Source organism: Eschscholzia californica, unplaced genomic scaffold, assembly GCF_041429995.1.
Source record: "Eschscholzia californica isolate CP2 unplaced genomic scaffold, dmEscCali1.0.p SCAF_1, whole genome shotgun sequence".
Taxonomy (NCBI): domain Eukaryota; kingdom Viridiplantae; phylum Streptophyta; class Magnoliopsida; order Ranunculales; family Papaveraceae; genus Eschscholzia; species Eschscholzia californica.
The window spans coordinates 83,201,053-83,483,300 of NW_028238198.1; the positions used below are offsets into that span (position 1 = coordinate 83,201,053).

At 36.1% G+C, this 282,248-nt stretch overlaps 33 protein-coding genes, 4 long non-coding RNA genes and 3 pseudogenes across 50 annotated transcripts; 19 read left to right on the top strand and 21 right to left on the bottom strand.

Annotated features, from left to right (window-relative positions):
* Positions 1-12,023: 12,023 nt before the first annotated feature.
* Positions 12,024-12,643, top strand: LOC147570082 (RING zinc finger protein). The gene has a single exon (XM_086656661.1). It carries the CDS (start codon positions 12,094-12,096, stop codon positions 12,541-12,543), a length of 450 nt encoding a protein of 149 aa, XP_086512787.1. The 5' UTR covers positions 12,024-12,093; the 3' UTR covers positions 12,544-12,643.
* Positions 12,644-12,812: 169 nt separating this feature from the next.
* Positions 12,813-16,844, bottom strand: LOC147570083 (uncharacterized). 2 transcript variants are annotated; one of them, XM_086656660.1, is made up of 8 exons: positions 16,574-16,844; positions 15,443-16,039; positions 15,276-15,326; positions 15,014-15,145; positions 14,757-14,822; positions 14,526-14,591; positions 13,810-13,869; positions 12,813-13,246 (listed from the first exon to the last, which is right to left on the bottom strand). In XM_086656660.1, the coding sequence occupies exons 2-8, from the start codon at positions 16,037-16,039 to the stop codon at positions 13,079-13,081; spliced, it is 1,140 nt and encodes a 379-aa protein (XP_086512786.1). In that variant the 5' UTR covers positions 16,574-16,844; the 3' UTR covers positions 12,813-13,078. The 2 variants fall into 2 exon arrangements, with proteins under 2 accessions (XP_086512786.1, XP_086512785.1); XM_086656659.1 differs by having other exon boundaries at positions 15,276-15,323; positions 16,574-16,720.
* Positions 16,845-23,388: 6,544 nt separating this feature from the next.
* LOC147570084 (Heavy metal transport/detoxification superfamily protein) lies at positions 23,389-27,317 on the top strand. 2 transcript variants are annotated; one of them, XM_086656662.1, is made up of 3 exons: positions 23,389-24,935; positions 25,058-25,133; positions 25,304-27,317. In XM_086656662.1, the coding sequence occupies exons 1-3, from the start codon at positions 24,906-24,908 to the stop codon at positions 26,911-26,913; spliced, it is 1,716 nt and encodes a 571-aa protein (XP_086512788.1). In that variant the 5' UTR covers positions 23,389-24,905; the 3' UTR covers positions 26,914-27,317. The 2 variants fall into 2 exon arrangements, with proteins under 2 accessions (XP_086512788.1, XP_086512789.1); XM_086656663.1 differs by having other exon boundaries at positions 24,499-24,974; positions 25,015-25,133.
* An 18,156-nt stretch (positions 27,318-45,473) lies between these two features.
* On the top strand, positions 45,474-47,068 carry LOC147570085 (putative aspartic proteinase GIP2 pseudogene; annotated as a pseudogene). The gene has a single exon (XR_015231389.1). The product of XR_015231389.1 is annotated as a putative aspartic proteinase GIP2 pseudogene (transcript).
* Positions 47,069-47,362: 294 nt separating this feature from the next.
* Positions 47,363-48,205, bottom strand: LOC147570086 (putative aspartic proteinase GIP2 pseudogene; annotated as a pseudogene). Its single transcript, XR_015235152.1, has one exon. The product of XR_015235152.1 is annotated as a putative aspartic proteinase GIP2 pseudogene (transcript).
* A 2,865-nt stretch (positions 48,206-51,070) lies between these two features.
* CAX11 (cation exchanger 11) lies at positions 51,071-54,916 on the top strand. Its single transcript, XM_086656664.1, has 2 exons — positions 51,071-52,145; positions 53,878-54,916. The coding sequence occupies exons 1-2, from the start codon at positions 51,120-51,122 to the stop codon at positions 54,640-54,642; spliced, it is 1,791 nt and encodes a 596-aa protein (XP_086512790.1). The 5' UTR covers positions 51,071-51,119; the 3' UTR covers positions 54,643-54,916.
* An 8,902-nt stretch (positions 54,917-63,818) lies between these two features.
* Positions 63,819-68,617, top strand: LOC147570088 (protein trichome birefringence-like 11). 2 transcript variants are annotated; one of them, XM_086656666.1, is made up of 6 exons: positions 63,819-64,673; positions 64,724-65,638; positions 66,320-66,709; positions 67,250-67,408; positions 67,719-68,082; positions 68,180-68,617. In XM_086656666.1, exons 2-6 carry the CDS (start codon positions 65,166-65,168, stop codon positions 68,189-68,191), a joined length of 1,398 nt encoding a protein of 465 aa, XP_086512792.1. In that variant the 5' UTR covers positions 63,819-64,673; positions 64,724-65,165; the 3' UTR covers positions 68,192-68,617. The 2 variants fall into 2 exon arrangements, with proteins under 2 accessions (XP_086512792.1, XP_086512791.1); XM_086656665.1 differs by having other exon boundaries at positions 64,435-65,638.
* Positions 68,618-70,401: 1,784 nt separating this feature from the next.
* LOC147570089 (thioredoxin H-type 1-like) lies at positions 70,402-71,732 on the bottom strand. The gene is made up of 3 exons (XM_086656667.1): positions 71,405-71,732; positions 70,992-71,114; positions 70,402-70,797 (listed from the first exon to the last, which is right to left on the bottom strand). The coding sequence occupies exons 1-3, from the start codon at positions 71,492-71,494 to the stop codon at positions 70,666-70,668; spliced, it is 345 nt and encodes a 114-aa protein (XP_086512793.1). The 5' UTR covers positions 71,495-71,732; the 3' UTR covers positions 70,402-70,665.
* An 11,177-nt stretch (positions 71,733-82,909) lies between these two features.
* Positions 82,910-85,833, bottom strand: LOC147570090 (uncharacterized). Its single transcript, XR_015238967.1, has 5 exons — positions 85,643-85,833; positions 85,487-85,558; positions 84,237-84,300; positions 84,087-84,160; positions 82,910-83,185 (listed from the first exon to the last, which is right to left on the bottom strand). It is a non-coding gene; the product is annotated as an uncharacterized LOC147570090 (long non-coding RNA).
* Positions 85,834-87,661: 1,828 nt separating this feature from the next.
* On the top strand, positions 87,662-94,599 carry LOC147570091 (basic helix-loop-helix protein A-like). Of its 2 annotated transcripts, none has more exons than XM_086656668.1 (7): positions 87,662-88,519; positions 88,985-89,239; positions 90,052-90,148; positions 90,407-90,478; positions 90,669-91,224; positions 93,172-94,025; positions 94,197-94,599. In XM_086656668.1, exons 1-7 carry the CDS (start codon positions 88,404-88,406, stop codon positions 94,275-94,277), a joined length of 2,031 nt encoding a protein of 676 aa, XP_086512794.1. In that variant the 5' UTR covers positions 87,662-88,403; the 3' UTR covers positions 94,278-94,599. The 2 variants fall into 2 exon arrangements, with proteins under 2 accessions (XP_086512794.1, XP_086512795.1); XM_086656669.1 differs by having other exon boundaries at positions 87,663-88,519; positions 93,175-94,025.
* Positions 94,600-95,981: 1,382 nt separating this feature from the next.
* Positions 95,982-99,053, top strand: MK (mevalonate kinase). The gene is made up of 5 exons (XM_086656681.1): positions 95,982-96,221; positions 96,689-96,935; positions 97,022-97,275; positions 97,385-97,798; positions 98,733-99,053. Exons 1-5 carry the CDS (start codon positions 96,089-96,091, stop codon positions 98,855-98,857), a joined length of 1,173 nt encoding a protein of 390 aa, XP_086512807.1. The 5' UTR covers positions 95,982-96,088; the 3' UTR covers positions 98,858-99,053.
* A 1,056-nt stretch (positions 99,054-100,109) lies between these two features.
* Positions 100,110-106,280, top strand: EMB2777 (Sas10/U3 ribonucleoprotein (Utp) family protein). Its single transcript, XM_086656682.1, has 16 exons — positions 100,110-101,009; positions 101,161-101,252; positions 101,353-101,422; positions 101,974-102,119; positions 102,307-102,459; positions 102,862-102,998; positions 103,171-103,258; positions 103,770-103,949; positions 104,076-104,216; positions 104,322-104,399; positions 104,516-104,652; positions 104,740-104,866; positions 104,969-105,201; positions 105,327-105,396; positions 105,489-105,557; positions 105,947-106,280. Exons 1-16 carry the CDS (start codon positions 100,904-100,906, stop codon positions 106,076-106,078), a joined length of 1,959 nt encoding a protein of 652 aa, XP_086512808.1. The 5' UTR covers positions 100,110-100,903; the 3' UTR covers positions 106,079-106,280.
* Positions 106,281-107,252: 972 nt separating this feature from the next.
* LOC147570094 (putative GPI-anchored protein At5g19250) lies at positions 107,253-109,633 on the top strand. Its single transcript, XM_086656683.1, has 2 exons — positions 107,253-107,587; positions 108,990-109,633. The coding sequence occupies exons 1-2, from the start codon at positions 107,503-107,505 to the stop codon at positions 109,496-109,498; spliced, it is 594 nt and encodes a 197-aa protein (XP_086512809.1). The 5' UTR covers positions 107,253-107,502; the 3' UTR covers positions 109,499-109,633.
* Positions 109,634-110,100: 467 nt separating this feature from the next.
* Positions 110,101-113,144, top strand: LOC147570095 (uncharacterized). Its single transcript, XR_015231391.1, has 4 exons — positions 110,101-110,245; positions 111,099-111,163; positions 111,553-112,289; positions 112,390-113,144. It is a non-coding gene; the product is annotated as an uncharacterized LOC147570095 (long non-coding RNA).
* A 663-nt stretch (positions 113,145-113,807) lies between these two features.
* Positions 113,808-115,333, bottom strand: LOC147570096 (F-box/kelch-repeat protein At3g06240-like). Its single transcript, XM_086672602.1, has one exon. The coding sequence runs from the start codon at positions 115,187-115,189 to the stop codon at positions 113,912-113,914; it is 1,278 nt and encodes a 425-aa protein (XP_086528728.1). The 5' UTR covers positions 115,190-115,333; the 3' UTR covers positions 113,808-113,911.
* A 2,862-nt stretch (positions 115,334-118,195) lies between these two features.
* On the bottom strand, positions 118,196-123,378 carry LOC147570097 (ABC transporter C family member 2-like). Its single transcript, XM_086656671.1, has 3 exons — positions 123,319-123,378; positions 121,838-122,217; positions 118,196-120,287 (listed from the first exon to the last, which is right to left on the bottom strand). Exons 2-3 carry the CDS (start codon positions 122,104-122,106, stop codon positions 120,281-120,283), a joined length of 276 nt encoding a protein of 91 aa, XP_086512797.1. The 5' UTR covers positions 122,107-122,217; positions 123,319-123,378; the 3' UTR covers positions 118,196-120,280.
* Positions 123,379-124,893: 1,515 nt separating this feature from the next.
* LOC147570098 (uncharacterized) lies at positions 124,894-131,917 on the bottom strand. Its single transcript, XM_086656670.1, has 2 exons — positions 130,780-131,917; positions 124,894-125,476 (listed from the first exon to the last, which is right to left on the bottom strand). The coding sequence occupies exons 1-2, from the start codon at positions 131,867-131,869 to the stop codon at positions 125,469-125,471; spliced, it is 1,098 nt and encodes a 365-aa protein (XP_086512796.1). The 5' UTR covers positions 131,870-131,917; the 3' UTR covers positions 124,894-125,468.
* A 3,100-nt stretch (positions 131,918-135,017) lies between these two features.
* LOC147570099 (protein FAR1-RELATED SEQUENCE 5-like) lies at positions 135,018-135,593 on the bottom strand. Its single transcript, XM_086663880.1, has one exon. The coding sequence runs from the start codon at positions 135,591-135,593 to the stop codon at positions 135,018-135,020; it is 576 nt and encodes a 191-aa protein (XP_086520006.1).
* A 1,402-nt stretch (positions 135,594-136,995) lies between these two features.
* LOC147570100 (uncharacterized) lies at positions 136,996-143,118 on the top strand. 2 transcript variants are annotated; one of them, XM_086656672.1, is made up of 10 exons: positions 136,996-138,509; positions 138,615-138,686; positions 138,799-139,119; positions 139,193-139,267; positions 139,475-140,428; positions 140,570-140,638; positions 141,209-141,373; positions 141,610-141,826; positions 141,900-142,244; positions 142,529-143,118. In XM_086656672.1, exons 1-10 carry the CDS (start codon positions 137,814-137,816, stop codon positions 142,639-142,641), a joined length of 3,027 nt encoding a protein of 1,008 aa, XP_086512798.1. In that variant the 5' UTR covers positions 136,996-137,813; the 3' UTR covers positions 142,642-143,118. The 2 variants fall into 2 exon arrangements, with proteins under 2 accessions (XP_086512798.1, XP_086512799.1); XM_086656673.1 differs by having other exon boundaries at positions 139,199-139,267.
* A 565-nt stretch (positions 143,119-143,683) lies between these two features.
* Positions 143,684-149,028, bottom strand: LOC147570101 (Pentatricopeptide repeat (PPR) superfamily protein). Its single transcript, XM_086656675.1, has 3 exons — positions 147,282-149,028; positions 146,639-147,236; positions 143,684-145,173 (listed from the first exon to the last, which is right to left on the bottom strand). The coding sequence occupies exons 2-3, from the start codon at positions 147,029-147,031 to the stop codon at positions 143,917-143,919; spliced, it is 1,650 nt and encodes a 549-aa protein (XP_086512801.1). The 5' UTR covers positions 147,032-147,236; positions 147,282-149,028; the 3' UTR covers positions 143,684-143,916.
* LOC147570102 (putative pentatricopeptide repeat-containing protein At3g23330) lies at positions 147,431-148,939 on the bottom strand. The gene has a single exon (XM_086656676.1). It carries the CDS (start codon positions 148,937-148,939, stop codon positions 147,431-147,433), a length of 1,509 nt encoding a protein of 502 aa, XP_086512802.1.
* A 6,792-nt stretch (positions 149,029-155,820) lies between the features above and the next one.
* LOC147570103 (protein FANTASTIC FOUR 3-like) lies at positions 155,821-157,158 on the top strand. The gene has a single exon (XM_086672613.1). The coding sequence runs from the start codon at positions 155,991-155,993 to the stop codon at positions 157,020-157,022; it is 1,032 nt and encodes a 343-aa protein (XP_086528739.1). The 5' UTR covers positions 155,821-155,990; the 3' UTR covers positions 157,023-157,158.
* Positions 157,159-158,021: 863 nt separating this feature from the next.
* PGSIP4 (plant glycogenin-like starch initiation protein 4) lies at positions 158,022-161,328 on the bottom strand. Its single transcript, XM_086656677.1, has 2 exons — positions 160,438-161,328; positions 158,022-159,074 (listed from the first exon to the last, which is right to left on the bottom strand). Exons 1-2 carry the CDS (start codon positions 161,243-161,245, stop codon positions 158,152-158,154), a joined length of 1,731 nt encoding a protein of 576 aa, XP_086512803.1. The 5' UTR covers positions 161,246-161,328; the 3' UTR covers positions 158,022-158,151.
* Positions 161,329-162,950: 1,622 nt separating this feature from the next.
* On the bottom strand, positions 162,951-165,269 carry LOC147570105 (large ribosomal subunit protein eL24-like). 2 transcript variants are annotated; one of them, XM_086656679.1, is made up of 6 exons: positions 165,087-165,230; positions 164,145-164,220; positions 163,940-164,041; positions 163,643-163,791; positions 163,353-163,557; positions 162,951-163,201 (listed from the first exon to the last, which is right to left on the bottom strand). In XM_086656679.1, the coding sequence occupies exons 1-5, from the start codon at positions 165,095-165,097 to the stop codon at positions 163,398-163,400; spliced, it is 498 nt and encodes a 165-aa protein (XP_086512805.1). In that variant the 5' UTR covers positions 165,098-165,230; the 3' UTR covers positions 162,951-163,201; positions 163,353-163,397. The 2 variants fall into 2 exon arrangements, with proteins under 2 accessions (XP_086512805.1, XP_086512804.1); XM_086656678.1 differs by lacking the exon at positions 162,951-163,201 and having other exon boundaries at positions 163,226-163,557; positions 165,087-165,269.
* Positions 165,270-168,441: 3,172 nt separating this feature from the next.
* LOC147570106 (eukaryotic translation initiation factor 3 subunit H pseudogene) lies at positions 168,442-169,388 on the bottom strand (annotated as a pseudogene). Its single transcript, XR_015231390.1, has one exon. The product of XR_015231390.1 is annotated as a eukaryotic translation initiation factor 3 subunit H pseudogene (transcript).
* Positions 169,389-170,768: 1,380 nt separating this feature from the next.
* On the bottom strand, positions 170,769-172,034 carry LOC147570107 (2-hydroxyisoflavanone dehydratase-like). The gene has a single exon (XM_086672622.1). The coding sequence runs from the start codon at positions 171,827-171,829 to the stop codon at positions 170,852-170,854; it is 978 nt and encodes a 325-aa protein (XP_086528748.1). The 5' UTR covers positions 171,830-172,034; the 3' UTR covers positions 170,769-170,851.
* Positions 172,035-174,782: 2,748 nt separating this feature from the next.
* Positions 174,783-175,856, bottom strand: LOC147570108 (uncharacterized). Its single transcript, XM_086672631.1, has one exon. The coding sequence runs from the start codon at positions 175,757-175,759 to the stop codon at positions 175,001-175,003; it is 759 nt and encodes a 252-aa protein (XP_086528757.1). The 5' UTR covers positions 175,760-175,856; the 3' UTR covers positions 174,783-175,000.
* A 9,306-nt stretch (positions 175,857-185,162) lies between these two features.
* On the bottom strand, positions 185,163-187,931 carry LOC147570109 (Tetratricopeptide repeat (TPR)-like superfamily protein). Its single transcript, XM_086656680.1, has one exon. The coding sequence runs from the start codon at positions 187,737-187,739 to the stop codon at positions 185,754-185,756; it is 1,986 nt and encodes a 661-aa protein (XP_086512806.1). The 5' UTR covers positions 187,740-187,931; the 3' UTR covers positions 185,163-185,753.
* Positions 187,932-189,466: 1,535 nt separating this feature from the next.
* Positions 189,467-190,753, top strand: LOC147570110 (F-box protein At3g07870-like). Its single transcript, XM_086663907.1, has one exon. It carries the CDS (start codon positions 189,467-189,469, stop codon positions 190,751-190,753), a length of 1,287 nt encoding a protein of 428 aa, XP_086520033.1.
* A 40,477-nt stretch (positions 190,754-231,230) lies between these two features.
* On the top strand, positions 231,231-232,006 carry LOC147570111 (uncharacterized). Its single transcript, XR_015238986.1, has 3 exons — positions 231,231-231,492; positions 231,767-231,821; positions 231,905-232,006. It is a non-coding gene; the product is annotated as an uncharacterized LOC147570111 (long non-coding RNA).
* A 6,848-nt stretch (positions 232,007-238,854) lies between these two features.
* On the bottom strand, positions 238,855-239,805 carry LOC147570112 (putative membrane-associated kinase regulator 1). The gene has a single exon (XM_086663942.1). The coding sequence runs from the start codon at positions 239,770-239,772 to the stop codon at positions 238,855-238,857; it is 918 nt and encodes a 305-aa protein (XP_086520068.1). The 5' UTR covers positions 239,773-239,805.
* Positions 239,806-249,299: 9,494 nt separating this feature from the next.
* CLC-D (chloride channel D) lies at positions 249,300-257,828 on the top strand. Of its 2 annotated transcripts, none has more exons than XM_086656684.1 (23): positions 249,300-250,002; positions 250,118-250,190; positions 250,703-250,924; positions 251,000-251,046; positions 251,144-251,242; positions 251,538-251,612; positions 251,954-252,042; positions 252,124-252,264; positions 252,395-252,465; positions 252,552-252,631; positions 252,768-252,917; positions 253,594-253,653; positions 253,767-253,841; positions 254,266-254,417; positions 255,607-255,742; positions 255,828-255,959; positions 256,055-256,132; positions 256,225-256,280; positions 256,394-256,480; positions 256,558-256,714; positions 256,811-256,912; positions 257,008-257,054; positions 257,505-257,828. In XM_086656684.1, exons 1-23 carry the CDS (start codon positions 249,829-249,831, stop codon positions 257,584-257,586), a joined length of 2,385 nt encoding a protein of 794 aa, XP_086512810.1. In that variant the 5' UTR covers positions 249,300-249,828; the 3' UTR covers positions 257,587-257,828. The 2 variants fall into 2 exon arrangements, with proteins under 2 accessions (XP_086512810.1, XP_086512811.1); XM_086656685.1 differs by having other exon boundaries at positions 257,008-257,049.
* Positions 257,829-258,696: 868 nt separating this feature from the next.
* Positions 258,697-264,089, bottom strand: LOC147570114 (blue copper protein-like). Of its 3 annotated transcripts, none has more exons than XM_086656688.1 (5): positions 263,862-264,089; positions 263,452-263,536; positions 261,177-261,356; positions 259,627-259,998; positions 258,697-259,341 (listed from the first exon to the last, which is right to left on the bottom strand). In XM_086656688.1, exons 3-5 carry the CDS (start codon positions 261,352-261,354, stop codon positions 258,884-258,886), a joined length of 1,008 nt encoding a protein of 335 aa, XP_086512814.1. In that variant the 5' UTR covers positions 261,355-261,356; positions 263,452-263,536; positions 263,862-264,089; the 3' UTR covers positions 258,697-258,883. The 3 variants fall into 3 exon arrangements, with proteins under 3 accessions (XP_086512814.1, XP_086512812.1, XP_086512813.1); XM_086656686.1 differs by having other exon boundaries at positions 261,177-261,368; positions 263,862-264,060; XM_086656687.1 differs by lacking the exon at positions 263,862-264,089 and having other exon boundaries at positions 261,177-261,368; positions 263,452-263,615.
* On the top strand, positions 258,898-261,455 carry LOC147570115 (uncharacterized). The gene is made up of 2 exons (XR_015231392.1): positions 258,898-258,981; positions 259,045-261,455. It is a non-coding gene; the product is annotated as an uncharacterized LOC147570115 (long non-coding RNA).
* Positions 264,090-265,840: 1,751 nt separating the features above from the next.
* Positions 265,841-268,466, top strand: LOC147570116 (splicing factor Prp18 family protein). The gene is made up of 2 exons (XM_086656689.1): positions 265,841-266,818; positions 267,911-268,466. The coding sequence occupies exons 1-2, from the start codon at positions 265,958-265,960 to the stop codon at positions 268,328-268,330; spliced, it is 1,281 nt and encodes a 426-aa protein (XP_086512815.1). The 5' UTR covers positions 265,841-265,957; the 3' UTR covers positions 268,331-268,466.
* Positions 268,467-270,275: 1,809 nt separating this feature from the next.
* LOC147570117 (photosystem I reaction center subunit II, chloroplastic-like) lies at positions 270,276-271,095 on the top strand. Its single transcript, XM_086656694.1, has one exon. The coding sequence runs from the start codon at positions 270,349-270,351 to the stop codon at positions 270,979-270,981; it is 633 nt and encodes a 210-aa protein (XP_086512820.1). The 5' UTR covers positions 270,276-270,348; the 3' UTR covers positions 270,982-271,095.
* Positions 271,096-271,185: 90 nt separating this feature from the next.
* Positions 271,186-273,248, bottom strand: LOC147570118 (uncharacterized protein C24B11.05-like). Of its 2 annotated transcripts, XM_086656692.1 has the most exons (9): positions 273,123-273,248; positions 272,974-273,039; positions 272,788-272,885; positions 272,664-272,701; positions 272,490-272,577; positions 272,177-272,392; positions 272,030-272,095; positions 271,369-271,504; positions 271,186-271,329 (listed from the first exon to the last, which is right to left on the bottom strand). In XM_086656692.1, the coding sequence occupies exons 1-8, from the start codon at positions 273,184-273,186 to the stop codon at positions 271,403-271,405; spliced, it is 738 nt and encodes a 245-aa protein (XP_086512818.1). In that variant the 5' UTR covers positions 273,187-273,248; the 3' UTR covers positions 271,186-271,329; positions 271,369-271,402. The 2 variants fall into 2 exon arrangements, with proteins under 2 accessions (XP_086512818.1, XP_086512817.1); XM_086656691.1 differs by having other exon boundaries at positions 271,186-271,504.
* Positions 273,029-275,409, top strand: WDR5B (Transducin/WD40 repeat-like superfamily protein). The gene is made up of 2 exons (XM_086656690.1): positions 273,029-274,142; positions 275,013-275,409. Exons 1-2 carry the CDS (start codon positions 273,468-273,470, stop codon positions 275,301-275,303), a joined length of 966 nt encoding a protein of 321 aa, XP_086512816.1. The 5' UTR covers positions 273,029-273,467; the 3' UTR covers positions 275,304-275,409.
* A 212-nt stretch (positions 275,410-275,621) lies between these two features.
* LOC147570120 (spindle pole body-associated protein) lies at positions 275,622-277,847 on the bottom strand. Its single transcript, XM_086656693.1, has 3 exons — positions 277,337-277,847; positions 276,610-276,751; positions 275,622-275,885 (listed from the first exon to the last, which is right to left on the bottom strand). The coding sequence occupies exons 1-3, from the start codon at positions 277,777-277,779 to the stop codon at positions 275,814-275,816; spliced, it is 657 nt and encodes a 218-aa protein (XP_086512819.1). The 5' UTR covers positions 277,780-277,847; the 3' UTR covers positions 275,622-275,813.
* A 1,577-nt stretch (positions 277,848-279,424) lies between these two features.
* On the bottom strand, positions 279,425-280,974 carry LOC147570121 (uncharacterized). The gene has a single exon (XM_086672644.1). The coding sequence runs from the start codon at positions 280,538-280,540 to the stop codon at positions 279,530-279,532; it is 1,011 nt and encodes a 336-aa protein (XP_086528770.1). The 5' UTR covers positions 280,541-280,974; the 3' UTR covers positions 279,425-279,529.
* Positions 280,975-282,248: the final 1,274 nt, after the last annotated feature.

A 282,248-nucleotide genomic window follows, 5' to 3' on the forward strand; every position in this document is an offset into this window, starting at 1 on the left:
AACTTTGGGACATTAAACAGTAAAACAAAAAGACCTAGCTGTTAATAATCTCCGTGTGATTTGGGTGACACATAGCCATAGGTAGTACAAGAGTACAAGTTCACATGTTAATTAGTTTTGTAACGTATCTCATCAAAAAAAAATTAGTTTTGTAACGTGTGTAAATTAAATCTTCCTTTTGGAAATGAAGAAAAAAAAAAAAGAGAGGAAAGGATTCATGTCTGACTGATTTTGTAGCATATTACCAATTTTCTTGGGCCACATTGGGGGGATGTTGTTAGCTAAGGGTCCGTTTGATACGCGAGAAAATATATGGGTAAGAAAATGATTTTCTTTCCCATTAGAAAGAAAAGGGATTTCTTACCTCAAAGTCAAATTTTAGGTGTTTGATAGGAAGGTGAGAAAAAGAGTGTTTTAGACAAATGTTTATTAATTATTAATTAAGCCTTTAACCAATATATAAATGTTAGGTATTTATGGGGTGCCTTTAGAATTTAAGGGAGTGCCTTTAGACAGATGTTTATTGATTAGGTTTTATTTATGAGTTAATTCCTATATGGCCCCCTACTTTGTGACCAGCTTCCTTTATGGCCCCCTTTTTTTCGTAAATTCAAATATGACCCCCTATTTTCATGGAAATGTCCTAACTACCCTTCCTTTAAATCTTTTTTCAAAATAAAATAAAAAAAACAAACATAATTCCACCTCACTTCCCTCTCCACCACTTATCTCTCTCCACCTCACCTCTCTTTCCAAATCATCTTTCTCTCTCTCCAACTCACCTTTTTCTCTCTCCACCTCACCTTTGAAAGGTGAGGTGGAGAGAGAAAAAGGTGAGTTGGAGAGAGAGAAAGATGATTTGGAAAGAGAGGTGAGGTGGAGAGAGATAAGTGGTGGAGAGAGAAAGATGATTTGGAAAGAGAGGTGAGGTGGAGAGAGATAAGTGGTGGAGAGGGAAGTGAGGTGGAATTATGTTTGTTTTTTTTATTTTATTTTGAAAAAAGATTTAAAGGAAGGGTAGTTAGGACATTTCCATGAAAATAGGGGGTCATATTTGAATTTACGAAAAAAATGGGGCCATAAAGGAAGCTGGTCACAAAGTAGGGGGCCATATAAGAATTAACTCTTTATTTATTAATTGAACCTTAAACCAATGTATAAATGTTAGGCATTTAAGGGGTGTCTTTAGAACTTAGGGGGTGCCTTTAGAATTTCAACTTATTTACTAATTCGATTTTATTTAACAGAGATGAACAGAGAGAGTTATGGAAGGAGGGAGAGAGTGAGAAATCAACTTTCCCATCTAAAAGGTGGGGAAAAAATTAGTCCATTTGCACACTTTTTTTCCTTAGGAAATTGATTTTCTTACCTAAAGTGACCAACCAAACAGCGGAAAACTGATTTTCTTGAGAAAACGACTTTCTTTCTCACATTTGCACATATCAAACGAACCCTAAGACTTTTCTAATAAGACAAATGAGAGATTTGCCGTCTTGGAGGGTTCAATTGAAGAGTTAAATGAAACATCTTCCGGATGACTTACTTTATCAGATTGTGCTTTTGAATATATAATTAATAAGATTGTTAAGTAGTTTATTAGTCAAAGTAGAGTTGCCAAAATTCAAACCCAAGTGGAGTCCCACCGTGTGTAAGATCTGATGCAAGTATCACATCAGATCTTACGATATAAATGGTAAGATCTCAAAAAGTAAAAAAGTTCTCCATTTGAAATTTGTTGGGTGTTACTAGATGTAAGTATTTGTTTCCATCTTCTACTTTGTTTTGTTGAAACATTGTCTTCATATTTAGTGGATGAACAACTTTTTTTTTTTTTTTTTTTTTTTTTTTGAGATAACAACAACTGACATTGTGTATGTTTTATCCTAAATAACAACTTTTTTTTTGTATTTGTTAGTCATAGTCTCTTAGACGCTTATAACTAATGGTTTTCTTACTCCTAAAAATAAGGATTTTTGAGTGAGAGGCCCAAAAAATGGAGGGTAAATAAGCATTACCCTCAGCCAAAAAAAAATAGAACCCAGTCCAAATTGTCAGGACAGCTCACAGTTTTCTGGTTTTTATTTTATGTATCCCTCTTTTACCCCTCCACGGGAAAGTTCTGTGTTTTCTGACAATCTGACGGACGACAGCGAAGCAATTAATTCCCCGTACATGACGTCATGTCAGAGAAACATTCAGATTTTCTGAAAATTTAAAAATGGCGCCATTTTTTGACGAAATTTCAGCCAATTTTTTTGGATCCCTCCCATTATATTTTATTTCAACTCCTTCTTTCTTCTTATTTATACATCCAAAAATCTTCTTCATCATTCTTATTTTGTTTTTCACATTTTATCTTCTTCATCTCTTTCAAACTCTAAAAACATAAATTTTCTTTTCTTTCTCTCTCTAAAAGTTTTATTTTCTTATTTTTGGATGTTCATCATTCTTTTTTGTTTCACATTTTATTTTCTTCATCTCTTTCAATCTCTAAAAACATCAATTTTCTGTTCTTACTCTCTCTAAAAGTTTTATGTTCTCATTTTTTGGTGTTCATCATTCTTATTTTGTTTCACATTTTATCTTCTTCATCTCTTTCAATCTCTAAAAACATTAAAGTTTTCTGTCTTTCTCTCTCTAAAAGTTTTATGTTCTTATTTTTCTTCTTCATCACTCTTATTTGTTTCACATTTTATCTTCTTCATCTCTAAAAACATCAAAGTACATAACCAAATGTCCAGTGCACAGAACCATTTCCGGTACAGGAGAAAATTCCCAGTTCAAAAGTGTCCAGTACTAAACCAAATGGCCAGTACATAGAACAATTCCCGGTGCACAAGAAAATTCCCCAGTACAAAAATGTCTAGTACATAACCAAATGGCGAGTACACAGAACAATTCCCGGTACACAAGAAAATTCCCACTACAAAAATTTCTAGTACATAACCAAATGGCTTGTACACAGAACAATTCCCGGTACACAAAAAAATTCTCAGTACAAAAATGTGTAGTACATATCTAAAAAATGACCAGTACACTAAATAGTTCCCTGTACACAAGAAAATTTCTTTATACAAATCAATGAAATACTACCAAAAATGAAGAAATTTGTTGAGATTGGAAAGAGATCAGAAATAAATCTAGAAAAAAAGAACGAAATTTGTTGAGATTGGAGAGAGAAATATGTGTGGGAGAAAATAAATAAGAAATAAGAAATAAGAAATAAGAAATAAATCTGGAAAAAAGAACAAAAATGGCAAGTTGGTAAATTTTGTAATGGCAATTCTGTAAATTCGTGGAAAGTAGAAGGTTTAATGTCAGGTGCGTCAGACTATTTTTCAAAAAAATTCGCATTTCCCGGGAATTTTTCGGTGGCAATTTTGTGAATTTTTCGGTGGCAATTCTGTAAATTCGATCAAGATTTCTCTTTTATTAGTTTTATTGTTATTGATGTAATTTATTTGTTTGGGTATTTTCATTTTGTTGATTTTTAGGGTGTTTTAATCCGTGATCTTTATGATCCTTTCATCTTTCTTCTTTCTTTTTTCGTCAGAGTCTAGTCAATTTCTTTCTTTTCATGACATTTAAACGTATGTAACTCTCATGAAGTTTTCACATGAGAATTATCCATGTAACATTGTGATCTAATCACTTACGAATGAAAATGGTTCACTTGGTTTCAAAAAAAAAATTGACATACAATAAAGCTATAAATTTTTTCTAATTTTAAGAAACTAAAAGTATTCGTAAACAATATGTTATGTAGCTTTTTTTTATTACAACCTGACTTCCATTCATAAGTGAAAACGATTCGCAAATTACATGGTAACATTGGTAAGATAATGTTATTCCTTTGAGAACTACATGAGAGTTACAAGTAAAGTTCTACACAGAACCTTCGAATGTAAAGTGCCTCATGAAGGGAAAGAAACTGACAAGACACGACTAAAAAAAGACACTAAAAATCGAAAAATGAAAAGATCTTCAAAATCGAGAATGAAAAACCCCCGATTGTAACAATAATATTTCTCCACTAAAATTAAAAAGTATAAAAATTTATGGGGACCTTATAGTCTTTTAGGGTACACCTCACTATACCTCTTTCTTGTATAATCCATTCCATGTGAGACATGTTTGAAAAACTTCCCACACTAATTGTATTTCTTTCCACATTTTTTTATACTATAAAACTTCCTTTCTCTATTGGGTTTCCCCACCAAACACCATTAAATAAAATGGGAAATTTTAGAAACACTCACCATTTTTGTGATATACACTCACATCAAAGTTTTGGTTTTCAAGTCAAAAGGAGATGAGAGTGTGACATGTAGAAATTGTAAGTGTATATAAAATTCCCCAAATAATTGAATAGTGAAATGTTTGAAATTGAGTTAGGGTTTTTAATTTTACAATTGTACTTATGTCCAAGGTCACATATCCATTATAGTGGAAGTGATTCAGTAGGAGAAGCAAAGAAGTGTAATCAAATGCTTAGATACTTAACTTTTTGTAACAATTTTAAGTCAACGGACACACGGCACACACTTCTAAGGAAATGAAAATACAACCAAACAATGAGATATCGGATTTTCTACTATGGATTAAGCTAAATCTTGGGGCTTGGGGTCCATTTGTTCTGTAAGTTTTTAGTTCTCGACTTCAGTTACTTTCGTTTAAGCATTTCCGAGCATTAATATAATCATCATAATGTAGTTTATGTAATGTCGCAGTTATATTATAGACACAATAATAGGAATGAAGTTCTGCCATACGTGGTGTGATAGTTAATTTTTTTTTACTATTGTATCTGTAATTTCTTTTAGTTCTATATACATGCAGGGCTGTTGCTTATATTCCTTTAACCATTCTGGCAGTTCCAGCTTCAGTACTAACTGTGAGCACTGCTACCCTAGTTGTAGATGACCATGTGTCAATTTTATCCTTTAAAATTGACAATATGGGATGGCAAGAGTTACTCTCGAAACTTTTAGCCGAGTCTTTGGCTTGTTAAATACTACCACAAATTCCTAACAGAGATGATCCCGTCGATTATGTTGCAAACCTAGGACAACAAGCGCTCAATGGTACAAAGTGTACACGGTCTACCAAAGAACTGCCAAAATCTGTTTTGGTTAACTTGGCCTCATAATAATTCTATGTTGGTGGAGACTATAGCAAACCCTACAAACCACAACAATGCCATTTTCTTGCAAAATGATGGTGGAATGAATGTTACAGCTAATGTAAGGAAGATATTTAGTATTCCTTGGCTGCAACTACTAATAGTTGACATTCTCCATATTTCCTTAAAGCAAGTTGCTCTCCAATCTGCGTTTATTTATCTTCTACTCCAATTGTTGATTTCGATGTCTTTCAGATTCTTTGGTTGTTGAATATATAAATTTTTTTTAAGCCTTGTTTTTTATTTACCTCTTTGGACTGCCTATAGGATTTGTTGCTGATTCTATTGGTGCTACTATTGGTGCTACTGCTGCATTTATTCTTGGTAGAACAGTAAGTTCGTAAGCACCGAGTTTTCTCACCATTACTTATGTTCTAATATTACCATGTTGTATTTACAACTGTGTAAGTGTTCTCTTAGGATCGTTTTGTGGGAATACAATTCTGCAAAGGTTTGTTTTTGTTAGGAAAAATAACCTAATTAACTTGTTCAGGAATATGAAGATAAACGATGCGAAAGTAAAAATATAGACACCAAGATTATTTAACGTGGCAAAAAATCCCTCCAAACTAGAAGGTAAAAAACCACGAGACCTAGTCCAGAAATCTTCCACTATAATTAAATAATGGGTTACACAACTCTTCACCAAACCTATGGTGGATAAACTGAACAAAGAAACAAAGAAATAAAATCTCTTACTCCTTAGGATTTGAACAAATCCTAGATTACTAAAGGTTGAAGAAGATAACCACAAACTAAATTGCTTCACAAGATTAATAATCTTCTTTTCTTCAAACCAATATTCTGCTCTTTCAATCTCTCTTGAAAGAACCACTTCAGAAATCTCTCTTTCTCTGACTTCTCTTTGTTCTGGAAGTTGTTGTCATCTCTCTTATCTCTCTCTAACCTGAGAAGGTATATCTGAGAGGATTCTCTACTAACTCTCCCAACTGGGAGCTCCCAACTGGGAGGATACTCTCTAACCTGAAAGTATAATCTCTTCCATTTCATTCCTAACAAGTAGTATCAGAGCTAAGGTTGGATTTATTGTTCAGAAATATGGAAGTGAATACTAATCGAATGATTAGTTTAGATGGAGAAAACTACTTGATGTGGAAAGCAAAAATGGAAGATTTGTTATACTGCAAAGACCTAGCTGCACCCATTGAAAATCACGGTACAAAACCGATGAAGATAGATGAAGAAGACTGGAAGATATTAGATCGTAAGGTTGTTGGATTTATTCGACAATGGGTAGAACCCAGTGTTTTTCATCATGTATCGACGGAGACTTCCGCTTTTAGTCTATGGAGGAAATTAGAAGAATTATATGATCAGAAGACAGCTGCCAAAAAGGCTTACTTGTTCAGAAAGCTAGGAAAATTACAATATAAAGAAGGAACCTCAATTGCTCAACACTTGAATGAGATGAAAAGTCTAGTAAATCAGCTTTCTGCAATGAAGTTAGTTTTGGATGATGAGTTGCAGGCCTTACTTCTTCTAAATTCTTTACCAAATAGTTGGGAGACATTGGTGGTGTCTCTTAGCAATTCTGCTCCTGATGGCATAATGCGTATGAATCACGTAACAGGTAGTTTGTTGAATGAAGAAACAAGAAGGAAATCATCGTCAGACGAGTCTCATTCAGAGGCACTTGTTACAGAAAGACGGGGGAGAGGTAAAAGTAGAAAACCTCATAACCGTGATAAGTCAAGGGGGAGATCAAAACCAAAGAAAGAAGTTAGATGTTTTGGTTGTGGAAAAATGGGTCATTACAAGAGTGATTGTAAGAAACCAAAGAAGGAAAATAAAAAGGATGATGAAAAACAAGATAATGTTGCGGCAGTTGCCTCAGGTGATGACATTATCTTACTCTCAGGTTGTGGAGAGACTTGCTTAAGTATGACTGAGTCAGAACTAGAAACAACATGGTTGGTTGACTCAGGTGCTTCGTATCATGCTACTCCATGTAAGGATTTTTTTAGATCTTACAGAACTGGTGACCTTGGCAAAGTCAGGATGGGAAACTTAGGTTTCTCAAAAATCGTAGGAATTGGAGAAGTGAAAATCGAGACGAGCACAGGGAGTACATTGATTCTTAAGAATGTGAGGTATATACCAGACCTTCGATATAACCTAATCTCTACCGGAGTATTAGATGATGAAGGGTACCACAGTCACTTTGGTGATGGAAAGTGGAAGCTCACAAAAGGGTCAATGGTGATAGCAAGAGGGAAGAAGTGTTGTACTTTATACAGGACTCAAGTAAAACTGTGTAAATGAGAATTGAATGCAGTCGAAAAAAATTCTTCCACTTATCTTTGGCATAGAAGACTCGGGCACATGAGCGAGAAAGGACTTCAAATCCTTGCTAAACGACAAGACTTACCGAACGTAAAAGGTATAAATTTAAACACTTGCTCTCATTGTTTAGTAGGAAAGCAACATAGAGTATCCTTTCAAAGGAATGCATCTGAAAGAAAATCCAGTGTTTTGGAGCTTGTTTATTCTGACGTTTGTGGACCTTTAAAGGTCAAAACACTTGGTGGTGCTTTGTATTTTGTTACTTTTATAGATGATGCTTCCAGGAAAGTTTGGGGATATGTCATAAAGACCAAAGATCAGGTACTTACAGTTTTCAAGAATTACCACAACATGGTAGAACGGGAGACAGGAAAACCATTGAAGTGCATTCGCACTGACAATGGAGGAGAATACATTGGGTCGTTTGAAGAGTATTGCAAAACCCATGGTATTCGACATGAACAAACAGTTCCCAAAACTCCACAACAAAATGGTGTAGCAGAACGCATGAACCGCACTATTGTGGAGAGGATCAGATGTATGCTCTCAGAAGCAAAGCTGCCTAAAAGCTCTTGGGGTGAGGCAATATACCTAAAGATCAAATAGCAAAGCTTGATAATAAAGCCAAGCAATGCATCTTTTTAGGGTATGCAGATGAGAAATTCGGATACAGGTTATGAGATCCAGTCGATAAGAAGATCATTAGAAGTAGAGATGTGGTATTTCTTGAAGATCAAACTATTGAGGACTTCGGGAAAGTTGAGAAGCATGAGAATCATAGTAATGGTCTCATTGATCTAGATCCACATATCTCTTCTAAGGTTATGCATGATAATGCAGGTGAAGAACAAAATCATGAAGATGAAGCTCATGAAGATGTTCCTATGGGTGATGATGTTGAGCAAGGAACGGAAGTTCAACATGAACCACCAGTTGAATTGAGAAGATCGACTAGAGAGAGAGCACCATCTACCAAGTATCCTCCACACGAGTATGTGATGGTTACAGATAGTGGAGAACCACAGTGTTATCAAGAAGCCATAGATGATGAACACAAGAAGGAGTGGTTGAAAGCTATGCAAGATGAGATTGAATCATTGCATAAGAACAACACTTTTAAGTTGGTTGAAAAACCTAAGAATAAGAAGATTCTTAAAAATAAGTGGATTTTCAAAATCAAAACCGAAGAAAGAAATTCACAACCACGGTATAAGGCACGCCTAGTGGTGAAAGGATTTGGGCAGAAGAAGGGTATTGATTTTGATGAGATTTTCTCTCCGGTGGTGAAGATGTCCTCTATACGGTTAGTATTGGGATTGGCTGCAAGTATGAACCTAGAAATTGAACAACTAGATGTCAAGACCGCTTTCCTTCATGGTGACTTGGAGGAAGATGTGTATATGGAACAACCAACAGGGTTTGAGGTTAAAGGTAAGGAACACTTGGTTTGTAAGTTAGAGAAGAGTTTGTATGGGCTAAAACAAGCACCAAGACAGTGGTACAAAAAGTTTGAATCATTCATGAAGGATCAAGGGTATCACAAGACGGCTTCAGATCATTGTGTTTTCGTTCATAAATTTCCTGATGGAGATTTGATTATACTTCTACTTTATGTTGATGATATGTTGATTGTTGGTCAGGATAAAGAATGAACTAAACAAGTATTTCGATATGAAAGACTTGGGTCCAGCAAAACAAATTCTTGGCATGCATATCTCTCGTGATAGGAAAACTGGAAAACTTTGGCTATCACAAGAAAGATACATTGAGAAGGTTCTAGAAAGGTTCAATATGGACAAGACAAAACCAGTGAGTTGTCCATTAGCCAGTCACTTCAAGTTGACTCGTGATCAGTGTCCATCAACTAGAAGTGAGAAAGAAGAAATGGAGAAAATTCCTTATGCTTCAGCTGTAGGAAGCTTGATGTATGCAATGGTGTGTACAAGACCAGACATTGCATTTGCAGTTGGAGTAGTAAGCAGATTTCTTGCCAATCCAGGCAAAGAGCATTGGTTAGCAGTGAAGTGGATTCTGAAGTATCTTAGAGGTACGTCTAAAGCTCGTATATGTTTTGGTAATGATAAGCCAGTATTAGTCGGTTACACAGATGCAGACATGGCAGGAGATGTAGACTCTAAAAGGTCCACATCAGGCTACTTATTTACATTTTCAGGGGGAGCAGTGTCATAGCAATCTAAATTACAAAAGTGTGTAGCTTTATCTACTACAGAGACAGAATATATTGCCATTACAGAATGTTGCAAAGAGATGTTATGGATGAAGAGACTGTTAGAAGAACTTGGTATGAAACAAGATAATTATGTTATTCATTGCGACAGTCAAAGTGCCATCCACCTCAGTAAGAATTCTATTTTCCATTCCAAGTCCAAGCATATAAATGTGAGATACTAGTGGATCCAAGATGTTCTTGAAGACAAGGTGTTGAAGATCGAGAAAATCCATACTGACGACAATGGTTCAGATATGATGACAAAACCATTACCCAAAGGCAAACATGAGCTATGTAGCAGTGTTGCAGGTTTGGGGATGGTAGGTCCCTCTTCATAAGTTGGGAGGGGGAGTTTGTTGGGGTCCCTCCTTATAATAAAAGGACTCCTAGTTAGAATAGGATGTCCCTTATTCCTTGTTTGGGGAAAAAAATATAAGTTTCTATTTTTTCAAGCCTAAAAAAGGAATTCCTATTTCTATTGGTAAACCTCCTTATTTATCATTATAAATAGGGAATGAAAGGGAAGAGATTATACACAACAACTTCCAGAACAAAGAGAAGTCAGAGAAAGAGAGATTTCTGAAGTGGTTCTTTCAAGAGAGATTGAAAGAGCAGAATATTGGTTTGAAGAAAAGAAGATTATTAATCTTGTGAAGCAATTTAGTTTGTGGTTATCTTCTTCAACCTTTATAAATCTAGGATTTGCTCAAATCCTAAGGAGTAAGAGATTTTATTTCTTTGTTTCTTTGTTCAGTTTATCCACCATAGGTTTGGTGAAGAGTTGTCCAAGAGTGTTTCTACACATCTTGAAGAATTGTGTAACCCATTATTTAATTATAGTGGAAGATTTCTAGACTAAGTCCCGTGGTTTTTTACCTTCTATCTTGGAGGGGTTTTTTGCCACGTTAAATAATCTTGGTGTCTCTACTTTTACTTTCGCATCGTTTATCTTCATATTCCTGAACAAGTTAATTAGGTTATTTTTCCTAACATCTTGTGCGTAGTTGTTGTTACGAGTAAATAGATCTGTCATCTCTCAAAGTTTCTCTCTTCTGATTCAAAATCATGCTCCCTTGGATTGGAACTGGTGGTTACCAATTCCATCCCTTCGGACCTATAAATATCCTAGATTGTCCTGTCATGCAAAAGATAGTAGCAATGAATATTTTTATTTAACTTGAGTTCATTTTTTATCGACTCTTTGCAGTGGTTCTGATGGTATTGGTTACGAAAGTGGCGAAGGATTCATTAGAAAAGGCGTTGGCTGAAAACAACACAACTGAAATCAATGGGGAAATGTTAGTCGGTGAATCGGGTCTACCAATTGTAGCAGAGACACAGTCAGATCTTCACCATCCTCTTATAATCAAAATGGAACAACCCGGCGATACCCATGAACAATAGTAAATATTCATCTTTATGTAAATTCTTTTTCTAATTTTACATGATATATTTGATATGTTTAGATGTGATTTTGAGTTCCAAATCTTCAGCATTTCTTGTGGGGGATTGGTTTGGGATCGGCTAGCCCATGATCCCAATCCCCTGTAACAAGATCAGCTTGGACTCGTCTCAGGGACGGTTTGGGATTAATCACTTCAGTACATCAGTCCATGTATATATATATATATAGTTGCATATATTTTTATACGTACATTATATATAAAATTAACTTGAAAGATCTAGCATGGCATTGACTTAGACTACCCTTAATCGGGTCCATTAGTTAACTAGTCCGATATTTTTATGTTATTCCATTGAAAAGTCTATTGATGAATCGAGCACTAAGAGGACTCCACCATGGAATAATGCTCTGATATGAAGAAGATTTTTAATCTGAAAATGGGAGGCAAATTCTGGACAAAGACTAACTGGACTTGTAAGTCTTAGTTAAGAGTCTTGAGAGGTTAACTAACAGTTCAACTATCATCAGACAATAAGTCTTTCTTAGGATAAACTATATTTGCGACAAAAGTAAAAGGAGTAAATTCTCATAAAATAAAATAAAAAAAGGTAAAAGGAGTAAATATAAAGCATGAATTTTATAAGTAAAAGAAACACAAAGCATGAATGAATTTTAATGATGAAAGTTAGAAGCAACATCATGGACTTACTTCTCCAAAAGATATTCAGTTTGTTGGAATAACCCTACCATTATCCTTTCTGAGAACAGTAAAATACAATCTAACTCTACTTTAACTACTTTTAATTTCCCACTAATCAGTATCACGGATTAATAAATCACAAGTTCACACCACTAATGGGGGAGATAATCACTGCAAAACTTCATACTACCAACTGTTTTTTTTTTCTCCGGTACAAGGGACAGTGTTGTATATAAAAGCAAGAACTATATTTTAAGTCATTTGTAGCAGAAATGTCGAAATTTGGGATCTTATTGATGGGTGGATGTTGGGATGGATGCCTTGATCATACTCAGACTTCAGGGATGGGAACAAGAGTTTGGAATATGACCAACAGGTCGGTCGAATTGCAGGTAAGGGTGGGTTCTGTCTTGAAGAAGGGTTATACTCTAAAACCAGGATCGTCGAAAAGACTGAAATCTAAGAGCATTTATAAATCTTATATGCCTTCAAGTACTAATGGTGGAAGTGGTGGAGGAATGAAAAGTTTAGTCTATTATTATGATGAAACATATCAACCTTATATATGGATAAAAGATAATGTGAATGATTTTTCAAGGATGGTAAAGCAACAGTATATTAGTCTTGAGGATTTAAGAGATTGTTCTGAGATTAGGATCTTTAGAGATCATCAAAGAGGATTTATTTCGGTTCGGAAGAAGGCGAGGACAGAGTTCTGTTGAATTGATTCTATACTAACTTATGTAAGTTTCTTTCTTTTGGTTTGTACTTGTGTGGTTTGTGTTTGGTTGTTTTGTGTCGGAAAGATTCTAGTCGGAGAAACTAATTTAGCTTTTGATTCTAGGTATGAACTATAAAGTCACTCAGGAACATTATCTACAGTACTAATAACCAAACCTTGTCTTTTCAAATAGATAAACCCTAAAACACAAGCAGCATCTGTAATATCTAACAGTTTGTGATATATATAAAGATTCATGCAGACAAGATATCAATACTTTCTAATTTCATTTCATAATCACAAAACAAGATCACAGTTTTTCATTGTTGCCCAGCATAAACTGTTTGAAATATATTTGTTGTTTTTATAAGACTACCGACTAGTATTCCTTTGTTCTGTACTGACATTCTTAATCACTCTTAAGGTTTCTAATGTTATATTCATATGTAAGGGAACTTTAGGTTTACCAGGAAATGTAATTTTAGTAAGAGAACCTGAAATGGAGAGAGAACTCAGAGTAGCTTGGAAGTTAACCTCTACATGGCTTGGAAGAGACCTCCTGCCAAAGCCATTGGCATTACAGAGAGGCCCTTGCTCTCTAGAAGCTGGATAAATGCTGGCTTGTTATCCTCCATCAACTTCCCAATCACCTCTTCAAATGGTTCAGTCAACTTCTCTTGATTGAGCAGATAGTGCCCAAATCCCTGCAAAATGCTCGTTCATTTTAAGTCGGTCATCATTGCATTTTCCTCAGTAACAGGCTTATTAGCAATTGAATGTAATCCTGGTCCAGACTCCAGTTCTCCTTTATCTGGGACCAGGACAATATGGGTTTTAGCAGGTAGATCCTGCTAGAACTCGGCCGCTACCTGATTAACCCAATGCTGACTGCTTGTTCAAGTAGGATATCGGTTATTCAGGTATTGAATCTTGGAACAGTCTAACTAACATTGTCACATACATTAGACATAACAACATATAAACCTATTCTGGTTCCTCCTACTGGTCTAGCTCCAATATAGATATACCTCAAACTAGACCCTTAGGTTTACTAGTTATTCCATATCTGTATACCACTTTATGTACATATGGGGCTACAATATCGGTTCTGGTTCTAAACAGGTATGAAGTAACTGAATGACATACCTTTTTCTATCCTGAACCTCGATATTTTTTTATTAGATCATTATAAAGGAAAATAAATGGTAAAAAGAATTTGTTTTAGATAAAAAGTATGTGAATATGTGAACATTGAGTATAGTAATACCTCCAGATTAATAAAAGGATCTTCGGTTGGTTCACCACCCAATGTGTTCTGGCTCAAGGTCTGCAGTGTCCAATTTAAAATTGATAAAGTTCTATAACAAACCAATGAAATTTGACGATTGTGAATATGGATGCCAGTAATTACAAATAAACATGAAAGGAAGTGATTACGTGGCCTTCATACATTTAAGCTACGCACTCAATAAGGCCATTAGGAAGATAATAAGATTAAGACGTGAGTGACAAGAGGCCTCTTCTATCATTTGTGAAACACAAGGGCTCTGTCAACGAGTTTGGAGTGAAGAAAGTTAGTCAATTGAAGAAAAATTAGATTCAGATTCATATTCCAATCTTGCAAAATACTCCTCTTGAAACGCTTTTAGTGGTGTTCAATTGTTCACAATAACTTATTGCAGTTAGAAGTTAAGAACGATGGATTGGTAGTTGCAAACTTGTCAGTTTGGTCTACGGTCTACCTAATAGGTTGGTGTACTTAATTCTAGGAGAAGTCATTGAACCATCTACAGAAATAGCAATTGTAGTTAAATTAAATCAGTTATATAGCTTGCTGCAGTTAAGGCTGTAGTTCGGAACATTGGTCCTCGAAGATAAAGGACACTTTGTTTCATGCTTCTCAGCCTTTCAGGTATATTGTAGTTACCAATGAGATAGAGATACATGAGCTGATTAAACCTGGGCCTAGAAGACGAAGTTTACCTTTATTTGAAGCTGCAAGTACTTGATGTAATCAACGGCGTCATCCATAACAGATTCTTTGTTCCCCTAAAGAAAAAACTGACTTCAGAATCTATAGTAGTATTTGAGAATAATTCGAATCTCAATTGGTTATGGTGGTGTACTATGGTATGTGAGGAGCGGTAAACAGTCTAATATATTATACACTTGTAAGGCCACAAAAAGAAGCTCCTATATGTGCAAATATATCACCTGTTCAGAATAAGGAAGAAGCTCCCGCAGTAATTGGAGCCTTTCAGAAATTCTTGCTCTGCGAAGCTGTCAATAGAAAAGAACAGGATTATCAGGGAAACTAAACATAGTGGTTCCATAGCCATAAATTTCATTTAATTAACAAAAAGTCATGCTATTTTCTTCTAATACAACATATATGGTATGAAGTGTTGCTCTTGCCGATAACCCCTTGACCATATGCGTGGTAAGTTATTCATCTAGAAATCTTAACTCACTCGACTAGCTAAACAGCTTCTGGACGGAACTTCTTGTCTAGAGCGGAAACCCTGGCCAGCAACTGTTACTGTTGGAGTTCTCCAAGGATTAGGAATCGCCTCATTTGACTCTAGTCTTCTTGAAGCGTGACTCTATTGTGATCAAATAGCAAATACTAGTCAAATTTAAGCTTCCTAATAATACTACAGCATTGCCAGATTTTAGTAAAAAGAAATACAAAGAGGTATAGAAATGTGAAAGAAGCTGAAGTTCGTTACTCACCAACTTATTCAGGGCATCTCTTTGACCGTGTGAGGTTAAATGGTTTTCCTGCTGTAACATTAACCTTACAAAATCAACTTCTAAGTTCGATTCTGTCATAACTCATAAGCAGAAATAGTATTGCTTAACTAGAAAATAAAGTAAATCATCCAAGCGAAACTCCAAACCTCCTTCACTGCTTGAGCATAAGCGTCATAACAATTCTCTCCTTCAAATACTTCATTTTGATCAGATCGCAGACACCTTGAGAAATTCATTTGACCTTTGTCATTGTTTCTGCTGAGCATATGCATTGGTGGCTTGACATCCAAAGCATGTATGTCATGATAAGAATATCCTGTGTCCAACCTATTCCCTATCCCATTATTATGTGATAATCCTTGTTGAAACTCGTAGACACCCCTCGGAGAAAAGCCTTCTACTACGTCTTTAGCGTTGTAAGAATGGGTTGTTGTCGGTCTTGTTCGTAAGGAATTCATAGGTGTGATACCTTCTGGTATATCTCTAGAGGAAGTATGAGAATGAATTCCAGCGTGCCTTGTGGGTACAGAAACAACATGGCTGTAAGCTCTTCGTTTAGAACTACTACCCCAATGACGGTAAATTGGTTGAGCAATCGGGGGGTTGTCGTTCCCTTTAGCTCGCGTGTAATCTCTTAGAGAATAATCCATTAGTTGTTTGCCATTTGATTGACTAGAGGAGATAGGCATCAATTCAAGAATGTTTTCCTGCTCACTTTCTCCTCCTCCTCCCATATTTGACATCTGCAACCAAGTGGGTTATACATATTGTTATATTTGTGCCTTCAAGAGTTCACTACTCATCACTTAACCATCATGAACTATTATTACTCAAAATGATTGTTGAAGGCCAGGTTTTAAATAAGAGAAGCAATTAGGGTTGGTTGATGGTCAAAATGACATAACAATGAACACATAAAACACGAATAAATTCTTCGAAACAAAATCACAACTAATCATTAAATCAACACATTTAAATGAATAATCCAAAAACAGAATGTTCATTCAATAAAACACAATGTGTTCTAAAAACCCTAACATCAGTAAAGTAAAAGTTGTACTCCATATAGGGATTGTATATAACTTACTTTAAGAAATACTTGAATGAATCACATAGAACTAATAAATCCTCATAAATGGAAATTATCTTACTCATATATTCTACTATTTCACTTGAACAACTACAGAGAATCAAAGAACCCTAACAATCTTAGAAAATTTTCAAAAAACTTGAAACCAATAAATTTCTAGAGAGAGAGAGAAGGTTGAGTCTCTTACAGTCAGATGAAGAAGAAGAAATTGCAGATGAAGGAAGGGTTTAGGGTTAGAAGGGTTTTAGGGTTTCTTCTGGATCACGAAATGTCGAGAGAAGTTAGAGAGAGAGAAAATGACAAATTGTTTGCTGCTTGCTTATTAGTACGTACTACTTGTAAGAGAGAGAGAGAGAGAGAGAGAGAGAGAGAGAGAGAGAGAGAGAGATGGAGGTAGAAGGTGGTGCCGGCAGAGGACATAATTGTCATAAATGCCCTTAATTTATTCAATATATTACACTTCCTCATACCTTTGTCTCTGTTTTTCTTCGCGGGAAAACCAATCATTATTGAACTCCAACAGAAACCCGGTGGCATTCAATCCAACCCTTGGTTCTTTGTGTATCTTGATGATAAGATCGAAAGGCTTACATTCACTCACCTGATCAGCTGATCTATAATAGAGTGCCTCTAAAGATGCTTCTTCTTTACTCAGGTCCGTCTTCACTCTCCGCGCCAAGTGCGGATTGGCCTCAGTCAGTATTATTCGAGCCCCCGCACTGATTAAGAATGCCCTTGGACTTGCCTGATACGTCAGACGCGAAGAGATAAAAACAGACATGAGTAAAAAAGAGGAGGAGCACCTATAGACGCTCCCTCTAAAATAATGTTTTATGGCCACAAAATGTATGCTTAGAATGGAAAATTTGATCGGCCCAATGAGCCAAACATCTTAGAATTAGAAGATATTTGACCCATTGGGCCTACAACATTTGTTGGCGGGCTACGACACTTTTTCAAGCCAACCATAGTTATTGTTTGATTTAGAAGCTCCATTGCAAATAAATGAATTTTTAGGAGGTATTTTTTCAGAAATATAGATTGATCGGTACATATAGTATCTGATATTACCACTAATACAAACCTTTCACATTAAAAAGTAGAATTGGAGTGCGAATTTGAGTAAAATCATATTCCTCATATTAGAAGTTTATCTCCACAAACTGTGTTTGTTGCCATACAAATGCTCGTTAAAATATACACCAAACTACCAAACTTGTATTGCGATACCAAGTTTCGTCTTGTGGCTTCTTAGACCAAGTTGCCACTCGTGAGTGTTGCCCCACAGCTAAGGACCAAAGTGATTGTTTTGGGCCCAAATGTTACCAAATCCATTATGAGTTGTATTTGAGCCCAAAATCTTAGTCTTATATTATTAACAGTAAGACTTAAAAAAGACATTCGGCATTAAAGTTGTAATTTTCACATAAAAAAGCACTCATATTTAAAACTTTGCTTTGGGCCCAAATGCTTGGGTCGGCCAAACAACTTGTTACATATAGACAATGTGTCATGTAGTAGTAGTTTATATGAAGACTCAACCGAGTCTGTGTGTGAAGTGAAAGATCGAGAAGGAGAGAGAGGAATGAACCGAACAGGATGAGTGAAGAAGAGATATTGAAAATGATTTCTATGTATTCATTTAGGCTGTTATACAAGTATATATATAGGTTAGTGTATGATAAGATATTAAGAAGATACAATCTAAAGTAATCTTAACAACTAGAGTTTGTTAGTTGACTAAGTACATGAGGGTGTTGGTGAGTGTTGACACACCCAAGTGGTTGGGTGTGTTTGTGTATACATGTGTATACGTTAATAGTTTATGCTACTACTTACTTTTTTCTTCTTTTTTTGTTGTACATGCTACTACTTACTTTCTATGTTTGCATTTGATTTGTAGATATTAAGTGGAAAATAGTAGGCATGGGAAAAGAAAAGAAAGAGTCAAAAAGCAAAGGAGAGAATGTTTTTTTTAACAAGATGGTCCAGATAGCTAGCTAGGTGTAGTATAATGCAGAAAGGTGGGGAAGAATACAATAATATTTGATGAAAAATTGAAAAGGGTAAAAGAATATTTGCCATGGAAGTAATAAGGCAACTGCATTTTGGTATCTTTTAAGTGCTAGGGTAGTTCTCTCATAAAAAAAAAAGTGCTAGGGTAGTTAGTATGTCTAGGATTTATGAGGAGAATAGAAGCCAAAAGTTAGGGTTTCTATTTGAATCTTTCAGTTGTGTCAAACTGATGAAGAGAATAACATTATACTATCTTTTGTTAGATCTTGGGATCTTAATTGAGATAAATAAAGAGATGGTCCAAATAACTTAGTTGATCATGAAAGAGACTAAGGGTTTTCGGCATTCTTCATTTCAATAAACTTGGGAAGTTAGAATAATTTCCGCCCCATTTATAAAAATTTGTAACTTATTGTACTGATTTAGTTGGTTGAGCTAGCTTTTGAGGCGAGAAAATCTAAGACCACACCCAAGAAATAACTTCTAAGTCTGGTAGACAAAGCTTTTTAGGTACAGGTTGTAGTAAATCTATATATTGAAGTCATAGTGGCTCGATACGACTGAATAAATAGTAACAGAATCTAAATATATCAAATGAGTGCGAAAAAAAAAAAAACAATATCGTGTTCGTGTCAAAGGCAAGCAAAACGACTATGAATACTACAAAACTATTTTTCAAATTTTCGGAAACTTTGCTTTCAAACCACTAAATAGAAATAATTATCAATATAACAATTAAATCATTAAAAAGAAAACCCAAAGCTTATGTAAATCTTTGGAAAAGAACATCTGTAGTAACCCATATCCTGGGCCCCTACAAAATCTACTGATTACTGTAAGAAATCTCAATGACTAAAGATACTTGAGTACTAATTGTCCCCAACAATCACTATAGATTAGGGACCAAGTCATTTTTAATTATTGATATCCACCCTATACTTTTCACCCACATGCATTCATAATCTAGATGTGTTTCATTTATCTCCGATTAACTACTAGTCAAAATATTAACCCACACGTAAATAAATTTAACGACCTCTAAACGTACCAAAATAATAATCCTAAAGAATAAATGTTAGAAAAGTTGTCGAATCTGCCATCACCCCTAAATTTTATTAGACTTCTTTTTTCTTTTTGTTTTGGTTTAACGTGTAGGCCTAACTTTCATAGTCTATCCCAAAAGTAAAGTAAGAAAAGAAAAAAAATTATGATAATAATTAAAAAGTTAGGTTTAGGGTTTGTATTTACACTTAGATTTGGAAATTTCAAGTCTTTTGTCAATGAGGGTATGTTACATAGGTTTGGGTTTCCCACCAATTGATTTCTTCTAAATGTATAGTTTTATAATCAAACATAAAGTATATAGAGTTTGAAGCGTTACGTAACACTTACTCAAAGACAAGATCATACACACCCTTGGAGGCTTGGGATCAATTATTCTAGGGTTTTGCCCTTATAATTAAGGTTTGAAATACTTTATTGACCACTGCATCCACAAATTCCAAATATTTTATGTGAGTTGGTTATCCAAATGTTAGAAGAAATTATGTGTGGAATGGTTACAACAAGCTCGATCCTTCCCCCAATGTTTCATTAGATACTAGCTAGATAGGCAGATAGTTTATCAGATTTTCAGTATAGTTGCTTCCACATCAAGATCTTAAACTTTAAAAATTTATAACTTGACTTAGATGATGAGTCCTGATGCGATCGACAACTCCGATGTATAACATACACATACAATGAAACATGCATATACATCATATAAAACAAATCTACAACTTACCATATCATCCATCATGTGGAGAAATGAATGTGCCCATACGTACTTTAAGGTACACATAACACATGAGTCCTAACCCATGTGATATGTCTATGGATAAGTGGGCCATCAAGGCATGCGTTTATTCGATTGAATGTAGTAATAAATTAAAAATAGTGACGAAGCTTTATTTATGAATACATTTCTACCACTAAAACAAGGTAGGAATAACACGTACAGTTGCAATAATAGATCCCTTACAAGTGACTAACACGTATAAAGATAAAATGGCATATGAAAAATACAGAGTTAAGGCGTCATACATGGAGTAAAAGTCCAAACTATCACAAACGATAATTAGCCTTCTTGTCATAGACGGAAGACACATACAAAAGTTAAAATTAGGCATCCTATCGTCACATCAATTCATTGAAGTCAGGGAAGCGATGTTTAACTGATCTTCCTTTGCCAATAAGAAAAAAATTTACACCCATTGCCCAAACATTTATTTAAACATGTGAATATGAAAATTATAAGGGGAGAGAAATATATCGCCAATAAAAATAAAAACGACCCCAAGAATTCTCTCAAACTAAAAATGAATCCCAAGCCTTGGTTTCGAAGATCCAACAAATTTAGATAGGAATGTACTGGTGCAGTTGATAGCTCAATGATTTAGTGGGATGCTTCATCTACAAGCCCCAGTCTGTCTGGCAATTAAAGATATCTACCAACTTAGAGCTCAGTATAAGCTCCCCAAAAAAATAAGTCTTACCCTTTTTCAATATCATTTATGCAATTTTTTTATTACTCTAATAAATATACTCAATGGTTGAACAATCTTTATATCCTATGGTCATGTGATAGAGAAAATGAGATATTGTACATTCTTTTCTTTTTTTTTTTGAGAAATAGTACCACATCTTATAATCATAATTAACAATGAAAATGATACTATATTACACAAAAATACAAAATCTATCTCCTCTCAATTACTTGAATACTTATTGAGTAAAATATTTACTTCAAAAATAAATTATTAGCCTAAACATTAGTTAGCTAGCTATGACCTAAAACCTTTAAGACGGATTAAGCTCAGTTTTGACATAGTATTTTATTTTGTCATCACAAGTCATTCATCATTTACAAGCAAAGGGTAGAAAAGAAACAAAGCGACAACATTCTCTACTTGTTTGAGTTAGAAGAACGAAAATAATAATTTTGTTTATTTGAAATATATATATATTCATCTATCTCAAAGACTAATTTAGACAAGAAATGTGTGAAATCGATATATGACGTGAAATCTAATTTTTGTTTATTAGTTTTTGGTGAGATTGATCTCCTATGAGAGAAAGGGTATCTAATAATCAAGAATATAATGTATACGTCAACTCCACTCATTGTCAATTAATTTTGAGTTGGATGATCACAAACTTAACAGTTTGATTTGAATTTTGTAGATTTGTAAACAAAAAAGTTGTGCCTCCTTACGATTTGTGCCACCTTACAAATTAAAGATGGTCATCTTACTTGTAGGCTGTAGCAATGCCAACAAGTAGATAAACATAAGAGTTAATTCCTATATGGTCCCTTACTTTATGACCAGCTTCCTTTTTAGCTCCCTTTATTTCGTAAATTCAAATATAGCTCCCTATTTTCAAGTAAATGTCCTAATTGTCCTTCCTATTCATAATTTTTCAAAATAAAATTAAATGCATTCCACCTCATTTCCACCTCACCTCTATCTCCACCTCACATCTTTCTCCACCTCACCTCTCTCTCTCCACTTCTCTCTCTCTCTCTCTCTCTCTTTCCACCTTTTTTTTCTCTCTCTTTTCAGTTTCCACCTCACCTCTCTTTGTCTTCTCCGGCAAGGTCGCCGCCACCTCACATCTTTCTCCACCTCACCTCTCTCTCTCCACTTCTCTCTCTCTCTCTCTCTCTCTTTCCACCTTTTTTTTCTCTCTCTTTTCAGTTTCCACCTCTCCTCTCTTTGTCTTCTCCGGCAAGGTCGCCGACCGGAAAATTTTCCGGTCGGCGACCTTGCCGGAGAAGACAAAGAGAGGTGAGACTTTTTTTTAAGGTCGCCGGCCGGAATGAACTTAATCGGAGAAGACAGAGTGAGGTGGAGAGAGAGAGAGGGAGGTTAGGTGGAGAGAGGGGTGAGATGGAGAGAGAGATAGAGAGAGAGAGGTGAGGTGGAGAGAGAGATGAGGTGGAGAGAGAGAGGTGAGGTGAAAATAATTATGTTTTCAATATTTTATTTAGAAATTAGGAAGGGTATTTACGCCATTTACATAAAAATACGGGGCCATATTTGAATTTACGAAAAAAAAAAGGGGGGCCAAAAAGGAAGTTGGTCACAAAATAGGGAGCCATATAGGAATTAACTCTAACCATAACAAGGACATGGAAGAATGTACCTTATCTTTTATTACACATGTATTGTAATAACGTTTTAGTTAATTAAAGTCACCAAAGATTTCAACAACAAAAAAAATGCCAACAAGTCCTTCCCTCTTCCTCACACCAGTTTAGTAATCATTTGTCCTTTCCCTTTCTCTGCTCCCATCAAAAAAAATAATATTCGAACCTAACTAGGGTTTATTAGGGAACTCTTATTTTTTCTTTTCTTTTTTGTTGAAAAGGGAACTCTTATTTAGTTAGGATATTTTCTGGTTATCGCTCAATGTACCAATCTGACAATTAAGACAACATTAAGTATTTTCTAAATGAAATTAGTTATCTCATCAAAAAAGAAAAAGAAATTAGTTAATTAGCTTGAGTTAAGTTATCTTTGGAGTTTCCTAATCTTTAATCTTGTTGAAGATTACTAATAGTTACTATAATTGTATTCTTGTAGATGTAGACAAAGCAACCAACAAAGAAATGTGGATTTCAACAAAAAAAAAAAACTAAAAATAGTGGTAGTTTGAGGGTCCAAATCACATAAATCCTTTGTATGGTGCATATAATCTTAACTGTTATTTAATTGGATTTTGTTTAACTATTGATCATATTGAAGTAACTAAAATATTATTTTATCTCGATTTGAAGATAGAATTTTCTTCTTTATAAGGAGATGTTATCATATTCTCAATTAAAGTAGAAGATTGTTATACTTTCTTACCGTTATTTGAAAAACTAGTCACATCACAATAATAACTATGATGATAGATGTATCTTGTTTTATACGTTTATAGTTTTATTTGCCTAATGTTGTCTTCTATCGACGACTTCTCAACAGTATTATTGCATTTCCCTAAGGAGAACCAATTTTTTCGTACTTATAGGTAATAATACATCTAGATTTTGGTGCTATTATTTTACTGTTACAGAAACATTAGGCATAGCAAAACAGAAGGAGGGTATAACTTTGTCCATTATGCACATGACATCTTTTTATGGAGTATTTAAAATTAATCAATCTAATTGATCATTTCCCACCTTCAATTTCTTGTGCAAGAGATAATCGAGTTCCTTTTTATAGCTTATAAAATTCAAAGTACTACCCAAAGCAGTCTCTGACAAAATACCTACTTTAGTTCTTATCTTTGGGTATTTAAAAAATTTAGGCACTATGAAGTCCATCTTAGCTTATTTTTTTATGCTATCTGCCCTCTTATTAAATTATCGTAAATGTTAAGTTTATAGGATCAAGTGGTGTCACGGATGCATCTTTCTTGAAAGGACATTGTTCTGAATGCAGATAATTGTAGTTTTGGGACTACAATGGTAGCTACTTTCTCAGGGAAGAGATTACTAATAAAATTTGTAAACGTATCGAATTTTGAAGATTAATTCAGGACCTCACGATTTTAAGAGGAGTGTCTCTGACTTCTGCACCAAAAAATAGTGGACTATTGTTCATAACTTCAGTCTGAATTTTCACTAATTGACTTTTGTATTTCAAACAATCAACTTTATCATATTCTTTCTTGAGAAAATCTATTTACATCTCAAACTAGAGAAACAAACAAAAAAATAGTTTGAAGTCATTTATTTATGTGAAAGAATAATTCTTCTAGATATGAATCTTACCTTTTAATTTAGTTTATTTAAGTAGAGATTTGTGGTTGATTAGTGGAAAAATATACTTTTTGGACAAAATATGAGATCTCCATTTGGTGTGAAATGAAACAAACTGTTCACACAAGTTCAATTTTACCCTATTTTTGTGAGACTTTAAACTTTTAGATATTTTTCTTCACTTTTTACTGTTGGGCCGAGCCCATTAAGAGAAGCCACGCCGATTGAAGAAAATTTAAGCTGACTCAGTAAAGAAAACAAATCAGTAAAAATTAAGTAGTAAAAAATAACAATAAAAATCGAAGGAGAAAAAGAGGAAAAGAAATCAATAAATTAAGGGTGAGAAAGTAGTGAGAATTCCATCAGTGCTGTTGTTTATGTTCTTCTTCTCTATTGCCTTGAGAAAGCTTTCTCTCTCTCTCTATCTTTCTTTGTCTCTCTAAAAATACAAACCTGAAATAGAGGATGCAGATGGGAAATTACAGCTTCCCTTGCCCACCCTTCCTTTCTCTCTCTCTTCCCTTCACACACATTCTTTCTCTATCTTCTTAATTAAAAACTGAATCTTTTCTGACTCTTCTTCTTTGCTGAAAAACCCCCCATTTATTTCACTAATTTTTCTCATAGTCTGGAACCAAATTCCTTTACTTGTAGTAATTCATCTTCTTTGTTTAGATCTTTCTATAGTTATTAAACCATTGTTGTTAATATGAGTAAAGAAGAGTTCTTGAAGATCCAGGTAAACCCATCTCTCTGTTCTACTTCTAATTAACTCAAAGTTCTTTACTTTCTTTCAATTTTTTCATTAACTATTCAAGAATCTTTGTTCTATTTCATCATTTTGTATGTTTGTGTTTGCAGACTTGTGTTCTTAAAGTTAACATTCACTGTGATGGATGTAAGCAGAAGGTGAAAAAACTATTACAGAAAATTGATGGTATTTTTACTATTTACCCCCTTTTTTTCTGTTCAAAATTACTTAATTTTAGTGATAGAATCTACTTAAAAAATTGATTTTTCTTCATCATTCTTTAATGGGTATTTGAGATTTTTTCCTGGGTCATCTTGAAATCTTGATTTCTGATTTGGGTTTGTTTTGGATTTTAGGGGTTTATACTACAAGTATAGATTCAGAACAGGGGAAGGTGACAGTTTCAGGAAATGTTGATCCAAGTACTTTGATAAAGAAACTTTGTAAATCTGGGAAACATGCAGAGATTTGGGGAGCTCAAAAGGCATCTAACAACAACAATAACAACCAAAATCAACTCAATAATCAAATGAAGAACATGAAAATTGAGAATGGAAAAGGTGGGAAAGATGGGAAAGATAACAAGTTTCAGAGTAGTGGAGGAAAAGATCAACCTAAAGGAGGCCAACAACAACAACAACAACAACAGCAGAAGCAACAACAGTTACAACATCAACAGATGGAACAACAACTAGCTCAGATGAAAGGATTGAAAGATCTAATGAATGGGAAGAATCCACAACAAAAGTTACCACCAAATTTGATGAAAGATCAAAAATCAGTAAAGTTTGATTTGGATGAAGAAGAAGATGATGATGAAGATTTTGAAGATGATGAGTTTGATGATGAAGATTTTGAAGATGATGATGATGATGAGTTTGATGATGAGTATGATGATGAGTTTGATGACCCTAATCATCCCATCAATAAGATCCATGTTAAACCCATGATGGGTAATGGTGGTCAAGGAGGAGGAGGAGGAGGAGGAGGACCTCAGATGATGATGCCTAAAGGAGGGATGCCACCCAATGGAATGATGATGCCTAAAGGAGGAGGAATGCCACAAAATGGGATGATGCCTAATGGGATGATGAATGGCCAGCATCCTCAGATGATGATGAATGGCATGCATCCTCAGATGATGAACAAAGTTGGTGGTGCTGGTGGCCCTGGTGGCCCTGGTGGCATGGGTGGTGGGAATGGTGGTGGTGGTGCTGTAAATATTCCTGTGCAGGTGAAGGGAAATGGTGGAAATAGTGATGTTAAAAATGGTAATGGGGGGAAGAAAGGTGGTGGTGGGGGAAATCAAAATCAAGGTGGGGTGAATCCAAATCAAGGAGGAAGTGGTAAAAATGGTGGTGGGAACCCTGTTGTAGCTAAGAATGGTAACAATGGTGGTGGAATTAACAAAGGTGCTCCTAATAATGGTGGTGGTGGTGGTGGTGGAAATGTGGGTCAGATGGGGAATATGCAAATGATGGGTCAGAAGGGGAATATGCCGATGGGTGGTGGTCAGATGAGTAATATACCAGTAGGAATGGTTGGTGGTGGTGGTGGTGGTGGTCAGATGGGTAATATCCCTTCTGTTCAAGGTTTACCTGCATCCGCCATGAATAATGGTGGAGGCGGTGGTGGAATGCCCAGCGGTTACTTCCAAGGTGCCGGACCGGAAACCGTAGCCGGAAATCCTTATCAACAGCAACAATTACAACAGCAACAACAACAGTATATGGCTGCCATGATGATGCAACAGCAACAACAGCGGGCGGCCGCGGCAGCCCAAATGGCCAACGCTCAAATGGCAAATGCGCAAATGGCAAACGCCAACGGTGCAGGTTTTCATCCGATGATGTATGCTCGGCCACCTCCGGCGGTGAATTACATGGCTCCAATGCCACCTCCGGTGAATGATCCTTACACCCATTACTTCAGTGACGAGAATACCGACAGTTGCAATGTCATGTGAGTTACCGAAAACTCTTTCACCGATAGCAATAATGGGTTCAACGGTGTTGTTGCGGGGCCTGTGGGCGGGGGCGGCGAGTTACATACTTGGGCAAATTATTAGTGAAAATTAATGGGCTGTTTTTATCTTTGAATTCCCCTTCTTTTAATTTACTTGTTTTTAGAGTTTATATTATATAACTATGTAGGGGAGTATTTATAAAAGATTATATATCAAAGTTTAGGTTGGGGTGGGAAGCTCTTATGACTCTATAAGATGCAATTAAGAGAGAGAGAGAGAGAGAGAGAGAGAGGAACAAAGAGAGAGATGTTTAGCTTGTTATGAAATGTGTTAAATATGTGTGTTTATAAGTTGGAAAGCTAATAAGAAACAGATGATAGGGCAATAAAAAAGCCTTTAGCCAAGACTTCTATCTCTTTTTTATTTTTTTATTTTCTTTCATTTTCATAATTATTTGCATGATCTACTAACACTATGTAGTTGGGTAGTTTTTCATTCACATACCAAGGACAATCACCAAGATAATACTTTGTCGACTTTGCACTATTTGAGTCCACCACAAAGCAAAAGCAAAAGCAATAATTGAATTTTACTATAGTAACACTTAGGCGGTTATCTATCAAATCTTGATGATGTATTAATTTCTTGTAATGCCATGCCAGAAGTAGATGGCACTGGAATTAAAGAAAAAACAGAAACAGTATATAACATTATTGTTACTTTGTATTAAGCTTACTATTTGTGGGCCACATCCATCTTAAAAGAAATGGTAGATGGATCAAGGCTCCACAAATTCAAAGAGTAAAGTGATTTGAATCCAATTCAAGGTACTCCCAGGGTCCCATCTCCCTCTCTCAATTGGTGAGGGGTAATGTTGGGACCCTCTTTAGCATGATATCTCTCACTTCACTTTTGTTGATCAAGACACCTTAACCAATTGATTGAAAGATCTAACGGTGTTGATTGGTGAACACATTTGAAGGTCTAATCGAATTATTTGACTTGATTGGCTATCAAAATTTCTTCTTCATTTCTCTATTGGGTCCCACTAGTCTACTTATGGGTGTAACAGAAAAAGTACTCCACTTTAGGGGTGTACGTGTAACTATAAGAAAAAGTATGGAGGTTTCTACGGATACAAGTGGTGTTTGTTTGACCACTGCATTATACGTTAGTACGAGGGTGTAATCTGTGTCCGTTATCTGGACAATTTTGTCGAACTACAAATTTATGACTACTTCGACAAAACTGTAAAAATTGTAGATTGTGATTGCGGAGTTTGCAATAAGAAGCATAACACAATCGACAGTAAGTTTGTCAATGATATCCGAATATTCGATATCCGATCCGCACTCGTATTCGAATTTTAAAAAAATACCTGAAATTTTCGGATACGGATTCATATATTCCTTACCGGATATTTGCTTATCGGATACGGATACACTCATATTCGATCCGATAAATATCCGTATCCGATAAGTAATATTAAAAATTAATAAAAATTTAAATTTATTTATAATAATATATAAAATGTAGGGTTGAGATTTATTATTTAGATGTAATGGTTAAAAATTTAAAGAAAAAATTTAAAATTTTGTTAAAGTTTCGGATATTGGGCATTATCCGATATTCTTTAATATTATCATATTCGGATATTGATTTCTAATATCCAACGGATAATTATCGGATTCGTATATTCGGATAGCTTATCGGATTCAGATATGGATATGCCCATATCCGATCTGATAAGCTACCATTTACAGGCCTAATCGACAGACTACAATGACCAATGCCTTGTGGGCTCTTTCAAATAGCTCGATATTTGTTACAACCGATCAAATGGGCACACACAAAAGAAACACGGAAATATGGCTGGATATTTAAACATTTAGGTAGTTTTTAAATTTTTGTTTAGGGAAGAAGGGACGAAATATTAATATTATTGCACATATAAGATATTATCTTGAGTGTATTTGATTGAATATTGGACCCCTCATGTGAACAAAAGCACTATAGAATAAAAATAATACTAACTTATAGTTTATGAGAGAATGAAGGAAACACATTCCCCTTTTTAGTCTTAATTTTTTTATTGCTATCTAATTTCACAATCCTCTTTGTCCTTAATTATAAAGCAGATTTTGTGGAGTAAATTCAGGGACTTTGATCATAAAGTAAGTTAAATTAAGCTTGTTTTCTCAACTTTGTACTAATTTAGAGAGAGAGTTTCAACAAAAAAAAAAAAAAAAATAGAGAGAGAGATTAGAGACTAGAGAAGTGAGATAGCAAGCCTTTGGATTGAAGTGTGGTATGGTAGAAGACAATTATCTTAAAAGATTGGGTTTCATAATTTTATTCTCTTTTTTTTTTTATTCTACCATAGGTTTTTTTTTTTTTTTTTTGTTGAAAGGATTCTACGATAGGTTGATATCACTAGAATTATAGCGACCTCCCATTATTTATAACGAATTTAAATAACGAAAAAAAACAAGTTAATTATTTTCTTGTGCTAATAGTCCCTAACTAATTTGCTTGAAGGTGTACCTTTTAAATTGTTGATATGATCCTCATTTCTATAGTTCTATTTGAAGAATATTCCCTCTTCTTGGTAATGTCGAAAAAAGATGGTGTTAAAATTGTATACTTTTCTTTTCCTTATAGGAAAACTAACTCTACAAGAAGTACCTTCATCAAAAAAAAAACTCTACAAGAAGTATATTTGCTAAATTAGTATGTGTTAACCTTTACAAGAGGAATAAGATTAACTCTTTTTTCTTTTAACTTTTCAACTATTTCTCAAAACGGTCTAAACATAGTTTCAATAGAGAAAGAACAACCTTAACATTGGAATCGAATTCTATCGAAACTTTCGAACAAATGTACATGTGATCGTTCAACTAAAGCGCCCCATGATGTTATAAATTTGTGAGAACTCTAGATGGGATATATCATACTATATGATGTACATGTACCAAATCCATTTTCTAAAATCAAATGTAAAATATAGGATTAGTAAGGGTATTATTGGCAAAAAGTGAAAGGAGAAAATATCCACTTGAGTCCAAATGCCAAGAGAAGAGTGAAGGTAGGTCCCATATATTTACTTTGTTTGGAGGCATTCCTTCCTTCACCAGTGAAGTTCCATGTGACTTAGGGCCCACACACTTACTAAACACTGACAGTCAACTAGGCAAGTTAACAGAGTTCAAATAAACGCCGTTAAGTTAAAGAAAAAGTTACTACTTATAAACAAAACAAGTCCAAGTTAGGTACCATGGAAAGATTAAAACAAATCTTTAGCCATCTTTCGAAATTAGTGAAAGCTAAATCCCATTCCTTCCTCTAATAACTTAATTATCGTGCCTGCACATTTCACAAGGTCATCTACCAATTTATCTCTATTATTATGAGTAATTCCAATCTTGTTTGTTTTAGTAAAATCACAATTATAAATGTTAAGTATAAAATTAGAATAAATGGATTAAACTACATACTTTCGATTATGTCTCTGTTATACAAATTATTGTGTCGTTCCTATGTACAAATATAAATATTTTCATTATAATTTGGTGAAGTTTTACTAAATAATTGTTTTTTTTTTTTAATTTTACTGTATAATATAGTAGAGAAATCGAACTTGACTTTTCGAATTTGGGTTCATAAAATTTGTCGAAATTGAGTTTTTGATTACTAAATTCCAATAGAATTTCATATATTAATAATGGGAATGGAATGTGCCCTTGAACAAGTAGCCTAACCCACTAAAGGTAGTGTTCAAGTTTTAATTTTGAAAAACAATATTGAGACATTGTTTTCACATAAGGTCAACAATTAGAGTTTGAAATGGGGCCATGAAGTGTTGACCACTAGACATCATATCTTTTTCACTGATTACTAGCAAATAATACAAGTGATGTTGGTTTCAGTGACATTATTTTATGTTATTTCTTTTAGTCCTAATTTATGGAATTTTTCTTTCTTTTTCAAATCTTAGTGGGTATTTTTGGATTTATTATTAATATCCTCATACATTTGGGTGTAAGTATAATTTGTTAATTATGTTGCTGTCCACTTCATTGAATTTATCGGTCAAACTAATTTATGCTTTGTATATTTTGATTAAGGTCCTCCTACAATTATTTTAATAAATTTTGAAAGCCAAAATTTATCTTAAACAAAAAATATTTGTCTATACCTTTTGACTTGCTAGTGGTGGGTACTTGAATATAATGAATGTTTTTTAAGGATGAAATTTGATGCTAACCTCTTTCTTTTTGGATATTTAAGATTAAGATAAATATCACGAAAAACATGAGTTTAATAGCACGCTGTTGGTTGACATATGAAGGTGTTACTATCAAAGAAAAGTTCCAACTAGGTTAAGTTGAGAGACAGATTATTGTGATAACGAGAGATTTATTTAGCAACCATTGGTCAAATAACCATGTTTCTGGTGCATCAAATATCTTTAGAAGTTCGACAATGTTGTTTGTATTTGAAAAGCACATATCTTGTTGTTTTTTTATTACATCGTAAATGCATGTCATTGTCTACGCCTGCAATGTACAGGATCAACTTATTCCTCCTCGTCTATATATATAGTGTTTGATTTGACTAGGTAGTGGGGAGAGAAGATGACTTTAGGCATAAATGGATTTAGTGGAAAAAAGCATAACAATCCACCACCCACTCCATTAGTCCAATTCTTCAAATATGGAATTGTGATATGGTTTTCTTTATGAAACATTTGGGTGAATTTCTACTTGCATGAGATGTGTCCTTTTTTACTTTTAACCTTTCTTCTTTAATATGGGTAAGATAGATTGTCACCATCTTTCTCCTAAGTCCTAACCATTGAGCCTGATCACTAGCTAGCCACTATAAAATTTCTTTTGCAAATAGTACATAAGGAGACATATCTTTCCTTTTTGATCAGAGAATCCATAAATAACTAGTCTAAATCAGACTTCATAGTGCTTGGTAAAAATGAGATACTCTTAAGTAGACCTGCCAACTACCCTAAATTTAAGGTCAGCTTTGTCAATGTTTCCTGCACTAGTGTTGTTTGTATAGCAAACACATTATTCTCATTTTACTAGTAAATTTACTTGTACAATACCAGTCATAGTTCCTACACATAGAGACAGACAGACCTATTGAAACTACATATTTGCTAGTATTTTGAGGTTGTTTATCTATCCGAAATCTTCAATTTATTTATTATTATTATTTCTTTTCGTATAATGGATTTCGCTCTTTTTTTGTGAATATCAGAGTTTATCAACTGGGCACCGTTCAATATAGAAACCTAAACTAATTTAAATTAACAGTGTGTAGGCTACTAGGCTATAACTAACCTTCGATTAAAAATTAGAACAATTTCCTTATCTAACAATTGTATGATTATTAAATTGTTGCAGTTCGGTATGAAAAACTAAACGATCAGATTAGGAGAGGCAAAATTGATATATATGTGGGGGATTGTTGGAATCGGAGCCGACTTTGGCTCGACCCGACTCGTCAAACTCAGAAACGAAACGCGTCATTGCATTCATCTCGTCGAGCTCTTCAATTTAGAGCCAAGAATCACTCAAATCCGATTCCGGATGAATGAGAAATTCAAGTTTAAAGTTTGGACGAAGATCGGTCGAAATAGGTACTGAAATGTCAAAACGGACAAAGTTAGATTGGGGACCATTTGGGCGAAGCGAGCACGTCCAGATCTGGACGGCTCGCGTTCCACCCGAGTTGTTGAAGCGAGATTTGACGGTCGCGCGTCCTATGTTTCGGGACAACGGTGGGACGCGACCAGAAGCGTTGGATCCGCGAGATCCAACAGGTCGCGTCACCTCCGCGTCGGTCACAGTTCGGGACAAGTCCAGATCCTCATCTAACTGTTACTTTCTTGATCTGTTGGGACAAATTCGGGCTACATCCTGCTCCATCCCACGGTAGGCGTTCCACCGGAGCATTTGAGCCCAATCCAACGTCCCATATCTTAACCGACTCTAAACTTGATTCAGACTTCAAGTTTAGTCCCTATATTCCAAACAATTATGTCCTTTGACCCCCAAAAGACACTATATACCCATTCAATTCCTATATAAACCATCCAAAACCATTCCAATACACATCAAATTCATTCTCTTATTTTCTTCTAACAATTAGAGGTTCTGGTTTGCCTAGAATATCTGATTGAGAAGTAATTCTAAAGGTTCTGGTTTGCCTAGAATATCTAGAAAAAGGAAAAAAGAAGCTTTGAGTGAAGTGATAATCATAGGTCGTCTAGAACATCAAATTCATTCTCTTCTTCTCTTCTCTTCTAACAATTAGAGGTTCTGGTTTGCCTAGAATATCTGATTGAGAAGTAATTCTAGAGGTTCTGGTTTGCCTAGAATATCTAGAAGAAAAAGGAAGAAAGAAGGTTCGAGTGAATTTTAAAGCGTCTAGAAGATCATTCTCATAAGTCCAAGAGCTCATAATACTTACGAAGGTTCGTCCGCTTTCAGAATATAGAAGTACCATCTTAAAATTCTGAAAGGATAGTCGTTGTATTCCGAAGGCATACACCCTAACGTTTGGTACTGTTACGGGGGTGTAAAATGTCTTAAGGAAAGAAAATTTATTCTCGCCTCGACTATATTATCTTTTGTCTATCTCGGTTAATCCGAAAGAAGAAATTACTGATAAGGTCGGTATTCACTTATATTTTATCTCTCTATAACTTAGAGAAATGAAATTCCCTACTTTAACCCAGACTCTGACTTAATCAAGATCAGACAGAGTCAAAGTGAACTCAAATCAAAACCGGAGGAACAACATATATATATATATATATATATATATATATATATATATATATATATAAAGTTTATATATAAAAGATTCACATGTGAATGAAAACCATAACACTTCTTCATTTCAAAATTAAAGTTTAACAAAAAAAACATGATGGTGAGAGAGGTACAATCTTTTTTTGTCTTTCAAGGAAAAGAAAAAGTAAGAAATGTCCTGGGATGAGAGTTTTGACCATTAAAGTTATTTATTGGTTTTTGATAAATGATGGGGAAACATAACCCACATAACTCTGGTCATTCTCTCCATCAATTTCCTCTACCACTTTCTAAACATGATATAAGACAAATCCAATCGGACATATTAGATTTTACTTTAGATATTGATTAATATAGTTGAAAAATCAATAAACTCGTGATTTTTAGCGTTGCATCTACATAATCTTAGTGATCTGTAATATTTTTTTTTTAATATGTAGCGAACGTCCATCTTGATTACATAAAATTTTCTGATAAATTATAAAAGTGGTAACTACAAATTACGAATTCGTTTGTATAGGAAATCAACAAGATGCCTTTCTCTTTTGTTGATAAACATTTGAAGTTGTCATCAGTGGGGTATTCTGTGGTAAGATTTAAGTCTAAGGAAAAATGATTACTTGTTGAAAGCAAAAGAGGATAAAGAAAGTAAAGACTATTGAAATTAGTCAATGAAGCATTTTACCACTAAGCTGTGTCTCCATCATTTCTTAATGTTAATATCATTTTAACATATTAATTCAACCATGCATTCTGTAAAAGAAGAGTTAGTAGAAATGAGTTCCAACTATGAGTTAAAAGGGTAATAGACTTTAATGATCATTTACTACAAGTAACTTTTTTTTTTTTGATGAACAAAATACGAAATGCGATCTATCTTTAGATAATTAACAACTAAATATCTCAACCGTACAACAACTAATGCGACAAATCAACGTGTCGCTGAAAATGTGTTAACGAGAGTATAAGGATATGCACAACATTTTTTACGCTAAAATTTCGTTCCTATAAGATAAAAATTTAACGAATTAGTCATATTTTGGATATCAGAGTGCATCATAAAACGAGTAAAATCTCATAATGAAATCTCACAACAAAATTGTAGTATATATCTACAATAATGATTGGTTTGTCAAATTTGTCTTTCTAATTACAATATATCAAATGAATTACGTCAAATATCTCCAAAAACACGAATGATGCAATACAACTACAGATATATCGTATATTTCTATTTGTTTCAATATGAAACAAAGTTTTGTAATTGCACCTTTATCAATATATTCCATCAACTATTTTATTACGATATTAATTATATGCTTATTATATTAGAAGTAAGACATAATTGTCTCGCCACTAAAAACGTAAAATAAGAGCAAATGGATTCAAAGTTAAAATGTGATATCAAATAAAAGGTCAAAATTCTTCAGTCAAATTTCACAATACTCGAGGGTTAGTTAGTTTTATATCTCACATGAGGGCTGTTTGGTGCATGAAAGTGCGTTCTAATCTAAGTTGATCAATTCAGTGCTTCGTTTTCACTAATATAACTTAACTTGGAAGTAAAATTAGTAAACGATACATTAACTAATGTATCCGCCGCTTTGTCGGTCTTAAAAATTTACATTTCTACCGTGTTCAGAATGAATGATTTGATGGTTTTTGTGTTCTATTTTGTATGAAGAATTTGTGTAATTTAGTATTTTCAAAAGAATCTGGATATTCGAGACACAAAAAATTAAATTGTCACAAAAGTGAAGTTTTAGTATTCTAAGTGAATAATAGTAGCTTTCTTCAACAACAAAAAAAAAAAAAAAAAAGTGAATAATAGTAGCTAGTTACATAGAAGTACATACCAAATAAAGAGAAAATTAACTTAATTAACACACCAATATTTTTTATTTTCTTTTATATTTATTTATCTGCAAGCCAAATATAATAGAAGATATCAAAATAGACTTTAAGCTTAAAGATTATGGTACCATTTCATATTTTTTGTTGTTGAAAGTGTGGTACGATTACTTAATAGGGTGTAACTATACTTCGTTTCGTGGTCGACTTTTCTCATGATATCAAGGTTAGTTTCAGTATAGTTATATGTTTGTTTTTTCTAAAACGTATCAATATATGAGAGGTATCCGTGTTTATGTAGTGTCATGTATAAGTTTAAGAGGACTTCTTCGTCTCTCTAACTAGATGTTCACTAGGAGTTGTCCTAAATATATTCACCTTTACTTCCTACTATTACATTTATTTGTATTAATAAAATAAAGTGATAACAATAAACTCGTCGAGCAAGAAATGATCACAACTGCAAACATGAAATTTCCTATTTATATTTGTGTCTTGCGAGATGTAAAATGTTGTAATAATGTTGTAATAATGTAGAAATACGACATGGTATGGATCTACATTTTGTAAACATTCAAAACATCTTTACCAATTCTAACAAGAAAAATATTTACCATGTATCAAACACAACACATAATGGATCGACATGTTATTTATTACTAAAGTTCTATATTTTATTTCATTTTTTTTATATGTTTCATACATAACACATAATGTATCAACAATGTTTCTTTTAAAAGGAAAAATTACTAAAATTTTATTATGTGGAAAAATTAGACCTTAATCTCTTTTCGAATTTTATTTTGGACCTACAATTTGTGGATTGAAAAGAATTTTTAACTTATACATAGAAGGACAACAAATTCTGATGATACCATGCCCTAGAACCCTGATACATTCGACAAGTAGGAGTAGAGTATTCTAGTCATTTCATGTACTTGCTCTTGTTTTATTTTTACATAGAAACACAGACAACAAAATTTAATGAAGATTATCATCAGTGCTATCAATTCAAACATCTTTCTAAGGATATCTCTGAGATTTTTAACAACCCAACTGTTTACTCTACTACTTATCATACCTTATCATAACCCCCATTAGCCATTTAGCCGACTCAGCCATCAGCCGAGGAAAGCCGCCGATAATTAATTTACAAGTAAATAAAAGAAGAAGGGCAAAAGAAACGAAAACGATGACGGAAGCAAATTAACGGCGTGATTTGTTGGTTAGCCTGTTTAAGAAGGCAACCAGACAAACTGTGTGAGGAATCTTTTTCCCTCTTTTCTTGTTTCAGTGTAGTAGTGAGAGAAAGTAATATTGGGGAAGGGACCCACAACGAGGCCTTTGCTTCACAAAACTAAATATTTACTCACGCCTCATTATTACTACTTACTTGTTCATCTAATAAAGGGACAGCGATTGTCCATTATCTTCATGCCCTACACGTGGCCAATTATACAACCGTTATGATAGATTGGCCTAAGGTACACTACTATATAGTAGTAATGGGTTGTTTTTCTTTATCTTACCTCCCAAGCAATGATAATTTGTAAATTAAGTTTAGCCCCTCAATTATTAGTAATTGAGTTTGTACCCTTTAATTAACAGTAACTCGTACGATTCCTTTAAGTTATGCAATTTGTGTGTGACAATATACACTTAACATGATGGGGTATACAAGTAATCATAAAATTCTCTATCGTTTATCTTATTACCAATGATATTATGTCCGACCAAAATCTCGCCCAGAACTAGATATAGTGACTTCCTATCACTACATTTGACCAGGCCAAGTTCCCTTGTCGAAATTCAGCTTGGCCGGGTAGCTAACAATTAATCTTATCTTATTTTTTTTTGACAAATTAATCTTATCTTATTATACTTTACTTATTTTTTTCTTTAGGGGTGGACCAAAAGTATAAAACAACTAGTTTAAGGGGAGTGGGGTGGGTTAGCTCAATCATAAATCATTGAGGGGGTAAACTCGAAACTTCCCAATCAACTTATATTTTCTCTCTCTAGATTTTAGTTTCTCTCTCTAACTTTACTATTGTTGGTGGTGGTGCAGAGTTAGGTTGCATTGAACTTTGTTGTGAGCAGAGAGACTAGAGAGTTAGGGTTGCAAGGGAAGTGTTTGGTCAACCTTCCTTATTTGAGTAATTTTCAGACTGTGAGAGAGGAAGAAGAGAAGCGATCTTCACGCGCTCTCACACGTTTCATATAGTATTTGAAAATCCTAAAATACCCCTCACTTATAAATATCATCATTTTTCATCTATCTGGTTCTAGTCAGAGTGGAATTTTAGTCCCATCAAATTCACCCCACCAACCGTCGTTCTAGGAACCATTTTTCTCATTCCTTTTGCTCCATTATTTCCAACCCTAAGTTTGGAGTTGTTAATGTCAAAATAACTTGTTTCACTAGTTATTTCTATTTTTTTTTTCGAGAAATTGATTACGATCTCCGTTAGTCGTTACGAGACATCGATACATCATAACGGTGTGACGAGCACGATAACCGCCTAATTTAGACCATAATGAAAGAGGCCTAAAATCCGACAATATAAAAGAGGCTTAAAATCGAAAAAATATATTTACTTAAATTACATGGGACAAATTTTGATGACAAACTGCTTCCACCGAGACACGATCTCACGACCTTATGGACTTAAGAGGGGTGTCCAACCGTTACACCAAAGGATGGTAAATTTTGATGACAAACTGCTTCCAACGAGACACGATCTCACGACCTCATGGACTTAAGAGGAGTGTCTTACCGTTACACCAAAGGATGGTGGACATGTTATTAGTGTTATTTGGTCAAATTAGTGTTATTTTTCCGAAAGCACCTTAAGGTATGAACTGCATCTTGACCTGCCAGTCTGCCACCCATCACAAGTACATCTATTAGAGAGAAAAGACCATCTGTTTTGTATATGAAACACTTCACTGGTTTGTCATAATTATGAAGTCCATATAACCAAAACCATTTAAGTTATTTTAGCACTAGTTTGAATTAATGCCCATTATGTTTGATTTGGCTTTAGGAACACATCTTGGAAGCAATCGACAAGTAAATCAAACAATGGAATTTAGATGATAGCGAGGGCTTTTGTTTGGACTTGTGGAGCTTTCGCTTTTGAAAACTAAACCCTCTATCTGTGGACTTGGGTTTAGAGTGTCAAAAGCAGAGACGTTATCGTTAAATGCTAAGACACGGTTTGTCACATCATCACTACTCAACCACGGTTGAAAATATTTTTTTTATTAGAGCACACCAAAAATGATAATATAGATCATATAATTCTTCTGAAAGCAATAAAAATAGAATAAAATTGGTTTGAACTTCATAAAATTGTAGCTGAATAGAATAATACCCCCAAAGAAAAAAGAAATCGCTAGAGGAAGGGGTTGAACCTTCGACCTTGTGGTTAACAGCCACACGCTCTAACCAACTGAGCTACTCCAGCAAGATGTATGTGCCTCGTATGTAAAATTACTGGTCCCGTGGATACTGAACTGTGCAATGGCGGCCCAGGCCCATGTAGCATGAACTGGTATTATAGAAAATTCTGGAAGCGTCCACCCTTTGAAAAGTTCTGAGGACGACTCTCATTCCTGAACCCCACCAAAATTTGACAGACAGTGGAGGGTCTTTAGAATAGCCCATGTGGTACAAATTGGGCCGTCAAACATTTAATAAAACCTACTATGGGAAGTTATATGAACAATATAACAACAACCCTACTGAAAACTTGGTTGCCTAAGTGGTTGCTAGTGTTGACATAAACTCCAAACTCTGGAGATCTCAGGTTCGATTATAATAAAGTAAGTTTGTCAAGCTTTAGATTCTATGTTGTTGAGCTTTAGGCCCCTTTTATTATTGGTTTTATTTAGGCGCCAGACGCTGGTTGTGAGTTATTGCTCGTCTTCTCCAAGTTAATTTTTATTGTTTCGTCTCGGGTTGGGTTTAACAAATACTTGGTCGTGAATGGACCAAGTCAAGAGGAGTAAGGGGCTATAGTTTTCACATTGCCCATATAATCAAAGAAAGTGTTAAAACCACCTCTTGGTAGTGTTAAACGTGCATCCCTAATGTTTTTTTTTTTGAGAGAGAGTATAAAGAAAGATTATCTTCAACAAAAACAAGAGGCTTTTTTTACACTCTCAATTAATCAAAATGAAAACGACATTGATCTTTTTTCTGTTAAAAGAAAATGACATTAGGTTAAACAAGAAAAGAGGGATTCAATTCTGCATAGATGCCACATAAGTAAGGAGTTCTTTGGGGGCAACGAGAAGGTATTTCAGTTTCTTATTAACATTTTTAAGGTTTATTTTATTAATATTCACTTTAGGTACCTTAGAGACTTAAAAGTGGGAAGTAAACCAAATAATATTAACTAATCACCCACCCATTGATTAAGAATTAAGAACGTGGTTTTATATTCCAAATAAATTAATATTAATATAATAATAATAATATAATATTACTTTCATAAAAAAAAAAAAAAAATTAATATTACAATAACATGTGTCTTTTGGAAGGAAGTCAGGAGTAGACTAGTTGTCTCCATTTATTAAAGATACATAAAGAATGTATATAAATAATGTTGGGTCTCATGTCACAAAAATGTGGGTAATGAGATTGGCCCAACCTAATTTCAATAATTAGACCTAATATCTAAATTTTGTTCAATTGTAGGGTTTAGATATCTAATTAATTAACAATAGTAGTTCAACAAAAAAAAAAAAAAAATTAATTAACAATAGACTCACAAAATTGTTAAACACCAGTTAAGCACCAGTTAACCTAATTTCAATAATTAAACCTAATATCTAAATTTTCATACTAAAAAATTTTGTATTCTAAATATAATTAAAAAGTTTTTATTATTATAAAAGTAATACGATTAATATTCCATTTATCAGCTTACTACTAGTGAGACCAAAATAAAAATGGTTAAACACCAGTTAAGCATAAAATATATTAAATCTATATAATCTTTTTTTTGCTTTAAATCATGCTTGATTTTGTTCACATAATATGGAAACATCAAGCTCATGTTCGTGCAAAGTCGACATTTTTTCCGAAAAATTTAGCAAAAGGGACATTTGTCTTTCTAGTAGGTAGCACTTTTTTCGAAAATTTTAGTAAATCATCGTATGCTAATGTGAGAGGCCGAAATCGCAGGTCAAAAATTTAAGAGGACCGGGTCGTTGACCGGAAATCGAACCTTCATCTGTTATTATTTTTATGGACACCAACGACGTATTTGTGCTTAACATGTGACAAGAAACGAAACATAAGTGACCGTAAGGTCTTTGGGGGATATCGGGATGGTGTCGACCAAAGGGACCCTGACGGTCAAGTCAATAAACTTGACAAATAATAGATGTGAATTGTAAACCAGATATTGAGTTATGGTGTTATGTATGTTATCTGGGCAAGATGATCGTCGGGAGAGAAGGTGATACAATCAGGCGTATGCTTGCCTAAGCCTTTGATCGTCGAGAGAGATATGATGCTTGTACCCTTTGGTCATAAAGAGTGAGAAAGATCGGTTGTCCTCCTTGACAGCCGACAGGAGAGAGAAAGATATATCGTCCTCCTTGATAAAGTGGTCGTCAGGACAGAGAAAGATAGGTCGCTCTTCCTTGTCAAGTGGCCGTCGGGAGAGAAGATAGATCATTCTTTCTTGGTTGAGTAGTTGTCAGGAGAGAGATGATGATAGTAGCAGTCGTAGATTGCTTTCAAGGAGTTTGGATGTTCGATGTGAGAGAGAAAGTGAGTGGTCAGTTGATTGCGGAAGAATTGGATCCCTTAGTCGATCACCACATGATCCTTATAAGTGTTTCGTGGTCCACTGTCTCTTCTGGTCAACTGTCACCTTGTATTGAGTTGTCGTCTTGAATGTGGTAACGCATGGATATTCTTAGCCAACTGCTATCTTGAATTACAGTAACGCCTCAACGAGTATATGCTTAGGAAATAACGACCAACCTTTTTGTGCAAGACAAACTTCTTTGTTCAGGGTTGACTTCCTTGTTTAATGCACACATATTTTCTCATCGTCTCGGGTGCCTGAAGATGAATAAGTCATACCCATTTGTTATTTGGTTCACGGGATTGGCCCTCCTGTGGCCTCGTTAATTATGGATTTCTAGGGGCGCTATATTGATAATGGATTTTGGCCCATATAGTTAACTTTAAAAATAATGTTAAAACACTTTCATATTTAAAATCACCCTACTAAAAAGAGAAAACATTTTTAATAGTTGAAGATATCTTTCTCTACCTAAATACTCAAAAAGAATGATGGAACGACTTTGTAGGAAAAATTACGGACAAAATTATTATTCCCAAAATTTTTACCACTGTGGTTGAATATTTCTACCAAAGTGGCAGAAATTCTGGCAACAAAGAAAACAAAGAAACCATCGTGGCCGAATTTTTTACTTCTTGAGACAAATCTTCACCAGCATTGTCACTAATACTCTGAAATAGTATCAAGTTGCAAAGTATATAGTAAATAATTATTTTCCATTGATGAAGGATATTGATACATTTAGAAAAAATAAATGCATTACACGAGAAAAAGATGAGAAGAAGTTAAGAGTACATAAGTTAGGTAGTGGTTGTTCACTTGTTTTGTAAAAGAGGGCAAAAATGAAATTTTGTTTTAGATGCGGTTCTAAGAGAATTCGAATACTTGTATATTAATTTAGTTCTTAGTTTTATCACAATAAAAATTAATTTAATCAATTTCATTTCCTAAAAATAATATATCCTTTCCAATTTGATAAAGAAACTTAAGATTTAAAAATAGGATATTTTGACCATGTCATTGGAAAATCGGCCAGAAAGACATATAATCACGAGAACATATATTCAAGTCAGTGGGTTTTGTTCCTCGTGATTATTACTCTTATAGCGGTTTCTCTTCTTCAGATTTCAACAAATTCAAGTTTTCCAATATGGGTTGTTTTCGATTTAAAATCAAGTTTTCCGGCCGACCCACAGAGTTGTTCTTTATTTTTCGGGGAACAACATGAAGAAAGATGGTGGTTATGTTGATTACAGATTTTGGAGGGATTGGAGATGGGTATAATTCAAATACAGAAGCTTTTAGAAAAGCTATAGAGTATTTGAAAAGATTTGAAGATATAGGAGGATCACAACTTTTTGTTCCAAAAAGGAAAAATGGGTTACTAGTAGCTTCAATCTTACCAGTAATTTTACCCTTTTTTTGGATCTGGTGTTGTTATTATAGGTTCCCAAATTCCGGAGGAGTGGCCTCTAATTGTTCCATTACCATCTTATGGTAGAGGTAGAGAGAGATTAGGAAGAAGACATATAAGCCTCATTCATTGTGATTCTCTCTCTAATGTTGTCATTACAGAATAGGATCAAGGCCTTTGATTTAGAAAACTAGATCTAGGTGTTCATGGTGATTCTCTCTCTAATGTTTGGTGGTGGTGGCACCTGCCTTTTGGTGGTTGTGTTGATTTTTGACGATAGTCGGATTCTAGTGGTGGCGCCGGTGATGCTCTCGGTGAAAGTTTTTTCTTAATTACAGAGTAATAACTGGTTCATTGATACCGTGGTATTATGGAATCAAATATTGATTCAGTGAGTAATGCGAAGCAAGGGAGAAGAAATAGTTACTAGTTTTCTATTTACTTAGTACAATAAAGGTTATGTTTCTTTGTTGGTCTTTAGGGTCTGATTTGTTGGTCTTTAGGACCTTTTGTTATTTTCGTTTTTATTCACGACAGAGTGTTTTGATCATAGACTACTATTGGTAGTTTCTTCATCAACTTACAACTCTCTCTAACGATGTACCCGAATCAGAGGCGTTAACCGAAGATCTGCACGCCACGGTTGACGGCGAGAAGAGAAGAAGATGAAAGAAGCATCGGTTATAAAACTTCCCTAAGATAGTTAATGGTGGTTGTACCAGAAGTAGCCCACCAGTTAGATCAGGCAGCTCTAGAGGCACCCCAAGTGGGCATAACTTGTCTTGTTTGTCCGATTTTGGTCGTGTCTTTGTTGTTTTAAACTTCATGATGTAATTCTCATTAGCCTTTTGGCCTTTTACTGAAGTTTGATTTCCAAAAAAAGAAAACTCATACCCTTGGACAAACCCCATAGATGGGAAACATGATTTCTTATTAATTCATTATCATTTTTTCTTTTAATGAAATCTTATTAAAATTGAAATGTGAAGATAAGTCTTATCTAATTTTCCTGATAAGATAAGTTCACTAAAAGGAAAAAAATTAGACTTTAGTACCTATACAATTAGCTAAATTATATAGGCAGCAAAGTGTAATATCTCAAAAGTTAAAGTGGATAAAGATAAGGATTAATTATCATTTGACCCCCTAAAGATGACCAACTCAACAAAATGGCCCTAAAGATGACCAACTTTCAACTTGAGGTCTTTTCATTTTTCCGTCTTCTATTCCGTCACACATTAGTGAATTGTCGTTTTCTTACCAAAATTACCCCTGGCCATATCTTCCTTGTCAGCCAATTCCTTTTTATGGCATGCGTGCTTTGTGTAGCAACAAATGCCAAGATGTGAAACGTCATGATTAATGTGCAAATGGGGGTGCATGAAATGTGCCTCTTTTGGTCAACTGTCTTCTTCATCCTTCTTCGTTAACAATCTTTGGTTTTCTAAAACCCCAACTCTTACATCTAACTTTATATATTGAAATTAAACATTATATTTTTTGGGTTTCCATTCAAATAATTTGAAATGCAATTTCATACACTTTATTCCCCAAATCACAATCTCAACCCAATTTTCTTAACATCTTCTACTCACTTGATTGTCCCTTCCGTTAAACGTACCCACATGGTCAAAGTTTCTCCAACTTAAATTTCTGAAATGGGTATTATAATTTACGTGAAAGGGCATGTGAACCTACCATTATTATGAGAATTAGTTATGGTTTGATTAACATCACATGTGATGTGTCCAGAGAAAAAGATGATATACTTTATATGAGGAGTCTGTCGAACTTGCAAAGAAGGTTTTTGGTTGTACTAACCTAAATCCAATGGCGGGATGTGTTATTGTGAAGAACGAAGAAATTTTAGATGAAGGATTTCCCCCAAAACCAGGTCAACCTCATGCGGAGGAGTATAAATTCTGTCTTTTATGCCAAAAAATTCAGTTTTTTTCCTTGACATTAAACTTTGGCATTGAATAAAAAATGCTATGGTGTGGAAGTGAACAAAGATAAATAGAACTTTTGATATGCTTATTCATTGATTATAACATATAAAGGTTTTGGTGTTTTGAATGGAAGCTTGAGGTTCAATGGAGTTTTTGGTTTTGGAGAGTAGTTGAAGTAAAGGGAGATGAAATTTTTGTAAAATTAAAAGAGTTAATGTGAAGGAAAAGATGAATAGTAAAACAATATTTTGAAAATTGAAAAAATTGATATTATTTAAAGAGTAATAATGAGTCTGGTAAAGTAAAAAATCTCGGCTACCAGGGAAGATATGGTTTATAAGCAATTTTAATAACAAAATAACAACTCATTAACATCAAGTTCATAAAAAAAAAACTCAGTAACATTTGACGGTATAAAAAACGGAAAAATAAAAAAGAGACTAAGTTAGAAGCCGGTCATCTTTAGGGAGCCATTTTTGAGAGTTGATCACCTTTATGGGCTAAAATGGAATTAACCCTAGAGTAGAGATAAGCACAAAATATCATGTTACTTGTCTTTCTTTCCTAGCTGGACTGGGGGTCACCTATACAGACCTAAAACCAATAGTAGTCAACGAATCCAACTCAAAAAAATACTCTCCAAACTCCCAAGTCTTTTTATATCTATTCCACGGCGCCTTTTCACCGCACCCCAACACACAATAAACCCTTTCTCTTTAGACTCTTTCTCTCTCTTTAGACTCTTTCTCTCTCTCTACATTCTCCATCTTCTCCTCCTTCACCAAACAAACTATTGCAGGTTTCTCAGCAATGGGTTTCCCCATCCTATCTCTCTTTTACTTTTTCTCTCTCTTCTCCCTCCTCATATTATTTCCTCTCTCTAATGCTCAGAGATCTAACGGTCCTGATTCATTTATACTTCCAATCATCAAAGATGATAAAACCCTTCAATACATAACCCATCTTGATCTACAACACCAACCCATAAATTTGGTTCTTGATTTAGGTGGTCGGCTCTTATGGATTGACTGTCAATCAGAATACAATCCGGTTCCCTGCCGGTCGGTTCAATGCTCAACTGCTAAGTCAACCAATTTTGGGTGTAACTATAAAAAATCATGTGTTTTGTTCCCGGAGAATACAATTACTGGTAAGATTTCAGCTGGAGAGCTTGTGGAAGAGTTAATCACCGTTAGATCTAGAGATGGGTTAATCTCTACCGTTGATAATTTTCTTTTCTCTTGTGGACCCACTACTCTCTTGAACAATTTACCAAGTGGGGTGCAAGGAATGGTTGGATTTGGAAAGAACCGAATTGGGTTACCATCACAATTATCTGCAAGATTTAATCTCAACCGTAAATTCTCTATTTGTTTACCATCTTCATCCAGATCCAATGGTGTTGTTTTTCTAGGGGGTGGGTCCTACATGTTTTATCCAAATATCGACGTCTCAAAATCACTGATTTATACACCTCTTCTTAGTAAAACCGGTTCGGAGTTGGAACCAATATTAGATGATAATCAATACTACATTGGGGTGAAATCAATCAAGGTTAATGGAGAGCGGGTACCGATAAATTCCTCACTATTATCGATCGATAGTAGAACCGGTTTTGGTGGAACCAAATTGAGCACAATTGTTCCTTATACTTTGTTAGAGAGGTCAATTTACAATGCTATAACGGAAGCTTTCACCAATAGTGCGAAATTGGATTACAATATGACGAGAGTGGAACCGGTTTCGCTGTTTCGGTTTTGTTTTAGAACCGAAAGCATCGGTAGGAACCAATATGGACCTGTAGTCCCCAATATAGATTTTGTTTTGCAAAGTGAGATGGTGAATTGGAGATTTTATGGTTCTAACTTAATGGTTCCAATTAATGATCAAGTCATGTGTTTAGGGTTATTGGATGGAGGTCTAAATCCTAAGAGTTCAATTGTTATAGGAGGGTTTCAATTGGAGAATAATTTGCTAGAGTTTGATCTTGGGACTTCAATGTTGGGGTTTAGTTCTTCTCTATTAATCAAGGACACAAGTTGTTCCGGGTTCAATTCTGAACCGGATAGTAGAAGCTATTGGTAATTGATTTTGCACCCGGGATGTAATTTTATTAATCAAGCATCTCTCTTGTTTTTTTTTGTTTGTAGTATAAAATTATATGAGTGATGTATGATGTTTTTGACATGTATTAGGTCAATTTTAACACTATGTACACATTGGATTTGAGGATTGAACTTTGGATATCAATTTAATAGACTTCAAGCTTGAATTATGAAAGGGAAAACCCTAACCCTAATGTTTTTCCCGATGAAATACTTGAAATCAAATTAGACAGCTTGGAAAATAGTCGCAAGACTTTAATACTACCCATTTGATGAAAATCGAGGTATTAAAAGTCGAAAAATCTCGGCATTTAGCCCGATATATGCACGAAATCATATTTACACGAGACATTTGTTGAATTAACGCAAAATGTGTAGTACAAAAGTAAAAATTATAAATACTAAATTCTTCCATAAAAAAAAATACTACTAAATTTGATTAAAAGCATTTTAACAAAAACAATTTGATTAAAATCTAGAATTTAGATGTAAAGTTAAAATTAGAACAAGATGATAGTAGATTTAACAAGGATGAACTAAACCCTAATCTTGATTCAACAAGATCAAACAACAAGAAATTATTCTCAATTTGAAATGACCCAAGAATCACCCCTACTTCATCCATCTCACCACCATCAATGAATGCCAAGCATGCCACATTATCACTTACTTTTTTCATTGAATTGGAACCAAATATCATCCATCTATTCCCACCATCTAATTCCAAATCAATTTGGGGTACGTTTAACGAACCCCTATATGAACCAAGTTTACTAGTATCCAAACAAAGGTCAAAATCATCAACCTTCTTAGCTCTAGGAATATCCTTTGTAGCTCTCATGAATTGAGCTATAAAAACTCTATAAATGTCACTCCTTAATATGGTATAAGGAAATGTAGTACTAATTTTTACGCCACCGCGACCAAATTTATCGAATTTGAGTGTCCCAGGAGGAAACTCAACCCGCTCGTTGCCGATATAAATACCTTTGAGGCCAATGTAGTATCCAAGATTTTTTGTTTCATTTAGTAATGGAGTATATGAGAGAAAGGTCGTCGCGTCTATGAAGTACTCAGCTGACGACGATAATAAATACACCGGCCCATCTCCGAAATAGACCAACCCACTAGTTGTATTACTACTTGGAAGACAAATTGAAAATTTTCTTTTAACCCCAAGAAAATTAGGAGATAGTTGTGTAGGAAGGGCAAGATGTGCCCTAGAGAGACCAGCCATACCAAATGATCCTAGTGGAAGACCATCAAAAATGGCTTTTGGAGCGCATGACACGAAAAAATTGCCCATATCCATAGTTACCCTCGTCTTGAAACGGTCGGACCATGAAATGATGAGATGTTTATATGTTAATTCCGCTAAAGTACATATAAATGTGATTGGATTAACGGGCATGACCGGACAGTCCGGTAAATTTTGGCCTGTTTTTTCGAGGTCAGGACACAAAGGGTAAGGAGATGATCGAGCCGCTGAGCACTCGGGGGAAGAAAGGCGGACTGCCGGAAAGTTTTGTGGACAATTGTACCACATGAAAGGACCTTCAAGATCAATGACATATTGTTCTTTGAAGTTAAGGGTCATACTATAGAGGGAAGTGTTGGTGTCTTTGGTGAGAGGAGATACAAAGGCAGAGTAAGGGTTTTTTGCTAAAACACAATTGTTACTTAGTACATTGAAGATCAATGTAAAAATGGTTAAGGGTAGAAGAAGATGAAGAAAATTTTCTTGATTTTGGGACATTTTTGGCTTTCAAGAACAAATTGGTATTTGAGGTTTGTTAGGGTTTGTATGGAATGGGTACTTTTATAGTAGTATAAAAAAATGTGAACTAATTAGTTTCTATGTACTACTTGTTAGTATAAACTTAGTTTGACTAAATAAATTATATATCGTATTTTGAAAATCTCGATGAATTAACACTAGTCTCGCGAGTAGAACAATTTAATGCTTTTGGAAGTAAATGTATTAAGTCAGATGGTTATTAAATGTAATGTTATTGATTACTACATTTTAAAAGCGACCTTATTCAACCCACAAACTAAAACTATCTAAACCTTATCGGCAACATAGTTTAGCGAATCAGACATTGGTTTTATGAGGCTGGCCAATTTGATTAACTCCTAGGTTAGAGAGTCAAATTGAGGAGATTGCGGATCACAACTATTGGGAGTGGGGTTGCTATGTAGTTTATTATTTCTTAGTATATATCTGTGTGAATATTTCACTTAGTAAACTACTCAAACGATTTTCAGAGTATTAAAAGCTTGGACTCAAGGATCCATGTTGAATATGGCCATCGTTTTATATACATACACATAGTTCTAGTTCAGTTGATATCGAAAATACATATAAACTTTTTATATTTGTAATTTCTTTAAAAGAACAACCCCTTACTTATCAAATCAAAATGATGTTGTATAATGGCTAGAAATGAAATTTGGCCGGCCGACTAGAATATGTAAAGTCATCAATGGGGCAATGGAGATATTTGGAAAGTATGTGGGAGAAAACACCTACTGTGACCGTCTTATAAATATACTTCATATCGTAGGACTCTGTTCATTAACACTCATGTAACGAATATTCAACTGATAAAATGCAAAGTATGCTCAAGAACCGTTATATCATTTTGCTCCGACTCAAATCAAACTTTAGATCTTTAGCTTCGAATTTGTTTCATCTAGACTAACTAGATAATTTGTCGAACGAGAAAAGTTGTTCCTTCTTCGATCGAGTTTTCTACCTCTTGGTGTTTTTCTCTATTAAGTTTTGATTTATTTCTGTCTCTGATTCTTTTCCTAAGTTTTCTTTGTACTCTTATTCATCTTCTCTACTTCCCTCTTTGTGATTTCATCTTCTTCACGAAGGTGGAGTTGGTGTTTGCTGTGGCAACACCTTGAAGTAGTTTTTTTCTTCAAATGATTTATAGCTCTCACTAAAGATAAAAGGGGTTTGGGATATGGTGAAAGTTGATACAAGTACCCTTCAACCAAGGAGTTGAGGCTTGTAAAGCAGTAGTGCCCATATACCCCTACTATTAGCAGGTAAGCTCACAATAACTAAAAGCTTCAAATTATATGGGGTTAGGACTAGCAAAACAAAAGTGTTGGCGCCTATAAAGTTTCCTTGAGATCAATGAGCATTTTCCAAAAAGTGTACCTGTGAAGAAGATGAAGATAGTGTTCTTGGAGGAAGAATAGAAGATGAGGGTGTTCGAGTTAAAATTCAAATGACATAAAAGTTATGTCTTCTAAACTCGGAGGTGAGGCTTTCCTCACACTTATAGAGTGACCACTACCCCTCGCACAACATATTAGACCTAGAAGACTATATTTACCTCTATGATGAGCAAGGGCGGAACCAGGATGTAACACTAGAGAGGGCAAGCCTAAATTCTATGAAGTAAACTTCTACCTAGCTGAGAGTGTACCCAAATAAAAAATAAGATTTTATATAACATCTAGTTAATTAACTTCTAACTTCTACGTAGCTGAGAGTCCCTTACTAGTTTGAAAGTAAAAGGAAAATTTAAAAAGAGAAGTTGAGGTAGGTAGTGGGTTTTGAACCCATGTCTTTGAATTGGAAAAATGAGTAATCCACCACAAGAGCCAAAGTAGCCTTTGGTGATAATAGTAGATTGGCTTTTATATGTGGAGATCAGGCCGGGCAACTGCCCAGCCTGGTCTCCACATAGTTCCGCCCCTGATGATGAGACATTAAAGACTTTGATACCTTTTGTGAGTGTGGTATTGGGGTCTATCTTACTATTCTCATCCCAAAAGAGTAGCTATTTAGCTAAATTTTTTCCTTCACACTTATAAAGTGACGAACCTTCATTTCCACAGCCCATGTGAGACTAACACCAACACATCGGAATTGGGCTTGAAAGGCTATATTCTCCTCCCATCGATTTAGAATTGTTTCACAAAACACCCTCTAAAGTCTAGGTCACATTAGAAGCTATCGTACAAATAATGTGTTGTAAAGTTGTGCTTATGAGCCTCCAAAAAACTAACAATATTGTCCGTTGTTCAGAACCTTACAACTTTATAATGCGTGGAAGAATGTTTGAACCCTAGTAAAAGTGAATGGATCTAACTAGGGTAGTGATAAATACATTGGAGGACATTGGACATAGTACATGCTTACTTTACAACATATAGTGGATGAATGGATCTAACTGGGTCGGGTGGTTTGGGTTAAATGGTTCATGGAAGGAAGAAGACTTGATCCAATCAGTGAGAATACAAAATTGAGTGAGAAATCCAACAAATTAAGGAACTTCCTTCCACACAGAGTTTGGAATGGCATGGCCTTCTCCTCTCTTTCTCTCAAAACCTCTGTGATCTCACTCACCCTCTTTTTCTTTCTCCTCTTTTTCCTAATCTTTCCTCCTCACCACCACCATCACCATCAATCATCCCTCCATAAACTACCTCCACACAGGTCTCTCCTGAACATAACCCTTTCTTCTTCCTGTTCATCAATCCTTGAAATCCCACCTCAACAACGTTGTTCTTTCTCTCTAATCCATTGTTTAGGTGACTCTAATGGCATATTCAACTACTCATCTCTCCATTTCTGCATCTTTAATGAAAACCCATTTCTCTCTATCCCTTTTCTCTTCTTTACTCTCCTTTTACAATTCTATATCCTTGTTAAAACAGCCCAAGATCGATTTTCCATTGTTGTTACTAAGCTTTCTAACTACTTAAATCTCTCACCTAGTATGGGTGCTGTAACACTTCTTGCTCTTGGTAATGGTGCCCCAGATGTGTTTGCTTCTGTTGCTGCTGTTCGTGGAGGTCATGCAAGAACAGGATTAGGTGCTATTCTTTCTGCTGGAACTTTTGTTTCTGCATTTGTTGTTGGTTTTGTTACAATTTATGCTGCACCCTTTTCTGTTGATGCTTCTTCTTTTGTTAGAGATGTTTTCTTTTACTTGATTGCTGCTCTTACTTTGTTCTATGTTTATCTTAGTGCTGAAATTTATCTTTGGCAAGCTATTGGGTTTGTTGGATTTTATGCTTTTTTTGTTGGGTTTGTGTTTTGGATGGATGTTAATGTTGGAGGAAGAGAGAAAAATGAACATCTAGGGCACCATTACCAAGAGGAGGAGAAGTTGTTGGAGGAGCATCCGAAGGGGTTGAAGGTGTTAGATTGTGAGAATGGTGAACTACTACAAAAAGTCGAGGAGGAGAAGGTGGATGATGGGTTTTGTGGAGTTTTTGGAAAGGTATGTTTGAAATTTTTATTGTGTAATTTGACTATGTTTATGTTCTGCCTGTTTTCTTACTTCTTTTCTAGATTATCATGAATTCTACTGTCTAATAGGTTTAAGACTTAATATATTTGTGAGGTATAGAACATTTATTGATATCTTAGGTTTGTCGATTCAACCGTAGAACAATGCGAGGTTTAGTGATTTTAGCTTCACCAAATGATGATCTTTTGAATTGAATTAGTGAAGCTACTTTGGTTGTTACTTCCATGTTTTATTTAGTAGCTAATAAGAGTATGTATGGCTAGACATTTAATTCATTGGTTATAGGCAAAACATGAATTCGATTACCAAAACGTTGCAGAATTTTAAGCCTGTGTTTGGAAGTTCACGTACTCCTCTAAAGTCATCCGAAAAAACTTATACTCTAATTCCTTCATATTACAAAGTTTTTGTAGAGGTTGACAAGAATTATAAAGTACAAAGAGATAAACCGTATAAAATTTGGACTGATTTTGATAATATACGAAAACATTCTGGAGATGGAAACAACCGCTTATAACATTTATGTCTATCTCGATGGCCCTCAATGTGATTGCTTTGAGTATCCTCACTGTATGGCCAAAATGCTAACAAAATCCTTAGTTGCATATAGTCTAGTAGCTATCGAACCAGATTTTGCTTCTTACTTCCTTGAGGTTCAGTTGCATTTACTTCTTTCTTTCCGCAGGTCACCCATAGCTATGTACCTGCCAACAGATCAACCCATGTGATTTGCTTTGATTATACATAGCTAGGTTGCCAACAGATCAACCCATGTCGTTCTCACATAGAGCAAACAATGTGTTATTTATTACTTTGCTTATCAAAGGTGACGATGTGGTTCTTTTAAGGCTCTAAAAGACTTAAATTGGTACTCTAGCCACCCATTTTTATATTTTAACCCCCTTGAGCTACCATAGTAAAATTTGTTGGTTGGTCCTTCAAATTTCCATTCTGTAATGTACTAATATATCGCTGGGTTCGTTGATTTAATAGGTTAATTTATTATGCATAATGCATATTAGATGCCAAAGTGCTATAATATGACATGTAAGTAGACTATGGGTGCTCACACCTCCCTTCCCTAGTCCATCTTGCTGTGCCGTCCCACATTCATTTAGATTCTTCCACAATGCCTATGATAACTTTGTTTACTGGAGTTTCATATTTTGTCTCATGCCCTTGTCAGTCGGAGTTGTACTTCGACATTTGTTTTAGCCTTGCTTGATGGTCGTAACTCTTGCTATATTTCATTGTTGAATCATGTTTGTGTAAACATGTCCCTAATGTCAAAGAAAAACCCTGTTTTAGTCTCGAGATATTTTTCTTAGAGGAGGCGGAGTAGCCTCAAAACAAACTTGATAGTTGATTCAAGAATTACTAAATACAAAAAAATGTGCCCAAAGAAGTAACATACATAGTCTATCAGGGAGAAAATGTATAAAACATAAGCAACTCAAGTAGTAAGTAAACGAGTGGCTATCAAGGAAAAAATAAGTAGTCCAAGTTTTTTAGACCCCTAGTAATATAAATAATACTTACTGTTCTAAATCAAAAGATCGAAAGAGGGCCTTTTTCTTGTCATATCCCTGTGTTTCTATGAACACAACATTACACTTAAAAGTATAGCAGTTTATTCTGTATTCTGTTTTTCCATCTTTATTTTGTTCATCATTGAACGATAACGAATATCTTTATGCTGCAGATTCCAAAATTATGGGAGGTACCTGTCTCGACTCTTTTAAAGCTCACAATTCCACAAACATCTCCTCCCGAATGGAGCAGATTCTATATCTCTGCCAACATTGCTCTCTGCCCTTTAGCTATCTTATACTCTTTCAACTCATTCATTCCATTTAACCACAGTATCATATTTCTCATTCCTCATACCCATTTCCCTCTCTGGTCAGTCATACTCTTCATCTCTTCTTCTCTCGCACTATTTCACTACATCTTCGAGACAGACCCACCAGAAGCCGAACAAATTCCAGCAGTAATCATTGCTTTTGTGATGAGTGTATTTTGGATATCCACAATTGCAGGAGAACTCCTGGATTGTTTGGCAGCAGTCGGTATAATCTTAGAATTACCTCCGGCTATTCTAGGTCTAACAGTACTTGCATGGGGTAACTCAATCGGTGACCTAGTTGCTGATGTGGCAGTTGCGAAAGCTGGAAATCCTGCAATGGCAATGGCAGGTTGTTTTGCTGGACCTATGTTCAACATGCTCGTTGGATTAGGAACAGGGTTGGTGATTCAAACTGTGGATGTTTATCCACTGCCTTACAAGCTTGAATTCCACTTGAGTATTGTGATTGCTTTTGTTTTCTTGTTGTTGAGCTTAATGGGATCTTTATTGATAGTCACTTGGTCGAGATTTCGAGTTCCAAGATTCTGGGGATTCTGTCTCGTCGGTCTCTATGTGCTTTTCATGATCGTTAGTTTAATCATCGCTCGATTTTCAAGGTAAATGATTCCATGAAAGAGCTATATCTTCTGCTTTTTACAGCGTATGAGAAGACTAGTTCACAGATGAAGATATTCTGCAGCGACCGCACTCTGAAGGATCTTCTTGAAGCTGTCTATACATGTATTGGTGGAACTAAATGCGTATGTAAGATGGGTTGTTAAGTTTAGGTTTTTGCTCAAATAAGTATCTTACTAGTAGTTGAAATATTGTTCTAGATTTGAGAATAATTACGAATAATCTGATTATTAACAAGTATAGAAGTTGATTCCCTCTATTTTGTGAGCTTGAATTAATTTTTACTGTATCATATATGAGGAAATTAAGCAGGCTGAGCCCGAGTTTTATATATAGGCAACCATATCTGCCACCTTGTTGGTTGGCTTCTTTATAGGCAACCCTTCCGTTGTGAACCGATTTTGAAGAACTTTGGGCTTAATGTTTGTTGGCGTGGTATCAGAGCCTTGTTTCTAGAGTTGGTTGTTGAGTGTCGGGCTCTCGGCCTAATCATCTCTAGTTTGATCGATGTGTTGATGTGTCTCGAACTCTCTTCTCTGTGTAAGTTGGTATTCTCAGGGAGAGTTAGGCTCAGTACACTCGAGGAACTACTTTCCTAAGAAAACTTTTTAGTACTGACAGAGAATATGAATAACTTAGTACGAAGTGTGTTAGAACTAAAAGCGCCTCTCACAAAGTGGCATATTACCAAGTAAAAAAACATTTTATTGACGTCCAACTCAGTCTTTTGAGTCTTAGAGCAAGTCCAATCGCAGCCTGACATAGGTCCAAAAAACCATTTTTTTCAATCAGAAATTTTCAGCCTCAGGTTAATCTAAAAAATCAGCTCCTACCCCAGCTTCTCTTGAGGCCTAAAATTTAAATTTCAGATTTGAACTTCCCTTTTTTCTATCCATTCAACAACAATATTAAATTTCCCATTATCTATAAATATAATTATCTTTCTCTACAAACTTTTTCTTCTATAGCTTCCATATTCTTCTTCTATACCATCCATCTTTCTCTACAATGGATAAAGATTTTACTTTATTGAACTGGATGTTTGAAGAAGATGAATTGACTCGAAAAGGGGCGGATAATGATCGTAAAATGTTAGAAGAAATGAAAATGAAAGTTACACGAAAACGTTCTCCTCATGTTGGTTCGGGGTCATCAAACGATAGATCTTAGTAGACATCTTGACCAAGAAACCATTACGAGATCTAACGATGACAATGAATACATTTTGGTCGTTGGACTATTAATGTAAAAGTTTAATTAGTAATGATTTTTAAATATTAATGTGTGAACAGTAATCATCTTTTAAAAAAAAGTAATTAAAGTAAAAAAAATAAAATTAAAAGATGATATAATTTTTAATAAGAAATCGTAAGAGTTAGATCACATCGAACGACCAAGATGCAAATGGTCACATGACCGTTGGAGACTCCCAACGGCCACGTGACCACCCTTCACCCGACCCAATCTGTTGGGTCGGCTGAAGGGGAGAGCTGGGCCTCAGCTCAACCCCCTCTGACCCGGGTTGCTCTAAGCTGGTATTAGAGAAACCATTAGCTAGGCTAGCAAACACCTTCAGATGAAAATCTAGGGCAGATTAAGTCGAAATCCAACAATGACTTTTGACCTCAATCTCCGATTAAGTCGATGACATTGGACCTGAATCTTTCTTGATTAGTAAGATTCGAGTCTGATATCGATAGACAGATACTTTACTCCCCAGTCCCCACCTAAATGGATTTCACCTCATCTGACACCACCAAATTTATTACTTTTATTAGATAACGAATCTAGGTTTACCATAGAATAAAATTTCTCAATATATTATCAGTTGAATCGTGGAAACCCATGGGGGGTGGAACAGAATTGGATCTGTATTAATGGAATTTTTTTTATGTAATTAATTATAAACAGAGCAATGAACAGAAATGATTATAACTTCTCCATATGTAGCGGAAGTTCATAATGTTGTTTAATACTATAGTAGTACTACATTGAAATATTTAAGTGAGTCCCAGTCTGGATTGGTTGTTTGTTTGTTCACATAATAATAATACTCTAAATTCTCTCTCTCTCTCTCTCTCTCTCTCTCTCTCTCTCTCTATGCCACTGAAATAAATTGTGGGTAGCTTCCATTAAGGAAAATATTGAAACCTCAGTCCCTGACAATGAAATTGGATTTTGAGTTTGTTTTACCTGTTTAAAATATATATATATATATATAGATAGATAGATTCTATCATTACTTCATACCACGAAATGGTGGCCATATATTTAGTTTCCATAAAGTGGTTTGGTTTTTGTTGTTTAGTTTGAAAGATTGATTTGGTTCGAACTTCTATCCATTTGAATACGACCGATCAAATACAACGTAAGTGGCTAATATTAGTCACATATACATAAAGTTGGATGCGCACAAGCCACTCGCCCTGTCCCCATTAGGAGGAATATGCCTTAGCTAGTATGTCTATCGTTATATTTCTCTCTTGTATACACTTAAGCTAACAAAGGTAGAGAAGAACACTGATGGAGTTGACGGTGGCCAACTCTATTGACGTTTTCTTTTCAGATTATAAAATATATGCATAATTATATGTCCATGCCCATCGTAATAAATGCAAAAAAACTAATGGGTCGGACAACTCTTCAAGGTCCATCCATTTTTAGATTTGATATCATTGATTTCATTCGGAGAATAAATAAGGTCTTATCAGCTTCATCTAAAAAAAAATAAGGTCCTATCCTATTAATATGTGATTTTGAATACCAATCAAAAGATTTAAGTGTGTCGTCTACTTTTGATATATATTCATGAAATAGCTACTGGCATAGATAATTTAGTTAAAAAGAAGTGTAGTTATAGCAAATTAACATAATATGATTTTGGTACAAGTTGAGATAGGTGTTGTCAGGTGAATATTATGATCGACTATATTAATTAGGTTCTGTGATACGTGGTTATATATTCTAGAAATTTTGTGAAGTTAAGCATGAAGTTATCTGATCATAACTTTATTGAATTTCACCTTATGTTCAATAAATACTTTCACAAATATAATAATTCTAAAAGACTAACATCTACCTAACATGATTTGAGTAGGATCAAGCAAATTATTAGGTAATTTTGCAATATCGGATTAACATAAATGTTGACAAATTTTAACATAAATGTTGACAAATTTGCACCAAGAACATTGTATCTATTGATGAAAGGGATTGTTATCCATTTTATATGAAGAGTGGGATCAACAATGATGTGATCTAGTGACAGGTCAAATTTTGTGGCGTGGCCTTCCCCTATAGTATTAAAAAAAATCCATATAATCATAAGAATGATAAATCTATTATATAAAACAGAAGGGAAAACGATGACTGGGACAAACATCCTTATTTAATTATGCATATTGTCTAGAAGCCCTTCTAAAAATTTAAAATATAGTCTTTCGTAGAAATAAAGTTACCTATTTAAAAAACAATAATCTTTTCCTTCTTAGAAATAAAATAACTAATTTAAGAAAAAAAAAACAAAATAAATTTCAATCATAATCTATTATATAAAACAGAAGGGAAAACGATGACTGGGACAAACATCCTTTTTTAATAAGGGATATTGTCTAGAGGCCCTTCTCAAAATTTAAAATATAGTCCTTCGTAGAGATAAAGTTACCTATTTAAAAAATAATAACCGCATCCTTCTTAGAAATAAAATAACTAATTTAAGAAAAAAAAAGAAACAAAATAAATTTCAAGGGTTAAAAAAAGAAATTAAAATCTCTCTCTCTCTCTTTCAATAAAATAATAACAAAGGATATTGTTTAGAAGTCCTTCTCAAAATTTAAAATATAGTCATTCGTAGAAATAAAGTTACCTATTTAAAAAACAATAATCGTTTCCTTCATAGAAATAAATTAGCTAATTTTAAGAAAAAAAAGAAAAAAAATAAACTTCAAGTGTTAAAAAATGAAATTAAAATCTCTCTCTCTCTCTTTCAATAAAATAATAACTAATTTAAGAGAAAAGAAACAAAAAAATAATGTAACAAATAATAACTAATAAAAATCTCTCTCAATAAATTTCGTAACATTTGATTGATCTCCGTGCACTTCTCAAAAATTAAAATATAGTCATTCGTAGAAATAAAATTACCTATTTACAAAATAATAACGTTTCATTCTTAGAAATAAAAATCTTTTTTTAATAAAATATATTGTCTAGAAGCCCTTCTCAAAATTTAAAACATAGTCCTTCGTAGAAATAAAGTTACCTATTTAAAAAATAATAATCCTTTCTTTCTCAGAAATAAAAATTCTAATTTAAGAAAAAAAGAAACAAAATAAATTTCAATGGTTAAAAAGAAATTAAAATATCTCTCTCAATAATATAATAACTAATTTAATAGAAAAGAAACAAAAAAATAATAACTAATAAAAAAATTTCTCTCGCAATAAAATATAACAATAAATTTCGTAACAAATAATAATCCTTTCTTTCTCAGAAATAAAAATTCTAATTTAAGAAAAAAAGAAACAAAATAAATTTCAATGGTTAAAAAGAAATTAAAATATCTCTCTCAATAATATAATAACTAATTTAATAGAAAAGAAATAAAAAAATAATAACTAATAAAAAAATTTCTCTCTCAATAAAATATAACAATAAATTTCGTAACATTTGGTTGATACAAGTGTCCGTGCCCTAGGGCACGGATTATACCCTATTCTATATAATAAAACAGAAGGGAAAATGCTGACTGAGACAAACATCTTTTTTTAATAAATGATATTTTCTAGAAGCCCTTCTCTTAATTTATGATATGGTCCTTCGTAGAGGTAAAGTGACCTATTTAAAAAATAATAATTCTTTCCTTCTTAAAAATAAAAATCTTTTTTTAATAAAAGATATTGTCTAGAAGTCCTTCTCAAAATTTAAAACATAGTCCTTCGTAGAAATAAAGTTACCTATTTACAAAATAATAATCCTTTCCTTCTTAGAAATAAAAATTCTAATTTAAGAAAAAAAGAAACAAAATAAATTTCAAGGGTTAAAAAAAGAAATTAAAATATCTCTCTCAATAAAATAATAACTAATGTAAGAGAAAAAGAAACAAAAAATAATCTATTATATAAAACAGAAGGGAAAACGATGACTGGGACAAACACCCTTATTTAATTGTGCATATTATTTCGAAATCCTTCATCATTTATAATATAGTCCTTCTTAGAAATAAAATAACTAATTTCAAAAAAAAATTTTAAATATAGTCCTTCGTAGAAATAAAGTTACCTATTTAAAAAACAATAATCCTTTCCTTCTTAGAAATAAAAATTCTAATTTAAGAAAAAAAGAAACAAAATAAATTTCAAGGGTTAAAAAAAGAAATTAAAATCTCTGTCTCTCAATAAAATAATTACTAATTTAAGAGAAAATAATACAAAAAAATAATATTTAATAAAAATCTCTCTCTCTCAATAAAATAATAACTAATTAAAATCTCTCTCTCAAGTGTCCGTGCCCTAGGGCACGGGATATACCCTAGTAACTAATAAAAATCTCTCTCTCTCAATAAAATATAACAATAAATTTCGTAACATTTGATTGATACAAGTGTCCGTGCCCTAGGGCACGGGATATACCCTAGTGTATATAATTAGTGCCAGAATAACTCCTAATAATGATATAATTAATTACCTATCTATGGTTTACTAAATTCAACTGTCACAGATACATGGTTCTGAGTTTTTATTTTTCTTTTGATACAGAATGAAGAGATACTATATCATTATATGACATTAATACATTGCACGGTATTAATCAAGTCCGGTGACTACTTCTTCAAAGAAATTTTTGTCCCTAAAGACAATATAAAGACATTAAAAGGCCGTCTTATGGACATGAAAACACATTTACTCGCGCTTCCATCTTAGTCATATCCAAACTCGATAATCATAGACTTCTAATTCATGAGAACCGAATTTGGGACCTCCAGTCTGTGAAGTAAGTATGTAAAATCACTACACCAAATGGTGGTAGATATGGATATTAGTTGTACATAAAGAATTCTCAAATAGTTGTCCACAAAAATAAAATATATGATCTTGACTTTGTTGTTATGATCACGTGTGTTATATGCGTAGGTATAGCAAAAATAAATAGTATAGAACACTATAAATACCATTACAATGTCTGTACATTTTTTTTGTAATTTAGGAGTTTTCACGTTATGTTCTCATTAGAAGTGAAAATCCTTAAGTCATAAATTTAAGGTAAATTTAATAGAATATGTGTGTCCCGTGCCATTCCAAAAAATTATTTTGCTAGAAGTTAATTTCTCAATTCCTTATCGCCTCAAAATGTATTGGCTAAAGTTTTAACATCATAAAAAAAAAATTTAGCATCATTGATAGATAACTAGATGCTAATAGAAGGAATAGATTATAAAGTAGGATTATCTTACCTTCCGTACCCCAAAAGGAAGTCATAAATTACAAGCTGGAGTGTGAGGCTCCTAATTGCCACTGCTAGATAAAATACAAAAGTTGTTTTTTTTTTGTTGAAGAAATACAAAAGTTGTTAGTTTAGGTTTATCCTATATTACCCACCCTCTTATTAGAAGGTATGCATGTTTAGACCTTTGTTAAGAAAAGGAAATGCTAACCTTACTTGAATTGCTACCCTTCACATCCACAAATACCTTTGTTAGGTTTCATATAACTACTTGTTTGGCTTTAGAATCGCCAAACTAAACTTTTTCCCCGGAGGAGTTTAATTTAAACAAGTATTTATTACTTTTCTTTTTGTTGCAAAAGGTATTTATAACTTAAATATTGATCTTCCTATCTTTTTCGAAAACTTGTGAACATCAAGACAATAACTAGTTTGCAAACTTACACCCTTCACACGTGACGTGATGCTCGATTGATTTTGGGTCGTAATTTGTGGCACCTTTGTATCCCAACACTCTTCCTGTGTAAAGTGTGAATACAATGAAATAAATAGTAGTCTATATGTGTAAGAGGAAGTTTCCAAATTTTGAATTGGGTGGTTTGAATTGGATGGAAGGGTTTCCAATTTGCTTAAAGGCGGTTTTGCAAATTGGCACCAATTATTAATGGCGGTTTTTGCAATTGGTTTCTCAATTTTGGTGTTTCCAAAATTTGGTTACAAATTCCTACTTCCTACTATGGGTCGGTGGCTATAATGTATAAATAGGGGTTTGAGTATTTGTATTCAACACACCAACACAACCAACAAACAACTCAATAACAACTCTTTAGAGAGAGCTAGAGAGAGAGAGCAAGTGAGAGAGATTTTGTTCATAGTTTTGAGCGGTGTTGAATTTCTCGGTCGTCGAAGATTTAGTATAGAAGGTTATTACTATACGGTACCATCTTGGGACGAACTTGCGGGTTGTGTTAGTCTTCTTCATCTATCCTTCAATAAAGATTTCTTGTTCGCCCGAGGACGTAGGCTTTAGGCCGAACCTCGTTAATTTCTGTTTGCATATTTAGATTTCGGCTTAGCTTTTCGATTAATCTTCATAATCGGATCAATTTCTAGGATAGGTTCGATAGCTCCCGCGACTTTTAATTATAACAATTGGTATCAGAGCTTGTCCAAAGAGAAAGTTGAAGCAAAAGAACGAAGACTACAAGGAGAAACAAGAGATGCAAGAGGCGGTATATGTGTCAGAAGAGGCAGACGAATGTTTCTCGGTGACAGAGGTGTCTAAGAAGATCTTCGATAAGTGGATGCTTGATTCAGGGGCGTCACACCATATGTGTCCAAATAGGGAGTGGTTTACTACCTATAGGAGTATAGATGGTTTACTACTTGAAGGGTACTGTTGATACGGGTTTGTGCTTTGGTGGAGACACATGTCAAGTAAGCGGTTATGTTGACTCGGATTATGCTGGCGATCTAGATAGAAGACGATCTACTACTAATTATGTATTTAGGGTACATGGTGCTCCAGTTAGTTGGCGATCGATGTTATAATCTACAGTTGCGTTATCTACTACGAAGGCCGAGTATATGGCTATGGCCGAGGGTGTGAAGGAAGCATTGTGGTTGTGGGGTCTTCTGGATGATCTAGGGGTTAAGCAGGAGTGCGTAGATGTATGATGTGATAGTCAAAGTGCGATCCACTTGGCGAAGAATCAGGTCCATCATGCTCGTACTAAGCATATCGATGTCAGCTATCACTTTGTACGAGATGTCATAGAGGAAGGTGATGTTTCTCTCATGAAGGTACACACAGATGAGAATCCCGCGGACATGTTGACTAAAGTGGTGACGTGTAGCAAGTTTCAGCATTGCTTGGAATTGCTACAAATCGGCTCGTGTTAAGTTGTCCGAAAGGGCGTAATGGCGACAAGGTAATCTTTATGTGAAGGGTTGGTAGAACTACGGTAGGCTTGATCCTGTAAAAGGGTACGTAGGCAACCATGGTCATATGGTGCAGTCGGATGAAGTTACAAGAAGCAAATATATCTTACAAGGAGTATCCTGGTGTTCGTCCAAAATTTGAAGTTTATCAAATTGCGTACGAGGTGGAGAATTGTAAGAGGAAGTTTCCAAATTTTGAATTGGGCGGTTTGAATTGGATGGATGGGTTTCCAATTTGCTTAAAGGCGGTTTTGCAAATTGGCACCAATTATTAATGGCGGTTTTTGCAATTGGTTTCTCAATTTTGGTGTTTCCAAAATTTGGTTACAAATTCCTACTTCCTATTATGGGTCGGTGGCTATAATGTATAAATAGGGGTTTGAGTATTTGTATTCAACACACCAACACAACCAACAAACAACTCAATAACAACTCTTTAGAGAGAGCTAGAGAGAGAGAGCAAGTGAGAGAGATTTTGTTCATAGTTTTGAGCGGTGTTGAATTTCTCGGTCGTCGAAGATTTAGTATAGAAGGTTATTACTATACGGTACCATCTTGGGACGAACTTGCGGGTTGTGCTAGTCGTCTTCATCTATCCTTCAATAAAGATTTTTTGTTCGCCCGAGGACGTAGGCTTTAGGCCGAACCTCGTTAATTTCTGTTTGCATATTTAGATTTTGGCTTAGCTTTTCGATTAATCTTCATAATCGGATCAATTTCTAGGATAGGTTCGATAGCTTCCGCGACTTTTAATTATAACAATATGTATACCCATATCTAATTCACATTCAATAAATTTTTATATGTCGATCTAATAGAAGTTTATTATAACTATCAAAAGTTCTATTCGTCCTTGTTCCAACCCTCCAATTCTATCCATCACCCCATTTCAGCTCTCCTCAAACCCTCCGCCTGATATTCCGATGTCGCGCTTAAACATATTTTCACTCCATTTGTTTTACATTCAAATGGTACGTCTTCACATCAGAATAGAGGGGTAGGAAGGGACCAAAGTGACATATCGTCACATATGACAAATAAATAGATAAATAGAATTTCTCTTATAACCAACCATAAATCCATATCCACCCAAATAAAACAAAACACCTTTCAACAGGGGGAAAAAAACACCCACACACACAAAGGGCACAAAGAAAGATAAGGAAAATTTAAATGTCACAAACATCCATTCTTCATTGGAATATTAGTTGGTGGTGAAAACAAGCAAGTGGAGTACATTTTGCATGAAATAAACCGCTTCCTTCCCCACGGGGTCCCACTACTTCTTATTCCCATGATCACTGCCACCCAATTAAACGTGCTCGTACTTTAACGGTTATGGATTAAACAACTAATTCTAATTACCTAATTTACCCTCATTTAACTCCCAAAATCCTTAGTCATACACATAGGGGTAATTTGGGAATAGAAAGAGTAAATCCCTCTTTTAAAACCTAAAAACGTTTTACCGCCATAATTCTGTCTTAACCTAGTAATTTATTCGGTGTATCAAAATTATGATAGTATAACACAATCGATATTTGTGGGTCCCACGCACCGTCTTCATATCTAACCGTAAAAAGAAACTATTTGAGAATTGAAATCAGAATCCAACGGTTGCCATCGCTTAATTCGTTTACGTTGTATTCGTACTAGACGTAGAACATCAGAAGTTTGATTTAAGAGTTTGTCTATAATTAGGTTTCCTTTACTGTCCCCACTTTCTCTCTCTATAAAATTTCAATCCGCGCGGACCACGAAGCCACGAACCCGACAGTTTTCTCTCTCTACTTAAACACTAGTAACAGAGATTTCCCATCTTCCATTAAAGTTAATCACTTTTACTAATCTCTCTCTTCTCTCTCTTCTCTCTCTTCTCTCTTTCCTCAGAACGTGATCATATTTTAGCACATACTTCCCATCTTCTCTCTCTACCCTGTTCTGAACAAAGTAAAATTAACTTGATTCCGCCATGGATACTTTTTTGTAGCTTTATTTTTAGAAACCCATCTTTCCATAAAAGTTATCCGCCATGAATGCTTCTCTAATACTGTAATCTTCTTCTTCTGATGAAAACCCATTGTCAGTTTCTCGAAATAGAAGTTTTTCTCTCTCTCTCTCTCTAGATGACTAAAAACGCTTCAATAACTACTACTACTACTACCCAAGACCCACAAACCACCATGGCTTACTTGGAAGCATTCAAGAGGCTTAAACGTTTAAAACCCATTGAACCTACTTTAGGGATCCTTGGGTTATTCTTTTTGACTTTATTTTGCTTTTTGTTTGGATTCTTTTACTTGGATTATAGAGTTATAGTTAAAGGATTTAGATTTCATGGCCAACCTCAGAAATTTCTATTATTGGGGGGATCTAATAATGAATCAAGTAGTGAAAAAGTTGGATTTCTTGATGGTGAAAAGGGTAGTAGAGAATGTGATTTGTTTGATGGTGAATGGGTTTGGGATGAAACTTATCCTTTGTATCAGTCAAAAGATTGCAAGCTTTTGGATGAAGGGTTTAGGTGTACTGAAAATGGAAGACCAGATGATTTTTACACCAAATGGAGATGGCAACCCCAAAATTGCAACTTGCCCAGGTTTTAATCTTCCTAGATTCCTTCTTTAAACTTGTTTATGTTCTATTTAGATCCTAATTGTTCATTGTGTAGTTCAAAATTTCCTGTTTTTATGGTGTGAGTTTCCCCTAAATTTGCCAAATTATATGTTGTGACATACTATTAATTGTTGATTAGTTAGAGTTCTTTGTGTGTTTAATTTGATAATTGAATAGAAATCCTCAAAACAAACCTTCAATTCTGACTTAAAAGCTCAAAAGTTTAGTTTTGTGCTTAACCTTCCTCATATTATGGAATTTGGGGGTTACTTTAGTTCAAAACAGCTTTGATTACCCTAGACTATTCATATTTTTTTCATCTTCATATTTGTGTTGGCTTCTCATTCTATTCTAGAAACTTGGCACAAAACATGGAATATTAATTTGTGCTAAATCCCTATTATCTATTTAAGTTTGGGTTTTCGCCTCTTCAACCTTTTGAATGCATAAATTTCGTTTTTGGGTTGAATTTAGCGGCGCTTGGTTCGGGTTTAACTCTTCAAGTTGGATTGCTAGCTATTTGTGATGGATGGATGAATGCTCATTGTTTACAATTTTTGAACCAATTGATATCTAGTTTGTCATTTCTGCTTTCCGGCTTCATTTTACCGAATATCATAAACTAACTTCCTTTGATTATGCTATTCTTGTTTTCATGTAAAAGATTTGATGCAAAGACAATGTTAGAAAAGCTTCGGAACAAACGACTAGCATTTGTTGGAGATTCAATTGGTAGAAATCAATGGGAGTCACTTCTCTGCATGCTTTCATCAGTAATCCCAGACAAGAATTCAATTTACGAAGTGAACGGGAGCCCAATAACAAAACATAATGGGTTCTTGGTATTCATGTTTAGGGATTATAATTGCACAATTGAATACTATAGAGCGCCATTTCTAGTTATTCAGGGCCGAGCACCTTCTGGCTCCCCTAAGGAAGTGAAAACTACACTGAGATTGGATCGGCTGGATTGGACTTCTTGGCAATGGAGGGATGCAGATATACTAATTTTTAACACTGGACACTGGTGGAACTATGAGAAAACGATAAGAGGGTAATGAGTCTACCTTAATTTGTCGGTTTATTTATTACTTATTTGTTTTTCATTTTATGCATTTGATACCTGGGTGTAGTTAGTAAAATAGTTTTACACAAGCACAAGGAAATTATATAGCTTTTAGGCTTCGTTTGATTTCAAGCTTGAACTTTTGCTTTATTCACAAACGAGAAATGTTCAAACCATTTTTTGCCTAACACATGTGAACCTAAGGATACTTTGTCTGTGTATAATTGCAATATTCCACGGGATGTCAAACTGTAGCCTTCAAAATTTTGTGGGTGTTCTTTCGGGATAATGAACTAGGAAAGGGTGGATCCAACTGCTATACCTTTAGACCCAGACATCACCCAAGTTTTGTATTACATGGTTCGATATTTAGTTTGTATACAAAAGAAATATAGAAACTTCAAGTTGAATAGCTTAGAAAGAGGGTTTTCAATGAATAACTTAGATGTAACCACGACTTTAAATTCTTTAGCATAGGTAAAATCTACAAATTGATCTTTTTTTGTTTTCTTCCTTTTGATTGATTAGGGGTTGTTATTTCCAAGAAGGTGAGGAAATAAAGATGAATATGACTGTACCGGAAGCATATCAGCGATCGCTTGAGACCTTGGTTGATTGGATAGGTCGTGAAGTGAATATGACGAAGACCCAGGTCTTCTTTCGCACTTATGCACCTGTGCATTTCAGGTTTGTAAAAATTCTCTTTCTTCATCTATTTTTCGATTGTCAGATTTGGTTCTTTTCAATGTGATCTTTGTCAGTTGATCACTTTAGAAAGCAAGTTTTTCCCTCCAAAAGCCTAATCAGATGTAGTCTGAGTTTGGGATTTCCATTTTTGTAATGGATAGAAGCTGCTTATTTCCGAATCTTATTATGCTAAAAAGCGAAGTTAGGAGTACTTCAGAAAATATCACAACTATACTAAACTGAGTCTTGAAATCCAACAGAGATTACATAAATCCCTAGTAACTGTTCACTAATAAGCTACATTATACAGAGGCGGGGATTGGAAGACCGGAGGAAGTTGTCACTTAGAAAAAGTACCAGCAATAGGGTTGCCATTGTTGCCATCTCAAACATGGCCTGAACTTCACATATTCAACAAGGTACTCTCAAATTACTCGAACAAGACTCGATTATCTTCCTTGGATATTTTGAACGTTACCCAGATGACATCTCGGAGAAAAGACGGCCATTCATCTTTGTACTATTCGCGTGCCGGCCGTGCCCCTCTTCACAGACAGGACTGTAGCCATTGGTGCTTGCCTGGAGTTCCTGATACATGGAACGAGATTCTTTATGCACTCTTCCTAAGAAATTACGCAGCCAGAACACAGCATTCAACCAAGCGTCATTCACAGGTATGATTTCTAATTCTCATGTCGAAATGAACTACCAATATGTAGTAAAATGAAATCCATGTTCCAAAATTAATCCGTGTTATATTTTCATACACAGACAGCTCATTGAGGATAATACAAGCTTTTTCTCACAGTAATTGTCACAACCTCCGGATATGAAGAGAAATGAGAGAATGTGTTAATTTTTGCAGAGATTGTGACAGACCCGAGTTTTTACTAGTAGATGATTGCAGTTCGATTCATGGAAAGCCCGATTTTGAGGGCAATTGATTGGTCTGGTTCTTGGCGAAGAACCGGGTGGGTATAAATACACATCGTGATTCTAATTAGTGTCATGAGGACTATAAATTATTCTGAGTGAAAGTTATACAAGTAGAATACATATATTCCCTTGTTTATTTGTAATTTGTATAGATTAGATTGGAAGATATTGGAGTTCTTTTTGTATGGTTTTTTGAAGACCATCTTGGTCCTCAACTTGGGAGAGAGAGACTTGTAAATTTACACATTATTTTTAAACAAGTTGACATTTCAATTTCTTCCCCTTTGAAGTAAGAAAGTAGTTCTTTAAGATACATAACAGTCAAATTGAGGCTAATGAGAACCCAGTAATTTCAGTTTTCATATAGTTTAAGATCACTTTCTTTAATCTTCATCCAACTGCCACCTTTGAGCCATATTTAGCTAGTAAGATTTTTAGGGCTCCAAAAGATGGAGAAATCATACATCAAAAGAATCGTCGAAATGGTTATCGGTCCTATTACACTGCCACAAAGCACGCTGAGGAATAAGATCGGAGCGGAAAGTTTTATAGAAGAAATTAAAAGTCGGGCGATCTCTTGTTATGTTTGCTTAAATTACATGGGATAAATCTTGGTGGCAAACTGCGACCGCCGAGACTTGATTCCAGTGTCAAACCACTGCACCAAAGGGTGATAGACAACCTTGTTGTATAATTGTTGTAGTAGGAATATATTAATGGTTCTTTAAGATAAATGACAATTTCGAAAACAAAATCCATATAGAAACAAACTCACAAATTCAAAAGAAGCTCACATACATTCTACTGTTTCCCTTTCAAATTATCAAAACCAAATATCAAAAATCTCTTACAGAACAAAATTGAATCAAAGAAATAACAACAACAAAAGCTGTATTCTCAAGTTTTTAAAATTTATCTGGATTTTCTCAGATAACCCTTCTTCTCCATCTCTTTCTTCTCCTAACAAAGTTCATGATGGGTGAAGGAACCCTAAAACCATTAACACATTTATGCAATTCCTTTCTCTTTAACCCCAAAATAACCATCAAAGCACAAGAACAAAACCCAAACATCCAACCTTTAACCCCTCTCTTCCAATCTTTCTCTATAATTCCCAACAAAATCAACCCTAGAATCCCAAACCCTAAATCACCCAAACTCTCAAATTCTTTCCAGAAAATCAATAACAAAATCGAACCACAAACACCCAAAACTAGCTTCAAAAACCCTAAATTGTTTTTCCTTTTACTGTTCCACCCATCAAACCCTCCTCCCCGTCCTCCAAATCTATTCCAAGAACCACCACCATTTCCACTCCCACCAAGCCCTTCTTTAATAATCAAATTCAGTGGTTCTGGAAAGAAATTAAGTTTAGAAGCGATTAAAAGAGCAGATTCAATTGCTGATTTTCCCGATCTTCTCCAGCCAATACGTTTTCGCTGCTTTCTGGCAGCGACGATCAAACGAGATGTTGATCTTAATTTCCACGGAAATGGGGTTGAAGAGGAAATGTGGTTGGATAGAGATATTGGTTTGATTTCAAAGGGAAGATGAGTGTTGAAGAAGAAAGTTTGAGATTTTAGGGCTAACATCTGCTGCATCATCATCTTTGAATCTTTTAGAGAGAGAAAGAGAGGGAGAGAGAAGAAAAAGAAAAGGGACCGTTGTGTGGGAAATTAGTCCGGGCTGGGTTTCCACGGGGCGGATCGGTCGGGCTATAAAATTTAGGGATTATATTGGGTGGATTGGGCCCAGACAATTCTAAAAAAGAAGTTTTAGAGGCGACCCCTCTAAGTGTTAAAGGTGTGTCCCTCAAGCAAGTTTGAGTGGGAGTTTCAGAAAGGAGGAGGCGTCTTTAGCCCTTAGGAGGGCAAGTTTGTGAGGGAAGGAGACGTCTTTAGCCCTCATGAGGGGCTCAAATTTTGAGCGGGAGTTTGCGAGGGAAGGAAACGTCTTTAGCCCTTATAAGGGGCGCAAATCTGAGTGGGAGTTTGTGAAGGAAGGAGACGTCTTTAGCCCTTATAAGAGTTAAGCTTTTAACCAACCACGACCACAAATGAGGAAAAAAACATCAAACATTGCCGATTTCAACATAAAATGACGAAGAGTGAAGATACTTGATTCAAATAACCACAACAATTTGAAACAAGTTCCACATTCATGTCTTTCAACATCGCAATAAAAAGCAAATTCAAAATCCAGACAAACGTATCTAACAACATCACTTTGGAGTAGGACAACAATTTAAAGCATACGTGAACAAATACGGTAACGTAGCGTTATTATTGAACATCAAAATAGCCCATCAGAAAGAAGCCCAGTTACACCAAGTGCTTGTTGATCGTGAGGCCTAACGTCTCAACGTGTGGACCCTCAACTCTGTCTATTTCTTTTCCTTCTTTCATGAATACAAATGTTGGTATCGCTTTTAACTTAAATTCTCCGGCAACTGTCTGCAAATACATCCATACACTATTTTAATTAGCTTTAGAAGTTCAAAAATCAAAGAACGGATAATAGTCGTGAAATGGTTTACATAGAGATAGCACTATAGGTTATGATTAGGGTTTTACTTTACCCGCATAGAATCGTAGCTCAATTTTAAAACACGAGAAAGACATAACTTAGGATTTAACATTGATCATACCTCCAAATTTTCGACGTCGACCTTGAGGAACATGACACTAGGAAGCTTCTTGACCATCTCGGCCACTATTGGAGAAATTATCCGACATGGCCCACACCAATAAGCCGTAAAAATAATGACAACCTGCATACGATAATTAGATCAAATATTACTAATTACATCCCCTGTCTAATGTATGTCTCAACAAATTGTCTTGGACAGTTGACTCTTCATTCAGTCATATGTATGTCTGACTCAAATAGGCATAGATGATCAGTCCATGTCAAATTTCATGCTATGACAAAATTTCAGACGAATCAGACACACAAATCAGATAAAAAGAAGATAGTATAAGAACGATAAACCCGACGACTCTATGGAACGATGAAATTAACGTTAAAAGCAAAATGAAAGAGGTGGGGTTAGAGTTGTACTAGTTGCTTGCTCTCAATGCCCTTTTGTTGGTGTTCGTTCCAAACCTCTATACTGTGGCAATCGATAATTTGTCCCTCAACGGCTGCCATCTCTCTTTCTCTGAAATTATCGAATAGAATTCCAAACAAAAAACCTGCAATTTCAGGTGATACCTATGCAGTCCTTTTAAATTGATTAAAATACCACTGCTAAGATGCAATTACATGTAGTCCTCCTCACGATTTAAAAAAAAAATGTATAATATTAGTCCATGATTTATCGAAAGAGATTATGAACATTCTTTTTTTTGCCCAAAAACATTTGGATAACTGTGAAAGAACGAAACAAGAGAAAATATGAAAATATTATCTTTACCTATAAAAGAAATAAAATACCACCAACCTCCAACTACTATTATTAGTACCATGTCCACCACTACTAGAATGTGACACCGACTTTTAAAAAAAAAAATATTGTTTGAAGATGTTTAGGTTAGATATAATCATTCAAGTAAAGTTAACCCTCATATCTGAAAAACTTAAAGTGTAAATTTGGCGATCCCTCTTTGACTGATACAAATACTTTTGGTGAATAAGTTACAAATTCGTAATAATATAAAAGCCCGGTTGGAGGGCTGTGAGTTAACAAATGATCGGTTTAGCCCAAGCCGCCGACTAGGGGTGGCAATGGGTACCCGTTTACCCGAGAACCGAACCGACCCCGAGTCTTAATGGGTAGGTACTGGGTATAGGTTTTAGATCCATTAAGGAAATCGGGTCTTAAATGGGTATACCCGAAAGGACCCGACTAGGAGGCGGGTCCTTATCGGGTATATCCGCCGGGTACCCGACGGGTAATGGGTACCCGAGATAATACGAAAAAATACCCTAGATTATATAGTATTCTTGTACGTCAGGGTTTTTCTCACCAAGTTACCAACTCACCAAGTTATGAAATTTCTCAAATCCTCTTTTCCTTGGTTGAAAACTAATTTATAAAACACAAAAGTGAGCGAGTTAATCTAACATAAAGGTTCATTTCTTCTTTCTTGATTCCCCTAATCTCTAATCTCTTATACTCATCAACTATTGTACCCGAGATATTTGCTTATTTAAGGATCTATGTCGTTTATGATATTTCTTTTCACTAGATTCATGCAAATTCTTCTACTTTAAGAAATATTTGATATACTTTTGTGGATACCCAATGGGTACCCGATACCCGATGGGTACCCGAGAATTTTAAAGGTTCCGGTTCTGGATCCTTTGATTGAGGTACCGGTACCGGAACCGTCAAGAACCGAAACCGTTACGATTTATAGGTTCCGGTTCTGGATAGTTAAATACCCGAACCGGAACCGACCCGTTGACACCCCTACCGCCGACCCTCGCTTTTCACATATGTGAGCCCTCCTTTTGTGATTTATCTTTTTCGGATGTACGTACGTACTTTTTTGAAAATGTCATTTAGTGATTGTGTCACATTATTAGTCAATTTCTTCCCCACGAGACATGTGCATGCCATTAGTCAAAAAAAAACCCTTTCTGCCCTTACCAGCTCAACTACCCCATTTTTTTCAAGATACCTGTAAACGATAAACTTTATAATTGACATGAACTCCTACGTTTTCTTAACCAGAGGCGGCAGTGAGCCAGCGACTGCCCTACATACCCTTGGATGTAAATATAATCAACTTGCACAATTACCATTTACGATAAAAATCAATTTGATCCAATTGGATAGTCTAATGTCTAAAGAAAATTTTCGGTCCATACACACACCATATTTTTCATTTTATATACGTAATGTTTCTTGGGCCAATCTATTATATAAAACAGGATGTTGAGTGCTGACTGGGACAAACCAAAGACAAAACAAAGACAAACTAAAGATAAATCTAGCCGTCCGTTATCCCATGATAAATCTTGACCCTCTATTTATTTAAGATTAACAAAACAAATAATACGTGCATAGCTCTTATTTATTGTTGACTGGGACAAACATTGGGATAAATCCAACCGTCCGTCGCAGATCAACACTAATATTAACCTTTAGATCCTTCCAATTGTGATTCACGTTAAAAAGTCATTAATTTGGCCGTTACAAACTAAATTTCTTCCTATTTAATCAACCTCTCACATTTTCTATTTAATCTAATTAAGTGATTTTCAGTTACAAACTAAATGATGGGAGTTTTAGTTAAAAATCTTATGGAGGGAAGTTGGACAACAATCTATATAATACATTTGCTTGATTTCATCTTCACCTCCATCTTCATATGTAATTTATACAGTTTCTCTTTCTAAATTTTTAGCATATTTGTCTCTATTTTAATTTCGTTTGGAATAACACTAATTTGAAGTTGATTCGAAATCGATGGAGGGAAGTTGGACAACAATCTATATAATACATTTGCTTGGTTTGGAATAACACTAATTTGAAGTTGATTCAAAATCGATCATAGAATATTTTTCTAATTTTTTTTAATTGCCACTGACTAATGTGGACCTAATTTGATGTTGGTTCAGCCTAGAGATTTGAATTAAAATGCAAGTATTAATGTTTGTGTTTCTTTCTTCATCAAAGTTGTTTCAAGGTTTGTGAATCTGATAGTACAATTTCTTCATTGATTTGAAGATGGTTCAGCCTCGCAGAATTTGTTTTAAGGTGTCTATACTCATTCTATTTATAGTCCAATGTTTATGTTTCTTTTGTGTTCAATGTTTTTGTTTCTCATATTCAATATTTGTTTATAAACCAGAAAATATGGCGTAAAGATGTGAAAGAGGCAAATCAGTTGATTTTCGTTCTGCATTCCTACCGAACCATGGTAACTACAATTTCACAATATATTTGTTTTTCGAGTTGCTACCGGTTAATGTGGACCTGATCTTAACATTTTTTGATTAATTTGATGTTGGTTCATCCTAGAGAGTTGAATTCAAGGTGCAAGTATTAATTGTATTCAGAGCCCAATGTCTGTGTTTCTTTCTTCATCAAAGTTGTTTCAAGGTTAATTTGTGAATCTCATAGTACAATTTCTTGGTTGATTTGAAGATGGTTCAACTTGCAAAATTCATTTTATTCTATTTATAGTCCAATGTTTATGTTTCTTTTGTGTTCAATGTTTTTGTTTCTCATATCAAATATTTGTTTATAAACCAGAAAATATGGCATAAAGATGTGAAAGAGGAAACTCAGTTGATTTTTGTTCTACATTTCTACCAAACCATGGTAACTACAAGTTCACAATTTATTTGTCTTCATGTTAGCTATTATATTGGTAAATTTTGATATAGGTTTTTTTAACTTTCTTCACTTTAATTGTGCTAAAAAATATTGGGTTCTTTTAGCCTTATTTGGAAAAACATAGAACAAAGAATGCAAAGCAACAAAACAAAAATAATATCACCAGGGAACCCATAATATAGAACTGGCAAAAGGAATCACAAATCCGGTAAGTTTGTCATTTAGATGAGCTTTGCTTCGTGTGCATATTGATATCTCTGTATATATGTAACACTTATAACTATTGATATATTAAAATGTTGATTTGTGTGGTGCGGGTAGGATGTCTAGGTATCCTACTGAGCTGACCTTCGGGTTATCTCATTCATATTTGTTGTTGTTCAGTTGCAGGTATTGGTGACCCGGAGTGACATAGTTTACTTCGACGGTTCACATTATGTAAGATTGTAATTTCTATTATATTTTCAACATAATCACAACGTTAATATTATATATGTATCATCTAGAATATTTAGGATCGTTCTCTCACTCGTTTGCGATTGTACACATGTAAATAGTATGCACATTATCACTTTTTATTTGATGCTATTGTTATTTAGAAGTTTGTGAGATATGTATGAATGTTTGACAGGTTTTTCCAGGTTTGATATGTTCAAGTTATAGAGGAGACTCTGTCCAAATTCAGTCTCTTCTGTGAACTATTCATAAACATGAATGCAAGTTGTTTTCTCTTTATGAAAACTATTTTGGGTTACATATTTTCCGAGCATATTTTCAAAAGGTTTAAACTATATTTGATTTTCCGCTGTGTTTGTTCTTGATTTGTAACCCGTGATGAGAGTTTTGGCTTGGGTTTATATTGGAAACTGGTTTGAGTTAGTATTAGACCGAGTTTCTTTTATAAACTGCCGGGCAAACCGTGATTCGGAACACGGGGCGTCACATCTGCTATCTTTATAACGACACAACCTTTCTTCTTTTCTTCATCATGTCCATAATTTTATCTCTCTAAACTAAATAACTATAAAATGACTTCATCTTTTTTCTCATACTTTTTCTTTCTACCAACCTTTTTATCTCTACAAACTAAACAACTACAAAATGACTTCACCTTTAGGTTCTATCTCCCCCTCATTAAGTTTGTTAATTGCCACAAATTTTAAGTATATTTGTTAAGCCATTTACACTAACACTACATCAATTAATTTCTTAAGCCATTTACACTAACACACTTAAAGTGCTTAATTCAATGTCGACGAGTGTTTCTGGTGAGGGCATGTGAGGTCTGAGCAAACAACCAATCAAGCATATATATCTAGATACCGTTTTTTACATTTCGTAATTATTGTTTTTTGTTCAATTCATTAGTCTAATTCAAATTTTGAGAATAAAACATTATATATAACTTTAGTTTCTTAGATTCATAATTTTATTCAACAAAAGCATTCGTGTCGTAGGCACGGGTCATATCTAGTCTATTTAAAAGTTACAACTTTCCGCTAAATTCTAGTTTTCTATCTCTCTGTCTTCATTTACACATGCCTTTTAATCGACTTTGCTTTATTATTTTGATAGACATAAAGCTTTACTCCAGTGGGTAGAACTCACAAAATGGGTAAGATTTCTTAGTTTAATTTCCTTTCAGTTGAACTAAATAATTTTCGTAAAATTGTGTCTTGTTGTGGCTATCCAACTCAAAATCAATTGGCAATGAGTGGAGAGGACCTATACTTTATATTCTTGGTTGCTAGTTACCCATTCTCCCATGTGAGACTATTCTCACACGCTCCTTCACGTGTGGCGTTCTTTGAGCCTAACACGTGTTTTTTTTTTTTACGGGTGACGTGGAGCACGTGTGGCTTTTAAGCCTATCACGTGTGGGGCCTAGCTCTAATACCATGTTAAGTTTGTGGCCATCCAATTCAAAACCAATTGGTAATGAGTGGAGAGGACCTATACTTTATATTCTTGGTTGCTAGTTACCCATTCTCCCATGTGGGACTATTCTCACAAATACACCATGAAACTATGATATACTTTACATATTTAGTGGTGAGAGAAACGTGCTCCATTCTCTAAGATTCGAATCGACGAGGACCACTAATGGACTTTAATTATCTTTGTCTCTCATTTTTCTCTCTAAATTAATGCAGTTGTCATGGTACCAAACTTACCCATTATTTTTGCGACAAAATTTTGAAATAAATTAAATCCATCATGTGGAAACAAAATTCTTTAAAATGTCAGATTATCCTTTATCATCAACTAAGTAAAACACCAATTTTGAAATCTAATAAATATACGTATTTCAAAACTTGTAACGAGATATATAGACACGAAATTTAAAACGATCAATGGAAAGGGTCACTGTGGCCATAGCAAAACCAGAAAATAAATGCTTAGTACAAGCAATGAGCCCACATCTAGTTGATATTTCGCCTTTCTTTGTGTCTGTCTAGTTTGGCCCTTTCTCATTGAAGTTTTTTGTCAGATTTCTCCTCCTTTCCCATCATACCGTCTGAATCAGAAACTTTCTGAGTCTGAAAGCTGAAACATTTCAGAGCTTTTTATCTCAATGATTGTCTGTACCTATCACTCATTAAATGAGGCCCATATCTCAATAAAATTCTCTGATTTTGGACCACTTTGTATCATGGGCCTTTTCCCCCATTACTCATAGCCCGATACTAATTAAACTTCCATTTAGAGACGAGAAATGATAGAGAACAAGAAAATCCTGACATATTCTAGACATACATCCTATGTGGCTTGCCGTGATTCGTTGTCTAGTGAATCACACCAAGCCACATAAGATGTATGTCTGGATTTTCTTGTTCTCTATCATTTTTCTTTAGAGACATATACAAACTTACGTGTGTGGTACTGGCAGTTGGATTTTAAGATAATCGCTCATATTGATCTCAAAATGTAGACTTTTCATTCGATTTGACCCACTTTGAGTTTGATTAGGACAACCGACATGAAGTAACTCTCTTTGGAGTTTATAACAATGTTATGCTATATGACCATGTCTTGATTGAACATGGAAGTGCCATTCGCGCCTATCAGTGTGCTACATGGTCGGTAAGTTGTGACAAAAAATAACCTTTATATTACTGTGACGAAATTATAAAAACCAATTAAGCAAAAAAATGGGGTGAGTTCAAATGATAGTTTCTTGTCGACTCAAAAAAAAAGTTCCCAATCTTTAGGTTTCTATATCAACATCACCACTGCTCACTCAAGAGAATTAACATTTTCGAGTGAGCACTTGGATAAATTTTTGGGTGGATCTATTCGTGCTTAATTCAAATTGCTCTTGACACACCCTCACTCATAGCGCCTCGACTGAGCCTAATCTAAACTTGAACCAAAGAAAACCTAACCCAAGCCAGTGCCAATCCCAAGAGCAAAACTAGCTGTCTAGCTTCAAAGAAATTTGTACGAACTATTCATTACCAGAAGATCAAGGTCATTTTGGTTAGGAACAAGCCCTTGCACAGATCATGTGTGAAGCTAATAAGAAGAAAAAGTACACCAATTTTCAATGTTTCTAACATCTTTTTTTTCCCTTTTCAAACCCAAATGCATAAAGAAAACTCCTGCCATGATAAGTATAGCAGTGATAAGAGCTTGAATATTATCTCATCTTTTCTCTCTTCCAAGGTTTCTTTCCCCGTCCTGATCGAGTCCAAACTAGGGTCAGGGCTTAATGTATATGGTTTAATCATTACTTATAAATAGTTAGATATTTTGTATATACGAGACATATGATCTATTTTAAAAATGCATTTAAGGATGATATCCCAGATACATAAATGTGTTAATCAACAATAAGTTTGCCAGCAATACGGCCCTGAATTTTGGGGGGCCCTAGGCGAACGTATCGACGGAGACCCCTATACTTTAAGTCGAAAAGTATAAAATTTGACCTTTTTTTTATAAAATTTATAGTTGTTAAAATTATACATGAAACAAATATTACTTGAATACCGCTCTTCTTGCATTTTTTAATGCAAAATCACTAATCACATTTGTGTAGTCAATATTCTCAACTAATTCATGTTCAATAGATAACAAAGCTAATCCGTTTACTCTTTCTTGAGACACGGTAGATCGCAAGTAAGACTTGATTAACTTCAACTTTGAAAAACTTCTCTCTGTAGCCACAATAACCGGAATGGTCATCACATCTTCATGTCTCATGAATTATCAATGTCTTGTAACGACTAGGTAGATCGTAGTCGATTTCTCAAAAAAAAAATAACCGGAATGGTCAAAAGAATTCTATAAGCGTTCTACGCATTCGGACACCCTTCCATCAATTTGGGTAAGCTTTGTTATTTGGAATTTACATTTTTACTTTTAGTGACTACTTTTAAAGGAAAAAATTATCTAAAAAGTAATGAAAATTGTGGGAGTCGAACACTTGACCTTAGGTTTACTTACCATCTACTCTACAAACTTTACTATACAAACAAACTTGATACTTATATGCATAAATAATACATATAATAATATTATCTACATATATATAATGCTTTATAAATTTGGGCCCCCTTAAATTTAGGGGCCCCTGGGTCGCCTAGGCCCAGGGCCGGTCCTGTTTGCCAGACTTGTACAATATTTAGAATCTTACGCTAATTACACAAACAACTATTGAATATTGGGAAATTGGCCAAAACTCTCCAAAAAATTAGATTTTGGTTAAAAAGAGTCAGTTATTTTTTTTGTCTTCAGCTTCCTGAGTATTTTTTTTTTAATTTGCAACACCTGGCGACAGCTTTGCAACGCCTTACGACAGCTTCACAACGCCTTGCGACAATTTTGCAACGTCTTGTGACAGCTTTGCAACACTTTGCGACAACTTTATAATCACTTTGCAACAATTTTGGAGCTCCTTCCAACGCCTTGCGACATTTTTGCAAAAAATATCGGATTTTTAACCAAACAAAACACAAATATTTGAATTTTTAACAGAAATGTAAAAAATTTAGGTTTTTCACCAAAAAAAGTATAACTTATATTTTTAACTAAAAGAAAATTAAAATTGAGTATTCGACTTAATTTTCTATTGATTATTTACAGCAATTTGAAGCAATAAAAAGTCATATATATCGCAAAGTTACCAAAACAACACTATTTGAGTGGCCTTGGAGCATTTCCAATGCAATACTTAAGAAACTTTTTTGAAAATTCCACGTGTTATGTGTGAAAAGTGGATCTCCAAATTGTCTTTACTACTTGACCATAAAGAGAAGACAAGGTGAATTGGTGATAATGAAATCATTTTGTTATTTTGGAAGTTGATTTTTGTTGTGGCGGGTTGTGTCGTATGCATGGGTCAAACCTTCTTTTAGATCCGCAGGTTTTTGGCAGGTATATGAGTGGGTTGCATTTCTAAGATCTTGATGGTATGATGTAGAAACGCAGCGGAATTAAAAGAGATGAATAATTAAATAAGAACTATGAAAATAAAGATCAAATAACTCTAAATAATAAACTTGATTAAAACTTCAATGGGGTTTTTCTCTCAATCTGCGAATAATAGACAAACTAGATATCCTTTTATAGGATTCTGGACCTTCCTAAATAGACTTGAATTAGACTTTCCTAAATAATTAAAATACTGCAACTGCCTAAATAACTAGACTCAAATCTGGACCTTTCCAATTATTGAAATATTAGAATAGCATAATTACCTAAACCTAATTTATCTAATAATTATACTAAATAAGGACTTCCTAAATCTACTCTCCCTGGCCGGTTGGTCCATGACCGGGTTCGGTCATGGAAAAAGTCTCCACGCCGGGTGCCCCTGCATCAGCACCCCCTTTCTTCAAGAGGTTCGTCCCGAACCGTTTGTGAAGAGAATGTAGTTCCTCCGATCCATCCTCAATTGGCAATAACGTCACCATCCTCTTCTTCCATGAAAACTCATAAACATTCAAACGACCACGGTAAGTGGCATCAACATCAGATTGCCATGGCCGTCCTAATATGATGTGGCATAAATCCATATCGGTGACATCACAATTAACTGTAGACAAATAAGAAGAACCAATAGAAAGATTAATAGTACACATGCGATCAACCCGAGTAGTAGTACCCGATTGAATCCAAGCGGTTTTATACGGGTTTGACTTAATCATTGTAGGAATACCCAAGAAATTAACAAGTTTTGTAGAAATTAAATTTTCTACACAACCATTGTCAATTACTATAGTACACACTTTATTCAGTACTGTTCCCCGTGTAACGAACAAATTTTTTCGTTGAGATAAATTCCTTATGAACGGTGTGAAAAGAACTCTCCTAGTGAGTAACATAACCCGGTCACCGTTGTCCGAAATAGTGTTAATTCGTTCCAATTGATCTTCATCCGAATCGGAATCTGATTTTTTTTCGACAATATTAGCTTTACCGCGAGAGGGGCAAGCATTAGAATAGTGGCCTGTTTCAAAGCAACGATAACACTTAACTGGTGGAGGTTTTTTATAAGGATTATCTGACAGTGATTTAGAACCGTCCTCCGCCTGTTTGGTTTGATCTAATTCATCCGGTAGAGTTCGAACTGCTTGACTTCTCGTACTGTGTCATCGAAAAATAGAACGTTAATCTGATTCAAAAGATACACTAATACATTCAGAAACCGACGTAAAAGATCTTAAATTAACCAAATCCTTAATATCATTCCGAAGTCCGTCCTTGAATTTCTCTACTTTCATTGATTTTGAATCTGGGAGATTAAGTCTTGTAATTAGTCTTTGGAATTCTGAAGCATATTCCTCCACTGAACGTCTTCCTTGGCGGCAACGTAAATAATCAACACATAATTGGTTCTCATAATCCGGAGGGAGGAAACGGGAGAACATTAATGGTTTCAATTCTAACCATGAAGAAATAGGAGGTAGGTGTAATAAACGACGATTTTCAGATTCTTGTTTCCACCAAGTAAGAGCAGTTTTGGATAAATAACCAGTTACACAACGTACCTGTTCAGGACCTTCAACTTGCATGACATCAAAAAAAATCTCGAGTCTAGAGACGTAATCCAAAAAATCTGTTTCGGTTTGTTGATGATGGTGTCCGAGATCGGTTGTAGGGGATTGAAAGACAATCGGTTGCCGTTGGGTTTGGGTGGGTGTACGGTGGAATGGTGTGTTTATTTCTCGGGTTTGGGTAGGGTTTAGGTTGGTCTCACGGTTTCGGGATATCGGCTGGTATGGGTCTCGGTTAAGTGGAGGTTGGTGAGGATCGGTTTGGAGGTGATACGGTGAGGCTGGTTCGGTAACTTGGGGTCGAGTGGTGTTAGGGAGTTCTCGGAGTTGATAGGGCTGGTTAGGTGGTATTGTGTCGCGAGTTTGGGGGTAATGGTGGTTGTCGGGTTGTTGGTTTGGGAGGAAGGGATGTGGTTGGTAAAGAGGATTGGTGTCGGTTCGGGTAAACGGGTATTGGGTGTGAGGGTCGAGAAACAATGGGAAAGGACGTGAGGGACCGATAGGTTGGGTTTGTTGCCCACTGTTGGTGTGTTGGTTGTTGGTTGGGATTCGTTGTTCGTGTGATGGTGAGTAGTGATGATGTTCGGTTAGGAGGTATGGTTCGGTTTGTGATCGGTTTTGGTTTATGGTGGAAGTTGGGAAGGAGAACGATGATGGTTGTGGGGTGTTGGGGTTGGTTGAGATGAAGGGTGGAGGTGTAATTGGGCAAGGATTGCTAACGGTGTGACCGAAAAGGGGTATGTTGGTGTCGTGAGGGGAGCTTATAGGTCACTACAAAAAACAAGGTCATTAGGGACGGCCAAAAACCGTCCCAAAAATGAAAAATCCGTCCCTAGTAGAGTATTGGGGACGGTTTCTATCCGTCCCAGAAAGTGGCGTCCCAAATAGTTTTAGGGACAGTTATAGCGACAGATAACGTCTGTCCCCAATACTGATTTTGGGACGATCAGCAACTGTCCCTATAGAAACGATTTTTAGGGACAGTAACTAACTGTCCCTGAAAGTTTGGCAAAAATTCTCTTGCACGCATTTGGGACAATTGATATCTGTCCCTAAAATTGGCAGGAATTTCTCTTGCTTGTTTTGGGACAGTTAATAGGCGTCCCTAAAAATTTGGGGGGAATTTTTTCTCTTTCGCCAAGGACAATTAATTGCCGTCCGTACAGATTCGTCTGGAATTTTATATCGCTTACATTTGAGAAAGCTATGAGCTATCTTTGAAAGTATTACAGGAATTTCATTTGAGGCAGATATTTTCAAATAAAAATTGTCTGGAATCAAATAAATTTGATATTTCCACTTAAAACGAGTTCAAACATCGATAACCAAAATATCTTATTTGTAGTTATTGTCAACCTTTACGAACTAGAGTATTTAACAAATATTAACAAAAGAACATCTGAGATGTAAGTTAATAAACCGGTCGGACATAGCAAATCGTATTTGTTACCAACCAAAAACTTGGACACTATCATTTGCATATCTATCGATCTCATTGAACCACTTCTTGACATGATTGAAACTATCCATGGCAGTAACATCGTAGACAATCTGCAAAATTTCAAGTATCACTGTATCAGTTTGTGTCATAATAAAAATTGAAAACAAAAATATAATGCAAATAAAAAGTCATGTGAACTTATACCCCAGCAAAGAACAGAAGGACAAAATTTGATGCATCTATACTTATGCACAAAACAATTTCCTATAAGAGGCAAAAACAATAAATAAATTTGTACCAATTAAATAGCTGCTTTGTGGATATTGTCACTGTGTGTCATCCACTAGTGATTAATTAATTATTGAACTCTCCATTATTGTGTAAATAATTATTTAACTGATAGAAAACCTTCTTGTTAACTAAAATCAAATTAAACAAGTATTATACTACAACTAGTGTGTTAATCTTAAGAATACTAAATTAACATATAAGAAAAACTAAATTAAATAACTATTATATTTATGCTAGCTGAACTTGTCCTGGAATTTATCAATATTTTCCCTTGAACTTGGACAAATTATGAATTTTAATTCCATAAACGAGATTAGTAACTTAGTACTAGCAGAAAGAGAACACAAACATGCTAAACTATCGAATATTTATGATCATAAAGTCGGGGGCGCTGTGCTACTCCAATTTAGTGTTTGTTTATCTCGACTAGTGTGGTGTTCCGTTATAAGAGATTAGGCACCTTTTTTCACGTCTTACGCGTGTGACTTGTGAGGTCCTGACAAAATTGGATACTATAATGAAAAGTCTACAAGGCTGGTCAACTCGCAATCTTACAACACTAGTCTATAAGGCTACGACGCAAAAGCAGCTGCAGCAGAATAAAGGTGAACGAACACCCTTCATCTTGGGCAGAATAAGGATCAAGTACCATCATCTAATATACCTATTACATGACAAGGAAACAGAATAAGGATCAAGATACCATGGAGAGAAGGTTACCTCATATTAATCGATGACCTTGGATCGTTACGAGAACTTTAATATCACCCATTCATAAACTCCCAATGTATTATCTTGAAAAATGAGAAGAAGATGAAAAAGAATAACGAACCTATTTGAAGAATAAGAAGAAGAGGAAAGATAACTAACCTGGATGATCGAAGATCCCCCCAGCAAAACGCTAAAAGAAACTCAATACAAACCCTAGAATGTGCTGCACCAGGAAAGAGGAAGATGAACAGTAAGAAAACAACCATTTCCAAAACTACATCATTAAGTTTACAACAACGGCTACAACTTAAATATTCACGTCTTTATATAATTAACTTCAAAACTATAATCAAATTAAGATGCCTTTTGTCCCCTTGTAGAACAAGCTTCTGTAAGCTCGTAAGCCTTAAGCATACTACGGGAAAGGACTAAAATTTCCAGAAAATGATCTTATATAATTGTGATAGTGAATTGTGAGCAGTTCATTCCTTTGGGAGACATTTTCCGATTAGAACAAGCAAATTAACATTATGAGAAAAAGTTTCTACAAAAAACAGAAGAAACTGTAGTCGGGATGTCAAGTTATCCTCAACTCGAGACACCAAGTTATACAGAACTTGAGGCATCAACTTTTACTGGTTCCTGGAATATAAAGTTTCATACATAATTCATATCCATAACTCTATTCACAACTCATTTCATAAACAAAGAACAAGTAGAAATCAATTCATAAGATTGAGAAGGAAAAACAAAAAGATAAGAAGAAGAATAAGAAAAATAAAAGAGAAGAAAAAGAGGACAAACAAGGTGGTGAAGAAGATGATTATTTTAAATCATCTCCCCCATGCTGATTGATTTGGAATCTGGAATACATTTTGTTATTAATTACATGAAGTACCCAATTCAAAGTACTGTAATATAAAACTAACATAAGCAATAAGCATATAAAAAAGAAGGGGTTTCAAATCTAAGGTCTGATATAGGAAAAACACAGAAAAAAGCTGCATAAAAATCATAGAAAGCCTGAACTATTGTTACATATTTCCATTGAAGCCTTCTGCTTATAATTTTGTATCTATAGTGGACAACTGAAACACAGAACTCGTATACGACAATTTAACACCTTCGGAACAGTTCTCACTTCTCAATTCAAAAGAATGAGTTGTTTTACGAACTGTCATTCGGTTTTGTCACAAGAAATTACTTGTAATATACATGAAATTGCCGAGCGATAAAGTTTAGACTAATTACATATTTCTAGAAGGGCATATGACCTATAAGAACTATTTGACCTATAATTTGAGAACTATTCTGATCTATAATTTAGATCAAACCTTAAATCATTCTTCTCGGTGCTGATTCGGTTATGAACTCTCAATTGCTTAATTTGAAGAAGAACAACAACAAACCTGGTCGTTGTTTTGCTAGACAAATCCCGACTGTGGAACAATCGGTTGTAACTCTGAAATAGAAAAGATTTGCTGCAAACCAGAATTGAGATTTCATGTTATAAACTCGAATTAATGGATTAATTTGAAGAAGAAGAAGAAGTGGAATAACCAAACCCGGTGGTGAGGAGATGCCAACAGAGCTAGAAAACCCTAGAAGAAGAAGATGAACAAATTACAGAAGCCATTAGTACGATTGTAGAGGAAGAATAACGAAGGAAATCGTGTTGTAGAGGAAGATAGAGACGGATATCGTGTTTTCATGGGAAACTCTAGCTAGAACTAGAGTAGAAATCGTGCCCCAACTCTTGCGGACGAAAAAAGAGGACAGAGAAACCAAGGGGGGAAAAAAAGGAGTGTTTGCGCCAATTTTTGGCCAAAATTTTGGCCACTTTTGGAGCGAAAGTTACTTTTTGTCCCTGAAATTATTTATTCGTCCCTATTGTAATATTAGTGGGGACAGATATTAAAATTTGGTCCCTATTTTGAAAATAGTAGGGACATACGGCAAATTGGCTGTCCCTATTGACCGTTTTTTTTGTAGTGGGTGACGGGTTTGTAGTGCGGGAAGAGGGTTGATTGATACACATACCTTTGAGTTGCTTGGAAAGATTGTTGATGGAATCGGTGAGTTGATCGAAACGTTGATCGATTCGTTCGAATTTTTCTGTTGTTTCCTTCTTGTACTCCTTGAAACCTTCTTCCAACTTTCTACCTGCAGATAGCCCTTCTTTAATGTTGTCCCATTCAGATAGAAAGGTTGGTGTTTTCTCCTTAGTTAGTGTAGCCGAGCTAGTAGTATTAACCATGATGATAAAAGTGATGAAGACCGGAAAGAGGTAAAAAAAAAATTTATGGCTCTAGATACCACTTGATGTAGAAACGCAGCGGAATTAAAAGAGATGAATAATTAAATAAGAACTATGAAAATAAAGATCAAACAACTCTAAATAATAAACTTGATTAAAACTTCAATGGGGTTTTTCTCTCAATCTGCGAATAATAGACAAACTAGATATCCTTTTATAGGATTCTGGACCTTCCTAGATAGACTTGAATTAGACTTTCCTAAATAATTAAAATATTGCAACTGCCTAAATAACTAGACTCAAATCTGGACCTTTCCAATTATTGAAATATTAGAATAGCATAATTACCTAAACCTAATTTATCTAATAATTATACTAAATAAGGACTTCCTAAATCTACTCTCCCTGGCCGGTTGGTCCATGACCGGGTTCGGTCATGGAAAAAGTCTCCACGCCGGGTGCCCCTGCATCATGGTATTTCTGTGAAGGTATCAAAAAGTACAAAAATAGTGGCAAATGGGTCTTTGCGATTACTTGCATTCGTTTCTTAAATTCTCATGATTTGGATGGGTTAAAGACTTCGCGAGAGTTCTTTATTTTCAAGGTCTTTATATGACTTGTAGGTACGTTTCTCATAACTTCATTTGTGTCAACCACATTATCAATGTGGTCCATCAGCTTTTGATACAGTGGTTGGACACCCCTATTGAGATATGGAAGATATATTGGATATGGTGACTACTAATATACAAGATATGGAAGATATCGGAAGATACAAAATATATGAGACAGATCGAGATGAAGAGATCCGACGATAAAAGAAGAGACCAAGATAAAGATCAGAAGATATATTCGAGTCTTTATTTCATGGTATCAAGAGAATTATCTTGGTAAATTTAAACAAATCGTATATACGATTGAAAACTAATATAATCACAACGAAAAAAAACGTTGGAAATTTTGCGGAAGCATAAATCAGGATCAATCAACCTGCTCATGATACCATGTTAAATTCACGATTGTATAGTAATCGGAGATATGGACACCCCTTTAAACCCATGAAGTCGTGGGATCGAGTCTCGGTAGAAGCAGTTTGCCATCAAGATTTATCATATATATGTAATTTAGACTATAAATTATATAATAATTTGTCGGGCTTTAGGCCTCTTTGTTGTTGGACTTTAGGCCTCTTTCATTCTTGGTTTAAATTAGGCGGTTATCGTTCTTATTCTATCTTCATGATGTATTAATGTTTTGTAACGACTAACGTAAGATTGTAGTTGTATTCTCAAAAAAAAAAATGTCTGTGTAACAAATGAAAGAATCCAGAAGGAATCCATTTTTCTAAAGAAAGAGCCAAAATATTGACTAAAAGCTTGAGGTGGTAAAATGGTTGGAATCTCAGTGGGTTGCATCGAAGTTGTATGTCATGAGAAACAGCAAATCTAGGTTAACCAACCAAATTCCACGTGAGACTGAAGAATGGTAAGAAGCTGAACAATAAAACTGTCTGGTGGAGCGACCAGTCAAAATTCCAAACAAAACCCTCAAATCTCTCTCTCTCTCTCTCTCTCTCTCTCTCTCTCTCTCCCTCTCCCTCTCTCTCTCTTTCTCTTTCTACATCTCTCCATGTTTCATCTGTGTTTCTCCATCAACCTCGTCTAGAACAATAAAACTCCTCCTCTAACAACCATGCACCAATCATTCTAACCCTAGAATTTCTAGGGCATCCATCAAATATACTAGTAGTATCACTTTCAAGCTCTTCATTTAAAAACCCATCTACTCTAACTTCCATCTTTTTCTTGATATGAGGTCATAACCATACTTCCATCTCCCCAAATCCCATACTTCAATTCTTTCTCATGGGTTGTTGATGAATTTATCATAATAGTATATACTACTACTGCTATACTGTTAAATTGATTTTTTTCCCCCTACTTTCTTGTTGTGGGTTTCCATTTTACTTATCTAAATACCTACTTAATAACCAAAAGGAGTATGCTTTAGAAGAAGAAAATACCTAAAAGAATTAGAACAAGAAGAGTGGTGCACCACTTCATCTATCTATGGCTTCAGCCGCGGTTCCACCGCCAAATAATCGCTTACAAACGATGTTGCAGTCGGCTGTTCAAGCTGTTAATTGGACTTACAGTCTCTTTTGGCAACTTTGTCCTCAACAAGGGTAAGTTCATTACTCTGTGTGTGTGTGTGTGAGAGAGAGAGAGAGAGAGAGAGAGAGAGAGAGAGAGAGAGAGAGAGAGAGAGAGAGAGAGAGAGAGAGAGAGAGAGAGTTCACTAATCTGTGTGTGTGTGTGTGTGTGAGAGAGAGAGAGAGAGAAAGTTCACTACTCTATGTGTGTGTGTGTGTGTGTGTGTGAGAGAGAGAGAGACTAATCACATGTCTAGTTTACTCTTATTGTAATTTTTAGCTTAAACAAATTTATACCCAAATTTCCAAATTTTAGGTTTCATTGATTTCACTCATTTGGTTGGCATTTACTTGTTAGTAGTACTAGTACTTTTCTTATGTTTGATCATGATGATATTCATCATTGTCCATATAAATTAGGTTATGATTAATGTTTTTCTTTCCAACACTTGATGATTATCTCTAAAATTAATCATGGTTGTGATGATTGTGACATAGAATCTTAGTATGGGGAGATGGTTACTATAATGGAGCAATAAAGACAAGAAAGACAGTACAATCAGTTGAAGTTAGTACAGAAGAGGCTTCCCTTCAAAGAAGCCAACAACTTAGAGAGCTATACGAATCATTATCGGCCGAAGAAACAAATCAACCGACTCGTCGGCCTTGTGCTGCATTATCGCCGGAGGATTTAACGGAGTCGGAATGGTTCTATCTCATGTCTGTATCTTTCACTTTCCCACTTGGTGTAGGGTATGTATATATGATCATAATCATTTCTTTTACTCCTTTTTCAGTTAAATATTTTGAATAATCTTAAATTCTTAATCATGAATTGTTTTTTTAAGTACTATATATATCTTGGTATATACTTAGTTTATTGTTTTAGTAAAAAGATGACCACATAAGCTTTCACATTTATAAAGAAAAAAAAAAGCAAGAAAACATTGTAGGACCTATTGGTTTTTGTTTTCTATTAGTATCTAATTTGATCTCTCACTGAATGTCATTTTTCATACCTTACCAACCATTCCTCTCTCTCTTTCTCTCTCTCTTTCTCTCTCTCTCATATATAAAGTGTAAGATGAAGAAAATTTGAACAAAGGGTTTCCAAGTAGTACTAGTGTAATAATGTATATGATCTAATAAAGTAGATCCAAAGTGGGTAACTGATTCTATAAGAGTACATATTGAAAAATCCACATCAAAGACTTTAAGGAATTTAATGCAAAACTTTAGCATTCATAGTTTTTTTTTCATGACTCATTGAAGTTATTGACCATCTAATTACCCTTTAAAAATAGTATAGCTTCATTCATATATTTTAACTTCTTCTTCTTGTTCCTTTTTACCCTAGCTAGCTAGCTAGTACAAGCTAGCTCTTAGGGTTATTTGAGCTTGCTTATTATGAACTAGTCTTTGCCCTAACTTTGTTTTTGTCATCAAGTTTTAGTTAGAATGTTCTCATATATAAGATAAAACATAATTTTCAATCTATAATAAGTTAAATTAGTCTATTTCATTATCGGTTTTTAATTCAAATGTTTCATACTTAATATATATAGGTTGCCGGGAAAGGCATTCACAAGGCAGCAACCTATTTGGCTTACTGGTGCAAATGAGTCTGATAGTAAAAATTTCAATAGAGCAATTCTTGCCAAGGTATATAGATAACATTTCCTTTCATTTTCTATGTTCTAATCTTAAATTATGGTTTTCGCCTGTCTCGTTTAGCTATTAATTAATCTCACTTGAGAATCAAAAAAGAAAAATGCATCCTTAATAATATGTCGTGTTTAATGGCATTTCATGTGAAAATATGTCAATTATTAAAAAAAATCTTTGTAAAGTGATTATCTATGCCTCATATTCTAAATTATTTCTCAATTTTTGTGCATGAAATGACGATCGAATGTGTAGAGTGCTCATATTCGGACAGTTCTATGCATTCCTCTTATCGGCGGTGTTATTGAGCTTGGTACGACTGAAAGGGTGAGTTCATTTTTTGTAATATAAAGAACAAGTACTTGTTTTTTTTTTTGTTAGAAATGTCTAGATAGGTATGAATCGGCAATGTAGATTAACTAGTACTAGTTAAACATGAAATATGAGTGTGGAGAAATGATATATTACTTCTAGTTATATGTGAAAGTATGTTTTAATTTCTCTCATTTTTAAACAGGTTCAAGAAGATCTTGCCCTAATCCAGTTTGTTAAGAACTTCTTTACTGAATACCAAAACCACCCAAAACCCGCCCTCTCAGAACACTCGACTTCAAACCCACCCGCTTCATCCGAACAATTCAACTTCAACTCAACTCCAGGCCTACTCGCAATGTACACAGCAGCCCACCCGATTACTGATCCAACCCAAGAAGAAGAAGAAGAATATGGTGATGACGACGAGGAAGAAGAGGATGGGTCAGAATCCGACTCACAAACTGAAACGGGTCGAAATAGCTATGTGCAAGACCCAATCCGTATATGTGACCCAGTTATTCAAAGTGCAAATATCGCCTCTGAAGCACTAGACATAGTCGAACCAAGTGAATTCATGCAACTTGAGATGTCTGAAAGTATTCGAGTTGGATCACCTGACGATGGCTCTAATAATTTAGACACAAACATTATAGCGAAGACTAACTTCATTAATCATCAACATCGTTCTGAACCAGCTAGTAGATTGTCAGGTTTTCAAAATCAACTAAACCAGCAAAATATTCAACTACCCGTTTCAGGTACGATTCAGTAATTCTTTTATTTTCTTTTAGAATCAGATTTAGAGTTTCAGTCACATAGATAATGTTGATATTTTCAATCAACGGTGATGGCATGTCCGACCACTCCCGGTTGAATCCTTGTCTGGTGACGTGGCCGGTCCAAATTTTGGAGAGAAAAAAAGTTTTTTTTCGAAAATCTGGCTCACGTCACTGGATCGGGATTCAACAGGGAGACTGACCGGACATATAATCATTTTTTATTTTCAATAGATAGTACTTTGAAGATATTGGTGGTTTGAAATGTGTGGTAAAAATAGTGTAAGGAATGATTGAAGTCAACATATAAATGTGAATCTATAGGTTAGGTACCACACACACTTTATAGTACTAAGTTTTGTTTTGACTTTTGAGTGTTTAGTAGTGTACCTTCTACACATTATTGTTGTCTTGCAAAGACCACATAATCTATATAATACAAAGAGAAGGGGTATGAATGTGTGGGTCCCATAAAAAGTAAAAGGAAATCTAGGAGAGGAATAGATGTGGATCCCACACTTGAGTAACAACACCTAACAAAAACCCTAACGGAAGGTCAAACTGTGAAAGACAAGTATAGTAGTGAGGAGTATTACCAACCAAAAAGTCGTCAGCCTCGATAGCTGCTAAATAATTTTGGGAAAATGGTGTTGTTAGGTTAGACGTTAGAGTGAGTAGTGTACCCACTCAAGGACCTTTCCGCTTTACCTGATTGATGTAACCACCTCAGGAAAGAGAAAAGATAAAGGAGAAAAAGAGGAGAAAAAGAGGAGAGAAAGAGAGAAAGAAGAGAATGGTAAACTGTGGAGTGGAACCAGAAATGGTAAAATATTTCAAAAGAAAAAAAAAGAGGTCTACTATATCTTCAATCGGATGTAGCCTACCTACCCTTATTGGTCTACTATAGCTTCAACGGTTGATTATGATCATCTAATGTTTGAGACGTCACAAGTGGTATCACAGTTGATGTCGGCTCTTCACTGAAGGTGGGGGATTGTGATAGTCTCATATCGCTCACGAGAGTGTTCATAGCCTGGGCTAAAGGTGTATGCTCAAGCTTAGTAAACACCCCGGTCTCCGATAGGGAACACACGGTAGGTTGTGTCTAAACTGAGAATAATATTGTCGTGGGAAGTCTACGGTGTCGTTGCGTACTCTAATGATAGTGTGAATCGTGTGTCTTATCCCATACCGAGATCTTTTGAATGGGCTCGTAGAACTTTCTCTAGAACAAAACTACATACGTGTGGGTTAAGGCCTACAGTTGCAAAAACGAAGACAATATCAACCGTTCCTAAAGCTTTAGGTGTCGTAGACACAAAAAGATTAATTAGAGAACACAATCACTCAGTGACCACAACAGGAAAAATTGGAAGTGGAAAAAGGAATATTGATTGATTTTTAGTGAAACAGTTAGTTTTTTTTTTTATGAGAAGTGAAACAGTTAGTTAGAAGCCAGACAAATATCAGTCAAAGATATGTGGTCAAATTGGAGTTTGTTTATATAGGCATGAATAATCTAATTTGATTATCTTGAGTTTTGATAGGTCACTTAGGATCTATACATGTTTAACCCTATCCCTATGACATAGATAGAAAATGCACAGAATAAACAGCAAATTTCATAAGTTGTCGTGATCAAGTTCACATGTTAGAACATCGGTAATGCAACACTAGTCGGACAAATTATTTTCGAAACAATAACTTTTGTATCAAAATTCTAGGGTTTTGCATTTCAGACGTAAATCAAATAGAGTATCTTTCCACTTTTTTTTTTTTTCGAATAGAACCATTTAGAAATAGACTTAATAGACATTGGTATTATTATCTAAAACTTTTGCTCTCATTTTTTGCCCAAGGATTTCTTGGCCATATTACTCATCTCAATTTTGCTTAATAACTACTAATAAGTTATTTTTTTTATTTCAGCAGAGCCACCTCAAATGGAAAAATTAACAGATGAGGACAACCACTATTCACAAACAATATCAACTATTCTCCAACAAAATTCAAATCAATTGCTAGAATATTCATCTATTGGCTACCAAATTGGATATTCTTCACAATCAGCATTTGGTAAATGGAGCATACAGAATGAACTTATCTCTCATCATCTACCAGCATCAAAGGGTTCATCATCACAATGGCTACTCAAATACATCTTATTTCATGTACCATATCTACATGACAAGAACCAGAACGAAAATTGTTCCGGAACAAGAGAAGGAGAGGCACCGGACCGGTTACGTAAAGGAGCTTCACAAGAGGATTTAAGTGCTAACCATGTGTTAGCGGAACGGCGAAGACGTGAAAAACTAAACGAGCGCTTTATCATATTGAGAAATCTGGTTCCGTTCGTGACGAAGATGGATAAAGCTTCGATTCTCGGAGATACAATCGAGTACGTTAAACAATTAAGAAAAAAAATACAAGATTTGGAATCAATGGATAGTAAGCAAAGATCAAAGGTAGGGGTTAGTTCCGGTTCTATTCCAATGGTTCTGGATCAAGTTGGATTACCCGAATCCGAAAAAAGAAAAATGAGAATTATAGAAGGGATTGATGGCGGAGTAAAAGCCAAGGTGTTAGAAGGAGCGTCAATTATTGACACTGTTATACAAGTGTCAATTATCGAATGCGACGCTTTACTGGAATTGAAGTGTTCATATAGAGATGGATTACTACTTGAAATCATGCAGATACTAAGGGATCTACCACTAGAGATCACAGCCGTTCAATCAACATCGAATAATGGCCTGTTTAGTGCTGAATTACGAGCTAAGGTATTTTCTTGTCATTTTATAGCTTTTAAACAAATATTATGCTTGACCCTATGTGGCCCACAGGCCCAGCCCAAATACCGATCAATCCTTCGTGCAGTATCCTTAATATATTGTGCACCAAAAAATTACATATAATCGAGGTTTATATGATTCATTGATCTATTTTTTCAGGTGAAGGAGAACAATGGTGGCAAGAAGCCGACGATAATGGAAGTTAAAAGAGCTATACATCAAATCTTATCTCATTATTAATCCGTAACGAATAAGATTCTGACAGTAACAAGTTGTACGATATGTATTCATGTTGTCAGATGACCTCAATTTTTTCTTCTTTGTCGATAAGTCGAAGGGAAGGTGGTGTAGAAAACAATGTGAAGTGATATGAACTAAAAAGAGACTAGGAAATAGCATAGGCATATTTAATTGTATGACATATATAAATGTGTAGTTCTATTTTTAGGTTGAAAGCCATTGAATTTTCAAGTTCTTGCATGAGACTGGCAAGTCAGGAAATTTATTAGCTCTCAAACTCAAAGTAAGTATATAATATATCATGAAGTTTTTGTCTTTTGAATAATCTATCTTTTTATACTCAGATAGTGATTTAATTAGTTCTAATTACTCTTGTCAAATAATTCACAATCTTTTGGGCTATTAATGTTTGCAGAGTGATTTCGGTTACCACGACAAGAATCTTTTAATATATATTTTTTTATTGATCTTCTGATAGGTTACTACGACTAGAGATCAAATATGTTGTTTTAGGTTCTGGATCTCTTCTTGAAAGAAATAGATTAGTTTCATTGAAGATAAGACATTAGACGAAGGACTATCATATCAACAGTCTAGGAGGATAGTATGAGAAAAGGGAGCGGTTGCAGGCACCCTTCTTTTATACACTTGGTACAATGTTACGCCTTCACTCTTAGCGCCCCCATTGTACGGGGTAGTCCAGGGGATTCAGACCCGACCTAATCTGTGTTGGTTTTGAATAGCACAGACTAGACCCAGTCGAAATGACTCAAGACTGTTTTGTCTGTGGGCCTTGGACCGCTCGAAGTCCACAGGGAGAGATACAAATCAAAAGCAAAAAGATGGGATGCCTATAGAGGCGTCAATGAGAAACACTTGAGAAAGTAGGTATTTGACGTTACAAGTGATAGTACTTGACATTAGAAAGTTTAATATGATGGCATACTTTTGACCAAATCTCTCAAATGCTCACTTTGGAATCCTTCTTGAGCAACCATTACATGAATAAAAATTTTATGTAACCCTCCATGTTTGTTATAGTTGTAATAGAAAAATAGCCATTGTAATATAGGTTAAGTAAGGGTGCGAAAATAGCCCAAATGTCGGAACCACTTGAGTCGCCCGAGTCAGAGGTGGACAGTGGCTACACACTGCCTGTCTCGAGCATACCCGACTCATTACCAAGCAGAAAGTGGTTACGGGGTATTGACCGAGTAATCGTCTCATCTGAAGACCGACAAAGTGCCTTGTCGTTCAATACCAAACGACCTGCAAACACATACCTTTCGTATACATGTGTAGTAATCAAGTGTGCACACAGGTCCGCCCCTGTCAGATTTAAAAGTGGGTTTGAAACCGTGACCTTCGACGCCTTAGGTGAATGAGCGAACCAACTGAACTATGCCTCGGTTTTTGTTCAATCTCTACACTAGATTCTACACATTCCAGACTAGGTAATGGCGCAATCTGGTCTACACATGGGTCCGCCCCTGTCGATCTAAAAGTGGACTATGAAGTTTAGGCCAGTGGTAGCTCGACCGGACTGATTCCTACCTCCTTAGGGTGTTATAAACAACAGTTTTTGTAACACTTCGCTGTGATGGTTATAAATAGCACTTTTCGCAACATTTTGGGTGCTGGTTATAAAAGAAGTGTTTGTAACACTTTGCTGTGATGGTTATAAACAACTGTTTTGGCGACACTTTGGGGTGATGGTTATAAACAAATAACACTTAGTAAACCGATTTGAAGTCTAAACCGTCTCCTGCTAAAATAACACGAATATCTCTAGTGAGAGAAAGAGAGTGATAATGGAAGTGAGAGCTCGAGCTCCCGGAAAAATCATACTTTCCGGCGAACATGCCGTCGTTCATGGATCCACTGCCGTCGCTGCTTCTATTGATCTCTGCACCCAAGTTACTCTTCAAATTCCGAACGATTCTGGTAAGAATTACGAATCGAAGTTTTGCTCCCCTTTTTACTTGGATCTGTTTGAATTGATTTAGGATTATTCATAATGATGATTTAGGGCAAACCAGACTTAGGTTACTCAAATTGGGGGTAGTTCATACTTCATAGCTAATAATAGATCCAATTTATGTATGTTTTTATCCTAATTAGAGATTCATTTTCTATGTCAGATTTGATTGAATTTGAGCTCATTTCAATTTCATCAACTCCATTGATAAAATAAATCTTAGGAGTATAACCATGACTCTGAAAAGTTTCCTGATCAATCTAATGAAAAACAAAGTTATGGGTAATGATCATATATAGCAATAAGAATCAGTTCAGGAATCTGTCATTCTGACTTTGTATGTGCAAATTTCACCTCTTTTTGCAGTAATGGTGCATTTTCGATTCTTATGTTATTTTGCTTGTGAAGTTTACTTCCATTTTTGTTTTTGTAGATAGTAATGATGGGTTACTGATAATTAATCTCAAGGATATGGGATTAGAGTTTTCATGGCCAATTGGAAGAATCAAAGAGGCACTTCCTGAATTCGGAAATCCTCTTTCTTCTAAACCACAGTCGTGTTCATCGGAGTCTATGAAATCAATAACCGATCTAGTCGAGCAACAAAATATTCCAGAGGCTAAAGTTGGTCTTGCTTCTGGACTTTCAGCATTTCTCTGGCTTTATACCTCAATCCATGGGTACATGCTCGATTCTGGATTCCCTTATTCAATTCCTTTATATTTGATGATATTTTCACTTCAACTTGCTTCATTTTATGTATCAGTTATAAACCAGCAACAGCATTTGTCACTTCTGATCTTCCTCTAGGTTCGGGTTTGGGTTCATCTGCTGCATTCTGTGTGGCACTGTCAACTGCATTGCTTGCATTGACGAATGCCGTGACTTTGGATATCAGTCAACAAGAATGGTCATCTTTCGAAGGGGATGATCTCGAATTGGTGAATAAATGGGCTTTTGAAGGCGAAAAAATTATCCACGGAAAGCCATCGGGAATTGACAACACAGTGAGCACATTTGGTATGTGATCTTTCTCCTCTAGATATATTTATCGTGTTCGTGTCAAATTATTGTATGGGGAATGTCGATATTTTGAAGGAAATATATCTGAACCAGTTTGATATAACAGGAAACATGATCATGTTCAAGTCAGGTAAACTGACTCTGATCAAGTCAAGTATGCCATTAAAGATGCTTATCACTAACACAAAAGTTGGAAGGAACACAAAGGCTCTAGTTGCCGGTGTTTCGGAGAGAACATTGAGGCATCCAGAAGCTATGAATGCCGTGTTCACAGCAGTTGATTCGATTAGCAAAGAATTATCTAGCATTATCCAGTCATCTGCTCCCGATGAGCTAACATTGACTGAGAAAGAAGGAAAACTAGAAGAATTGATGGAGATGAACCAAGGTTTGCTTCAGTGTATGGGAGTAAGCCATGCTTCTATTGAAACAGTTCTTCGAACAACTTTAAAGTATAAGTTAGCTTCTAAGCTGACTGGGGCAGGAGGCGGTGGCTGTGTTCTCACATTATTACCAACTCGTATCCTTCCTTATTTTATCACTTTTATGCATCGTGCAATTTTATTTTGAAAATTCTTAGTCGACCTAGTTTTGGTAGTTCTTTCATATACGCATGAAACCCATAAATACAGTCTAATTTAGTTTTGGAGCTAGAGCAAGGCATCCCGAAATGAAACCATTTTTCGACGAACTTGCTCTTTACCACATTATAGGTTGCATAAACAATGTTTTGCCCTATTACCAATCTCTTAACTTTTTTCAGTTAAAGAACAATATCTAGGCAACCCCTGATCTCGCCATTATTCAATTTGGACTACATCGCTCCTCATTGATGTAGTCAGAGATCTTTCTGACACAGTAAAGTTAATGCAACTTGCTGGCATTTCACTCTCTAGCTTCTAGTTCTTCTTCTGTTATGAGTTTTAATCAACCATGTTGTCTTTTTATCTCAATTATGCTTATTTTATGTCAATATCGTCGTTTTAGAATCTGACATGTTCTATAGTTTGTCAAGTTATTGCCGTGTTATATGCTTCCTCCAATATAGTAATTTCGTAGAAAGTAAGAGGGATGGACTCTTGTCCTTCATTACCACCAGATGAGGCGTTAGATGTTCAGATCTATGCCTTACTGCGTTATATCATGGTTATGAAGAATAATAACGAATCAGCCTTTACCAATAATGTTGAGAGATATACATAGAATAGGCCTAGCAGGGATGGAGCTGTTGAGATTATCTTGCACATAGTTAAGTTACGATTTCTCTTTCAATGTCAAATAGGACAAGTTTGCACTTATTTTCTTCTGTTCTCTCTTTTTCTTATTGAAAATTAGCAATTATCGTTTTCAAGGGTATGGTGGGAAATGTGTGTTCCCAATTTATTATGAAACTCTGATTTGCCTTCTATATAATAGTTCTTCAACTATGTGTTCCTTAACCAAACTGAATTCAGTATTATCCCAAAATGTTGTCGACAAAGTCATCGCAGAGCTCGAATCATGCGGATTTCAGTGCTTGATAGCTGCAATTGGTGGAAAAGGAGCTGAGTTCTGCTTCAACATTTCTGCTTCTTCCTGATTCTTTGATCTTTCGAGCAGTGGCATATCAAAGTGAGTTTCTGATTCCAAGAGATGAACAAATACTGATTATTCGCATCTGCTTTTTGTTTCTCTTTCTTTATATGTACATTAATTAAATTCTGACCTTTTCTTTTTCAATTTATGTAAAACTTCTAATGTTTCCTTTCTCAAGTAAGATCTTCCTAATTTTTCTCCATTGTTGTTCTCTGACCATTTTGAGAAAGGAATTGATTAACTGCAGACACAATATTCCTAGATTTGTAGTGAACCTGTTGTCTAACTCCGGGAAAAATTCTTTGTGACGACCCAAGCCCCACCAATTACTAATGTTCTCCCAGCTTTTGCTACCCATCGACATGGCTCCTCGGTCACAGTATTCTTTTACTGGCTAAGGCCTCATGAGGCCGCCTAAATGCCCTTGACACTCACAGAGTCCAACTCGTAGGTCCGGTTGGACACTCCCCCAACTCCCCAAGCTACTACATATTCGCAAGATGTACTCTTAAACGATTTATGAGTTCCTGCAGAAACCAAAGACGTTTGTGCACTGTCACAGTAGAGGAATTAACCATGAGCGACATAAACTGCTAATTCATCTTCAAAATAATTATCTTAGAGTCCTATGCAATCGAACCATGAATGATCTATAGAAATATGTCGACCGGTCTAGCCCGCTATCCTTTAATCTTTTTAACAAGAAAAAGGGGTTTTCTTAGTCTACCCCCTCGTAGTAATTTAAACTAAGAATCTCTCTTAAACCCCTTAGTAATCTTAATTTAGTTATTCTTCTGATTTGTAACTTTTTTTTTTGTTGAACTAATTCTAATTTGTAACTATTCTGCTATTTGACCGCTAACAAAGTAAATGAATTACGGAGTAATATTTTTTGACCCTGATATACATGTTTGGTTTTCGACCTCCCACTTTTTGTTAATTCAAATATTTCACTCTTGGTTTATTTCTTCTTAGATCAATTTCTTCCAAACAATAAGAAATAAATTTCTTGAAGGGGATGGGGGAGCTTCCCCTTGAAGTTCTATGTCTTTAGAGCAAGTGGTGATGATTTTTCTTTTTTTAGATTAATTTGAGATCATGATTGATTTATGACAAAATTTGAAGAAACAACCCTTCATTTACTCCTCGAGCGTCTTCGATCTACACCATCCATTGGCTTGGCACACATTCCTCATCTACACCAAGATGTATTCTAAATATCTGTTTTAAGAAGGAAATGAAGTTTTGAAAGATTCACACTATAAAGAGCTACATTTTTAAATACATAAAATTTACAAAGGGAGTGGTTTACATTTTTTGAGGGCACAAACTTGAGAAATGGTTTGCTTGAGAATTTAAATTTAGGGATTGAAAAGATATTGGTTATAAAGTATAGAGTAGAACTTTGGAGAAATAAGAACTAAAATTTAAATTTAGGGATTGAAAAGATATTGGTCATAAAGTATAGAGTAGAACTTTGGAGAAATAAGAATATATCTTCTGGTTCAAATATTTTAATACGGAGAAAAGAATTTACTTGACTATTTTCTTTTCCATACCGGTCAGAGTCGCTATTAAATTGTCATTGGCGACGATTTTTTTTTTCAAAATTCTTTTCTCTCGTCCCTCTTTTTCCGGTCACCACCTCTGACCACCACGTCACCATCATCATTTGCCTCTCCCCCTTTCTCTCTCTTTTTTCCCTTGATTGCGTCTCCCTCTCTTTATATCGTTATTTATCTCATACTGCATCCCTCCCGCTCTCATTGTGTCTCTCTCGCTCTAGTTATTTCTTTATATCGAAAAATATTCTTATTTGCCCGCCCAAAATAAAATTAGAAAATAAATCAGTAAGTACTATAAAAGGGCCTGCCCCTAGTAACCCAGAAGGCAGGGATAGAAGCGTATTTTTGTGCCATTAGAGGTTTAGCCGACTACTAGGGTTTATTAAGCCCAAAATTTCTTGCACTTCATTCAGATTTCGTTGCCCTAATCTCTGCAAAACTCTTTTCACCGGAAACACAGCAAACAACTCGTGAAATTGGAAGCCATGGGGAAAGGAGGGAAACGGCAGAAAAAGGGTGTAAAAAACCCTAAGAAGCAAACCAGAGATGAGTATTCTTCTGACGAAGACATGGACGATGAAGTTGATGCATGTAAAAAATTTCTTACCTTTTTCACCTCTTTCTTTCATTACAGTTCTTCAATCTTAACCACTCCAAGTTTCTTCAATTGATTCTTAACTATATTGCGTATTAGTGAAACACCATTGAGGGATTCTCATGAGTTATGTCATTTATGTTTCAGTTCATAAACAAAGAGATATAATTCCACTTGATGTTGATGGTGATGTTGGTTCGTCTGATGAAGATAACGTGCACCCAGTTTTTGATGTTGAGGTTTGTAATTGAGTTTTTTTATAGCAGCTGAAAGATTTGACATTTGGGTAGCTTATTATAAACCTTTGAACCAATGAACTATTTCTCCTAATAAATGCAGGAAGAAGATGATGATGAGGACGACGATGACGATGATGCTGAGGATGATGGTAATGATCATGGTAGTAAAAGTAAGTGAATTGTGATAGTAAACATGTAATTTTACTGTTTAAGCTTTGAACAAGTAGTAAGTCGCCTTTCAAGTTCATCAATGTCTTGTCAGTCCGATGGTTTATCGGTTGTTAACCTTGTTTGGTTATGTTGTTATGTATTGCCACTATTTAAACAAATTCAAACGTGCCAAGTAAAAACAGCTGATACGACATCTAATGCTCATCAAAGGAAAATAAAATAACCCCTAGACTTTATCATATGTGGTTAGGTCTGTTAGCCTTGACGCAGATAAAGCTTTGTTTTGGCTTTGATTTACGAGATATTTCTTGCATTCGGATTCAGCACGGCTCAGGGCACTAGATACTAAGGCGTACTTTGAAGTTTTGTAGTTGTTACCTAAAATGAAAAAGACTGGATTTGTTTCCATGGACTTACTAAGCTTTTTTTATGCTAAATATTTGTGATTCTTGGAAACATTAGTTGGTGTTCAGAAATTGTGGTTTTTCTTTAGAAATTTGTGCATTGGTTATTTGAAGACAGCATTCTGATTAATGCATCATGCCTCTAGTTGCAAAACAGCAAAAATATTTGCGGCAAAAGTTTGGTGGGGTTGATGACGAGATGCCTGAAGATGAAGAAGATGAGGAAGAGAAGAAGGCGTCCTGGGGTAGGGCGAAGAGCAATTACTATGAATCTGATGTTAAGGATTATGAGGTAAGAAAATGTCAGTTTGTATTCAAGGCTATACACCTTTTCTTGATGGCATATCGTCATAAAAACGGCTGGTATATTATTTAATTCTTATCGTCTTGCGTATGCCAAGATTTAGTTTTTGCATACTACTGTTTTACTGGATTTTGACAATATAGATTTGTTGATGTTTTTTTTTGGAATTGAAAAGATACAATCGGAAGATGATGAAGCTCCTGTAGAGGAGGAGGCAGAAGTGGTGAGACTACAAGAGGATAGGGCAAAGAATCTTTCTTTGGCGGACCATGGGCTTGAAGATATCGACGAAGATAAAAGCGATTCCGACGAGGAGCCAACTTTAGAGGTAAATTGATGTATTTCCTAGTATGATAGTTGCAACCTCATTATATTTAGTGTTTCAATTTTGGTAGTTTGACGAGAAACTATAGTGGTGAAAACAGTATTTCGTGATAAAATACAACAGAACCTTACTGATCAAATCTGACAAATAGATTGTATCAGTTTTGGCTCTGGTGTGGTACTTGCAATCCTAATTCACTAAGCAAGACATATAGACCAAATTCACTTGCTGGTCTCTCTTCCTTACTTCCTCCCCTAATCTTTTCTTTCTTTTGTCCTCTTTTCCTGATGTCGGAATGATATATTTGGGTTTAGTGATTATACTCGATAATAAGAGTTAGTGGGAGGTAATAAATTCTTTCTTTTCAAGCATAGGTAAATCATCTACTTTATAAATAATGTGCAGGATCTTGTAAAGGGAAAAGGCTCCTCAAAATCTAGTTCAGCTAAAAAAACTGAAGAGGACATGGACACAACTTATGAAGAGGTTAAGAAGGATCTTAGTGCTTTGTCAAGGGAAGAACAAATGGATGTTGTGTACAGGTGAGCTTGCTCTAGGAAACTTCACTCTTTTAGTTTGTATCGTACTCCGTTCCCAAATCCCTAATGCAGCTAACTGATTGTTCTCCATCGCCACAATAAAAAAGATATTGATTTGTAACTTAGATATGTACTGCAATGTTCCTGTATTTATCAAAACTTTCATGTTTCACAGCTCGGCTCCTGAGCTAGTGGGTTTGCTCTCAGAACTTAATGACGCACACGACCAACTTGAAGGAAAAGTTAACCCCTTATTAAGCAAGGTATTCCTCTCCATAATTTTTCGCTCCTCTCTATCGGAAAAGAAATAATATGCTTAGGAAGAGGAAGGTGATGATGCATACATGTATGAGTATGTCAATGGATATTGACATGATTGGTGTCATAGTATCTCCAATGTAATTCATTTTCTTGATATTAAAATAAATAGCATGGTTGGAAGGTTAATTGTTCAGTTCGGCCAAATTTTCAGATCCCATAAGTTGTATAATACACATCAGGGGATCTCAACTATTTTATCTCCATATCAGATGAGTGAGATCGGTAGTGTGTTCCCAGTTTAGTTGGGTGGTTGTGGTTACATGTGTCTCACCAAATGTGGATCTCAAGGTTCCTATCATCCTGAATAAAAAAATGGAGCAGATAGTGTGACAGACAAAAGTTACCCCTCATGTGTTGTCATCATGTTCCCACTTTCTGTTGTGTCTTATCTTTCGGAAATCAAGTGTAATAATGCTTCCTGTATTTGTTAATCCTCGGTTATATTTTCTGAAGGTGAAAAGAAGTGGAAACATTAACAAAGAAGGACTGCACTATTTAGAGGTGAAACAACTTCTTCTTTTGTCTTATTGCCAAACAATAAGCTTTTACCTTCTTCTCAAGTCAGAGGGGCATCCAGTTCGTGATCATCCAGTCATAGCTCGTCTTGTTGAGATCAAAACTCTATTGGATAAGGTTATTATTTGTTCCTTCTGTTCCACGAAAATAGTCTATTGCCTTTCAAATTATAATTGTGGAAGGTAGATGAGTGAGACTGCACCTCTTTACGGCCTATTTATGCTTATTCTTACTTACTTACAGATGAAACAACTTGATGAGAATCTTCCCGCTGACATTGAAGAGATACTCAACCAGTCCGAGGAGCCATTGAAACAAAGTGAGGCAGTAGCATCGGAATTTGACAAAATGGAAGACCACAAGCCGACTTCTGTTCTAGCTAAAGTATGGATATTTTATGTACCTTAACCTTTTGAATTTGTAGCTTATGTTCTTTTCTTCTAAAAATGGATCTATAAACTAATTTCTCGAGTACCAACAAAATTGCAGCCTTATGAAGCAACTGAGTTGGTTAAGTCAAACCTGTCAAAGGGTTACAAGATAAAAGAAGAGAAAACCAAGCGTAAGGTTAGTTTTAAAATGTTCGCAATTTTGGTCAAAGTAAACCTTTTTCATCTTCTCTTTGCTACCCTTTTGTGTGTAATAATGGACTGTAACTTATGTATGCCACTAACATGTGTCAGAATGATGAAGTTGGAAAGCAGAGCATGGAAATGTTGAAAATAAGAGCTAAGCTTGAAGAAAAACTGAAAGAGAAGGGAATTTTTAGTTCTATAGTATCGAAGTCTGACAAAGCTCAAAATCATCTTGCTCAAAGACGGTATCAAGTTTATTAAAATAAGTTATAGTTCATCTTTATTAATTTGACTGTGAGAAAATTATAACTATGGAAATTGTAATTGGTCAGGAAACTTGAATCATTTGACGATTTCGATGATGAGGTTATTGACAAGGATGTAGCTACCCGTGGTTTGAGGAATGCTCTGCCAGGCAAACGTTTGGGACATTTTTCAATGCAAGTGAAGAAACCCAAGGTACTCAAATTTGTCTCTGTTAATTGACTCTATTTGCTTGTGATATTTAGGTTAGTGGCAACATTAAACTAACAAAATTTTTAATTGGACTTTGTCATACAGGTTATTTCTGGTGATGATGATTTACCCAAGAGAGATGATATTGGAGAAAGACGGAGGAAGCATGAGCTTCGAGTTCTTGGAAAAGCCGGAATGGACACTATGAATGATGATGATGAAGACCATGAAGGAGCAAGTCAAAGTGATGGAGTAGAGTCAGGAGAAGATGATATTTATAAGAAGACTAAACGACAACGAGATGAAAAAATCTTAACCAAGCTTCAAAAATATCAAACGTAAGTTCCCCGAAATCTACCTAGTCGGACTTCCAATTCTGGTTATCTTATTAATCGAACAGTTCAGGCATTGATTTTAAATTTTAGTTGATTTGAACAAATTCCGTTGCTTCTTTTGTATGTAGTATTCCAACCTATTTAGCTACTAAGGAAGAAAACGAACCTGAAGGTGGAAAACGTCATATTACTAATCAGGTAAGTATTTACTTTTTTGTTTCCGTTGTTAAGATTTTCAGTTTTCCTCACCATATTTGAACTCATTCAATGCTTTCATGTTTGAATAACAGATGGAGAAGAACAGAGGTCTGACCCCTAAGAGAAAGAAGCTCCTCAAGAATCCAAGGAAGAAATACAGGGTAATCTTACTGAATTTTTTTTTCGATCAGCATGGAAAGTGTCTCGCCACCCTAAGATTTGCCTTAAAGGGGGCAACTTCAACACTTACTGGAGACGCCAAAAAACACAAACCTATCAGTATAGCAACCTTTTTAATGGGCTGGCAACATCAATACCATACAGAGTCCGGGTTAGGTACCACCCCAGACGACCCTGATCTTGGGTGTAAAACGAATATTTCCCTGAGCATAGTCCATCAAGGGGAGGATGTTTGGGGCAAAGATGGTCAAATCCCATATACTTCGTAGACATCGACTACTAGTTTTAGAGTGGCTTGCTTTTAAGCACACTCATCTTACCAAATGTTAGTGATGACTGACTGACCTTGATTGACTTACTGTATGCACAGGTTAAACACAAGGAGAAGGTGATGCGCCGAAAGGGACAAGTTCGGGACGTCAAGAAACCTACTGGTCCTTACGGTGGAGAAGAATCTGGTATCAATGCCCGTATTAGTCGGAGTGTCAGATTCAAGAACTAACCCATCTTTGAAGGTAGCTTTGTTGGTCGATAATATTCGAGTGGTATTTGTCTTTATGATTATATTATTATGGTGAATATCAATCAATCAACCAACTATTTTATGTTCTCCAATTTTGATCCAACAGTTAAGACTTATAATATAGAAATATGACTGTTTGTTTGAATTCTTTTAATCTTTGAAGAAGATAAAATTGCAATAATTTTGTTGAAGGGTCATTTTATCCGTTTTCTGCTACTGTTAGGTAGTGTCATTTGGGTGTGGTGGACATGTGGACGGTTGGGATGTAGTAGTTAGGATCGGTTGTTGTGTCGCCAACAAACTAGTAAATTTTGTTGACGTGTTTGTATCGTGGGATCTGCTTTGATTTCGTAGCAAGGGCTATTGAACTCTTATGGGGAAGGACTAAAATGTTATTGTAATTATTTGAACACCCTCATTAGTTGAGATAAATCACATTAGGGTTGTTTATTGTACTTCTTAGTTATCTGGTCCCATTTATTTGGATAGTCTTATTCTCACTGATTGATACTACATCTTTCTCTAAAGCAAGATATAAAACTCCACTTTTAGTTTTCTCAATGGGGGGAGTCTATGTGCACAAAGAATCCTGTCAAATATTGACTTGCTGACTCACTTTTATACGAGATAAAAAAATTTTCAAAGTTTATTACGATGAAATTATAATTTTTGATCAATATGATTTTTGATATGATGAACTTGATAGTATAGCATTAAGAAATACAAAGATTTGTTTCAAGTAACTGCGTCGAAAAAAAGGGGTCTCTCGAAATTTAGTGGCTGGGTCCATCCTTTGTTTTAGTAGCAACGACGATTCAATACAAAGATATCTTTATACTTGTACTTCAAATAAAATCGAATAATTGGTAAACTAAAATGAAAGCAAAGAATACTTTAGTTTCCTAGTTTGACACTTTTGTATTCCTCTTTATAAATTATAATATAATATTTTTTTTTCTCGAGTGACAAGGGATGTTAGGGAATTCTCATTGTACAAGAAATAAGATCTTAAAAATACGTCTTTTTATCAGTTAATAAACATCTGAATCATAACATATAATTTTGAGGGTATCTCTAGTTTGCATTGCACTCAAAATCGACCAATAGCAACAAAGTCTTAAAAGATTTTTAGTGCTAGAGAGATATATTATTTGTGAAGTTAGCTAGCCACCAAGAAGAACAATTACTTGTGCAATAAAGATGTCGGTCATCCATAATAGTCGTATGTTGACACATTGCCAACTTTAAGTGTGTATTTTGGAATTTTTCAATGCGTGAGGGATTGCAATAGAAATTACTCCAAAGGAGCAGTACTAAAACTCTAGGGGACTCCTGAGAAGCAAAACTCCCTCTTCTTTTGTGAAATCTATTTGGGATTCAACTCAAAGTTCAAACAAACAACAATGGCTTCATTTCCTCCTTCCCATGTCTTCTTCCTCGTTCTTCTCTCTGCTGTTCTCTTGCTTTCTCACTCTGTCAAATCTGACGGTACTCTCTCTCTCTCTCTCTCTGGGTTTCTTCTAGTTTTCAAGATTTTTGTGTATAATAAATATGTTGTTTGTTAACTTGGGTTCTTTTCTTTACCAACTTTAGTAAAGTGGGGTTTTTCTCATTCTTGTTTATGGTTGAGTTTTGTGGATCTGTATCTATTACTACTGAAGATTACTAATTTATTTGAGGTAGAAAGCTTTAAAGAAGACATGGGTTCATTATATTTGGAAAAAAAAGTAAAGCTTGAATTATGGATGAAAACATTCAGAAATTACTTTATGGTTGATCTGTCCAGTTGTTCAAACAAAGATACTAAACAAACCCTAGATCTAGATCTAAGAGCCCTAGACTTGAATTTCACTGCAAACAAACAATGTAAAGCACAGTGAAGAGGAGGAAGAAGAAGAAGATCAAAGTACGTAGTTGGTCCTTTTGATTTTTCGTGCTTCATTTTCGAGTTTTAAACTCGTTGATATGCATAGAAAAAACGATTTTGTAGGTCCAGATTTGTTTAGGTTTTATAGAGATTACCGCTGTAGTAGTAGATTATGCATTCGATATACACATCAACAGATTTTTAGTTGCTTTTTCAGAAGTCAATGGACTTGCTAGAAACAGGTGTCTTTTTGAGACTTGGTCGTATTTGAGTGTGATCCTGATAGAATTTATGTTTAAAATCCGACGTCGAATCGGTGCTTCAAGTCTTGGCCTGAGTCGAATTCTTAGGAGGAAGACCATAAAAAACTTAGGATTAATTTTGGTTCCTCCTAGAGTGGAAACAAGTTTCAAAACATGGATGGTAGCAGTACTATCAGTGTTATTTATTATCTCTTAATTTCCAAAACTAGGAAGCAATTTGAACACGATGATTACATTGTTTTAGTAGTTTAACATTTTCCGTTAACAAGCTTGGTATCACAATGAAGCCTTAATTATGAATACTTGATCTTCATTTCAGCCTTTTCGGCGATTTTATTCAAGCTGATATCTGAAAACATTAAAACAAAATGTGTTATTCTCCTGGATGTGTTATTTAAGCTCAAAAGGTTTTAAGATAGCACCTCGCCTGACATACTGGCTAGGGCGCTAGGCCTTTTAGGTGGATTGGGCCCTTGGGCTGGTCAGGTGGACATACCTGGCTAGACCTATTGGCTGGACTGGGTCCTTGGGCCAATCAGGTAAGTAGACCCTGGGCTGTATAACGAGGCCCGACCTTTTAGGTTATTCACCAGGTATAATAATGAGACCTCGGGCCGCTCAGGTAGATAGACCTGTGGTTGTACGCCGTGACAGGACTACATAATTGAGTGAACATTCTCTTCATTTTGTCATGCTTCAGTCTTCCTCATCTCTGGTTTTACTTCTAACGCCGAGTTTTATTGCTATTATTTCATTGCAGATGAGAAAGAAAATGTTCTCAAAGGTATAAACAAGTATCGTGCATCTTTAAATCTTACGGAATTAAAAGAGAATGACAATGCAGGCTGTCTAGCAGATCAAATAGCAGAACAACTAAAGACCCAACCTTGTACTAACACAACCGGTTCTTTCACCGTTCCAGGAACCGAAGTTCAATTCCCTAACTACCCAGATCTTTTAGCTCACTGCCATTTAAACATAACCGATACTAAAGACAGTGCTATAATGCCTGTTTGTGTTGATAACCTAGACCCAACTCTTGTACTCACAAACTTCACACAAACCCAGTACTCTGGAAATCTAAACGATACTAAGTATACAGGTGCCGGAGTTGGTTCTGAAGATAACTGGATGGTTGTTGTTCTTACCACAGATAGTCCCGGTGGAACTTTCGCTCCCGCTGAGTCATCTGCTTTGGGTCCTAAAGTTGGAATCATGTTTCAGTTTCTATCCCTGTTTTTTGGTTTCTTTCTTGTTTTGTTGAGTTGAAAAATGCATGTTTTTATGAGAGATTCTTTGACTCTTGAGTTGTGTAGATGCATACCTCGTTTTGGGAGTTTCGAGTTGTTGTAACAGATCTGAAAAACTTGTTACTTATAATGATGTTTCATTTTCTAGATGTTACATTTGTTGTTTTTAGGTTTGTTTTGCTTTTTAGGTCGTCTTAGCATAGAAACATACGTTCGACGGGGAGTTTGTTTATTTATATGAATGGCGGCGGAGAAGGCAGATTTGGAAGGGAATCCCGAATCAATGGTTGGGGTTTATTTGTCAATTTTTTTTTATTTGTGTTCTAAATTAAGTAAATTTTGGTCATTGATTTCGAAAATTCTCTCCCAAATTTGTCTAGGTTATCCTTGTTGTATCTCAACTGTTCTTAAGGGTCTGTTTGATACGTGGAAACAGTGAGTAAGAAAATTGATTTTCGTAAGAAAATCAGTTTTCCACCGTTTGATTGGTACACTGAGTAAGAAAATGGGTTTCTTATAAGAAAAATAAGTATGAAAATTGGCTTAAATTTTTTCCCACCTTTGAGATGGGAAAACCGTTTCTTACCCACTCTTAGCCGGACGCTCTCTCTCTCTTCCCATAAGGGTAAATCTATAATTTTCCATCTTTCACCTTTTCTGTTTCTTTCTGTCTTGTTCAGTTCTTTCTCATCCGAAAACTCTTTCTCTCTATTGATTCACCACACACAATCCTTGCCTAACACCTTCATAATCCTACAAAAATAAGGTATTTTTCTGTTTCGATTTGGATAGTCAAACCCTAATGAAGCATAGTTGATGGATAATATATAGTTTGGATGTAATTTTCTTCTATATATGGATTTGGGTATTTGTGTTTCTGGATTCAATTTATCTAAGCGCATAATTGTTTATGGATCTTTGTTTTCGAAGTTTTGTTTCAGCTGTGAAGATGTAGAAAAAAATTTCAGTTATTAGGGTTTATCGAATCTATTATGGATCTTCGGTTCTTGTGTTTATCGAATTTGTTAGTCTGCTATTAGGGGTTTTCAGGAAATTTCAGTTTCAAATTTATCTTCTTGGAATATAATAGTGTATGGGTTTGTAAGCTCTAGACATCGAAGATATGCCCAAAATTGTTTGATTAAATGCCTGACTTGGAATAATATGTTAAGCTATGGCTTATGGTTTTATCTCTCTTCAATTGCTCTGTTGGAATTCCTTGGACTATTCTTAATCTCTCTCATTTCCATTATATGATACATCTATAATGGAAATTAGCGTTTGAATTTAATATAGTTGTTCAATGGACATATATTTGCTATCGTCAAATAATATTTACATATAAACAATAAAATCCTTTGCATCGTGTATATCAATGTTATCTTCGATTATAGGAAATTCCAGTTTTGGAGTAACTGCTTCCACATATATATTTTTTAGTACATCTTAGACACCAGTCTGTTAGTACTTCATTATGCATGATGGTCATATTTGCACCCTTGATGCTCAGTGTGAATCTACAAGCTCATTTACTTTTTGAATGTTTTAATTTTCTAACTCTCTGTCATTGTTCTAACTCTCTGTCATTGTTCTCTCATTTTGAATGTTTTAATTTTCAGGATGGCTTTAAAGATGACTCTTTGAGGATCATTAAGGATATTGAGAAAGCAGTGCACATTGCCAGGTATATCGATACTAAATTTAGCATTTCATAAGCTCATAGTGAATTACATTTGTCTTTCAATCTTATCAAGCTTCGTATCATCGGACGGATGTAGTTTCGAACTCTTTAATATACGTATAGACTTTTCATTCCATTAAACTATTGTCATTGGATTCTAGAAAATATATATGGTCCAGTATCTGAGTCAATAAGTCCATAATTTTGTAATCTTAATGTACTAAACTTCTGCCTGACAATGTTACTTTTTATTGGAGCTTATGCATGCTAGACAAATTTGTTGCATATTCTAGGTTGTAACTATTATTTTACTAAGTTTACGATATTTGCTAATTGTTTTCGCCTACCAACATGTGCTTTTGTTTTCTGCTACTTTTGATGAGACTATGAAGAATTTCGTATCAAGGGTGGTTAAAGGAGGAAATCAACAGTTTGTTAAGAAAGAAGAACTCTCACTAGATGTAGTCAAACAATATAAGGTTAATTGTCCAGATGAACTTGCAAAGATACGTGTCATTAAGGACAAGATACTTGAGTTAGGAGAAAAATTGGGGCAGAACATTATATTTGTCAATAGTAAGAAGAGTGCAACTGTTAGGAGTGAACATGGATGAAGAAACTACTACAATGGATGGTGGAGTTAATGTTGTGGATGACGATGAAGAAGAAATTCTTTACATAGTATGTATGGCTGCTTGTCCGATTGGCATGGTAATGGAATGCAAGCGTCCACCAATTATGAGGGATCCAACAAGTTTGAACAAACATCGAGAACAATTTTTGAATCGGTTATACAATGAAAGTGATCGAGTATGTCATGAAAATCTTCGGATGAATAGGACTTCATTCCGCATATTGTGTAATAAGCAAAAAACTGAAGGGCTTGTGTGGCGGAAGGAACGTAACAGTTGAAGAACAAGTTGCGATCATTCTCTTTATTATCGGCCATGACATCAAGAATCGAAATGCGAACTTCAATTTTATTCGTTCAGGAGAGACAATAAGTCGCTACTTTAATGTTGTCTTGAAAGCAGTATTAAAGATGCATAAAGACTTGTTGAAACCCCCTGATAGTAGATCATCTCCTAATGAAAGTACACGTCCCCAAGCCTGGCATCATTACTTTAAGGTAATCACGGAGGATAACTAGTACTAGTTTATAGTTTTGTTTTGTGTAAAGCTTGACATCAATATTTTAAGGTATAATATGCTGCTTAATTTACTTGTAGGATGCTGTGGGGGCAATTGATGGTACATATATACATGCAACTGTGCCAACCAAAGATCAACCAAGGTTTCGTAACTGTAAAAGTGACATACGACAAAATGTTCTTGTAGCATGTGCTTTCAATATGAGAATTATGTATGTTTTAGCTGGATGGGAAGGATCAACTCATGATGGTCGAGTATTGAAATCCGCATTAAGAAGCCCAATTGACCCATTGATTGTCCCAACTGGTTAGTTTTTTAATCCATAGTTATATGTTTGTTTCATAACCTTGATTAAATTGTTTCAACTACAACACTAACTTCTCAACACAAAGAAAAACTACAACACCTTCAAGACGCTTACGTTGGAACGAGCAACTGAGCCAAACTTGAATTTGAGAACATACCTTCAAGACGCTTACGTTCACCACGTCTTCAAGGATGATATATTTGGGAGACCAACTGCCATTGACGAAGAAGAACACAACCCTCTTGTAGCAACAAAGAGAACTTCACATAGAAGTACACCTGCCCAAAGCAAATTCGGTTCTGAAGTTGGTTCTGACACCGGTTCTTAAATCTATAGAAACTCCATTTCCAATTCCCTGCTGCAGTATATCAATTTATCCTGAGGGTTCTCTTTTCTTCTGTTCATTCTTCTCTTATGTTGATTCTTTTACTCACTATAGATTATAATTTATGAAATTGTCGATGTTAAAGAGAAAGATACAACATAGGCAGAAAATCCAAGATTATAGAATGTATTTCCACGGTACTTTATGGTGTGTTTGGATGACAGAATCATGAATCCGCGGATTCATGATTGGTTACTTGAGTATTTTTAAACACTTCATTAGAAAAAATATTGAATAAATTTCGTTCTCGAAACTCGTTTTTTCAAATATCGTTTTATTCGAGAACTCACCGTTTTCTTCATAATTTGTTTTCGAGAATCGTTTTCTAACTTTTTTTCGTAAATAAATTTTTTTTTCAAAAATAGTTTTTCCCGAAAGCTGTTTTTTCCTCGAAAAGATTTTTTCCCCCAAACTTCTTTTTTTCAAAAAACATTTTTTTCGGTAATCCAAATAGTTTTTCCCCAAAAACCGATTTCCTTTTAGCACCGTTTTTTCTGGGAAATAAACAATTCTGGAAAAAAAATTTTTATGAAGCAAAAAGGTTTTTATAAAATTTCAGTTATCGAAAAAATATTTTTCGAGAGGACAGTTTTAAGGAGAAAAAGGTAGTCTTGGTGATAGTGAGCAATATCAGAACTATGACTTGGGTATTACTCATGAGCCCAGTCTGCTACTGAATTCACATTTCGGACTCGGGATAAACCTGATAATGTAGGAAATTTCTTCAAAGCTTACTTATACAAACAAAAGGGAAAAGAAAGACCTTTGACAAATCTCACACCTTATACTATAAAGAGACATTATGAATTTAAAGAGGCTTCATATATTCAAACAAGTAATGGTTTACAAAGAAATAAAGTTCAAATAATAAATAATCCGGACACAAGTAAGATTCTTCTTGATGGAATTATATATTTCCTAATTCTTGCCTCAAATAAATTTTAGAATTTAGTGAAACTAAAGTTCTGACACACGACGTTAATTCACCTTGAACTTTAAAACATAGCTTAGGAATTGTAGTTGTTTTCTGCTTGTCATATAAAACTATGTTTCCATCACCTTCCAATAGTATGTCGCCATTCTTGAAAGAGTTTATCATCCTCGATAAATAAACATAATTAGTATTAATATTGTATTTAGGAATGGTGAATAGCTTAGTCCAAGACTCACTCACCCCATACTCCTTCATTATCCATAAATCAGTAAGAGACTGCCAACTATCATCTAATATGCAAAGATTCTCACTCAAAACACCCAAGGTTGAGAATATTGCTATGTCCTTGTCATTCAAACGTTTTGGTATGGACAATTCCTTGAATTTCTCATCATCACCCACATCAAAAGAAAGTATTACATGATCATATTCTGTTTCATTGGGTCCTTCAGTAATAAGCCGCCGAATTCCCATCCAATGAAGAGCTCCATTAACAAACTTACCAGCCGGGTCGCTAAAGATTTTGTAAGGAATCTTGTCGTTATTGACTTTCCACGAATCCGAGCTCAAAGTGTAGGATCGGACAGTAGTAAGAAAAGTATCTGCAGGGTGAACCGACACGCTTTTAGCTACGAAAATCTTGTAAGTATCGAGCTTGAAATCATAACCGAAACCGCCAGTTTTGACAATTTCAAAAGATTCGAGAGCATCTAGTACGGGTGCACATGGTGGCGGTGGTACCAATTTACATTCATCAGTAGATGGGTTCCAAAGGTAAATTGCAAGTGTATCATCATCAGGCTCATGAGTGAAGCAAATCAAACCATTACAAGAACCCACAAATGTAAGACTACTACAGGATTTAAGATAGATGAATGGATAGTCGTTAATGTGAAGAGGTTTTTGAGATGCCAATGAATCAGAATCGATAGAGTATATTCTCTTATTGTCATAGAGAATGAGACTGAATTTTTCTTGTTGAACAACATGATTATGGTGAAGTTTGATGAAATAAGGATCAGAGAAAAGAGACGACCACGATTTGGATACTGACCTGAATCGTATGACAGATTTCACTGGTAACTTTGGTAGTATAACATGGCTGATGATTTCTTCAGGGAGAATCGGGCTCTTCTTCAACGACATTGAACAACGTATTCCTCCTTGTCTCTTCATCTTCTTTGGCAGCGGCATTGAACAGACTCCTCCTCCTCCTCTTTGTCTTCTCATCTTCTTCATCATCATGGTCATAATACAGTATTATTTTAGGAACTACTACTACTACTTCAACACACAACACACAGAGAGAGATAGGGAGAGGTTTGGCTATATATATAAATCTAACTCTTTTTAGCATTAATAGAAGTTTCCTTATCCCAACTAGTTTAGGATTTCAACAACAAAAAATAAGAAAGTAGCTTACGGTTGGAAATTAAGGGTTCATTGTCGGTTATAACTATTTTCTTACCTAATGTCCGGGCCTGGGTATTTGGCCCGTATTATAATACCAGCTATATGACACCCAACGTTTACCTATTTAGCATCCTTAACAACAACTAGGATGCTAACTTAATTACCACCACTTTTGACCAGGCCGCTATACATAGTTCTCATTACCACCATTCCCCTTTTGGAAAATGGTCCAGAGTGACTCGATCAAATGGTCCCTTATTAAATGCGAATACTACTCTTATCCCTACTGCCATCTATTGAAACTTCATTGAAAAATTAAAACACTCCCTCGTATTTCTCTATTTCTCTGAAAAATAATGTACCAATAGTCTGTTTGTGCGTCATATCACTGGTAAATACATCGGAAATATAATGACATGTTCTTATTGTGGTGATGTTGAAATTATTGACCATGCATTATTTCACTGTAGCTTTGTTAGATACATCTGATTTTATTTTCATATACATTCGTCGAATATTTTATCTTTCGCGCAATGGATTATTTGGTGGAACGACACCCAAGATCACGTTAATAGCAATCAAACTTCTTTTCATCCAACTATCTTTTAAGGCATATTTTTAAGCTAGTTTGTAATCATTGTTTTCACCCGGTTATGACTATCCCCACCCAAGTCATCAATCAAATTTTGGTTTACCCCCAATTAATAGACCATACTACCTATGGTCATTGTTACACGAATCAGACAAGATTGTTGATGTCAAAGATTGAATATTGATTGAACATTTTGAGAATGCACTAATGTCACTCAACGAGACACTCGAAGAAGTCGATGTGTTGCCCTTTTATAGGATGTACTGGACCGAATGTGATTAGACGGTGTAGATGAGACGGTTGTGATCCACCATTAGGGAAGATTCATACTGTTCATAGTCAGGGCTTCCCTTATGGTTTATCTCGTGTCTAGGACAAAAAGAAGTTCCTATGTTCAAGGTACTTCGTGGATATCCTACCGAGGTGATAAATCTTCGAGGAGATGTTTCCTCCTTTGAGACTCTTGAAGTCCAAGCTTGTTTAAACACTTAAGATCTTTAACCGACTGAGATCTATAGGAAGTTATCTGGATTATGCTTGTAAGCGTGCGTCGCACTGCTGCCTTCACAGTTTAGGGTGTAAGGCATCGATCTTTCTTACGTGGACCCCTCTTATTCCTTTGAAGAATCTCAGGGATGACCTGCTTGCGTTTTAGGTGAAGCAGGGTTGGAGCTCCTTAGCTGATCCTGGCCAACCTCCCAGTTATGGGCGCGGGTGGCGGAGTGTTGCGAGTCCAACAGTCCTGTTGCCTTAAGCCGGGTTGACCCGTGGACTCCTGGGTTGTTCTTGACTTATCGACGTTAGTCAACTATTGAACATTTTGTGCATCATCAAAGATGGCTCCCACCCCATTTATAACCGTTGGGAGTTCCCAACGACTCCCAACATGTTATTTGGGGTGGATCCCCCACCCCATTTAACCTTTTCTTTTCTTTTCTTTTCTTTTCTTAAAAAAAATTAATTGTTTAAAAAAAATCAATTATTTCTCTAAAAACTTTTTTCAATTCTTTCTAAAACTCTTTATCTCTCTCTAAAATAGTATCATATTTAAAAGATTCAATTCCTTTATATTTCGAGAAAAAACCGTTATGTTTGTCCCTTCGCCGGAATCTCTTTTCCTTCCCTAATACGAGTGGTGTTGGTTTTCGTTTCTTGCCCTAATTTAATATCTATAACCTTCCCTACTACGAGTGTGGTATAACCATCTTCATCATCGATTCGTCCATTGATGAAGATCGACAATTCCTTTTACTGTTGATCAATAGTCCACGACTCAACCGATAGCAAGTGCAAGAAAGAAAAGTCTCTGATCGATTTTACAAATTTTAGTGTGATAGACTCGCTCGATCTCCATTTCTCTACTTGGTTTAAAATTCTCAAACCATGGAATGTTTTGGATTGATTTCCTATTTATGAATAAATTCTGGTTTAACTCAAAAAAAATATCGAATTTAAATTTTATATTTGAAATTAATAATTCATAGTTTAAACCAAAAAAAAAATTGAATTTAAATTCCATATTTGAAGTTAATAAATCATAGTTTAAATCAAAAGTTCGCACACATACATGAAACACATAATTTGGATTTGGGAATCCGACGTCGGAGTTGAGAAAACCCCAGGACTCCCAAAATTCATGGGCTCCCAAAATTGGGAGCCCGAACCCCAACAATGGACTTGCCCTTATAAGGTCAAGGATGAGGCCTGAAACGCCAGTGGCTATGAGGACTTTACGTAGGAAGTCCTAATTAACCCTATCAGACGCCTTAGCCATGTCCAACTTCAATGAAAACCACCTTTACTAGCGACAGAATTATGCATGGAATGAATCACTACTTGAGTAATGATAATATTGCCCATAATCGGGCCCTGGGTCCAGCTAATACATTGTTCAAGATAGGGTCTAATTCTATTGGCCAAAATCTTCATAATAAATTTATAAAACGTGCTACAAAGTGAAACAGGCCTGTAATTTGTGGCCATACTTGGATTTTGAACCTTGGGAATTAATGCTACAGTAGCACTATTACTGGTAGGGTCAATCAAACCTGTTCTGCCACAAGAAGGAAAGTTGAAGGACGAAAAGGCTTTAAGGTTCAAATGTTGTGATTCACAATTTTAGAAGCTTTGAATAGGTTATCTAGTGATGTAAGAAACACAAAGAAACATGTTTGGACCATAAATAAGGCTCTAGGTTAATGTCCTGTAGTGAAACAATGTTTGGTCCAGAATATTAAAAAAGAAGACGCAAGTAAATTTGAAGACCTCATAACTAGGAGAAGAACAAAAAATCTTAGCATACTACATATGTCTACATCTGTATCCTAGGCTAGCACGAACTTATTTTCACCTTGTATCAGTTTCTGATGTAATACAAAACCTTGTATCATCCATGTTACTATAGATAGATAGAGAGACAGGCAGACAGACAGACGGACAGACATGTGCATGTATATTCAAATAAATAACTAGGTTTTAGACATCATATAGACATATACATACCTTCCACTGTTTTGTAGAGAGCTGACCACCATCTATCCCTAGGAACCTGGTACCGATCTACCTTCTCTTCAATTTCTTTATCATGCTTCCCTTCCAAAACACCTTGAAGAGTGATGACAGCATCCTTTGTCTTCTTGAGGATGTTTGTATCATCTTCGATCTTCAATTGTTGCATATCATTGTGAGAATAACTGAGGCCAACACCAAGTGCAAATTGAGCAGCAGCAGTCGAGCGAGAAGAGGGCAGCCATCTTCTATGCCCATCAAGTCTTTTGCATTCTTCTCTTCTCAAATTTTCCTCCCCACCGACGACTAAGCTTCGCAAGTACTCAGCATTTGCAGCTCCTGTACTTCGAACCATCTTAGAAAAAGCGATACATTCATCTGAGAGAAGTTACCTCTGGGGATTCAAATTCCAGAACCTGAGGAAATACTCAGCATTTGCAGCTCCTGTACTTTGAACCATCTTAGAAAAAGCGATACATTCATCTGAGAGAAGTTACCTCTGGGGATTCAAATTCCAGAACCTGAGGAAATAGGTTAAGAAGTTCAACTCGTAAGTATTATTACTGCACAAAACCCTTTGAGCTTCTACATTTGAGATATTGACAATGTTCTTCATCTCAAATTAGAAACTTAAGGTAATCTTTTATGGCATTTCCCTAATGGTGAATATATCGAAAACCGAATACTAGACAAACATAGTAATTTAAACTCAATCAATACCAACAAGAATCCCATACAATTCTCCAACCTCATGAACCAAATAATAGTCGATAAACCATTTAATGCTTCTGCAAATTGCGCATAAATAGGAGATCTGGTTATGGAATCTAAACGTTTTACTTCACGAGTTGTGTTCTGCAAAACAGATATAACAATGTTTTCTTACAATAAATGGACGATAAGAGTTAAATATTAAACTATTATTCTTCACTGTCAACTGCTTGAGAACATATTGTGGTAACGTAACCGTAATGTAGTGAAGGGGCCCAATCTCCGATCAAGTGGACTTCCTCTGTGCCTAAGTTTCTGTGTGTGTGTGTATGCCTATCTTTTTAGAGGACCTCCATGGACCCCTCTGATAAAGTGGACTTTCTCTTTGCCTGAGTTTCTGTGTGTATATGTATTTCTGATTTGAGGACCTTCACTGATGGAGGTCTTCACTCGGTAGAGAGAAGAGGAAAGCGAAGATAGGAAGAGAAAGAGAAACAAAAAAGAAGAGGGAAAGAGAAAGGAAGAGAAAATTAGAAAGAAGATGAAGGGTAGTTTGGAATGAAAAATCAAAGTTATACCTTTCTTAAAGAACAGTTAAAAAGGGGTCCAGAATTGGAGTTAGTCAAATGTTGGGGCCCAAACAGGCGATTTGGCAACAAGCTGGGGACTGAATGGGAAATTAGCCATACTCATTGTTAAATCCCTAGTGTTGAAAAGTAACTACTAATAAGAAATTAAATGATGTCAGACCTGTGAAGACAAGATTCAATCATAATCAATTTGAGTAGAAGATATGCGTACCTGGAAATATAGATATAAGCTGCATAAAATAAAATCAGAAGCGGCATTATAGCCCACAGTGATGTAGTGCTGACAATGCCTATCAGAACAAAAGTTGAAAGGAGTTGCGAAACTTGGTTCAGGAACATATTAACATATATAGCAACATTGCGATCTATGTAACCAAGATCCTTCGCAAATCTATTGATTATCCGTCCGATTGGATTGGTGTGGAAAAAAACATTGGAGCTCTTAATATAGAACCAAGCATCCCCTCATGTAAACTTTTGGCACACGGAGACTTGAAATGATCAACCAATAGGAGTTCGCCAAGGTTATTAGTACCTGAATTCAGCAAACGCATTTTGTAGAGTAAGTTTTTCGTAATAGCAGGCAGATGCACAAACTCAATCACGAAAAAGTTAATCTTGAGAGAGAAAAACACTTTTTAAGTCATAAGATTGTACAAAGCTATTGGTTCTTCTTTCAATATTTTTCTGCCAAACATCAACCGTCTTTTTTTGCCACAAATATGTCTCTTATCAAAACAAAGCGACCCTCGGCCACTTCCTCTTATGTAAAGAAAATTATAACCAGAATATTACGACTGGAAAAAAGTTATTTAAAACCCAAATTAGCGGTTTGATGAAAAGCATTGATAAAACTTTGTTATTTACTAAAGCAGCCATTAAGTTACCATGCCAAAAGATAGCAACGCATAAACCAGATTGTAATATCCAGGGCCATGCGTCTTTGGAGTGTTTTGATCAGTCCAAACACTTAACCACATGCTACTTGTAATTCGGAGAACTTCAGTTGAGATATAGCAGATAAAGAGTATCATAACTACCCATAAGCCTCCCAAAGTGTTCTTATATCTGTAGGAGTTATCAGTATTTTTTTTTTGAAACGTTTGAATTAATATTAGATAAAAGCGGAAAGTACAAAAGAATAGTGACGGAAAACAGTAAAAGGACCTGGGGAGGTAACCAAGAGACGGAAACCTCCCCAAATACAAAGGAGCAAACACCCGATACCCTTCTCCCCCCCGCCCCCCCCCCCCCCGCCCCCCCCCCCCCCCCCCCCCCCCCCACCGTCATAGGGAGGAGCAGCAAAACAAAGCACAACCACAGAGGCTCCAAACGAAACTGATAACCGAGGGGCTTATCCCACCATAAGCCTCCCAATGTGTTCTTATACCTGTAGGAGTTATCAGTATCAAGAAGCGTCATGGTATTGTTGAAAAAGATATCGTACCACATGACAACTATCCCGATAGATCATACATAGTCTTTTTCACATTGTAATAAAAGGTAAGAATGGAATATACTTTCACTAAAATAATATGTAATTGTGATCCAAGAAAATCCAAGATTCTTTTTTTCTGTCTTCGCCTGTCAATTCCTTCATTACAACTCTCCCAATATCATTTTCATCTGTAACGAATACATCTATATACATAAATAGCAAGCCGTTACCTGAGATGAGCTGCTGAAGCCAAGTAGATTTGAATTAAAAATAAGAACAAGTGCAAATTTGGACCATATTTTACTCTTCCCCACACTATTTTAAGGAAAACTTACTGAATTTACAAACTGCATTTCGATGGTTACCAGTTCCTTTAACTAGTTTACTCAACAAAATTTACCAAAACCTTAAGGCACCCGGTTCTAACTTCTAAGGTTATAATATAATCTATCTATACTTTTGGCCTAGTGAGCTGCAATTTTCCAGAAGGTTACTGACACCGGAATCGAATGTCATGATTCTCCTTTCTCTGAACAAATTAATATGTTGGGAGGTTATAATACAATCTATCTATACTTTTGGCCTAGTGAGCTCCTTTCTCAGAATTTAATATTACAAGCATAAAATTTTGTTGGTGATTGTATTACCTTATCAGAACATTCCAATTAACCACACCCGTTTCCCGTTCCTCCTGCTTGATAAGTATGGTCTTGCCTTTTGCTGCTTTAGTTGTATGATTAGCATCTTCTGGCAACCCATTTACTTCGCCATTCCCAGTGGGTTCTAGGATCTTCTGCTCAGGCTTGTCCTTCTCTTCTTCCACATGTACCTCCATCATTCCAGCATTTTTCATTAGTTTTTGAAACAGTTGCCCATTATCCATAAACTCCTCAAATGTTCCCTCCTCTTTCACCATACCTTCATGAACCGGGAGAATTTTATCCACTTGGGGAAGAAAATGCAGCTGGTCTGTGACAAGCACTCTGGTTCTTCCTTGTAGTTCATTTCTGATACATTTATCAAAAACCTGAAGAAGAGATGATAAGTATCTATTTGGACTCTAGGAGGTAGATTGTTTTGGTAATAGAGATAACTTTATTGTTTCTAGCTACTACGGATGAAATTAGTGGTAGTAAAAAATCTCATACACGACAAAACTTCGTATTACAAAATGTCAAAATTTGGGATCTTGTTGGGATGGATGCCTTGATCATACTCAGACTTCAGGGATGGGAACAAGAGTTTGGAATATGACCAACAGGTCGGTCGAATTGCAGGTAAGGGTGGGTTCTGTCTTGAAGAAGGGTTATACTCTAAAACCAGGATCGTCGAAGAGACTGAAATCTAAGAGCATTTATAAATTTTATATGCCTTCAAGTAGTAATGGTGGTAGTGGTGGAGGAATGAAAAGTTTATTCTATTATTATGATGAAACATATCAACCTTATATATGGATAAAAGATAATTTGAATGATTTTTCAAGGATGGTAAAGCAACAGTATATTAGTCTCGAGGATTTAAGACATTGTTCTGAGATTAGGATCTTTAGAGACCATCAAAGAGGATTTATTTCGGTTCGGAAGAAGGCGAGGAAAGAGTTCTGTTGAATTGATTCTATACTAACTTATGTAAGTTTCATTCTTTTGGTTTGTACTTGTGTGGTTTGTGTTTGGTTGGTTTGAGTCGGAGAAACTAATTTAGCTTTTGATTCTAGGTATGAACTATGAAGTCATTCAGGAACACTATCTACAGTACTAACCGTTATTTAGAGAGATATAAGCCCTAAAACAAAAGCAGCATCTTTGATATTTAACAGTTTGTGATATATATAAAGATTCATACAGACAAGATATCAGTACGTTCCGATTTCATTTCATAGATCACAAAACAAGATTATAGTTTTTCATTGTTGCCCAGTGTAAACTGTTCGAAATTTCTAAGATATATGTGTTGTTTTCGTAAGACTAAAAACTAGTATTCCTTTGTTCTTCACCAACATTCTTAATCACTCTTAAGGCTTCTTAATGTTCTATTCATACGTAAATAAAACTTTAGGTATACCAAGAAATGAAATTTTAGTAAGAGAACCTGAAACGGAGGGAGAACTCAGAGTAGCTTGGAAGTTAACCTCTACATGGCTTGGAAGAGACCTCCTGCCAAAGCCATCGGCATTACAGAGAGGGCCTTGCTCTCTAGAAGCTGGATAAACGCTGGCTTGTTATCCTCCATCAACTTCCCAATCACCTCTTCAAATGGTTCAGTCAACTTCTCTTGATTGAGCAGATAGTGCCCAAATCCCTGCAAAATACTCTTTCACTTTAAGTCGGTCATCATTACATTTTCCTCAGTAACAGGCTTATTAGCAATTGAACGTAACCTTGGTCCAGACTCCAGTTCTCCTCTATCTGGGGTCAGGACAATATGGGTTTTAGCAGGAAGATCCTGCTAGAACTCGGCTGGTACCTGATTAACCCAATGCTCACTGCTTGTTCTACTAGGATATCGATGATTCAGGTATACAATCTTGGAACAGTCTAATTAACATTGTCACATACAGTAAACATAACAACATATAAACCTATTCTGGTTCCTCCTACTGGTCTAGCTCCAATATACATATACCTCTTTATGTACATATGGCCCTACGATATCGGTTCTGGTTCTAAACAGGTATGAAGTAACTGAATGACATGCCTTTTTCTACCCTGAACCTCAATATTTTTTAATTATATCATTATAAAGGAAAACAAATGGTAAAAAGAATTTGTTTTACATAAACGGTACGTGAATATGTAAACATTGAGCATAGTAATACCTCCAGATTAATAAAAGGGTTTTCGGTTGGTTCACCGCCCAATGTGTTCTGGCTCAATGTCTGCAGTGTTCTGGCTCAATATGTAAACAACTGTGAATATGAATGCTAGTAATTACAAATAAACATGAAAGGAAGTGATTACGTGGCCTTCATACATTTAAGCTACGCACTCAATAAGGCCATTTGGAGGATAATAAGATTAAGACGTTAGTGACAAGAGGCCTCTTCTATCATTTGAGAAACACAAGGGCTCTGTTAACGAGTTTGAAGTGAAGAAAGTTAGTCAATTGAAGAAAAATTGGATTCAGATTCATATTCTACTACGTCTTTTCCATAATGAATTCCAGCGCGCCTTATGGGTACAGAAACAACATGGCTGTAAGCTGTTCGTGTAGAATTACCCCAATAATGACGGTAAATTGGTTGAGCAATAGGATGCTTGTCGCTCCCTTTAGCTTCATAAACCTCGAGCTTCTCCGTGTAATCTCTTAGAGAATCATCCATTACTTGTTTGCCATTTGATTGACTAAAGGAGGTAGGCATCAATTCGAGAATGTGTTCCTGCTCACTTTCTCCTCCTCCCATATTACTTGTGCCTTGAAGAGTTCACTCACTAATCATCATGAACTACAGTATTATTAGGGTTGGTTGATGGTCAAAATGACATAACAATGAACACGTAAAACACGAATAAATTCTTTGAAATAAAATCGAATTAATCACAACTAATAATCATTAATCAACACAGTTAATCGAAAAATCCAAAACAGAATGTTCATTCAATAAAACCCAATGTGTTCTAAAAACCCTAACATGAGTGAAGTAAAAATTGTACTTTATAGAGAGATTGTATATAACTTGCTTTAAGAAATACTTGAAAGAATCACATAGAACTAATAATCTTCATTTATGGAGATTTTATCTTACTCATATATTCTACTACAGTATTTCACTTGAACAACTACAGAAAATAAAAGAAACCCTAACAACCTTAGAAAATTTTCAAAAAAGTTGAAACCCAATCAATTTCTAGAGAGAGCAAGAGCTGAAACCCAATCAAAGAAACTAATTCACTTGAAGCAGCGACGGCAGTAGATCCATGAACGACGGCTTGTTCGCCGGTAAGAAGAACCTCTGTTGTCTCTGGTAGAAGATCAAACTCCCTAGGTTAAATGTTCAGGGTAAAAAGGGAAGAAAAGGAAAATTACATTGTGGTCAAACTCTCTGAGTCAACGGAAAAAAAAAACACAAAAAGAACCATTAATCGAAACCATCGCCACCATCGGATACACCATCATCACAAGATTCACAGCCACCGCCACCACCACCACCGCCACCACCACTTCCACTTCCAGACCCAGGGAGGATGATTTTGAAGCTTTGAATGAGAGGTTCCTCTTCCTCCATCTTCTTCTTTCCTTTGTCGCGCACTGAAACCCCATTTTCAATCACTTCATCATTCTTTACCTTACTGTTGGGAAAATAACCTAATTAACTTGTTCAGTAATATGAAGATAAACGATGCGAAAGTAAAAGTAGAGACACCAAGATTATTTAACGTGGCAAAAAACCCCTCCAAACTAGAAGGTAAAAAACCACGGGACCTAGTCCAGAAATCTTCCACTATAATTAAATAATGGGTTACACAATTCTTCAAGATGTGTAGAAACACTCTTGGACAACTCTTCACCAAACCTATGGTGGATAAACTGAACAAAGAAACAAAGAAATAAAATCTCTTACTCCTTAGGATTTGAACAAATCCTAGATTACTATAGGTTGAAGAAGATAATCACAAACTAAATTGCTTCACAAGATTAATAATCTTCTTTTCTTCAAACCAATATTCTGCTCTTTCAATCTCTCTTGAAAGAACCACTTCAGAAATCTCTCTTTCTCTGACTTCTCTTTGTTCTGGAAGTTGTTTTTTGTCTAATCTCTTCCCTTTCATTCCCTATTTATAATAATAAATAAGGAGGTTTACCAATAGAAATAGGAATTCCTTTTTAGGCTTGAAAAAATAGAAGTTTCTATTTTTTCCCCAAACAAGGAATAAGGGAAATCCTATTCCAACTAGGAGTCCTTTAATTATAAGGAGGGACCCCAACAAACTCCCCCTCCCGACTTATGAAGAGGGACCTACCATCCCCAAACCTGCAACACTGCTACATAGCTCATGTTTGCCTTTGGGTAATGGTTTTGTCATCATATCTGAACCATTGTCTTCAGTATGGATTTTCTCGATCTTCAACACCTTTTCTTCAAGAACATCTTGGATCCACTGGTATCTCACATTTATATGCTTGGACTTGGAATGGAAACTAGAATTCTTACTGAGGTGGATGGCACTCTGACTGTCGCAATGAATAACATAATTATCTTGTTTCATACCAAGTTCTTCTAACAGTCTCTTCATCCATAACATCTCCTTGCAACATTCTGTAATGGCAATATATTCTGCCTCTGTAGTAGATAAAGCTACACACTTTTGTAATTTAGATTGCCATGACACTGCTCCCCCTGAAAGTGTAAATAAGTAGCCTGATGTGGACCTTTTAGAGTCTACATCTCCTGCCATGTCTGCATCTGTGTAACCGACTAATACTGGCTTATCATTACCAAAACATATACGAGCTTTAGACGTACCTCTAAGATACTTCAGAATCCACTTCACTGCTAACCAATGCTCTTTGCCTGGATTAGCAAGAAATCTGCTTACTACTCCAACTGCAAATGCAATGTCCGGTCTTGTACACACCATTGCATACATCAAACTTCCTACAGCTGAAGCATAAGGAATTTTCTCCATTTCTTCTTTCTCACTTCTAGTTGATGGACACTGATCACGAGTCAACTTGAAGTGACTGGCTAATGGACAACTCACTGGTTTTGTCTTGTCCATATTGAACCTTTCTAGAACCTTCTCAATGTATCTTTCTTGTGATAGCCAAAGTTTTCCAGCTTTCCTATCACGAGAGATATGCATGCCAAGAATTTGTTTTGCTGGACCCAAGTCTTTCATATCGAAATACTTGTTTAGTTCCTTCTTTAACCTGCTAATTTTATTAGCATCCTGACCAACAATCAACATATCATCAACATAAAGTAGAAGTATAATCAAATCTCCATCAGGAAATTTATGAACGAAAACACAATGATCTGAAGCCGTCCTGTGATACCCTTGATCCTTCATGAATGATTCAAACTTTTTGTACTACTGTCTTGGTGCTTGTTTCAACCCATATAAACTCTTCTCTAACTTACAAACCAAGTGTTCCTTACCTTTAACTTCAAACCCTGTTGGTTGTTTCATATACACATCTTCCTCCAAGTCACCATGAAGGAAAGCGGTCTTGACATCTAGTTGTTCAATTTCTAGGTTCATACTTGCAGCCAATCCCAATACTAACCGTATCGAGGACATCTTCACCACCGGAGAGAAAATCTCATCAAAATCAATACCCTTCTTCTGCCCAAATCCTTTCACCACTAGGCGTGCCTTATACCGTGGTTGTGAATTTCTTTCTTCGGTTTTGATTTTGAAAACCCACTTATTTTTAAGAATTTTCTTATTCTTGGGTTTTTCAACCAACTTAAAAGTGTTGTTCTTATGCAATGATTCAATCTCATCTTGCATAGCTTTCAACCACTCCTTCTTGTGTTCATCATCTATGGCTTCTTCATAACACTGTGGTTCTCCACTATCTGTAACCATCACATACTCGTGTGGAGGATACTTGGTAGATGGTGCTCTATCTCTAGTCGATCTTCTCAATTCAGCTGGTGGTTCATGTTGAACTTCCATTTCCTGCTCAACATCATCACCTATAGGAACATCTTCATGAGCTTCATCTTCATGATTTTGTTCTTCACCTGCATTATCATGCATAACCTTAGAAGAGATATGTGGATCTAGATCAATGAGATCATTACTATGATTCTCATGCTTCTCAACTTTCCCGAAGTCCTCAATAGTTTGATTTTCAAGAAAGACCACATCTCTACTTCTAATAATCTTCTTATCGACTGGATCCCATAACCTGTATCCGAATTTCTCATCTGCATACCCTAAAAAGATGCATTGCTTGGCTTTATCATCAAGCTTTGCTCTTTGATCTTTAGGTATATGCACAAAAGTCCTGCAACCAAACACCCTTAGGTGTCCATAACTGACTTCTTTCCCAGCCCACACTCTCTCAGCTACATCTCCATCTAATGGTGCTGAAGGTGATAAATTAATCAGATAACATGCAGTACGCATTGCCTCACCCCAAAAGCTTTTAGGCAGCTTTGCTTCTGAGAGCATACATCTGATCCTCTCCACAATAGTGCGGTTCATGCGTTCTGCTACACCATTTTGTTGTGGAGTTTTGGGAACGGTCTGTTCATGTCGAATACCATGGGTTTTGCAATACTCTTCAAACGACCCGATGTATTCTCCTCCATTGTCAGTGCGAATGCACTTCAATGATTTTCCTGTCTCCCGTTCTACCATGTTGTGGAAATTCTTGAAAACTGCAAGTACCTGATCTTTGGTCTTTATGGCATATGCCCAAACTTTCCTGGAAGCATCATCTATAAAAGTAACAAAATACAAAGCACCACCAAGTGTTTTGACCTTTAAAGGTCCACAAACGTCAGAATAAACAAGCTCCAAAACACTGGATTTTCTTTCAGATGCATTCCTTTGAAAGGAAACTCTATGTTGCTTTCCTACTAAACAATGAGAACAAGTGTTTAAATTTATACCTTTTATGTTTGGTAAGTCTTGTCGTTTAGCAAGGATTTGAAGTCCTTTCTCGCTCATATGCCCGAGTCTTCTATGCCAAAGATCAGTGGAAGAATCTTTTTCAACTGCATTCAATTCTCCTTTACACAGTTTTACTTGAGTCCTGTATAAAGTACAACACTTCTTCCCTCTTGCTATCACCATTGACCCTTTTGTGAGCTTCCACTTTCCATCACCAAAGTGACTGTGGTACCCTTCATCATCTAATACTCCGGTAGAGATTAGGTTATATCGAAGATCTGGTATATGCCTCACATTCTTAAGAATCAATGTACTCCCTGTGCTCGTCTCGATTTTCACTTCTCCAATTCCTACGATTTTTGAGAAACCTAAGTTTCCCATCCTGACTTTGCCAAGGTCACCAGTTCTGTAAGATCTAAAGAAATCCTTACATGGAGTAGCATGATACGAAGCACCTGAGTCAACCAACCATGTTGTTTCTAGTTCTGACTCAGTCATACTTAAGCAAGTCTCTTCACAACCTGAGAGTAAGATAATGTCATCACCTGAGGCAACTGCCGCAACATTATCTTGTTTTTCATCATCCTTTTTATTTTCCTTCTTTGTTTTCTTGCAATCACTCTTGTAATGACCCATTTTTCCACAACCAAAACATCTAACTTCTTTCTTTGGTTTTGATCTCCCCCTTGACTTATCACGGTTATGAGGTTTTCTATTTTTACCTCTCCCCCGTCTTTCTGTAACAAGTGCCTCTGAATGAGACTCGTTTGACGATGATTTCCTTCTTGTTTCTTCATTCAACAAACTACCTGTTACGTGATTCATACGCATTATGCCATCAGGAGCAGAATTGCTAAGAGACACCACCAATGTCTCCCAACTATCTGGTAAAGAATTTAGAAGAAGTAAGGCCTGCAACTCATCATCCAAAACTAACTTCATTGCAGAAAGCTGGTTTACTAGACTTTTCATCTCATTCAAGTGTTGAGCAATTGAGGTTCCTTCTTTATATTGTAATTTTCCTAGCTTTCTGAACAAGTAAGCCTTTTTGGCAGCTGTCTTCTGATCATACAATTCTTCTAATTTCCTCCATAGACTATAAGCGGAAGTCTCCGTCGATACATGATGAAAAACACTGGGTTCCACCCATTGTCGAATAAATCCAACAACCTTACGATCTAATACCTTCCAGTCTTCATCATCTATCTTCATCGGTTTTGTACCGTGATTTTCAATGGGTGCAGCTAGGTCTTTGCAGTATAACAAATCTTCCATTTTTGCTTTCCACATCAAGTAGTTTTCTCCATCTAAACTAATCATTCGATTAGTATTCACTTCCATATTTCTGAACAATAAATCCAACCTTAGCTCTGATACCACTTGTTAGGAAAATAACCTAATTAACTTGTTCAGTAATATGAAGATAAACGATGCGAAAGTAAAAGTAGAGACACCAAGATTATTTAACGTGGCAAAAAACCCCTCCAAACTAGAAGGTAAAAAACCACGGGACCTAGTCCAGAAATCTTCCACTATAATTAAATAATGGGTTACACAATTCTTCAAGATGTGTAGAAACACTCTTGGACAACTCTTCACCAAACCTATGGTGGATAAACTGAACAAAGAAACAAAGAAATAAAATCTCTTACTCCTTAGGATTTGAACAAATCCTAGATTACTATAGGTTGAAGAAGATAACCACAAACTAAATTGCTTCACAAGATTAATAATCTTCTTTTCTTCAAACCAATATTCTGCTCTTTCAATCTCTCTTGAAAGAACCACTTCAGAAATCTCTCTTTCTCTGACTTCTCTTTGTTCTGGAAGTTGTTTTTTGTCTAATCTCTTCCCTTTCATTCCCTATTTATAATAATAAATAAGGAGGTTTACCAATAGAAATAGGAATTCCTTTTTAGGCTTGAAAAAATAGAAGTTTCTATTTTTTCCCCCAAACAAGGAATAAGGGAAATCCTATTCCAACTAGGAGTCCTTTAATTATAAGGAGGGACCCCAACACTTACCTCTATCAGCTTTTTCCCATGAACTGCTGCTCCTCAACTGGAAGTGATTTAAAATTTTAACAGATGAACCATGACCGCCACCAGACCCACCGCCACCACCGGTAGTGCCAGACCCACTACCACGGAGAAAGATTTTTAAGCTTCCTTTAGGCTGTATTTCAATAAGAGGTTGCACCAAATCTATCTCCTCCTCCTCCTCCATCTTCTTCTCGCCTTTTCCTTTGTCACGCCCATAAGGACGGAATATACCTTTTTCAATCCTTTCCTCCTTCTTCACCTCAGGGATTCTGAGTCTTCTTCCTCTGTAAAAAAGATCAGCTTCTTTCCAAATTCTTCTCTTCAACTCAAACTCAAACTCACTTCGAAGATTAACATCTCTTTCTTTCCGTAACTTGTTTTTCAGATCAGCCACATCTAAACCATTAAGTTCTTGGATTACTCGAACTCTCTTCTGTTCTATTTCTTTCTTTCTCTGATCATCAAGAGAGATGTTAATCTGAAATTTTTTATTCATTTTTCTATCAGCAACATCTAAACCATTAAGTTCTTGGATTACTTCAACTTTCTTCTGTTCTATTTCTTTCTTTCTCTGATCATCAAGAGAGATTTTGATCTGAAATTTTTTGTTCGTTTTTCTTTCAATGATTGGTTTGATTAGGTTCGTTTCTTCTTCTTCCTCCTCCATCTCCTCTTTCTTACCTCTATCATCACCGTATGGAACGAACACTGGTCTGTTCACTGGTGGTTCTTCCTTCTTAACGTAATAAAACTCCAAAGATTCCAAAAAACGAGAAATAAGATCTAACAAAATAGATTTTTGAATTTCTGTTACCTTATCGAAGAACAATTCCATTTCTCTATCGAAATCATGATTTTCCTCTGGCTTCTCCCTCTTTTCCTCTTCTTTCTCTTTCTCCTCTGAGATTTTTTCTGATTTCTCACTGTTTTCATCTCTTTCTTGTTTCTCCTCTGCCTCTTTCTCTGATCTCTCTCTCTTTTCTCTATCTAATTCATGATTATCCACCGATTTCTCTCTGTTTTTCTCTCTGTTTTCCTCAGACATTTTCTCTGATTTCTCTCTCTCTCTCATTTCTCTCTATCTCTCTCTCTTCTACTGACAGAGATCAAAAGTGGAACTGACGTTTTTTATTAAGTGTGGAAGTGACTTTATACCCTCTGAAACGTTCTTTTTCTAATATCTGGTTTAGTTTAGTTAAATCTTAACCGTTGATTGACCTAAACAACGGTGTAGATTGGAAGATTATTGTGCGATCCTTGTGATAGTTACAACTATTGGAAGCGTGGGTTTAGTTTTCTGTTATGATTTTCTGTTATGATTGGTTTCTAAACGAAAAGTTTGTTTTTATTCCTCTTTCTCTCTCATCAAAAAACGACAAACATAAACCCTTTTTTCAGATAATAGATAGAAAGATAATTAAGGTCACACGTGGATAACAGCAATTAAATACCCAATAATGATAAGAAAAGAGAATAGGCTAGGGAATTGGGAGTGAAACTCACTCACTTCGCTGGCATATTGAGAAGGGAATTAGAAGGGACTTCACGTGTTATTTGCGATTATGCCCTTTTAAATATCTTAATCAATATTTGGTCCTTTATGACTTTTAATCTGAGCTGCCCATTTCCATCAATGGTTAAGAGAAGATTCTAACCTAAACATAGTTAGCCCTCACCTTCTCTCTCTACAAAAAATGCCAAAACCGAGCTGCTCTAAGTTCAACAAAAAAAAAACCGAACTGCTCCTTACTTCCCAAAAAAGTAAGGCATTCAAGTGTTTAAATCGATTTTGGTACAAATTTATCATCAAATCTTTTAAGGTTTTATCACAAACTTTTTGTCTAAAAGATCTGATTGTGGTGAATTAAATGGAATTTGAAAAGTTGGAAGTAGAAGTGCTCTGTTAATGACTGAATTTTAATCCTTACAAGTCATAAGTGACATGGATATCCCAACATTAAAGAAGACCTTAAATTTAACATAACCATTGAAAATGAATAAAGTATTTAAAGATCCATGAAAATAAAACATTAAAAGTTGAAACAACTAAATCTTCTAAAATCTATCGAAAATTACATATCAATAGTACTTTAATATCTTTCCAAGTGAAACATAACAACTAATTAAATATTTCGAACTCCCAAAATTTGTTTTCCATCTTCATTCCTTTAAGTACTACCATCGCCAGAATATGTTTTAGGTGAAAACAAAGTTTGAGGCCGATAAACACCCATTAATAACTCCATATTAGACTGCATATGAGGATAAAAAAGAATAAGATATAAGATATATAATGAATTATATGATAATATGAAATACATATAAAGAGTTATAACATTACCACATGTGCAGGCGGTGTGAAGAACATCTCCCCTTGTATATCATTACTACCAAGTAAACTTTCTTGTGTAGTTTGAAAATCACAAACCGGATTATAAGAAGGCATTGTAGAAGAGGTACCCTAAATACAAAAACTCGAAGACAGAGTTAGCATAGAAACAAATAGTCATTATAACGAACCAACATATGATGGTAAGAGTTATAAATTACCATGTGAGTAGGCGTTTCAAAGAACATGTTCTCTTGCGTACCATTACCACCAAACTCACTTTGTTTTGACATGTCAAGATTAGGTGTAGGAGTGGTACACTAAAGTTAAAAAGGAAAGAAATATATATAAGTTAAAGTTGAAACATACATAAAAGTACAAAATCCACAAGTTAAGATATACTTACGCGTTTCTTTGGTTTGTAAACTTTCTTTTTAAATCTTGTCTCTCGAGGACGCCCCTTCTTCTTACATGACACTGGATCAAGTATATCTTCTCGTGCATTATCCTCACAATCAACGGTATAACCCGTGGATTTAGTAGTTCCAGGACAACTGCTCGTTTCATTCAAAGTATATGTCTTCGGCTTATATTGAAGCAAATAATCTCGAAAGTCCTTAGCACTTCTTTCATTTTCAGATGCAACACTCGCTAGTTCATTGGACAATAGACACAAGTCATCATAAATTTTTTGTTCCGGTGTTGTATTCCAACCTCCATAATTGATATTAATCTTTGTGTAAGATCTTATTACATCCTTCCTCCATCTTCTTAGTATATATTTCTCGGGTATAACATTAACTTTGTTTTTACACAATATAGTTATAGCATGTCGACACAATATCCCCTTAAATTCAAACATTAAACAGTTGCACCTAACTTCACATTCAATATGATTGTAAAGAACATGGTACGTTGAAAATTTAGTTCCTTTACCGATTTCCTTCTCTTCCGTAATGTTATATTCGTATACCGAACCAAACTCAATACAACTTTCTATCCGCAACCCATCTTTCCAACAATTTCCAACTGAAATTCTCTAAATTTTATAAGAGTGTACTTTTCTCTCATTTGTTTTTCTATTTGGAATGGACTCACACATGGCATTTCTAAATTATATGACTTAAAATCTTCTTTTGCCTCTTTTTCAACTTTATCCTTTAAAGCTAAATTGTATTGTTCAACAAAAAGCTTCAAGGTCGTTTTTAGACCCACATATCCATCAAAAAACATTCATACTTTCACTACGTTGGGTACTAGACATTCCTGCCCAAAAGTGATTTATTACAAAAATTGGTACCCACCTTTTTCTTTCTGTGTACAAAGCCTCCAACCAGTTATTATCCTCTAGTTCATATTCCTCTATCATAAGCCTCCACCTACGCTCGAACTCTTCCGGACTAAGTGTGTCGTAGACGATCTCACTAAGAGTACGACTTATCAAGTCGAATTTTTTGTACCTTTTATGTTTTTCAGGTACTTTCTTCATTACATGCCAAAGACACCATCGATGTCTTGTATTAGGAAATACATTAGCAATTGCATTCTGCATAGCTTTATCTTGATCCGTAATAATGGCATCAGGAGTTTTTTCATCCATACAAGAAAGCCAAGTCCTAAACAACCAAGAGAACGTTTCTGTGTCTTCATAAGACAATAAACCACAACCCAAGAGAATAGATTGTCCATGATGGTTTACTCCAACAAAAGGAGCAAAAGGAAGACCATAAGTATTTGTAAGGTAAGTGGTGTCAAACGTTACCACATCTCCGAATTCTTTATATGCCTCTCTACTCCTCCTGTCTGCCCAAAAAACATTACGTAACCGTCCTTCATCATCTAAATCCATCACACAAAAAAAGCCATTATTTTTTCTTTGCATAGCCAAAAATTATTGTTGAATCGCAGCACTATCTCCATCTCCAAGACGTAACATCCTCGCTTTTTGGATGTAATTTCTGACATCTCTTTCATTAAAGGAAACGTTCTCATAACCACCGGCTGCGACCACTTGTTGCCTAAAACTTCGACAAGGTCTGGTTCCTGCTATATCACAAATTTCTAGTTGCCTAGCCACATGTGGACTAATCTTCCTATTACATCTATAGTGACGGACTTTTCCAGGACTTAGGATATGATTATGATCTAGATTTACAATAGTAGTTTCCCATTTTCCGTTATCTTGTAACTTAGCACTAATTTTGACTTTGCACCCACTTAAACAACTAGGTTGTGGAGCTATAGGATTGCGTCCTTTCGATTTATGTGTTTCGTTCTTACCACATGCTACCGTAACATATCTTACAATTCCAAGATGTTTTTTCTTAGATGCTTTCTTGATTGGAAATCCTACTTTTTTTGCGTAACTAAGACAATATTCATATAGTTGATCAACATTATCAAATTCCATCCCTGATCTAGGCACTTGTACTTCCGATTTAATTAGAACAAACATCTTCTTTGCCATCTTTAGATGTCGAGTCAAAAACATCAAATTTCTCATTATCTGAATTCATTCCTGTGCACATTGAATAAAATTTCAAACTAAAAAAAAACTAATCAATTCGCTGTGACTTCGATTGAATTATAAATTCTTTTATTACACATTCATTCATAACTTAAACAAACAAAATAATATAAGAAATATTTAAATATTGTAAGATGATAGACACATACCTCAGAATACCCAAATAATATTAAAGAAATTCTCAAGAATATGAAACCCTAGTTTTGTGGGGATATATTTCTTCAGAAGATGAGCTCAAGACTTAGACAAAAAGTTTGTGATAAAACCCTAAAAGATTTAATGATAAATTTGTACCAAAACCGATTTAAAAACTTCAATGCGTTACTATTGGGGGAAGAAAGAAGGAGCAGCTCGGTTTTGGCGTTTTTTGTAGAGAGAGAAGGTGAGGGCTAACTATGTTTAGGTTAGAATCTTCTCTTAACCATTGATGGAAATGGGCAGCTCAGATTAAAACCCATAAAGGACCAAATATTGATTAAGATATTTAAAAGGGCATAATTGCAAAAAACACGTGAAGTCCCTTCTCAATATGCCAGCGAAGTGAGTGAGTTCTGACGTGGGGGACCCACGTCAGAATTCACTCCCAATTCCCTAGCCTATTCTCTTTTCCTATCATTATTGTTAAATACCACTATGGTACTAACCGTCTTCACCCATCAACGGGTGGGAATCGGACGGGTACAGGCGTTCATGGACACTTGAAGTATCGGGTCGGGCACAAAATTTCAATGGCTATTAGGGTAAGCGGGTTAACCGAACGGACAGTTTTGAAACTCGCCTTGCCCATTATCCGTCCAAGCCCATTAAGAAGCTCGGGTAATTCGAGTATGGGCGGGCGGGTAGCGAGAGAGAAGAGTTTCATTCGGTTACAACCATAACTAACTAGCTTGTACATTTATAAGCTTGTACATTTCTGTTATAGAGAGAGAAGAGTTTCATTCCGTTACAACCATAACTAACTAGTTTGTTAGGAATAGTTAGTTATGGTTGTTATATTAGTTTTAGCTATAGGCAACTCAGTCTTTATCTTTCTTACACTCTAATGACACCATCCCTTACATTCTTCTAAAGTAAATGTAACACTATGCTTACACCTCTATAGCCTTCTCTGTCACTCTCTCTCTTATTTCTCTCTCTCTCTTCTAAAATAAAATTTCAGTTGGACAACAACGAGTAGTTTATTCTTTAAAACCCACCTCTCCTTGATAGTAGGTGGGTATAATTCTTCTTTTTGGTCCACCCTATCTGGGTAAATATGTGGACTGAACAATATTTAGAGAAAAGATATTTTGTTATATGGAATGACCATTCAAATAAACCATAACTAACTCAATACAGCTAAAGACAAGTCAGACTTTTGTTTTCTCCGAACACTATCCTATTTTTATTATTTTTTTCTCCCTCTATCTTCTCTTCCCAACACCATCAACTCCGAGGACCATTAACACTAACTCTGCCCGTCATCTCTCTCTTCATCCCTCTTTCTTTTCTCTTATCTCTCTCTTTCTTTCTCTTTCTACCCTATTCTATTTCCTAGCGAAAGGGAGGCCCCTTTGTCGGAAACTAGACGAAGAACCATACAGTCTCGCTTGGATCGAGACTCCAAATTCAGGCGAGAATCGTTTGGATATGGACATTCACATGGTTTTCCAGACGAAGGGTTTCGGTTAAGGGACTATTTCTCTCGCCGAAACTTAGAGAGAAGGACGGATAAAGGGAGAGGCAAATAAGAGTGAGAGAAGAGAGAAAAGAAAGAGAAGAGAGAGAAGAAAGAAAATAGAGAAGATGAAGTCATCGACTGTCATTCGCTGACTTCGGCTATCAACTTTCTGTGGACGACTTGAAGATTCTGTATGTTTGATGCATACCTTTTGTGGTTTCCACCTTGTACCCCTGAATTTTTTGGTTCCCAAAACATGGACCTGAATTATAATTCTTGTAAGTTCAGACTAGGGGGTGAGATTTCATACTGTATTTCATTTAAAAACGATTACCAGCTGAGTCGACTCAGTAGTGATCCCCGATTTAAATGTGGTGGGTCCCATCTCATTACCGCAAAAGAGCGGGTTGGGTTCATGTCAAGAAGAGCATCACCGAAAAGCCACTAGTAATAAAGCAAAAAGAAGATACTCTCTCTCTCTTTCTCTCTCTAGATCAACAATGGGGGATAAACAAGCCGACGATGATGACGACGAGGGTTTCGGTGACTTCAAGTTCATCTCTTTTTCAAATTCCAATCAACCCATCCAGAAGGACGATGACGACTGGGGCGATTTCATTCAACATTTCTCCCCCAAACAAGATACAAATCCATCCCCAACTCCAATTCAATTCCCACCTTCTAATGGATTTTCCCATCCTTCAAACCCTAGTATAATTCCCTCTCAAAATTTCGAATTCTTCAACGGTACCTCCGATCCATGGGTGAATTCCACAGAATCTCAGCTTACTAAAGTAGATTCAGAAAAGGATTTGGCTTCACCTGCTTCTTCTCTATGGGAGAAGCCTCGAGGAGCTATACCTCTTTCGATTTTTGGTGACGAAGAAGAGGATGAATCTGAATCAACTAATCCTCCCATCGATAATACCCAAAATTTGTTTACTTCCTCAAAACAGACATCTCCAGTGAAAAATGAATTAAGTTTTGGATCTGGTTTTGCTATCAAAGATATAATTGTCAATTTGTATACTCAATCTGAGCATTTAAAGGCAGAAAGTGAATCGATCTCTAATTCTAATTCTAATCTGGTGGATGAAAATGGGGTTTTAGATGATAATGATGATGATGATGGTTGGGAATTTAAAGATGCTTCCTTTGAAAAGAGATCTCAAGATAACAACTCCTCTGAATCACAGGTAAAAGATCTATTAGTAGTTTCTCAATTTTCATGTTCATTTCTGTCTTGAATCATTGAATGGTAGGGCAAAATAACTTACAGTATCTTTTATGACCTGTTATAGAGAGATGACAAGATCTCAGCTTTACCCAAATTGAAATTTGACCCATTGTCGAAAACTAATGGAGATATTCAGGTGAATTATTGTTTTTAACTTTCATATCTTTACAAAGAACAATTTGATTTACTAGGGAACTGTTGATCTGATGTGCCTAGAAACTAAGTTACAAAATATATACATTTTGAAGGTTGGTGTTGGAGTGAAAGCTTGTGAAAATTCTCAAGGTGTTGATGGGCAATTAGGTGATAATTGGTTTGTGACATCAAATGAGTTTTCAAACAAATCAACCAGAACTGAAAATGGAGTAGTTTTTGAGTCAAGTAGGGCTACTAATTCAAGTGAATGTACTTCAGATCCATTCGGTCAATCCGAGCAGATTATAACTCAAAATGGGTTCGATTCTTCTCGGGTTAATGAAAATTTTGATTCTGATGACAATTTTTTCGAGTTTAAGGATTCATTTTCCGAAACTGGAACTGCAAATGGCTACCCTGGCTCTGGGCAAAAGGTGATTCATTTAGTAGACTTGTTTATTTCTTTTCACTGAAATTCATCAAAAATGTAATCTTTTGATACCAAAGTTTCAGGAAAATTTGAATGGTGGTGATCAATCAGCTGGCCGAGTAGAAGTGGTGAATGCTAAAGACGAAATTCAGGTGGATAATAAATTACCATTTCTTTGTTCTTTTATTAAATGCACCAAGTATACTAAAATTCTGCACCGCCATTACTTGTTCTCTTGGGATTGGTACCCTGAATTGTATGAAGATGTTTCTATTGCAATCTGTGTCCACGGAAAGTCTGAAGTCCTCATACTACCATAATTACTAATAGCTCATAAGTCCCTTGCTCTATATTTTCAGGTCAATGGAAAAGAGTTCCCAAACCATCAGGGAGAACCGTCTATCTCACATTTTAGCAATGGAAAAGTGGATTCTGATGATTCCTTATTTGGTTCAAATATGAGCAATATCAAACTCGATTCAGGTGACTCCTTTTTCGGGGAAGGTTTTAGCAACCACAAACTGGATTCTAGTGATTCTCTATTTGGTGAAGATGTATTTACGTATAAACCCTCCACGTCGATGAGAAATGGTATCAACAACCAGGTTATAGGCTCAAACCTTTCTCTTAATGATCTCATATCTAACTTATACAGTCAGGCTGAGCCCAGCCCAAGTAATATTACTCCTCAAGGAGCCACTTTAGATGGATTGAGTTCTGCTCAAGAAGTCTTAAGTTCTGATTTAATGAATGGGGGAGATGATCTTGATGATTCATGGGAGTTTAAAGGTGCGCCCTCGGAAGCTGGTGCTGGAGAGGTTCTTCAAAAGCTTCCTACTGAGCTAAATTCTACCATCGCTTCTTATAAAGGAACCATGGAAAATGGACTTTATTCTGCTCAGATGGATTTGAGTTCTGAAATAGTAAATGGTGAAGATGATTTTGCTGATCTGTGGCAATTCAGAGGTGCTCCCTCAGAAGGGTTCTTAGCAGCTAGTCCAGAAGATGCTCTTCAAAAGTTCCATACAGAACCAAAATCTTCCTTTATTTCTCCCCCAAAAGACCCTGAAAATGGATTTCATTCTGCTCGAAAGGATTCTAATTCTGAATCAGTGATCATTGAAGATGATTTTGATGAAATATCGTGGGAGTTTAGAGGTGCAGTATCAGAGAATGCATATGTTGATACTGGTACAACAGATACACTTCAAAAGTGTTCTACCGAATCAAATTTGAAAACTTACATAGATTTTTACAGTAGATTGAAAGAGGATTCATACTTCATTGCTCTTCGCCATATTGATGGTCTGAAGGTTGGTATATCAACTATAAACATCGTATTTCAACCTGGGCTATATTTCTATTTCTGTTTTTTTAGTATATATTTATATCAGCATCCCTGTCGGTTGATGCCACGATACATATTCATTTATTTTGTATATACATTGTTGTAGAAAGCTAAAACAGCCGCTGCTCTTTCTAGCGAAGATGCAAAAGCAGATGCCCTGCATGATGAAATTCAGGTGTGTGTGTATGTGATTATTTCACTTGACTAGGCCCCTCTCAATTCGATTTTTATTATTTGGGACTGAACTATCATAAATAAATCTCAGCAATCATTTCATTGGAATTATCACAAACTTATTATGAAAAGAGACTTCTCTCCCTTTCTTTAACTAATTAGCACTTTTGTCTCTCTTTTGACTGAGGAAGGCCTTCAGAACTACTGACAATAACCTGTCCGTTATGTTTCCCATTGAATCAAATTTTCTGTTCAGTTGCTCAGATCATCAATGACCAAGTTCGCCTGATACTAAGAATTCCGAAGTATTTCTGGTAACATTTAATCACATCGAGATTCAGATGTAATTATTAACATGTTGGTATTTCATATGTGTACACTTCTTCTTTACTGCCATTTCCGTAGTGACGTAGTCCCGTATCTACTGTTTATGCAATAACTTTTTTCCCAGTGGTAACCATTTCTGATACTCTTCTTAGTTTTGGGGTATGAAGAACTTCCAGATTACATAGTCGACGAGCTTAACAAAGTTTTGATGTATAATATGTACTTGGTTGCTCCTGTTTTCCAGGCTGCTCACAAGAAACTGCACCAAGGAGGTGTTTTCTCGGAAGAAGTTAAGTTGAAGGAGCGCCAACCTAGAAATGTTTTTGTTCAAGAGTTGCTTAAACTTGTGAAGCAACCAAAATTCCAAGTTCTTGAGTCAGAATATCAACTGTCTCAACAAATATTGTCAGTAAGTTGTTATTCCTCTTAATACTGAAGTTGTAAAGTCGAAAATGAAGATTATTACTCTTGCTTCTGAAATAGTTATTTGTTTGTTTACTTACCAAGAGAGCACATTTTGTTTAAATTTAAGCCATTGTTATTGTAGTCTCATTTCTCAGAATGGCAAAATGTTTTGTTAGGCTTTCCTTTTTAATTGCATCGAATCAATTCGACTTGTGCTAACTGGTAATGTGATGTTAATAGGCAGAGAAGAATTTGAGCTCAGCAATAAACATGTTTGAGCATGCCATTTCTATGGCAAAGATCCTGAACCTGGGGTCCATGGAAGACCAATTCGCTTATATTTCGACATGGTCTAAAATACTTTCAGTTTGTGCCCAAGAGTTGAAGCATGGTTCTTTCATTTGGAAGCAGTCATTACAAAAGAAAGTTCACAGGCAAATATTATCGAAAACTCAAGGTAATTCTCGACTCTTGCATTAAATTTGATTTTCAATCTTATTATTCTACTTATTTACTCGTGAAAGTTACAGGTCAGCAATATGTTCTTGCTCTTGGAGAAATATACAGAGTTGTTGAAGTTATGAGAGCGTCTATAACACTTTATAAACCTTGGTTACTCTCTAGCCTAGAAAACCCTAAGCAAATATTTGCCCTTCTGGAGGAGTGTACTGCTGCATGGTCAGATTCTAGATTGGAAGAAGCTATATTAGGTTTTTCAGATCAGATTGGTTTTGGATTTAAAGGGACTTCTTGTTCATTAATGGAATCCATCAAGTTCGTCAGAAATCTCGACATGGTTTCTCTTCAGAATCATGCTTCTGCTACCCAAGAACCAATTTGCAGGCTATCATTCTTGTTACTGAAGATGGTTCCAGGTATGAATCAAATCTCGATTTTGTTGTTTTAGGAACTGATCACAATATTCACATCAGTCAATAAGCTACACCCCTGCCCGGATATATGTTTCTTCTGCATCTCATGCATTTGAGTTCCTTCCCCTTTGTGTGTGCGTGTGTGTCTGTCTGTCTCTCTCTCTCTCAAGCACCCACCCACGCACGCATGTGTAAAGTTCGCCTACTTTGGTTTTTACCACTCTTTTCGTCGAATGTCCAAACACATCTTGATGAATTGTTTCTCATTTTTCAAAAAATGATTTCAGGCATGAAAGCAGTAGCGTGGAATGGAGATCAATACTTTCTCACACTTGCGAACTTGTGGGCGAATCTAATATCACCTGATCCTCCGATATTACCACGAATTGTAGTTAAATAGTTCAATGGTAAAACTTGAATTGAAAGCTCACTTTCGGACCTTTAAACTTGGTCCACAAAATCTCCTTCCAGATGAAGATGCGCATTAGCAGAAGAAAATACCAGGGAATCCGTCTTGGCAGTGGAAGAACCAAAAGTTTATACTGGTATGGGATAAAACCCAAAACTGTGCAGGTTAAAAGCAAAGATATGAAGCATCGGTGGCTCGTAAATCATTTGATCGATTGGTGAGTAGTAAAGTGTATTTTTTTCCCATTTATTGTTTCTGATTCTTTCGAGGGAAGTTGTAGTACAGTATATGATGGTGGATAAAGAGGTAATTTTGAGATGAGATTGATATAATGTGAATATCATTACTGGGTGCCATCAAGGAGAGTAGTAGAATACCCTTATATACCTTTAGCTTTTGTCGTTGTAGAATTGTTCAACTTTAAAGCATAAGATGGAGAGTGCAAACTGATTCCCGAATTGTTTAAAATCGATGTTTTTGTTGCATTTGTAGCTCATCTGATTTCCAGCACCTTCAAGGCATCATTTTGATATTTCTTGGATAAATTGGTAGCTCGTCTGTTTTTGTTCATCTCCATGGACAGCCTAACCGAGTTTCTGAAAATGATTTTGGATGAGTCTAGAAATGTTAGTAAGATTGAGCGGACATGGTTTCTGTAGTTTAGTTGTAAAAGCGGAGACATCAAAATTGTATTTTGTCAAGAAAAAGCAGGATGCAGCTAAAAGAACACGAAAATAACATCTTCCCGGAATTTGTGGAAATAAAAATGAAAGATTTTTTTACTTGGGTATTGGAAGTAGTTAAAACACCAATCGAAGGTGCTACAAAAGATCAATGCAAGGAAGAAGTAATCTTCTTCAAGCATTTTCTCTTCAATCTTTGTGGAAAGAAAAACGAGGATCTTTAGCTATGTCTCGCTCTTTCTCACCATCTCCTTCTACTTGGTTTGCAAGGGAAACCCTATTTCGCCAGAAACTGCCAACTACAACCCAAAAAGTTCTTAACAAATACCCAAGAAACAAGACTGCAGAAATTAAAAGCAATGAAAGTTCTTTTATGCTTGTTACTAATCTCAACTTGTTATAAGTTAAGGTAGAAGAGTATGCTGCAAATAACAACAAATGCCAATGAACCCTTCACTAAATTGAAATGCCCAAATCAGTTTCGAGATGAAAGAACCAAGCTTGGAATTCATGAAACTTTGAGCTTCAGACCTTTTCAATGGTGGGCGACTGTCTATAGTTCAGTCACAGCTGAAAACTTCCATCAAAGTATTTTCGGAATGTTACCCACACAGAGTTTGTTGGTCAATTTTATAAGCTGCTTTGTTTCTTCATCCAACTGAACATTATCCTTTCTCATTCTTTCAGACACAATCAGAGGCATTTTACCAGCTTTCTCATATGTTCGAAGTAATCCATTATATATCTCAGTAGTTACATATCCAGCATTTCGGAGAATATTCAGTAACTTTTCAGCAGTCTCAATATCACCTTTCATCTCAAGCTTACTGAATATTTCTCTGACAATCTTATCGTTGGGTTCCCATTTCTTCACACTTTCAATAGCTTTCTGGAAGTAATCGATAACTTTATCAATGTTCTTGTTCCTTTCCAAGTAACCCCATGTAAAAAGCTCGAAAGTAGTATAGCTAGGAGATATCCCATTTTCAACCATCTCTTCAAGAAATGTCTCTGCCTTGTTCATCTGATTTTTGTTAATGTAAGCTGCAAGAAGTAGGTTCGAGACTCTCGAATCACCTGTTCCTGAAACAGATACCCATTCTTTATAGATATTCTCCGCTTCTTCCATCTCCTCAAGTTTCAGAAGAGAAGCTATCATACTCATATATTCTGCATCATTTGACTTCCGAAAAGTTGATTTTATCTTCTTCCACGTTCGATTAACTCCGTCTTTATCACCCAAGTTGGCGCTCAAAGTTATCAAGGAAGAAAAAGCAACACGATTTTTTCGATGGACCAATTTCTCCATTTCTTTCAGAGTAACTACCGCCTTCTCATGAAGATCATTTTTTATATATAAGTTGGTAAGTGTGCTATACGTTACCCAATCAGGCTGAATTTTCTCCTGTTTTAGCCGAAGGTGAACCTTTTCTGCAGTTTTGACATTGTTCTTCGTAGCACATACGGTTAGCCATAGGTTGAAAGTAACCACATCTGGAGAAGTATTCTTTTTTAACTCTTCAATCACTTCAGGAACCTTATCCAACTGACCATTGGAAATATATAAAGACAGCATATGGTTAAAAGGAAGAATATTCTTTGAGAAACCACATTCTAACATTTTCTTCATTAAAGCCTCGGCTTTCGTAGTTGATTTGTTCTGTACGTAAGTATGAAGTAGCGCGCTACATGTAGGTTCTCCTCTCATTTCCTCCGGGAGATCTTCAAAAAACTTTTCTGCACTAGATAAACCACGAACTTTTGCAACTAAGTCCAGATGGAGTGCATAGTCGCCAGGTAATAGTTTCATATCTTCCTGAGTTCGCATCCACTCACATATCTGCATTAGAAAGAACAGACTTTTAATATTCATGTTTTATGTCTTACAACCTCTAGCAAGCAACATTCCTATCGGCCCAAGGCCTATGTTGGACCCCAGTTTGAGCCCTAATATGGCTTGCAGTTTCACAATTTTGTATGCACATCTAGAGGGGACCCACGAAAGTCGTTGGATCGTTTCACAGGCAGAGAGTTCAGACACTTTTTTTAATATTAGGCCTATGATATAGAGCACACCCCACAATAAATATAGATATACACACACATACATACACTTGAAATGAAGTAAAATTTTATCTATTAACTAATTAAAGGTCTTTCAAGATTTCTGCCTGCCCTAAGCACAAGTGAGAATGGCGTGAAACTGCAGGAAACCTCATAAGAATGTAAAACGACTTGAGTGGACGGGTCAAAGTTTAACCTGCAAGTCAAAATGAAGCCAGTATACCAGAATTGGCTTCATTGTATTCTGTTTTCCCATTAGGGAAGTTCACATATCAAGAGTTAAAAAAGATCATGTATAATTCATACTTCACCTTCACTTGCGAGTTCATGTACATTAAAACATTGAATCACAATCAAACATAACAATTCAACTTCGAGACTTCATGAAATTTCCAAAACAGTTTTATTTGATGGAGGAAAAAAATTGATAGATCAATCAAAATGTAGCTCTTAACAATAGTGAAATAATTAAAAACCAAACCAATTATACGCAATGGTCAGCATTGGTTTTGAAGAGGCTCAAGAACCTCGCCGCCTGAGGTTCGAAACCTGTTTTCGTCCACGGAAAGCAACATATGATACGACTCAACCAAGTTCGGTTTATCACTGCATAAACCCTAAAGAAGGAATGTCATTCCCTGCCTATAACTCCTACCTATATCATAAACCTGCTGGAATGAGGCCCTTTTCTACCCTAGATTCATCTCAATGTTGCCATCCACAGTTTATCGAACATTTCGGTCATTTCTTCACTTGCCCTAGACCCAAATTTTTGTTTTTTAATTTATATTCTGGAGAACCTATTAAAATATATATATTTACTGATTAGGAGATTTTGTACCAAATGAACTAGTTTTAAAACTTGAATCTAGTTCCAGCATTTAAACAAACAGCTTTTCTCATTGTGGTACTCGAATTAGTGTTAGACACCCGTTCACCAATTGAAGAAAGAGAACCGAAACTAGGTCTTTGCTAGGAACTACACTCAGACCAACTTACTAAAAGCTTAAATCAATCATCCCTGATATCTTAACCAACAAAAACAGGAAATCAGAGCGAAAAAAATCGCTCATTTTTTTTTTCTTCCTTGATCATGAATGAAAGCACTCCTAACTCCCCACCCCACAAACCATAATCCCCTAATCAGAAGTTCGGAGACAACATAAACGGGAATACTGAAGAAAGATTCGAACTTTTGAAAGATTTAGAGAGAGAGAGAGAGAGAGAGAGAGAGAGAGAACCTCAAGAGCGTGTTTGTAGCGTTTGAGTTTACGAAGCTCACGAACAGCTCTATTGAGCTCGTATTTTCTGACGATTTTCCCTTCTTCGATCCATTTGTTAACTGTAACTACAGCACTTCGTTTTGGGTATATGAGACTGATTAGTCTTCTCCCTATTGTATCTCCACCATCACTACTACCCTTACTCTTCTTGATCATACCGCCGCCGTTACTGGTGCTTGTGATGTCCCCACCACCGCTATTAGTACTTCTGCTGCTAGTGATGTCGCCACCATCATCATCACTGCCACTGTAGACGACGGCGGCCTTCACCGCCACTTCTGTTGAAAACGAAAGCCTCCTCGTAGAGAGGGTGGTGGTGGTGGTAGCTCCTCTCAAGCAACGCGCCAACATTTCCGGCTAGACAAACGTAAAATGGGAGCTGAGGGAACCAGCTTCTTCAATACTTCTACAAGTGTGGGTAACCCAAGTTCTACTTCTATCTATGTAGGCACCTCCACATTTTGATCTTGGCAACTCTCTCAAGTCTATTCTTAGTAAGCTTATGATGTTAAAAGCCTGTAGGAAGAGCTCCAAAACTTGGGTTGTGACTTATGATCTGGTCTTTTCTTAAAAAAAAGACTTATGATCTGGTCTTATATACCAGCTACGCCTTTCGAGGGGCCTAGGTTGGTCAGAAGGGGAAAACTCGTGCCGGCCTAGAGGATAGATAGATAGGCCCATGTCATAGAAAACCTTTTACCATGTCGACTGGACTGTGATGCTTATTACTTTTTGCAATTTTGGGCCCATTTAGCTTTTCGTTGGAGAAACATGAACTGAACTATAAGCGGGAATTTTTTCAAGTCCACGGAGCTTCATCGTCTCTCTGACCACGCTCACATCGTCCCATTTACTGTCTTGAGCTAACATGTTGCAGAAAAGCACAAAGTTCCCTGGATTTTTTGGTTCCATTTCCATTAAAATCTTGGCTACCTCATGTCCCAACTTCAAATCATGGTGTATACCACAAGCAGACATTAGAGCTCCCCAAACTGGTGCAGTCGGCTGCATAGGCATCTCATCAATGAAATTTAATGCTTCCTTTAGCTTTCCAGCTCGACCGAGCACATCCACCATTGCAGCATAATGATACATGTCGGGAGTTAGCCTGAAATCTCGAGTCATGGAAGTGAAGTAGTTTCGCGCTTTTTCTACTAGGCCCGTGTGGGTACACGCGGTAAGCAAACCCATGAATGTTAGATGATTGGGAATCACTTTTCTTAGTCGCATCTCGTCGAAAAGTCTGAAGCAATCATTACTTTGTCCGTGTTTGGCGCAGGCTGTTATCATGGCAGTCCAAGCAACCACATTCTTATACTCAATTCTTTGAAATTGTTTAGCTGCACAATCGATGGACCCGAACTCAGAATACATATGAAGTATTGAAGTAGCAACAAACACATTAAACGGATCGAACCCACGCTTAATTGCAAAACAATGTATCTCTTTTCCTTGTCGAAGTGATCCCAGAGCAGGCATCACCGAAACCAACATCGCAGAATCCAAGTCAACTACATTACTCCATTTCTTCTGCAACAACGAAAGAAATGTTTCGAGTGCCAAATGCTTCATATTGTTGTTTATATAACCAGATATCATGGTAGTCCAACTAACAAGATCTCGATTACCCATTCTTTGAAAAACTTTCTCAGCAGAAAACAAGCACGAGGATTTCAAATACATGTCTATAAGAGCATTCTCCATAAAACAAGATGAATTTAAACGCCCATTTCTTCTGAAGATATACGCGTGAATTGAACGACCGTTACGAAGACCAGAAGCACCAAGATGTGAATGCGCATGAAGTAAGGTGGAGATGGTGACAGAGTCAGGGTCTTCAGACATGTCAGAGAAATAAGAAATTGATTTTTGGGGAAGTTTATTTCGAATGCACCCAGACATTATTGTATTCCAAGTGACTATGGTTCTTTGAGGCATTTCATCGAACACTAATGTGGCGTCTTCAAGATGATTACAAGCACTGTAAAAGGAAATGACAGCATTGGTGATGTAAACATCAGATTGGAACCCAAGAAGAAGAATAAGAGTGTGAATCTGTTGGCCATGTCTTAGAGAGAGAAAGGAAGAAGAGAGAGAAAGAGTGGTGGTGGTGGTGGTGGTGGAGGTGCAGGCTTTGAGAGCGATTGGGAAGGTGAAATGGTCGAGTAGTTGGATGCAAGAACGGTGCACTCGAGAGAAAGTTTTGAGAGCTTCATAATAAGCACCGCGGGAAACTTGCCATCTCATTAACCCATTCATTATTTTTCTTTCAATACAATTTTGATCTTTCTCATCTAATAACTACTGATCACCCTTTCAATAAGAAAAAACTACGGATCACTAATGTCATTGATTTGTGTCGATATATTTTAAACTTGTACGATAGAAAAGAAAATTTGTTTTTTATCCAGCTACTCTGTGTTCGTTGGTAAGAGAGGTTTAGTCTTCCACTTTTAAGCGACTGGGTAGAAAACAAATGAGTGGACGCCACCTGTCAGAGTAAGTTCCACTTTCAAGTGTTCGAAGCACGTTGACAATTCAGAAAAAATAAAAAATTTGCTCAGAATTTTAGAGGGAAAGTATTGTGATTCTTTTAGAGTGGTGACAATAGAAACATCGAGAGCAATATATTGCATCTGAATAGCCTATATGTCAATGAGAAATGTTGTTTAGAACGAAGAGGTAAAAGCGACTGGGTAGAAAACAAATGGGAGGACGCCACCTGTCAGAGTAAGTTTCAGACCACGTGATTCTCTCTAATTTTATAGATATTACAATTATATTTACATTTTAAGCGTGTTTAGCTTTAGGTCCAGATCATATCCAAACAACACATAAGCCACTCCACCTTATAAGTCAAGTGTTCGAGGCACGTTGACAATTCAGAAAAAATAAAAAAAATCTGCTCTGAATTTTAGGGGGAAAATATTGTGATTGTTTTAGAGTGGTGCCAATAGAACCCCAATAAGCAGATCGCTCTCTCCTTCTCTATGTCTCTAAAAAGATAATCAAATCCAAGACTTCAACGTGATTTTCTATTATTTCATTTTAACGAAACACAGAGTTTCTTGTGTTGCAATATCTCCACAAATTTCAGAAGATTTGGTGAGGTAAAATTTTAGGATTTTTTTACGGTTTTTTCTATTTATTAGGTTTTCGTTGAGGTGAGAAATGACAGCTTTAATCGATTTTTTGTATTCAGTATTTTTTTTGGGTGAAAAATGACTGTTTTGATCTTGATATTGAAATGTAGTTGTTTGTGGTACTTCTCTGTATGTTTATTTCGTCATTGCCTGCGGGAATTAGTAACAACAATGGATATGACAAAGACATTTACACATTAACCACTCCAGATAACATAGTGGGCTGATTCAAGTTTTTGAAATCGAAACTTGAAGTCAAGGAATCCTTACTTGTAATTTGACCATTAGATCTTGAATTTCTTACTTGTAGGGGCCTTTCCTCTGTAGGGTCCTCCCTAAGTTGCCTAGGCGCCTCCACGAGCACCTCCTTCTCTCCCACTTTTACGTCAATTTCTTTCTCTCTCTATTTTCTCTCTCAATTCTCAATCTCAAAATCAATCAAAGACCAAACCTAACAAAATCCATTAATCAAAGTATTCAAAAAAAAAAAAAATCCATTAATATATCAACAAAAACTCATTAACCAATGAAAGATTAAACATCATGAAGGATATAAAAAACCTAGGTTTCTTTTTAGATCTTCAAGCTTAAAGGAAATACAAAAACCATTAATTATCAAGCTTAAGATTCTAAGTTTTGTTGAGATGAATAAACACTAGATAGGGGATGAAGAAACCAACCTAGATTCAGGGATGAAATATCAACTTCTTCCATTTTTTTTCCTGAATCGAAATTCAACTAAAATAATAACAAATGGAAATCAAACCCAACGAGAATCATTAAATTGTACCTTGAATAAAAAAGAGTTAATTCCTATATGGCCCCCTACTTTGTGACCAGCTTCCTTCATGGCCCCCAAATTTCTGTAAATTCAAATATGACCCCTTATTTTCATAGAAATGTCATAACTACCCTTCCCATTAATATATTTTCAAAATAAAATTAAAAACAAAAACCTAAATTCCACCTCACTTCCCTCTCCACCACTCATCTCTCTCCACGTCACCTCTCTATCCAACTCACCTCTCTCTCTCTCTCTCCAAGTCAGCACTCTCATGAAGGTCGCCGGCCGGAAAATTTTCCGGCCGGCGACCTTCAAACTTAAAAAAAAAATATATATATATTTTTTCACTCATCTCTCTCTCTCTAAAAATTCCGGCGAAGGGGGTTTCCCTTCGCCGGAATCTGGTCTCTAAAAAGAGGAGATGTCTGAATTATTATCTTCTCAGAGTAGTTTTGTTTCATTAATTTGAGTAGTTTGATCAATACCCACCCACACGTTAAAAAAGATGAATCTTTTTTGTATTAAATGAAATCGAAAATTCAGTCAAGTGTTTCAATTTTGGATTATGGGATTGGTAAATTATGTTTAGATCCACATGCAGCAAATCTAAAAAAAAAAGATGAAAAATACACCAAACAGCAATCAATCAATCTGATAATTATACTCCAGAATGCAAACAAACCCCAATTACCAGTTGATTAAATAAAAACCCAAGTTTCGGGTGTCAACAAGTAGCAGAAGAAATCGATGAAGCTTGAAATGAAAGAGGAAAATAGAGGAAGAGAGATTGGAAACGGGTACCTGATTTGAGTGAATTGGAGAGAGAAGCAGATCGAGTGAGTTCAGTAGGGAAAGCCTTATATGGTGATGATGATGATGATGATGATGAGAGAGAGAATTTAGTAGGAAGGTGGAGAGAGAATGGATATTTGGGGTTGATTAAGGAAGAAGATGGAGGTGTTGAGAGACTCAATGGCACCGTAGTCGGCATTTTGTTTGTGATAATTCCCCCTCTGCTCTCTCTCCTTCTGTGGCTTCTTCTCCAATTCAGTCAGATTCAATTATACAAACAGGACAGAAATTAGAGAGAGAGGGAAATATCTGTGGGGGCCTTTTCCTCGATAATACCAATAAAAGAAGAAAGTGGAATTTGTAGCGTCGATTGATTGGTCGATTGGGTTATTACCTCATGTTTTATGGGTTCAACAGACCAGATTCCGGCGAAGGGAAACCCCCTTCGCCGGAATTTTTAGAGAGAGAGAGATGAGTGAAATTTTTTTTTTTTTTTTTTTAAGTTTGAAGGTCGCCGGCCGGAAAACCTTCATGAGAGTGCTGACTTGGAGAATTTTCCGGGCGGCGACCTTCATGAGAGTGCTGACTTGGAGAGAGAGAGAGAGAGAGAGAGGTGAGTTGGATAGAGAGGTGACGTGGAGAGAGATGAGTGGTGGAGAGGAAGTGAGGTGGAATTTAGGTTTTTGTTTTTAATTTTATTTTGAAAATATATTAATGGGAAGGGTAGTTATGACATTTCCATGAAAATAGGGGGCCATATTTGAATTTACAGAAATTTGGGGGCCATAAAGGAAGCTGGTCACAAAGTAGGGGGCCATATAGGAATTAACTCAATAAAAAAAGAACAGAATGGGTATCTGAATCGGTGAGTCTCTCTCTATATATATATATAAAATAATGGTGATATTCATCCCTCCTCGGTCCGAGACCTAATGCAAGGTTTAGATGCTCATGTTGGTCCTTTAAGTGCTTTAGGTGCTCATGTTGGTCGACAGGTATTTTCATCCTTTTAATCATGGTCACCTTTTGGGTCACAAATATTTTGCTCGATCCTGCGTTTTCGTTCCCTGTTTTATCTCCTCTAGAAGAATATATATATATATATATATATATATATATATATATATTCATATAAGTAACATTTTCCAAAGAAATAAAGTTCGAATAAATAATTCAGACACTAGTAGGAATCTTAATGGAATTGTCTCCTAGAATTTAGTAAAACTAAACTACTAGCACAAGACACTACAAAAGCATCTCGAACTTCACTTAGCTTAGCTTAGCTTAGGTATTGTAGTTCTCTTCTCCTTGTGATATAAACTGTCATCAACACCTTTATGTGATAGTATGTCTTCATTTCCGAAATAGTTTATCAGCCTCATGAAACAAATTGTTGAAAATGTCTTGAATATGGATTGATGTCAAACTCAGTTTACGGCCCGTCAACCAGCTTTCGGTCTGCGCAGAATTTTGGACCCGTTAGCGGAGCTGATTATTAAGAAAGTGTTGGTACGCGAAACAGAGCTCTAAGGAAGAGTTGATCCCCGAGACAGAGCTGGATAGCGGAGCTGACCTTATGTCGGTTATTAGTGTTAGCGTGTCCATGTATATTCTGAATTTAGAAAGAGAGAGTCAGTGAGGCGGTGGAATTAGGATTTTAGTGGCCATATAACTAAAACCATAGATATTTGTATGTTATTCTCATGAAAATATGTTGGATATGATTATGTCCTAATAATGGGCTAAAATATGACCATTTTCCTGATGACATGTTTGCATGGTTTACATAGAGTAAGTCTGCTTTTATGTTCTTTTAAGTAAGCTTAATATGAAATGATTAGAAAATTAGGGCACTAACATAGTCAAAAACAGGAAGTTTGATTGCATGATTCTGTAAGTATGAAGTGGATTCCCACTTTTGTCTGCTAGAACCAAAGGCTACATAAAATAAACGGAAAAACACTAGGTGAATTTAGGGTTTCACTAGACCCAAATTGATTGTCAAAGAAAATAAGAAATTAAACAAAAGTGTAAAGAGTCTTTCTTTTTCCATGGTTGGCTAAACTAAAAGAAAAAAAAAGTAAAGATGGGTTTTTGGGTTTTAAGCTCAAAATGTGATGGTTGGGGCTTGGGTATAAAGGTTAGTGCTAAGGTGCACATATTTTTATTGGTCTCTCTCTCACACAGTTTGCAGTTATATTTGAAGTGAGGTCCAAAAAGCATGCAATATTAGAAAAGCATAATCAAGCTCCTATTGTGTGTCTTTTATATGTTTTTGTTCAATAAAAGAGCTCAAGGAATTAGGACCAGGCCACCATCTAAATATCTAAAAGACCAAACCTAGTTCATTTAGCATCTAATCATATCAACCATAGTTGCATAATACCATTTCAGAAAAAGAATTGGCTAGCTAATTACCTTAAATCCGATATTCGGGGTTCTTATTACTATTCAATTATTTGGTTTCACTAATATTTTTCTTTTTAGTTGGTCGGCTTACGAAGAACACCCATTTATCAAATGGAAAGTGATGACCTAATGTATTGTGCAGTTCTTATTTGTTCTTTATTGATTTACTGACCTAGTTTTTCTTGTTGGTAGCTTTATACTTTTACTCATCCAATATGAGCCATTTCATGAGCAATTTTTTGGGTGGTTAGGTATCATCTACAAACCATACAAAATTGAGGATTAAGAACTTTTACACTGGATGTAATCAATTTTGCCTTACTTTGTGATGATCTATCTACAAAGCAACTCTATTAGCATGTGGAGTTGTTCATAGGAAAATGAAAGCTATGAGAAAATAAAAGTACAAATAAGGGATGGTTGATTTTTGCCTTACGACTCGAACCTTTTATTTGGAAGACGCGGAAAAATAAAGTTATTCATCACTCCTTTGAATTTATTCTTAATGGACTTTGTTGTACTTAAAAGTTTGATCCCATTTCTACAATTGGTAACCTAGAACCCTCAAATTTGGCATTAGAGTCACTATAGGTCTTATACAAAAGGTAGCTAGGGTTGTGAGTCTTGTCTTTTTTGTTTAAATAATAACAACTGCAGTTCATTTGTATCTGGACCATCACATGGTTTTAGGGTTGGTATGAGGTTGTATTTGTACTATTTTTACCCTATAGCTGTAGTTTGTCTTCCATGTTCTTTTTGATTTTTTACAGAGAACAAAGTTAGGGGAGTATAGCATTGTGATAGTAGCATAACACCATCCAATTTGCAGGAAATTATTTTTCATTCTTTTGATGCTCTGTATTAAAATAACCTAAAAGTCAGTCAACTTGTTAAGCATTTCTTAGAGAACTTCAATTAAATTAATCTTGTTTTTTTCTTTCGGGTACGATGTTGTCCAATAGTTTTATATGGGTTTAGTGTTGTTTGTAGACTACCCTAATTTTTTTTAAGGTTGCTTTTATACTACATTTGTATTTGTTTTTGTTTCTAGGTTAGTTCTAAAATATTATTTGAAGTTCAAATTGATTCGGATAAGATTTAAGAATATATGATTTTGCCTGAGTCGTCTAAATGTGTATTGGGTTGATGTGTCATGTGTGGTCTTTTTGAGCTAAATGATTCAGATTCAGACGACGATGAGTGTGACAACCCAGAATCAACAATTGAGAACAAGAGAAAGAAAGACCACCTACTATGTTAAAAAACTAGGGAGAGGGAGCAATCATATTATGTTTGGTTTATGTCACTTCGTCTCTTCAATGTATGAGGTGGAATGATAAAATCTTTTGTTTTCATTAGGCATCAATTTTGAATTTTGATAGGTTATTAGGTGGTCTTAAATCATACTCAATTATGTTTAGGTGAGATGAGAAAAGCTTACTAGGCAATGGCTCAAGTCACTCTGACGCTCAAGTCACTGTGACTAAGGCGAGTCAATTGACTCTATAATTTTGACCACATAATGAAGAAATAAAACCCACTTGTGGAGTGGGAAGACCACATAAATATGAAAAATATAACAAGGAGTGAGAATAATGGAAATTTGCATTTTTTTTTTAATACATGAGAAATTTGTGAAAAAGAACAAATAAGAGAAAAAAAAATCACTTTCAGAGTAGATTTTTGGGGAGAGAATCCCTTAGATTTCTGCTGATTGTGTTGGGTTTCTTTTGGATGGAAGACAAAGCTAGCTCTTTGTCTTGGACCAACTTATGAAAATCAACCCCCTATAATATAAAATTGTAAACCCTTTCCCTCTCTCTATTGGAGTAGTATTTTATGAGGTGAGGCCGTGAGGCAGAGAAATTAAATAACTTTAGGGGTGTCAAAGGAAGTCTCTCTCTTTCTCTCCACACACTTGGTACTATGGAACTTTTTTGGGACTACAAATTCACACCAACCCTTCTCATTTTTTCTCATTCATTCTCTTCTCCCCTTCATTTCAAAACTTCTATTCTCATAGCTTTCTCCTAAAATTCCTCTTAGTATTTACTTTCTAAGCTCAAGTAAGTCTTTCTTTTTCTTCATGAAATTTCAACTCATAACAAACCCATTTGTCCTCTTTCTTTTCTTCTAAACATCTCATTTCTTCCTTGTCATTCCCTTTTATTAAATATTAGTCATGTCATCAATGGTATGTCAAGGTTTACAATTTTGTCTCGAACCACCACGAGGTTTAGGTGGGTCTTCTCACGAATCACATACATTGTATGGTGAAACTAATTCTGATTCCGACAGTGAAATACAAAATCATCAAAACATCAACATCACCGCCAACAACAATGACTGTTGTACTGACATTAACATGAACAAGAAGAGCATTGGAGGATGGAGCTTAATTCAAGCTCTTACTAATTCTACCCAAATTCCAACCATTCAAGAAAAGGAGACCTCTTACATTCATCCACTTGATAAGCGATATTCGTCCAACCTTAGCAAGAAAAGCTTAGAATTATGTACGGAAAGTTTGGGGTGCGAAAATGGTACTGATATTAGGGAAGTCAGCGATATTTCTTCTACTACTTCATTGGACACGGAATGTGGTAACGAATTCTCTATGAAGGAGTGTGGAAAAGAATTTCGTAAGACGGAAAATGGAAAAGAATTTTCTAAGAGGGAGCGATTTGCATCACGACATAATTGGGGGACTAATAATAAGAAGGTGAATCATGGTTCATTTCCTCCCCCTTTGACATCAATTAGTGGTCGAAATTCTATTCAAATTAGTCCACACCGAGAAGGTGGTAGATTAGTTATTAAAAGTGTTGTTGTTCCTCCCAAGCTGACTTATTTTCAAGCTGAAAGATGTGATGGGCGTCTTCGACTTCACCTTTTAAAGAATTTTGAATCTCGTGGTCCCAATGAATCTAATTTTCAAGAAGTCATTCAAGAAAAGATTTGTTTTGAATGTAACAAGGAGGAAGAAGTAGGTGAATGTGTAGAAGGACAAGAAAGTGGAAATGAATATGAAGGAGAACTAGACCAAGAAACAGAGGTGGAAAATGATTATTTAGACAAGGAGATTGAAGAAAATAATGGTAATGTTGAGGGTAAAATGGGGATAGAAAATGTTCAAAGGGCAACTAGGTGCAAAGAAAGTGGGAGAGGGAAGAAGCGTTTGATGATTTGGGAACCTTTTTGGGTGGCCACTTAAAAATCACCTTTTTTGGATCTCACTTTTGTTACAATTCTTCTTTTTATTAGTACTTTTTTACCCTCTTCCTATTAACCTTTTTCACCACCTTTTTTTGGGTTAATATTTTGAAGGCCATTTTGTCCACTTAGGGTTTTAGTACAATTTATCTTTATGTTGTGTGGTTATTTTTGTATTCCCAACCTACCCGTCGTCATATGTAACCCTTTATAATGGGAATAAAACATCAATAATGAATTGTGCAACTTAATCGCACTCATGGCATCAAAAAGTTGTAGAATAAGGGCAATATGAATTTGATCTTCTTTGTGTACATATTAAAGGATTTAAGTAAAAAAATGCCTCCGATCATAGAAGTTAAGGGTATTTTAGTCATTTAAGTATATCCGAAGCCGGAAAAACCCAAGTTCAAGTGAAATGTACATAGTAGGTGCTGGGACCTACAGAGTCCAACCTCACAGCTCCATGTGCTTCTCATTCTAATTTTAACACAATCAAACATAAACTCGGAGGACTGTACTGGTTAACTATGGAAAACCATGTCATTGTACCAAAATGTCCTTAGCTAACTCATCCTTTTTCACCTCATAGGGATAGGTTTCTCACTTATAGTGAGGGTAAAATAGTCATTTTATACGTGTCCTTCAAAACTTGGTTCAGAAATTGGAAGTATTGTTTGTTTGGGATAATATGAGATGAGAAATGTGAGGGTAATGTCTAGGTTAAGATTGGAAAGAATGGTATGATCATTGAACTAGCTAGTGCATCCATTCATTATTTTGCGGGTCATTGTTTGCAAGTTTTAAGGGTTTTGGAGATGGAGGGATTTGCTAAGTTGGGAAAATAATTCTGTCGGTACGACTATATTTAGCTGAGGTGCCTATAAGAGAGTTGGAACTCATAATGGGCCACGCAGTATAGAGACTTCGTAAATGGGGTGTTAAAGAGTTAGTTTCTTGATCACGTATCTCACTATCCAGAACCAAACCTATTAAAAAATAAAAATTATGGAACTGGAATCTGTACTTATTAAAACTCAATGCACAAAATTTGAAATCTGAACATACCTAGAATTGGAAATTGGTGATAAAGTTAAATCTTATATCCCATTTTCGTGAAAAAAAAAAAATTATCTATGAAGTTGCCTTGGATCTTTCACTTCGATCTTCCAATGTTCATTAGGTAAACTACCACTTTCTGCTATCTTTCTCCATTTCTTAATCCTAAAATCCATTTTCTCAGAAAGATCACAATATCTCTGCAACTTCTTTGTCATTTTATCATAAACTCCCCACCATTTGTCATTAGCTGAATCACTTGCATATATTATATGATCAATTTTATCCCAATTACAATCATAATCTCGATAACACATCCACGGCTTCAATCCCAAATAATGAACTGCGTAAACAGATTCGGGTAACAAATGTTCTGTATCACTTCCATTATCAAAATTCTTCAAAAAATTCAACTTTATTGGTAATCTATGCCACCATGTAAATGCTTCATTTAGAAAACCTTGATCACCTCCATTATATGAAACTATACTAAATCTTTTCTTCATTAGCATTTCAAATACTCTATCCGATGATTCGATTACCATTAACCCAGAGTTAAATAGTACTTTATCATTACCCACAGCTGATAATTGAGGATACTCGAAGAATTCGTCGATGTTTTTTAATACAACAAGATCAGAGTCTATAAACATAATCTTGGTATATTCTGTCAATTGCCATATTCTAAGTTTACTATAATTCCATTTGTTATATGCATCTTTTTCAGCTAAAGGACTTCGAATTCTTTCGATATATTTGGTTTTCCATCCTGCTGCTCGAAGACCACGAAGACTCGTCTCTGATATTGATTTATCGACGAGAATTACAAGATCTTTTGTAGAATTTGTTTGTAGTATACTTTGTGCTAAAGCTATGGCACCACAAACATAGGATTCTGAGGAATGAAGCATTGTTACATATGCTTCTCTAGGGTTATCAGATTCAGTATGTCTAGTTCTGAGATTTGATAAACTTTGATTCGATTTTTCTTTGCCTGCATTTAAAGAATAAGTAGTAATTGAGATTTAGTTATGGTTCACCAAGAGGAATAAATGATGCAATGATATATCATAAATTCACTCATACAATACTATGATATCAAGGAGCACATGAGTTCTAGTTCCAGTGTTTGTGCATAAAAAGTAGTCACATGACTTCCATGGTTAGTTTTCATGATTTTTTTAGGGGTTTAGGGATAGTTTACACGACAATTACGTGTTTATTTCATTGTTGATGTATCTATGTCATGTGATATAAATATAATACACTGAATTGAAAAAATTGATATAGAGGGTTGCATTTTAGCGCCCTTTCTATCTAAATAGCTATATTTTTCATTGTGATGTATGTTTGTCGTATATTTTTTAATTCATAATAAATTTTAGTGTTTGGTAGTTTAAAATAAACTCTATAATAATTGTGTCTAGTTATATTTCCATTTTGCGCTCCTAAAAACTAATTTGGTTTATCAAAATGCTCTTTTAGAGATCGGCAATTTTTTTTCTTTTTTCTTGAACACAAAGAAGAAGCTGGTTATCTTTACAATATCACTTTAGTGAACTAGTCGTCATTAGGACCAAATATGAAGATAACACGTAGCTTTATTACGTAAATTACTATATAAGATATGAAAAGTTAACATTATGACTAAATAAATCTTAGGAATTAGGAAAAGGTATAGGACTTTTTATATATACACGTTTTCTCTTAAAAAATACAAAAAGCTCTTCAAAGACGTGAAAACTACAAAAAAAACATCTTTCAATAAATTCAATTATCCTGACTACCAAATGAGTTTGAATAATAAAACAAACAATTCAACCAAAGAAAAAATCATTAAATAAATCCACCTCTATTCCTAACCACTGCCTAATTGAATATACCAAATGATCAATTCAATGACAAAGTCTAAGAATTACTAATACTAATAGAATGATTAATTGTGACGAAACCAAGAATCAAAAAGTTAATTAGATAAACTACCAAGAATCAAAAAGTTAATTAGATAAGCCACTTGAGTCAATCTACTTATATTCCTAGGTGAATGAATGGCTTTCGAAGCCAACTACGGGCCAAAAGTGAAGTGGCTAGCCCGTGACTCCCGAGGCCAATCACAGCCCGAAAAGTGATTCGTTAGCCCCGACTACTCAGTTTGTGAAGAGTGAAAAACAACTTCAGCAATCAGGACTGGCCATATCACTTTCCGGGTCGAGATCGACCTCGAAAATTGGACCATTTAGGGTAGTTGTTTGGGTGTTTATATTCATCCTTCACAAAATATGCATAAGAATGAGTATTTAGGAGAGAGAGATAAAGTTTTAGAGGGAGAGGGAGAGGGAGAGAGAGAGAGAAATGACCTTGTTTCTTATAATTTAGACCAAGTTGACAAGTACCAACAGGCATAAGGACCTTTTGTTGCAACCTCTTCAAATCAGGTTTATAAATCCAAACCTTCTCATTATGACTCATAAGATCGTCCAATCTAAATAACTCCCACATTGGTCCACACGATCCAATAAAAACTACATAAACAGATCGATCTCGACCGTCCATTTTGTTCCTCCAACCACCATTTCTAACAACCAAATTAGCTACAATTAAGTTAATTTGTAGTCTAAACACATCTCTAATCCCTTCTCTAATTTCATAATTACTAGTATCATTTTTACTAAAGCATGGTAATTTGGAGACAACCACATCGAATTCGTCGTAATTTTCAAAAATCGGCATCGGGATATCCATACACGATGGTGATCTCCATTTCTCTTCTTCATCAATCCATTCTGGAAAAATATCTTCCCATTTTGAATCTTTTGAAATTCTATCAAAATTTACTAAACTTGTTTTACCTCCTAATTCTTCTTCCCATTGATCTTCTTCTTCTTGATGATCATCTATATTTAGTAACCCAATTTTGGTGATACCCTTTCCTTTCAATTCCCTCTTAATGAAATCTAAAGTTGAAGAAGATGATTTTTTCTTCATGGTGGATGATTGAGATTGTTTTTCTCCATTATGGGTTTTGATTTTATGATGATTATGATGATGATGTTGGTAAGAATTTTCAAGTCTTGAGGTTGCTATGAAGATTAAGAGAGATAGAGTTAGAGAGAGAAGAGTGACAATGAAGAAATTGAGTTTTAAGGTATTGACTCTTGAAACCATTACTCTGTTTTTTTTTTTCTTGTGTTGTATTTTGTATTTTAGAGGGAGAAAAAACAGAGAACTCTAGACAGAGAAAAACAGAGAACTATATAAAGGTGATTAGGTGATTAGGTGATTAATTGATTGATAAATGACTTCAATTAACGTCTTAATAATATCTAATTAGCCGAGTGACCCATTATTGTCTCTTAGACTATGAACTAGGGGAATACAACGAAGCTTTAAGAGATTTGGCTTATCTCATTAATAATTAATTGTAACTTAATAAATTCTTTTACATATTATTATTTTCTATAATTATAAATTTTTGAGTCCCTAATTTTGGAATCCATTTTTAAGCACGTCTTGGTGGAATAGGATCATCATAGACAAACGTGTAGCATAGTGGTTCAAGGTTTAGGGGCTAATGAGTTGGTGGTTGGTGAATCCAAAGTCAAAGTGAAGGTGATCAATCCTTACATTTTCAAACTATATATTGAGATTATTTTCTAGTATGGTTTTGGTTTATTAGGATTTTAGCACTCTAGAGTAAAGATTAAAACTAAAATCTACAAAAATGAATTTAGATATCAACCGACGAGGAACTAATGACTAACTCAAATTTTAGCCCAAGTTAGCCTACCAACAATTAGAACGCAGCCAAAATTGTTTTCGCAAGCATTGTGTTTGGATGAGATGGTAAGACGCCCGCCCATTCTATTATAATTAAGCAAAATTGTTTTCAATGAAATAGATTTTAAAACAAATGAAATAGATAGTTCATAACCAAAATACTCCAATCACTCTCAACAACAACAAAAAAAAAATACTCCAATCTTGAAAGAAACCACACACAAACTATTAAAACTTGTAGAGGATATTATCTTTCTAACACTGGTGCAGATTAGATCGTTTATCTTTTCTACACCTAGCTTACTATACATGAAATTCCAAGTGTTCGAAAAACACCCCCAACCCCCATCATAGTGACCAGTTAATCGAGCCCTAACATGGACATGCTCGCGAGACCGACGGACTGCACCTACTTATTTAGGGAAGACATTTTCCCACAACAACACCCAAGCCTATCAATATAGACCTAATGGATCACCTGCTCTTAGGGGTGTACATTTAGTATTCTCCATCTTATTTTGATAATCCAACCCCCAACTGTTATAAAAAGATTAGCTGACCAAACAACATTGCCTGTTTATTTGCATGATCCACTGCTACTTCATTTCACCCACATCCGTTTGCCTTATGTAACTACAGTCCACCTACATATTTCTTCAGTCTAGAAAAAAAAATTTGATTATATTTTGACTACTAATCTTCCATTACCACAATTTTCGATTACCAGTAACATATCCTCTCTCTATCTCTAACTTTCTTCACCTCTTCGGTCCACAGAATGAGTTGATTGTATTTTGTCAACTTTGAAGTTCAAAATACTCTTGAAAGTGAAAAAAAAAATGAAAATTGTGCCACTACTAACTTTTTCCTAAGAAAATGTCAATGTTTATTTAAAATGGACACTAATTTTCTCTAATATAAACAATTATTTAAAACAAAATAGAGATTCCGTGATTTTTCTTGAAGGCCTTCTCAAGAATATAAAGTTCGTTGACCACTTAAGTTTAGTCCTACCATAAACCTAGCATGTTCCATTTCCAGTTCACCAACTTCATGTTGGTTGACAATGGGAACATTGGAACACATGGCCACATTCATCAAATTATCTTTTAAACATATAAATTAGCTAATCACCCAAAAGAACCCAACAAATATTCCAGTCAACTTTGGCAAATATTCTACCTAGATTACAAAACCCAAACTTATCTTTAATGACTCGTATTACACCTCCTAAACTTATCTCAAAGAGTTGAGATTATTAGAACTGTCGGGTGCCCACTCGACACGATCAAGGACTGCTTTCACGCAGATACAACCCCAGCGGAATTCTACCAACGACATATCCTATTTGGAGTGGTAAGAAACCAATTCAGAAATAAAAGACGAAGCTCAAAGTAATATATGTATCAAAATAGAAGTCTAATTACCAAGCAAATCAATCTCCGTAGAGTTTCTATCCAAAACAAACAACACCCCTAAATAAATGCTTACCAACCTATAAAATCTTTTCAGAGTGAGGCAGAAAGGTGAGCTAGATTGATCAACGTTTTCCACCACCACCTCCAAGTTTGGCGCCCTTTGATGCACCACCACCCTTTGGCAAACTACCCTTGCCCTGAGATTTCTGAGATTTGGCTGTTACTTCGGCTTTCTTTGCCTTCTTTTCATCCTTGGTTTTCTTGTTTCTTTCCTTGATTTCACTGAACAGCACCATCACGACACAATACAATATAAGCAGAGAGTAAATGTCGAATGATTTTCCAGCAGTTTCAAACCAAATCTTACCGAAGAGCAGCTTCACGGGCAGCATCTCTCACTTCCGACTTCTCAGTTCTTCTCTTCTGGATGACTTCCAAAGTAGCACCGACAATTGATCGGGAGTAAGGCTTCTTGGTGGCACGTCTCCTCTTCTTGACTGCTTCAGCAGCAATATCCTGTTATCATTTCATCAGAAGAGTTAGTAGGTCGTGGTTTACAAATAACAAGTAGTGATCGTAAAAAAATATATCTCGAGAAAATGTACCACAGGTAATCCTTTTGCTGTAAAATGAAAAGAAAACAGTTAAGATAATGAAAACATACCTTCTTGTGCTGCTTCCTGTACATGGCCGTCCATGTAAGCTTAGAAGGCTTAAGCTTGTTGTGGAAGTACCTTTTGCATTTGGAGTTCACAAAGAGGAACACCTAAAACCAATGAACCAAAAGACCATTCACTTAATTGTAACAACAGAAGAAAAAATTGTAGGCTCCAGAGCTGAGAAGTGAATAGGTAAGAAACCAAACTTACCTGAGAATCGGAACGGATAAATCTTATACCCCTACCCGGGTAAATCTTAGCACCACTAAAACGGCAGAGTTCAGTCCTGAAAGGATGATCATCATAGAATAAGTCTATATTGGCATTCGATGACTCGATAGTAACTGTCGATATTTTGGTCAAGTTAACCTAGTTAAGTTAGGTAATACATGATCGATACGCTTCTTTGTCTAGCAAAATTGAAAGTAGTGTCACCCTATTTCTACTATCTTCTCCTATTCTGCGTTTCTAACCTAGAATTCTAATACAACCGAAGCATTAGGTTTTAATTAGTCTGGCTAAACAGGAATGTGTATATTTATGCTGAATCGGAAGTGGAGTAGTGCTTTTCGTAGAAGCTTGAACAGCCTCGATCTATTAGTCTGCCAGGCACTTCTCATATTCCAGTCAGGTAGCAAATAACAAAGCGAAACTAGTTCTTAATCTTACCCTAATTATGACATTCTCTCTCCCATAGCAAAAAAACATAAAGAAGGATAAAACCATAATTTCCCTCTAGTTGAAGTAGTAGTAACCCATTATTTACTTGGTTCATCTTTTTCCCAAAATAGAGTTTAATCGATTGAACATCTGACTGTGATACAAGTTGAAAATCTAACCCAGAAAATATAATCTATAGTGGATCAAAAACAAAGGTTCTTATCGAATACCAATAAGAATTCTAGGTTTTCAATCGATTATGACCTACTACAAACATATTAGCTCACCATGAGTTAATAAAATGCAAACCCTAATCTAATCAAAAAGATTTTCTACTTGTAATGCCAATTGATTACAACTAATGACTTCAAATGACGAGATTTCGCGACAAGAACAATAAATCGAATCTCCCATATATGAAAAACCAATATGCTAGATATAAATTGAGAAGAATCAAAATGTAAACAAAAGGAAGAAATTAGGGTTACGTACTTGAGCACCATGGTTGATTGTTCAGCTCTCCCGCGCTTCGGTGCTAACACAAACCCTAGATGCGTAAACGAACAATTTGTTTATATAAGGTTTGGGCCTTTGGGCTTGGAGACGTGTGAGGAATATTGTTGTACAAAAACGATGTCCAAGTTTTTTTTTTGTTGAACGACAATGTCCAAGTTTTTTTTTGGCCGCGACTTTGGGGAATAAAAAATAATCTCCGGGGAATAAATTCTCTAGGGAATCCATATTTTTTTGTACATTCTCCGGGGCATATTTTATTTTAGTCCAAAAACTTACTTGATCAAACATTGACCCCTAATCTTCATCTTCTTTATCACTTTGACCACCACAACTTCCTACCACCGCCATTGTCACCTCTTCTTTTATTAAAGTTTGAAACATTAGTAAACAAAAAAAGAAAATTAAAAACATTTTAAGATTAAAATACTAACAATTCTAAGCTAGTTAGGGTTAATTTTGTTGAGGCTAGTCATTAACAACAACCCAAAAACCCTAATTAGTTTTGGAGTTATTAAAAACCATATGAACATGTATATGGTGATTATTAGAAGGTAGTTGAAAATGGAATATATGAACCTTGATATCAGGACGGAGATGATTATGCCATCTTCGTTTTTTTGAAAATGACAATTTCTCTGTCTCTGAAACAACTTGCAGGCAAAGTGATCATTAGGAATGGCAGAAGAGAAATTCAATTAGCTTGGCATCGTTGCACTATGAGAAACCTTACCCATGAAATCTCACTTAGAAGTAATTCCTTCAATGTCAAAGAATCTGGTATTCTATCAACAGTCATCAAGCAATTCCCATGGTCTTGTTGGGAATCCTCCACTATTCTCCATCTCAACCAATCAACCCTCTTCACCTACCTCACCTTCATCAAACTATCATTGTTCTGGGAACCCAAGATTGACGGAAAAGAATACCGACAAATTCAGTGCTTCATCGAATCTCCATTTCCAGCCAAGTGTTGTAAGAGAGATGATTATGTCATCATTGACATTGTTCTCCAACCCTACTTATAGTTTGTTAGATATTCTAATTAATTGATTTGATATTCTATCAATTGACTTGATACACAAAGTCTGAGAGAATGACAGAGCGAGAGAGCAAAGAGACGCCGAGAGAGAGAAAGCGTGAGAGAGAGAGATAAAGATTAGGAGGTAATATTTGATCAAGTCAATTTTTGGACTGAAAAATAAATATGTCCCTGAATCATATTTATTGACATAAATCTTTATTCCCTTGAGAATATTTTCTATTCCCCAAAGCCGCGATCTTTTTTTTTTTGATGAAGAGAGACAATGTCCAAGTTGAGTAGAGAAAATTTACACCCTCCCATTTATTCAAATAGCATCGGTTATATTTTAAGGATTCATTAGGTCATGGATTGGATAAATGATAAAGTTGGAACATTCATATTATCATCATTTACGAAGCAACCAACATAAGGGAATAAGGAATGACACTAGACATGTCATGAAACATTCATATTATCGTCCCATACGAAGTAACAAACACTGGACATGCCATGAAACATTCATATTATCATTCCACTAAGTAGAAATTTTTAGTGGCCCCAAGATTTATCTAAGAAATGGATGAATCTAGGTTGACACAATTAACTTTACTTTGAGGGAGATGTCTCTATGAGGATTTAAAGGTAAATTTTAACAATAATTTTGGTCGCTTGAGGTGCAACCAAACAAACCTTTAGTAGAGACTTAGTGGCTTCTCATTCCAATAATGTATGACAGAATTGAATTCATTGAGATAGGGAATGTCACTTTGAAGACTTAAAAATAAATTCCAACTATATCAATCTCTTTGTTTGGGACTGAGCGAACAAACCTATAGTCTAGACTAAGTGGGTTCTCCTTGTAAGATAAAATAAATATGAGAGGGAGAGAAGAGTTGTATTAATAGTTGGATAAGTTCTTAGCTATTACATATGAAGCCTTTATATATAGGAACCAACACTAATAATAGCCCATCCAATGTGGGAGTATCTAACATGACTCATATGACACTCTATTCTCTAACACTCCCCCTCAAACTAATGTACTTATCAAGATATTGATAAGTACAATGGTTTGATACAATAAAACTTTACTCATTACAATAACATCTAAAAACAAAATAACTTAAAGGCAAAACAACTTTTGTTCTTCTATTGAATCAATGGTGATTTGGGTTCCTTCATAGACTTCCTCCATAATACTCCCCCTCAAACTAATGGGACTTGCAAGTGTGGAAGACCATGAGTTTGAATAGATTTCCCTTGATGATGCTTCAAATTCTTACTACTAATGTTGGTGTTGCTTTAATGAGTGTGCTTGAAGTAAATAAGATGTAGATTAGTTGTAGTTTTGGCCCACTTGGGCTTTAAACAAGAAAGAAGAAGCATGATAGCTAGGCCCACTTGAGAATGAGAAAGAAAGATGAAAAGAGAGAAAAGCTTAGCCTACTTGGGCTTAAAAGAGAAAAGAGAAAAACATAATAGATTGGCCCACTTGGGCTTGAAAGAGAAAAACATAATAGATTGGCCCACTTGGGCTTGAAAGAGAAATAGTTGAAAGAGAGAAGCTTAAAATAAAAGCTTGGCCCATTTGGACTTGAGAGAGAAAAGAAAAGCTTAATAATAGCTTGGCCCATTTGGGCTTTAAGAAGAAAGATTTGTAAGAAATTTAGAGTGAGAAAGGTAAAGTATGAAAAAGATTTTAGAGGCACACTCGAAACACATCATCACACCAAGATATAGGCACCACAGTTTTTTTTTTTTAAAACACCAAGAATATCTAGATAGCATCATTCTTAAGAGCACATAAGTGGAGAAGGCCACCATCTTTAAACCTTTGTACCCGAAATTTTACGGGCACCCATCTACTAAAGGAATAGAAGTTGAAACCCTAACCCACTTTCACTTTCTTTCTCTGTTACAAAATAATGGCACCATCATCTCTTTTACATCACTTCCATTATTTAACAACTCATCATCAAACCAATACCATTCTGAATTCTTGCACTAATAAGAAAACACTCAAACATATCCATTCTCATTTAATCAGTAACATATTCGAACAACCAATCTCCATTTTTTTTTTTTTTTTTTTTTTTTTTTTTTTTTTTTAGAGTTTTCATGAAAATTGTATAGACAATTAAAATTGTCATTAACCTCCCTGAGTCCCAACCTCTTTAAAAATCTCACAAAATTACCAAAGAAAAGCCTGATACGTAACTGGCCAAAGCATAACAACAACTTCTGTTTTAAAACAGAAGGAAGGAATCAAAAACGAAGATCGATTCAGGCATATCTTTTTGGGTGAACAAAAAGATCCTTCTCCAATAAACTCAGACTGAGTAGAGATGAGCTCCAGTTAATTTTCTTGCAGAGCCTTCATCAGGTATAGTCTGTTTAAGCTCTGTCCCGAAACCCCGTTTATTTGGTTGCAGTAGTTAGAGATCTGATTAGTTATGAGATAACTATCCAGACGTGATGGCTCAGTGAGTGGCTTGAAGATTGGATTCAAAGGATCCTCCTCGGGCAATGGTTCTTCTCCTGCAGACTTACGTGCCATGTTCTCTGCCCTTCTCTTTTGGAGCCAGGATTGTTGTTGAGCTTGTTGTCTGGAGAGGTTCCGATAGTAGTATTGGAACTTCTGCTGTTCCATTGACAAGTCATCCATGCATTCGATCAAAAATTCCACATTTCGCTCCATGAATGGTTTTGTTGATAATTGTAGACGATCATAATCACACTGGGTGACAGGAGTATCAGCTTCAAGTTCTGTCATAAAGGCACTAATAAGAGCTGAGTTTGAAACTTTGATCGGTATTTCCTCAAAGATATCTACCCACGTTAAATTTTTCTCCCTCAACTTTTCTCCACTGAATTTGTTGGCGCGATAAAGCTCCATAAAAGAGTCCGAAAGCTTCAAGGCTTTGAAAGCTAAAACACCCTGATTGGACCTTGATGGATCATAAACAATGCAAACAGATCGTCCTATATTCTCCTCATAATTCATAAACGTTTCAATAAGTTCCACAGTCTGAAATGATCCTAGCAAAGTTGATTGATACCATCCAACTGTGTTATTGTCAACGTTGACCTCTCTCAAGCATCTCATCATTTCATACTGATAACTAGCCCCATCTGCTTCGATCTCTTCATCTTCCTCTCGAGTAGGGAAGGGAAAACAGTTTGTCACTTCGAGAACGCTACCAACATCCAATCCAAGAAGTTGTCCTGTAACAAGAGCTGGCGAAAACTCCTTGCAGTGTTTGATTATCTTTAAGATGGCCAGTCCCTCCCATAGTTACCGGAAACGGTCATTTCGGGGGCGAACTCCGATCTGGTTCGATCGTACCCTTTTAGAGTGGGTACGCGAATCAGATCGCTAAATCTGGCGAACCCATTTGCAAGAAGAAAAAAAAGATGAAAACATGATATTTAGGGTTTACAAAGTGTGAATATTGCTTTAACTTTAGGTTCTGAAGTTGTTACTGAATTTGGGGATAGTGGATCTAGGAAATATTATTTAATTTAAGAAAATCGTTGTTCAGGAAAGATAAATTAGTTATTTGATTTGAGTTATTAGAGATTGAGATCTATATTTTCATGGGTTAAAAGTTTAATTTTGCGAATAATTATACCCCCTAGCGAATCGGAAACGTCTAATTAGCGTACCCCGTATCCGTACCCCGTTTTCGTACCGGAACGTATCCCGTTTCTGGTAACTATGGTCCCTCCATCTGAACAACTCTAAGAGGCGGAGCAACCTCCTCCGTTGCTGCCGCGACGGCTTGAAGAAACGACCTCGCCATAGGAGCATTAGCCATGGTTCAACTGAAATTGCAGTAAATCTGAGATAGGCAGAGAACTTCGACTGTGTAGGAATCCTTTATCTTACATGGGCTCTGATACCATGTAAGATAAAATAAATATGAGAGGGAGAGAAGAGTTGTATTAATAGTTGGATAAGTTCTTAGCTATTACATATGAAGCCTTTATATATAGGAACCAACACTAATAATAGCCCATCCAATGTGGGACTATCTAACATGACTCATATGACACTCTATTCTCTAACACTCCTTTGTCTGTGAGGAAGTGTTTCTCCTTCTTCACACACAAGCGAGCTTTCCTCTATTTTAGGGACTAAGGGTTGTCTAGAACAGAAGAATTTATTTGTCTCTGACAGAGATTAGAAATAGAGATGATGATGATGGTGGACCGGTGGTAGTGGTTGAGATGGTAAAATATTAAGATGAAGGGGGTTGTTTATTTAAAAGTTAAAAAGATTAAAGGTAATTCGTTAGGAACTAGAACTTCAATTGTTACCCCATGAAAGTAAAATTGTTACCCCTCCCGCTAGTTGGTTTATCATCTAGAAATGATATGAGATAAATCTTGAGAGTAAACTGCAGTCTCCAAAACAAGAACAACCCCTTGTGTCTTGTAGCTGTTTTTTAACTTGACATAGAACCTTGTAATTTAAGCAAAATCGCTCTATGTATACCGATGAAGAGAAGATCAACATTACTCTCCATATCCACAATTTAGATGCAGATGCGCAGGCGATTCATACTAAATTTCAAGACATTCACCCCAAGAATAAAAAACTTAAAGAATTGCTATTACACATTGGGAAGAAATTATGACAACCTAATTTATTTAAATATATTCATCAATACCACATTTTTTTGTCATATTCATTAATATAGAAAACATCCATTTACTTTTATTGATTAAGAAATGAAGCCAAACATTTTATCACAATTTGAGCATTTTCAGTTTCAGGATTGAAAAAATGAAAAGCATGTCCTTCTTCTTCAACTTCCATTAACTCCACTTCTCCTTCCCATCCACTCTTCTTCAATTCCTCATAATATAAACAACCCCTCTCTCTCAACACATCCTTCCCTGCAACACAAACAAGAACTTTTTGGCACCCCATACCCGATAAACTCGGTGCCCCGGGTATAAACGGGTTAATCATCGGATCATCAATACCATTAGAAGCAGAAGGACTAACAAGCAACCAGATCTTCTCCATTAAATCTTTGAGACCTGAATCCATACCCGGCTCTGACCCAATCGGAACCGACCCCCAAAAGTAAGGATGAACCAAGAATGTGCCTTTAAGTTTTAACCCATTTGAACCAGCTCTCATAGCTATGTTATGAGCTATATTCCCACCAGCACTATCACCTCCTAAGAAAACTCTACTAAAATCGGCGTGTTGAAATAGCCACGGTTCTTTAAAACCGTTGCTAAAAGAGGGTTGTTCTTGTTCAGTCTTAGAATGAGAAAGTGCCCATTGAAGAGCTACCCAAGAATCTTCATAAGCAATGGGAAGTGGGTTTTCAGGGGCTAATCTGTATTCAACAGAGACAGCTATAACTTTGGCTTGGGACACTAAGATATTGAGGTATCTATGGTGGAGAAATGAGAAAGCAGATTCAAGGCAGAAACCACCACCATGGAAATATAAGAGAAGAGGAAGTTTGGTGGTAGTGGTGGTGGTGGGGAGGTAGAGTCTAGCTGAGATGGGGGAGTCAGATGAGATGGAAATGTCTTTGGAAGAGACACCAGTTTGTGGGTCTAGTGTAGATGGAGGGACAATATGGGAAGGTATGAGTCGCTCGACACGACCGTTCTTATACATTCGGAGAAGGGGAAGAAGCTCGGTGGCGATCTCCTGGTCGGTGGAATCCATTTGTGAGGGTGAGAGATAGAATCAGAGAATGGGTGAGATTGGACTTTGGAGGTGAGAGGAAGAGAAAAAAAAATAGTTTGTTTAAGTTGGTTATTACTTCTTGGAAAGCTTATAAAGTGGGCATATACATTAAGAAAAAAATCTTGAATTTGGGAACATTGTTTATTATTTTAGGGTAATTTTTATTTGAAGCTCAAGAAGACTGTATTATATATTAATCAAGATAGGAAATATTGTGATTTTTTTTTTTGGAAGGATAGTGATTTTGAATTTTGATTATTCTAGTCTTTTTCTAATTAAAGGTGGATCACACGAGTTGTAGTAGGTAACAACGAAGTGACATTATACCTAATGGTGTATTGGCATTAGCAATATGAGAAGAGAACCTACCATAAACAATAGCCTATATGTTTATACAACCCATTCATTTTGTGTTGTTCGTATTGTTTTCGCCATGTTGTAGAATTACAAAACAATAAATACAAATAAATTAGAAAAAACAAAAAAAGTGTCGATAAAAAAAAAATTGTTGTAATTCAGTTATATGACTAGTTATTTTGACCCAACTCAATAAGAAGGGACGTGTTGGTTGTTCAAATGGGGGAAGGGATTGCCTCCTCATCTTGAACTTTAACTCTCAAACCATAATTTTAATTTTGAGCTTTAACCATAATCCTAGATATGATCTGGTGCAGCATGATAAATTTAGAGATATAAACTATCTCTAACAAAACCACAATATAGTAGTGAACATAACCACGGATGTCCCAATCACCAAACTCTATCATATTTACGGGGAATATAGTGATACTCCTCCCTGTTAATGTCCAATCAGAAATAGAGAGCCAGTGTCGATAAATGTTGAAAATATATTTGTAAAGTTGTCAATTCGCCAAATATGGTGGTCCAAAACACAAGTTTCGTGTGATCAAAATTTAGTGCCTCGTTGGTTAGGAAGACTATTCTGACCTGAGTTATAACATAACAATTTGGTTGTAGGCCTTTTGGGAGGGTTAGAGGTCTAGATTAGTTAACTGAAAAAGCGGCTAGTAAAGTTAACAACTGCACAAAAGGAAGTTTAGAGGTGCCTCCAACTTACTTCCATTTTTATGGAACTGTGACTATAGCAATTCGTATGGGCGCATCTTAAGATTTCTTCTTTCCAATGGTCTATGGGTCAGGGCCCGCCCGTAACCATGAAACTATATCGGTCGAGGCCGAGCAAAATTGAGCCTGGTTTTTGCTAGCTCCAAAACTTTATTGGAACTTCACTTTCACTACTTCATTGACATTTATTTATTTTTTGTTTTTTGCAGCAACATTTATTTTAATTACTTCAATACGACTATAGAGAGTCCACTTTTGGGAATATTGTAAGAGATCAACAACAAATTATTATAATTCAAGCACTAAATGTAGACTATTTCAATCTGGAGTGGTCCGAGTGGATGGTTGAAGGATAGAGTCATAGAGCCACATCCAATTTAAGTCTCTGGATTTTTTTTTTTTTTTGAAAGCAAGATCTCTGGAGAATTGAATGACCCAAATTTACCACTTAGAGGTAAATAAGACAATAGAATCAAAATAATGTTGTCCATTTCAGGTGACATGATATCAGCTAGAGAAGTGAAACTTCTTTTGCAGGCACCTTTGGCCTTATCACCTCAAGAAAGAATGTGTTTTATTTTTATTTTGTTGAAAGAAGAAAGAATGCTTTAGAGAACAAAATTTATAGCACCCCAAGATATACTAAATATTTGAACTTATATAACCCTCCAAATGATCACATTATTTGTAACGGTCATGAGAGCGTACTGATTTTCACAATAAGAATATGATTGATACAAGTATAACGGTTCAATTGTGAAAATCAACTATTTTTTAATAGGGCATTGAAACCCAAATTTCTGCTCTAGTAAAATAATTCCTCGCAGTCTGGAATCAAATCTTTTCCCCTCAGAACTTAGTTGACTAAATTTTTATAAGCAAAATATGTTACTAGTTTACAGTAACGACAATCCTATCAGTTTTCATTTATGTTTGAAGGTATATAAATTGAAAAAGATCTAAATTGTTGTAGACTTCAAGAAAAGAAGTTCCTTTTTCATGGTAGCATTGAAAGTCTACTTGACCAACTTAATTTCAGCATCTTTGTTAGTATATGAATTTAATTTCATGTAAAGGATAGATATATACAAAGACAGTTCAAGAATAAATAGGGTTTATCAAACAAACAAAGTCAAAGCAAAATAGTTTAAGAGAGAGAGACTCGAAAGAAGAGAAAACCCCATGTGATATAAGCTTAATCTAGATTAAAATGGAGTCAGTACTTAGAGATCTGTTGAATTTGTTTATCTCCACTTGTCTGCCTTAACTAAGATAAATGCAACAGAGTTATTCAATAATATTGTAATTAAGCTAATACAAAATTTTGTTTTCTTATTGTATTTATTCATTGAACTTGTAGTAGTAATAACTACTCATTAAATACAACTAATTTGTCACTTACCAATCTTACTACTCCAATAAACTATGTAATATGGACTTTGGCATATAAGTATCCCATCAAACACGAATACAGATTATTAGACATGGTGAGTAGTAATAGGATAAAACGGGAGACATGTTTTAACATATGTACTAAATTTTAAGTCATTTGCCTTTTACTTGCAAATTATAATTTTAACTTTGGGTCGAACAACGTTTTATTATTGAAACAAAGTCGTAGGTGTGTAGTATCAATACTCCTAATATCGATCCTCAATAGAAATCAACACAATACCAGCCAACCGAGTCGGGTTCCTCAATTATGTTAATATTTGATCAAGAGATGATTTCTTGGAAGGGCAAGAAGAAGTTGTAGATCCCTTTATTTTCTCTTAGGCATTTAGAACTAGAATACCAATTTTCACTTGAGGTGTTCAAACAAATGAAACACATGGTAAATGCAATCTAGAGGGGAAAAAAGTTCACCTTTACAAATGACATAAGTACATCAACAACATTCACACCCAACAAAATCTAAAAAAAACCCAAACAAGAAAAAGAATTTAACTCCAAAGAGATTGAAACTAGAATAGAATTGAAAAAACAAAGATGAACACAAATCAAGCTACAAAATAAACAAAAAAGACTTTAAAAGATAAAATAAAATAAAATCACTAATTAACTTCACCTCTCTACACTCATTTTCCTAAGAGGAAACAATGGAGGCAATGCACTATTTCTTCCTTGTTGTGAACAAATAGGCATATTAAGAACAGGTTTAATTCTAATACTAGCTGATTTTGTTCTTTCTAAACCTTTCTTTATCCTTTTTACATATTTCTCTCTATTCCATATACCTCCTTTACTTGTTTTTCCATCATCATCCAATGAACTTACATCCATATTAGAATTCGATGAAGAAGACGAAGACGATGAAGAAGATGGTGACAATGTAGAAGCTCTATGTTTCTTCAATCTTAATAGTTCTTTCCATAAAAGAGTACAATTTGGCGGTCGAGGAGATGGGTCTTCGTCGATAAACCAATTATTCCTATTACTCTCTTCTTGATCTTTCTTTATAATCTTAATCTCTTCTTGTTCAAGACCAATATCATTTTCTTCTTCATCTTCTTTTGGTTTTAGACTTATCTTTTTAAGTCTCTCTGAATTCTGCATTTGCCAAAATGGTAGAAGTTTCCCTTCAAAAAATAGCTCATCTGCTGCCACAATACTATCAACATGAGAATCATTAGAGAGAAACTCAAAATCTATTTTACCAAGTTTTTCTTTTTCCTTTTCACTTTCTTGAACTTTATTAGAATGTGGGCTTATGGATATGAAATTATTTTCGTTTAGGAACTCGGCTGAGAAGGAGATCCTAGGACCCGATATCGGTTCATTGGATCTTGATGTTGCTTGATCAGTTTCTAGAGACAAAACCATAGGTTTTCTTTTGTTAAATTCTTTCTTGGGTAGAGGAAGAAGATAGAAAGAAAGAAAGAAGGTTGTTTGGAGTTCAATACAAGTGTTTGTGTATGTGTGTGTTAAATCATGCAATTAGTATATGTTTTATAAAGGGGAGTTGTTGGATTTATTATTTTCTTACTTTTAATAGAGGAAAATGATAAATTGACATCCCGAAAAACCACAAAAGTCTAAAATTACTATGTGACACTCTTTTCTACCGTCGGTATCTGAATGATGCATATCTTTAAGAATAAAGTGAAAGATCGACGACAGATATGACATGATTAAACAATATGTTTCGGGCTACTTTGTCCATTTTGGGGAGTTGGTATAGTATTTTTCTTTTTTAACCTACAATATGGTTTATAGATGTTTGGACGGTGAGATTATTAAACTAAACATGGTCTGGTTAAACCCAAACAAGTGAACTAAGGTTTTCTTTTGATTATGGGATATCACATGGAACCCTAGGTAGGTTAAAAGACTACCCTTACTTTTCTTAAAATTTTGCCTTATTTGCATAATATTTTTCACTCACATTTTTGTAGTAATCATTATTAATTAGATTTCAGATCCATGAGATATTAAGTTTAACTTGCTACATAATTAAACATCAAATTGAGTATTGAAATCAGAGCAAATCAAGATTTATCAATTGGAATTTTATTTTCATTATTTTATGTTATGTAACCCATGAATATTTGTGAGAAAAAAATCTATCGATATTCCCATTATATTTCCTATCCCAAGCGGACAATAGTCGTGTGTAATATATCGTGTTCTGTTTTTTTTTATGAAAAGAGGCTAATGCCTAAATTTATTAGCTACTCGAGCTCAGAGAAATATTTGTTCTATCATTCGTCAATTGACTTACAATACATCTAGGAGCCATAGTGATCTCCATAGTCTGGTTTAAGCTTAAATTAAAAGCATCCGTAGCTAACAAATGAGCTGTCTGATTTGCCAGTCGCGGACAAAACAGAAACAAACAATTTCTAAGTTTCCGAGCTTCATTTTTTATCTCCATAATTATTGGTCTGATTCTCCAAGGTCCATCTTCAGGGTTTGACAAGCATGCTTTAATGACCGACAAAGCATCTCCCTCAATTGTGCACTCATACTCAGGAATACGGGAAGCTAGATTCATCGCCAGCTTCGCTGCCTTTGCTTCAGCTTCCAAGGCTGACGAAGCCTCGGTAAGAGAAGTAGCTGCCAAAATAAACGCTCCATCTTTTCCTCTACACACTGCCGCTAAAGCAGCTCTTTCCCCAACAAAAGCTGCATCAAAATTAATTTTGAGCCGATCATTATCAGGTGGAATCCAAAACTTTTGAGCCCCATCATTTTCATTGTCTTCAGTAACCATTTGATAACTAGTTAAGCCAGAGAAATCTTTATGCATAGCTTGGGCTTCCCGAATGACCGAATAGCAGTTCGGTTTCTCCCCTTCAAACACACATTTATTTCTAGCTTTCCAAAGAAACCAAGCTACATATATTCGAAGTTCTATCACCTCTTCCTCTTCACTGCTAGCTAACCAACGACACATTAGGTCTTGAAACCTTTCATCTCCTTCCACCCTCAAATTTAAAGGTGAACTCAGCCACGTTTCTCTCGCCACCCTACACGTTCTTAAAACATGATCGAGGCCCTCTTCTTCTTCCTTACACATAGAGCACTCTTTTGAAATTTGAGGATTGTATTTAAGCGCCCTTGACTTTGTGGATAATGCATCATGTAACACTCTCCAAACAAACATTTTAACTCGTGGAGCTAGATTTATCTTTGTCCAGATCCTTCTCCAAGTAATGCCAAACGGCAACTCGGTGAAAGAAGAGGAGGAAGATGGTTTCTCCTTTGCAATAGAAGTATAAAGTGATTTGGAAGTGAAATTACCTTTTGTCGTATGTACCCAAACGAGTTGGTCGTCCCCTCCTTCTTTGGTCACCGGAATTTGTTTAATAGCTTTCACAGAAACTTCATCAAACATCACTGTTAATAATTGCAAATTCCAATTCTTTTCAACAGTTAGTAAGTCCCTAACAAGGAAAAGGTTTGGAATCTCTTGATACCCCTGTTTTTTATTTGGTTTGAACCCTCTTAAATTTGGTACCCAAGGGTCTTCCCAAATCCGAATCTTTGAGCCATCTCCCACCGAATAACAAGTGCCGTTTTGAATAAAATTTCTCATCTCCAACATGCTTTTCCATGTGGAAGTGGTGGACGTTTTGGCCTTATAACTCCAAAAGTCTTCGCTTTTGAGATATTTAGCCTTCAATAATTTTACCCATAAAGCCTTTGGTTCGTTTAAGAACCTCCAAGTTAATTTTCCCACCATCGATTGATTAACCATTCCCATATCCCTTATGCCCAGACCACCATCTTTTGTTTTGCTTGTAGTTTCCTCCAATTAATATAGTGCATCTTCGATTTTGCCGTATTGTGTCCCCACCAAAAATTTCTTTGGCACCTCTCAATTTTATCAATAACACCTTTTGGAGCAATATTTGTCGACAGAAAGTATATTGGTATAGAAGCTAGTTCACTTTTGAGTAAGATCGTTCTGCCAGCATGCGATAACGAGTTTCTTTTCCACCCCATTAACTTCTTCTCAATTTTGTTGATGATAAAGTCATAAGATGCTATTTTGTGTTTTGGCTTCAGCAAGTAATTCCCTAAATAGACATCATCCTCCTTCATCTCTTTCACCCCTAATATGTTTATGACTTTCCCCCCTCCTCTCAATATCACAATTCTTGCTAAATTGTATCGATGATTTTTGATAATTGATTAACTGTCCTGAACAATTAGCATAAACCTCTAATATATTTTTCAGCTGATTAACATTATCTTCCGAGGCTTTCCCGAAGAAGAATAGATCGTCTGCAAACATAAGATGGCTCACACTTGGGCATATCTATTCACTTTCAACCCATTATAAAGTCCACTATTTTCTGCATGTATCATGAGTTTTGTGAGGGTTTCAGAACATAGAATAAACAAATACGGACTAAGTGGGCATCCTTGTCTAAGTCCCCGCTTAATATAAAAATGACCTTTTGGCCGTCCGTTTAGTAATATCGAGAAAGATGGAGTAGACACACAATTCATTATAAGTTGGTGTGTATTTCCCAGGATCCCATATCTTCTCAATACCTCACTCAGAAACTGCCAATCTATTCTATCATATGCTTTGGCCATGTCGACCTTTAAAGCAAACGACCCTTCTTTTGCAGACGTATGAGCAATCGAATGAAAAATTTCTTGAGCAACAATAATATTGTCAGAAATCTGACGTCCCGGCACGAAAGCATTTTGGACTTCTGAAATCAAATTCCCTAATAGTGGTCGTAATCTGTTGGTCAATATTTTAGTGATGATCCGGTATAGAACATTGCATAGTGAGATGGGTCTAAAATCAGCTGGAGTTTCTGGATTCTTCACTTTTGGGATTAAAGCTATAAAGGTGTGATTCAATTTACCTTGTAGCTGACCTGATTCGAATACATTTTTGATTTGGGTTGTCACCTCATCTCCAATAGTACACCAACACTTTTTGTAGAAGATTGTAGAAAATCCATCCGGACCTGGAGCTTTACCCGATTTCATCGCCTTTATTGTATTCCAAATTTCCTCTTTTGACGGTGCTTGACTAATCGTATGGTTTTCTGTTGCCAGTAGTGGTTGTTCCGTCATCGCCAGTCCATTAGGAAATTCTGTAACCTGTTCCGCTCTTGAAGCCCTGTAAAAGTGATCAATAAACACGTTAGTAATTTTTTTTGGATCCGAAGACCAACTTTGGTCCGCCATCTTTATTGCATTTATGTTATTTTTCCTTCTTCGATTCAGTACAGACAAGTGAAAAAACCTAGTGTTTTTATCATTGTCTTCCACCCAATGTTTCTTTGCTCTTTGCCGCCAAAACACCTCTTCTAAATTTCTCAATCTTCCCAATTTTTCTTTAAGCAAGTTCTCCTCCTCAATACCAACCTCAGTAGGTGGTTGATTTTGAATCTCCATCAACTCGGATATATCGTGTTCTGTTATGTGTAAGATTTTGACTCCAAACATTGGCACAACTTAATTTACAAACAGAGTAAGAGTACCGTAGGATCTTATACAAAAAAAGATATAGTATTTGTCGAGGTGTCTCATCTAACAAACTTATGAACAATAATATTTTGGACAGTAATATTATTTGGGTGCAATAGATTCCTTAGCCTAAATTCGTCCTTTGGAAGTGTCTTTAAGGGTGAACTTTTGCTTCAAACCAAACATCTTTTTTGTTAAGATAAACATCACTCTAAAGTAAGGGGGAAATGGGTTGAATTATTGGAAGGAAATTTCAAACCTATATATGGGACTTCTTAATCAAGTACAAACTCATTTAAAAGGATTCTTTGAGAAGTTGGGCAGGTAAACTTTTCTTGAAAAGGGCAACAAAAAAAAAAAGTGAAGAAGGGTATTTCAAGAACTTGATATTTATGCATTCAGAAATTTTGTAGAACAAACAACCGGCACATTATTGAGCTAGCTACATACATTTCGTCTACGCAATATCTGTTTACTTGTATAACCTAGATAGAATTTATACCACTGCGAAATACAAACGCAATAATGTTAATTGCAAATTTACAGAGTACTTCTATGTTAATCGATATATAATACTGTTATTAAGAGTGTATTTAGTCAAACATATAAATACAAGATGGTTATTTGAAAACTTGGCTAATCACTTGCTTACAGGGGTACACTAATAACATGAAGACAGTCTTAAGCATGTGAGATCACATGAGAGATTTATTTGCATGTGATGTCCCAGTCCCCAGCCTAGATCAAAGATATCCCAAATAAACATTCTTATGGACTAATATACCCTTTTGAAAATCTTGATTATTGGTCATTAATTGATGATTGAAGGAGGAGGGGTATTTCTTGGACAAATAAAAGAAAGTGGTAAATTTCTTCATCATGTTCATCTTCTTCAAAAGCTTCACAAGATCTTGTTATCTCTAAATTTAATTTAAAACCTTGACAGCAAATTAGATTATCACATGCATGATAATAATCAAACCTAAAACCTCTATTAAATCAACTTCACAGTTCTTTCGTTTGACCAGTCAAACTAAGTTTATTATCACAAATATCATTCTGAGATAGTATATTGGGTTAATTCCGTTTTGGCCCCCGATTTGTGACCAACTGGCCGTTTTGGCCCCCATAAGTGTCCGGCAGTTCGTTTTGGCCCCAAAAAATTCCTAAATGGCCCCAAATTTTTTCAACCTCCCAATTTTACCCCCATGGCATTTCTGTAATTATCTTTTTTTTCTTTTTCTTTGTCCACCTCATCTAACAATCACCACATCACCTGTCCACCTCACCCTTCTTCTCCGGCGAAAGGTTGCCGGCCGGAATAAAAAATTCCGGCCGGCCACCTTTACCCAAAAAAAAAAAAAAAAAAAAATTTTTTTTTTCTTCATCTTCTTCATTTCTCTCTCTTCTTCATTTCTCTCTCTTCTTCATCTCCTTCTTTCTCTCTCTTCTTCATCTCCTTCTTTCTCTCTCTTCTTCTTCTTTATCTCTCTTCTTCTTCTTTCTCTCTTCTTCTTCTTTCTCTCTAACCCCTCTCTCTTCTCTCTCTATAACTCCGGCGAAGGGGCGGAGCCCCTTCGCCGGAGAACCAGACCTTGAAGGTCTGGTTGTAGAAACCAGACCTTCAAGGTCTGGTTGTAGAACCAGACTCGGTCTGGTTTCCAACCAGACCGAGATCTGGTTTCTACAACCAGTCCCGGTCTGGTTGGAAACCAGATCGGGATCTGGTTTCTAAAACCAGATCCCGATCTGGTTTCCAACCAGACCGGGACTGGTTGTAGAACCAGACTCGGTCTGGTTCTACAACCAGACCTTGAAGGTCTGGTTTCTACAACCAGACCTTCAAGGTCTGGTTCTCCGGCGAAGGGGCTCCGCCCCTTCGCCGGAGTTATAGAGAGAGAAGAGAGAGGGGTTAGAGAGAAAGAGGAAGAAGAGAGAAAGAAGAAGAAGAGAGAAAGAAGAAGAAGAGAGAGAAAGAAGAAGAAGAGAGAGAAAGAAGGAGAAGAAGAAGAGAGAGAAAGAAGGAGATGAAGAAGAGAGAGAAATGAAGAAGATGAAGAAAAAAAAATTTTTTTTTTTTTTTTTTGGGTAAAGGTGGCCGGCCGGAATTTTTTATTCCGGCCGGCAACCTTTTGCCGGAGAAGAAGGGTGAGGTGGACAGGTGATGTGGTGATTGTTAGATGAGGTGGACAAAGAAAAAGAAAAAAAGATAATTACAGAAATGCCATAGGGGTAAAATTGGGAGGTTGAAAAAATTTGGGGCCATTTAGGAATTTTTTGGGGCCAAAACGAACTGCCGGACACTTATGGGGGCCAAAACGGCCAGTTGGTCACAAATCGGGGGCCAAAACGGAATTAACCCTAGTATATTTCACACCACAGAAAAATAAAATAATTATGAAAATAATAATTTTGATATAATTTTCCATAATAGATTGTAATGTTTTGTTATATATAGGATCTTTACTAGTGATTGATTTTTTTATATGGTTTTATTAGACGAGAGTGATGGCAGAGAACAAAAAGAATTAGACGTCTAGACTTTAAGTAGAATTTCTATGTGATTTGTCGTAATTTATAGTTGAGTTGATCAGAATCACTCCAAGCATGAATGGCCAAAGCCATAGTATAAGATTTTATGTCTAAATTCTGTCAAGTTTTTCTTGTTCTTTTGGCCACTTAGTTTGGCCCTTTTAATCAAGGGACGTTCTAAAGGGGCCCCAGGTTATTGCTGTAGGCCGCGCCCATCAGCCATGACCATTGGAGAGAAATAACTTGCAGAAGGGAGCCTAGTCTATTAATCTGGGATGCCTTGAGAAATTCCAAGTCAAAGACTGAATAGTAACAGATTTCTCTCTCTCTCTTTTCTGAACACTAGCGCAAGTTTCTCCAAGTGTTATGAGTTTTGACTAGTCAATTTTAATTCTAGAGAGAGAAACAGAAAGAGAGAGACAGGCTTTTCTTTTTTTGGGACCACGAGTAAACGAAGTTAATCAAAATGCAGCAGCAGCAGCAGCTAGGTGGTGTACGTTAATAATACTAATAAAGTCTGTCTGTGTGAGCATTTTAGAGAGAGAGAGAGAGAAGGTACTCCACGTGTGATGATGTTACGTGGAATGGATTTTGAGATCCAAAATCAAAGCTAATAAGCTTATTAACGTGTGTGGGATTAGAATAGATGTTGTTAATAAAATGTTTATTTTGTTTGTTTTTATCAATTACTATTAGCTGTGTCACTGTGTGTATTAAACAAGTTTAATTTTGAAGACATATTTTGTTTTTAGATTCATCATCACAAAGATTCTAACAGATCAGATCAGTAGTTAACCCCTCATCCATATTGAAATTGGTACAGTTTCCTAACCACACCAATATGTTGCTAAAGATATTTCTAATATCTAAACACCTACTCCTTTATAAATGTTGAGATAGTCCGATGGTCTCCTAGCCTTGATGCAAAGATTGACACACAGAATGGTAAGTTAGGAAGAGAAAATATGACGGTAACAATTTGTGGGTAAAAGATAGAAAACAAGGTCATCTACTCATCTCGACATTTTACCAAAGAGAGAGAGGGTCAGTGGGTCACGCAATAAACTGGTCATACTTCCTGAGGACAATCGAAAATAACCCTTCACTAAAGGACTACGCTTACCCCAAAATGTAGCTGGTCACCAATTGAAAATAGCTCTCCCCATACATACTGTTGGGGTTGTGTGAGGAAAAGACAAGAAAAGTGGATGAGAGAGTTAATGGGTTAGTGAATTGTTAGTCCTCTCAGGACAAACATAAACCCACACGTGTTGCTTCCTCATGTAGGTAGGTCCAATAATAGAACATCAAAATTGCACCAAGTGTATGTACTTTTTTTTTTTTTTTGATGAAGGAAAGTGTATGTACTTTGGTATGTGCAATAATAACTTCCTCACCTTATCCAAATCACATACTCTAGACGTACATATCTCACATGATGTTGTTGTTGTGGTGGTAGTTCCGAAGAAAAATCTAAATTTTTCTAATTCACAAATTCAAATGATTAAACTGTAAAATTAACAATCTTTCAAAAATTTTGGATAATCTGATTCATTTTATTTCACAACAATTTCATTTTTTTTTTGTTGAACAATTTCATTTGATAAAACATTCGTCATACAGGTTTTTAAGAAATTATAATGTCTACAAGTAAAGTTTTATGTAACACAACGAAACATGCTATAGTCGATTAAAGAAGAAATTATAATGTCTTCATCATCTTTATAACATTTGTTCTTACATGTCTTTGATTAAAATGATAGGTTTGATATATGTGAAATTCCATTAAATCCCTTGTATGTAGACCGATGGAATTAGGGTTTTTGGACTAACAAAAGTTCTATTGAGACTAGGCCTTGCAGTTGGATCATATGAGTCGGCAATCGGCACCATTTAATACATATGATATTGAAAAATGCTACCACGGACGGTCCCTTGACCGCCACGGTCAGAGTCACTCCGTACTCTTCTTCCACCCAGAGTTGAAGTTACCAAGTCACAAACTCATTTGTAGTTACCACCTCTAATAGTAATATTTTAATGCCCAAGGCAAGTAGTACTATGTCTCTAACTACTACATTTCGATTATATGATGACTGGAGTTAAGCTTAACCTAATATCCATTTGTCCAGACTCTATCAATTAAAGATGATATGAACATGGACAAAATGACTTGTACAGCCCACTTAACCCTTCTTGATTCAATTTCTAATTCTTTTTCCATACATTAACGTGGGTGAGTTAATCTTTTTCACAATTAACAATTGATTCAACTTGATTACAAGACCCCTATATTTGTCCAAGAATTTGGCCCTATGGAAAACAATTCAATAAATCAAATCCTCAGATTCAAGATGTATTTTATGCAGAATTTGTTTATAATAGCTCATTACAAATTCTACTAGTGTTACATCAGATTCGGGACTGATTTTTACTGGTATTTGTAATACTGGGAATAAGAAAAGATATGAAATTTACCTATACGTTGTCGGTCAAGAAAAGAAACTTTTGGAATCACCTATAATAATCCATCTTGAAAGTTTAGCTCTAATACCCATTTGACAGTTCCAACCGTTGCTTTTACATCAGTTTCTTATATCGACCGATCTTGCTGGTAATGTACGAGTTTAACTTAAAATCAAACATATACCGCCTTTTTTAGTAAACTTTATTTTCGTATACCTTTTAATGGAGTACCGTTAGGTGGTCTGACGAAACGACTGAATCAACATTGATCCTGTCGACAACGGTTATATGAATCCTGAAGACACATTTCATTTGACAAATATATTGCTCGAGATATAGCTGAATCTCAGCCAAACTTCATGAGAGTCAACCCAAAATCTCTAATAGAAAGTACATTATTCTTACCCACATCCATGAATATCAAACTTCGATCCAGAAATTCTTATTGCTATCTTGTATTTAATTTAGCAAAGGGGAGTCTACTTAAACAAAAATAAATTATCGCATACCGTCCGCCTCGTCATATTCTTTCAAATTTGCGAAAATTGTAAGCGAGATTCGAACCCTCAGATACGACGATTTGGTTCTAAATTGAAATGGTTGGGCGCTCAATTCCTGTTTCATCGATAAAGACAACGGATTGGAAACCATTTTTTGGTTTATCCGTTGGAACTTGACCTTCTTTTGTACTTCATTTATGCAGTGGAGATATTCTGCATTGAGAACACTAGTCACTCTGAAGTTGTTTCTAGATTTTCTCCTTCTCCTCGGTCCAAATTCTCTTCGAGCGCTTCTGTGTGTCTAAAAGTGCAATCCCTTTCCTGGTTTATAGTTTCTAATATGTTCCACCGAAAACTGAAACACAGACATGCTTCTAAATTCAAATTGTTGGATACTCAAACTCGGTTTCTTGATATAGATCATGAATTGAAGACCTTTTGTTTGGTATGTAACCTTCATCTTTCATTGGTCTAAACAACTCATTCAAAATCTCATAGATTAACTCTGCTTGTTTGTGGGTTCTGTCATCAACAACAAAACTATGAACTTCTCTGTCAATTTCGATCCAACTTAATCCTGTGTCCTTCTTCATACCCATGTCTTTCATTCTCTTTATAACCACAGCCCTTTCTTCCCATTTTCGTTCAGAAGAATATATATTAGCCATCAAAATATACGGAGTTGGGCTTTCAGGTGCTGCTAAAAGCAAATTATCTGCAGCATAACTACCGATATTTGAATCCCCATGAATGCTACAAGCACCAAGCAGAGCTTGCCAAACTAAAGCACCGGGCTTCACGGGCAAGCCCTCGATGAAGTTTTTAGCTTCGTTCAAGTAGCCTGCTCGTCCCAGCATGTCAACCACACATGCATAATGCTCCATTCTTGGACTAATTCCGTGCAATTTAGACATAGATTCCAAGAACTCCATGCCCTTTTGGATCGACCCGATATGGCTACAAGCATGAAGTAATGATAAAAATGTTATATCGGTTGGTTTTAGACCTTCTGAACCCATTTCTTCAAACAATTGAAGTGCTTCAAACCCTAAACCGTGACGTGCAAAAGCTGCAATCATAGAGTTCCAAGAGACTGAATTCCTTTCTAACATCTGATTGAATACATTAATGGAGTCCCTCAAATCACCACATTTCGAGTACATATTAACAAGGCCATTGCTCACGAAAAGATTGGACAAAAACCTTTTCTTTATTGCTAAAGCGTGAATCTGCTTCCCTAGATATAAAGATGTATCTGTACCAAAAACACCAAGAACAGCAGAAAGCATATTTGGGTCAATGTCAACTCCAGCTTTCATCATTTTCATAAAAATTTGAATAGCTTCGTTTTCTAAACCATTTTGAGCAAAACCCACAAGAATTACAGTCATTGAGATCTCATCGAGTTCCTCAGCGGAGTCAAATATACGATAGGCATCTTCGACAAACCCACATTTAGAGTACATATCCATCAATGCACTTTCAATGCATATATCTGATTCAAGTCCTAACCTCACTACAAGCCCATGAATCTGCCTTCCTTCTTTTGACGCTCGTAAACCAGAACATGCCGTTAACACACTCGAGTACGTCAAAGAATTAGGATCCTTAATTCCATTACGCATCTCAAAGAACAAACTTAAACTCTCTTGAAAAAACTGACTTTGGGCGAGACCTGAAATCACAGCCGTCCAAGTGATTACATTTCTTTCAAACATCTCATCAAACACCCTCTTTCCAGAATTTGAACACCCACATTTGAAATAAGAAGTTATCAACGCATTTCCGACTGAAATTTCTATTTCATACCCATTAAGAAATACTAAAGAGTGAATCATTTTGCATAGATAAAGCATATCAATTTTATCACACACGGATAACATAGTAGTTAATGTAGCCTGATCAAATCGAACAACACACGAATCATGCATTTCCTTAAAGAGCTCAAATCCCTTTTTCACTTCCCCTGTTCTTAAGAAACCCGATATCAATGAATTCCAAGAGACTGTATCTCTCATGGGCATTTTATCAAACACTTTAGCTGCTTCAAATAGTTCCCCGCATTTTGAATACATTGAAACCAGAGAATTCCAAACAACAAGGATGTTTCGTGAATTAGATTGAAACATGGGGTGGAAAAACTCGTAGTTCTTGATAATGGAGGCGTGAAGAGAAGATCCAAGACGAAAGTTCCTTTCTCTTCCACATAAGGAAAGAAGGAGACTTGTGTCTACATGGTTGAAAGGTATATCGAAATCTCTTATATCTAAAATGGGTTTTTGAAAATTGTTTCTGAATGAAGAAGAAATTGAAGAGGTATAAGAATGGGAGGAGATGAATCTGTATATTACCCATTTTGATTTCATCCATGAAAAAACACTTGGAGACGGTTAAATAACTAAGAGAAGAGATGATCCTACGGCATTCAACTTATGAGTTGAGTTTTCAAATTAATTATGGCACTCTAAAATTAGGGTCCAAGGTCAACCATTGGTTGCCTAAGGCGTGAAATGTGTTGACATACACTCTAAAATCCTCCAAGTCACACAGGTGCTGGTTTCCACGTTTTATTGAACTTGAATTATTAAGGTATAAATTATGTTGTTGGGCTTTAGGCTATAGTTTAGTTGGGTTATAGGCCCGTTTTTTGTTAGAGTTCGAATTCGACAATTATCGTGTTTATCACATCTTTGATGTATCAATGCAAATGTAATGACTATCGTAGATCGTAGTCAATTTAAAAAAAAAGTGGCCACGGGTTTCTTTGAAACTCCCACACTACTTCTCCCTCTCCTTCATCTTCTCTCTATCTATCTGACGGATGGAAGTGTCCCTTTCATCGGGACTCCGATTTAACTTAGGATCACCCAAATCAGAACAATTCTAGCTTTGGGGGATTCCCTCAAACCAGTGTGTTCTGATTTAGAGGATTTAAGTTACTTGTTTTATGTGGAAAGCTAGAAATACTTGTGTTTTCGAAAGTTTACTACCCAGACGAATATAAAATTATTAAAGGGGCTCAAGACATGCAAATTGCATTTTCAATATTGAATATCATACGAATCATTAGGTGGTGAAAGAAGTGGAATGTTGGAAGCTGCCTCCAGGAGATCTTGAAAATCAATTTCGATGGGACGCATTGCAATAATATAGTGGGAGCGGCTGCAGTGTATAGAAATGAAGATGAGAATTTTGTAATGACTTTATCAAGTAGAACAAATGCATCATCGACAATGATGGTCGAGGCCATTGCAACTCCATTGACAACTAATGCTTAATATGCCAGAATATTAGAGAGGGGAAGCAATGACTATTATAAGGCTTGTTCGAAGGAGAAGAAAATGAAAAATCAAACTACTTGTCATGGAGAGTACAGAGGAAGCTTCAAGGCTACTAAATAATATTTTTTTTTGTTTTTTTAAACCGTGAAGCTAATAATGTAGTTTACGCTCTTGTTAAGTATACTTACGATTGTAATTTAAATGATTAAATCAGACTACGAAAATTGATCAAATTTCGAATTTGCTTGTAAGTTAGTTGGAGATAGCCTTTTCCAACACGAATTCCAACCATAATAACTAAAAACCTCGATTCACTAAAAAAACAATTTTTTTCAAAAAAGATTGCTGATTGTGGAGGCTTCTTAACTTAACTCTTTTTTTGCATAAATAGTAGTTTTTTTTTTGTTGAAATGCATAAATAGTAGTTGCCTAAATTATTCTACCCGAACCCCAAAAGGAGGGTAGTTTTACTGGTAGGCGCCCCTCATAATATGTGCGAAATGGGCGCATATAGCAGTGATACGGGTATGTATAGAAGCCTAATTGATTTGTTACTTGAGGAAGAAGTTTAGCTCTGGTCACAATTTACCTTAAACAATTACTTGAGAAAAATATTTCCATCTAACACATGAATTGGTAGATTTTTGTTTCCAAATTTTAATATAATATTTCGAGTATAAATATTTCCATCTAACATATTATTAGGTAGACTTTTTGTTTCCAATCTTTCAATAATATTTTGATTACAAATAACGAGAAGAGAAACCCTAAAATTCTAGTAACTAAAGAGACTTGTTGTGAGCACATGATTCATGGAGAATTTTCATCTTGACATTATATCAAATATACTTTGTCGATTTCCTATCAAATCTCTCTTAGAGTTCAGAAAAGTATGTAAAACATGGGAATCTCTCGTCCATAGTATTATTGAGTCACGTACTAATATTATTTTTATCGAAACCGACCGTGGTAGGAATGTGAATTGTTACTATGGAGAGTATGACCATGTCTGTACGGATGAGAAGAAGTCGATCCCTTTTAACAAACTAGTAAGAATCAAGCATCCTTTTATCCTAGAAACACCTTGGGTCTTAGTTGGTTCATGCAGGGGTTTAGTTTGCGTATATACAAACGATTGTGTAATCAAGTATAAGGTCTATATATATAATCCCATCACTGGAGAACATCTTATTCTTCCACCATTACCTAAAAATATTGGTTCCATCAAATGGTGTGTCTTTGGTTTTGGTTTCAATCGTTCGACTAATCAATACAAAGTTGTTGCGATTGCTCATACAAATCAAAGAGGTGAGTTTCATAAGTTGGCCCTAGTATACACTCTAGGTGATGGTAAAGGGTGGAGAAATGTAGGAGAAGCACCTTCTTCAATTTATTTCCAAGTTGTAGCAGATGGTGTTATATTTTTCGTTAATTATCAGAAGATGTATCGTTACGATTCAACATATGAGAAGTTTGAAAATATTCCTCTGCCATTTGTGTGCCGAAGTCAATATTGCCTTCGAGAGCTTAGAGGATGCTTATGTGTTTCTGTTTTACACGATACTGACAATTGTGTGGATTTGTGGTTCTTAAAGAAGACTACAAGTGACCATTCTGATCAAATAGTAACCATCGATTATGAGTTTTGGAGTTGGAGTAAGGAATTTAGAGTACCGTTTGAAATGAAACCATTGAGCAGTGATGTGCCATTGTATCGGAGGCACATGCAATCGATTATGCGTGACAAATGGATTTTGCGTGAAAGATTGGCATCTCAAAAAATGAAAAAACCTTATGTGCCATTAGCCCTTTCTAGTACCAACAGAATTCTGTTGAGGGACGTATACCATTCTGTCTTTTGGTACGACCCTAAAGACGGAACTTGCGAAAAAGTTTGGGATTTAAAGACTAATGATTTTAGTATGCATAATGTCCTTGATACATGTAATTATGACAACTTTGTTTCATTGGAAGCTTTGGGAGAAAAGTCAAATCAACGCGATATAAGACCAAGTTTCACTATCACAGCTACCAGTTTATGTTTCGCATCTTCTATGTTATACTTTCTACTCCAGCATTTACGCAAGCGCCATAACTAAGCTATACCAGTATCAACCTATTAAGATAAAAACTTATTATGATCATAATTTTTTTTTTGATTAAAAATGTTATTTATTTATTGTACTTCCATTGCTTTACTTTTAAATAAATAGTGGGCTCAAGTGTTCTCTTGATCTCTCTTTATAAGAATATAGTTGGGCTCTCGGGTGCTGCTAAAAGCAAATTATCTGCAGCATATAACTACCGATATCTGAATCCCCATGAATGCTATAACCACCACGCGGAGCTTGCCAAACTAACGCACCGGGTTTCATGGGTAAGCCCTTGATGAAGTTTTTAGCTTCGTTCAAATAGCCTGCTCGTCCTAGCATGTCAACCACACATGCATAATGCTCCATTCCGTGCAATTTAGCCATTGATTCCAAGAACTCTAAGCCCTTTTGAATTGACCCGAAAGTGGTACAAGCATGTAACAATTATAAAAGTGCAATATCTGTTGGTTTTACACATTCTAAACTCATCTTTTCTAACAATTGAAGTGCTTCAAACCCTAAACCGTGACGTGCAAAAGCTGCAATCATAGAGTTCCAAGAGACTGAATTCCTTTCTGACTGACATCTGATTGAATACATTAATGGAGTTCCTCAAGTCCCCACATTTCGAGTACATATTAACAAGGCCATTGCTCACATAGAGATCGGACAAAAACCTTTTCTTTTTTTTTTTTCTTTTTTTTTTGTTGAAAGACAAAAACCTTTTTCTGTATCGCTAAGCGTGAATCTGCTTCCCAAGATATAAAGATGCATCTGTACAAAAAACACCAAGAACAGCTGAAAACATATTTGGATCAATTTCAACTCCAGCTTTCATCATTTTCATAAAATTTTGTATAGCTTCGTCTTCTAAACAATTTTGAGCAAAACCCACTAGAATTACAATCATTGAGATCTCATTGAGTTACTCAGCGGAGTCAAATATACGACAAGCCTCTTCGACAAAACCATAATTAGAGTAAATGTCCATCAATGAACTTTCAATGCATATATCTGATTCAAGCCCATGCCCACCACCACTTTCAATTGATTTGTTACTTGAGGAAGAAGTTAGCTCGGTTCATAATTTACCTTAAACCATTACTTGAGAAAAATATTTCCATCCACCATATGAATTTGGTAGATTTTGTTTCCAAACTTTCATGTAAAATTTTGACTACAAATATTTCCATCTACCACATGATTTGGTATATTTTCGTTTGCAAGCTTTCATATAATATTTCTAGTAATTAAAGACTTGTTGTTAGCTGATGATTAATTCATGGAGAATTTTCATCCTGACATTAAATTAAATATATTTTGTCGATTACCTCTCAAATCTCTCTTGGAGTGTAGAAAAGTATGTAAAACATGGCGATCAGTAGTTCCTAATATTATTTTCTACGAAACCGACGTTAGTAGGTATATGAATTGCTACTATGGAGAGTATGACCATGTCTGTACGAATGACAAGAAGTCGATCTATTTTAAGGAACTCGTAAGAATCAAACATCCTTTTATCGGAGAAACACCTTGGGTCTTAGTTGGTACGTGCAAGGGTTTAGTTTGCCTATATAAAAAGGATTGTGTAATCAAGTATAAGGTCTATATATATAATCCCATTACTGGAGAACATCTTATTCTTCCACCATTACCCAAAAGTATTGGTTCCATAGATAGGTGTGTCGTCGGTTTTGGATTCAATCATTCAACTAATCAATTCAAAGTTGTTACGATTGCTTATACAAATAAAAGAGGTGTGTTTCATAGGCCAACACAACATAAGTTGGCCCTAGTATACACTCTAGGTGATGGTAAAGGGTGGAGAAATGTAGGTGAAGCACCTTCTTCAATTTATTCCTCAGTTGTAGTAGATGGTGTTATTTTTTTCATGAATTTCCGAAAGATATATTGTTTCGATTCGAAATATGAAAAGTTTGAAAGTATTCCAATGCCATTTGTTTGCAAAAGCCATTATTGCGTTCGATTTCCAGAGCTTAGCGGTTGCTTATGTGTTTCTGTTTTACACGATACTCACAATTTTTTAGATTTTTGGTTCTTAAAGAAGACTATAGGTGACCATATTAATAGAAATTCTGATCAAGTAATAATAACCATTGATTATGAGTTTTGGAGTTGGAGTAGGGAATTTAGAATACCCTTTGGCATGGATAGGTTGAGCAGTGATGTAAAATTGTATTCGGTAATTTGGGGGAGGAAATGGATTATGGGAGAAGGACTGAAATCGCGAAAAATAGAAAAACCTTACGTGCCATTAGCCCTTTCTAGTATTAACACAGTTATGTTCAGGGACGCATACCATGATGTGTTTTGGTATGACCCGAAAAATGGAACTTGCGAAAAAGTTCAGGATTTAAAGAACAATGATTTTAGTACTGTCCTTGATATATGTAATCACGACAGCAACTTTGTGTCATTGGAAGCTCTGGGAGAGAAGTCTATTGAAAGACGGATGCCAAATCAACGCGATACAATACCAAGTTTCCCCATCACGGCTACCAGTTTATGTTTCGCATCTTCTGTGTTATACTTTCTATTCCAACATTTATGCAAGCGTCATAACTAGCTAAACCTTTATCAACCTATAAGGTTAAAAGTTTATTAAGATCATTATTTTTTTGATTAAAATGTTATTTTATTTATTGTACGTGCTCTGCTTTACTTTTAATCAAATAGTGAGCTCAAGTGTTGTCTTTATCTCTCCATAAGGGTAGATTTTGTTTCCAAAATTAGGAACTTCTATGTCAATTTCAATCCAACTTAGTCCTGTGTCTTTCTTCATACCCATGTCTTTCATTCTCTTTGTAACCAAAGGATTTCAGGTGCTGCTTGTTGAGATACGTGTGTAAACACGTGATACAAGAGACGAGTCCAGATGAAGAGATTCGAAGATCAAGACTATTCCAAGATATTTGAAGATATGTGAAGATCAAGAATATTCAGTTTCATATATTTAGAAAAGTTCTTGTAATATATCAATATTATTATTAGATATATTTTATATTGTTTCCTAGTTTAGTTAGGAGAAACTAGGAAACCCTGACCCTAATTTCTCTATAAATAAGAGAGAGTTCTAAGGATTAAATCATTCGATTACTAATCAATCATTGCAACGAATCACCACAATTGTGGTTAATAAAGCATGTAGTCATTCTGGCTATCTCCGAGGATGTAGGTCGTAAATGTCCGACTGAACCTCGTTAAATATGGTGTTCTTTATTTATGTTCATCTATCTCCAATTATCACATTATCGTGAATTTCTACATGGTACCAGAGCCAGGGGCGATTGTTATTATCAATGAAAAGTCTTCTTCTTCTTCGTGAAGATCGATCCAGACAAGACTAAACCAAAATTAATTTATCCTGGTTTGAATCTCTTGTTCTGATTTCTTCGTTTGAACTTCTCAAATCAAAACCCTAGGTTTGGATTCAGATTTAAAAAAAAAAAATCCTATCTTTCCGACGATTTTCTTTCGTTGTGATTCTACTTTACAGTCACTTTGTTGATTTGTTCGACTTTTAAAAAATTTTCTTGTGTTTATTGTTCTCACTTCCAAACCGAGAACACCGGGTAGAAGATGACATTATGTTATCAGTTATGGCTAATGAGGTTTTCGAGAAGAGTGTGAAGAAGGTTTTGGATGTGATTATTTCACTCTTTTCTTCAAGTACACTTCAAAAGGTCACTTCAAAAGTTCTGTGTCCGACTTGCGGGAGGGTATTGAGATACCTGTGTAAACACGTGATATAAGAGACGAATCGAGATGAGGAGATCCGAAGATCAAGACTATTCTAAGATATTTGAAGATATGTGAAGATCAAGAATATTCAGTTTCATATATTTAAATATTTCTTTTACTATATCAATATTATTATTAGAAATATTTTATATTGTTTCCTAGTTTAGTTAGGAGAAACTAGGAAACCCTAACCCTAATTTCTCTATAAATAAGAGAGGGTTCTAAGGATTAAATCATTCGATTACTAATCTATCATTGTAACGAATCACCACAACTGTGGTTAATAAAGTATGTAGTCATTCTGGCTATCTCCGAGGATGTAGGTCGTAAATGTCCGACTGAACCTCGTTAAATATGGTGTTCTTTATTTATGTTACTCTATCTCCAATTATCACATTATCGTGAATTTCTTCACTGCTAAAAGCAAATTATCTGCAGCATAACAACCGATATTTGAATCCCCGTGAATGCTACAAGCAACAAGCAGAGCTTGCCAAACTAAAGCACCGGGCTTTAACGGTAGGCCCTCTGATGAAGTTTTTACCTTTGTTCAAGTAGCCTGCTCATCCTAGCATGTCAACCACACATGGATAATGCTCCATTTCGTGCAATGGAAGCGCGAAGGGAAAATCCAAGACAAAAATTCCTTCTTCTTCCACATATGGAAAGAAGAAGAGTTTTTTCTTTATGAAAATTGGCATTAGCCTTAACTTTATTCATGAATTGGGAAAGAGTTAATGTTGGGCTTATCTGCCCCCAACTGCCTTACAATGCAGAATGGAGTCGATTAGAGTTCCATGCATTACTTTCATTTGAAATGATAGCTTCTTTTGCTAAAGTATGAGCCGCACAATTAAGATTCATCGAGCAGTGAGTGAATTCTAATATCATATAGTTTATTAAGTTCGGATAGTATATCAGTCATTATTGGTCCAATTCTCTATGGCATACTCTTCTCAGTCTATAGACAACTATTAATCACCACCATCGCATCACCTTCAGCAATAGTTGGAAATTTGTTCACTTGTTTCACTAAATTCATGGCCAATTGTGCCGCTTTTGCTTCAACCTCTAACAAACAAGATGCCTCAATCTTACTAGTTTCAGCTGCTACAAAATTTCCAGTAGACACCCTACACACCACTGCAGTTGTTGCCTTTCCAAGAATAAAGTCGGCATCAAAATTGAATTTCACTCCTCCTACTTTCGGTGCTTGCCACACCGATGGTGTTTCGTTATTCCTGGATTGACTTTTCTAATATAATCCACCAAAAGTTGAAAACATAGATTTGCTTCTGAATTCAAATTGTTGGATACTCAAACTCCGTTTCTTGGATATAAATGATGAATCCAAGACCTTTTGTTTGGCATGTAACCTTCATCTTTCATTGGCCTAAACAACTCATCCAAAATCTCATAGATTAACTCTGCTTGTTTATGGGTTCTGTCATCAAAACTGTAGTACCCACGGAGGAAACTTAAAATATTGAAAGCAATTTTCAAGAAGAAATTCTTTATCTAGAAGAATTAGAGAGAACCAAATTACAACAAAGAGCCACGACAAGTGGGTCCAGAACGGAGATCGTAACTCAAAAGCATTTCATGTAGCGGCTTCTCACAGACGACAAAAAAAATCAAATCAACCAATTACGACTCCAATAAGGTAATACTACTACTAATATTTTAGAAATTGCTGAATAGCTTACTGGTTATTTTCAGAATTTGTTTACGGAGGAGAGGGTGGAACCACCTCCAATAGAGATTCTAGAAGCATATAAGGTTATATCAGACGAAGATCTGGCCTACATCTCAAGAATTCCTAATTCGGAGGAGATTAAAGCAATGGTGACTGGTGATGGAGATGGGTGCTCTTAAAAGTCCAGGACCAGATGGACCACCATGTATCTTTTATCAACACAACTGGGACATCATTGGAGCAGAACTAGTAAGATTTATACATGCAGCCTTCACATCAGGTTCTATTGACCCCTCTATGAATTACACTACTATTGTCTTAATCCGCAAAATTAGAAATCCGAGTATGGTCTCGGATTTCAGACCGATAGCCTTATGCAACTCCATTTACAAATTCATCACCAAACAGGATTCGACCAGTCCTAGAAGATAATATTATGTGGACGGAGAACGCCTTTGTGCCTAACCGTCAGATTCTAGATAATATTGTCGTGACTAATGAACTTATGCATTTAATGCATGGGTCCAAAGCTAAAAAGGGTGGGTTTTCTTTGAAAATGGGCATGGCTAAGCCCTGTGACCGGGTCAATTGGTCTTTTATGACCAGAGTTTTAAAATCCACTGGCTTATATGGACCTTTTCTGAGTCTTATATTGTCGTGAATTACCTTTTCCCAATTTAATATTCAAATCAATGGTGGTCTGTATGGGGCTTTTAAAGCCTCGAGGGGTCTGAGGCAAGGGTGTCCTTTATCACCATACTTCTTCATCTTAACCACACAATCTCTATCCCTACTTATTCTCCACTATGAGAGACAATGTATTTACACTGGTTACAAATTAAATAAAAATAGTCCTCTCATCTCTCATTTTTTTTTTCAGATGACTTGATCCTTTTCGGAAAAGTGAATTTGTCTAATTTAAATGCTATCTTACTAATCGTAGATGTATATGCTGGCTTTTCGGGCCAAGCAGTAAACTTTGAAAACTCTTCTATCTTCTTTGGTACATGTGCCCCACTGCCAATTCAAGAACATTTCATTAGCCTTTTAAAAGCACCAAGAATGGAAGAGCATTCTAAATATTTAGGCTCACTGTTGATGAAACCAGGAAATACAATAAGAACATATTCTTGGCTTATTGAGAAGCTTCAAAAGTCATTATCAGTTGGAAATAATGTCTCATTTCACAAGCAGGGAGAACAGTACTGATCGAGTTCTGGGGCCTTATTATTCTTATACATTCAGTTATCAAATGGTCTAAAACTATCATAGCTAGACTTGAATGAGAAGAGAGGAGCTTCAGGTGGGAACATCATATAAAAAACCAAAAAATGCACTTCATTAAATGGGTAACTAGCAATCAAGAATATAAAGTATAGGTCCTCTCCACTCATAGTCAATTGGTGTTGAGTTGGATGACCACAAACTTAACATGGTATCAGAGCTAGGCCCACACGTGATAGGCTTAAAAGCCACACGTGTTCCACGTCACCCGTAAAGAAAAAAACACACGTGCAGGGCCGGCCCTGGGCCCAAAGCAGAAAAAGCGCCGCTTTTGGGCCCCAAAATTTTGGGGCCACATTTAAAAGGATTTGAAGAGGAGGTGCCTTTATCATTTTCGGCCAGGCCTACAACTTTATAAAGGAGAAAGGCCACAATAATATCAGTTACCCATCTTGGGGGCCCAAAATGCATGATTTAAGGTATATGTGGGCCCCACAATAAAGTCTTTTATACCTCATTAGTCATTTCCCTTAAAATTACTCTCTCCTCTGTCTCATACTATAACGTACTCCCACCTATCTCTCTTTGATTTGGTCGCAGTACATTACACGTTTTGCTCTTCAATTCCTCCAATCCCCATCTCTTTCTCAGTTCCTCTCTTACATTTTATTACCTATTATGCTTACTCGTATTAATTGATTTCATTTTTTTGGCTTCTTTTATTGATTTATTTGTTACATACTCGTAATTTTATTATTATCTTGATTTATCTTTATCAGTTTCATCTTTACTGACAAACATATCATTATTGATATTACTATAAATGTAAATATAACAAATTTAAATTAGTTATAATATAACCATACACTATAATATCTTTTTATTTAATCTGACTAACGACTCAAATTTATATACTATTATTTAATATGACAAAGCTACTACTACAAGTACAAATAGTTTGCATTATAGGCACAATAACTTTTACAAAAAAAAGTAAATTTAATTTGACTTAATTGATTTTATTGTGTTAGAGGACAACCTATTTTAAAAACCTGAATGCTTGGAAATTATTTTTTAGTTGGTCAATCTCTTTTTCATCTCTCTTGTTCACCTTATCCATTACTATCGCAAACCACGACTGACCACCACCACCGCCACCATCATCTCTCTCTCTCTCTCATACACACATCTCCTCGCAGAAAAAACTAGAAGAGGGAGATCAAAATTAAAAGGAATTAAAAAGATAGAGAGAAACATTATAATCAGTTGATTGTCGGTGGTCGATGATCATGTTGGTGATTGTGCAGAAGATAAAGAGGGTCATTACTTGTAAAAAGAGCAAAGAAAGTTTAGGGATTCTAAACCGAGTGACTTTCATTAAATTTTTGAAATAATTTAAATAGAGAACTCATAATACATTTTGTCAAAAATTATTTGGATCGACATCATATATAAAGTTGAAGGGCCACATTTTTTAATTCCGCTTTGGGCCACAAAAATGTCAGGACCGGCCCTGCACACGTGTTAGGCTCAAAGAACCCCACACGTGAGGGGGCGTGTGAGAATAGTCCCACATGGGAGAATGGGTAACTAGCAATCAAGAATATAAAGTATATGTCCTCTCCGCTCATTGCCAATTGATTTTGAGTTGGATGATCACAAACTTAACACTTATACATTCAGTTATCAGATGGTCTAAATCTATCGTAGCTAGACTTGAATGAGAAGAGAGGAGCTTAAGAAGCATGGAAGTTTGGGTATACGTAGTTTACCTGAAGTCAATGAATCACTAGTGGCTAAAATGACTTGGAGGATGTTAAATAATCAAGATGCAGCGTGGGTTAAGACTTAAATGCTAAATACCTGGTCCATTTCAAGCAAACAGAACAATTCTCCCTTTTGGAAGTCCATCCTTCATAAAGTTCCAAGAGACTGAATTCGTTTCTCACTGACATCTGATTAAATACATAAACGGAATCCTTCAACTCACCACATTTCCATATTAACAAGGCCATTGCTCACACAGAGATCGGACAAGAACCTTTAATTTATTGCTAAAGTGTGAATCTGCTTCATAAAACTTTTTATAGATTAGTCTTCTAAACCATTTTAAGCAAAACCCACAAGAATGACGGTCATTGAGATCTCATTGAGCTCTTCAGCGGAGTCAAATATACGAAAAGCCTCTTCGACAAACCCTATTTAGAGTACATGTCCATCAAATAATGCACTTCTCAATGCATATATCTTACTCAAGCCCATGCCCATCAATCATCAATTCATATTTAGAGTACATGTCCACCACCACTTTCAATTGATTTTTTTTTTATACGAAATAATAATTTGTTTCCAAACTTTGATGTAATATTTGTTTCCAAGCCCATGTCCACTTTCAATTGATTTGTTACTTGAGGAAGAAGTTAGCCCGGTTCATAATAATTTGTTTCCAAACTTTCATGTAATATTTGGACTACAAATATTTCCATCTACCACATGATTTGGTATATTTTTGTTTCCAAGCTTTCATATAGTAATATTTGGATTACAAATAAAGGGAAGAGAAACCCTAAAATTCTAGTAACTAAAGACTTGTTGATATTTCATCAAAAGAAAAAAAAACTGAAGACTTGTTGTTAGCCAATTATTCATGGATAATTTTCATCCCGACATTATATCAAATATATTTTCTCAATTACCTATCAAATCTCTCTTGGAGTGCAGAAAAGTATGTAAAACATGGCGATCACTCGTTCCTAGTATCATTGAATCACGTACTAATATTATTTTCTACGAAACCAACGGTAGTGCGTGTATAAATTGTTACTATGGAGAGTATTCCCATGTCTCTACGAATGAGAAGAATTCGATCTCTTTTAAGAAACTCGTAAGAATCAAGCATCCTTTTTTCATAGAAACACCTTGGGTCTTAGTTGGTTCATGCAAGGGTTTAGTTTGCGTATATACAAGAGATCGTGTAATCAATTATAAGGTCTATATATATAATCCCATTACTGGAGAACATCTTATTCTTCCACCATTACCTAAAAATATTGGTTCCATCGATAGTTGTGTCTTTGGTTTTGGATTCAATCGCTCGACTAATCAATACAAAGTTGTTACGATTGCTCATACAAATAAAAGAGGTAAGTTTCATAACTTGGCCCTAGTATACACTCTAGGTGATGGTAAAGGGTGGAGAAATGTAGGAGAAGCACCTTTTTCAGTTGATTACCAAGCTGTAGCAGATGGTGTTATTTTTTTCATTACTTCTCTAAGGGTGTATCGTTTCGATTCAACGTATGAGAAGTTTGAAAATATTCCACTGCCATTTAGGTGCGAAAGTGAATATTGCCTTCAAGAGCTTAGAGGATGCTTATGTGTTTCTGTTTTACGCAATACCGACAATTGTGTAGATTTGTGGTTCTTAAAGAAGACTACACGTGACCATAATAATAGAAATTCTGATCAAATAATAACCATCGATTATGAGTTTTGGAGTTGGAGTTGGAGTAAGGAATTTAGAGTACCGTTTGAAATGGAACCGTTGAGCAGTGATGTGCAATTGTATCCGATAAATGGGCACATGCAACTGTGTATGCGTGGCAAATGGATTAACCGTGAAAGGATGGCATCAGAAAAAATGAAAAAACCTTATCTGCCACTAGCCATTTGTAGTACTACCAACAGAATTCTGTTCAGGGACGTATACAATGTTCTCTTTTGGTACGACCCTAAAAATGGAACTTCCGAAAATGTTTGGGATTTCAAGACTTATGATTACTGTACGTTCAGTAACTTTGATGTATGTAAGCATGACAGCAACTTTGTTTCATTGGAAGATTTGGGAGAGAAGTCTATTAGAAGCTGGATGCCAGATCATCAAAATCAACCCGATATAAGACCAAGTTTCACGATCGCAGCTACAAGTTTATGTTTTGCATCTTCTTTGTTATACTTTCTACTCCAACATTTACGCAAGCGCCATAACTAGCTATACATCTTCTTTGTTATATTTTTCTTTTTTTTTGATTAAAAATGTTATTTTGTTTATTGTACTTCCACTGCTTTACGTTTAGATAAATAGCCATTAAAATAAATGGAGTTAGGTTCTCGGGTGCTGCTAAAAGCAAATTATCTGCAGCATAACTACCGATATTTGAATCCCCATGAATGCTTCAAGCACCAAGCAGAGCTTGCCAAACTAAAGCACCGGGCTTCATGGGTAAGTCCTCAATGAAGTTTTTAGCTTCGTTCCAGTAGCCTGCTCGTCCTAGCATGTCAACCAAACATGCATAATGCTCCATTCCGTGATAAAAATGGGTACAAGGATATAGCAATGATAAAAATGCTATATCTGTTGGTTTTAGACCTTCTAAGCTCATCTTTTCAAACAATTGAAGTGCTTCAAACCATACAACATGACGTGCAAAAACTGCAATCATAAAGTTCCAAGAAACTGAAAATGAAATGAATCTGGTCTTGCCCTAGTTATCTAATGTGATGAGTTTGGGAGAAGTTGATGTTTCTCCTTACAAACCAAAACTTGTTGAATTTTTCCAGTTACTAATGTGAGGATTTTGATAGCTTCCAATATTGTTGTAATTACATAAGTTATAATACTGATTAGAACATAGTTCAAATGTACAGTTTGGTGCAACGATGTGTCGTTCCTACTTATGCATGGTGTGTTGTTCATTGCTTTTGCTTTCAGATATGGCAAAAATTAAGGCAAAATCTAGTTAATTGTGGAAGCCTATTATTTCTTCCAACTACATAACTTCTCAAGTTTATTCCAAATTTTATTACGTTTGTAGGTTCTTTGTTTTTTTTTTTTTTGCAAAAGGTTTATTCCCCTTATTGTTACATTATCTTTTCGGATTATGTTTGTATGATGGGGAAGAAGTTGGAGGAGATACACCTCTGAGACTTCCAAGAATTAAAGCACCAAATGGACAACATTTGAAGATGTCAAGTTATAAACTTGTTTTTTGAAGTGACAGAGGACAAAAACATTGAAGATGTTTAAAGAATGATATTAGGTTTAGAAATTTCCAACATTGAACAAGTGTTTTTGTGAATTCTGTTTTCTTACAATGTTTCTTCAGGAAGTCTATGGCAGCTCTAATTTTAAAGAACCATCCATATTATTGAAGAACAGTGGCATCTTCTTATTTTCTTATTTTGAGAGGAAAGATGGAGAGAAATTGAGTTTTTTTTTACTTGTTTTCTTATTTTTGTGATGAATATGATATAAAAGTACTTTCGTTTAAATTTTGAGTTGGTAATGGATTTGATGATATAGGTTGAATGCTTCAAACATTAGCAAGATAGATAGGAAATTTTGTAGGTTATTGGACCAACTCTCTCTAACAAGTAGAAGCTACGGGTTCCTTTCAACATGCCAATTATGGCGTCTATTTTGCTGCTAAGTACAACTTCGATACACAATTCCTAACAGTAGAGTTTTCTTCTTTTCCTCGAGAATTACTCTGAGCTCTCCAGTTTGGTTTCCTCGAATGATCTGTATGAGAAAAAAAGAAAACTATGAAATTGCATTTTAGATAGGCATTTTATTTTGAGTTAATTCCTATATGACCCCCTACTTTGTGACCAGCTTCCTTTATGGTCCCCAAATTTCTGTAAATTCAAATATGGCCCCTATTTTTATGGAAATGTCATAACTATCCTTCCCATTAATATATTTTCAAAATAAAATTAAAACAAAAACCTAAATTCCACCTCACTTCCCTCTCCATGTCACCTCTCTCTCCAACTCACCTCTCTCTTTCTTTCCATGTCAGCACTCCCTTCTCCGATGAAGGTCGCCGGCCGCAAAATTTTCCGGCCGGCGACCTTCAAACTAATTTTTTTTTTTTCACTCATCTCTCTCTCTCTAAAAATTCCGGCGAAGGGGGTTTCCCTTCGCCGGAATCTGGTATGTTGAAGAAGGGTGCTTGCACCGGGCTAAAAGGCTGTTAGCATCCAGAAAGTTTATTGATTCGGGTCAATGACCATTGACCCGGGTTCTCTATAAGCACCAGTTTTAATGTGGGTGATGTTCACATTTGTCATTTATGTCTCTCTAAAATCATTCTCTTGTTTCCCTCTCTCTAAAACCATCGATCAAATTAACCCATAAGATTCATGATCAACATGACTAGTAGGAATAGGTAATTTTCCACGGAAATTATGTTGAACTGTTGATTTCTTCGAACAAATTCATCCCATTATTTCAAAAATTACAAACAAAACTTCACTTGTTGATGGAGCTCATCAATCAAATTAACCCTAGTTTTCAGAAATTGAAGAAGTAAAATCGTGTGTTCAATTAGTCTGATAACAAATACTTAGACAGGTCATTACAAGAATCAAGACCTCGTTCTAAAATTTGATCTTGAACAATAGGGTGAGAAAGTTGTGATTTCGATCACTGTTTATTGGGATTTCGGTCCGTCTACTCCAAAGTGTAAAATTCACCAAAACAGAAATGAAAAGAAAGTGCAGTAAGTAAAATTAAAACAAGGGAGAAAAGTTTAACAATCAAAGAGAAGATATAAGAAGAACAAACCAAAACTAGTTAAATTGATTTTAGAGAGAGAGAGTTAGTGGCTGTATTTATCCTATGCAGGTCGCCTTATACTTCTGAAGACGGTTTTGGGAAGTATGTTAATCTTTTGGTCTTCGGTTTTCGTACTTCCTAAACGAGTATATAAAGAAATAAATAAGATCTTCAACAGGTTCTTGTGGAAAGGCCTTGAGGAGGGGAGCAACATACCGGCTGTAAAATGGGTGGATGTCTGTCTGCCAAAAGCAGAAGGAGGGCTGGGATTGCGGGACATAGAAACGATGAACACAGCTATGAACTTAAGACACATCTGGGATCTTATTAGTGGGAAGAACACTCTCTGGGTCAAATGGGTTAAAAATTATCTAATCAGAGGAAATAGTTTCTGGACGATGGATATACCTAGGAATTGTTCGTGGTGTTGGCGACGTATTCTACAATGCAGAGGCATTGCAAAGACTATGGTTCAGTACCTCATACATGATGGTAGTCAGACTTACTTTTGGCGAAACATATGGCACCCCTCAGGCTCTGTAGCTAATAAATTTCCAAACTTTCATCGTTCTGCAGCAACTTTAAGGGAAGATGCCTTAGTATCGGACTACTTAATAAATGGCAGATGGGTTTTCACTGACCATGTTCGTCACATCTTAGGAGAGGAGTTCCTTTCACTACCCTTTGTAGAGATAGGTGGCTTGGAAGAGGACAAGGTAGTCCGGAAAATCACTTCAACAGGAGAATATACGGTGAAAGACTCGTACAACTATATTCGGCGAAAAGGTACACCAATCCCATGGACCAAATTAGTATGGTGTACGGAATGTATACCTAAACACTCATTTGCTGCTTGGATATCACTTAAGAGGGGTTTAAAAACGAAAACAAAACTACGTTCATGGGGTTTGGATATTGATGTTCGATGCCCACTATGTTTATTGGCTGAGGAGACGGATGAACACCTTTTGTTCCAATGTCCATATTCGATTTCTATTTGGACAAATTTACTACAGCTTCTGGGTGTGACTCGTAACTATACGGGAAATTGGGATGAAGAAATTACATGGTGTGTTAAAACGTTTCATGGGAGCACACTGCTAGGCAGAATGGGTGGGCTGGTATTCACTGGCTACGTTTACCACATTTGGGGTGAGAGAAATAACAAGGTCTTTCGGAAACACAATAAACCACCACACACTATCCTTCAAACAGTAATTACTGAGGTTAAAATTAAAGTGGTCGCTTGGAAACAACCACCGAAATTAACAAGTGAGGCCCAACAGATATTAGCGAAGTGGAACCTGGTAATTCCTTTACATTCTAAGGCACCCACCATATGTAAATGGCAAGGCCCATTGGGTGATGAGTTTATCATAAACACGGACGGATCATACACAGAATTGCGGGGCGGATACGGGGCCATCCTACGAAACTCAGAGGGGGACCTCATTGTTGCTGCAGCAGTCAAGACAACTCGGGTATCAGTTCTGATGCACAAAATGCAAGGGTTTTGCTGGGCCTTCAACTCGCCCTCAAGTATAACAGGCTCAAGGTTAAGATCGCCACGGATTAAGCCCTCACGGTCTTAATCTTGACAAAGTTAGACAAGGAACCCCCTTGGCAGATTATGAGAATTGTCCGAGAAATTAGAGTTTTATGGGTACGACTAGGGGAATGCTCAATAATACATGTATATAGAGAAATAAATCAAGTGGCAGACTTTCTTTCCAAAATGAGTTTACGGGTGGGTTATACTGAGATGACACCAAATGAACTTCCGGACGAGTTACAAATTAAAGGCTCATACGGGATGACAAAAGAGGAGTAATAAGAGTGCGGCATCCTTAGATTTTCATTGTTTTCTATTTCTTAGTTCAGATTTGAGTTGTAAGAGTATGGTTTATTTGATTTATTAGACGTAGCCTTTTTGGTTTCTTTCTTTGTAAGGGTCGGGCCCCTAAATCCCGTTGACAATTTCAAATAAAAAAAGGTCCCGGATCAGCTGATCCTTTTGGTACTCTTAAGTCCCGGACTGGTCTAGTCCGTCTGATAAATTTCGACTTTTGTGATAAAGGGATGGAGGTTTTAGGGTTAACTCATTTGGACAAGTGCCTACATAGTTGTACGGTGCTAACAGAGAAAAGAGCAGTTGGGTCTTGTGCTAACAACCTTTTGGCCCGGTGCCTTTAGAAGGACCCTTAGAAGAAAGAGGAATAGGATTGATGTGCCAAACAGTTAAGGTTAGTGGCATTGGTTGTAAATAAAGTGATTTACAAGACCTATTCATTATTTCTATTATTTCACTGGCCAATAATATTTGTTTCCAAGCCCATGTCCACTTTCAATTTGATTTGTTACTTTTTTTTTTTGATGAAATATATTGATTTGTTTTTTTTTTTTTGTTGAAAGGGAATACATTTATATAAAGAGTCTATTACAATAATTTAAGACGAAAAACATAAATACCAAAATTAAAGAAGTACAACAAAATATCACAACTGAAGAAGTGCATAGTATTACGTCGGTTTGCAGACCAGTCTTCATTGTGTCGCTTGCAAGGCTTGCAGCTCTTCATGAGAAATGTACCATAATTAATCTTAAGAGTCCTTCTGGTAGCTATTAAGATGAACCTCATATCTAACTTCTTGTAACACTTGAGATGAATTAAACATACACCCAAAATCTCCGGAAGAGACAAGGGTGTCTGCAAGATGGAATCAAATGATGATTCCGGGGTATCCCGCCAGTATTCTCCATATACAGAGACAATATCCGATCGAGTTCTACAATGTAGAAGCAGTTCAGACACCTGGTAAATGGGATCGCCGTCATAGCCCGAGTATAAATACCCTGCTAATCCGACAAAAGACCGCAATTCAATTGCGTAAAGGGGTGGAGGTAAACATGTTACAGAACTTGGAATAAGAGTTAAATCTATTATACCGCCAAAAGCCAATATAATCAACAAAAAGTGAGCTGGAAGATAAGTAACATAAACTGCACGTTGAAAGTGAATATTTATATACGACGTAGAGTGCCGACCGGGGTCGAAGGGAAAGTTTAGATGAATGCCTTTTATTATTAATCTGATAGAAATACAGAAGTGTCTAACATATGTTCGATTAGTGTACCTAAACTTAAAACGATGCAAAATCGGTGAAACTAGAATAGATAGCCTTTCTAAATGATCGTATTTAGATCGACCACATGAAATCTTTGTATAACTAGGAAAGGATGTATGATTGTTGCAGGCATAAAGGTTCCACACAACAAGATTGCAAAGAAAATATAAAATAAGGGTTTGATCATAGAGGGGTATGAGTCGGAGGAGAGAGACCTCCATTCGATGATCCAAATCTCGATCACTGATAGAAATCAACTTAAACTTCGAGACTCAGGGGTGCAAAAAGTGAAACCAACAGTAGTCTACGGCTTTCTTTTCTCTAACTCTAATTAGACTCACATATAGATAAGAGACTATTGATCTCTGTTGAGATAAAGTGATCTATCTACGCTGATAAAGCTTATAGATCGATTAAAGGAGATTCATGAAAAATAGAATGATGATTCAAACCCTATGAATAAACAACTAGTTCTAAGAAAAGTTAAACTAAAAATCAAGGGAAGAGTAGATCAGCATAAAAAGTTAGAGAGAGTGACTTCTCTGATTTAATGAGACATGCAGTAATGTTGATGGCTTTCTTCACAAGTTTACTTTCTCCTCTGGTGATTGCAAGCTGCAAATTCTGAGATCAGTGGTTGTAGAAGACCCGCTATTTGGGCCCTTGCTTGTTCCACTCAAGCTGCTAGAAATGGTGGTGCAATAGTCCTTCCCGTTAGAACGAGTGATGGATAAATCGCGATCTGGCTGTATCGTCCGAATCAGCCCAGGAAAGGAGATATGTAGAGAGAGAAGATCCCCAATCCCCTTCAAAGTAACTATACCTAATATTGAAACCCTAGATCTGCTAGATGAATTGTTTGTAAAAGGGGAAATAATTACTTCTATTCGGTGGAGATTCCTAGTTACTTCAGTTTAGATTGGCTTTACAGATGAGAGATGAGGAGGATTGTTTGGTGATTTATGGCTAAGGAGATTTAGGTTAGGGTAGAAAGGGGAGAGAGTTTCTCTCTCCTCAAAAAACCCCTCAAATATATTGATTTGTTACTTGAGGAAGAAGTTAGCTCGGTTCATAATAATTTGTTTCCAAACTTTCATGCAATATTTGGACTACAAATATTTCCATCTACCACATGATTTGGTATATTTCTGTTTCCAAGCTTTCATATTGTAATATTTTTTTCCTTTCAACAAAAAAAAAAAATATAGTAATATTTTGATTACAAATAACGGGAAGAGAAACCCTAAAATTCTAGTAACTAAAGACTTGTTGTTAGCCAATGATTCATGGATAATTTTCATCCCGACATTATATCAAATATATTTTCTCAATTACCTATCAAATCTCTCTTGGAGTGCAGAAAAGTATGTAAAACATGGCGATCACTCGTTCCTAGTATCATTGAATCACGTACTAATATTATTATCTACGAAACCAACGGTAGTACGTGTATAAATTGTTACTATGGAGAGTATTCCCATGTCTCTACGAATGAGAAGAATTCGATCTCTTTTAAGAAACTCGTAAGAATCAAGCATCCTTTTATCCTAGAAACACCATGGGTCTTAGTTGGTTCATGCAAGGGTTTAGTTTGCGTATATACAAACGATCGTGTAATCAAGTATAAGGTCTATATATATAATCCCATTACTGGAGAACATCTTATTCTTCCACCATTACCTAAAAATATTGGTTCCATCGATATGTGTGTCTTTAGTTTTGGATTCAATCGTTCGACTAATCAATACAAAGTTGTTACGATTGCTCATACAAATAAAAGAGGTTTGTTTAATAGGCCAACACAACATAAGTTGGTTCTAGTATACACTCTAGGTGATGGTAAAGGGTGGAGAAATGTAGGAGAAGCACCTTCTTCATTTGATTACCAAGCTGTAGCAGATGGTGTTATATTTTTCATTTCTTATCTAAGGATGTATCGTTTCGATTCAACATATGAGAAATTTGAAAATATTCCACTGCCATTTCTTTGCGGAAATCATTATTACCTCCTTCAAGAGCTTAGAGGATGCTTATGTGTTTCTGTTTTAGACAAGACCGACAATTGTGTAGATTTGTGGTTCTTAAAGAAGAACACAGGTGACCATATTAATAGAAATTCTGATCAAATAGTAACCCTGGATTATAAGTTTTGGAGTTGGAGTAGGGAATTTAGAGTACCGTTTGAAATGGAACCGTTGAGCAGTGATGTGCAATTGTATCCGACAAATGGGGACATACAACTGATTATGAGTAGCGAATGGATTAACCGCGTAAGGTTGGTATCACAAAAAATGAATAACCCTTATCTGCCACTAGCCATTTGTAGTACTACCAACAGAATTCTGTTCAGGAACGTATACAATGTTCTCTTTTGGTACGACCCCAAAAATGGAACTTCCGAAAATGTTTGGGATTTTAAGACTTATGATTACTGTATGGGAAGTAACTTTGATGCATTTAATCATGACAGCAACTTTGTTTCATTGGAAGATTTGGGAGAAAAGTCTATTAGAAGCTGGATGCCAGATCATCTAAATCAACCCTATATAAGACCAAGTTTCACGATCGCCGCTACAAGTTTATGTTTTGCGTCTTCTTTGTTATACTTTCTACTCCAGCATTTACGCAAGCGCCATAACTAGCTATACATCTTCTTTGTTATACTTTTCTTTTTTTTTTTGATTAAAAATGTTATTTTGTTTATTGTACTTCCACTGCTTTACGTTTAGATAAATAGCCATTAAAATAAATGGAGTTAGGTTCTCGGGTGCTGCTAAAAGCAAATTATCTGCAGCATAACTACCGATATTTGAATCCCCATGAATGCTTCAAGCACCAAGCAGAGCTTGCCAAACTAAAGCACCGGGCTTCATGGGTAAGTCCTCAATGAAGTTTTTAGCTTCGTTCCAGTAGCCTGCTCGTCCTAGCATGTCAACCAAACATGCATGATGCTCCATTCCGTGATAAAAATGGGTACAAGGATATAGCAATGATAAAAATGCTATATCTGTTGGTTTTAGACCTTCTAAGCTCATCTTTTCAAACAATTGAAGTGCTTCAAACCATTCAACATGACGTGCAAAAACTGCAATGACAAAAATGTTATCTAATGTGATGAGTTTGGGAGAAGTTGATATTTCTCCTTACAAACCAAAACTTGTTGAATTTTTTCCAGTTACTAATGTGAGGATTTTGATAGCTTCTAATATTGTTGTAATTACATATGTTATAATACTGATTAGGGAAATTAGTATTGGCATATTAAGAGAAAGAGAAGGAAATCTCCGACGGATCAAGAAATAGGAAATAAATCCTAAATAGATTTCCTATATAAATTCTTTCTATGTTTGTAATATATACAAAACCCTAGTGAAATAATTTATACAGGAAATCTATTTAGGATTTATTTCCTATTTCTTGATCCGTCGGAGATTCTCTTTCTCTTGATACGCCAATACCCCCCCCCCCCCCCCCCCCCCCCCCCCCCCCCCCCCCGCAAGTTGGAGGGGAAGAAATCTGAGTCAAACCCAACTTGGAAAGAAGTCGTTGGAATTGATCAGAACCAAGAGGTTTGGTGAAGAGATCAACTACTTGATCAGCAGAGCGCATGTAGTGAGTTTGAATGAGGCCCGAGGCAACCTTTTCACGAACAAATTGGCAATCGATCTCGATGTGTTTGCTGCGTTCATGAAAGACCGGGTTGGCAGCAATGTGTATATATATAGCCGCTTTATTGTCACAGAAAACCGAAAATGGTTCTGGAATAGAAATGCGGAGATCTTGAAACAGATATTTCAACCATTGGAGCTCCGCAGTAAGAGAAGCAAGAGCACAATATTCTGCTTCAGCAGAAGATCGGGAAATTGTCGGTTGTTTCTTAGAACGCCACGACAATGGACTATTACCAAGCATGGTAAAGAAACCAGTTGTAGAACGACGACTAGTGGGACAACTTGCCCAATCAGAGTGGGTAAAACCCGAAAGAGTCAGAGTGCTAGCGGAAGATAGGAGAATCCCGTAGTTGAGAGTACCTTTAAGGTAGCGTAGAACTCGATTAGCAGCATCCATATGAACTGAGCGGGGGTGCTGCATGAACTGACTTAAATAGTTCACTGAAAAAGCAATGTCCGGACGAGTGACAGTAACATAAAGAAGGCGTCCTATGAGACGACAAAAAGAAGTTGGATCGTCCAAAGATGTGCCGTCAGTAGGTAGAAATTTTAAACGTTGTTCCATAGGGAATGAACAAGGTTTGGCACCAAGGAGACCAAAATCTCGTATAATATCCAAGGTATACTTCCGTTGACATAGAAAGATACCCTTGGGAGACCGGGAAACCTCAAGGCCAAGGAAATATTGAAGGCGCCCCAAATTTTTAAGAGAAAAACGTTTCTCGAGACGGAGGCGAAGGGAATGAATTTCCTTAGGATCATTGCCGGTGATGATGATATCATCAACATAAACAAGAATGTAAATAGAAGTCGAACCACGGAAATAACAAAAAAGTGAGTGGTCAGAGGAAGATGGAACAAAGCCCTCAGCTTGTAAGCCAGATGAGAATTTGGCGAACCATTGACGAGAGGCTTGTTTCAGGCCATAAAGGGATTTGTTCAAGCGACAGACGCGATTATCGCCACTTTTACTGAAACCAGGGGGAATGGTCATATAAACCTCCTCTTCTAAGTCACCCTGTAGGAAAGCGTTATTCACGTCTAATTGAAGCAGGGGCATCCCTGAATGGAAGCAAGGGATAGTAAGACATGGACTGTGACCATTTTGGCTACAGGGGCAAATGTGTCATGATAGTCAACGCCTTCTATTTGGGTGAAACCTTTTGCAACGAGGCGTGCTTTGTGACGTTCGATAGAACCGTCAGAACGATACTTGATTTTGTAAACCCATTTGCAACCAATAGGTCTCTTGCCAGAAGGCAAGGGAGTCAGAGTCCAAGTATTATTGGTCTCGAGTGCGGAGATTTCTTTAGACATGGCGTTACGCCAGATAGGGGAAGCGGAAGCGATTTTGTAAGACTTAGGTTCATCCTGAAGGATATAATGCCTAAAGTCTGAAGGAATGGTATCCTTCCGAAGGAGTGTCCTTCGACCAAGGATGCAATGCGTGTAATTTGGCTAATAGGATCTAATGACCTTACTCGGAAGATCATTAGTCCGGTCCAATTAGGGGTCGTAATGCTTAGCTAGAAGCCAACTACGATCGTCGAATCAAGAGTTGATTCGCGGCTAACATAGACCGGATCCTACAAGGGTTACACAACAGAGTAGTGATTTGAACGGAGAGAATTGACTAGATGGATAATGACAAATAAGTGGATTGGATCCATTATTGGTAAGTCCTGAAAGATTCGGAGAAGTCCGAAGAGATAAACATGTCCGGGCCCAAAAGGGAGGCCCGTAATGGCTTTAGGGAGGCCGGCCATGTGATGGTCGGCTAGGCCCTAAGTGGGCCGGCCAAGGAAGCCCATAAAGGGCTATGTTGGCCGGTCACCTTAAAGAGACCCAATGGAGGGTATTTTGGGTGTTGCCTAATAATTAGGTTTATGGGATCCTAGTTTGAGTCTAATACCTCTTCTAGGGATTTCTATATATACCTAATTATACAACCTAAAGTGAGAGACAATTCAGAGATTGAATTCTCAAGAGTCTGAGGGTTAACTGAAAGAGTTTCAGAATATACATCTCAGAGAGTGAGAGAGAGAAAATGAGTTTTCTCAAGTATCTAGTCAAGAAGAAGGAGTTCTTCATCTCAACCTTCAAGAAGGTCCTAGCTGACTGAAAGGAGGGAGTTCAAGTCATTACTCGGTGTCTCAAGTAGAGGAACTACACTTGGAGCTCTTATCTTCCGAATACTGGTCGGAATTTAGTTCGTGGGAAAGAGATTAAGAGGTAATCATCTTTCCAATCTAGTTCATTGGTATGTTCATGTATAGATCCTGGAAACTAGTGATAAACATATGATGTTTGAGATTCCGCTACCAACACTAGACAATTAGGTGTATGAGATACACTAGGTTATTCCCCAACACATCCGTCATGATGACGGAGGTTAGGAAGGCCCGATGAGGGGTGCTGAAGGTCTCAAAAGTGATATAATCAACTAATGGGTAGGGAGTCCGTGAAGGGTGAGACTCAGAACTTGCAAGGATGTAATCAGCCAAGTAACTTGGCGAGTGTTGATCCCAAACAGGACGAGAAGGGAGTAGCTCGGGAGGAAGCGAGTCATCAGTCTGCGCGGAAGGAAGTGAGGCGTCAGACTGCTGGTAAGTAGAAGAGTGCAGATCAGGATCATCGCCTAGATTATCCACCTGCCTAGAAGGGGTGGGACACTCAGCTGAAACTGATGTAGGCGAGGGGGGTGCATTTGGGGCTTCACTGCTAGAAGGGGAAGTTGCAGGAGAATCCGCAGGAGAAGGCGGAGAAAGCACGACTGGGTTAGGTGAAACAGAAGTCGGAGGGGGATATTTAATGTGATCATCCACTATATGAAGATTGAATGGAGTATATGTCTGGGATTCAGAAGAATCAAGGGGGACAGTGGAATAGGGAAATTTATCCTCAAAGAAGCGAACATTTCGTGATTCATAGAGAGTTTTACTCTCGAGATCATAAATTGTGTAGCCCTTTTTGCCGACAGTATAGCCTACAAAGATGCGTGGTTTCGCTCGTTGGTCAAATTTGTTCGTAGCATGAACGTTGTGGGCAAAACATAAGCAACCAAACACCCCAAGAAGTTGATAGTCCGGCGGGGCACCGTATAAGAGCTCATGAGGAGATTTGTGAGAAAGAAGCGGGGTAGGCATCTTGTTAATAAGATACGTAGCCGTCTTGAGACATTCACCCCAAAAGAAAAGGGGGAGATTAGCTTGAAAACGCAAGGCACGAGCGACATCGAGTAAGTGGCGATGTTTGCGCTCGACCACGCCATTTTGTTCAGTAGTGTAGACACAACTGCGTTGATGAACAATGCCATTTGATTGGAACCAAGATTGAAGGTCCTTTGTAAGAAATTCAGTTCCATTATCAGAACGAAAAGTCTGAATAGGGCACGTGCTAGGGAGACCCAAATCAGAAGAAATCGATTTGATAGATTTCTGATGTTGTTTAATTGTGAAGTTGAAGAAAAAATCTAAATAAGACTTCGTTTCAGACTTAGATTGCATTAAGAAGGTCCAAGTATAACGAGAATAATCATCAACTAAAGTGAGAAAGTAACGTTTATTTGAAAGTGATAGGACAGAAAAAGGTCCCCAAATATCAACATGTACTAATTGAAAAGGAAAAGTACTAATAGAATTACTTTTATTAAAAGGTAATTTAGATTGTTTTGCCATAGGGCAAACAGTACAATTATCCGAATGAGGAATAGAAATATAATTAAAATGTTTGGAAAGAAAACGTAAACGGCCTAAACTAGGATGTCCAAGGCGACGGTGTCAAACGTCGAGCGACTTATTGAATACAAGTGCTGGAAAAGTACTAAGTAAGTAATAGAGACCCCCATCTTCATCAGCCTGACCAATCAGCCGTTTCGTCGAAAGTGCCTGAAAAACACAACGAGTGGGGTTAAAAATGACTGAACAATTAAGAGATTTACTTAATTGGCTAACAGAAATCAAGTTAAATTGGAAACTTGAAATGTGGTAGACATTGTCGATGTAGATAGAGTCAAAGAAAACAACTTTACCCACATGTTGAACTAAAAAAGTGCTCCCATCGGGTATTTGAACATAAAGGGAAGGGGGAGCAGTTTGATAAGAAGTAAAAACACTCAATGAGGGACAAACGTGGTCAGAAGCACCACTATCAACAATCCATGAACTAGAAAGTGTTAAATTAATTTTACCTGTCAGGAGAGTAGTTGCAGGAGGTGGAGAAGGTCCATGAATAAGAGACATGATTTTATCATAGTCTTCTCCAGAGATAGTCGGAGCAGGAGAAGAGCTCAAAGTAGACGCGCCAAAAACCGCCAAAGATCGCTTAGTACCTTGAGAACGATCAGCTCGACCATGGAGAATGAAACACCGTTTAGGGTGACCAGTTTTCTTACAGTGGTCACAAACAACATTTTTGTGGCAACGGTCAATAGTATGTCTGTGTCGTTCACAAGCCTCGCAGTAGGGGCGAGGTTTCTTACCCCGGTTGGGAGGATCTGACTGCTGTGACTGAGAGGCACTCACCTTGGCAGCGAGATCCGAATAGTCAAAGGGAGCACCAGCAGTTATGTGTTGTTGTTGCTTTTCTTGCTTAATCAAATTATACACCCTACCAAAAGGGGGCAAAGGGTCTAGAAGTAAATACTACTTCGAACAACGGAAAAACGATCATGAAGGCCTTCGAGAAATTCTATGATGCGAATTTTGTTAACATATTCAAGCATACCCTTACCAACACCACATACACAGGGGTGTGGAGGCATTACTGTATCATGTTCATCCCAGAGAGACTTCAGTTTAGAAAAGTAAGAGGTAACAGTCAAGTTACCTTGGCGAAGTGAAGAAATGTTCTTACGAATTTGGAACATGTATGGGTTATTCGATTGGGAATAGTGTTCTTTCAAAAATTTCCAAATTAAGAGAGCAGTAGGGCATCGCATACAACTCTTCCGAATTTCAAAGCACACAGAATTCAGAATCCAGTTTCTAACCATAACATCACAACGTGCCCATAAAGCAGCTGCAGTAGGGTCTGTGGGCTTTGGAAGAGACCCATCGATAAAACCTTCTTTATTCTTAGCAGCTAGAGCCATGATCATTCCGTGAGCCCATTGGGCATAATCATCTCCAGAAAGTTCTGGTGAGTAAAATACTGAAGTTGGGTTATCAGATGGATGAATAGAGTAAGCCTCAGAATTGACCAAGGCCAAGACATTTGTTTCCATTGCTGAAGAGTCATCAGAGACGTTAGTGTCTGAGGGAATTGTAGTTTGAGAAGTCATGACTGTGGAAGAAAAGCCATAAAAAAAAAGGAAAAAAATAATTGAAAACAATTAACGAAAAGAAAAAGAGAAAAATAAGCAATTAATTGAGAAACAATAAATTGAAAACAATTTGAATAAGTTACTGATTAAAGTAGTGAAGGCACTACGAATTTATTTGGACTCCTTTATTATATAATTATTATAAGCATGGAGGGGAGTCCACTGTTTGTTTGAAAGTGGGAGCCCACTGTTGACACCTAAAAGAACAAAGAGAAACAAAAGGGTATACAGGCAAAGTGGGAAGAGGGTCTTTTAACCTGAACTTTAGGGTTTATGTTAGTGTTTGAGTAACAAAAGGGTTTCTGTTGCTGTTTTTTTAGGGTTATTTCCCTAATGGCCCCAACTTTGTGAACAGCTTCCCGCCTGACCCCCTACTTTACGAGAAATACCCATATGGCCTTCTTTTCCGTTAACTTTAACTTTCCGTCACTCTTTCTCCTCCATCTCTTTTTCTCTCTCTGCCATGTCACGCCACATCATCTGTTACGCCACCTCATCACCTTCTCCGGCAGAGGTCGCCGGTCGGCGACCTTCAAACTAAAAAAAAAAAAATTCTCCCTTCCTCTCTCTCTCTAAAATTACTCCGTGGAAGGTCTCCCTTCGCCGGAGTGGTCTGTTCTTCACTGAACAGACCGAGTCTGCTCTTCAAGAACAGATCTCGGGTCTGTTCTTCAAAAACAGATCTCGGCTCCGTTCTTGAAGAACAGATGTCGGGTCCGTTCTTGAAGAACAGATGTCGGGTCCGTTCTCGAAGAACAAACCGAGATCTGTTCGTGAAGAACAGATCTCAGTATGTTCATCAAGAACAGACCACTCCGGCAAAGGAAGACCTTCGCCGGAGTAATTTTAGAGAGAGAGAGGAAGAGAAAAAAAAAAATTTAGTTTGAAGGTCGCCGGCAGGAAATTTGGCCGGCCGACGACCTCTACCGGAGAAGGTGATGAGGTGGCGTGACATGGCAGAGAGAGAAAAAGAGATGGAGGAGAGAAAGTGACGGAAAGTTAAAGTTAACGGAAAAAGGGGGCCATATGGGTATTTCTCGTAAAGTAGGGGGCCAGGCGGGAAGCTTGTCATAAAGTTGGGGGCCATTAGGGAAATAACATTTTTTTAATTTTATTTTTTGTTTAAAAAGCAGAAAGCAACAGAGAACAAAGGCAAGAACAGTGACGGCAAAAGATGGAGATCGTCGGAGATGAATCAGTGAGAACAAGTAAGGTAGGAAAACAAAACTTGCCTCTCCTTCTCTCTTCACTCTTACTGTCTCTTTATCGTTTTTGCTCTTGTTTTCTCTCTCTTCCTTTCTAAGTGAAAGTCTCTATGTGGAAGAACCCTAAATGATGGTGTGATAGGGTTAAACGAAAGTAGACCAGTATGATTCAGGTCTAAATATGGAAAAGAGAGCAAGAATCGAATCAGAACTTGAAGTTGGTCGAGGTGATTGTGTTAAAGCGATTTAGGTCTAAACTATGGAAAGGACGATTTTTTTTTTATTTGATGTGAAAAAAAATTGAATGATCACCAAGGATGATTCCGACCACTGGTGATTTGAAAAGACGATAAAGCAGTCTATAGCAACAGACGAGTTGGTATGGTAAAGTAGAGTGAAGAATGAAACTGACCTGATTGATGAAAGGAGTGCGAAGAGAAAAAAATCCAGAACCAATAAGTCGAATATGATAATATCATGCGAAAAATACTATTAGGCTCGTGATGCATTGTGAAATTATCAGAACTCAATAGACAAGAATTGTAGTCGAAAAGGTACAATTGTATTATTCATAAGTTGTATATATAGTGTTACATTAGCGTTTTGTATATATTACAAACATAAAAAGAATTCATATAGGAAATCTATTTAGGATTTATTTCCTATTGGGTTATTTCCCTAATGGCCCCCTACTTTGTGACCAGCTTCCTGCCTGGCCCCCTACTTTACGAGAAATACCCATATGGCCCCCTTCCGTTATAACACTGTTACTCTCTCTCTTCCATTTCTTTTCTCTCTCCTCCAACATGTTTTCTCTATCTGCCACCTCGTTAAAACCAGCCAACTCATCATCTTCTCCGGGAAGGTCGCCGGCCGACCAATTTTCCGGCCGGCGACCTTCAAACCTAAAAAAAAAAATTAAAAAAATTATTTTTTTATTTCATCTCTCCTCTCTCTCTCTCAAAAAAAATTGGGCAGACCTTGAAGGTCTGTTCCGGCAGACCTTTAAGGTCTCCCGAACTCCGGCGAAGGGTAACCCCCTTCGCCGGAGTTTAGAGAGAGAGAGAGAGGAAGTCAAAAAAAAAAAAAAAAAAATTTTTGAGAGAGAGAGAGGAGAGATGAAATAAAATAAAAAAAAATTTTTTAGGTTTGAAGGTCGCCGACCGGAAAATTGGTTGGCTGGCGACCTTCCCGGAGAAGATGATGAGTTGGCTGGTTTTAACGAGGTGGCAGAGAGAGAAAACATGTTGGAGGAGAGAGAAAAGAAATGAAAGAGAGAGAGTAACGGTGTTATAACGGAAGGGGGCCATATGGGTATTTCTCGTAAAGTAGGGGGCCAGGCAGGAAGCTGGTCACAAAGTAGGGGGCATTAGGGAAATAACCCTTTCCTATTTCTTGATCCGTCGGAGATTTTCTTCTCTTTCTCTTGATACGCCAATAATTAACATAGTTCAAATGTACAGTTTGGCGCAATGATGTGTTGTTCCTACTTATGTATGGTGTGTTGTTCATTGCTTTTGTAAGAGGCAGTTTCTAAAAATTGAAGAGGAGGTTTAAAAGGCAGCTATAGGCAGTTTCCAAAAATTGGGATGGTTTCCAATTTTTTGGCTCAATAGGCAGTTTCCAATTTTTTGGCTTATAATATATATAAATAGGGGTTGAGTGCTTTGTAATCAACACACCAACACAAGCAACAACAACTCTTCTTTAGAGAGAGCTAAAGAGAGAGAGCAAGTGAGAGAGAAATTTTTTGTTCATAGTTTTGAGCGGTGTTTAAATTTCTCGGTCGTCGAAGATCTAGTATAGAAGGTTAAATTCTATACGGTACCATCTTGGGACGAACTTGCGGGTTGTGTGAGTCGTCTTCATCTATCCTTCAATAAAGATTTCTTGTTCGCCCGAGGACGTAGGCTTTAAAGCCGAACCTCGTTAAATTCTGTTCGCATATTTGATTTTGACTTAGCTTTTTGATTATTCTTCATAATCGGATCAATTTCTAGGATAGGTTCGATAGCTTCCGCGACTTTGAGTTATAACAATTGGTACCAGAGCCTTGTTTGAGATTGAACGAAGAGAAGATGGGATCGAGAAGTGGTACGGTCAAAGCAGGGAAATATGAGATAGAGAAGTTCAATGGGAAAAACGATTTTTCTTATTGGCGGATGCAGATGAAGAATCTGCTAATCTCGCAGAAATTACACAAGACGTTGACGGGAAAGAAACCAGGAGATATGTCAGATGAGGATTGGGAAGAGTTAGATCTCGAAGCACGGGCTACCATTATGTTGTGTCTTGAGAGGGACGTGGCGTTCCTAGTAGACGAAGAAACAACGGCGGCGGGTGTATGGTTAAAACTAGAAAGCAGTTTCATGACGAAAACTTTAACGAATCGGGTCTACTTAAAATCCAAATTATTCACATGTAGAATGGAAGAGGGTTCTTCTATTCAGGAATATGTGAATAGGTTTGACAGGATTATCTCAGATTTGAAGGATATCGATGTTAAGGTTGAGGATGAGGACCAAGCCCTCATATTGTTACTTTCATTACCTAAATCCTATGAGAACCTTGTTCAAACTTTGATGCTTGTTGGTGATAGTCTAAGCATGGAAGAGACGAGAAATTCGCTATTAGCGGATGACCTTCGTAAGGTTGCTACTAGCAGTATGGCGTCGGGTGGAGTAGACAAGGAACAAGCACAAGGGTTGTTTGTAACGAGGGGGCGGAGTAATGAAAGGGGAAAGGGAAAGGGCGGAAAATCTAGATCCAAATCTAGAGGTTCTTTCAAGAAAACGTGCTTTAGTTGTGGTGAGCTTGGCCACTTTAAAGCGGCTTGTCCAAAGAGAAAGTTGAAGCAAAAGAACGAAGGCTACAAGGAGAAACAAGAGATGCAAGAGGCGGGATATGTGTCAGAAGAGGCGGACGAATGTTTCTCGGTGACAGAGGTGTCTGAGAAGATCTTCGATAAGTGGATGCTTGATTCAGGGGCGTCACACCATATGTGCCCAAATAGGGAGTGGTTTACTACCTATAGGAGTATAGATGGTGGTACAGTTATACTGGGTGATGATAGTATATGTAAAACTGTGGGACTCGGAACAATACGGATCAAGATGCACGATGGAGTGGTGAGAACATTGACGGACGTAAGACACATACCCGATTTGCGGAAAAATCTAATTTCCCTTGGTGTGTTGGAGCGGAACGGCTGTATGATAATTATAGAGAATGGCTCCATAAAAGTCGTTAAGGGTTCTTTGGTGGTAATGAGAGGTACTCGTTACGGTAATTTATACAAACTTTTGGGGACAACAATTACGGGAGATGTAGCAGTAGGAATCAGTGGAAGGGATCCAACGGCTAGTACGAGGCTTTGGCATATGCGCCTTGGGCATATGTCAGAAAAGGGTCTATCTTTGATGTGCGGGAAAGGCTTGTTGAAGGACATGAAGAAGCCTTGCATGGAGTTTTGTGAGCATTGTGTGTTCTGGAAGGCACACAGGGTGACGTTCTCTACAAGCAAGCACAGGAGCAAAGAGGTGTTAGACTACGTACACACCGATGTCTGGGGACCGGCAAAGTTACCTTCCAAGGGTGGTTCCAGGTATTTTGTTACATTCGTTGATGATCATTCGAGATTGTCTGGCTTTATTTTCTGAAGCATAAGAATGAGGTATTCAACACATTCCTGGTGTGGAAAGCAATGGTTGAGAACAAAACTGGTCGAAAGCTGAAGACGTTAAGGTCGGATAATGGGACCGAGTACACGGATGGGGCATTCAAGGAGTTTTGTAATCAGGAAGGCATTGTGAGGCACTGGACAGTAGTAAACACACCTCAGCAGAATGGAGTCGCAGAGAGATTGAACCGTACACTACTTGAGAAGGCTAGATGTATGCGCTCCAATTCGGGACTAGGCGTAGAATGGTGGGCAGAATCTGTTGCTACAGCTTGTTATATTGTGAACAGGTCTCCACATTCTTCTTTAGATGGCGGCATACCTTACGAGGTGTGGTCAGGTGAACATGCAGATTACGGGAGACTTAAGGTTTTCGGTTGTACGGCCTATTACCATGTTAAAGGTAACAAACTTGACGATAGAGCAAAGAAGGCAATTTTCTTAGGATATGCTACAGGAGTCAAGGGTTATCGGCTATGGTGTACGGAAGACAAGAAGTTTGTAATCAGCAGAGATGTGGTGTTTGATGAGTCATCTATTGTAGCTATGGCGAAAGCTACGGTGCCTAGTTGTGGTGATGTTGGGTCTACTAAAGCTCAAGTAGTGGAAGTAGAAGCCGAAGACCAACGGGTTTCTAGGAATCATGATCAGGTGGAGCATCAGGATAATACTCAGGATGAGAAAATTGATGAACCCGATCATGAGGAGGTTCAAGGGGAAGGTACACAAGTTTTACAACAACAACAGCAGGATGTTTCGGTACACATTAGGCCGAAACGGTTATATAAGCCGGTACAGAGGTTAGGGTCAGACAAACCTCTTAGGCATTATGGGCAGGCAAATCTTGTTGAATATGCACTCTCGGTGGAAGACGACGAGCCGGTCACCTTCAAACAAGCTATTACCGCGGAGGATAGAGAGAGTTGGTTGGTTGCTATGCAAGAAGAGATGGAGTCTCTTCACAAGAACAAGACATGGGAGGTTGTCCCATTGCCCGAAGATAAGTCTGTTATTGGTTGTAAATGGGTGTACAAGAAGAAAGAGGATTCTTCCGAGATCAAAGGTACAAGGTATAAGGCAAGACTAGTGGCCAAGGGTTATGCACAGAAAGAAGGGGTCGACTACAATGAGATTTTCTCACCGGTCGTGAAACATACTTCTATTCGGGTGCTATTGAGTATTGTTGCTCACAGGGATCTTGAGCTGGAACAACTCGATGTTAAAACTGCCTTCTTGCACGGTGATTTGGAAGAAGAAATTTATATGGCTCAACCTGAGGGATACAAGGTTGAGGGTAAAGAAAATCAAGTATGTCGTTTGAGGAAATCTCTTTACGGATTGAAACAATCCCCTCGCCAATGGTACAAACGATTTGATTTTTTCATGCTAAAGCATGGTTTTCGCAGAAGTGACTATGATTGTTGTGTATACATCAAGAAGCTTCGCGAAGGTGACTTTATTTATCTCCTTTTGTATGTGGATGACATGCTTATTGCTTCTCGAAGCATGGTGGAGATAAATAAGTTGAAATCTCAACTCAGTCAAGAGTTTGAGATGAAAGACATGGGTGCTGCAAAGAAGATACTGGGAATGGAGATTAAGAGAGAGTGGTCAAGTAAGAAACTGTACTTGAATCAGAAAGGTTACATCGAACGAGTAGTTTCTCGGTTCGGGATGCAGAATGCTAAGGCGGTGTCAACACCTTTGGCACCACACTTCAGGCTCTCGGGAAAACAATCTCCCACTACTACGGTGGAGAAGGATCATATGGATCGTGTACCGTATGCTAGTGCAGTTGGCAGTTTGATGTACGCTATGGTGTGTACTCGTCCAGATATTTCACAGGCGGTCAGTGTGGTTAGCAGGTTTATGGCAAACCCGGGGAAGACACATTGGGAAGCTGTGAAGTGGGTCTTGAGGTACTTGAAAGGTACCGTTGATACGGGTTTGTGCTTTGGTGGAGACACATGTCAGGTAAGCGGTTATGTTGACTCGGACTATGCTGGCGATCTAGATAGAAGACGATCTACTACTGGTTATGTATTTAGGGTACATGGTGCTCCAGTTAGTTGGCGATCGATGTTACAATCTACAGTTGCGTTATCTACTACGGAGGCCGAGTATATGGCTATGGCCGAGGGTGTAAAGGAAGCATTGTGGTTCTGGGGTCTTCTGGATGATCTAGGGATTAAGCAAGAGTGCGTGGATGTATGGTGTGATAGTCAAAGTGCGATCCACTTGGCGAAGAATCAGGTTCACCATGCTCGCACTAAGCATATCGATGTCAGGTATCACTTTGTACGAGATGTCATAGAGGAAGGTGATGTTTCTCTCATGAAGGTACACACGGATGAGAATCCCGCGGACATGTTGACTAAAGTGGTGACGTGTAGCAAGTTTCAGCATTGTCTGGAATTGCTGCAAATCGGCTCGTGTTAAGTTGCCCGAAAGGGCGTAATGGCGACAAGGTAATCTTTATGTGAAGGGTTGGTAGAACTACGGTAGGCTTGATCCTGTAAAAGGGTACGTAGGCAACCATGGTCATATGGTGCAGTCGGATGAAGTTACAAGAAGCAGATATATCTTACAAGGAGTATCCTGGTGTTCGTCCAAAATTTGAAGTATATCAAATTGTGTACGAGGTGGAGAATTGTAAGAGGCAGTTTCTAAAAATTGAAGAGGAGGTTTAAAAGGCAGCTATAGGCAGTTTCCAAAAATTGGGATGGTTTCCAATTTTTTGGCTCAATAGGCAGTTTCCAATTTTTTGGCTTATAATATATATAAATAGGGGTTGAGTGCTTTGTAATCAACACACCAACACAAGCAACAACAACTCTTCTTTAGAGAGAGCTAAAGAGAGAGAGCAAGTGAGAGAGAAATTTTTTGTTCATAGTTTTGAGCGGTGTTTAAATTTCTCGGTCGTCGAAGATCTAGTATAGAAGGTTAAATTCTATACGGTACCATCTTGGGACGAACTTGCGGGTTGTGTGAGTCGTCTTCATCTATCCTTCAATAAAGATTTCTTGTTCGCCCGATGACGTAGGCTTTAAAGCCGAACCTCGTTAAATTCTGTTCGCATATTTGATTTTGACTTAGCTTTTTGATTATTCTTCATAATCGGATCAATTTCTAGGATAGGTTCGATAGCTTCCGCGACTTTGAGTTATAACAGCTTTGATTTCAGATATGGCAAAAATTAGGGCAAAATCTAGTTAATTGTGGAAGCCTATTATTTCTTCAACTACATAACTTCTCAAGTTTGTTCCAAATTTTATTACGTTTGTAGGTTTTTTTTTTGTAAAAGGTTTATAGGTTATTTTTTTTGTTGAACTAGGTTTATAGGTTATTGGGTTATTTCTTTTCGGATTATGTTTGTATAGATGGGAAGAAGTTGGAGGATATACACTTCTGAGACTTCCAAGAATTAAAGAACCAAATGGACAACATTTGCAAGATGTCAAGTTATAAACTTGTTTCTTGAAGTGACAGAGGATAAAGACATTGAAGATGTTTGAAGAATGGCACTAGGTTTAGAAATTTCTAACATTGAGCAAAAGGGTTTTCGTGATAGACGGCCCGGCACGGAACCCGACCGAATCCCGAGGGGATGACGTTTCAGACCATGATTTAGAGAGAGAAATTTGTTTTCTTTCTCTCTCTAAATCATGGCCCGACACGTCATCTCGCCGGGATTCGACCGGGTTCCGTGCCGGGCATAGCATCATTTTCTTATTATTGAAGAGCAGTGGCGTCTTCTTATTTTCTTATTTTGAGAAGATCATGAAGATGGAGAGACATTGAGTTGTTTTTTTTTTACTTGTTTTCTTATTTTTGTGATGAATATGATATAAAAATACTTTAGTATAAATTTTGAGTTGGTAATGGGTTTGATGATATGGGTTGAATGCTTCAAACATTAGCAAGATAGATAGGAAATTTTGTAGGTTATTGGACCAACTCTCTCTAACAAGTACAAGCTACGGGTTCTTTTCAACATGTCAATTACGACATCTATTTTGCTGTTAAGTACAACTTCGATACACAATTCCTAATAGTAGAGTTTTCTTCTTTTCCTCGAGAATTACTTTGAGCTCTCCATTTTGGTTTCTTGGAATGATCTGCATGAGAAAAAAAAACTATGAGAATGCATTTTAGATAAGAATTTTATTTTTATCCTTCTTATAAATCATATAAAATTAAAATTAGATAGCACCCCTCCGCATCTTTCATGTTGTCTGCCACAGTACCAAGCAAGTCAGCTTTCACTATAATACAAGACTGAGACCTACTCTCATATTCAATTGCACCGCCTCATTCAAAATTTCTTATCGTAGTATGAAATAGATAAAGAAATTACTAACATATTCGAAACACTATAGTGAGTGCCAACAAGTGTAGGTGAGGTGGAGAGAGATGTGAGGTGTAGGTGAGGTGGAATTTCTTTTTTGAAAATAATTTTATTTTGAAAAAACATATATTGGAAGGGTACTTAGGACATTTAAACAAAAAAGGGGGTCATATTTGAATTTATGAGAAATAGGGGGCCATAAAGGAAACTGGTCAGAAAGTAAAGGGCCAAATAGGAATTAACTCTTGATTTTACCTCTATTTACATATCCAAACTCGATTGATTTTACCTAGTTTCTAATGTGATGATTGTGATAGTTTCTAAGATAGATTGTTGTAATTACATGTCATATAACTGATTTTGCTTAGATTTTGTCCTAGATGGTCAAAATTGTTTTGAAATATGTGCCTAGATTTTAATGTGATGGTTTCTCCCTAAATGTTGTTCCAAATTTGTATGAAATTGGCTCAAATTGGGTTATTTGGTTCAATGCAAATGATTTATATATAGAAAATGATTGTTTAGGTCTAAAAAATTATTATAATAACTAAAAAAAGTCTAGACTTTTTTCTATTAGGTAGAAGTTACCACAATATTATGTGTAATAATAGGTGAAGTTTAAAATAATATTGATAATTATTATTAAGGTCATTTTTTTTCTTTATCATTCCCACAATACCCTTACTTAATAAAACTCTCCCTCTCTCTCTAAAAACACATTTAGTTTTTTTTTCTTTCTTCTACTCGTTCTTCTTCTTCTACCTGTTCTTCTTCTTCTTCAAATCATCTTATTCTTCTTCGAATCATCTTCTTCTTCTTAGAATCATCTTCTTCTTGATAATCAATTAGAACAAGGGCATCAATCAATTCTCACTTTGCTTTCTTTATATAAGTCAATCTTTATACCTCTAAATCTCTTACTTGCTTTCACACAAACTCTTCCTACTTTCATAATGTGATCAATATATGAACCAAGCAAACAGATATACGAGAGATATTTTACCCAATTCAAAGGTATGAACTATGAAGCCTCAAAAGTGAAAACAACTCAGTTTGCATTGTCGCACATGCAAACACATGTTTGCATCGTCGCAAATGCAGACACTTGTTTGCATCGTCGCAAATGCAGACACTTGTTTGCAATATCGCAAATGCAAACACTTGTTTGCAAACGTTTGTTTGCAGAACAGATTGCTACAAACAGTTGTTTGCATATCAGATTGTGCAAACACGTGTTTGCAGAAAAACGTAAGCGAAAAAACACCGTATTTTTCTGGTTTTTTTTTTTGAAAAAAGTATTGAAAGTGGATCTTGTTAGAAAGCTAATGAAAAATCATTTCTAAATACATAAATTTTATTGAAATCCGACATCTCAAACAAAAGTTATATCGATTTAAAGTTTAAAGAAAAATAAAAGAATTTAGTTACACAAAAAGACAAAAAAAGATAATTTAGTCTTTGTATACTTTTTGACCTGAATAATAATTTTCAAATGTTTTGTGCTTTTCTACTCATTTTCAATATTATTTTGACCTTTCTAGTTATTACCTCTTTATATATTCGCAGCACCTTGGCCGCAGAACTGCTAAATCTATGGTCTCTCACTCTCTCTTATAATATGAGAAGTTAAATTGGATATCTTTTGCGAGGTCTCTGATCTCCACAGCTTGACCTACACACCCTTAACTGCCAAGAGCCCCCTCTATTTCCTTTGAAGTCCGGGAGTTTAATTAAAAGAAAAAGAAGGCTAGATCTTGGCTGCGTGAAGTTAATATTTTTCTCATGGCCCGCTGACCGCTTGCATGTGTATTAGTATATGCATATTTATTTTTCTCAACTTACCTGTTTTTACATGCAGGGGAGTTGTTCCATGATGTTCAGCCATTTGTAAAGTCAGCGTTTGATGTATTAGGGTTATGTATATGGATTGGCCACCCAATATAACCCGGATCGACCAACCGGCAGTGGCGAGGCCAGGATTTATAGTATGTGGGGGCACATTTAGTACCAATAAAAAATTAATAACAAGATAAAATCATGTATATTAATTCTAGTAATATCATTGATTCTCTCTCTCCCTCTCTCTCTCTCTCTTGTGACGGTTAAGGATAATGGTTGTGATGGTAGTGGTTGCAATTGATCTCTCTAGTGCACGACTCTAGTTGTACACCCTCATTGATAAGACGTTAACGATGATAATATTATAATGGTAGCATTTTACTAACATGTAGACGCGTCTATATATAGTTGGTCAACGAAGTCCCAACTGAAATTTCAATGAGTTTTAACCGATTTGCTCTTTGTAATCCAAAGAGACATTATTGGTTACATCAGTAGGATCTTACCGTCGTGTAAACACATCCACTAGTTTCGCTTGACATTTTGATGTGTTCTTCACTAACAAACATTTCACATAGCCAGTGAGACGCTACTGATGGTTAGCACGACCTCTTATTGTTGGTGGCTTACCAGATCAAAAAGTCACGTCCACAACCTATTGACTGAACCCTACCATAGAGAGAAAATGAGAGATGCAACTGGACGAGACCTAATCATTGGCCACCAGTGTTCATTGATGGAGAAAAAATTTGGTATGTGCAACTAACAATTGATTTTGTCTTAGTCAATTTACACAGTAAATTATGACGTATATGCGTACGGAAAACAGGATTAACGACTTCACTTGGACTTTTATGTAATGACTTATAGTTGGTGGGCTTAAATTATATGTTCTTAAAATAGATAACTCCAATTCAATTTTAATATCACACTTGTAACAAAAGGGAGGAAAGTAAATGCACTTACTAGGTACACTCACATCCGGAGGTATTTTATGTTTTAAGTTAAAGGAGCTAGGAGTGTAGATAACAAGATGTGTGAGTGCACTTACCATCATCACCATTGGGATGTGGGGGCATGTGCCCCCACATGTCCCGTACTGCCATCGCCCCTGCCAACCGGGTCGACCAAGAGAGAACTGGTCCCACCGTCCAGTGACAGGCCTTTCCAGGTACCCTCGAGTTCAGCTACAACAACCCCTGACCAAGCATCCATTCGCCCTCTGCAGGCACCTCCTGGTATGCTTAGTCAGGGATCTATTCGGCCTCTGCAGACACCCCTTCCACGGGCACGCCTAGAGGCCCATCTCCAGTCTCTATCGGCACCACCTGCTCCGAGTATCCTTCAACAGGCTGCTGGTCTCACCGAACAGCGACCCGACACCGTCCCGCCTTCTTCGGCAGAGGAGCCCACATCGGATTTGATCGGCCCACTGGTTTCCGACCCTTCCACTGTGAATATGGGCACTCCTCCCGTGATCGACGCCCTCCACCTCATCTGGCAGATTACGACTGTTACAATATCTCCCTGCCATATTCTAATTATCGGTCCAACACTCCTTATCCTCTCACGGATTATCTCTCAGTTGCACCTTTCTCTAAGGACCATAAGATATTCCTCACAGCGGTCCTTTCACATAAAGAACCCACTTCCTTCAAGGAGGATATGACTTCCCCTCATTGGAGGGAGGCCATGGCCACAGAAATCAAGGCCCTTGAATCAAACAATACTTGGACCATCTTCCAGCTGGAAAGAAACCCATTAGATGCAAATGGGTTTACAAAATCAAATTTAATGCTAACGGTTCCATTGAACGCTACAAGGCACGACTCGTTGCCAAAGGTTATACTCAAGTCGAAGGACTTGACTACACTGACACCTTTGCCCTTGTCGCGAAGTTAGTGACAGTCAGGGTTCTTCTGTCCATTGCCGCAGTCAAAGGTTGGTCTCTCCACCAATTGGATGTCAACAACGCCTTTCTCCAAGGAGATTTGGACGAAGAAGTTTTCACGAAATTACCACCTGGCTTTTCACCTCAGGGGAGACACGTATATGTCGCCTTAAAAAATCTCTTTGTGGTCTAAAGCAGGCATCTCGCCAGTGGTTCTCTAAATTTTCCTCCGTACTCCTGAAACGAGGTTTCATTCAATCCCTTTCCGATTACTCTCTCTTTACATATCCACATCGATATATGTCTTGGTTTATGTTGACGACATCATAATCACAGGGAATAACAATTCAGCCATATCTTCCCTCAAGTCCTTCCTTCGCTCTGCTTTCTCTCTCAAAGATCTTGGTCGTCTTCAATACTTCTTGGGTACTGAGGTATCCCGATCTTCGAAAGGTATATTTTTTATGTCAACGCAAGTATATCGTTGACATTCTCAAGGACTCTAGACTCACCGCTTCCAAAATTTCCCTTTTTTCTATGGATCAAAAGTCCAAACTCACTACAACAGATGGTCAACCTCTGGAGGATCCCACAGTATATCGTCGCCTTATAGGCCGCCTCATTTATCTCATCGTGACTCGCCCAGACATCACTTTCGCGGTCAACCGTCTTAGTCAATTCATGCAAGATCCTCGTTCCCCGCACATGGATGTTGCACACCGAGTCCTGCGATATCTCAAAGGTTCCATTGGAAAAGAAATCTTACTTTCTTCGACTAGTCGTCTCCTAATCTCTGGTTTCTGTGATTCTGACTGGGTTGGCTGTCCCACAACCAGACGATCCACCACTGGCTATCTCACAATGCTTGGATCCAGCCCACTTTCTTGGAAATCCAAGAAACAACACACCATTGTTCGATCTTCCGCGGAAGCTGAATATCGGGCTATGGCCACTCTCACTTGTGAGCTTCAATGGTTCAAATCTCTTTTATCCGATCTAGGGATTGGTCACTCTTCCCCCATGTCGGTCCAATGTGACAATCGCGCGGCTATTCACATTGTCGAAAATCCAGTATTCCATGAACGAACCAAACACATAGAGATCGACTATCATCTGGTTCGTGAGAAGATTAAAAACAAATTGATCTCTCCACAATTTACTCCTTCCTCGGAACAACTCGCTGGCATACTTAAGAAGCCACTGGGTGCAGAAGCTTTCAAATCTATTATTGGAAAGTTGGGCATCATTGACATTTCTGCTCCAACTTGAGGGGTAGTATTAAGGTTATGTATATGGATCGGCCACCCAATCCATATAACCCGGATCAACCAACCCGGTCGACCAAGAGAGAACCGGTCCCACCGATCTCAATGTTCCAGAAGCTTCCATATTGTATTTAGATAAACATCATATACTTGTAATCATTATCCTAGATTTACCCTAATTGTATTTCATTAGTCTATAAATACCTGTAACTCACATTGTTATCAATACACAAGAGAAATATTAATCTCTAACTGCTTCTTCTTTATTATTCAGAAATATCTTTCTATCGTTCGACTAATACTCAAACTATCTAAAAGATAGTTCTTACAGGATGGATATAACGTTTCCATATTTTGCTTATGGGAAAACTCATTCTGGGAAAACACACAGTGTGGTCTTGTGTTCAAGTATTGTTGCCTAACCCGTATGAACCTTAACCAGGGTATTGGTTCTACTTGATCGACCCCAACGTCTCTAGCATCCTCAGGCATTACTGTTTCAGGGTTTCGATATATCGAATGATTTATTTATGCTCTAAATTGTAGGTTTAACCATGAATCCTAATCTTTATTGACCTTTAGGTTACATCTAAATTGGCACTCATGCACAACGTCCTTTACTTGTCACTGGTGACTGGCTTTGTGTACTTTTGTATTGTCAAGGATGTCTAGTGACTTGGTCCTATTTCTATGCACCCTTCTGTAATATTCCTGTTCCTTAAAGTAATGTTGTTAGTTTTCGTTCAAAAATAGATTATGCCATATGCTCAAGATCAAATTTCTTGGTGGAATTTCTAGGTATGCTCTACTCGGTGCTGCTTCTTCCTTCGAGGTTCAATGTGGATGACAGTGTCAATCTGTGTCATTATGGTCTAAATTACAAATAATTTGAAGCTTTCACCCCTTATCATGCTTGTTCTTCTTTATATCAAAGGTGGGTTTTTCATTCGTCAAGTTCCATCAATTACTTTTATTGGCATACTAAGCAGAATGTGGTGAGTCCTCTCTATGCTATAGAGGCTGGTGGGTGATGCTTTCACTGAAGGTTTTTCCGAAGGGCAATGCGTCCCTGAGGAGTATATTCCCTTACTCGACTCAAAGCCTAAATACCATATGCGGAATATGACGGCAAAAGAAGTATGGCGCCGAAATCAGAAGGTTGGTCACATAACAGTTACATACTGCTTTTGGTTATTCCACTCTTCTAGAACTATGTTAGAGTTTAAAACTTATACTTCGCTGATCACTCTACCTGAAAAAGGACGTCTACCTCTCTCGTGTTGTTCAAGACGCGGATTAATTTAGTTTCAATGTTGAGAGTTTACAAGCATAATGGGTTCCTTACGAGTTACCGCTCCTTCGCGATCTATTGTATCCGTTAACTATTGTTTCCATCGGCGCTTTTATGATGTTCGGTTTCTTCTTTTTACAGGGTTGAACTAGCAAGGAATGGAGATGCCTATTGTCAATGGACTCATCCTTTGAAGGTAAAATGTGGCTCCTCAGTTAATTATTAAGTTTGTAACAAGCAAAATGGCACTATGTTAAAGGATTTGTTTCTCGATGGCAGTAATTTATTGGTTCTTCTGCAATCTAAAGCTGGATTTCCAGCATGGTCTGTTGCCATGTGATCTGGGAGGTAGATACAAGTTAGGTGGATGCAATATGAGAGAATTTGTGAAACCGGTCTCTAGCAAAGGAGTGTCAATAGAAGACATTCATCTAAGTTCAGATGGCACGCAAATGTACATAGATCTTGCCCCTTTCTGAAACCGATCTCGTTGTATTGTTCTAGAGGATGTGTCTTCAACAAAGGTCTCATTTATAGGACTTTAGTCCAATACAATGTACGACATTAAGTTAATGTAGTCTCGGCTTTTTATTTATATCTATGTGCTGTTAACTGAATGAATAGGATATGCTGTGCAGTCATAAATTGTAGAAGACTCTCGTCAATACAAAACTAGTGAGTCTGTTTGATTTTGTGTTTAATTTTGGACATGGTAAAATAGTTCTAAATGGGGAGTGGTTAAACTTTGTTGTCTTCTTTTCGCTTTTTATTATCATTCAATTTATTATGGAGAAATCTAGACTTCAACAGTGTTTCCTTTCACTCCAATGTTTTTGTAGATGCCTGACTTATGAAGGATTCCAACTTAACATTTTACGTAAATGTTAGTTGGCTAAAGTGTTCTTTTCCGATAACTCTTTTCCAATAACGCCATTGGCACCTCCATGTAGGTTTATTAACCCCCCATCATTGGATGCTCTAAGAAGTCCCAATATCATGGCATACTTCTACAGCCAGACCCATATGATTTATCAACACTGGTCGTCTGCCATCCGTGGGGTGATATGACTTGACTGGGCAGATTAGAAAATTGAAAATGAAATCGGAACAAGAAAAACTAATAATTCCTCAAAAGTGGATAACATAATGAAAATATAAACTACACAAAAGAAGTGGGAGGAAAGTTATCTGGCCACATTTTGTTTGTCCTAACCCAAGGTTTACAACCTTTGCCCGAAGTGCAACAAAAAAAGATAACTGGTTCTGCCAAACAACCTAAAACCAACGAAACCATCCCATGACCTTCTTCAAACGCCAATAAATCGACTGAATGGCCCAGATGAAACTAATGAACGAGCGGACCGAATCTTGGTAGGTGAATGCGAAATATATCATCAAGCCTATCAGACCAATTTGGCTCGCACTTGCTCCAACAGTAACAATATAGTAAGCAATCTTCATCAACAAAGACAGGAAAGATGAAAAAGGCCGACGCTTTTCTTCCACACAATTTTCTTCCACACAATTTTTTTTAGCAAGTCCATATTCGCTGATTTCAATGTATACGGTTTTGAAATCGTTCCAGAACTTTTCTTTTCTCTAAAGATAAAAGATAAAAGATAAAATATATATATATATATAATTGAATAAAAAGAAAAATAGATCAAAGATTAAGAAAAAAAAATGTATTACCTGAGCCCTAGCATACCTAGCATGGAGGAATACTTCAAAGTGGTCGCGAAAATCATTATTACCGATGCCTGCCTTAACTAAATTAAGGCCGGCATTCAAGACGTTAACTTCATGTGTGGATAATCCGGTTCGATAATATGAGTCTAGACCCCTTCCCCTAATTTGACTCACCTCCGCATCTCCATCTCCAATTCCATCGGGGATGTAATCATCTTGTACAATGCCTACGATGGCATCAATTCGTCCACCCTTCAACTTTACTATTCGATTTTCGATTATATTGTTTAGCGCGGTATCTTCTAAAGCCGCGGCCCCACCGACTTGAACTACGTCGGCGAAGCTCAAGTGTGGGGCGCAATGACGATTGACAAATTCTGTTCAAAACGTAAAACAAGTTAGGATTAACAAGAACTTGGTGCTTATTTTTTTATGTTGAACAAATTGAAAGATTCCCAAAATCTTTTTGAACTATCCTTAATCTTAAACTAGCTGTCCTTTCTTTTTCTCTCTCTTTCTTTCTTCTCTTTTGTATCTTATTTGGGACCTCCTTATCTACATATACTTGTCAATTTCATTATTTGAATTCTACGATTAGTTTACTAAACTTGCAGGTAACATGAACACAATAAATTTAGTTGTGGAATTTTTTCTTTCCCTACTTTCCTATCAAACACAACCCTAATGTCCTAGTTAGTAGAAAACCAAAGTAAACAGAAATCTGAATAAAATAAAATAAAGAAACTGATGATTTTGGATGATATATATGATACTTGAAGAATAGAGAAACAGAGAAATACAAAACCCAATCAAGAAAACTACAAAATCCACAAAACCCCTATCATAAATCAACAAATCCTTCTTCAAAATCAATTAATTAAAATACATAACAAAGAAGAAAGGAAAAGCAAACAGGAGTACTGAAATAAACCAAGGTAAAAATGAAGTCCCAAATGAAATCTGAAGATGTGTAAAACCAATAGATCATTTTTTTTATTTGATTCACACTCAAAAGTAGTATAAAATCTATCTTCCTGCTCTTGCTTGAGGCTCAATCGTTCATACCCACCTTTTGTTCTTCTTTTTATTCCCTTGGGTTTTGTTTTCTAGAGAGAGAAAGAGAGAGAGAGAGATTCTGCTTCCAGATTTCCCTTAAATCCTATGAAATTGCAAAAATACACCTAATGTCCTAGATAGTAGAAAACCAGAGTAAACAGAAATCTGAATAAAATAAAAGAAACTGATGATTTTGGGAAGGAGATGATATATATGATAGGAAGGGAGAAACAAAACAGAGGAATTGAAGAATAGAGAAACAGAGAAATACTTAGTATTAAGTTTTCTTGACTTACCACATAGCCTGACTGCTCTCCCAAAGCTACTCTCATCTTGTGGGACAAGTTTAACTGATCCATAGGCACCTCTAGTTCTTGTTACATAGTTGAAGGTAGTTGCATCTCTTAATCTAGAACAAAAATAAAATGAAAAATGAAAATCAAAGATGAACAAAATAAGAAATGGCTGAAAACATATACTCTTATTTGAGAATTCTTACGCTAATTTCACTAATGCTGAATTGGGTACGTTTCTTTCTTTCATTAAGCTGATGAATCCCCCATGGGCTATTTCCATTTGCCTTAGATAATTTTTATCTTCAGTTGATGCCATTGAAATAATCTTACTCTGTTTCTTTCCCCAAATATTTTTACAACTACAATCTTCTTCATCTTGTGGATGAAACAATTTATGAATCTTGAGAGGATCATAAATAGAATGTTTATGATTTCAAGTTTAAAAAAATTCTTAGCAAAGAAGAGGTAATGGATGGAACACGAAGAGGGACAGAGCCGAACTCTGGAAAACCAGTTCTCCATCTTTTTTTTTTTCTCCCTTAATCCAAACAAAATGATTTTTTTCTCAAAAATTCTTCAGTCTGATTCCATTTTGGGTATTTTTCTTCCCCAAGTTCCGTTCATCAAGCTGATTGTCTCCTGGTTATTTTGCAGAGAGAGAGAGAGAGGAAGAGATTCGAAATTTCTCGGCTTATATATGAAATCTACGGATGAGTTTAGAGAGAGAAAGATTGGAGGGTGAAAAGACTAAAATGGGTAAGTTAAGAAGCTGCCGTTAATTGTAACGGTGACCTCCAATCTACAGTACCAATGCAATCCAAGCCGTCCAAAAATAAATGCAATCCTAGCCGTCCATTTTCCTTGATGGGTAACAAGATCCTGGATGAATCTCTCATTCCCTCCAACGTCATTTCACAATACTCTTCTCTGAATCTTCTATATTAAAATCATCCTCAATCAATTGCTAGTATTTGTTCTGCCTAGCTTATATTAATGGTTTAATTACTGTTCTTAGTAATGCTAATGTTGACTTTGATCTAAAACTTAGAATTTTAGGGTTAGGGTTTTGGATATGCTTTTACCAGATTTTCTTGAAAAAAAAAACAAATTATTAGATCAATATCTGAGATATCAAGATATATTGTCTTCAATTGTTCTGATTTTGAATAAAGGAAGCTTAGAGTTGAAGATGAGATCTGGTAGGTTTTTAGAAACCCTAGCTTTTGAACAAGAATCAAAACTCTTGATTGGTGAAAAAGAAGATATATTAGTTGAAGTATTGGGTTTGATTAGTAATTCAGATTCTAAAGCTATTGAAGCTGGATTATCTGTTCAAAACCCAACACCCAAAAGACTCAGATTCACCATCTCATTATCAATGCCAAGAAATCAGATTCACCGTCACTTAATAAAGTGGACTTTGTCAAACCCAACACCCAAAAGACAAAATTAACCTCACATCCTTCTGTTAACAAGTTAACTACCTAAGTCCAGTCATCATTACCTTTTCAAAACCAGTAGCTGTTTTCAGGACACAAATTCCTTCTTTGTGTACACCTGACCCAAGACGGTAAGGTGGGGAGTGTCCTTGGCAGGTACTGTATCACGATTGAATGTGACTTGGAATGAGTGGCAAGTTTTTTGAGGGTTGTGTCTTTGGAAATTTGACATTTTCCTAAGCTAATCCTGACCGTTTGAACTTTGAAGAGAGGTAGGATTTGAACACCTAGCGGTTAATTTAGATCGTTTTGTGTTGGTGAGGATGAACATTTCACCCAAATTCTTTTGAGTTAATTCCTATATGGCCCCCTACTTTGTGACCAGCTTCCTTTATGGCCCCATTTTTTTCGTAAATTCAAATATGACCCCCTATTTTCATGGAAATGTCCTAACTACCCTTCCTTTAAATCTTTTTTCAAAATAAAATCAAAAAAACAAACATAATTTCACCTCACTTCCCTCTCCACCACTTATCTCTCTCCACCTCACTTCCCTCTTTTTTCATGGAAATGTTCTTCAACAGACCCGTACTCCGGCGAAGGGAACCCCCTTCGCCGGAGTTTTTAGAGAGAGAGAGAGAGATGAGAGTAAAAAAAAAATTTCCGGCCGGCGAAGGGAACCCCCTTTTTTAGGACTTGAAAGTGAAAGAAAGTTGAAAGTGGGGGAAAGAGAGTGAGAGAGAGAGTTGGGTATTACAACTTACAAAAAAATTGTAAAAATGCTCTTGACGGGAGTTGAACCTAGGATGCGTTAGGCTACAAACAAGAATCTTACCAGCTAAGCTGACATACATATAATTAATTAATTAATTTACCTCTTTTCATTTAAATAAATTACATAGACAGCCTTGAGAACAAATGACCCCTTGTGGTTGGGAGGCCAGTGCGGGCGCCTGGACCGCACTGGCCCATCCACGCCCCTGCCCAAACACAAAAGTTGTCATGGACATGAGTAGGGATCTTAGCTTTTGTATATATAAGTAGGCCGTCCTCGTCAAGTTCGTAAAATTGAACACCTAGCCCTTAAATTAAGGTCGATGTTTTGAGGATATAAGAAAATTTTCCGGGATAAAATATTTTGGTGGAAACAATTATAATTTTTTTGTTTATTCCAAACAAGTTTTGGGGAAATAAAAAAAGATTTCTTCTTCCTCCCTCTTCACTTCACACCATCATTAACTCCGGAGACCATAAACTCTGGCAACCCTCCAACACTAATTCTGGCGAAGGGACCATTCCCTTCGCTGGAATTTAAATAAATAAAAGTGAGAAGAGAGAGAAACAGACAGAAGAGAGAGAAAAAAAAGGGGAGAAAGAGACGGAAGAGAGAAAAAAAAAAAGACAGAAGATGATGAAGTCGTCGACCGACGACTTATAAGGTGCTTTTGGTTTGAGTATTTTTGGTTTTCTACCGTCTTCTCCGAAAACTTTTCTGTTTTCCCCAAAACAGTGGTCTAAATTTAATTACTTATTTTTCAACCGCAAACATTGTACTATTATTTATATATAAAATTTTACAGTATGAGAAGTAAAGTTACAACTTCATAAAGAAAAACTACAAGATACAACTTTAAGCACACTCCTTATTGTAACCTTCACCGTCGTAGTAAAAACAGACACATAAAACTTCTAAAGACTAGCAGCAACTCCGTCAACCTGCGACCATACATTCAACCGAAAAAAAAAAACAGACTTGTCTCAACAAAAACCACCACTTGAAAAACCTGAAACAGTTCAAACCCCACTAGGAAGAGCAAATGGAAACAGAAATACAAAACTTCTCAAGACTAGCAGTAAAGACCGTCACATAAAACTTCTCAAGACTCGCAGCCTCTCCGTCAACCTATGACTCATTGACTAACATCGAAAACCCGCCAAGAGGCATCCTCAACACAAACTACCACTTGAAAATCTGAAACAGTTCAAATACCACTAGAAAGAGCAAATGGAAAAAAGAAATACAGAAGTTTTTAGATTTGTTAAGAGCTGAATCTGAAGATTCCAGAGTACCCAACTAGACTTCTCTCGAAAAAAAAAATGTCTCACCACAATAGGTACAGACCGTAATCAGACACCTGGTAAATTGGGTTGTCGGATAAGCCCAAGCCAAGAAGTTTAGAGAAGCTAATGAACACACAGATAAATTACAACCAGATAAATTACAACCAGATAAATTACAACCTTGTACGAATAGATTAGCTCTCTAGACATGACACGTGACTCTCATGCAAGAGCAAAACTCCGTTTTCTAAATTACTCTCGAGATTATACAATTAGTATCAGAAATTAATATATCGGTACAAAAAATAACACCCCTCAAAAAGTTTTCAAACTCCCACGTCCCATAATCAAAATCAACTTGATGGAATCAAAGTTCAAGAATTTTAAGATAGAGAAATTCAAGGACAAGAGATCTCCAAGATTTACTATATTCCATAAAAACAAACATTATCTAAAAATAGTTACAGAATTTATAACCATTTAGTTAGGAAAATGTTTGTAAAAAAAGAAAAATATATAGGAAAATGTCAATATGCCCTACCAAATCCCTGCCACGTTGCGTGGTGAGTCAGACTTAGTGAGAGAACGTTGTCTGCTGATTTTTTTTTTTTTTTTTTGTTGAACTACTTGTCTGCAGATTTAGATGTTCTTACTAGATGCTGTATTAACTTCTAACTCTTTTTTTTTTTCAAATCATACTAGATTCCTTACAATGAGAAATAGCTCCTTGAATAGCATTATTAAGTTCCTCCTTTGATGAAGAGTTTGAGCTGTAAAGACTATTTATACCATCACCATTGACAGTAACTCGATTTGGTGAAGATTTCATTGAAGATGGACAACTTGATACAGAATTTGATTTCTTTCTTGGGTATCTAAAATTTTCTGAAAATGATTGAGATAACCCACGATTCAGTTCTTTCTTTGAATTCAAAACTCTACTTGATGATTGTTGTTGTTGTTTATTCTGTGATAATTTCTCATACAAAGTGTTTACTTTGTTCATATATTTCGTCATCATTTCTTTAGCTGATTTACTCATCCTTTTCACTGAAAATTCATGAAAAAATTCCCCATTTTCTACTCTGTTTTTCGATTCATTTCGAAACACATTTGAGAATCTGGCAAAAGAGAAGTATGAATACTTCCTGGGTTTCTTTAGTTCTTGGATATTGTTGTTGAGAGATTGGTGATGAAGATCTAGGAGTTGATAATTTTTGGAAAAATTACTGAATCGTTTGAACTCATCTTCGTCTGTAACTGAACTCTGTCTTCGAGAGGAATTACATGATTCAGTTAACAAGAAAAGATCATTTGAGCTATCAGTTGAATCACGAGAAGTAGTAGTTGAGGAAGTTGCAGATGAAGAAGAGAGAGAAAGTGATTCAACCATTGAGAGACGAGGGGAGAGATGAAGAGGAAGGATTTGACCTTTAAAGAAGAGTTCATCAGCTGGACAAAATATACTACTATTAGTATATGAAGAAAAATTGTGGGGAGATAATGAAATTGAGAATTCAAAATCTGAAGATGAGTGATGAGAAGATGGTGATGATGGAAGTGTTTTAGATGTTCTTCCATCTTTTGATCTTGCTGTCTTATCCATCTCTCTTTCTAAAACTATAGATGAATTTTAGAGAGAGAGAGAGAGAGGAAGATGGAGAGAATGAGATTCGCAAATTTCTCTAGTTATAAAATCTAATAAGGATGAATTTAGAGAGAGAAAGATTGGAGCGTGAAAGGACTAAAAATGTGACTTACGAATGAGGGGCAAGTTTCTTGAGGCTTGTGTCGTATGGGAACTTGGCATCTTTCTATAGTTAATCCTGGCCGTTTGAAGAGATGTGGGATCTGACCACCTAGCCGTTAATTTAGATCGTTTTGTGCTGATGAGGATGAACGTTTTCACCCAATTGATTCTATTAAGTCATATGACACTACTCTTTTTTTTGTTGTTGTTGAACTACCATATGACACTACTTCATCAAAAAAAAAGTCATATGACACTCATTCTAAAGATTTGAAAGTAATAATCTTTTTGTTTCATTTTTTTTTTATCTCCAATTCATCTTTTGCTTTTGGATTGTTACCCGAAGTTGTCAGGTCGACCAGCAACCAACCGCCACAACCAACAAAGGGTTTCTCTCTAATTTATCTTAATAAAGATTCGCCTAAAACCCTGTAAAGACAGAGTCGATGGTGTTGAGATCGATGGTGGTAAAGTTGAAAAGGTGAAGTTGGAGATAGAGACAGTGGGTGTGCTAATTTTCTAGAAATTACAAATCCCTCCTAAGTTACCAACCCCACAACATTTTCTTCTGTTCCAAAGCTTGAGCTTTTGCTAAGGCAATTCATGGTCATTTAATAAGAGTATTGATTGAAACGATATACAGAGAACACAAATTCAAAATATTTAGATTTTGGTACATTTTACTCTTGTAAACCAAAAAATTATTTAATAATAAACCACAATATCTCCAAGTCTACGGTCTACAAGATGCAACTCAGGAAATAATTGTTATTTAGTAAGTAAATTTCTTTTCTTTATCTTCCCCAGTGTAATTTATAAGTAAAAATGGGACTTGATGATTTTCACAATGGAATATTAAATTGATAACAATACCAATACTATAAGTTAAGTTTAAACTGATTTTTTTTAATTACGAGTATGAGGAATTTTACTGCAGTTTCGTTATATTATTGATTTATTTAGTATTAATTTTGGACGAAAAGTAATTTATGAACAAGACTATTGCAATAAGATCTACTAATTAATATCCCACATAACTACAAACGGGGTAAAATTCGCATTTGGGTTTAATGAAACTCGATACTACTGGTAACTAAAAATCAAAGCCAGGAAGGTGCCCTCGGTCCTCCTAATATGACCCTCAAGTCCAAACTTGGACTTATTTATGAGCGAGAAGCTTTGCTATTATTCAACTATAGTTCCTATCAAGGACCACTTGGAACCCACTGTGGTAGCAGTACCTTATAGATTTAGCATAAAGATCCGAACAATTGTGTCTCCGTTGAACTCATGGGAGACACACAAGTCTTTACCGTTCCGAATGCTTCGGACACAAAAATTCCCACGGGACACATGAGTAGCGATCCTACTTTGTGGAGTCTCGAGAGGAATACTATGTCGTCATTCGTTTTTAGAGTAGCTTATAGTAGACATGACTTTAGTGCAAAATCCAATTCGCAGGAATTCCACTTGGTCTCAACATTGCGCAACCTCTATAATCTCTTTATTTTACATTCTTGTTACGGATCATTGACATAACTGTCTGAGTCCTTAGGGTCTTGATTCTTGAACCACACATAACCCAAGCTTTCTTTGCTTTATTTGTCTTTTGCCTCTTTGTAGTATATACAAGTAGGTCGTCGGTCGTCCCCATCAAGTTCGTAGATATTGGACTCGGACCGTCCAACAAACTTAACTACCTATTTGGTCCTCAGCACCTAGAGTTAGGATTAGTCATCAAAATCTTATGGTTGATAATGGAAGTTGCAGTAGCTAAAAGTACACGCGCTGTACAACATCAGTGAAATGAAATCCACCCACCTTCTTCAGTAAAAACTTCAGTTGTATTTTATTTTGCAGGAGCATTACGTAGTATCCGGCTATGGGGCGCATGCAATGGATTATGCGTGAAAGATGGATTATGCGTGAAAGCTTAAATGAAAAAACCTTCTGTGCCATTAGCCATCTCTGTTCAGGGACGTACACCATGCTGTCATTTGAGAGAGATGTCTATAGAAGATGGATGCCAAATCATCTAAATCAACCCGATATAAGACCAAGTTTCACCATCACAGCCACCAGTTTATGTTTCGCATCTTCATATGTTATACTTTCTACTCATGCATTGACGCAAGTGCCATAACTAGCTATATTAGTATATCATAGATTAACTCTGTTTGTTTATGGGTTTTGTCATTGACCACAAAAATATGAATTTCTCAGTCAATTTCAATCCTACTTAATCATGTGAAGAAAATCTTTCTTCGTACACATGTCCTTCATTCTCTTTAACCACAACGCTTTTAAGAAGACTCAACCGAGTCTGTGTGTGAAGTGAAGATCGAGAAGGAGAGAGAGGAATGAACCGAACAGGATGAGTGAAGAAGAGATATTGAAAATGATTTCTCTGTATTCATTTAGGTTGTTATACAAGTATATATATAGGTTAGTGTATGATAAGATATTAAGAAGATACAATCTAAAGTAATCTTAACAACTAGAGTTTGTTAGTTGACTAAGTACATGAGGGTGTTGGTGAGTGTTGACACACCCAAGTGGTCGGGTGTGTTTGTGTATACATGTGTATACGTTAAAAGCTTTCTTCCCATTTTTCGTTCAATAGAATATACATTAGCAATCAAAATATACAGAGTTGGGCTCTCGGGTGCTGCTAAAAGCGTATTTGAATAGATAGCGACTTCAGCTTACATCATTCCCATGGAGAATGTATAGCCGCTTCCTCTAAACCATTTTGAGCAAAACCCACAAGAATCAGTCATTAAGATCTCATTGAGTTCCTCAGCCGAGGGAAATATATATATAGTCCTCTTCGACAAAACCATATTTGGAGTACAAGTCCCTTAATGCACTTTCAATCCGTATATTATCTGATTCAAGTTCTGACCTCAATACTTTCTTGGTGATTGTCTATTTCCTATTGCTTTTCTTGGTTTATTCAGTATTATCAAAACAATTACTCGATTATGTCATGACACAAATAAATCATCAAACATGTAAAAATTTGTCTGGATATGTTGATATGCTTCTTTAAAGTCTAAATCATGTCCAAAAATTGATTTTATAGAGTTCTTTGCTTTTTCTCCAAAATTTTTAGAAGTTGTTTCATCCACGGTGGTTTTCAACAATTAATATACCAAGGAGATTGATCGCCAAAGATATTTTGGTGAAAAGAGGAGTTTCAGGTATTTGAGTTTTAGAGCAAGTCCAACCGCAACCTGTCTCAGGTCCTACAAACAACTTTTTCACCCAATATTTACAGCCTCAGCTCAACCCCTAAAATTTAACTCCAACCTCAGCTTCTCTTGAGGTCCTAAAATTTGAATTTGAAATTTTCTCTTTTCTACCCTCATGAGTGATATCATGAAGGCGTGTGTCATAATGCATAACATGATTATTGAAGACGAAGGGCCAAATGCTACAACCAATGTCGAGGGATGCGAAATGGGTCTTATATATCGCGGAGAATCTTTACCAGACGAATTGCTTGAACGTATGGGTCGAGTTAGAAGTCAGGAAATCTATACCCGGTTGAAGGTAGATCTTGTTGAACACTTGCGGAATACGAGATCTAACGACAACAAATAGATTTTGGATCGTTGGATTATTAAAAATGTATTTTGGATAGTTGGGTTATCAATGTAAACGTTGGATCATTAATGCATTTTAAGTTTTTTATTAATGAGTAATATTTTTTTCAATTGGACCGTTGGATGCAAAAACCCCAACATGACCGTTGGGGACTTCCCCAACGATCTGTTGGGACGTTCAACTGACCCTTAAGTAAGGACCGGCTGAAGTTGGGTTTGAGGGATGGGAAGTCCCCAACGGTCTGTTGGGACGTTCAGCTGACCTTAATTAAGGACCAACTGAATTTAGACTTGGGGGATGGGGCTGGAGCGCAACTGGACTTGGTCTTAGAGAGATTTTGGGTCAAGAAAAGCAAGGTAATTAATGGAGGTGATAGAACCCGCCAAATGTAGGTTTTTGTACCAACTGCAATTGGAGGCCCTCTCATGCAAGTTTGGTCCATTCTAATTGACCAAGTCAAAACAGGTTAGTTGGGGGGGGGGGGGGGGGGGTGCGTTAACAATACTGTGGCCCCTATTAAACCCTCCAATTCGTATTACAAATATTTCCATCTAACACACAGGAAGGAGTTAAGCGACTTCCAAAATTTACCTTAAACAATTAATTGAGAAAAATATTTCCATTTAACACATGATTTGCTAGATTTTTGTTTCCAAGCGTTCAAAAATATTCTGATTACAAATAAAGAGAAGAGAAACCCTAAAACTCTAGTAACTAAGAGTTGTTGTTAGCCGATGATTCATGGAGAATTTTCATCGTGACATTCTATCAAATATATTTTGTCGATTACCTCTCAAATCTCTCTTGGAGTGCAGAAAAGTATGTAAAACATGGCGATCTCTCGTTCCTAGTATTATTGAGTCGCGTACTAATATTATTTTCTACGAAACCCATGGTAGTAGGAATTGTTACTACGGAGAGTATGACCATGTCTGTACGAATGAGAAGAAGTCGATCTCTTTTAAAAAACTCGTAAGAATCAAGCATCCTTTTATCCTAGAAACACCTTGGGTCTTAGTTGGTTCATGCAAGGGTCTAGTTTGCATATATACATACTATCGTGTTATGGAGTATAAGGTCTATATATATAATCCCATTACTGGAGAACATCTTATTCTTCCACCATTACCCAAAAGTATTGGTTCCATAGATAGGTGTGTCGTCGGTTTTGGATTAAATCATTCAACTAATCAATACAAAGTTGTTACGATTGCTTATGCAAATAAAAGAGGTTTGTTTAATAGGCCAACACAACATAAGTTGGCCCTAGTATACACTCTAGGTGATGGTAAAGGGTGGAGATGTGCAGGAGAAGCACCTTCTTCAATTTATTACCCAGTTGTAGCAGATGGTGTCATATTTTTTAAAAATTGTCGAAGATTATATCGCTTTGATTCAACATATGAGAAGTTTGAAAGTATTCCATTACCATTTGCGTACAAAGAATATAGCATTCGAGAGCTTGAAAGACGCTTGTGTGTTTCTGTTTTAGACAAGACCGACAATTGTGTAGATTTGTGGTTCTTGAAGAAGACAACAAGGGGCCATACTAGTAGAAATTCTGATCAAATAATAACCATCGATAATGAGTTTTGGAGTTGGAGTAGGGAATTTAGAGTACCGTTTGAAATGGAACCATTGAGCCATGATGTGCAATTGTATCCGAGGCACATGCAATGGATTTTGAGTAACAAATATATTATGAGTGAAAGATTGGCATCAAAAAAAATGAAAATACCTTATGTGCCATTAGCCATTTCTACTACCAACAGAATTTTGTTCAGGGACGTATACCATTCTGTCTTTTGGTATGACCCTAAAGATGGAAGTCGTGAAATTTTTTGGGATATGAAGATGACTAATAATTTCGGTATTTATAGTGCCCTTGATATATGTAATCATGACAGCAACTTTGTTTCATTGGAAGCTTTGGGAGAGAAGTCTATTAGAAGACGACGGATGCCAAACCAAAGTGATATAAGACCAAGTTTCACGATCGCAGCTACGAGTTTATGTTTTGCATCTTTGTTATGCTTTCTACTCCAGCATTTACACAAGAGCCGTATCTAGCTATAGCAGTATCAACCTATTAAAATAAAAGCTTATTAAGATCATTATATTTTTTTGATTAAAAATGTTATTTTATTTATTCTACACCATAAACTGGTGGATTTTGTTTCCAAAATTCATTTAATGTTCAACTGAAAGTTGAAATTTGGATTTGCTTACTAATTCAAAACTATGAGCTTTTCTGTCAATTAGGAGTAGTCAAACAGAATACTAACATGAAATAGATTTCTGTCTTGACTTCTTTTTTTTCCTGCCAATTCTTACTTTTTGACCAATAATCCAATCACAGAGATTTCTTCTTCTCCAAGTCTTTCACATCATTCCCTTCTTCCAGACTACTTGTATTCAGTTCCTCTTTTTGCTAAATCTTTAGGGGTTTTGATTTGGTAGCATACTGCCCTTCCTTTGCGATTTTGAGATTGTTCAGATTCACCAGCCAAAGACCCCATTTCATGCAATAGATAGAAGTTCTAAAAAGGTATTGGAGCCATCAAGTACTGGGGAGGGAGAAAAAGGGAGTAGGTGATTTCTGCTGGTGGGAGTTTAGATTTTAAAGGAAGAAGAACGAGAAGCTTAGGGTTATGTAAGGGGCACGTGCCTCACTGGTAAGGTCAAAAGAAATGTTATCACCAATTTAGAATGGTCTTGGTGGAGAGGGTGGTTTGACTTTCTCCTCATTGAAGGTCCATGATTTGACTCCCTCTATCAAACTTTTTTTTCATTTCAACTCTCTATGGTTAAAGCTTTTCCCCCCTTTTGATCCTATATTTTAAAATCAATTGTTCTTTTAGTGAAATGATCGATCATTTTAAAAACTATCTTGGGCCTTGCCTTTGGATATTTTTTGGCCTCTAATTCTTTTATCGGTCTCTTTCTCTTCTGCCACCACCATTCTCACCGGTGAAAGGTAATCGGCCAACTAACACTTCCCTGACTTTCTTTTCTTTCTCTTTATTATCGCTTCGTCTCTCTCACACACAGACACTCTCACCACCTGCCCATGTGACTCCAACTATCAAATCTTGTAATTCGTGAATCGTACATTAACCATAATTAGAACTAAACGGTGTTAGATACAAATCAAACGTCTCTTAATAATCTTCGTTTCACATCTAAACTCGTAACCCCTTCGTTTATATGACATGGATCTTTTGATTTTGAAGAGTCAACTGATTCTAACTTGTCTCCAATAACCATATCTTTCTATTATTCTTGTTATTCTTATTTCAAAGGTAGGTTTTTCATTCGTTTGGTTCTATCAATTATTTTGAAGTGCTTAAAACACTTAAGGCTCTATGACATTGTTGTTTCAAAAGGAGATAAATCTGGTGTTTCAAATGGAGGAGAAATTGATGAAGACGCAACAAAAGAACTAAACTAAGCTAAATTATGCTAATTAACAAGTAGAAAATTGTAATCAAGATAGAGTTTTATTGATAACTAGGGTATAGCCCGTGCCCACAGGGCACGGACAGTTCTGTCAAGAACTTAGCAAGAAGTTAAAAATGTATGTAAGCTAAAATTCATCATTGTCAATTTTGATATAATGAAGTCGAACTTAAATAAAATAGTTTATTCGCTTCGAAAACAACATTTGTTTAACAAATCTAACTTCATGTTTGGGTTGACTTTTAGGACAGTAAAGAGCACTTAACATCAGTCCTTCGTCTAAAATGGCAGCAGTCAGATAAACATCTTCACCGTTGATATCCACTGAAGTATCTATTAAGTGGTGATTTATCTTCCCGAGTTTGCAAAGCAAACACATGTCTTTCCTGCAAAAGAATGTTTCATGATTAACACATTGTTTAGAAGGCTAACGGTTACGAGTAAATGGTTCTTTATTTTCCGACACCATAACCTAACATCCTCTATAAAGGTTCAACACTACTACCACATCTAGTTGAAAATGGGAAAGACATGAGTAAAATATGCATAACCAAGAAAATAAAGATTATCAAGAAGCAGGAACTATTGAGCAAGTGAACTTATCACAATGTAACTCTCTGCATTACTTCATTTAAAATACTGTAAAATGAAACACATGTTTTACTCATTTCCACGTTTAGAACTTAGAAAATGACTCAATAAACATGCTTATATTTTCCATACTGCTGCCATGTTCTAAAAGTTTTGTTTTATGTTTCACACATTTATGACTCCAGACTTACCTTCACTAGTTTGCCAGCTAATCGTATTCTTCAATGTACACACTCACGAAAGAAGTGAAATCAGCATAGCAATCTTCCAGAATAATGTCGTCTAGTTTTTGCACAAATGACAAATTTCTACGAACGCGAAAGGACAAATATAGTTTATTGTTTTTTTTTTCAATGGTAATAGTTAGGTAAGTCTTGCAAGACACTTCTATTCATAAAACCACGTATTCAACATAACACTCTTTGCATTCTTTAACAAAGACATTAATAGAAGCGAAAAAACAAAATTCACCTTTATATGACCATTAATTATGTCCAACCTATACATTACTGGGCTTAAAATCACGACAAAACACAAAAAATATGTAGATATTTCCATGGAAGCATCACCTGCAACAATGTATTTTCAAAATCTTCTACCTCTCTGTCTCCAACTACCACTTTTAAATTAAAATATAACGAATAAGAGTTTACATATACAACAGAACTTACAAGTTCAGCAATACAGATTATGTTGATTGAGGCATGAAGCGATGGGAAGCGATGGGAAGCGATGAGGCTATCAACTCGCCTTGGCGAGCGCCTCACATCTCTATGGCAGTAGTTGAAGCTAGGATTTAGGGAGATGAAGAAGTAAAAGAGAGAAGTAGAAGTCGAAATGATAAGGGAACATACATGAATAAAAGAATTACAAATCCCCACAATTTCTCAACAAAAATTACGGATCCCGAAAAATTCAAGTACTCCATTATAAAATAAAGGTACTCACGACATGTAAACGAATAAAAAAATGCACCTGATACAAATCAAATAGGAATTGTAATGTATAAGGAACATAGATGAATGCCTCTTATTATCATTTATTTTTTTTTTCAAAATTTAAAACATAGTTATATAGTAACTTGAAAATTCCATTACGAACTTCTTAAGCAATATACAACAACAAAATTATCTCAAAACACTATATACCCATTTCTAGTTAGTTATGCACAATAAAGAAACTGGACCCTAAACTTCTTCACTACTATATACCATTCTTATTCAGATGTTGATCATAATATTACAGCTGAGGCATAAAAAATTCACCTTTTGTAAACTGGACCACTTCGAAACCACTGTTAGCACTACCTTATAGATGTAGCTTAAAGATCCAAACAATTGGGTCTCGGTCTAATTCATGGGAGATAACCGAGTCTTTATCGTTCCGAACACCCCAAGACACAATAATTGCCACGGGACATAAGTAGTGATCCTACCTCTTGGAGTCTCGAGAGGAAGACTATGTCTTCATTCGTTTTTAGAGTAGCTTACAGTAGACATGTCTTTAGTGCAAAATCCAATTCGCAGGAATTCCACTTGGTCTCAACATTGCGCAACCTCCATATTCTCTTTATTTTACATTCTTGTTACGGATCATTGACATAACTGTCTGAGTCCTTAGGGGTCTTGATTTTTGAACCACACATAACCCAAGCGTTCATTGCTTTATTTGTCTTTTGCCTCTTTGTTGTATATACAAGTAGGTCACTCGTCCCCATCAAGTCCGTAAATATTGGACTCGGACCGTCCAACAAACTTAACTACCTATTTGGTCCTCAGCACCTAGGGTTAGGATTAGTCAAAGCTAATCTTATGGTTGAGAATGGAAGTTGCAGTAGCTAAAAGTACACGCGCTGTACAGCATCAGCGAAATGAAATCCACACACCTTCTTCAGTAAAACTTCAGTTGTATTTTTTTTTCTATTCCAAAAGAAAGAAAAAGAGAAGCTCATATACGTACATTTTTTCTCTCTCTAGATTTCTCTCTCGATCTCTCTCTGTTATTCAAATTGATAGTTCTCTGTGTTTATAAGATCGAGAAATCGATGATATAAATCTTCACTCTACTTTGAATCTAATAAACTAGGTGAAACTTTTCTCAAATGTGGTACACAACTGATCAGTATATCCAGTTTTGGAGAAATTTGCGGGATTCGCTTCAAATTTAGGGTTTTGTTTTTATAATTGAAGGTAAATACTACTCTTCTTTCAAGTTTCAATTCTTCGAAGAAGAAAGAAAGAGGAGGTTAGAATTATGTTATCAAATCATCTTCAAAACGGGATGGAGACGGCAAAACTTGTTTGGTCACGGATACCTAATTCGGAGGAAAGTGAGCCAGATGAGGTTGTTTTTGGGAAGAAGAGTGAGGGCACCAGTGAGAGTCTCGATTATGAGGTGATCGAGAATTACGCTTACAGGGAAGAACAGGTTTGAATTTCTCTTTTTAGGGTTTTGTGATTAATTTTCATTTTTTTGATAAGCTCCTTGATATCTTTTAGTACTAAATTTGAGTGACATCTCTTTGTTTATGGTCGTATAATAGGCACAGAGGGGAAAGCTATATGTTGGATATTATGTTGCTGTGAAGTGGTTTTTTGCTCTACTTATTGGTATTGGTAAGGAGATACAATTTCTCTTTCTCTCATATTGATTTAGGTTTATTTACTGATAATACACTGTATTTGATTTGTTCTATAAGTATCTCATGTGCTTTCAATTAGATCACTAAGCCCTTTCTAGGTTCATATTAGTATAATCCAAATATTGAATTTAGTCAAAGATCTACCAGAAAATGAACTCCATAGTCAGGAAATGAACTGTCTCACGTTAAAATCGAATTGTTTTTGAAGCTTAAGGGTATCTTGTTTTCTCTCATTATACAATGGGTAGCACTTTATAAGTGTATTTTTGTTCCAAGGAATATATATCACTTCTTAAGTACGACAGTTAGTTTTTAATAACATTCTAAGCTATTTGTCTTCTATCATCAAAAAAGACAAATATTACTTGATGGATGTTGTATTTCAGAAAAGTTGCGAACATCAAGCTCTTTAACAATTTTCATATTCAGATGTTGCAACATTTCTGCCGCTCTCATTTTTATTATCTTGAATTTTTCTTTCTGTAGGAACCGGACTAGCGGCTGTTTTTATTAATATTGCTGTTGAAAACTTCGCTGGCTGGAAGTTTGCTGCAACTTTTAAAATAATACAAAGCTCATACATACTGGGATTCCTAGTGTACACGTTAATCAATCTAGCATTGGTATTTTCTTCTGTCTTTATAGTAACACAGTTCGCTCCAGCTGCAGCAGGATCTGGTATTCCAGAAATTAAGGGTTATTTAAATGGTAAATCTCAATTCCCTCTCAGTTCTTCATATATGTTGAGACTTGAAAGAGTTGTGATAGTCACATGAACTGCAGGGGTTGATACACATGGCATCCTTCTTTTCCGCACCTTGGTTGGAAAGGTATTGGTTATGTTTCTTCATGGATTCTTAGCTTTAAGTGAGTTGGCTTTGCATCGCTTGGCCAATGAACAATCTATTCTTACCTTCGTGTATATAGATATTTGGAAGCATTGGTTCAGTGGGAGGTGGGCTTGCTCTAGGCAAAGAAGGTCCTCTTGTCCACACTGGGGCTTGTATTGCTTCTCTTCTTGGACAAGTAAGTAAATTTCCATTTTAGAAGTTGTCTTTTCCTTGGAACCACACCTAGGTTGGAAGTTATGTAGTGACTCTACTGGAGGTGCCTGTGTAACTAAGGTTACAGCTGTAACATATGGAATGTTAGGAAAATTAGCACCAACTACTGATACTGGTTCATAGAGCATATTGAAATCCTCATATACATGATCATGTGCCTTCTGTTACATCACGTTTGACTCTTTGAGAGATGTCCAATTGGTGTGTTCTCTTCTTTTTTGTCGAACTTACACTTCTCATGGTTCCAATGAATTCAGGGTGGATCTACAAAGTACCATCTAAGCTTAAGGTGGCTACAAGTGTTTAAGAGTGATAGAGATCGCCGTGATCTTGTGAGTAATTTCTCCAATATAATCTTATACTTGATATAATGTTGTTTGTCTTTGCGCTCAAGGTTGGGGTTCTCCCTGTCCTTGCTGCGCAGTCCCCTGTTTAGTATCTGGCTCTCTTTGTGTATACCCCTTCCTTATGGTATAGCCATTCTCATTTCCAAAAAAGTAAAAAAGATAAAGTAAAATCTTATGCTAGATGTACAGCTTCAGTAAGAAATGATATAATCTGAAACTATATGTTCATACTTTCAACTGGAGAAGCCCGTTCTTTCCAGTTTACTGATGAACATGAAGTCCCTAAATGCCTGCTCACTTTGACCTGTGCCTAACCTTTTGAAAAGGTAACCTGTGGATGTGCAGCTGGAGTTGCTGCGGCTTTTAGAGCTCCTGTTGGTGGTGTATTATTTGCTCTTGAAGAAGTTACATCCTGGTAAAGATTGCTTTCTTCTCTTGCATTTTTGTCTGATGCAATGTTTATATCTTCATAGTATTTCATCTTCTTGTGTTGAAGGTGGAGGAGTCAGCTTATGTGGCGTGTGTTCTTCACATCTGCTATCGTCGCTGTTGTGGTACGTACTGCAATGGGCTGGTGCAGAAGTGGAAAATGCGGACATTTTGGTTCCGGTGGCTTCATTATATGGGACATTTCAGGGTTGATATTTAAGCCTTTTCTACCGCATGTTTTTTTTCACTCCCTTTTATTATGATGTCCCTCTGGGGCAACCGATCAATCCCTTTTATTGTGCTGAAGTAACTATATCTCATATTTTTTCTGCTGGTAGTGGCCAAGATGACTATTCGTTTGAAGAACTACTACCCATGGGTATAATTGGGATTATTGGAGGACTTCTTGGTAGGATATTGTAAGCTCAGGAACTGCTATCTGACTAAAGTTCAACATTGGTAGCTATTCTTAGTTAGTTGCTTGTTATTTTTCAGGAGCATTATTTAACCAGCTTACTCTTTACATAGCATATTGGCGCCGAACCTATTTACATAAGAAGGGGAATAGAGTTAAGGTAAAGTCATAAACCTCCTTTCACCAAAACACTCGTGGTACTAGTATGCTTCTTTCGTTCTATTGGAAAACACCTTTCATAAATATAATTACATACTCTAGTATGTTCTAATCTAACATTCTTTTTTTGTTGTCAGATTATTGAAGCATGTCTTATATCCGTAATAACCTCAGTTATATCCTTCGGCCTACCATTATTAAGAAAATGTACTCCATGCCCAGAAGCCGAGGCTAATTCTGATATTGAGTGTCCTCGCCCCCCAGGAATGTATGGAAACTATGTAAATGTAAGTTTTAAACTTTCATCTTTGTGGATCATCTAATGTTCTGCCTGCTAAGTTGGTGTTTATTCTTCTGTATATAATGATTTCACGCTACTAAATGTCTTCAGAACATCTATCCTGTGCTTGAGAACTATCTGTATTCTGTAGGTATTTCCTATGGAAAATTGAGATGACATAACTTCTAATTTGAGTAGTCGTTTTGCATTTTGATCAGAAAACTCAAGAAGATAAAGTGTATCTTTGTATTAAAGTGTCAGTTGATTGAGAACTATCTATCGATAGATTTCATTTGCTGGAAACTTCATACTGGATTAGTTTTATTATTGTTTTTCTTTTGAGAAAGCGGCTACAATCTATGATACATCATCAAGATGTGATAAGCACAATAACTGCCCAAGTTAAACCAATAATGAAAGGGGCCTAAAGCCCGACCAACTTATTTATTAGTTTTATTATTGTTATCTAATGCTATCTACTGTTTCTTTCCCATATTCTGCACATTGGATTTTCCAAGAGGTGCTAATGATATTATTATCTTTCCTTTTTCGGAATGTTCATTTTATCATTTGAGTTACAGAAAGAGCATTTTTAGTCATGTTTGACAGGTTGACATTCTTTATTTGTACGTTAGAGGCTAGAGCTTGCGTCTCACTTGTACCTAATTCAAGTTTACCTGCAGTTCTATTGTTCCAAGGATAAGGAGTACAATGATTTGGCTACTATTTTTTTCAACACGCAGGTAGGTTATTATAAATTCTATTGCAGCATTGAATGTTTTTTTTGTAAATATTTACTTTTCTGTTGGCCTGTTTGGAACCTGTTCTAATAATGAAGTTTATATTTTGATTGCAGGATGATGCAATACGGAATTTGTTTAGTGCAAAAACATTTCATGAATACAGTGCCCAAAGCCTTCTCACCTTTTTGGTAATTTGTACTTCACTTGTCTTTTGAGTTCGGAGAAATATTGTTTGTGCCATATGCGCATATTACTACATATATGAAAATATAAAGCTCTCTCTCTAAGGTGCAGTTCTTTTTGGGTTAGCTCTTTTTGTAAGTATTATGTGTAGTGTATGTCACAAACATCTTTCCGACAATCCTCTTATTCTTTTTGAGAAAACAGATTATGAAAAATCGTTTTTAAATGGATATCGGCTACATGTTTCTTGTATCTAATTGTGTAAAGGTGCAGTTTCTTTGATTATTTTCTTCAGGCACTTGGAAAATGATAATGAGAAACTGATTTTCATCTTTGTATTTTGAATGAATTTGATAACTTCATTGGATTCTTTTCCCGTCATTTCTTAGTCTTCATGCCAAAAGTTCTTACTATTTCTTTTGTTTCCAGATGATGTTCTACACTCTAGCAGTGGTAACATTTGGTACTGCTGTTCCAGCTGGTCAATTTGTTCCTGGAATAATGATAGGTTCAACGTATGGACGTCTTGTTGGCATGTTTGTGGTTAAATTTTACAAGAAGCTCAACATTGAAGAAGGAACGTGAGTTCCTCGTATTTATTTCTCATAAATAATCATTAGTTATGACATTGTTATCCTATATCTTGGACTCTCTGCACTCGCTTTTTGAACGAACTTTTTGCATGTAAAATATATCCTGCTGCTTGTACACTTCATCTCTACCCAAGTCATATGACATACACATAAACGACAAGAGCAGGAGGTTTTGGATTCTTGCATGCAAGTACAGTCTTCCTCGAGATCAAGAATGGACTGCTAACCCCAGATAGATCTTAACCAAACAAAAGAATTTGGGTTTATTAGGTAACTTAATTATCATTACATCAATAGGATATTGGTTTCAACTTGATTGAGCCCAACATCTCTAGTATCCGAACCATGACTGAGTGAGGTGTGCGATTAGAGAGAAACTTATACATTTTATTTCCTGTTAAAGCTCGATTTTGGGTATAATCATGAACAATATTTGAAAAACGGTTGAGGCGCACGTACCTCGAGGCGGTCTTGCAGCGCCTCCGGGCATACGTATTTTAAGCCATAAGAAAGTCTTTGGAATTGCATTGACTATTGAGAAGAACTCTTTAAAAGATTTGGGTTTGCTTTTCACTGTTTTTGTAATTGTATGGCAACACTTTAGACTTGATACTATTGTAGTGAAGTAGAATAACTTGTTATGCCATGTTTTTACATAATTGATGTCATTTTCTTTGGTAATTTTTTTTTTTCATATTTTACTCATCGAGGCGCGCCTCGATGCACCACCTCGCCTTGTGAGAGCAAACCACCTTGAGGCGTAAAAAGCATTTTAAAACCTTGATCATGAATTCTATTCAATATTGGTTGTGGTTATCCCCAAGTTGGTCCCTCATGGTCCTTTAGTTGTCACTAGTGATTGGCCATTGCATTTTTTATTGCGAATGGTGTCCATAGGGTAGACTTGGGTAGTGTTTTTTTGTCCTTCCAATTGTGATTTGAGGTCTGAATCGACTCGAGTCAGATTTCATACTGGTTGTCTTTTTATCTGATTTGGATGTCCAAGTTGCCGGAGTAACTGATTTGGCTTTATTTTGGGTTCAGTTGAACTCAGACTCAGACAATAAGAGAAAAATATACACCACCTTGTTTATCTTCCTACACATCCTTAGGTAATATTCCTGTTCCATATGCTCTATCCGGAAAAGCCTATAACATTTCTTGGTGCAATTTCTAGGTATGCTCTACTTGGTGCTGCTTCTTTTCTGGGAGGTTCAATGCGAATGACTGTATCACTCTGTGTCATTATGGTTGAAATTACAAATAATTTGAAGCTTTTACCCCTTATCATGCTTGTTCTTCTTGTATCAAAGGTAGGTTTTTCATTCGTCAAGTTCCATCAGTTACTTTTATAGGCATTCTAAGCAAATTATGGTGACTCCTTTCTCTGCTACACAGGCTGTTGGTGATGCTTTTAATGAAGGTTTTTACGAAGAGCAGGCATCCTTGAGGGGCATTCCCTTACTTGATTCAAAACCTAAATACCATATGCGGAATATGACAGCAAAGGAAGTATGCAGAAATCAGAAGGTTGATCACACAAGGCTTCTGTTTTTGGCTATTCCACTTTTAACCTACTAAGTTAGAGTTGAAAACTTACAACTTCCTTTGCTTTACATGTATAGGTTGTGCAGTTCTCTCGTGTTGTTAAAGTCGCAGATTTAGTTTCAATGTTGAGAATGTACAAGCATAATGGCTTCCCTGTGAGTTAGTGTTCTTTCGTGGTTTATTGTATCTGTTAACTATCACTTCTATCGGCGCTCTTATGATGTTTGTTTTTTGTCTCTTTTTACAGGTGGTTGAACAAGCACGGAATGGAGAGGCTATAGTCGTCGGACTCATCCTCCGAAGGTAGAATTTGGCTATTCAGTTACTTATTATTTTCAACAAGCAAATGATAATTCAGTCGTTGATATATTTTAAAGAAGATAAACTAAGTTGAAGAATTTGTTTCTCAATTGCAGTCATTTATTGGTGCTTCTGCAATCTAAGCTGGATTTCCAGCATAGTCCGTTGCCAAGTGATCTGGGAGGTGGATCCATACCAATCAGGTAGGTGTTGTTTTAGATTAGATATTTATCGTAGTCTTATCACTCAGAAGAGTTAACAAGTTTCCCTGAATAACCAGACACAACATGAGCGAATTTGTGAAACCTGTCTCTAGCAAAGGATTGTCAATAGAAGACATTCATCTAAGTTCAGATGACATGGAAATGTACATAGATCTTGCCCCTTTCTTAAATCCATCTCCTTACATTGTTCCAGAGGATATGTCTTTAACAAAGGTGAACCTTCTCATTTATATTTTCCATGGATTTGCATTTTGTTGATTCTTCTTTGACTTCCTACTTCAATCCCTGTTCATCTTTACCATTGTACAGGTATACAATCTTTTTCGTCAGCTAGGATTGAGGCATATATTTGTTGTTCCTCGTCCTTCTCGAGCTATTGGTCTTATTACAAGAAAAGATTTGTTAATTGAGGTATTTATTTTCTTCCTCTTTGTGTTCATATCCTTTTTTTGTTCCTCTACTACCATGTAAGCTTTGTAAATCAAATTGTAATGTTTCATTTGCAGGAAAATGAGGCACCAGGCACAATGGAGCTTCAATCAACTAGTGTAAGGTCTCTCTTGCTCTCCTTCTTTATAATTCTTTCCTTTCCAATACATCCATTGTACTGGTCGGATTTGGACTTTGGAATAGGAAAATTGAAAATCATTGTGCCTATTAGCCTAAATAACCTGAAATGACTATTGCAGTCTTGATCAAATGGAATTAGACTTGGGTGACTCAGATTTTGACAGTCAACATTCGGCGAAAAAAAAAGAACAAACACCGCCTAAGATAATATTTTTGCCCTTCTGCAACTCTATTCGCCTCGAGCCCTAAAAGCTGAGCCTTGATCTGAGATTGCAATTTAATGGTTGAGTTTTACATATTTTTTTGTCTTTCATATCTCGAGGATATGCTAACTATGCACGAGAGCCTTTGGCTCCTGGCTTGGGCGGAATATCCTCTTTTTTTTCATTTATTGCAACTATGCACTTATTATCATATTTTATATTATGGGCAGAGCACCAGCAGATAGAAGAGGCGTCATTAGGAACCCAGACGTGGAGCAACCTCTTCTGAACGGTCTTCTGGTTCGACAATAAACATCATATCATTTTGATTCTCTCTGGTATGTCGTTGAACCTGCAGTTCATTCTTTTGGCTTTATGTCAGTGTTCCTAATAAAGCTTCCATTCATATAAGGTCTGTAATTTGTACTAGTTGTTAATTCCCCTGTTTGATTAAATCCTTGTAATTTATCCAGTGGGTATTGTAGTTGAAACCAGTAGAAGAACAGTTTCGGGGGATTATTAGGTTTATAAGAAAAAGGTGATCTGTTTGAAAATAATGTCATTTTCTTGTTAAGTAAAGAGCATATCAGAACTAAGGAGTTCCTTCTGCGAACCTGTTGAAGTTAAAGTCTTTGTATCAGTGTTTCTTCTTGTTTGCACAGTTCAGAAAATCATCTACTAAAACTGATTGTATAGTTTCAGAAACTCAAGTCCTACTAATATTTGAATATAGTAGCTCTACTGTGCCAGTGAGAAGATTTTAAACATAATTTCGTGCATGAAGTTATGAAGTTGTTAGAAGAACTACCTTATCCCTATTAGTGTTCAAAATATACTTCCCATATGATACGAGTTTATCTGAAACAAAATATGATGTTTCTGCATTGCCCGGACACAGAGTTCCACCCGACCGGTTCGCACAAGTCTTATAAGTGCTGCTTTGATGTATGGCCTTGAGGCTGCATTTAGTCTTGGGTCTGAAATAAAAATTGAGAAATTCTCATTGGAGTAGATCTTGTCGATTGAACTACGTAGTCACTTTTCTTTTCTGGTGAACTACATAATAACTGTTATAGGATGATGTGGACTAGCCTTCTGGGCGACTCGTGATACTGTCAGCTTTGACACTACTGGTCCTCGCGATTTTAAAAGGCCTCATTAGAGAATGGTGTGTCACCTCTTAAGAGGAGCACCGCGTTCCGTATCATCATTGATGTAAGATTTTGTACAACAATAACTTGTTTTATTGCGAGATTGGTTTGGTTTATATATATTGCCTCTTCTCTAGATTATCACTATAGATTATAATAAACACGAAGTAAACATAAGTATATGTAGTAGCTTTCAGATTAAACCAAATCTTAATAATGAACCACATAATTATCATATAGTAAATAAAAAATTGAAATACATTAAAGTAGATTAAAGAAACACTCAGTCTGTATATATAAAGTGGAGTAGAGTAAAATGTTCTTAATACATATATAAAGCCTTTAATTTATTACTGATCCAAGCTCAATAACTCATTATGAAATTCTAAAACTCATGAATTGGAAAACCCAACTAACTCCTCTCAGAATTAAAAAAAATACGTTACAAAATACTAAAATTATAAACCAAAAGCTGCAAAAATGGAGAAAACGAAAACAAGTTTACCAAGAACGCCCACGGAAGGGATAGTAGCAGCGCTCTTGGGAGATGCTGCAGGTGCAGGTACAACCAGTGGAGTGGCACCACTTGGTGGGAGTGGCAATGAAGGTGATGCTTCAGGTGCAGGTGAAGACTTTGGGGTAGTAGCGCCATGTTTGGGCGGCGACTTCGGTGACAATGAAGGTGACGCTGCAGGTGAGGTTGTGGATCCTAGCCGGGCGACTTGAATAGCTACTTTCTGTCCAGCTTGACAGTGACCAGGAACTCCACAGAGGTAATAGAAGCTGCCAGAACTTGTTAGTGTGATGGAGTCATTTCCTGTGGTATAGGTCTTAATTGGAGCGGTGCTGCTGCAGGAGTCGTAATCAGATTGCTTCACTTGCACCACATTGTGAAATTGAGAGCTGTAACTAAACACTGTTTCCGATTACATGTCAACAAGAAGCCCGAAAGGAGAAAGGTATTAGTTAGTGGTTTGGAGTTCTTAGTCATTAAATGGGGGAAATGATGCACTTACAAAGTATGAAGACGGAAACTATTCATAATAAGTTTTCCCATTGACCAAGTAACAAAGTGATAGCAAAAAATATAGGACTAAAGAAAATCAAGCGAACGAGAACAAGAAGGAGAATCATGATAAAGGAGGGCCAAGATAAGTTTAATTAATCAACAAACTAAATTAAGATGAGAGAAGAGACTTACCAATAACATCACCAACTCTGAAAGTTTTAGAATTAGCCCATTTTTTGTAATCAATATTACCCATAATAGTCCATCCAGCAGAGTCACCCACCTTGTACACAGCACCATTTTTGGGCGGCGACTTTGGTGACAGTGAAGGTGACGCTGCAGGTGCGGTTGTGGATCCTTCCGGGACGACTTGAATAGCTACTTTCTGTCCAGCTTGACAGTGACCAGGAACTCCACAGAGGTAATAGAAACTGCCAGAACTTGTTATTGTGATGGAGTCATTTCCTGTGGTATAGGTCTTAATCGGAGCGGTGCTGCTGCAGGAGTCGTAATCAGATTGTTTCACTTGCACCACATTGTGAAATTGAGAACTGTAACTAAACACTGTTTGTGATTACATGTCAACAAGAAGCCCGAAAGAGAAAGGTATTTAGTTAGTGGTTTTGATTTCTTAGTCATTAAATGGAAGATATTATGCACTTCTAAAGCATGAACTCGGAAACTATTCATAATAAGTTTTAGCATTGACTAAGTAACAAATCGATGGTAAAAGAAATTTAGGATTAACGAAAACAAAACGAACAATATTATACCGTATTATCGTCATTTTGTGCTCCCATTCCAAATCTAATTTCGACTATTGATATGGGTAGACAAATTATGAATGAAACAAGAACTCATATATTATTAGGAACTTTTAAAGGGGCACTAATTTAATGGACTACCACTATTCATTATGAGTCATGGAACAAATAATTTGATGGACCTACCACTTAAAGATGACAGGTGTCTCTCTCAATTTACTTCTATATTGGAAAGTACTACTATAAAGTATAAAGATATATAACAAGTCAAAGGGGGGAAGTGCTTGAAATGTGAGGTGCAAAATATAAAGTTGGGTTTAACAACAATATGCATGTGATCTCTCATTCTTTGATATAACCATTGCTCATTTCTAGTCCTCCCCCCAATATCCTAACACAAGATTTCACCTCTCAATTATAGAATAAAATGAGCAAAAAATGTAACTTCTTTAATTGTTTTATGCGTTAAACTTTCAATTTAAATTATCTTTTCTAGATAACACTACTAAGATACTCGTTCATTTGAAAGACATTTCCTATCTAACAAGACAAAAAAAACTTAAAAATCATGTAGACATCGTTTCTTAAACGGGTAGTTATATGTTTAATATTGAACAGAAACCAAAATCGAAGAGAAATCTCAAATACTAAGTTTTTTTTTTCGAAAATTTTGTTCAAAAATTCTAATAACACTTCAAAAATTTCAATTTGAGTCTTAGATCGAATTGCCTTGTAAAAGAAAGCTAAAGTGATAAATGGATTGGGACTTGGGTTGGGATTAGCTAAGTTTTGTCTGTAATAATATTTAGAAGGTGCATCATTGTTGAAAACAAAAATACTAGTTATGTTTTGTAAACTAGTAAACTGACAAAAAGATAAAACCAAAACTGAACAAGAAGGAGAATGATGGTAAAGGAGATCCAAGATAAGTTTAATTAATCAACAAAATAACCAAATTAAGATGAGAAAAAGACTTACCAATAACATCACCAACTCTGAAAGTTTTGGAATTAGCCCATTTTTTGTAGTCAATATTACCCATAATAGTCCATCCAGCAGAGTCACCCACCTTGTACACAGCAGCCATAGATACCTGCAACAGAGCTGCTGCAACCAGTACTACCCACAATCCCATGGATCTCTTCATACAAGTCATGGCTGACACCCACACTCAAACAATGACAAAGAAAGTTAGAGAGAGAGAGAGAGAGAGAGAGAGAGAGAGAGAGAGAGAGAGAGAGTTTAAGTTTGAGAAGTATAGTGGTAGGAGGTGGGATGGTGGGTTATTTATTCCTTTTTTTTTTTTTGGTTGAAATTTGGGTATATTTTTCTAATCCCTTTATGAGTCAAGTCTGTAAATTATATGAGAGTGGGATAGTGTTCCAGAGGCAGACACAGCCCAATAAAATTATAAAGAATACATCTAGAAAAGAAGTGACCAACACGTTCTATGTGGTTCACAGTTTCAACCAATACATTATTGAAGCTATGGGAAGTCCACATTCTCTTTCCAATTGTGTATTATAGATTTATAGTTTATACTCTCTCGGGTACTTCCTCTAATCTTTTAAGTAATTAATGTTTTCAATCAATCTCATGATAAATACACGTTCACATCCATAATTTGATCTAACACAATCTGTAGTCAAGAATGTAATTTCTACGGTTCAAAACCAAATCTTATAATACCCGTAGGGTAAAACTGATTAAGTTGGGCGTTCATATTCCCATGGAGATGTCCTATGACAATTTCGTTGTCATTTGCATTGTTGCCGACTTTGTCTTCCATGAAGGCACCGAGCACATTGAAGTGGATTGTAATTTTATTCGTGACATTATACATAGACGCAAATAAGTAGAAATAACGTTATTGTTGTAGGCTCTTCCAATACGAGTAGATATAATGCAAGAATTCTTTACGATGAAAATCTTAATAGTGTTGTTTTCAATGTGTGCGTGTGTGTGTCTATTTATGGGTTTTATTTGTTTGACACAAGCTACTCCATGCCTTTTATGATCCAACTAAGTAGGATCTTAAATATAGTCAGTGTCTCATTTTGAGGTACATAAAAAGTATGTTAAAATTTTGGAAATGACTTCTTTTAAATTGTCCAATTAGAAATAAAAAAAAACGAATGACCTAGAAACAAGTAACCTATGTTCACATTAAGATTAGTTTAGAAAAACAAAGACAAAACAAATTTGAGATGAAATTGTGAGTGAGGTGTAGATATGTCATGATGAGTGAGGTGTAGAAATTTGAGATGAAATTGTGGGTAGGTATCTCTTATGGTTTAAGTGAGGTGTAGAAATGTCATGATGAGGTTATCAATATTTCCTATATTTTTGTTCTCCTTGTTATTAGATCCTAGTAGTTTTTTTTTTTTGTTGAAAGATTAGATCCTAGTAGCTAGTCTCATAGTCTTTAGTCTTTATTGAAGGTTCCTTTTCATTAAAGGGTATTTCTTTGTGGAAATTTGTTGGGTAGGTAGAGATATGGACTTCAAATTCAAATTTAGGAGAACTTTAAAGATGATATGATGACTTAAATGTGAAAGCCTATATGTTTGACCTCAAATAAACAAGAAAGACCTAAAGTACATAAATTTACTTTAAAGTTGTTAATAAACCTATTTCAACAAAAAAAAAGTTGTTAATAAACCTAGGGTTTATAGAAATTACTTTTATATTGTTGATTAACCTAAAGATATGGGGTTTGTATAATATTTGGTAATAAACTCCAAATTCCTTCCACTAAACAAGGGTTTCTCACCCTTTGCACTTGACCCCTAGTTTAAGGGTTGTCTCGCCCAATAATCTTCTACCCTTAATTAAAATGATTTTGTTATCAATTTAATTTTAATCTCTTTTTTCCATGGGTACTCAAATTTTGTTCGTGTTTTGTACACTTTAACAAGGTGTCCTAATATACAATTCTTAAAACAAAATTTCGGATTCAAATTCCCATTTAACAGATTATGTCATCTATATTTTTAGACAGAACTGTAAAAAAGAATAAGTAATTGTATTGGTTCCCTTCCTTCCAAATTAGTGTTTCATTAGAATGATCAAAATACACCAAAAGCCAAATATATAATAAATGCATTATGAAATCAACAAAATTAGACTTTCATTAGTATAAATTTACTTTTCAAGTCAGCACGTCTAGGCCCTCTCCTTTAAATTTGTCTTTGAAGTTAAATTTGGGGAAGAAAACAAGGTGGTAGTTGAGATATTAGTATTATATTCATACCTCATGGTGTTGTAAAATCAAACCCTGTGCCCTAAAGTTGACTAATAAGACAGATCTTCCAAAATTGACTTCCTCCATTCACTTCCTATAATAAATAGATTTAAAGAGATGATATAAAGAGTTAGATCCCATTGCCAAATTAGAATTATTCAAACCAATTATACAAAAGAAAGCATAAGTAATTCTACTACTTAAAGCCGGTAATCTAGTTGGTTTGATATCGGAAATGTATTTTTGTGCTTTCTATTTGTTTGATATTCTGTTATTTGGTATCGGTTACATAATGTTAACTGATTAAAATGTAATTTTGTGCTCAATATATCCATACTCCAAAACTCATTGAATTAGTGGGAGTTTTGACCATATAACTATATAGTTATACAAAATAAATCTGTTAGAGAATTACTTACTAAGATCGAAATGATGTAACGGCAGCTTTGACGGATTTGCGACCATAGTTGAACGGTTGGACATCGATGCTGTATACAAGGAACCATTTTTCTAATGATCCCCATATACAACATATATGATAGAGAAAATGAGATATAGAGGTGAAGTTGAAAATGTACTCTGTAATACAAATGTGTAGTACAATGTTTAGGAACTTAAAGAGAAGCGTAGTACAAAGAGAAAGCTCACAATACATGACTCATAATTGAAAATTCAAAAATGGGTTTGCTAGTTATTAACTGGGCCTATTAGGTCGGTAGAAACAGTAAGTGTACATAAAAATTTCATCTTCTCGAGTAATGGATAATTTATAGGCCTAGTTAATAGCTAGCAAGCCCATATAAGTGTATTATAAAGTGTCTCTTGTGGAAATTTTACTTCCTTCTGGGCTTGTAAGTTACTAACTCGGTTTAGAAATTATCCATTAGTGGGGGAACTCTAGTTACCTATGGGCTTTAAGTTACTAACTAGGCCTTGCGAGTTACTTACAGGTCATTCGACCAAGACAAGTTTAATGTGTGTGGGATTGGTAAGTACAGTGACAAGGGAGTTTTAGGCTGGGCTGGCATTTACCAACCGGGCTTTCCAGTTATAGGCACCTTTGTTTCTCTTAGAAGTTCTAAAAGGTACACATCTTTTGTTAAAGGCACTCCCTTTACACGTGCTAGCCGGCAGTGTAGCAAAACAAATTTGGGATATTAGCGTCTGGGTCAAGGTAAAGTACCGGCATTAACGTCTGGGTCAAGAGTTTGTCCGTTATTGGGTCTGGGTTACAGATAACACTTGATCCAGTTGACTATTGACGGTAGTTAACCACCGTACGTCTTCTCTTCAGTCCATTGCTTTGCTTCCTTTTTTGTCTTCTATAACTCTTCCATATATGACTTAAACTCACTCATGTTTAAATTTTTTCAGCCTACCAAATTGATTGTCTCAAGGTTTGATATCGAGGGTGATATTTCTTGAAATTCGTCTGAAACAAAATATATGAAATGATTCACCTAACCAAACGCATCATATATTGACTCTACCAAACCGTTTTGTCAAATGGTAATAATTGTTAGGGATTTTAGGCGTAGTGTTTGATGGCCAACTATTGGTCTAAGAAATGTAGTCCATGTCTCCTTACATACATTTTTGCATATCTAAATAGCAACAAGAAACAACACATTGTTGGCATCAAGTGGCACTATGCTAAGACAAATATTTTGATACTTGCCCTTCAAAAAGCAACCATCTAAACCTAGAATAAGCCTACAACCCATTACAAATCCATCTAAACTTGCTTTTAAAAGCAACACACATAGCTTTGAATTGTTCAGTTCTGTCATCTCTAGTACAAGTGTTTACACTACCAGGATTTGATATAAGTATCTGCATACAACATTTTGGCGTCACCTAGTAAGATTCCTCATAATTACTTTTAATCAATCAAGGCATTTGCCCCTAGCCAACCAACTTGTCCAATATGAGATCATTACATAATGTCTTTGGGTTTATGACCAATGTTTTCTCTCAGATCTTCTAGAACCTTATCTGTCTCCCACCTAATATTTGTCATAGGATTTTTTTTTAAATCTCTAATATCTTTACAAGTGTGTCTTAAAACACCAGTCTTAAGCATAAAAGTGTGTTTGTCTAACAATACAACGCAACATACTTTTCACTCAGAGTCCGGATCTTCACACTTATATTCTTGTTGGGTCGAGTGATTCCTTACTTTAACATGCACAAACTTCTTTGAAATGGAATAAGCTATGGTAAAATTTTTACAACACGTTATCTGTCTATACCAATGGATAAACTCATCTCGTCTTTGTCTTGTGAGTCATGCGTTCCCTTGTCATAAACATCATGAATTAACACAAAATTATGTCCATTCCCTGATTAGGTCTGGCCGTCTGGGCTTATTACTTGTAGTTGTAGGAAACATATAAACGGGTTAGGTCTAGCTCTAGACTCTTCAAATCGATCATTCCTCTCTTCTTTCCCCTTCTCCCTGCTTCTGCTGAAAGAAGAAAGAGAAAGTAGAGAGAGAGAGAGAGAGAAAGGGTAAATGGATCTCCTGAGAGAAGAATTGAAGAAGAAGAGACAGGCATTATCAGAGGAAACAGGAGGTAGAAAAGTATTCAAACGATCTGAAATCGAACAAAAGAAGATCCAAAAGCTTCGTGAAGAAGAAAAACGAGAACTTGAAGCCAAATCCAAAACCCTAAACAATATTAATCACAACTCCTCCTCCACAGGAAACAATCCTTCAACCACCAATTCTACATCTACCGTCCAAAACCCTAACTCTAAATCCGACCATATCTCATCCTCTTCCAAAACCCCTGAAACCCTAACCGAAGAACAAAAAATCGACGATCTAGTCCTACCCAAACAAGAAGTTATCCGTCGTCTTCGATTTCTTAAACAACCCATTACTCTTTTCGGTGAAGACGATGAAGCTCGTCTTGAACGACTCAAGTATACAATCAAAGCTGGAGTTTTTGAGGTTGATAGTGATATGACAGAAGGGCAAACAAATGATTTCCTGAGAGATATTTCTGAGTTGAAAAAACGGCAAAAGACTGGGCTTTTGGGTGATAGGAAAAGGAAGAGTAATGGGGAAGGGGGGATTGAAGATGGAGATGGAGGTGGTGGTGGATCTAGAGAAGATGAATATAGTGGTGATGGAGGATCTTCTGGTGTTGATGCTGATAAAGATTTGAAAAGATTGAAATCGAATTTCGATGATTTGTGTGATGAAGATAGGATTCTAGTTTTCTTTAAGAGGCTTTTGATTGAGTGGAAACAAGAACTTGATGATATGCAAGAGTTGGAGAAGAGGACTGCTAAAGGGAAATCGATGGTTGCGACGTTTAAGCAATGTGCTCGGTATTTGAATCCTCTCTTCAAATTCTGCAGGAAAAAGGTAAGACCTTTAAATTTGATTCTTAAAGAAATTGATTATCAGATATTACAGTTTGCCCTAGTTCCAGTGTCAATTGGTTATTATAGATTGCCTAGTTCTAGTGCCAATTTAGTTAGTAAGTTGCATATTTTTTTGCCCATACTGATACTATTTATCACCCACAATTCATATGGTTTTATGGTTCATTGCTATTTATATGCTTAATTCTATTTAAGATTGAAATGTTGTAGGTTCTAGAAACGATATACTAATAGAAGAATCCACCATGACTGTCGCCACCTAGAGCTCTAAACCTCAATAAACTTTCGGCGTTTGTAAATATTGAGTGACTATAGGAATGCATTATGAGCTTTATTGTATTGTTTCAATTAATGGACTTCATGTCATGATCATGGTGAACAAGATGTTCATTCTAACTAGAGAGAGTGGAACCGTTGTGAAGGTTTGGAGAATTGAAATTCAAAACCAATTTGAGTTGTTAGATGTTGGTTCTCTTTTGAGTAGTAAAGTTTATTATTCTGAGTCACTTTTGGTTAGCTAACAGAACTAGTCTGCTTCTCGCGTGGTGTTGGAATGTGAGATACATTTGAAGTAATTGTCCGACTTGTGGGAGGCGTAGAATCTTTGAATTGTTAGCTATTTCTTAAAAGTAAAATGGATTAACCCTCGTAATTGAAATCACTTAACAACATCCGAGGTGAGTCAGGGTTATTAAGACAGCCCTCTGGACAACAAGACTAAAGGTCCAACCTAACATTAACTGTTATGGAGAGAGGTTGGTGGGAGAGATGAGAGAACCTAAACTTCGGTATCAATGAGTTTGTCAAGTGGCTTTGAAGTTTAAACTACTCGGCTAGCTTTCCTTTGTGCTGGTTGAAATATTTAAATTGTAGATATTCTCCTTGAATCGAAACTAAATTAATACATCACTTTTCTTGTATACATAGCACCATTCGCCCTTGTTTAGCCTTTTCCTGTCTGTTTCAAACTTCAGATTAGCGCTTCTTTTAATGCCAAACAAGTATCCTTTAGTATCTCTTATATGCATTTACTTTAAACAATAATAATAATTTTTTTTTATTTTTGATATAGGTTCTTCCTGATGACATTCGCCAATCATTGTTAGTTGTGGTAGAATGTTGTATGAAAAGAGATTACTTAGCGGCAATGGACAAGTATATCAAGATGGCAATCGGAAATGCACCATGGCCAATTGGTGTTACTATGGTTGGTATTCACGAACGTTCAGCTCGAGAAAAGATTTACACCAACAGTGTTGCTCATATCATGAATGACGAAACAACTCGTAAGTACTTGCAATCTGTTAAGAGATTAATGACATTCTGCCAACGTCGATACCCAACTATGCCATCAAAGGCTGTCGAGTTTAACAGTTTGGCTAATGGAAGTGATTTACAGTCACTTTTGACCGAGGAAAGAGTTGTTACTGCCGGGAACCAACAAGCGGCCGAAGAAATTCGGCGACTAATGCCTGCAATTAAAGACAATTAGTTACTTCTTTATGTCCTCTGCTGTGAATTGCAGTTTAAGTTGACTGAATGTTGACTATGCACTTCAAGACCTGTTTGTAACTGACCTTATTAAACATGAATATTCAGTTTTGGTTATTAAACAAGAATGTTGACTATGGACTTCGCGGATGACTAAGATTACACTTTCTAAACTTATCTCTGAGGGCATAAATTACATCTCCAAAGGTTAAGATTATACCTCCAAAACTTTCGCTCATGTGATGGTTTAGTTTCCTTTTATGGTAATAATACTTTCGGAACCTGTCTACTAAATTGAAATCAATACCTGGGACTCCAAATTTCAATGAAAATGAGAAGGAGAAATCAAAAGATTTTGATACTATTGGGAGATGGTCTGGTTTAGGTTTCGGTTGGGATAGCCCCAGCTAGATGACTACAAGATTTTGGTGATTGTAAGACAGGTGGAAGATGATTTTAGTTATGTCACGCTTTACTCTTTAGGCTCTAATTCGTGGATATTCATGGATAATATTCTTTACAAACTCATTCTTGTAGAACCAGGGTGTCATTAATGGATCTCTCCATTGGAAAACAACAGGTCCATTTGTTTTGATATGGTAGTGGAGGTGTTTTAGGTGACTGTCGTTGTTTATTTTTTTTTTTATGAAGAACTGTCATTGTATACTTGATACTCTTTGAAGGTTCATACTGAAGTATGGGCGATGAAGGCGTATGGGGTGAGCGAGTCTTAGACTAAATTCTTAACTATTTGTTCCATCAATATTTAGAACGAAGCCGATTAAGCGCTTCAAAAATGGTGAGGTATGGGTGATGCAAAGCAAAAAAAAGCTTCAAAAATGGTGAGGTATGGGTGATGCAAAGCAGAAAAAAGTCTGGTTCATAAGCTAAGGGCAACCTCAACCCATTTTGAAGCAGTAATTTGTCTAAGAAGTGTAGTTCCATTAAATTCTGGAATTTATTTGAAGCAAGAACTAGACAACGTGATCCGGAGGAAACTATGAAGAAAATTACCAAGATAAATCTACAAAGACCTGTATAATTTTTTGCCGATCATTAGTTTTTAAATTCTTGGTAATAGCGTTTGTTCCGGTCTTTTATGTCTAAATTTTCACTTTATGTCCTAACTAACTAGACAGTAAGTTTTAGTTGTTTTTTAATACAAAAAAAAAAAAGTTTTAGTTGTTTTGGTCCAATATTTAATCTTGATTTCAGTATGTGTTCTGATCCTACTGGGAAAGGATCTATTTTTGTAATTATATTTTGGTGAGATGTGAATTTATATTATCAACTTGATATTGTGTCGGATTTTTCTTCATATTATTATTTGTTACATAACGTTGAGAAACCAGCTCCTCGGAAAAGAAAGAAAAGGAAGAGGTACCGGATGATTCTGATCACACTGTTACAACCATCTGCTCCTCTTTTCTAGGAACTATGTGTTTTTTGTTATTGACTACGAAGGCATCGATACATGAATGATGTGATAAGCACGACAACTGCTAAATGGAACTGTTGGCTAGAATCCTAACTAAACTACTTATTTATACTCAAGTTCAATAATTTTGACATTCAATAGGATCGAACCTAGAACTTCTGTATTGCGCAGTAGATGCACTATCAACTGTACTACCAGTTGTTGGGTTTAGGAAGAACTATTGTTAATTTCTTTTCCCAAACTCAAAAATAACCAACATGATCTTTATATGCACCCACAAAATAAATCATGCTATCTCACTAAATGACACAACCTATAGTTCAACAAAAAAAAAAAGACACAACCTACCAATATTCTATGCTGGACAATTTGACTCAAGAAAAATCTAAGTTGTGGGTGAGATACCAATCAAAATCAAAACCCCTCATTGGTTCAAAATCTCCATTACCTTATCCACCATCTTGATCCAATCTCTCCACCACTCATCTAAATTTCTTAAGAAAACTCTCTTCTTACATACTTTCTCTCAGTCATTCTTCCACAACCACTTCATCTCTGCCATCTAAAACTCTTCTTGACCAATGGCAATGGCATCCCAAGCAACTCTCTTCACCCCAACTCTTTCCACCTCAAAGTCAAACAACCTACCATGGAAACAATCCTCAACTATTTCCTTCACTACATCAAAGCCATTCAAATTCACACCATCAAGAAGCACCATTAAGGCTTCAGCTGCCGAAGGGAAAACAACCGATGCTCCACCCAAAGAAGAAGCTCCGGCAGGCTTTACCCCACCTGAATTGGACCCAAACACTCCATCGCCGATCTTCGGAGGTAGCACAGGTGGGTTGTTAAGAAAAGCTCAAGTTGAAGAGTTTTATGTCATAACTTGGGATTCTCCAAAAGAACAAGTATTTGAAATGCCAACAGGAGGTGCAGCTATAATGAGACAAGGTCCTAATTTGCTAAAGTTAGCTAGGAAAGAACAGTGTTTAGCACTTGGTACTAGATTAAGATCTAAATACAAGATTAAGTACCAATTTTACAGGGTTTTCCCTAATGGTGAAGTTCAATATCTTCATCCTAAAGATGGAGTTTACCCAGAGAAGGTTAACCCCGGTCGTCAAGGAGTCAATCAAAACTTCCGCTCAATCGGGAAGAACGCCAGCCCGATCGAGGTTAAGTTCACTGGTAAACAAGTTTATGATGTATGAACAACATAACAAGTAATGTTTTTAAATGTTTATTATGTGATTTCTAGCAATTACTATTGTTTGTTGTACTTAATTTGTTTTATAAGCTAAATCTAAACATGGATTACTGTATAATTTTAATTACTTTATCCACCATTAGATGGTCTTTGGTAATGTTTCCGTACTTCATACGCAAAATTTTTCAAAAAGGACTTTGAAAGATAGAGAGTCGTCTCGAAAAACATATTAATAAGAGGGTTAGAACAATTTTCAGCAACTCTATCAGAAGATTGATCACAATAGTCACCAAAACATGTAATTCAACTTGAATCTTATCTTACAAACTTTTGTGAAAAATCCAACTCGAAACTAATTCGTAATGAGTTAAAGGAATAACGAGTTGTTTACTGTATCATGAAACTTCAGTTCATCAAAAATTTTGTCAGCCCAATTCCTTATAACATATACCAGGAACCATTTCTTTGATCTGACCTACTTTCTCCACCACATAATTAGCTTCCTTTGTTCTCAATTGCTTTCCAACCTTCCAATCGCACATACAATGTTAAAGTTCAACAACTGTATTTTCCACTGATTGTTTACACTGCAAGTTTTTTTGAGTGATTGACAAAACTTAGGTGGTCTTTTTCTATTTATTCTTATCTTAATCGTCCCGCAAGGTCGATTCTCTAACTGATTGTTTTGTGTCTGACTGATGTGTCTGTCTGACTTGACAAAATAGCTGACTAGTAAAACATAACAAAAGTTCGAATTAAGAGTTCTATTGTTGTAAAACAATCCTACATCGACAGTGAGACAGAACGCGGTGTTGCGGTGCTCCTCTTATAGGTTGAGTTGAGCACCCTTCTCTAAAAGCTTTTTAAAACCGTAAGGCCGAAGTATACCAAATCGGACAATATCAATGGCAGTCGACATGGCTAATTTGCATCATAATAGCTATTTCTTCATGTAATTCATGACTACTATGTGCCGATCAATATAAATCAATCTTACATAAAATATCACTTGTGGATCAAAATGGGTATCAAAAATCCAGTTAAGAATTTACCAGTACGGTTTGAAATCCCATAACTTTACCAGCAGCAATGTTTAGTTCATCATCATCTAGAAATAGCTGGTAGAGAAAGAAAATTAGGTCAAATTGTTTCATATAAGTTGGTGCAAGGAATGAGAGAGAAACAGGAAAGAAGCTTACTACACGATGAGGGTCATCAACTTTTACAAAATTAATAGCTATCTTCATGGCTTCAATTGACGGCTTCCTCATAACAGAAGAATCATCATACTTCTGGTGGAGTAGTAGAAGATTTTGATTCAATGTCTCGAAACAGATAATTTCATCAAAGCAATCTTCTAACCCAAGTCTTTCAATAATCTTAATCGCATGATTACGACGAGAATTTGTGAAAACCTGCAAGTTTTGTCAGAGAATCAGTTAGGGTTTCAAGGGAATTGTGTTCAAAAATTAGGGGTTTAAGACAAAAAAAAATAAAATTGATCAAAGTTACGATTTTTCTCTGTTTGATGGTTCGAAGAAGGTTTTGTAATTGAGGGTCTGGTTCAATTAGTTCAAACGGCAATCTTCCATGAATGAAACTGAAAGAACAGGTGAAGTCAATTCTTCAATTTTTGAATCCTCAAATTTTTCTTTCAAAATTGAAAAAAAAAACTTTGAAGCTTACTTGTGATACTCATCGGTATCGATATCAAATCCTAACGCCTGAAATTAGAGAAGACGAAAAAAGGTATAAAAAGATTCTCTGTTTAGGGTATTCTCAAAAATGAAGATGAAGAAACTAGGGTTACTTGAAGACCAGCAAGAGTAGTTCCATAAGTTCTGTAGAGTTGGAGTCTGATAGTTGAAGATTTATCTTCTGTATATCCACATTTTTGTACAAGGAACTCTATTTGAAGTGAAGATGAAGAATTGATCAGAGACTAAAATTGGAAACAAATTGATATGATCGGGAAGGGGGAGAGTACTGGTGTTACCTTCTATGTTTCGTTCTAAGGCTTCTAGGATTCCCTTATGGTAAGAGTACAAGGTATCATTGAGGTCTATCATCAACACATTCAAATTGAAATTAAATAAAGAGAGAATTTTAGAGAGAGAGAGAGAGTTTTAGAGAGAGAGAGAGTACCAAAGAGGAGGCAGTCGATCGGAGAATTGGTGTTCTGAACAGAGTTTTGGCAGAGATCCTCCATCGGAGGGTTAGATTAGTGAGAGTGTTATGTTTGAGTTTGACCCCCCAAATGAGATTAATTAACAAAATTTAGTTAGTAAGAGTAATTAGTTTAATTAGTAATTTAATTCCGTTGGCGCCCTTAAAATGTAATCTTGAAAGTGAAACCCACCTTGGGTTTAAGGTCAACGGTTCCGGTTTAAATTCCCCGCAGTCGGAGATATCAAAAGGTATTTCTTCAGACTATATCCATCAAAGATAGAAATTGAAAGACAAAAAGAGGGAAATTTACGGTGCTCCGTTATGGCAAGCGGCGGGGGAGGAGGAGGAGGAAGCCAACCACCACCAACGCCGCCGTACCGACCATACAAACTGGTAAAAACCCTAACAGCTCACACTGAATCAGTCTCTTGTGTAAAATTCTCCAACGACGGAAACCTCCTTGCTTCTTCCTCCCTCGACAAAACCCTATTCGTTTATTCTTCCCAAACCCTAGCAATAATTTTTCACTTAATCGGCCATTCAGAAGGTGTTTCAGATCTCGCATGGTCTTCTGATTCTCACTATATCTGCTCAGCTTCTGATGATCGAACTCTTCGAATTTGGGATGCTCATTCAGGTGAATCAGTGAAAACCCTTCGAGGTCATTCAGGTTTTGTCTTCTGTGTTAATTTCAATCCTCAATCGAATTTAATAGTTTCTGGTTCATTTGATGAAACTGTTAGGGTTTGGGATGTTAAAACTGGTAAATGTGTTCATGTAATTCGTGGGCATTCAGATCCAATTACTTCAGTTCATTTTATTAGAGATGGATCAATAATTGTTTCTGGTAGTCATGATGGATCTTGTAAAATTTGGGATGCTTCAACTGGTGCTTGTTTAAAGACTCTTATTGATGATAAACGACCTGCTGTTTCTTTTGCTAAGTTTTCTCCAAATGGGAAGTTCATAATTGTTGCTACCCTTGATGATACTCTGGTAAGTTCTTTAATTGGATCAATCAACTTTCAATTTCTCGCTGTTCATAGCTCATATGATACTGGGTTCACTGTTCATAGTTTTTGCTTAATCTTTTTAAGAAATCTAGTATGGGTAATGGGTGTCTTCTAGAATGAACTAATTGGTGAGGTAACTCAGTTTGGATAATCAACTATGAACATTTGGAAAAACACAGACTGAGTTTAGTTTGATCATATTTACACCAAGAGTTTGTAGAATTCAGATAGTTCATCACCAAAAGGATACCGGGCGGACTGTTAGATATCAACGAACCAGAGTCCCTCTGATGGTTTCGTGTTGATTGTGGAACCGTATTTTATCTAGCTTGTTCAGTTGATATCGATTTTACATGGTTTTCGGTGTCTGTCTTTGTCCCTGCTAGGTGATATATTCGCCATTGAAGTTGGTACCGGGAAGAGGACTAAACTAGCATTTAGAAAATGTATATATCTCACATCTAAATTTGGAACATAACTTTACTGAGAGAAAATGTAATTAACAATCATAAATAAAATTACAAAAGGAACCAAAAAGCTTGAAGAAGGAATAAATAACTCTCTTTCCCATTTTGCCGGAGTTTATTGAACTACTTCTGTCTTCCAAGACTTGATTGCCTGATAGGTGTACTTATGCGATTCTAGTGTTTAACTAATTGCATTCTGATATTGCAATTTAACTAATTGCAATTTAGGGTTAGGTTTTGTGAACTTACGCATTTGGACTTCTACTTGTGTTTTTATTCAAGGCTTCATCCGCATACCTAATTTGTTACTGATACTAATTTTACAAGCTTTGCTTGAAAAAGAGAAGGGAATATTCTAATTATCTTCTTGTATTATAACATAACAGAAGCTATGCAACTTCTCAACAGGGAAGTTTTTGAAGATCTACACAGGTCATAGGAACAGAGTATACTGTATAACATCGACGTTTTCCGTGACAAATGGGAAGTACATCGTGAGTGGATCAGAGGATAACTGTGTCTACATCTGGGATCTTCAATCGAAAAATATGGTTCAGAAACTGGAAGGTCACACTGATGCTGTTGTCTCTGTAACATGTCACCCAACCGAGAACAAAATTGCCTCTGCAGGACTTGATCGAGATAGAACAGTGAGGATCTGGGTTCAAGATGGATGAAGAATGCTCAATTTCATGGAAGGAAGTTCTTCAGAATTTTGACCTCAATAGATTCATGTAAAAAATATTGAACTGTTTTCAAATCAATAAATATACTTGACAGTATTCATTTTCATTTCTTATCACTTCCCTTATGTTCATGGGAGATATGATAATTATGAAAGGAATAGAAAAACTGCATTGTGCCCTAAGTTCTAAGAACAAAAATGTCCTTACACCTCCAAGTGGGGGTCATGACAAGAGGCTGTCTTTCTTTTTTGTTTTCCTTGCGAAAAAGACCTACATATTGTGTTCAATTCACCTACTAGCTCCCAGGAATTGGTACAATTCTCCATTACATAAACAGATTTGAAGAGAACAATCAATCTTTACAAATATTGTTACATAGACGATGAAAGAAATCTTAGTCTTACACAAATGATATTCATGTTAATGTTCAATAGCCAAAATACAAAATTATTGAACTTAATGACTTGACATATCTTTTTCCTACGGAGTAATTATCGGGCTTTATCGACCAAATGTGTCCTCAACACCGTTCGTGACTTTCTGTCTACGCTCAATGATCATATTTGTATATGCCTGCGGAAAAAGAAAATGATAGGTTACAACTCTCTTATTTTTCCTCAATTGGTACTACTATTTCTAAAATAGACAATAAGAAACATCTATATTTCGTCGCTTGATGCCAAAACCTCGTAAACATGGTTGTATTTTGTAGGTTTTACCTTCAAACCCACATCTCTCGCATTAATACATAGAAGGATAAACGAGCATATTAGTTATCTGATGAAGTAAACACGTATATGGAAGCCTTCCACAGAGGTTTACTTCAATTTGAAAAATAGTAAAATCCCACAATGAGTTCTTTCTCAACTCTGAACTCTAATCTCCACATTTTACTCCTTAGATACTAACAACTTTAGGGTATTTAAGATCAAAGAATAGTCATCACATGTAAAAATTACACAAAACTCACAAAGATTGAAGGTCTCATAAAAGGCGGTTAAATATGTTTGATGGAAGTCGGAATAAAAGATTTAACATTTTGAAGTGATATAAGAGGAAGACTACGATAAAATTCACTGCTTAAACTCATACTAACGGCGAAATATTAGGTGAACGATTAGCTACTCATTCACCAAACTAGCAAAAGAGAAAGATTTTCAACTCTTTCCTTTCAATGCCTTGTGTTAGTGCTAGAATCAAATAATTCATCAAATTCATGTACATCAATAATATCATAGAGATTATTAAGAAAATTCAAAAGCATAATGAAGTGTATAGAAATGGATAATTATCAAACCTTAGGATATGCATAGAGAAAAATATACCACCATGCACTAATTAGGGATAGAACTACTCCACTTATTATTACTGAGTGCAGAACTACCCAGCTCCCGGCAATCGCCAAGACTCCAGTAAGAGCTATTGTCCACGGTTGGCACCTACAAGGAAAGTAAAGGAAACGTATCGATTGAATCATGAATATTGGAATATAATACTCTTTTCCTTTTCATTCATATTAATTAAGAAACAAAAAGTATAAATCTTATATCTCATAACACTATGAAAATGTTTAATGAAGTATTCTTTTTCATGGATAATCCTTCCCTTAGGTATCCAAGGATCAAGAAATCAGACAAATACAAACATTCTAAAATACGACTCGAGCCAATTCAGACCACTACTTAAACATGTTGTTTTCCCTAGTAGATTCATCAAAACATAGCCAAATTTCTTGTAAAACAATCAAAGTAGTTGCATTTTGCAGGATTCACATGGAATTGGAAATTCAATAATCACAAAAATTTTCCCAATTTTCCTAGCTGAAATCCCAATATACCAACTCTAATCAAGAAACCTAAGTGAAGGAAATCTTGCATTTTACACTTCAAATTGAAACATCTAAAACAACAACATGAAATGCAACAAAATCATCTTAAACTGAACCTGTATTACAATGTAAAAAAACAGATAAAAGAATAGGTTATACCCATAACTCATTTGAGGAAGAAGAAGAAGAAGCTCACCATGAAGGTTTGGTATCCCAAACAGAGTCATATTCTAGAGAGAGATAGTTCATATAACCATCCATATCATCAACAACACCATTTTCATCAACAAACTGAGAATCGAAAGAGTCTTTCGGGGTGCTTCGAAGAACTACTCTCTTCTTGCAGAATTTTGTTGATTTGAGGAGGTTAATTGAAGTGGTTTTAGGTAAACTAAGAGGATTTGAGGAGTGGGTTTTGAGTGAAAATTGATTTTGAATAATCCTATTATTCAGTGGAGAAGAAATTGAAAGAGGGGAGAATGATAGAGTTCCCATCTTTCTTAAATGAAAGTTTTTAGTCAATAAAACAGATTGGTTTTGTGGGATGCGTTTGTTTTGAGTAGGCACTGGAGAAGAAGACTTGGGGCAAGTACAATGGAGAGATCCACTTTCGAAGTTACCGCAAATTAGATGATGCATAAACACTTCTTTGTCCACCCTCCACTAAAATGAGGAGATGCACTCCTTTTTTTTTCTTTTTTTTCGACACGAGTCATAATATTCATCATATTACGTGGATATACCGTTACTTGAATAAGTCCAGAGCAAATTTAATTTGTGATCTTAGAATTTTTCGCAGATATACAACCAACTGAGCAAACAGTTGTTTCAGAGTCATCTTTTCTCTCTTAAGCTTTATTTTCTTCAAAATTTAACCTTTCGACTTCCATTTTGTGGCAAGTTTACCCATTATATAAGACCGTCTTTTCGCCCCGTTGGGCTTGAGGCTTACTGCTCCATCCTAATGTTCTTCGGCTTTTACTATCAGAAGATACGATTAAAGATCTGCGGTATCTCCACATGCACCAAAGATTTGTGGTATCCTCCACATGCACCTGAGTCCTGTTGATTGTTTCGACACCCTAAGCTAAAGGTATACATTCTCAACAAAAAAAAAAGCTAGAGGTACACAAAAAAATTTACATGGGACCCTGGTTGGTGTTCAAAATCACCAAAGAAGGGAAGGAAGAGAAAAACTAGAAACATTCTATTTTGATGAAATTGCAACTACAATTCTCATTTTTGGATCCATCCAATAAATAGAAAGATATTACAAATCAAGTAAACACAATTTTAAAGTCCTACATTGGATTGAATTGAGGAATAAACTCCCACAACTGATCCATATATGTTAACTACCATCGAAAACAGTAGAATTATATCCACCATCCCCTTGAAGGCATTTACCAATGCAATAGCTCCAACAAACTATATGTGAAGCACGACACGATCTATGCACACAACGGAAGAAGCATAATCCTGCTTCCGCTTTACCCGCCATTAACGCGGTCGTTAACACCGTCATCCAAAACATTATCACCATTACCTTCATTGAACTCCCACAACCATACACCATCTGTTTCATATCCTTTAAGTTTTTTTTATTAGACGGAGAGATTGAGAGACTTGATGGTATGAGGAGTTGAATGGTGATCCTAATTGATCTCCTTTAGCTTGATTCTCGCTTGAAATTTAATAATTATTGGCTATTTGACCCAATCAACTAAATTCAATTAAAGTTTTTAAGACACCCCTTAAAAATTGGTATTATACCTTAACACTTTGATCTAATAGTTAAAGTGGCACATGTGTGAAATGTATGGGTCGATCTACTTGACTAAACTACCCTTATCTCTTCATCTTAATACCTAAACATCAGTCTAAGCAGGTATTTTTCCAGCAACGGGAGCCTAAGAGTTTTACTTTTACCGTATATAAGATGTTGTATCAAATTTAATTATACAAATTTCGTCCAATTCCACTAGAGCATGACAAGCGGGAAGAAAACGATCAACTAGAAGAAATTGGATTTAAGTCCTCGCTGGATGTTACATTGCCAACTCAGGATGCTATGCCCGGTTGGACTGCCAACTCGGCTGGTCGGGATTCGGTCGGAGAAACCGCCAGGCATAGCATCATTTTTGTTTCTAAATCGCAACTAGAGTTTTTGTTCTTTTGTCTTGTGTCGGGCATGGCTGATATAATTTTGTTTCTCCTAGTGACAACTGACAACTATAGGTCTCTTGACAAATCTTTGTAGTGGCGTGTGGAGAATTCAATCATCAAAAAGAAAAGTAAAACTAATTATTTTCCTTTAGAAAAAGGTAAAACAAAAATTAATTTCTCAAAGAATTTTTCTACTAAAATCTTAAAAAAAACTAAAAATAGATCAATCACTGTTCCAGGCGTACAATAGCAAAGAGAAAGCTACACCATTTCCACCACCAGACCTTGTAGTAGATGAAGAACAACAAGAACTCCTTCCACCATCACTACTACTACTACTACTCTCCTCTGCCCATTGAAGAACACTTGAACAAGATGGTGATGGTGATAATGAATTTAATGATGATGAAGATGATAAGCTTTTCTTCTTCTTCATCATCAATCTCTTCTCTGATCCCACCATTTCTGGCCACACCCCTCCATCATCTCCTACTTGAAACACAAAAACCCCATGTCCACCACCACCACCACCACTTGCTACAAACCAATTAAAAACATCCCAATAAAATTCAACATCCAATTCACCAACTCTAATCTTTTCATTTCCTCTAAATTTCCAACCCAATCTCTTAATAACTAAACTTTCAATTCCATCAACTTTCACTTTCAAAACCCCACCACTAGATTCAATCTCAATTTCATATCTTGTTCCTAATAATTGAACATTTGTTGAGTACTTTTTATTCCCAAACACATGTTCACGTTTTGATAACAATGTGGGATCAATAAATGTGCACATTTTTATAGCTTTAATATGCCTTATAGCATCACCAAGAAGATCTCCAAGGAAGAATTCAATTTGGGAATTGCAAACAACTGAAACATAGAATCTTGATTTGGGTTCAGCTGAGTTGTAACTGAATTCAGCATGACTAAAATCCCAATAAACCTTAACTCTGTGTTGCTGATTTTGATGATTGAAAGAGATTGATTTTGAACCAGGTTTGTTTTTAAAGAATGAGAGAGTTGGTGAGGAGAGAGAAAGTGTGAGAGAGAATGAATCAGAAGCATGGATTGTTAGTGAATGAGATAAGTTAGATTTGGACCAAGTTAGGGTAAGAAAAATTGAGGTATTGAAGAGATGGGTTTGATAAATGCAAGTGATTAGGTTTTGTGGTGTTTGAGAATTATTGGTGAGATTGTTAGAGTTGGTGAAACAAGAAGGGAGGAACATGGTTGTTTTACTTTCTCTGTTTTTCTACAAATTTTTTTGTTTCTCACTTTCTTGTGCTTCTTAGATTTAAAATTTGAGGAATTTGGAGATATGGGTATTTGATTTGAAGCTCTTGGAGAGAGTTTTGGATCATTAGAAATTGTGGGTAGTCTGATTTTTGCCTTTTTCTTGTATGGGTTTTTGTTTTTTTAAGGGTTGGGAGGTGCTTGAGGGAGGTATAGAGAGAGAGAGAGTTTAGAGTGAGATAATGAGGTTGGGTTTGTTTTATAGTATTTGGTGGGTATGATATTGATAGGTGGTCTTGAAGTGAAAGTATTTCTATGGATTATTTTCTTGTTAGTTGTTAGGTTTTTTCTTTGGAGTTGGTGGAATTCATTGGATCCTAAGAAACTGAAATCATCACCAAAGGCAAAGTTACCTTACACTGTGGGCTCTTGCTTAGCTTGAATTGCGCTAGGTTTAGAGAGAGAGAGAGAGAGAGAAATGTCTCCTTTTGGGAGAAGCTTTCAAGTAACATGTCATGGAAGTGAGCTGGTTTTCACTTTTTAGACTTAAAGAGTATAGTTATTTCCAACGGCCAAATTGCTAAACAATATTGTAAATGAAGTTATTTGATTCCTCCATAATTTAGAATTTCAAAAAACTTTACGATCGATCTTAAAAAAAATCATACTAGAGAGATTTGTAGTTTTACTACAACATCGTGTGAATAGATGTGTCTGCCACAAGAATCTACATCTTCAATAACAATTATTCGGGTATGGTTTTATTTTTTTCACTCTTATAGAAATTCGATGTTTCACAAGTAAATAGGTGAGTAATATAATTGTTCTTAGTTTCTAAAGAAGGTTCTCTTTACTTCTTTTTTCTTGTTCTTTATTTCTTTTTGCCTACTCTAAAGTCTAAAGTATAACCATCAATTCATACAAGACTTTGAAGGTGAAGAAAATTATTTGTTGCTACCTTGGAGGCACTCAATCAACATTTTTTTTGTTGAAATGGCACTCAATCAACATGTTTTGTAACATCTGTTTAACACCAAATAAGGTTATGATGAGAAAAAAAAAAAAAAAGCAAAGAATAACCTCTTTTCAGGAATGGCTATTTTTTAAAAATTTTATGGGCGCCCCTATTACTTCCCACCCTCACATGAACACACCACAAAATTTGGCAGTGTGGTCGCGCCTATAGCAATAACAGTGGCGTCTACATAATAAGTACACATTTTTCTGTGTGAATCAAATACATGTGCCATAGACACATAAATTGGCTTCAAGACAACATAGAACACTAATAAATGACCAAACAAATACGACTATTTTTAAGATAATCAAAATTGTCAATATTCGACAAAATATCTCAGAAGATAAGAATCAAAGACAGCTCAAAAATCTCATTTTGGGAAGATCAATGGGCTGGATATTTCTTGTTGAACACAAAATGAATAAAATAAATTCAGAACATATTTTCCATGAGAAAGAAAACAAGCTGAAGTGATATCCTTCCTCTATCTTAAATTAAACGTGTAATCTTCTGATTTATTGTTTAATCGTGCAGATTAACTAGTATGTAAACTTGTATCGTGGTATCTTACTTTTGGTTCCTTGGTGCTATCTTACCACCATCAACCATTTTAATCGTATCCATCTCCAACACAATAAAAAAAAAAAACATTTATAGTGTGTTTGATTGCAGGATTCTTAAGTAC

What these genes read in the sequence shown, in the direction of transcription:
- LOC147570100 (XM_086656672.1), top strand. Translation starts at nt 137,814, where the DNA reads ATGGGGGATAAACAAGCCGACGATGATGACGACGAGGGTTTCGGTGAC. An exon ending in AAACTAATGGAGATATTCAG is followed by an intron (nt 138,687 to 138,798) that starts GTGAATTATTGT and finishes TACATTTTGAAG; the next exon opens with GTTGGTGTTGGAGTGAAAGC. An exon ending in CCCTGCATGATGAAATTCAG is followed by an intron (nt 140,639 to 141,208) that starts GTGTGTGTGTAT and finishes CCTGTTTTCCAG; the next exon opens with GCTGCTCACAAGAAACTGCA.
- EMB2777 (XM_086656682.1), top strand. Translation starts at nt 100,904, where the DNA reads ATGGGGAAAGGAGGGAAACGGCAGAAAAAGGGTGTAAAAAACCCTAAG. An exon ending in TAATGATCATGGTAGTAAAA is followed by an intron (nt 101,423 to 101,973) that starts GTAAGTGAATTG and finishes TCATGCCTCTAG; the next exon opens with TTGCAAAACAGCAAAAATAT. An exon ending in TCAAAACTCTATTGGATAAG is followed by an intron (nt 103,950 to 104,075) that starts GTTATTATTTGT and finishes ACTTACTTACAG; the next exon opens with ATGAAACAACTTGATGAGAA.
- WDR5B (XM_086656690.1), top strand. Translation starts at nt 273,468, where the DNA reads ATGGCAAGCGGCGGGGGAGGAGGAGGAGGAAGCCAACCACCACCAACG. An exon ending in CTACCCTTGATGATACTCTG is followed by an intron (nt 274,143 to 275,012) that starts GTAAGTTCTTTA and finishes ATAACATAACAG; the next exon opens with AAGCTATGCAACTTCTCAAC.
- LOC147570099 (XM_086663880.1), bottom strand. Translation starts at nt 135,593, where the DNA reads ATGGCAAAGAAGATGTTTGTTCTAATTAAATCGGAAGTACAAGTGCCT.
- LOC147570114 (XM_086656688.1), bottom strand. Translation starts at nt 261,354, where the DNA reads ATGACTTGTATGAAGAGATCCATGGGATTGTGGGTAGTACTGGTTGCA. An exon ending in CAGAGTTGGTGATGTTATTG is followed by an intron (nt 259,999 to 261,176) that starts GTAAGTCTTTTT and finishes AATCACAAACAG; the next exon opens with TGTTTAGTTACAGTTCTCAA. An exon ending in CAGAGTTGGTGATGTTATTG is followed by an intron (nt 259,342 to 259,626) that starts GTAAGTCTCTTC and finishes AATCGGAAACAG; the next exon opens with TGTTTAGTTACAGCTCTCAA.
- LOC147570101 (XM_086656675.1), bottom strand. Translation starts at nt 147,031, where the DNA reads ATGTTGGCGCGTTGCTTGAGAGGAGCTACCACCACCACCACCCTCTCT. An exon ending in GCTACAAACACGCTCTTGAG is followed by an intron (nt 145,174 to 146,638) that starts GTTCTCTCTCTC and finishes TTTCTAATGCAG; the next exon opens with ATATGTGAGTGGATGCGAAC.
- LOC147570083 (XM_086656660.1), bottom strand. Translation starts at nt 16,039, where the DNA reads ATGTCAAATATGGGAGGAGGAGGAGAAAGTGAGCAGGAAAACATTCTT. An exon ending in GAGATGCCCTGAATAAGTTG is followed by an intron (nt 15,146 to 15,275) that starts GTGAGTAACGAA and finishes TGATCACAATAG; the next exon opens with AGTCACGCTTCAAGAAGACT. An exon ending in ACTTGCAGCTTCAAATAAAG is followed by an intron (nt 13,870 to 14,525) that starts GTAAACTTCGTC and finishes TGGACACTGCAG; the next exon opens with ACCTTGAGCCAGAACACATT.
- LOC147570121 (XM_086672644.1), bottom strand. Translation starts at nt 280,540, where the DNA reads ATGTTCCTCCCTTCTTGTTTCACCAACTCTAACAATCTCACCAATAAT.
- CLC-D (XM_086656684.1), top strand. Translation starts at nt 249,829, where the DNA reads ATGTTATCAAATCATCTTCAAAACGGGATGGAGACGGCAAAACTTGTT. An exon ending in ACGCTTACAGGGAAGAACAG is followed by an intron (nt 250,003 to 250,117) that starts GTTTGAATTTCT and finishes GTCGTATAATAG; the next exon opens with GCACAGAGGGGAAAGCTATA. An exon ending in GGTGGATCCATACCAATCAG is followed by an intron (nt 256,481 to 256,557) that starts GTAGGTGTTGTT and finishes CTGAATAACCAG; the next exon opens with ACACAACATGAGCGAATTTG.
- LOC147570088 (XM_086656666.1), top strand. Translation starts at nt 65,166, where the DNA reads ATGACTAAAAACGCTTCAATAACTACTACTACTACTACCCAAGACCCA. An exon ending in TATGAGAAAACGATAAGAGG is followed by an intron (nt 66,710 to 67,249) that starts GTAATGAGTCTA and finishes TTGATTGATTAG; the next exon opens with GGGTTGTTATTTCCAAGAAG. An exon ending in TATGCACCTGTGCATTTCAG is followed by an intron (nt 67,409 to 67,718) that starts GTTTGTAAAAAT and finishes TACATTATACAG; the next exon opens with AGGCGGGGATTGGAAGACCG.
- LOC147570118 (XM_086656692.1), bottom strand. Translation starts at nt 273,186, where the DNA reads ATGGAGGATCTCTGCCAAAACTCTGTTCAGAACACCAATTCTCCGATC. An exon ending in CTACTCTTGCTGGTCTTCAA is followed by an intron (nt 272,702 to 272,787) that starts GTAACCCTAGTT and finishes CTCTAATTTCAG; the next exon opens with GCGTTAGGATTTGATATCGA. An exon ending in TTGATGACCCTCATCGTGTA is followed by an intron (nt 272,096 to 272,176) that starts GTAAGCTTCTTT and finishes TTTCTCTACCAG; the next exon opens with CTATTTCTAGATGATGATGA.
- LOC147570112 (XM_086663942.1), bottom strand. Translation starts at nt 239,772, where the DNA reads ATGGATAAGACAGCAAGATCAAAAGATGGAAGAACATCTAAAACACTT.
- LOC147570084 (XM_086656662.1), top strand. Translation starts at nt 24,906, where the DNA reads ATGAGTAAAGAAGAGTTCTTGAAGATCCAG. An exon ending in AAGAGTTCTTGAAGATCCAG is followed by an intron (nt 24,936 to 25,057) that starts GTAAACCCATCT and finishes TTGTGTTTGCAG; the next exon opens with ACTTGTGTTCTTAAAGTTAA. An exon ending in ACTATTACAGAAAATTGATG is followed by an intron (nt 25,134 to 25,303) that starts GTATTTTTACTA and finishes TTTGGATTTTAG; the next exon opens with GGGTTTATACTACAAGTATA.
- LOC147570120 (XM_086656693.1), bottom strand. Translation starts at nt 277,779, where the DNA reads ATGCATCATCTAATTTGCGGTAACTTCGAAAGTGGATCTCTCCATTGT. An exon ending in TGGGATACCAAACCTTCATG is followed by an intron (nt 276,752 to 277,336) that starts GTGAGCTTCTTC and finishes CTTTCCTTGTAG; the next exon opens with GTGCCAACCGTGGACAATAG. An exon ending in TTCTCTATGCATATCCTAAG is followed by an intron (nt 275,886 to 276,609) that starts GTTTGATAATTA and finishes CTTTTTCCGCAG; the next exon opens with GCATATACAAATATGATCAT.
- PGSIP4 (XM_086656677.1), bottom strand. Translation starts at nt 161,245, where the DNA reads ATGGTTTCAAGAGTCAATACCTTAAAACTCAATTTCTTCATTGTCACT. An exon ending in TCTAAATTATAAGAAACAAG is followed by an intron (nt 159,075 to 160,437) that starts GTCATTTCTCTC and finishes CTTTAAATGCAG; the next exon opens with GCAAAGAAAAATCGAATCAA.
- CAX11 (XM_086656664.1), top strand. Translation starts at nt 51,120, where the DNA reads ATGGAAGGAAGAAGACTTGATCCAATCAGTGAGAATACAAAATTGAGT. An exon ending in TTTGTGGAGTTTTTGGAAAG is followed by an intron (nt 52,146 to 53,877) that starts GTATGTTTGAAA and finishes TTTATGCTGCAG; the next exon opens with ATTCCAAAATTATGGGAGGT.
- LOC147570116 (XM_086656689.1), top strand. Translation starts at nt 265,958, where the DNA reads ATGGATCTCCTGAGAGAAGAATTGAAGAAGAAGAGACAGGCATTATCA. An exon ending in TCAAATTCTGCAGGAAAAAG is followed by an intron (nt 266,819 to 267,910) that starts GTAAGACCTTTA and finishes TTTTTGATATAG; the next exon opens with GTTCTTCCTGATGACATTCG.
- LOC147570110 (XM_086663907.1), top strand. Translation starts at nt 189,467, where the DNA reads ATGGAGAATTTTCATCTTGACATTATATCAAATATACTTTGTCGATTT.
- LOC147570082 (XM_086656661.1), top strand. Translation starts at nt 12,094, where the DNA reads ATGTCGAAATTTGGGATCTTATTGATGGGTGGATGTTGGGATGGATGC.
- LOC147570091 (XM_086656668.1), top strand. Translation starts at nt 88,404, where the DNA reads ATGGCTTCAGCCGCGGTTCCACCGCCAAATAATCGCTTACAAACGATG. An exon ending in ACTTTCCCACTTGGTGTAGG is followed by an intron (nt 89,240 to 90,051) that starts GTATGTATATAT and finishes TAATATATATAG; the next exon opens with GTTGCCGGGAAAGGCATTCA. An exon ending in GTGCTGAATTACGAGCTAAG is followed by an intron (nt 94,026 to 94,196) that starts GTATTTTCTTGT and finishes CTATTTTTTCAG; the next exon opens with GTGAAGGAGAACAATGGTGG.
- LOC147570109 (XM_086656680.1), bottom strand. Translation starts at nt 187,739, where the DNA reads ATGAAATCAAAATGGGTAATATACAGATTCATCTCCTCCCATTCTTAT.
- LOC147570098 (XM_086656670.1), bottom strand. Translation starts at nt 131,869, where the DNA reads ATGAGAGAGAGAGAGAAATCAGAGAAAATGTCTGAGGAAAACAGAGAG.
- LOC147570097 (XM_086656671.1), bottom strand. Translation starts at nt 122,106, where the DNA reads ATGGTGAAAGAGGAGGGAACATTTGAGGAGTTTATGGATAATGGGCAA.
- LOC147570094 (XM_086656683.1), top strand. Translation starts at nt 107,503, where the DNA reads ATGGCTTCATTTCCTCCTTCCCATGTCTTCTTCCTCGTTCTTCTCTCT. An exon ending in TCACTCTGTCAAATCTGACG is followed by an intron (nt 107,588 to 108,989) that starts GTACTCTCTCTC and finishes ATTTCATTGCAG; the next exon opens with ATGAGAAAGAAAATGTTCTC.
- LOC147570105 (XM_086656679.1), bottom strand. An exon ending in TTATCCGTTCCGATTCTCAG is followed by an intron (nt 164,042 to 164,144) that starts GTAAGTTTGGTT and finishes CATTGGTTTTAG; the next exon opens with GTGTTCCTCTTTGTGAACTC. An exon ending in GCCCGTGAAGCTGCTCTTCG is followed by an intron (nt 163,558 to 163,642) that starts GTAAGATTTGGT and finishes GGTGCTGTTCAG; the next exon opens with TGAAATCAAGGAAAGAAACA.
- LOC147570103 (XM_086672613.1), top strand. Translation starts at nt 155,991, where the DNA reads ATGTCATCAATGGTATGTCAAGGTTTACAATTTTGTCTCGAACCACCA.
- MK (XM_086656681.1), top strand. Translation starts at nt 96,089, where the DNA reads ATGGAAGTGAGAGCTCGAGCTCCCGGAAAAATCATACTTTCCGGCGAA. An exon ending in TCAAATTCCGAACGATTCTG is followed by an intron (nt 96,222 to 96,688) that starts GTAAGAATTACG and finishes TTGTTTTTGTAG; the next exon opens with ATAGTAATGATGGGTTACTG. An exon ending in CTTTATACCTCAATCCATGG is followed by an intron (nt 96,936 to 97,021) that starts GTACATGCTCGA and finishes TTTATGTATCAG; the next exon opens with TTATAAACCAGCAACAGCAT.
- LOC147570096 (XM_086672602.1), bottom strand. Translation starts at nt 115,189, where the DNA reads ATGACCATGATGATGAAGAAGATGAGAAGACAAAGAGGAGGAGGAGGA.
- LOC147570108 (XM_086672631.1), bottom strand. Translation starts at nt 175,759, where the DNA reads ATGGTTTTGTCTCTAGAAACTGATCAAGCAACATCAAGATCCAATGAA.
- LOC147570117 (XM_086656694.1), top strand. Translation starts at nt 270,349, where the DNA reads ATGGCAATGGCATCCCAAGCAACTCTCTTCACCCCAACTCTTTCCACC.
- LOC147570102 (XM_086656676.1), bottom strand. Translation starts at nt 148,939, where the DNA reads ATGAATGGGTTAATGAGATGGCAAGTTTCCCGCGGTGCTTATTATGAA.
- LOC147570107 (XM_086672622.1), bottom strand. Translation starts at nt 171,829, where the DNA reads ATGGATTCCACCGACCAGGAGATCGCCACCGAGCTTCTTCCCCTTCTC.
- LOC147570089 (XM_086656667.1), bottom strand. Translation starts at nt 71,494, where the DNA reads ATGGCAGCCGTTGAGGGACAAATTATCGATTGCCACAGTATAGAGGTT. An exon ending in GCATTGAGAGCAAGCAACTA is followed by an intron (nt 71,115 to 71,404) that starts GTACAACTCTAA and finishes TATCGTATGCAG; the next exon opens with GTTGTCATTATTTTTACGGC. An exon ending in TCGACGTCGAAAATTTGGAG is followed by an intron (nt 70,798 to 70,991) that starts GTATGATCAATG and finishes ATGTATTTGCAG; the next exon opens with ACAGTTGCCGGAGAATTTAA.